Raw genomic sequence first — 274195 nt, 5'->3', positions numbered from 1 at the left:
TTATTTTCATGGATACGAGTGATTGTCCAGTTTCTTTTATGGGTTTATTATATTGCTTAAGCGGGTTCCGATGAAGTACAATCTTTACCTGTTCTCTTTTTGGTGCTGAGAAAACTAGGAAAGCAGAACCCACTAGTCTTTACTGGTAAATTAGCATTGTTGCAAGCATCTATGCGCCATTATTAATCAATCTGTCAGTCTTGTCTGTAAACTTTAAGGATTGGTTTGTCAGTTTGTTTCTTTGATGTATTTTTTAATCCTTCAGTTTGTATATTAGACCCTGAAAACTCAGCTAGCATAACTACCATTATGCCGTGAAAATTTAGGGAGTCAAATGAGAAGGTGAAAGAATGCCTCCTTATCATTCATTTGTTAAATCTTAACACTTGAGCTCCTTTTGTATTATCTCTCTATTGGATACATACTAAACATATTTTGTTTTAGATTAATGATCCCAGCACATGTTTGGAGGGCTAAATAATAATAGCGGTATACTTGAGATTGAGCTGATAAATCTTATCATGTGTTTTTCTAAATGGTCTTCAAACGGTGATGTATGCCATGTGGAACACGTTTAGTTGTCTAGGCTTTTGCTACTTGGATATGCCTGTACTGGTTTTAACATGTTGAATTGAGCTTATATATGATTTATTATTCCCTCCTTGTTATGCTCATTGATATCAAACATGCAATTGATTTAAAATATATATCAGTGGTTTGAATTTGGAGCATATCAACCTGGGTCTTGGTTATCTTGAGCTGTACAAAATTCTTTCTTGCACATAATGCTTTGGGCGATCATCTATCGTCTACGACGCAGTTGCTTCTATGTTTGGTGCAAAAAGTGTTGATATATAAAAGTTAAAAGTAATACTCATAGCAGCATCTTTGCTCCTGTATCAAATGGAAACCCCATAAAAGCCTATAGTAATTCATCCTAATTATCTCCTTTACTGTATAGTATGCTTTAACTGTGCCTTTTTCTTTACATACTAAAATATGGCTCCTTATATAGGTACTCCAGGCACCTGACTTTCGGAATTGCAAAGCATCTCATGAACTTCAAATACGTCAGTTCTTGCTTCTTTAAGTGTCTTGCTTATTGCTGTTCATTTGAATTGATATGCATTCGCTAGATACTTCTTCTCATGTGTACTGTAGGATTTGCTGCACGGTAAGGTAAGAATATCATTGCTATAAAAGCCAGCTTGGTAACTCACGTAATATGTATTCAACCTGCAGAAATGAAGCATCTGATGAATTTGTACAGGCAGATGACCGTGGAAATAGAACCCCTTGAAAAGCCCTTGCCGAAATGTCAGCTTCTCTCTGCTGGAAATGGGTTTGGGAGACAATCCTGGGACACAAACCAAGTTGTAAAATCACCGGAGTTGGTGCAGCCTAAAGAGTCCTCCCGTCAAGGTGCTGACAAAAAGCCTCCTACTTATTTTGACTCGCAGGTGAAGCTTGATGATAGCTGCACTCGAAAAAGCTACATTGTTGGTGGTTCAGCGTGTGGTTGGAACTTCATCACATTTAAAGGCGGTAACCCTGTTCATTGTGGGGTGAAGAAGGAGTCTTACAGAAACACCCATACAAGTAAAATGTCGGGAACTGGTGCTTCTTCCCATATCAGCTGACACTCTGAAGTCATAGAAATTGCATATTATGTAATATAGTCTTAAATAGCTGTCAGGAATCAGGACTTAGAAATACTTTTTTTTGCTTGAAAACAATGCAAATTTTGATGACAAGAAGCCACCTATTATAATGCCGGCATGTTGGCATAAATAGAAAGGGCCATTGTTTTTTGTTGTTACTGAAGATGGGTTGAAATGAATTAGGTTTTATTCATGTTCCTTTGAATGGGTACGGGTAATTTGTGGTCTCTTCGCCAGTAAGTTATTATCAAAATTTGGTCTAATTGACAAATTCCATTCTGTTTAATCGATGCCTTATTCACCATATGTTTGATATTAAAGGGTCTCGGCTCACATCCCATTCCACTCACTTAAGGCAGGCAAGCAGCCTTAGAAGAACAATTTGGATTTTTGCTAAATTGCAAAAGTAGACCCAACTTATAATTCCCTAGGAGAATCGACTGCCTCTTTTGATGCCTCAATACGGGGAGTAAAAACTAGAGAGAGCCCTATTCTCCATTCTCCCAATCAGAAATCAAATAAGCAAGGCAAATATTTATGCGACTTAATTTAGGAGATTTTGCCACAGTTTTGGGTGAAACTATAATCAGAATTCGTAATGAATCTTATTCATTAATGTAGAATTTGAGCTAATAGCACCTCTGGGCTAATATATTAGGAACCTCGAACGAGTACTCGTAAAAAGATCCTACTATATTTATGGTAAGTTTAGTGGAGTTTTGTTCAACCAACCCTAAACAGTAACACCATTAATATTCGCTTTATAACATGTAAATTAGGCGAGAAGAATGGATTACCTTAAAGACAAGAAAACCCACAACTTATTATTTTTCCCATATATAATTAACTAGGCTTTTCCTTGAATACAATCTTTAACATTTAACACTAGTAAATTCTAAATGTATTTTCCTACTATAAAATGGAGCATTCACGATCCCCACTCTTGTGGCAGGTTTTACTGACATATTTTGGTGAAAGAGGATGGATCTCTATCTCCTATCTCTCGTCATCTATGTCAGTTCGTGCTTCTTTTACATCCATGCAGGTTAGAAATCACACTTCCTCATATGTTTTAATCACTACGTGTGAGTATAACATGCACATCTTATTATGTGTGCTTGTAGCTGTAATTTTGTGTAAATATTTAATTTCTCACACCCGTTTTAACGTACTTATATTTGTCTACAAAAATTATTTACTTATAATTATTTACTTATTTTGCTGCTATCTTAATGTGTTGAATTTCTTATACCTGACGAAGGAGCACAGGAGATTGGGGTGAACTATGGACTACTAGGGAACAATCTTCCACCTCCAGATTCAGTGATAAACCTACTGAAATCTAGAAACATCCAAAAGGTCTGAATTTTCGATCCCAACCCTGGTGTTTTGAGGGCTCTAGGGGACACCAGCATGTAAGTTGTTATTGGCGTTCGCAACGAAGATTTGGAGCAACTTGCAGCAAATTCATCCTCTGCAATTCAATGGGTTCACACTAACGTTGTACCTTATGTTCCTGCAGCAATATTTAGGTATATATCTGCTGGTAATGAAGTCATTCTAGGGCCTTTGGCGCATTTTGTAATCGGTGCCATGAAAAACCTGGATACTGCCCTGAAAGCAGCTAATCTTCATATACCTGTTAGCACGGCTATCCATTTCCAAGCAATAGGCCAGTCTTTTCCACCTTCAAATGGGGCATTTTCTGAAGTTTCAGTGAACATACTGACACCTATTATTACTTTTCACTTCTATTTCTTGTATTTGTCAGGTCTATCTGTCGACAAATTTATAATGATAAACCTACTTATGATATTCCTGATCTCGTGTTCTCTTGCCATTCTCCAAACTTCTGCGCTTGGATTGTGTTCCCCATATTCCAAATTTCATCCCAAAATATTTCCAATGTCCTAAAAGAAATTAACCCCTTAAGATACCTTAGCGATAATGATTTAGAATTTCTACTATAAAACTTCTATTTTTCAATTTCAAGAAAATACAAGTCAAAGGTTACAAGAAGTGGTATTGAGAAAAAGAGTAATTTTCTACTACCTTATTCCAGTGGCCATAATGAATTCATAAGCAGAATATGTGTTCAAGCACAAATAAAGATTGATCCATTTCAAGTTGTCGGTTTCTTCTCCCTTCTTTGTTGGTCTTTCGAGAGGTTCCCCGTGTTGTCTGGAAAGGAAAAAAACACTAATGCACGCACACAAGGTGAAGCCAAATTCTTAACAATGAATCAATTTGCTTAATAAGTTGGATATGATGAATAATAATTATCAACAACAATATCTTCACCATTTAAAACGAAGGAAATGAAATATTTATCATCCATTAGTTTCCAATATTTATGACATACACAAAACATATTGAAACTGGAAGCCAATGCTGGATGATGCTCAAGCTAGTAATTTATATGTTGCAACTGTCCTTGTATGCTTGGTTAGAAGCATGGATATGGGAACAGAAGCGCGGTAACCATACTATATTCTCAAGAAACGATAAACGATTGAAATTTCTTTTCTAACGTAGGAGCATAAGAAAAAAAAAAAGGTAAAAAAATTAATTAATAATTTATTCAAGTGAGTGTAAATTAATAAAAATATATTACAAACATCAGATGCACTTCAGAAGTCATGAAAAAGCATAATAGCATCATCAAGCTTCATCTGTGAGGACTCCATCAGAAATCTCATTTTTCTAAGGTTCTCGTATTTTTCTTTCATCAGCCCCTCGCGTTTGTCTGCTGCGAAATTTAGAATCTGAAACAAACAGACACAATAATGATTCATGCCCGAAAGTATCACATTATGGACTGATAGCTAATGTTTGAAAAAAACAGAATCCGAGAGAATAATATAAAAACATAATCAATCTTATAGCTATTTTCCCGTCAATCAGCATGAGATATGGTCTGAGTTTAACAACGTCCACGCATTACTAGAAAGAATACCTACTTCAGTATAGGCCTACAAAAATATAAATCATCTCCAAAAGAAAACCACTAAACATGCTAATCTAAGATTGTGTAGATAACATACTATTATTTAAGAAAAAAGAACCGATGTTCAAATAAAAAGTCTAGGTAGTAAAGAATGGTTAGAACAATGCGAACATACCGCATTACCATGTCGGTGCAGGTATTTATTTCGTCTACATGTTTCACATAGTCAAATGCAAGGCACAACATCAGGCACCATTCACCATCATTTTCAATCAGAGTAAAACACTAGACTCATGCAATTCAAATCCAATCCATCGGGTTTAGTGATTAACTGGATCATTGAGCAGTAGCCTACTGTTTATCAGAAACTGTTTTGTCTGTCAGATGCAGAAACTAATGTAAAGGGTGGGTTTTGCAACCTCCTATTGTCAATTCTTACTAGGAAAAATTTTCCTAAACCCCCACCCGCAAAAGGAAAGAGACAGAAGAGGAAGGCGACACTCTGTGAAGAAAGGGATTGCAAACAGGAAAGAGGCACACATCTATGCAGAACCGAATAGGAATAAACTGATAAAAAGGCAGAGACGCCCAAAAAGATTAGTTGTCCAACCTCCTTTTGCTGCTCCAGCTCGTAAGCCACTCGGATGCTCAAATTTAAGGATGCGTGAAACATTTCATCTAGTACTTGTTTCCAAAGAGTATGCTTGTTTACCTTCCACAGCAAGAATGTTGCTGTCCCCGCAACTAATTTCTGCAAGGATGATTAAATAACATCATAAGTAAGATAAAGAACTAATAATCTAAAATAAACTCGTTAACAGAGCTAATTGTCAATAAACTTTAGCTTAGTAAACAGCAGGTACACAAAATCTCAGTTCCAGAAAATTTTCATTTCTAAGCTTCGACACAATGCACAGTTTATTTAGAAATCTATTCCATCAATCTCCTCTTTTTTCTGCTCACTCCATCAATCAAGTTTATAAACAATGTAGCAACAGTAAGAATAAATAACCAGAAATCCAATAAAAAATGAACAGGATATGGATCCTCTCATGTTAGTTCAAACATGAATATCATGTTTCTATAATTTCTACTCTTATAGTTAAATTTTTATTAAATTAAAATTTTACATTTCAGAAGGTGGATAGCAATTTATTTATTGGAAAATGAAGTCTCAACTTTGAATTCAATGATTGAGATTGTGCAAACATGATCTGTCATGTTTACTGCAGCTTGATAATATCTCAATCCAACACCAATCAAAACTGAGAAATGTAGAAACAGGAAGCTTATTTACCTCCATAAGCAAGTAGTCATCCTGCCACATCTTATAGAGAATCTTTGTTGTTTCCTTCTTTTCAACAAATATTGTATCTGAAATCTACACAGAAAGAAAAAGAATCAAAGAAAATAGCATAGCAAAAGCATCATCCAAACAAATGTCACCAAAGATAGAAAAGCCAAATTAATGAAGAAAAAATAAATTAAATGAAAAATGCCAAAAAGAAGAAGGGAAAAAAGAAAAAGAAATCTGCATGCGGTATAGGGCACAATGACTTAAGCCGAAGGATTTTGCTTGACTAAGATTTTCCAGTGGAATTAAATCTACCAACAGCAACAAGTAACAGAAGCTACACATCTACTGGCTGATTCTGTAAAGCACAGTTTACCCCAGTGCGACAGAGTGTTTGGGTGATTCGATCCAAGCAACATGCAGGAGAGAAGATGCGCTTTCTCAGCCACTTGCTCTGATGATAGATTCAGAAATAAGGGAAAATGACGATAATTTTTTTTTCAATAAAGTACCTGCCCCCCTCTCTTCACTAAAAAGGTCTCATGCATTAGCAGTTAAGCATTATCTCCATCACATGAACTATGGCACACTGGACATGATTATTATGTTAGAGTTTCAAATGGGAACTAATGGAAAACACATTGGACTCAAAGTCGTTACCTTGTCAGTTTCAAGTAGGCGACTAGCCTTTGACAGTAACCTGAAAATTCTATAAGCATCCCTCCCATATCTTTTCAACACAATTGACTCCACCTGCGGCATAAGAAATGTAATCAGAATCTTTTTAAGAGAATGAAACACCAGTGCTCCTAATTTTGGGAAAATGCATAAATCAAACAGACCTCATCACTCTGAGCTGCTTCAATAATATGCTTAAAATCTGCATTGCAAGTAGAATTGTGTCACCATATACCAAGGAATATAATCATCCGAACCAGAAGATGGAAACTGGAATGAGAAAAGGAGAGATGGTACCTATAGTATATAAATCTTCAACCGCCTTTACAAATGGTGGAGGAGAACCCAACTGACCAAGGGCAGATTCAATATGATCAATGGTCATGTTTCGACCGTTTTCATTTTTGATTACCTCTTCATAAATGGAATTCAACGACAATGGAACTGCAGAACATAATACAGTCAGACAAGTAACATAAGTAAAAAGTAAGAGCAGTTTCATGAAAAATGACAGTTGACGGTGTAAAAATGAAGCAGCAGAGTGCCCAATCTTCACTCATAATATATCAAGCTCATCTCCTACAAGCAGATCATTTTCCCCTATTAACTAAAAAATATATATTTCACAAAAACCGGTTAAGTAAACTGCTGATTTAAGGTATACACTCTGAACCCTATATTGGTTTAGACTTGAGCTGCTTTGGAAAGATGGAACATGGTGAGCTAAGATAAAACATAGTTTGGCCTCTTCACCAGCCTGTGATCCATCATTAAGTCAAAATGGAAATTTATGTCTTTTGCATAACTCAACAATTCTAACATAACAGTTGTTTTCCTTTCTCATATCTAGACACAGGAATCGGTTACAACATCTATTTACAGAAACCATTCCGCAATCCTCCATATAAATTTATATAAGAGATTTGCTTGCTCATATATTTGGGAATATATCTAGACTAACAAAAACAATTTAGAAATCATCAAGGAGATCTTGTCATAAAGCAACTGAGCAGTCATCTAAGAATCTTGTCACCTGAACTTGCTGTTTTCACTTTCTTCTCTTCAGTTCTAGATGCATCTAGCATTGCGCTTAAGACAATGGCTGCTCCATCATCTAGCCGTCCTCTAACATTCTCAATGCAAGCCTAGTATGCAAGACAGTCAAATTCAGTTGACATACATTTGAGAGCATATTAAGGAATAAGAGGAATAGTTAAGCAGTTTCACAAACTTTTATACGACAAAGACGAACCCTTTCCTCCAACACCTTGGGCCATGTCATTTTACCATCTTAAACTTTGTCTAAGAAAAGATTCTGAATTACGAAAGCTAACACTTTCACCTTCAGTAAACTGGCCTAGTGAAGATAAAGGAAAATAGTTTAGATGATTGCATGTGTGACTTTATGAGACTGCAGACTAATATTTATTCTCCATTCAACCCAATTTCTCTCCACAAAACAAGTTTTATGGACAGTTGAAATAGCAAGAAAGACAAACAGCCCTGTCCAGAAGCTGAAGAGATCAGCAATTTTCCTGTCTTTTACTTTACAAAGTTAAGACCATAGACATTTCCCTTGATCACGATTCATGAGACTACCGACAGCATCAGAAAGAAAACAACAGTATCAGCAACGAGAGAATTAAATTTTTATATTTAGTTTTTCATTTACTTACCAAACTAATTGGAGAAATTACGCTCCCATTTGTTTGAATATACAAGTGCAATGAGATGAAAATCATAAGCGAAACCAACCTTATGCCTAAGCCTACGAATAAATTCCTCAAAATTGGCACGCCAAAGAACTACTTGATCTTCTGCGACCTCTCCATCTATATTAGGCTCTGAAGCGTCAAGCTTGCGCTATAAAAGTAGGAAGGAGAAGATTAGGACGTGAGTAGGCTTTATAATTCAAACAAATGAATCATTAACAACCTTGTCTCCAACATGTTTGTCAGATGATTTATTCTGATCGTTTTCTGCATCATCTTTTAGCTCAGTATCTAGATCAACTGAAAATCTTTTTGCATCCATAGGTACAGCTACTGCTAGAACACGTTGTTCTAAGGTTTCTGATTCTATGACTATCTGCAAGTGTTAGTAAAAGACAGCTTATAAGTGAATGAGAATTACTTCATAACACACAATTCTGTATGCAGATGTCATAATTCCACCGCTAACAGGCAAGTTGCAATAAATTCACACCAAAGAACCTAAAGGTTCATTTTCCGAAGGTAAAGGTCCTATAGACCTACAAAATAGCCAATTAATAAATCAATTGTGGCATAGCCAAATGACAAATCAATTGTGGCATAGATCTTCTCTAACCTTTATCAAAAGTAACAAATTCCATTTTCATTTGTGGAGAGACAAATTTGACCATAACACAACATAAATTAGCTTCCGTAGAGTATATGAAATAGCCACACTAGTTCTTTATCTATTTCTCTTTCTGATGTGACAGCATGTAAAGTACAATCTCCAGAGTGATTGAATCTCAACTCCTAGCCTACCCCTCATAAGGCGGTGTATTGACCAAATAACAGAAAACGAAACAAAAGTCAAGCCTCTTCATATTTAGAATCCCAAATACAACAGAATCTATATGTTGCTGATTTCCAAGACTGAGAAGTTGTCATTTCTGATTATATAAAACAAATAAGAAATTCCTAATATATTTTATGGAAATGAACAATGACCTTAGCAGACTTAGCACTTCGCTTCTTCGCACGATCCTCTTCTTCAGTAGGTGGTGCAAGAACCGGTTCTGAGGCAGGGCAGTGCTCAATGTAACGTCCATTTACAAGTTTACAAAGGTTTTCTTTTACAGAATCGAGGCCTATACTATTTCCTGTGGGAAAAAATAAAAATTGGTACATATTATTTTAAATTAAATTTGATAAAAATGACATGCGCGTTTGAAATTTAAGTAAATGATTCAAATACGGAAAAAAACTTTTTGCGAAGTTTAAAAATTTAGCACTAAGAGATGAATGTTACTCCTTTCAAAACCTAAAATGCAAGATATGCAATACTTTAAAGGGACTTGCCTTCCTTTTGACTTGAGTTGGCTCTATCAACAATTTGCTTCACAGTAAGCCTACCGTGTTCAAGTAAACCCTCAACAATATCGACACACTGAAAATAGCACAAAAAAAAAAGCACCAAAAATTAACAATCCAATTTGATGAAGAGAAATTCACAAATAAAGTCTGCAGAACTGAGATGCCAAAATAACTAACCGATTTATGGAAATCCTGTGAGATAATGGCCAAGAATTTAGAAAATCTAACACGATGAAGAATGTTATCAAACAAAGCGATGTAATGAGTAGTTAGTTTTAGGTCATCTCCAGAACGGTAAGCTTGAACGCAATTGTGTTGGATTAAGACGAGTAAACTGTTCTTCACTTGCGTCTGGTTTAGCTCCGTGAATTCAACTACTTTTTGCACAGTTAGAGGTCCTTTGCGGAGTAGACATTGACATACTTTCTGTTCAAGTGTCAAAGAGAAAAAAGAAAAGATAAGTAATAATGAATGTAAGACAATAGTATGAAATTATTGGATAGGGAGAGTTACAGCGACGAGATTGCCAAAGTGATTGGTGATGATGTGAGTGGCGTATTTGATGCCGTGCTGTGTCTCCGCCATCTTTTTGTTATTTGCAGCGGTTGATTCTTCTTCGTTGCTATGTGCGCGAGGAGAGGCGGGAAAATAAGGAGAGAGCCACAGATGGTTAGGTTTTGCGTTAATCAGTGTTTTTGTGTTTTCTGTTAACGAGCATAAGAGGTCTCGTAGCTCAGTGGTAAAGTATCTGGCTGAACACACCAGTTCGAATTTGTTCCCCGGTAATATTTAATTACCTTTGATTTTTATTTTTTTCAAATTGCGTAAAAGAATTTGCACAAGTTTTTATCGAATTTAGCCGGTATCGAAAATTGATCAAAACATGACAGTATTAGTTTCTTTTAAGTAAATACATTTTTTATTTTGAAAATGTTACAATCCACTAATCAGTACGGAAGGCAGTAGTCGGACGGATGTTTTCGGATACTCAACTGATCGAATTCTAATACGACGGATTTGGATAATAATAAATAAATTTAAAATTTAATTTTACTGTTCGTATCGAATTTGGATTTGAATCCACGAATACCTTCGATTAATATTAAAATTATTATTATTATATTATATTTTTATTATTTAGAATATTATTTTAAATTTTATTATTTTAAATATTAATATATTAAATATTTAAAGTTAATTATATTTATATTTTTATTTATATTGATTTTTGTTAATATATTTTAGAATTTTTATTATAAACGGATTCAGTTTTAATTATTTAAATATTTATATAAATGGATAGGATATCCTATACTTATTTATATATCCATAAATATATTTATTAATTATTTAATTTAAACGAATTTTATTCGGATTTGGATATTACGCCGATTTAAAGCGGGTTAAACTAATAAAGATAATTTTTAATCGAATTTGGAACGGATTTAGATATGTAAATTTCAATCTGGTTCAGATTCTAATATCTTTAAACGGGTGGGTGCTCTATCAGTTACCATCCTTATCAGAGTCTAAGAATTTATTTATTATGTTGCAAAAATATGGAAAGAAAAAAACTAATCTTTAAAATTTCTACTCTTTAATAGAAAAAATTTTGTTCCCTAAATTATTTTTAGGTGCTCAATTTTCTTAATTTATATTTTTTAGCTTATGCGCTCAGTATAAATATAAAAATATGCAGTTGCATCTATAGTATATTAAATACATAACTATCAGCTATTTCATATACATCGAATATTTTTATTTGTTTTTTATTACTTAAAAATTTTATAATTATGTACTACCAAAATGGAGTATATTATTAATCTCTTTATATACTCATGAATGTGACCATTAACGTAGATGAAAAGATTTAAATGCAAAAATTTTGTTTTAATAAATAAATGAATTTACCACTTGAATTATAGTTAAGTATTTAATTCTACGTGAATTCATAATTATTTCACTACATCCATAACCACTTGATTATATAGCTATTGGCTATTTCTTATGCACAGAATTATTTTCTTTTTTCATTCTCTCTTAAAGAAAATTATAACAGTTGGAAATAATAGAGGCCTGAGGCCCAAAACAATACAGAAATACAGTCACATATTGTAGGGCTAGCTAATAAACACATTGGACTAGAGGCCCAAGAATAACACGCTTCAAAGGGTTTAACAACAAGGGTAAAATGCCCATAAAATCCGAATCAATGGGCTTAACGCCTACAAGTACTCGGCCCGAAGTCCTAGAAGAGTTTGAAAATTATGAAAATACTCCTGCGACAGCTTGCCCTTTCAAAGATCTTCAAGCAAAACGACCACCAATGCCGTCGATGGCTCCTCCAGCAGATACGTCGCATGCGGCAGGGTAATAACAGCTACACCCATAAAAGAAAAACTCTGCACACTGTTGAGCCAAAGGCCAATCAAAGTAGAATGAAAGATTTGTCATCCGCAAGCTCAAACGACTTCAGTCTAGCCAACATAATCCGGAGCCATCATTGGAAAGATTTTACTCAATTGTCGCTGGTGATAAAATTTTATAATTATGTACCAGTAAGTAGGGTTTTTAATTGTTGATCCAAAATTAAAATATAGTTTATTTATAGCAGCATAACATTCTTTCGACCAAGTTAAATAAAAAAAATTAAAAGGAAAAAAATAGCATTTCTTTAGTGGTGTCTGAAGCTTCTGATGTTTATATCATCAATCATTATTCATTTGATGGAAGCATTCAATTTGTGCTTTCCATCCCCTTGTACATGAAATGGTGCTGTGAAATACAAGACAAGTTTTAATTTGGAGCATAGTTTTACTGTGACGACCCTGTCTGTGGGCCTGTAACCAACATTGGGGAATGGGTAGGCGTAAGGCCACCGAATCCTGTAGTAAGACTGACACTTATTGACTTAAATAAATTTTATTTTATTTAATATTATTGATCCCATAATTTCGTAACCATTAAATTTACACAATTAATTCGGTCTGTTAGAAGAATTAGGCGAGACCCAAAACTATAAAAAATTCCAACTGGTATATCTACTGCGAAAAATCTAAGAATTTATAAATTTACATATCAAATCAAATACATCAACCGATGATGAAAGAGTTGGGTTACTAGATAAGAGTCGCGAAAGACTAAAAGTCACGAATCTGAAAAACAGTAAAATTGAGACTGTCAGTCTCGAGAGTGAGTTAAAATCATATATCTAAAAATAATTACATATACTTCGATAATACATTTATTTAATTTAAAATAAGCATTAAGTCATGTAAAAATATACGTGTCATACCATGTTTAAATTAAATAAACTAATTTTCACATGCTACGGGACGGAATACTCCAGTAGAACCCTAATCCCAACAAAAACATCTCGATCAATCTCCATACTGACATCTCGACTAATCTCAACTCTAACATTTCGACTAATCTCATTTCAATAGGACTGACGCCTAGAGAGCAAAGCTCGACCAGGGTCCTTAACTCCAGTCCGGTCACTTGATGTTCACTGTCAGCCTTAGCCTTTCGGCTCTCTTATTCTAATAAGACTGGCGCCCAGAGAGCGAAGCTCGACCAGAGACCTTACCTCCACTCTGGTCACTTAGGTTTCCAAATAAGTCGGCGCCCAGAGAGCAATGCTCAACCAGGGACCTTTATTTCGGCAACCACACTCTACTAAGTCCAGAGAGCGATGCTCAACCAAGGCAAAATCCTAAGCTTTCCTTTTAAATTTACCATTTTACCCTTTTTCTATCACTCGCGGAATTGTACCGGTACACTCATCAAACCGATATGTTCTACTGTCGTCCCATCCCGTGTTATCATGCAATAATACAATCAATGATAAAGGAAATGATATATAAATGAATAAACAAATGAATAATAAATAAATGAATAATTTGAACTTGTAATAAAATAATCACGATACCAAATCAAAAATTTATGCATGACACGTGCATAATCGATATATGACTTTAACTCACAGCTTTGGCGGCCTCCTAGCTCTGCTCCGGTGTCTCGGTTGGAGCGAGCCGAACAGACGGATTATCTAAACACGAAAAACAATTTATCAATAACGCTGAACAATTGACAATTAACCATAGGTCTAGATTCCTAGGACTGACTGTCTAAGAATCTTGACTCGGGTAAATTCTACGAAAATTCGGCAGAACCTCCCCTATAACACGGACATTTACCCCTCATAAAACGGGTCCAGTACTTGCCAGAAAAATACTATAAATATCCAACAATTTAATACAATGGGAGTCGGGTCCCCAAGACTTCATTAATTTTCTGACTCCGCCACACAACATAAAAATCACGACTACGGCAGGCAGTCCGACAAACTATTATTTTTGACTCACAAATAACATCTAATACTCAACACAAATCAATAAGCATAAATCAAATCAAAGAATTCTTAAATCAACGGGCCAGAGAAAAATTACCGAGACGCTTGATCGCTCGGTTGACTCGCCGCCACCCGCCAGAGTTCGATCGACGATCCTAACACACCATCGAACTTGAAACGACGCGCTGATGACGATCCCTGCTTTCGATTTTCCGATTCGACTCCCGATCATCCGAAGAGATTTGCGGACGACCTCGGCCGTCGATTTGCAAACGAAGTCCGATCGCCACGAAATCGGTGCCATTGCGAAGCTTCAGCTAAGGAGAGTCGGGATATATCCTCCGATCGTCCATAGCTCGCCGGAAAAGCCTGGAAACACAGCTACAACAACTTCACCGAAACTCCCTCCTCCGAGCACCAAAGTCGACGCCGCCACCGCCAAAAGGAAGCTCCCTCCGAGGGGAGTCGATCGCCACCAAATTCAACGGCTATCGCTGTTGGAAACGCACGGATGACAGTAAGGAAGTTTCAGCCACCTTCCTCCTCGCTACATCGCTGCGCTCTTCTTTCTCTTTCCCCAATTCTTCTTTTCTTTTCTTCTTCTCCATATTGACATTTAGTCCTTGAAGTTTTCTTTCTTACCTTTTGATCCCTTAACTTTTTTATTACAACAATTTTACCCTGAAAAAAATTCCAATTAACCCCTAAACTTTTTTTTGGCCTTTCAATTAAGCCCCTAACTATTTAATTTGGGCCAAATTAGAATTATTGACAATACACAATTACATATATACCCTTGGCCGACATATTTATTTATAAAAATACCAAACATACAAATTTTCATTAAACCCCCATAATAATAAAATTATACTTTTAATCCTCATCACAAAATAAATTTTTAATTTAGTCCTAACACACAATTAATTTAATTAATCAATTTGCTAACTATTTTTCAACTTAAAATTTAATACCACTAGCTAAATAAAATACCCATTTCCTCAAAAATTCTTTTATAAAAACATCCTTTATAAATTTTTCCAAAATTTTCTAATATAATTTTATTTATATATATACTATATATATATTTGGATAAAATTTGAATAATTAAAATATAATTATTTCTCAAATAATTTACTTAATTAATTTCTTAAAAATCAAACTAATTGGATATAGAAAATAACTCATTTATTTGTCTAACATTAAAATTTTCATTAATCATTTCAAATTAAACCAAATAAAAATAAAGTAAAATTTATTTAAATAAAACTCATTTATTAATTATTATTAATAAAATAATTATTAAAATATATTTTTTGGGTATTACACTTACATTATACAATATAATATGAATTTGTGTAAGTGAAAGTGTGAAAAATTTTAAAAGACAGAGACATAGACCCTGTGGGAATGAGTTATAGTTTATTAATATTTATTTTGAAAAACAACAAGAGACGCAGGAAGCAAGAAAAATAGAAAATTTGTCAAGTAACTGAATCTAAAATTATAAAATGTGCAAAAGGGTGAGAAGACAATTGAATGCTGTTGCTCTTCAAGTTTTGACAGTGCCCAGCTCCAATTCACATGGGAACATTAATGAATGGACATGATTATGATATATTTGACACTTACCCAACCAATTGAAAGGAGGGAGTTACACATGCCTTTCTCTATACCAAAGTGACATTTGTTGTCAGCTCCATTTAGGATGTTGATGTTAGAATGCAACAAATTTTCTTGCTGGGAATTGTAATTATTCGAACAATTATAAGAAATACATCATAAAACTAGTGGGGCAAAATAATTTTGTAAAATAGATCATAAAACTTGGTAGATATTGTGTTTCAGCCTATATGAATAAATGTTCATATATGAGATTAGATATTTTCTTCTTTGGAGACAGAAATGGGTAAGAGAAGTAAAAGGGGTGAAGAAAATGATAAAATGGGGAATGGGAGTTCTTGGAGCAAAACAGGTCGAAAAGGGGAAGACCCCATGTGTGCTAAATCGAGGGGACAAATGGTAGCAAGTGCATCGCAAAGGGATCATGATGCGTGTGATGTGCCTCCCTCTAATACGGTCAGTGGTTAGCTCTTGGATCTTACCTCCAGCACCTCACATGAAAAGAAATATGACTTTATTTCTATTAATAATGATAATGCCATTCTATGATTTATATCATGCCTTATTTCTTTTAAATCTTTTTTACTGTAATAGGAGGATCGACATGATAACCACCGGGCCAAATTCTTTCAAATCATGCAAGTTGTGTCATATAATTTCATGTCCTATGTTCTGTGGATGTGGTAAAAATAATACCCATTTTTCACCCTCTACTACAATAGTTAAATAATAAGATAATAAATAGTACTAAATGACATATCTCTATTTGAGTATGATTCTTTAAACAACAATATTTTCATGGTTGCCTAAATAGTAAAAAGAGAAATTATTTTTATTTAATAGTAGATACACATATTTTGATTAAGACCAATTATATATAAACTACTCTTATTGGTGATTTATCACAACTATTCTTATAAAAAAATGAGAGACAAAAAGTTTTTTTATTCTCCATATAAAAATGATCTCATCTACTTCCAATCTATTTGAATTTTAAAGTTTTATCATGATTTTAGAAAGCAATAATAATTTTTGGTGTTATTTTAATTATACTCTATTGTTAAAAAGGTCTATATCATTAATCGGGTGCCACTCCTACTTGGCTGAAAAATTCTAGGTGGGAGTTTTACATCAACATCAAAACTTACCGTTTAGCTTCAATATAAAACGCACTGTTTTGAGGACGAAAATTACGCCTACAATTGTAATTAAACTTACTCATGCATTGAATTACAGTCACTGTACTTAAAACTATACCTCTCTTTTAATGGATCATCATCATCTTCCACAGCCCTGCACTGCCTAACATCCCAGATCTCGATGGTCCCAATTTGATGAGGAATACCGAGATAGTTTTCCCAGTTCTTCAGGCGATGAATCTAAAAGTCTTGATTTCGGTTTTCAATCTTGTAATCTTGCTACGGGGCTATGCTTGATGTGCACCTCAGCACTTCATCACGATGAATAGCATTGAATGACACATCATTTATTCTTTCCCATCTTTACCGGAGACTCCGATGAGCCTTCAACACCACCTAAAAATGACGCAGTTGTTCAGTGGCGATTCAAAGAACAGTGGCAACTGTGATTCTCGTCTTGCACATCCATTTCCATTACTTACCACCAACTAACTTTTTTTGTTTGTTCAGTAGAGTATATATCATCAGTTTTGAGGACAAGAGATTCTCATTGCTTTTTATTGGGATTTATATTCTCTATTTTGGAAAATAAAAGTTGAAACAATGTTGGAAGAAATTGAAAAGAACAGATGCTAATCTTTGTAGGTGTGAGTTTTGATGCGGATGTCCCATTCCAAATCAAATATGAGAAATTAATAGATCAAAATTTTACTTTTTAAAAGTCAGAATAGAATTTTTGAAAAAGAAAGAAGTCAGATGAGATGATTAACCTATATGCACTGACTTCTAAGACAAACATACCTGGGCAATCAAGAATCCAGCTCTTTAACTGTAGATATTTAAACCAAAATTTCAATGGTAAATCACATGTCATACAGTCTTAATGTCGTCCTTTAAGTACGTCGCTATTCTTTTCTTTGCTGTCCAATTTTAGGGAAATGGATTGTGGTCATTTTAAGTCATTAATATTCGGGAAATTTTCATATGGTCACTGTTTAGTTTTCTATTCTAGGCTTTGTTTGTTTGCCTTCTTCAAAACTATATATATATAAGACAGTTTACACTCGTTTATATAAGCTCAGAATTTTGTTTTCAGTGTTCATATGTACCATATATACGTATATGTATGGATGTTCATAAAAACATGCATGCAGGTACAATATAATGTACGTGAATTAATTAAAACTTAAATCTGTCATCAAGGTGTGTGTGTAGATAGTGGACAGAGAGGTTTAATTTCGTGAGTGTCCAACAATATGGCCCAAAATAAATTCCATATTTGTTGTGGAATGTTGTGTCAAGCTGATAAGAAAATCTGTTCGCCAAGAGGCAGGCCATTAATTCACTTGATCACTAGGCATAGTGGGTGCAACACACATTACAGTAGTAGGAAAATGTAATGTATACCATTATTTATACCTACTTCTCCCTTGTCAGTGGATTATGTCTTTTTGCGCTCGGAGAGAATTCTCATCACCAGCCAGTGAACAATGGTTTAATCACTTTCTTTTTCGTACAAATATTTCGTCTTTCGCGGCACTGAATTAATGATTAAGCTATAATTAATTAACAAATCAATGGGTATCAGCATCCAAAACACACGTGTGGGCTAGCTTGGATGTATTCTTTCTTGAAGCTTGAGAGAGACTGCATTTATGGATGAGACATGGATAAAAGGCAGCAATAATGAAGAAGAAAAGAAGGAAAGGTGCCGGATACAGTCATTTTCTTGAATGGACCGAGTGTTCAGTTTCTTCCTAACAGCATTAGCTGTTTGATTGCTACTCTTACCTGCCTTTATACCATAAAACACTACCAGTATCTTGTCTGCCCCTCTTTATTACTCGCATATCCCTTCCTTCTTCTTCATAATCAGCCATCATTTCGTGACCTCAGTATTTACACAAAAATAAGCAAAAAGAATTAGAACCCTAGTCTCCGCTTCATAAGATTGTGTAAATCTAGATGGAATTCTTTTTGAAAGATCAAGCATCAAATTTTTGCAAATTGATTACAGAATTCAAAAAAAAAAAAGTAAAACTATACTGATGCGATAAAAAGATATAAATCAAGATTCCTGTCAGATTTATTTATAACTAAGCGAAGAAAATGAAAAGGTAAAGCAGCTTAACAATAATTGGGAAATAGCCAGTTGAGTAATTTCACAAAAGAAAGAATCAAAATTGACGCTGGCTTCCTAACATCCTGTCACACCAAATGCGTGAATAAAAGAAAAGTGGGTGTAACAGTCGCCAAAAACAGCCAACATTTTCTTTTTTTTTTTCCTTGCGGTATACCAACAACTACACCATCTCTCTCTAGGTTTTGCAATTCCATATATAAGTATGTATATGCCCCAGCTAAAGCTGCTGCGGCTTTCATCTTCGACTACTTACTTCTTCAAATTCGGTGCTTAGTGCAGGTGGAAAGTTCCAAAGGGATCGCATTGATCTAATGTCGTTGGGTACCTAAATGAGTTAATTATAAATCTATAATCCAATTCATTGGATCATGCGATCCCTTAGGAAGTCTCCATCAGTAGCTCTAAATTCACACTCTATTATATTCATCTTCCAGGTAAGCTAATTAACTTCTTATATATTAGCTATGAAGGTTCTGCATATATATGTAATCTCTTTTGAATTCCTTGGTTTCTACAGTTAATTAGTGTTGGTTGTCTTTGTTCGATTAACTCACTTCTTTAATTTTCGTCATCTACAAGTTGAAACTTGGTGAGTTTGTGGGTTTCTTACGCTTAGAGACTGATTTATTTTCCTGAACTTCCAAGCAGTTAATTATTGCTTAATGGCTTTTTCTAGCTCTAACTGAGCATCTCTTAATTCCAATTTAGGGTTTTTAGTTATCTTTTTCATATGAACATGACGTACACATAACTCCAGTTGGTGGTGCGTCATGATATCATAAATTGCTTTTAGTAATAGTGATTTAACTTATTCCAGTTTTATTTTTACTCATTGTTTCTTTGTAGCGCGCTTAATGCGTAATTCGCTCTTTGACACGAGTTAAACCAGTTCAGTATAGGATCTATATGAATATGAATATTCCTCAGCTCATTATACAAATAACCTCATTTTTAATCATTTAATTACTCTGCCATGCACTGCTATTATGGCCTAAACAAACACTTGAACCCTCCCCTTCGGAAAAGAAAAAATGGAAACTTTTTCATGATTACCTACATGGTTCTCAAAACTTATTGCACCTGTAGGATTTTATGAAAAAATAAATAAAAATATATAATTTTATTTCAAAAATGGAAAATGTATTTTGATCCTCAACACGGATGCGCTGTTAATACTTTTTAGGAGACATAGCAAATGTGAAGCACATATATGAATGATGCTAAGAAGGAATATACACCTTAAAGAATTTGGGTGGCCAGGTTAAGGATATTGTCCAAGTTGTTTCAAGATTTTGACTACATGTATGGAATATATTTCTGCACTTCAACTTCAGTATTCTAGAGTATCGATGCAGATAGATTATACTTTGGAGCAATTTACAACTTTTCGCTGCTTTAATTCCTAGCATTCGCACACATATAAGCGCGGCCTTTACTTTGTACTTCAGCTGCTTCTGGCAGCCATTATAGTGGTTTAACACCACAAAATGTATACTATATGGTTATTGAGCATAGACATATATAGCTGTGAAGCACCCTTTTCTTCCTTTTTTTTTTCCCTTCTGGGGCATGGACACCCTAACTTCACTATGTTTCTCCAGAAATATATCATGTCTTAGTTTTATAACCCTATATTCTGTATCTTGCTTTCTTAGTCTTAAAACATATATATATAATTAAATTAATGATAATCATCAGCATATCCTCTTTAATCCCCTTCTGCGCGCATCTTTTCCATTTTCTCTGAACTAAAGTTCTTCTACGTTTGAGATCATTCAGATTTTTCTTAAGGATTTCTTGTTAAGACATTATATTTATATCTGATGCATACTTGCAGTGTTTATTCACCTGCAATATACACCAGAAATTAGATTGTGCAGTACTGTTGGAGTAGGACATTTTATCTCTGGACACATTGCCCACCGGTGTCTAATTAAAATGCTTCCTGCTATAAGGCTATTTTCTACTTATACATTAAATAAATAGATAAGTAAAAATATATTTATTGGTTTCAAATAATTAAATATAAATAAATGTGTTGCTGATTATTTTATCGCACTAAACATACTCATATTAGGTAAGATTTGCCCTGTATTACAAAGGTAGCAGAAATTCATTATGTATGTTGTCGATACTCATGATATTGTTTTAGGTCACCCAACACTCTTCAGTCTAAATTTGTTAATGTGGCAAATGGAGACGAAACATTCATCAGATATTCATCAGGTACTCTGCCACGTCAGCTGCCACCTATTAAACAAAAACACATAAAACCCCACTCAGTAGATGGGTCCCACCACTAAAGTTAACCCTAACACGTAACTTTTAATTTTTTTTTTTAATTGTTTTTCTTTACTTTACCTCTCTTCTCGCACAACACTTCTATACTTTATAGCATCACATCTAGGTAACCAAATACCCTCACTCTGAGCCAAAATGCATAAAAATGGAAGGAAAATAGAGGCAATCCGCAGACAAAATCGACAACAACGTCAGTGTCATTTATTAATCCTCATAAAAATTACCAAATCATAATCAAGCATTCCACCAAAATCGACAACTAAAATTTTTATAAAAAAAATACAAGAAAAAAAACCTCTCTCAATACTCAAGAACTTACATATAGTGGACAAAAGAGCACTTCGAAATTATGCACAAATCTAAAGTTCTGTCGCCAGTCTTTAGTTTTTTCCATAAATTTTTTCATTGTACTGTATTCAAATTTTAAATTACGTTGTAAATCTTTGATTCTCAAGAACCAAAGCTTGTCGATTGACAAGGCCACTGAGAGAATGTCTTTTGCTGGAGGGAGGAGGAAGAGTCACTGGTTGGAGGATGCCATTCGAGGTCCATGTCGTAGTTGTTGGTCATCAAGAGCAGTGGAGGAGAGGCAGAGGTTGAATCCTTTTCTGGTCGTTTTCTCTTCGAGGTCATGTTTGTGATTAATGGTGCCAACTATGGTTACTACTTACTATTGTTAGTTAACGTTGATGTTTTCTTAAATAGAGGAGATTAAGAAAATTGAACTTTCCTTCTGCTAATGTCCGATTGTTGTGGTAAGTAAATCTACGTATTTGTTGATCTACAAATATGAAATCTCTTAATAAAGTTAATAATAAGAGAGAATAAATTAAAAGATTAAAAGTAGTTTTCTAGGGTTAACTTTAATAGTGACCCAATTGCTGAATTGGATCTTTATGTCATTTTTGTTTAATAGGAAGCAGCTGATATGGCCACCTACATGATAAAATATTCAATAAATATTCTGTTTTAGTTTTTGACAGATCAACAATTTAGACCGAAAAAAGTGTTTATTTAATACACCTTATTTCTTTTTTTTAGTATTTCCGCATTAATTTTAGATACCTACAAAGAGGGGAAAAGAAAAAGGAAAAGAAGGCTGTTGATTTCCTATGAAATGAAAAAGGAAGAGAAAAAGAAGGTTTCCGGGAAAAAAGGAATCAAACATTAAAATTGTTTTAAGACCATCTTTCTACCGTCCCCCGCGAGTAAATAGGATGCTTCTGTACTTTGCATTTTGGTTTGGAAACGTATTTAGAGTTAGTTTAATTTATTTAAAGCGTATTCATCATAATTCTTACGAGTGATAAATTACTATTTTAAGAATTTTATCGTGATAATATATATAATTTCAATTCAGCATTTTAATTAAATTAAAAAATATCATTCTCTTATTATAATAAGAAAATTGGACTTTTATTTATTGCCATTTCTAATATAATTCAATTACTAATGATTTAAAAAAAAAAATTGAAATAATAAAATTATTATCGTACATGTCTTTGTGATATTCTTATCATAAAGCATAGTACCAAACTAGTAATTAACTTGATATCGAGCAAAGTTACAAATAGAAGAAACTATGATAATATATGTAAATAACGTTTTATGCTATTCTTATAATTCTCTTTCTGAACAAAAAAAAAATGCACTACTTAAACGTATTGGTATGAATTGCTTCGTTGACAAATAAAGCATAGTAATCAGTAACACAGCCGTTAAATAACTGTTCACAATATAAACAATAATCAATAATCAATTTCAAGTACGAAGTCTTTGATGAGTTTTTTGGAATAAAAACTAGAAAGACCATAAGTAGGGACCAATTTAGAAATTTGTGGTAGTGAGGTAATTTGTACGCATATATATTGTATACAGCACGTAATATTCAACAGAATGAATCAGCCTACATCAAGTATTTAATAATTTGGGTTGAATAGCTTTTCCCAAGAAAGAAAAAGAAAAAAAGGATTTTCGAACAAGAAGGTCTTTGACCACGGGGATACAACAACGACTAGCATTACTTTTTATTCGATATAAAAATCAAATACATTTAGTGCAAATGAGAAAATGATATTTAAATTTGTTTTTGAAATGTATGAGAAAATGATATTTAATTTTTTTTAATAATATAAAGTATATATATATGTAAAATAATTTACTTATAGTATACGTATAGTACATTAAAATGATTCTTTTTTTTTTATATATGTAAAATAATTTACTTTTATTGTAATGAAAAGCATAACAACAGAGTAAGATGCGGGTAAATAAGTAATTGATAGTAAAGCCTAATCCGTCGTGAAATTCCTATGACTAAAAATTGGACGAGCCATAAACCTAATGTTTATCACCATAATCATGGGAACTACCGGCCTAACTTGGAATATTCAAACGCAAATCCAGCCGTCCGCAATGGACGGAGAAGAAAAGTCATTCAATTTCAATTTATCATATTTTCAGTTGACTTCTCTAAGAAAACCAAATGCTTCTAACCGTAATTGTATTTGAATTGCCTATCGTCGTTTAAACCAAATGCGCACAGCATTTAGTAGTAACAACCAAATATGGAAAACCCAGTTCCCATAACAACTGTGATTCAATGTTCTCATGCGAGTGGTACATGCATTCGTATCCGCCACTGATAGCGGTTGTAATTGAAATACAGAAAAGTACAGAACTTTAGGACACGTTGCAAACGCAGGATCAATTCCAACGACCAGACCTTTCTGCTGTCTTTCTCTAACTTCTAAGGTAGCCTTTGTATCCATTTTGCACGTTGATTACCAAGTCATTAATCTGTCCTGGAGGCCCTGGACTTCCAAATCTACAGTTCTAATTCCCAACTGAAACTATGTATATAAATGGACTTGACCCTTCTCTTTAGTATTCACAACAAATTAATTCCAGCTCCCAGGGAACTACACAAAGTTAGCAACTTTGTATATCCTAACCGAGTTTGCCTGCCTAGTATACAGTATCTCTTCCCAATTGAAATTGTGCTCATGGCTACCTTCAAGACCCTGGCTCTCTTGACTCTTGCCCTTGTTTTCTCTAAGCAAGGCACTCTAGGTAAGCCATTTACTGAAATCCATATCTATGTCCATCATAAAAAAGAAAAAAAGGCAGCCTACTTGCCAGGTTAAAGCGTGCCTCATAGTACATGAGATCAGGAATTCAAATCCTAATGATTGATGCCCTTTATCCTGTAAAGAATTTTCTAAATATGCATCATAGAAAAAAAGAATGCAGCATATATATGTAATCTTGGTGGTTCTTTTCATTTTCTTGTTAAACGTGTTCGAAAAACTTTCGGCAGGCTTAATTTGTATATGAACTAATGGTTTTATAATCATGAGCTGCAGGAGAAATAACATGCGAGAATCTGGACCAAGAGACATGTTCTTACGCAGTCTCTTCATCCGGTAAGCGCTGCGTACTGGAGACCCACGTCAAAAGGAGCGGAAAAGCATCATACGCTTGCCGTAACTCTGAAATCGAAGCTGATAGATTAAGAAACTGGATTGAAACTGACCAGTGCATCAAAGCATGCGGCCTTGATAGAAAATCGCTAGGAATCTCATCAGATTCTCTCCTCGAGTCTAGCTTCACAAAGCAACTCTGCTCTCCTCAGTGCTATGATAGCTGCCCCAACATCATTGATCTTTATTTTAATCTTGCTGCTGGGGAAGGTATAGAACTATAGATATACAAGCATTATATTCTTCTTTTTCTTCTTCCAAATGGCTCACAGCAAGAGTGTTCCTCTATGAATGTATAGGTGTATTTCTTCCCAAGCTCTGTCAGGCAACAAAGGGAAATGCTCGCAGAGAATTGACAGCTGATATCCGTAGCTCTGGTATGGTTGCACTAGCACCAATTCAAACAGTGAAGTACACAGCTGTTCCAGCAATGGCACCGGCATTGACACCGACAATTTACTAGTTAAATTCTTGCAAGGAATACAACATAGAATCAACTTATCGGTATGGATTTAGGATATAAATATACAAAAATAAAGAAGTAGCACCAAGAGTTTTGTAGCCTGTCAGCTGGCGTGCTCCTTCAGCTTTAATTGGTTCATAGTGTGGGCATGCAAGTATATGCTGTGTCTGTTATATATATGAAAATCTGCATTATTATACAATTAATAGTTGGCTTATGTTCTCAAAATGATTCTTGACTCAAATAATAAAGGCCTTTGTTTTTTATTTGTGATTATAATGTATTTGTCTAAAATCAACGTACTCGACGTTCACCAGTGAATGCAGCAGTGCCAAGTGAATGTTATGCACACTTTTATTTCCATTTTTTGTTTTACCAGAGGACCCTGTTTCTAAAACAAATGTTAATGAATGGATTTAAGAAAAGACATGCTTCTACTTTGCGGTGCCTAAAACAGGATCCAATTATTCCGCAGGAAATTAGCTAAAGATTTAAATGTCAGCATAGACCGATACAGAAAATCAAGAACAGGCTTTGGAAACTTAAACACCAATTATATAATGAAGTCATTGAGTAAAGACTTGGAATTTCTAAGTAGCATATGCATTTTCCATTTGAAAATGAATCGAAGACTGCCTTTGTGTTTCAATAAATGACCGTAAAATTGCAGGATGAACAATAACAACCATAGAATTGTGGGTGTTGACCAAAGTAGTTAGTCTTAATTCCTTAAGAAAACTAAGGCAATTGGATAGACTATGGATAAACTCTGAATTCTCACCTTACTTCTACAATCATCATAAGGTACCCAACTTTTAAAATGGAAAGCTAAAATGATATGTTTCTTGTCGAAGACTACTACTAACTAAAGCATCAGAAGGATATTGAGAGGAAAACCGTGTAAAATATTAAAATTCGAAGAGCGGATACTAACATTTAAAACTCCTCCAATCAACTAATTCGAATAGTAGTTTCATTTGTGAGAATTAGAAAAGTCTGATATCCGGTTCTTTTCACCATATTCCATTGATATTTACAAAAACTTGTTACTCATATAATGAATATAAAAAGATTGGCTACCCATTAGACCTGATGCATACTCCTCCACATTCAAAATTCCTGGCGAGTTAAGGTACTTGTCAGATTTATGAAGACTCATAGGATGAACACTCACATTTTCCACCTCCAAGAGTATAATAAAGTATGCTTTCTGAGGTATAGTCTTTGAGACGTGACCACTCTTCCAGAAGAAACTAGAAATACTAGATACTTACAATCATATTGCAATTAGAACCTTTAAACACTTACTTGAAGTTTAAATAATCACTGATTTAAGAATTAAAGTGGTTTTCCAGGTACAGAATCTGGTCCATTTTAAACTCTTTATTTTATAGATATTTATTTATATTGATTGTCGATATCAAAATCTTTTAGCAAATTAAAACGCTCATGAACAGCAGTCGGCCTTCTTTAGTACTCAAGCTAAATGAACAATTAAGCTAGAATGCTCGGATATCTTGGCTAATGCATGTAAAATATTAAATAATTTTAAGAAATGGAGGCATGGCAGGTTTAAACTAAGCAGCAATCCTCTCTTAAGCTATTTTAATCACTTCATATTTCATACAATTTTTATATCCCAGAAACCCGCATAAGGCAATATTAGAGTAACAAAATTGTCGATAAAACATGCTTATGTTCAATTACGTAACAATATTAAAGTTTTAAGTAACATAATGACAAATCGTGAGAACGACACCTGTTTCCACAATCTCCATAGAAAAAGAAAAAAGAAAATGATTCTGTCGACAAAATAGAGCAACAAGTTATACTTATAAAAAGCATTACCTTCTTTTTTTATTCAGGGAATAGCATACTTCATTGTGTTTCCTATTACATCTCTTAAATATTATGACATAATTTGTTTTATTGTACAAGAAAATCCTATATTAAAATATAACAAATTAAGGGTTTAGCACTGCAAAACCTCCAGCAAATCATAAACATGCTCGACCATATCTCTGATTTTGTTCCTTAAAGGGCACAATTCTGGGCCACTTCGGGACATTTTCTGTTTTTTTCTTTTCGTGAGATATTGGGTATATACTGATAATACTCATTTTAAATTTCCTCAGGGACGATTTGGCCTTTCGAGAACGTATGACTAGGGACAATCACCGGCCACGTGTAAAGTCTTTGTCTCACATTCCTTAATGAGGTCAATACACGTCACCATTTCCAGAAATGCCAAAAATGAGTCATTAATGATTATCTACGTGTCAACAGAGGATTTTCAAGGCGAATCTTCTAAAAAGAAATATAATTTTTTAAAAAAATTTTAAAAAAGATTATTTAGTATGGAATAGTTCAGGCTCGTAATTGGATATGCCTAACGAGAAAAATAGGGTGAATGAAGTCCAAAATTCCAAACTCTAAGGACTGAACTCGAAGTTTAGTCCATAGGTGAAGCCTAAAGGACAGCTGCCCCTGGTTTTAATTAAATTTTAGCAAAAAAAGAAAAGGACGAAATCCCAAGAAAGCAAAATTGCTGAAGATAAAAGCATATATTGGCAAGTGGCGGCAAACCTGCCCCGAGTACAGCCTTCACCTAAAGGAAAACAGAGCGCCCCCAGCCTCATAGCCAAACAAGATATCATCAAACTCCATAAATAAGTAAACGTGGTCGCGGTTTTCCCTATATCCTTTGCAATAGCAATACAATACATGTTCCCTTCTTTTATCTAACAAAAACCCAAAACCAATCCAATCTTCCCTTTCCATTACAATTATTCTCGACCGAATTGGTGATGGACTCTCTAACCCTCACCGGACTACTGAAACGCGTCGCCCTAGAGTTTCCTGACAATCGAGCAGTTTCAGTTTCTGGAAAATTTGACTTGTCACATTCTCAGCTTAATGAACTTGTTGATCAGGCTGCTTCCCGACTTGTTGCCGCTGGGATTAAGCCTTCCGATGTTGTTGCCCTTACTTTTCCTAATACCGTCGAGGTTTGTTTCAACTGCCTTCGTTCCTTCCTTTTCTGTTTTCTTCGTAAATAATTTATTCCTGATTGCTCGATGATAACAAGGTCGCTAGGAAACAAATAAAAAAAGCTTTATAATTGCCTGATTTTAACTAACAAGAATGAATTTATTATAAGTTTTGATAGCTAAAATGGTATTTACAGGGTACTTACGATATATGTGTTCCTTGCCTTATTAGGCCACACATAGAGTTTTATAAGTGTTTGTTACTGTTTTATTTATTCCAATTTGTTCTTCGGGATTTATGTTCAAATTCTTCAGTAATTCCAAAAGACGTTGATTTATTTGTCCTATTTGCTGCTAATTTTTACAGTTTATAATACTGTTTCTGGCCGTAATCCGAGTCCGCGCCACGGCTGCGCCGCTTAATGCAGCCTACACAACTGAAGAATTTGAGTTCTACTTATCAGACTCAGAGTCCAAACTCTTACTAACCCCACTGGAAGGCAACAGCTCTGCTCAATCTGCAGCTTCCAAGCTCAACATCCCTCATGCCACCGCTGTATTGCCCGCAGCCGATTCTGAGCTGTCTCTTTCACTCCCTGAATCAGACTTTAACTCGCTTTCTCAGCTCACTGACGAGCCATCCGATGTGGCTCTGTTCCTCCACACCTCTGGCACCACAAGCAGACCCAAAGGGGTGCCATTGACACAACTCAATTTAGCTTCCTCTGTCAGAAACATAAAGGCGGTGTATAAGCTCACTGAATCTGACTCTACCGTTATAGTCCTGCCTTTATTTCATGTTCACGGATTGGTAGCCGGGTTATTGAGCTCACTCGCAGCTGGAGCCGCGGTGGCTCTTCCTGCCGCGGGCAGGTTCTCAGCTTCAACATTTTGGAAAGATATGGTTAAATACAGTGCTACGTGGTACACTGCTGTTCCCACCATTCATCAAATCATACTGGATCGCCACCTGAATAATCCTGAAGCCGATTACCCAAAACTCCGGTTCATTCGGAGCTGTAGTGCGTCTCTTGCACCTGCTATATTGGATAGGCTGGAGGAGAACTTTGGGGCACCGGTGTTGGAGGCATATGCAATGACAGAGGCTACCCATTTGATGTCATCAAACCCGTTACCGGAAGATGGCCCGCATAAGGCCGGGTCGGTTGGAAAACCTGTGGGTCAAGAGATGGCAATATTGGATGAAAATGGGGTGGCTCAAAAGGCTAATGCTAGTGGGGAGGTGTGCATAAGGGGTCCAAATGTGACCAAGGGATATAAAAATAATCCTGAGGCTAATAAGGCTGCATTTCAGTTCGGGTGGTTTCACACAGGAGATCTTGGTTATCTTAATTCGGATGGTTATTTGCATCTGGTGGGTAGGATTAAGGAGCTCATCAACCGTGGAGGTAAAATATTTCTTTTGTTATTTCTTATGACTAGCCGGCAACATGCACCTTGCAAATTTTATGTCATTTTTATGTCAGTCCACATCATGATCAAATGAAAAGCTTTCATTTTAGTTTTGAACGCTAGCGGCATTAATACTATGTTAGAGCATAGATGCTGACTAGCTTGTGTCCATTCTGCCAAGTTGAGAAAAGTTGTTTTGCATAGAGGATGGGCCATATTTTGTCAGGTAGCTCAAAGACGTGGCTAAGCCTATTCGTGGCAGATTTGCTATTGTTACATCCTGCAAAAAATACAAATTGCTGGGATCATCTCAATTATTTTAAATACCACTTAAATGTGACCCTCTTTTCTTTCTGGTGACTTCTTCAGGGGAGAAAATATCACCAATAGAAGTGGACGCAGTTCTTTTATCTCATCCAGAAATTGCTCAAGCTGTTGCTTTTGGAGTCCCCGATGACAAATATGGCGAAGAGGTAAGATCAAGAAAATTAGATTTCCTTGAATTATCCATCATTCCATTTACAAACCTTAATCTATTAAGGTCTAGAATTGTAGCAATATAGACAACATCCCCTCTAAAATATACCCTCAAGACGCATGAGCACAGATTATATCAGTCGTTACTCTTTAGGCCCCACTGTGATGAAAACAGGCACCAGGAAGCACTAATTTACTAATTAACTTTGTGGTTTACGTGTTATATGACTTGGACCAGGCGCTTCCAATTGCATGTCGATAAGTCATACATGAAGACTTAATGGGTTTTTAAAAAAAAAAAGATTGCGTAATAGAAAGAGACAGTAACACAATGCATAGGGTGATTGCTCACAAGGATTATCACAACTTGGACACCTTTTAGGTCAGGAATGGAGCTGTACTGAGACTAGTGCATTGTTGGTCATATTATTGAAGCCTAAATATTTGCCTCTCCTAGAGCTGAAGTTTTAGAATTTCTTGATTTTCTAATCAATATATGCTTTCGTGTCACCATCAGATAAATTGTGCAATAATTCCTAGAGATGGATCCAACATTGACGAGGCAGAGGTCCTGAGATATTGCAAAAAGAATCTGGCAGCTTTCAAAGTGCCCAAGAAGGTGTTCATCACAGACACTCTACCAAAGACAGCCAGTGGTAAAATCCAAAGACGAATTGTAGCTGAGCACTTCCTTGCTCAAATTTCAACTGCTAGAGTCCCCAAGTTTGGAGCCTAAACGGACAAACTGCTACTCAATTTCAATCTGCTTACTGTGCCCAGATATTTTGGGGAACCCATTAATTATGCTAGCAGATATGAAGTTAGACCTGTAAGAAATTAGATGATGTCTATATTCAATGCACTTTAAAGTATAATCTGGTAATTTATTTATGTAATATTAATTATTATTATAGTCTAAAATGTTTAATGAAACCTTGTCCATTTTATTTAGTGCTATAGAGTATTTATGTTTTAAGAATATGCTGACTGACCATATGGGAGAAAATACTTGACAGGTTGTTGAGTACTTGAATTTGCCATCGCATCAGGGCGTTGCAATTGATACTGATGCCTTCTTTTTATTTTATTTTATTTTATTTATTAAAGATGCTGATTTCAATTAATTTATATAAAGTCGTAAAAGATTTTGACACGTATAATGTATTAGACTTGGATAGGTACACTTTAACAGATGTTATATGATATATTAGCCTCTTATGTGTAAACCTATTTCGACTCTAGCCTTCCAACTTTTATTAGTTTTTACTTTATAAATTGGAAAACTTATACAATTGCGGTAATCTATTACCGGGGAAAATGGCTTATTTACATGCCAAATGCAACAAATTGATCTATACGTGAATAGACATTTATTATTTTATTATTGCGCAAGTAATACACATAATTACTTATTATATGATTGATAATATAATTATTAATAAATTATATCATTATTTCTTTAAACAAATAAATTCTATTATTATTTCAATCGCTTTTATTTTTGTTTTATAAATATTTAATAGTTACTATATACTATTTATATAATGGGCTATTTTATCAATCAAAGAATCATTAAAAATGGTAGTTTAAGATTTCTTTTGTTATTGTTATGGATTGTTAGTATTATTTTATTAATTCAAAAATCATAACTGTATCTTTTATTTTAAAAAATTTAAAAGAATGAGAATTGACTAACATTTTCAAAAGCATACAATAATAGTTCTATCCTATTATTAAATATTTTTCACTCTTTAATTTTAATGCTTCTCCTTAAATTAATAGAATTTTCTGTATATTAAAATATTTTAATCATATTTTAGGAAATAATTAGGATATAAAATATATCAAAACAAAAAAAGAATTAACCTCATAAAATTTCTGATATTTTAAATTCTGAGAATACAAGATCAATTATAAATTTTTAATGTTAAGTTTCAAAAATTTAAATATTAAATTATATTTATATTATGAATACATTAATTGATAAATTATGGCATGATTAAATTATTTTGTATTTGTATTTTGTATTTACACATGAAAATACGTTTTGATTTTCGTATTAAAACAATAATAGTACCAGCAGTCCAAATATGACACGGGTGAACGAGCCAAGATATAAATCCTTAATTCCAAATTAGGGGCCGGAAATGTTTGTTGTTTAAATGCCGAAACAAATGACCATATAATTCTCTTGATCATTGGGCTATTAAACTCCATAATTCGATTGTAACAAGCACCTGATGAGAACTTGGCAATGAATCTCCATTGATCCTTTAGAATTGAAAAGAAAAAAGTAACAAGAAAAGCATTTCTAAATGCCATTGTGGATAAAGAAAAACTGGGCATACGTGGCTAACAGCACCACTCGTGCTACCTACAAGGCAATTAGCAGAAGATAAAACATAAACCAGGGACAAGGAAATCCCAAAACACAAGAATATAATCGGAAGGCCAATTGTATAACATCAGCTATATAAAATCACCAAAAAAATAATCCCAACTGGTTGATAGTCATTTCTGACGACAATAGACATTTTGCCTAAAATATAATACCTAAAGTACCCACTGAACATAGACAACATCAACACAATCAAACGCCCAAATAAGGTATTCAGGTACAAAAGAAACATTAAGTCCGGAGTCACAACAAACATAATAGCCAGACACTAACACTAAAGTATTTAAACCTCCTCTTGAACTTCGTCCTCATCCTCATAGTCCTCATATCCTTCCTCATCTGCTGTTGCATCTTGGTACTGTTGATACTCGGACACCAAATCATTCATGTTACTCTCCGCTTCAGTAAACTCCATCTCATCCATACCTTCTCCAGTGTACCAATGCAAGAAAGCCTTCCTCCGGAACATGGCAGTGAATTGCTCACTAACCCTGCGGAACATTTCCTGAATTGAAGTGGAGTTCCCAATGAATGTTGAGGCCATCTTCAATCCAGTAGGAGGGATGTCACAAACTGTAGACTTGACATTGTTGGGGATCCACTCTACGAAGTAAGATGAATTCTTGTTTTGAACATTAATCATCTGTTCATCAACTTCTTTGGTGCTCATTTTGCCGCGGAACATAGCAGAAGCAGTCAAATATCGGCCATGGCGAGGATCAGCAGCACACATCATGTTCTTGGCATCCCACATTTGCTGAGTTAGCTCAGGTACAGTAAGAGCCCTGTATTGTTGTGACCCACGAGAAGTGAGTGGTGCAAATCCAACCATAAAGAAGTGCAACCGAGGAAATGGGATAAGATTGACAGCAAGTTTGCGAAGATCAGAGTTGAGTTGACCAGGGAAGCGAAGACAGCACGTGACCCCACTCATGGTGGCTGAGATAAGATGGTTAAGGTCTCCAACTGGATGAAAACACAAGGAACCGCTGGTTAGCTTAACAACTTTCAGAAAATGTAGATGCATTTAAAATAACAGAGCACAATTTAATTATGACTGTAGTCTGTCTCAACCCTTAAATACACAAGCCCCAGTGAATGGCGGTTACAGCTACACCAATTTCCTTTTAAATGTACATCAACTACTACCAACTAAGGTAATAGAAATCTACACCATATAACATGATAATGTCCTAATTTTCTATTTCAGCAGCAAAAATAAGAAACATTGCTTCCAAACAAAAAACTGTAATCTCTTTCAAGATCACAGAAAAGTAAGAGTAGAAATATGACACATAGCAACCATTTCAAAACTTAAACAGTAGCAAAATAAACTGCAGCTGAATGTAAAAGGCTGAAAATACTTACAACTAGGTGTAGTTAGCTTAAGAGTTCTGAAGCAAATATCATAAAGAGCCTCATTATCCAAAACCATACACTCGTCTGCATTCTCAACAAGTTGGTGCACAGAGAGTGTAGCATTATATGGCTCAACAACTGTATCAGACACCTTTGGGGATGGGAACACAGAGAATGTAAGCATCATCCGGTCTGGATACTCTTCTCTTATCTTTGAAATTAGCAGCGTTCCCATTCCTGATCCAGTGCCTCCTCCCAAAGAATGGCAAACTTGAAACCCTGCAAAGAAATTTAAAAAACATGGGAGAAAGAAAAGGCCCAATAAGTCTAACAACACAACTTATAATATCAATAGATAGAGGTGCTTTGTCTTAGCAAAAAGAACAGATAAAGGTTGTAAAATTAAAATTAAAAACAGTACAAACTAACATTTCTAGGTTTTCAATTTCAAAAAACCACTTCAGCATTTTCAAAATTTATTGGATCTAGTCAAACCCAATTTAGCAAACAAAGAAACCTAACATTTTCAGAAGAAGCAAAACCCTAACTAACCAAACATTAAAGAATAACACAAACCACGAACTAATATTACCTTGCAAGCAGTCACAGTTCTCTGCTTCTTTCCTAACAACATCGAGAACCGAGTCAATCAACTCAGCTCCTTCGGTATAGTGACCTTTGGCCCAGTTATTCCCAGCACCAGACTGTCCGAATACGAAGTTATCGGGTCGGAATATCTGACCGTACGGCCCAGATCTGACGCTATCCATGGTACCAGGCTCCAGATCCATTAAAACGGCGCGTGGAACAAACCTTCCGCAACTCGCTTCATTATAGTAAACATTAACTCGTTCGAGTTGCAGATCATTGTCCCCTTGGTACCTTCCGGTGGAGTCGATTCCATGCTCCGCGCATACTACCTCCCAGAACTTGGCTCCGATCTGGTTGCCGCATTGGCCTCCTTGAATGTGAAGGATCTCACGCATTTTTTTTCCTGAATTGAAACGGTGAGTTTTATGAGAGAGTGTGTGGGTTTAGTGTGTTTTCCGAGCGAGCAGATAAGGAAATGGGGCGAGAGATAGAGAAGGTTATATAGTCGCAAGATAACGGAGGGGCTTTCTGGCGTTAATTGGAGTGGGAGTTAACGGTAAATGCGACGGACGTTTAGTTTAAGTGGGAATTTGAATTTTGAAAATTGGGAGAGGAGTTTTTAATTTATTTTTGAAATGTGATTACGATTCGGTAAGGGACGGTGTGATAATTTGAACGTAGACGCGCCCTTGAGGAGAGTGAAGAAGAGGCGCAATGGCATCTGGATAAAAGATTAAAAGGAAGGAAGATCTTATATATGTGAGTGTGCGCACATGAGAAAGCACGTGAATTGAGAAGAGTGTCATGTGATTGCCAACTTAAGGACATACTTACTACAGTTACCTTTTGATTGCTGGACCAGCGCTTTTTGATATTATAGTAGCAAGTAGCAAGTAGCAAGTCCAACTGCCCAAGCCATGTATGGGACCCACTAATGGCTTCTATTTTTTGGCACTGTTGAATGTCAAATTATAAGACTAAAGTTATTATTTATGAACCCAAACCATAGAATTAGAAATGGCTTTTCTAAACAAACAGAGAGCAGGAGAAGGATATGATGAGTAATGGACCATACAAAGAGTACGTTTCACTCGTGACACAGTTGCCTAAAGAGAAGAAATGGGGTGGCCCATGAAGAATGCTTTCTAGTTGACAAAACTAGAAGCAACGGGTAAGTGGCTACTGATCTGAAGTGGAAGAAGAAGCAGAGTAAATGTAGTGATCACACAACCCTTGGTGACAAAGCTAAAGTACGTTTCTCTCTTTTGGTGGGTCATACTCATGTGCCCAACTCTTATTTATCATTTCATGAATTATTAGTATGATCCATATTTACTATATTATTGACTGACAAGTACTCTTCGAATACTACTTTTTTTCCATGTTTGATCTGCATTAATTGGTAATATCAGAAACTTTAAGGGTTCCATCCTGGATTTCATAATTAAAATCATTCCTCATGCATATATCTTAAATCATTTTTCCACTTTGAATACATAATGCACAAGTTATAATTTTCATTCTACATCTATTTACGATAAAGCACAGATTAATATATTGTAAAAATGGAGTCACTTTTGCTACTGATTAAGATAATAATTAAACTTTTACTATATTAAATGACTTTAATCAACTGGAGTTTGTCTTGCTAATCTTAACCAACAAATTTCAGCAAGCTGCCCGAAATCTTCTTCTGCTTTTGTTTATAGTTTTGTTTGTCCTCTCCAAGGAACCTTTAAAAGATTTGGTTAACCTGTAGTGGGCACTGAACAGACAAAAGAATTATCTATCCTATATAATTTTGTCATTATACAAAAGTACAACGTGAAGAAAATCAGAATATAGATTTAATTAAGGAAAAGGATGCTTCGATATAAAGAAAATCTGTTGATGAATTTCTTCAGTCGAGCAATGAAATTTTATGTATTTATTTAATCTCTTTTTATTAAAAAATATAGAGTTAAAATATATTGAATGTTTGTCAAATATCATTATGTTACGACAGTTTGGAATAATTTAAAAATTAAAAAATCTTTAATCTCAAACAAATGTTTTAATATTATTAGATATAGATTTTAGAACTCAACTAGCACTTAAATTTTTTATTTCAAAAATTAAACCGGCTCGATGTAAAAATTTGAATTAATCAGAGACTTTAATATGTTATGAAACAAATAAAATTTTAGATATATATTATTTAAAAATTAAAAATTCTTAAACAACAACTGATATATATTTCCTAAAAGAAAATTCTCCTGGTTTTCAACATCAATAACAAGATTCTTTTAAATATTATATATAAAATAATTACACTATAAAAATAAAAATTCATAATATTCAAATAATTTATAATTTTTTAATCATTCACGTTATTAAAAGTTGAAACTATAATTCTCTTTTATTTATTAAGCTTTATCTTATTTTACATAACTGCAGGAATACACATATAATACAAATAAAAAATATTATTTAGTCTATATTAAATTTGAGATTCACACTACTAGAATAAAAGATATATAAAATTAAAAAGTACAGTGATTGAAGAAAAATTTTATATAATATATAAGGGAAAGAAGAAAATTATTTGTCATAGGCTAATATATGAAATAAAGCTTTAATATTAAACCAACTCTACATATCTCATGAGCGGTTGAATTTATTTTTCAGCATTAAATAAAAATTACATAATTTAATTATATATTATTAAGAATTAATTAATAATTTTTAAATTAACAATAAATATGTATATATAATCAAATATATTAATAATTAAATATAATTTATAGTCTTAATTATTTTGTTCATATAATAGGTACGAATAACTAATAAATATTAAGAAATATTTCAATATTGTTAGATTAAAAAATTTAAGAATAAACAAAATTATTGTTTTCCAAATATTTTCGGTTGATACCTCCGAGTTTTATTTATTTGGTAAATTCTGAACAAAAAAAGGGGCGGAAAGGCAGATAACGGTGGCTTAGAAAAAATACACTCACAGCTCGCGTCGATAACCCATAGGAGCAGGAAATTAAGATGGGGTCGACCGCACCAAATCACACGTAAAACCCTTTCGCTCAAACTCACCCAGAAACAGAAACCCTCATATCCTAAGACCTTTTTGGTTCTGCTCTTGCCTCCAACTATTCAAAATCTTTTCCTGTAAAATGGTGAGTCAAAGACAGAGATTAGCCCGCAAAAAATTCAGACAAGAGCACCCAGAGTTGTTCCCTAAACCAGAGCCAACGCCACCAAAAGACCCAAACAAGAAAAAGAAGAAAAACAACACCAAGTTCAAGCGAAAGAGGTCAGAGTCTAAAGAATCAAAAGACCCAAATGAACCCAATAAAAAGAGGTTTAAGAAGCATCCACTTAGAGTTCCAGGAATGAAGCCTGGTGAAAGTTGTTTTATTTGCAAGGCGAAGGATCACATTGCCAAACTTTGCCCTCAGAAAGCTGAATGGGAAAGAAATAAGGTTTGTGTTTTTGTTTGATTGGAATTATATTTTCCTTATGAAATTACCATTAATCTATGCATTGAACCAATTAAAGCAAAATGGTATCTTTGAATTCTGTTCTGCACAATATGGTGGCATCAAAAGTCAATTGGGTGAATATACTTTATGATGGAACATTTGATATGCGGGCTTGTGCTTGAATTTGAAATTAATTGAAAAAGAGAGATTATTTTATCTAACACAGACAATTATTTGTTATGGCTTGAAATTAACTGGTTTTTTGTGTGTGTTAATGATGATCGCAGATATGTTTGCTTTGTCGGCAGCGAGGGCATAGCCTCAAGCGTTGCCCTAACAAGAAGGACGAGAATGTAGATAGGAAATTATGCTATAATTGTGGGGAAACTGGTCATTCGCTTTCTAATTGTCCACAGCCTCTTAAAAATGGTATCTTTTCTTCTTCTTCTTCTTCTTCTTCTTCTTTTTTCACTTTGTGTAATTGTTGATGATTAGTTTTTTTTTTTGGGAAATATCAATTAGTTGGTGATTAGGTTGATTAGTTGTTTATCGGTTTTGATTTATTATTTATTTGCTGAGTGTGACATGACAATCCACCATACGTTTGGTGAATCAGACATGAATTGTAAAGCATGTATGTAGATATATGGTTCTAATAAGTAATAATCATAATTCTATCTTCGTAGATTATCTAACCATAGCCACTTCCACACTTCAACTGACAAAGAAAGTCAATTGAGTATATGAAAAACTATTATATGTGAATGCTTTGAAAATCCCAATTCTTTTCTTGTTCTCCCCCCCAGTTGTTGGACTTGGCCACTTGGAAGTTAGCTGTAAGGAGATTTAATAGAGAGGTAAAAAAATATAGACTTAATTAAACTAGTTTCATTTTGTTGCATTTTATAGCATATAGGGGAAAAGAACATGGAATACTTATAACTTTGATGATTCTAAGGCTTACACAGAGTTAACCATTCATTAAGAAGGCTTGAACTCTAACAATTACCTACTTTTTGTCTTTAATTCTGCAAAGTGCATTCCCTTTTTGGTAAACTATTTCAGCTCAAGTCCTCTGTTGTTTTCTTTCTTGATTGTTTTCTTTGGAAATGCAGGAGGAACTAAATATGCCAATTGCTTTATCTGTAATGAAAGTGGACATTTGAGTAAGGACTGCCCGCAAAATACTCGTGGGATATACCCAAAGGTACTTCAAACTTTTCTATTGATGTGTGATTTCTATGAAATGCAGGTTGCTATGCTCTCAGGTGTCATTTTGCTTATTGGCTAATATTTTCACTGCTTGTACATTTCTGTTGGCTTCTTGCAAATTTTACAGGGTGGTTGCTGTAAAATATGTGGGGGCGTGACACATTTAGCGAGAGATTGTCCTGAGAAGGGTAAGAGAGGCTCTCTTGCCGCTAGTGGAGAAGGTAAGCTCGTAAAATTCTTGCAGTATTACCCAAATTGTCCCATTCAACCAATTCCCAAACTGTTCATTAATAAAAAAAATTAAAAATCAACATTATGCATAGATGTCGGCATGGAGTCTGGTCATGAGTTTGTAAAAGGAAAAGTGACCTGATTTCTTTAAGGTCATGAAATACTATCACTGTTTGTCATAAATAAAAAGCTTGCTGAATGAGTTTTTAATATATAAGATTTTGGCCAATTGTTTGCTCACAGTTTGGGGGCGGGGGAGGGAGAACTCTCTTGTAAGGTTGGGGAGATTAGTAGAGGGAAGGGTTAAGATGGCTGGAGAAGTAGTAGTTTGCATTGGTGCACCAGACTTCGTTTGATTTAGAGAGGCCAACCGGTCACCATTTTTGGATGAAACCTGTAGGTTTCCTTTTTACGGTATGGGTAAAATGTACATCAGTGATGCTGCTTTAAGCCCTGGGATTTTTGCATGATGTGCATGTATGTCTATGATTGAGTAAGAATCGGGGTAAATATGGGTGGAGTTGGAATCCTAATCACAACTTTAAGATTCTTGTTCTTGATAATAGGTGGTTGGCTGTTACACTAAAATTTGATTCTTTATACTATAGTATTACATACTATATGGAAGTATTGCATATTAATAGTTTGGAGACTAATATGAAAATAATTGCAAAGTAGGCTTTGGCATGTTATAATTTTCTGGTAATCATTCTTGTCTATTAGCATGTTTCATAGTTGATATTTTGTTTTTGCTTGAGACTTGTGATAGTTTTCATTTATCCTCTCATCAATTCATTTCAGTGATAGAAAAAGAAGAGAGGCAAACACCGAAACTGACCAAGTTCATAAGTGGGGATGAGCTAGATGATGATTTTATGACAGAAAACACCTATGCTGTGGAGAAAGAAAGGGGGTCGGATTCAAAAGATGGTCATGCAAAATTAAAGAAGAAGCAAGGGCACAAAGTAGTGAACTTTGCAGGATAGAAACTGTGTTGTGAACTGAGTACCATAAATTTTGTTTTCATCTGTGCAGTTGTACAACATTCCTGAATGCTCTAGATACTCCTATGAATCTTGCTCTCTTATTCCATGCTTTGATGTTATCCACGCCGAATCATTCTTTTCTCCTTCTTTTTTCACATTGGTTGTTTACTTGAAGAAATTTTGTACTCAGCCTTGGTAAGTACTGTTCGACGAATTTGCTAAAAATTATAATTTTATTATTTTGGGTGATCTAGCAGTCAGAACGTGGCAACAAGACACTGCTGTATGTTCTCTAATTTGCTGCAAATAGTGTGCTTCTTGATATACAAGCAAATATGAAACCATTGCTATTAACAACAGCGTTGCAGCACATTCTTCCTAGTTGAGAATACTAAAACTTTCCATTTTCTTATTGATCAAAATGAAAGTTGACAAAGAGGTCAAACGGGTGAAACGTGGCAGCATGAACTGTTTTCTTATTTTCTATTTTAGCTTCATTTAATAAATAAATAACATGAAGAAACCATTGTTGTGGACATGATAGCCTTAGGAGCTGAGAGAATTCTAAACCTTTGTTTTTGTCCCTTAAATTTCTCTTCTTCCCCGTATTTGTCTGACATTTCAATATTAATGTGTCCCCAAAATTGAGGATCTCTCCCTCTTCTTCTTCACTGTACACCCATTTCTCATATTGGTTTTCCATTTTTCTTCTTTCTTCTTCGTTTCCCACAAGGCCCGTGGCTCTCGTGATCGAACTGCAAACATGGTATGCTCTCTCTCTCTCTCTCTCTCTCTCTCTCTCTCTCTCCCTCTCCCTCTCTGTGTGTGTGTGTTTCTTTGATCTTGGAATCGTAGTTATGGCTGATAAATGGACAAACAAGAAAATTGACTTAAAAAAGTATTGCAGAGGTATGGTTAATCTGTCAAATAGCATTGCCTATGGAGTAGAATATGTTGCTTCGGATGTAAATATTCAATAAGTAATTTATGGATGAAAATATAGAAATAGAAGAAAGAATAAGGAAGAAAATGCATAGTATTGAAAAAAATCAGGCCATACATTTTCTTTCTATTTCACTTACCATTACTTAACAAGAACGTAATAGAATTTACGCATTAGTTTTTCCTCACTAATTCTTTCTATATTCGCTGCTATTATGTTGTGGGTATAGGCAAATTCGGCGTCAGGAATGGCTGTGCAGGATGACTGTAAGCTGAAGTTTTTGGAACTAAAAACAAAGAGAAACCACCGATTCATCATCTTCAAGATTGAAGGTCAGCAAGTGGTGGTAGAGAAACTGGGAAGTCCTGAGGAAACCTACGACGATTTCGCCGCATCTTTGCCTGCTGATGAGTGCCGCTATGCTGTCTATGATTTTGATTTCACCACTAATGAGAATTGTCAGAAAAGCAAAATTTTCTTTATTGCATGGTAACTTTTCAACTCGTTTTCTTATAGTTTTTTACATTTTTATTATCTTGCTCAAACCCTTGTGTTAGATGTGGCTCCAAGGTATGGGGTTGTACACCGAAAACCAAAATCCAAGGAAACCAAACCAAAAACCACGGTATGCAAAGCATATATGGTTGGTTTCAGTCTTGAATATTAGAAAACCAATTTTCAGTTTGGTTTATGGTTTGAGAGGATGAAAATCAAACTAAACCAAACCAAACCAATCCTGAATTAGTAATATGTATAAACATATATAAACATGTGTGTCTATAATCTCTCCAGATTTATGCAGCATTATATATGGACTCCGGTTAAATGCTGCCTATACATTAGAGCCACATTTTAAACTGTGGCAAACCTTTGTTGCACAACAAAAGATAGACCAAAAAAAGACATAATTGTCATAATCTGAGATAATTTATGCGTATTTCTTAAGGATAACTTGATTGTTGTGCACACACATATATATAGGTCTCCTGATACATCTAGGGTGAGAATGAAGATGGTCTATGCAAGCTCCAAAGACAGATTCAAGAGGGAACTAGATGGGATTCAGGTTGAGCTGCAAGCAACAGATCCTAGCGAAATGAGCATGGACATTATAAAAGGGCGAGCACTTTAGGCACAATACCTTTCTCTTCTTTTGACATTCAGCTACTTGTGACAAATTTAACGCAGTCCGCATTGTTTTGTTTATTTGTTCTTTTTCCCTCACCTTTCCGTTTTATGGGGGTTTTGACACTATCCCCTCTAGTTTCATGTAATATGCTTCTTTCATGTTTGTTACTTTTTCAGTCGCTTCACTTGGCAACACACACTGTTGTTTCTCAGGAGGCATAATTTGGATTTATTATGCTCCGACATTTGAAAATATATGTACATTGCATAAAATACAAACAGCATTGAAAACAACTGAGGCTGCAAAATTTTGAATAACTTTCATGTTCTACTTGTTCAAACGAAGAATCAAAAACCAATAGACATAAGAAGTGCTATCCAACAAGCTGATTACAGATAATTAAGCCAGTGATTGGAATTTTCTAGAACTTCTGAAGATACATAAATAAATAAAATAGCATAAAAGCAACACGGGTATCTCCCTGTTTTAGTTCTACAATAAAAACAACGCACACCTGAAGGAAGAAGCTAAAACCAATAACATCAACCAGCTTACCAAGGTGGGTAAGCAAAGTTATTAAACACATCAGGCAGTCTAAGCCACTTTCTATTCAAAAATTGAAATTAGACATGTCTCTATGACTAGCTGTACAGTCGCAGAAAGAAGATGCCCCATAAACCCACCAAAAATTCCTATCACCAAACCCTGGTAAAACTCCTCTAGTTTTTCCACCACCTTCCTTTTCTTATTTACTTCCTTCTGATGACCCTGTCCTGCGACATCTCATCCTTATTGCAGCCCATCCACAAAGTCTATTGCCAACGAAGCTAGAATTGGCCATGGAGCTAAGTGCTTGATGGAGCTTTACCTGACAAGTTACTATATGAAACATTCAAGTGACTTGAGAAACTTAAAACTCGCCAAGCTTGGCGGAATTTCTGTTGTATCATATATGGCCCTGTTGTACATTATGATGCAATGCAACAACAAAAATGAAAGAAAAATGGTCTGGAAGAAGCTTTGGATGTCTCACTACCCACTGATTTTTTTTTAATTTATCAAATGAATACAATTAATTGTTGAAAAAAATAATTATTAGCTAGCGTCAAAGGGCTAAACCACGTCCATTTAAGAAAAAAGCAAACTATTAAATTTAGTAAGCTAAATCACCCTCCCTAAGAAAAAAAGGAATACTTCACAAATTTATTAAATATAATAAGCAGTCTGACCCACACCTTGTCTAAGAATTGGAAATAGGCATGCCTCCATGACCTGTTGTACAATAGTGAACCGAAAACGCCCCAAAAACCTACCACAGATCCGATTGTCAATCCCAGGTAAAACTCGTCTATTTTTATTCCCTCACCTTCGTTGCCACTTCCTTTGCCAGTGTCCTGCGGCGTCTCAGCCACGGTGCAGCTTATAGCGAGTGGAGGTCCGCAAAGTCTATTATTGCCAACAAAACTAGAAGCATCTTGGCTCTGGAGTTGAGTACTTGATGGAATTTCCCCTGACAGGTCATTGTAGGAAAGATTCAAATAATTCAAGAAATGTGACTTGGCCATGCTTGGAGGAATGTTGCCTGAAATTTGGTTTCTTGACAAATCAAGTGATTCTAGCACTGGCATATCACCAATATTATTCGGGATTTGTCCTGTCAAATCATTTCCAGATAGATTCAACGACATTAACCCCAGCAGAGCAGTTAATTCCGCTGGAATCTCTCCTGATATCTTGTTGCTTGATAAGTCCATGCTCTTTACCAGTGTTAAAATGCTGTCGTATTCAACTTCTTTTCCTTTTGTCACAACGTATGCGTTCTCTAAGAATATTTCGACTAGGGAATAGTAGCCTGTAGAGGAATAAAATATCTTGGTTCTTGGTTGTACTGTGGTCATGGATGTCAGATTGGCTATGCATTTTGGTACCGTTCCTGACAAATTGTTGCCAGCAAAGTCCAATATTTGAAGAGAACTGAGGCGACAAATTTCTGAAGGAATTTCTCCAGTTAACTGATTGGAGCGAAGACTAAGAGCCAATAATTCTGGAAAACTACCTCCTAACCAATCTGGTACCTTCCCAACAAAATCATTTGCAGCAAGGTCAAGAGTCAACAACCTTGTACAATTTCCAAGAGACATAGGTATTTCTCCAGAAAGACTATTTTTCCTCAGTTGCAATGAGCGTAGGTTCCATAAAACCCCAATAGAGCTTGGAATTTTCCCAGTCAGATTATTGTTCCCCAGTTTAATGACCGTCAATGATTTCCAGTTCATCCAACAGTCTGGAATTTCACCCGACAATTGATTTTCACCGAGATGTAGAATTCTCAGTGAATATGGCACAACCGTTGGATAACACAGGAAGCGAGTAATAGACCCTGAAAAGAAATTGTTGGAGAGATCTAACGCTGATATGTCTGCTTCAAAGCGAGGCAACGGACCCTTAAATTGGTTGAATCCTAGGTAAATTGTTGGCAACATTGAAATGATACTGAGACTACTTGGAAGCTGCCCAGGGATTTGGTTATGTGAGAGATTTAAATATTTAATATGAGAAGTTAAATTCCAAAACCAAGTGGGAATGCTATCTGAAATCTCAGTGCAGGACAGGTCAAGGTACGTAAAATAATCTTGCGATTGGAGCCAGATGGGGAATTGGGGTCCTAAATTCCAGTATCTCAGTCCTAATTCTTTGAGACGAAATGGAGGAACCCAAGCTGGACTAACTTTCAAAACGAGATGGTTATGGGATGCAACGAACGCTGTCAAACTGGTGAGATTTGTGAAGTGAACTTCAGCGACAACACCTTCAAGCAGGTTATGAGAAATGTCAATAGTTTGCAAATTGGACAGGTTTCTGAAAGTTACAGGAAGCGTTCCAGTAAGTTGATTATTAGGAAGAAAGGCCCAAATCAAGGATGATAATCTTCCTATAGACTCAGGAATAGAACCAGAGATGAAATTATCCGATAAGTCAAGATGTTGAAGTGTTCCCAATTGTCCGATCGCATTACCAATATGACCTGAAAAGTTATTTCCTAACTCCTCTAGACTCTGTGAAATGCAACCAGCAAAGCTTTCAAAAACTTTTGACACATCCCCGCCAAGTTTGTTGCCTGATAGGCGAATAATTTGCAAGTTGCAAAGATTTCCAATGGTTTGTGGAAGTGTTCCTTCAAGTTTAGTGAATGCCAATTTGAGATTAACAAGTGCAATCAGGTTTTGGATGGTGCTTGAGATTTCACCTTGCACATTAGTTTGAGAAAGATCAAGAGACTCCAGTTGTCTAAAATCATACAACCATTCAGGTATTCTGGAACTGGTAAGATTGACCCCATAAAGGTTCAGATTTCTTAGACCAGTCAAGTTCTGGAAACCAGTTGGAATTGGACCATAAAGATTATTTACGGAAAGATCAAGGCTTAAAAGAGAAGTCAAATGGGATAAGTCATTCGGAATTGGACCATCAAAGTAACAAAAACTCATATCAAGAGAAGTGAGATTGGTAAGAGTAAAAATCCAATTGGGAATTGAGCTACCAAATTGATTTTGTGAAATTTCAAGGACTGAAAGAGCTGTGAAATTAACGTCGGATAGAGGAGGAATTACAACAAGATTGCATTTGGACAAATGTAATTCTGATAAAGAAGGGAGTGCGTTCATTACCAGCAACCAGTCAGATGCTGCACGAAGCTTCACACAGCTTAAATCTAAATGCTGAAGTGAAGGCAGACGTGAAAGCCAACTAAGATCATCAACATACAACTTAGCTTTACCTAGATATACGCAAGCACCTTGAACCCCAAGCTCGCGTAAACTGGAAAGATTTCCAAGTTGGTAAGGGATTAATCCCTCAAATCCTGCTTCATAAAGGCCAAGATATCTTAAGCTCGCCAGGGAACCAATAAAGCTTGGAATTGGAATCCCTTCAAAATTGTTGTAGCTCAGATCAAGGTACTCAGATGCTTCAAATGGAGCAGAGAGGGGTTTATGGTACCCTGCAACATGAACCTCTCATAAGTCTCACGATGCACCTGGAGAGAATCCAGAGGATTCCTGAGGTTGAGCTCTTTGACATGACCGGTTAAATTATCACACACAATTCCAGCCCACTTGCAGCAATCCAATTCTGCAGCAACCCAAGAAGACAATCTGTTTGAAGGATCTTTAAGGTCTTGTTTAGACTGCAGAAGAGCTTGTCTCTCAATTTTGTTGCATAAGACATCAGAATTGCTGTAGTAAAGGGGTGCATGAAGTATAATTACCAATATGAGAAATGCAAGGAAATGAACTGTGGAAATTCTCATGATTTTTAAAGAGCAGCAGCTAGAGTAAGTAGAAAAGCTGATATAAGAAACCACAAATTATAAGCTCTTTAATACTGGATTTTTAATTTTCTGTCCAAAGAACGTCGCATCCCAGAGTCCCGGTCTTTTAACGCTGTGCCAAGTAAATCTATGGAAAAGTTAAGAAACGTCATATTCAAGACTCCCGATCTTTCTCTCTGTGCCAAATAGAAGTCTATGGAAAAGCCAAGAAGGAGAAAACAAGCAAAAACCATAAATTAAAAGCCAGCAGCCAAAAGTTGCAATTCCAAAGTCGGATGTTCAAAATTATGTACTGTAATATAAATATGATCTGATGCGTTTAATTTTATTATATTATCACTACACAACAAGCATATATGTTTCTAAGCATTGATTTCACCAACCAGGTGATTTGAGCAGAAACCCGGTCCTGATGGCACCTTCATCACTTCTTCAGCAATAAAAGAAAATAGATATGACCGAATCCTTAATGAACCCACAAATAGGAATAATAATCTGAACTATAAGATGCCTCACTGATCATATTTTTATTCACCTGTCTAAGAATTAAAAAGGAGGGACAATACAGAACGTTAACAAACTAATAAATTTAAGCCTATGCATGTTCATTTGTATATGTTAAAAATAAAGTGACAACGCCTATGTCGGTTATAGCTCGGATAAAACCACTTCAAGACTGCTTGCTTTGATTCTCCCAGTGTTTGTTCTCCCATAACTCAATCTGCTTTATTGCATTTACTTTTTCCCTTGTCACGTTATAAAGAGATGAAGGATCATAAGAAGAAGGCATGGTGCATGGGCTTGTGTCTGCTGGACCCTCCACCATAGAATCCATCATAAGTTTCTTGGCTAATCCATCTGCTGGGCAAGCCATTGTTTCTGCACAGAGCTTAGTAGCATTTTGAGGTATTGTCGGCTTAAATGTCAAAAGCCTAGCATATTCATTCAACAGATGAAACATATAATCATACACATAGTCCATTTTCAAGTCCTCTTGAATGAAATCGCTTGCTGCCTTTCCAATGGCCTGTGCCTGATTAATGGAATAATTGAATAAGAAAGCATAAATTCAGAACAGGACGACTCAAGTCTCAGGTCAGATAATAATAATGCTATTACCTTTTGCTTGTGGCTGTTACCCCAGTCGACAGCAAACTTAATAGATTTGCATTTGTCATCCTCCTTAATAGGCCAATAGTGGTGATTTGGCATCAATCCTCTTGTAAAGAAATCGTAGTAGTGGGGCTTCACGATAAGAGTAACTGAATCACAGGCAAGAATATACTTTTCACTGACTGACCATGCAGACCCCTCAATATAGATCTTATACCTGCATGAATTTTGTGCGTTTTGAAGATGCCATGAGAGTTAGTTGCAGGCAAAGTACACAATAAGCACAATACTAGGCATTATTTTTAAAGCTGATTTCTTGTGACCGCATTTACATGAACAAATAATAGCCCATGCAGAAGGAGAAATGAATAACCTGTGATTGCATTGATTTGCCAAATCCGATTGCTTGTATCCTTGCTGTGATTCTCGGACCCAATCCTGCAATATATTTTTGAAAGTGTTTCTCACAGAATGACAAAGAATTTGAAGTTGAGTTTCTAACGGCTATATGATTGTAATGTATTCACTGAATGGCACATTGGAAAAAAAGAAGAAGAAGTTTAAATGGATAACACAGAAAAGAAGAAAAGGAAATGAAGGTTGATACCTGTGTATATAAACGAGCATTCCAGTCGTGTTCTTGAGAGACATTACATTTCATAAGATCTAGCCTGGTCTCAGCAACATTTGGATTCCCTTTCCAATAAGCATATGGTTCCCTTTCCTTCCATTTACTCCTCTGATTCCCTTCTTTTAGGTCCTTCACTATCTTCTCCCATGGCTTTATATTTGTCTCCACCCTGCAACTCATTGTTTATTAATAATCATAACCCCACCACTAAAAAATTATAATTGAAAGTGAAAAGTCAAAATGTCTTACCATCCCCAGTAGGACCAATCAGGAAAAACAATATCCAACGTCTCATCATTCCCGCAGTACCGAAACAAGGGAGGTGGGGATATAGCACTGGACCCACTATAATCAACGGACTTGACTACTGGCCAGTCGACGCAATCAAACATCATCTCTAAATCAGGCACTCTGCCCGGATACTTACGTAACAACTGTAGAATTCCCCACAGCGTAAAAACATCTCTAGTCTGAAAAGATTTCTCGTACATTTCCAAGTAAGCTGTGCCATTCAGTATCACCAATCTGAAATTAGCTGTTGCTTTAGCTCTCTCCATCGTTTCCCTGGTGATGCCCGTCCGGACCCATGGACGTAAATCTTCATGGATCCAACGGAAGTATTCGGGACACGTGGGAGGTGATGAACGGTTAGGATCTTGTGAAGAAGTTGAAGGGTAATCAGTAGGGCAGGTTCGAGTGAGGTTGAGTGCATGGCAGTTGAGTGGGATTACGAGTCTGTTATCGGGCTTTTCTAAAGGCACTGTCGACTTGGGAGCCGAATAGCCAGTGATAGCCTACAAGCCCAATAGAATGGAAAAAGTCAAAAGCTCACAAGTGTAGTTAGTTTAAAAAGAACGCCATGAAATTCACTACAATCATGCCGGTGTTTCGGATGGAACTCAATCGAGGCAAGAAAGTCAAGCCCTAAACGGCATCGTCAGCATCGTTCAGAGCTTGCGTATTGTCTGCGTTGGACTTTTAGGATGAGGAGGAAGAAGAAAATCCAAATTGCAGGTTAATATATATAACTACACTTACATTGAACTGGAAGCGCGTAGAGAGAAGCATGCCGACGAGCAGGAACACAAGCAAGAGGAAGGCAGCGGATGATTTTCCAGGTAAAAGCAATAACGGCCGCATGATGGGCTCTGTTAAATGGCCAACAACTCCAGATCCCTGCATATTATTTTCTCTCTGCTGCTGTTACCTGTTAATGTCATATAAATAAATCTGCTGCTGAGAAACTTGGCAGATTTCTTCTGTGTTTTAGTTTGGAATGCCTGATGAACTCATTAAGCTATGCTTTGTGATGTGATGTCTGTAACATTTACTCAAGTTGTTAAGGAAGCAAGACATAATATATTTTTACATTAAAAGAAAAAGTGATCGTACGTACCAAAATTCGCAATAATACTTCATGGACGACACTAGCAACGGTGGCTCATAGGAGGAAAAGACATCAAAACTAAGACTTTCCAAATTTCTTTTATCATATTAGCGGAATACTAATCATTAGGAAAGTGAAACTCATTCTTTTTAAGCTAAAGTTTTTGTTTCAAATAAATATTATTTTTTTAGTGCTTTTTAGGTTATGTTATATAAAATTAATATAAGATAATTCACTCTTAAATAATTTCGCATCTGATAAATATATTGTGATTATTAAAATATGTAGTTATAAATTTTTAATTAAATTAAAAGATGATTTTCTAAAATATAGTATTTGTGAATGCTGCTAAATGCCAATTATTAATAGGATTAAAATTTAACAGAGCTATATAAAAATGAAATATATGAATTGATTTGGTGCCAAATTACTAAATAAAATACAAATTACTTTTTTCTGTTACAAACATATTTTTCTCCTTCAAATACAAAACCATCAAGATATGTGGTAATCTTTTAATTTTACATTTTAGGGTTTTAACCTTTCTTCTGAATTATCTTTTAATTTTAGTGTTCTTATCTTCTTAACTCCCTTAAACTATTGCACTCTTATGTTAAAAATCAATATTTAATTAAATTTTATTTTATTTAACTAATTAAAATAATAAATATGACATATATATTTATAATTTTTTAAAATCTGGATCTATTTTCAGATCTATTTATTAAAATATTGAAATTAGACTTATTTGACCTTAGCTACAAGTTTAAGGGGGTATTTGACCATTTATCATAAAAGTAACTATTTGTCTGTATAATATACTGCTCATGCAGAATGACAAGAATAAGTATCCATTTATGTTTAATAAATTCTTGCATTCTTGTTCGATTGGAGAATTAATGAGGTTTTGCTAAAGAACCATTTTTCACCTATAATGGAAAAGTCATGTGTGTATGATGCTTTTTATTGGACCACAGAGTAATTGAAAGGAACAAAAACTGTAATACAAGACTACATATTACAGGATGGATCATATAAAATTTTTATAAAAAAGAAAAAATAAAAATAATACAAATTCCTTTACAAACACTAACTTTTTATACAACAGCAGTCTACAGCCATTACCCCACTTGTTTTATTAAAGTTCTAATCTATAATTGAATAGTTGGTATGTATCTATTAATTCCTACCTAAGATTGCTTCTTTTGCTTGTCCCAGTACATCTTCTCCCATAACTCTACTTGTCTTATTGAATTCTCTTTTCTCCTAAAAATAGAATGGAGAGCTGAAGGATCATAAGGAGGAAGCATTATGCATGGATTTGTCTCTGCAGGACCCTGCACCATAGATTCCATCATGAATTCCTTCTCTATTCCATTTGCTGGACAAGCCATCGATTCTGAACAAAGTTCAACAGCTTTTCTAGGTATAACAGGCTTGAATGTCAAGAGCTTGGCATACTCATTTAAGAGATGAAACATGTAATCATACACATAATCCATCTTCAACTCCTCTTGTATGAACTCGCTTGCTGCCTTTCCAATGGCCTGTGCCTGGAAAATCCATGAAGAATATGTATATAGCTAAATTAGATTACGGACTTTGATAATTAAGTAGATGAACATATATATATATAGCTAAGAATTTACCTTTTGCTTGTGATTGTTACCCCAATCAACAGCAAACTTAATGGATCTGCACTTATCATAATCCTTTATAGGCCAGTAGTGGTGAATTGGCCTCAAACTTCTGGTGAAGAAATCATAGTAATGGGGCTTTACAAGCAATGTAACAGAATCACAAGCAAGGATGTATTTTTCGCTGACAGACCATGCAGACCCTTCTATATATATCTTATACCTGCGTCAATTAATTTACATTTAAGAAGCAGCATGAAGAAGCAAAAAGCAGATTGTAGTATAGAAACTGAGAGCATACAGCTCATTTACATGTATGCACAAAGAAATAAGAAAATACAAGAATTTAGAGGGTATATATAACCTGTGCATGCATTGGCTTGCCAAGTTTGATTGTTTATACCCTTGCTGCAATTCTTTAATCCAGTCCTGCAAAAGATCTCAGGTATATCACAAAATGCAAGGGTATTTCATAATGCAAGAAGGGTATACGTGTGTGTTTACCTGGGCATACACACGAGCATTCCAGTCTTGCTGTTCAGAAACATTACATTTCATAAGGTCCTGTCTTGTCTCAGCAACTGCTGGATTTCCTTTCCAATAAGCATAAGGTTCTCTTTCCATCCATCTTCTCTTCTCATTCCCTTCTTTTAACTCGCGCAACAACCTCTCCCATGGCTTTATGTTAATCTCTGACCTTCATTTAAAGTTCCACTCACCATGTTAGGAAACCAGAATCCAAAGCAAGAATCAAAATGACAAGTCAAAAAGATGTTTATGATGATTACCATCCCCAAAATGACCAATCAGGAAAAACGACATCAAGTGTATCATCATCTCCACAGTACCGAAACAAAGGTGGCGGGGCCATTGCATTGGGCCCGCTGTAGTTACTTGATTTAATAACCGGCCAGTCAACGCAATCAAACATCAACTCCAAATCAGGGACTTTTCCTGGGTATCTCCTCAACAGCTGTAGGATCCCCCACAGCGTAAAAACATCTCTTGTTTGAAACGCTCTTCTGTACTTCTCTACGTAAGCTTTCCCATTAACAATCACCAACCTAAAATTCGCTGTAGTTTTGGCTCTCTCTACCATATCCCTCGATATCCCCGTCCGGGCCCATGGACGTAAGTCTTCATAGATCCAACGGTAGTATTCTGGACAAGCTGAAACCGATGGACGGTCCGGATTTTCTGTAAATGTGGTAGGGTAATTTGAGGGACATGTTCTTGTGAGGTTGAAAGCAGCGCAATTCAGTGGAATATTTATTTTGTTTAGGGCGTTCTTGGAGATCAGCGTGGGGTTTGTAGGAGCTGATTTTGTAGTTATTAGCGGCTTTTGAGCAGAGCTGCCAGTAAAGGCCTGCAGATGATCACAACGACCATTATTAGTTTTGAACAAGGAAACATCTTACCCACACTGACACGTATGTAAATATTTTCTTTTAAATAATTAATATATATTTCAATTCTGCCTATTTTATTACTGTAAGTATTTTTAATCAAAATAAATTATATAATAAGAAAAAAAATTAAAATAATATTTTTTAAATATGTGACATAATTAATTAGTATATTTATTTTTATTAAATATATATATAATCTACCAATGAAATTCTTTATTGTATCAAGCTGTGATCCATTTATTGATTGTATAAACGAAAGTAAAACTTGAAAATCAAGCGCGTGCCTTGAGTAGGTCGGCCATTATGCATGATATAAGCAAGTGAAGACACGAATCTATTTTTTTTTTTTTTCAATAATTGAAATAAGAACCGACACCCTCGGCGCATGTTAGGCCATATAACCCTCTCTCATAGTACAATTCTCATCCAGAAATGCGAAGTTTGGTTAACAACATACTGATACAGTTTCTAGCTTGTATTGCATGATTGGTTTGCTTTACATAGTTGCATTACTCGAACGAAACAATCAGGAATGCGTTTACTTACAGATGATGAGTCGAGGAATCGCGTGGTGAGGAAAGCGCTGGCGAGGCAGATGAGAAGGAAGAGGAAGATGGAAATTCTGGAAGGTAGCTTCAGTGAAGGCGAGATCTTGTCGATGAAATGAGAATAAAACCCTGATCCATATTGCAAAGACCTCTGTAGCGTCTGCTGCACTCTCATTTTGTCTTTCTCAGCTTATTAATTCTGTTTCTGCTAATCTCTGACAAACATGTCAGTTTGTTGTCGATTTACCCAGACGGGTATGCTTTCAGCTTTGGAACACTTCTTTAAAAGCACAAGTACAAGTCTCTGTTTGTTTACTGAGTAATTCTTTCTCCTTTGAAATTCAGTAGAGCTCAAGAGGACATGATCAAAGAAAAATTAATAAATAGCAGGAGTTATGATACAACAATGGCACTAGAGATTTGGATCAGACTTGCCTAATTAGAGAAGAAATCATAACAGGGGAGAAAAAAGAAAGGATACCCAGATAGGCGAATTTGCCTAGGAACTTTTAAAGAATGGAAAGGATAAATTTTCAAGGTCGAATCAAGGAAGTACATGCAAAAAGAGAGAGGTAAAAGGGCAGGCAGAGAGCGAGGGAGGAGAGAGAGAGAGAGAGAGAGATCAAAAGAGAGGTTACATTGGTGAAGTCTCGTGACAGTGAGGCTGTTTGATTACTTTCTTTCTTAAGGTGGGGAAAACATAATTGTCAATTGTGAACTCTAATTGAGAGGTGGAATATGTGGTGAACCAGCAGGACAAAGGAACTTTCCCTATGAAAATGAAGATTAGGGAAATGGGAGAATCTTTTTTAAGAAAAAAATAATAATAAAGGCAGAAAAGGTCAAAAATGGAATTGTCTGTGGGGGAATGCTACGCACTATTGGCATTAGTGTAATGGGAGTCGATGATTTGAGATATTTGTACAGGGAGTTTGTTTAAGGAAGTAACTTAAAATCCAAGTGAAAAAATGGATGAATTTCTCATGTCTGAATTCCCAGGACTATATATAAGATAAGTTTTTATTGTCGACCCATGGATTCAAATCAAAATATTACAGCACCTACTCAACTAATCTTTACTGTTTTAAGTTCCTTCTGCCGGACAATTAAAAAAAAGGATTTTATGAGGAAGATTATCACTAGGATGCGGTTGTGAATTAAAAGAGAATAATGGAAAATAATCTATATATAATTAATTTATATAATATTAGCCCATATTTACTTTAAAATTTGTTAAATAAACTACAAAGATAATTAAAGCAACAATTTAAAAATCCAAGCTAAGCTCCCTACCAAGTCTAAACAAATAGCCTTTCTTTTCGTTGCATGGACCTTTTGACCTTAGGCCTCGTTATTCGGCCGGTGTTACCTAACTTAAAGTACTCTCTAGGAGAAATGCTTGACAAATTTCTTCTACTACATTGAATTATTGCTTTAAGATGCGTGTCTTCCTAATTCTTGTCTTATTGTTCAGTTCTTGCATTTCTTTAATATCTAAAAACGTCCCAGTAGTGCTGCACAGGTATTAATCTCTCCTGTTAGGACATAATACAGGACACAATACGATTCTTGTGCTGTTCCCTTCAAAAAGAAAAGATGAAATTTATATAAGCATAAATTATGTCAAATAAAATATATGTTTATGCTGTATTGGATAATACGAGGTGTTGATTTACCAAGAAAAGAAATAATAAAAAGGAATAAGATTTTTCTAAATAGCAGCATAAAAAAGAAAGATACTTATTCGTTAATGGATTGGGCAAGTACGTGCATCAAAGTCGGGTTCCAATTATAATGGATTTGTAAAAACACAGCCTGAAAAGAGGCCTACCTTTTTGGGCTTTAATGATAACGGGAAAAGCCCTGTGGCTACGACACCCTCATATTAACTCAAAGGTCCACACACAAACTTTTTTTTTTTTTTTTTTTGGAACAGTCCCCAGACATACTGAAAGTGCACAAACAGCTTCAAGATTTAACATAATAGCATCTTTTTTATAATAATGCATATCAGAAGTTAATCAGAATGTGAAATGAAAGATATTGCAGAAAAACCTTAGGCTCTAAACATATTTAAGGAAAAAAGAAAGGAACTCACTTCCGGATTATAATGCTTTCCCTCCTAAACCTATTAATTATGACTCTGATAATTATGCTCCCGTTATGCCTTCCAAATTATGACCTCATATTCCTCTGTATTCATCTTGAAGGGACAGAAGAGAATGATGTAACTTCTCATCATCTTCTTTATATGTGTCGTTCTCTTTTCTTTTCTTTTTTTCTTTTTTTGCAGCTTTCTAAGGGAATATACATATACGAGTGGGGACTGTTTGTGCATTTCCATGTCTGTTATTGTCAATAGTTTTCAACCGTAAGCCTTTTGCTGGATACAGATCAAAAGAAGCCCTTTTTAGTGGGTTTGACCTTTACCCTCTTCTGCTACTATATATATACTGTGACTGAGCTTACAAATGAGAAATCTTTTGCAGTAGAATAATGGAGATTCACTATACTTTAATACTTTTCCAGTTAAAAAAAGAGATGGAAAACAAGAAAAACAAAAACAAAAAGCAGATATACCAGAACTTTATTCTGAGATTTCTTTTTTACAGTGCCAAAGCTGATTCAGTAAAAAAGGCTGACTTAATTTTTCTGTTATGTGTTTATAACTTTGGGTAGATCAAGAAGATAACCATAAGCTCTCAGCAATAGCACTACTCTTTTTTGGGGGCGCGTTTAGCCCCACCTTAACTATGATCAAATCTATTTATAATGGACAACAACAAATAGTTTTTTGGCCAATTATGATTGTTTATTTGTGAAGGAGACACGGGTCGAAGTTTGATTTTAATTTTGGAAACCAAAGAGGCAGGATTATTCGAGAGGTAGTGACTGAATTATGATGAATAAGTGAGACAGGTCCTACATAAATTAGAAATGTTTATAGAGAGCGTGACAAGGAGCACTTATGCAGAGCATTGGGTTGGCCAATTTACATGCATAAAGTCTCACGCTTTCCTAGTCCACGCGTGAATGCTCTCTGTTATTTCATTTCATGCTTTTTTTTTTTTTTTGAATTTCAAGACCTAATAGTATTAATAATAAGGTCTCTTTTCTCTGAACCCTTCTACAGCTGACCCCTCCTTCAACTTCACATTCTTAACTAGAGGAGCGCTTAAGTGGTAGCTAGCTGCTATCTCTGCGTTAATTGTGAAAAACCAGCTATGTCTGTAAGTCATAGCTCTCTATCTTTCTCTCTGGTTCTACATGTTGAAGATGATACTCACCGATATTGTTGATATTGCATGCAGATGATGATAGAGGTTAGAGTTCCAAACCTTGACTGCTTAGGTTGTGCCTCAAAGTTGAAGAAAGCTCTCCTCAAGCTCAAAGGTAGGTATTCGGTTCTACATTTTGTACCAACAATGCTTCCAGTGTTTAAGTCAAATAATAAATGAGTCCTGTAGGCATTACAAAGTCCAAAGACTTACCTAGTTGACAAAAAAGGGTAGTCTTAGGACCATTCTCAACACAGTTTTCTTTAAATTTTGTAAATGAACAGAAAAAAAAAGGTATAACGCTCGAATTATATTGTAACGATTCATATATTTTGATGGGCTAGCTAGTAGCATACGGCCAAGTTTGTGGCCCAGAATGGCAACTAAGATCATACAAGTTTTGCAAGTGTTCCTTTTGTTAGTAATGTAATTATCAAAATGCCATGGTTTTGATGGTTTCTTTTTATAATTAATTGATCAGGAGCAGAAGAAGTGGAAGTAGAAATGGAAATACAAAAAATAACAGTGAGGGGGTATGGATTGGAAGAAAAGAAGGTGTTGAAAGCAATAAAGAGGGCAGGGAAAGCAGCAGAGGCGTGGCCATTCCCAGGACATTCTCATTTTACATCATTTTACAAGTATCCCAACTACATTGTCAACCGTTACTATGACAGTTATAAAAATGTTGCTACCAATGGTGTTCACACTTTCTTCCACACTCCTGCCGTTTACTCTGTTGCTGTCGCTTCTGATGAGGCTATTGCTTCCCTTTTCAGCGATGACAATCCACATGCTTGCTCTATCATGTGATCTATCATATACGTACACATATATATATATATATCCTCTATTATTATCTTCCTTGTTCTTAAATTTGCAAAATTTTAATTTGAAGAGCAGAGATTGTATTTGAATATTGCTTTTATTTTTGAGTCTTTCGCTTGATTCGGGAACTTTTGGTATTTGAAATGTGAAATAGCTATTTATGTTTGTAGAAAGGCTTATACTGTACTAGGTATTAGCCTGCCCGAGTTTTGCCTTGGCTTATTCATATGTTTAAGATAAAAAAATTGAAATTTATTTTTAGCTTGGAAGATAAAGATGAAATGAACGAAGTTTACTGATGGATTCTAACAAAAACACTTTTATATGAAAAACTTGTATTAGAAATAAATAAGAATCACCTGCTTTCAGCTTCAGGGTTCGTCCTCATTTTGGATTTCCTATTGGCATTTGGAAACCTCGAAGGCAATTACACTATTTCCCCTCTTCTCCACAAGCAATCTATTCTAGCTCTATAGTTTTCTGAGAATCGAAGCACATGAGGCGTCAGTAATTATCATTATTATTAGTCTAGTTACAAGGGAAAGCAAAGCCAGAAATTAAACAGTACACTCATTCTAGTATAACGTCAAACACCACCAATATCCTGATTAAGCCAAGAGATGACACCGGCAGGAGAAGTTTCCTGCATGTGATGGCATCATAATTAGCCTCCCTGTAGATATGACAAATAGTTAATTGACTTGGCACTGCAGATCTAGCAAATGCCTAATGTTGTGAATCAAGATGCACAAGCGACCTTCTCCAACTTTGTGAAGCTGTGCTTCATCAGTTAATAAACGAAGTTGCAATCGGGCCTAAAAGCCCGACAAAACCGAGTTTTTCTATCCCACTAGAGGTCCAGATATCAATACAATTTAGTATTCATGTGGAGGCTTGATCATATAATTTTTCGTGATTTCCGACAGTCAGAAAATAATGGGAAATTGAGTCAGAATGCATCACGCCCGTCTATGGGGCATGTGAAAAAGTGCCAAATGGCCACATACTCTACAGAAGCATCCACCTCCACCTGTAGACTCAAATGAGCCACTTGTACGCCTTGCATTCCCACCCTTTTAAAAGCTCCCCACACACCTCTTAATCTTAGTTGTTTTATTTCATTTCTCCAAAAGTTCATTTCATCTTCCTCTTCTAATGGCTCAGGTACACCCTCTCTTTTTTTACTTCCTCTTGAATATGGCCTATAATTCTGATTGCTCTCTTTTTCAATATTTTGATTCCATTAAATGCTTTTAATGTATATTCAAAATAAATGAAGAATTTGTTTTCCGAGATTTTTTGGGTTAATTTATCTGCTGGAATATTGTAGCAGAAGGTGGTTTTAAAGGTTCTGACCATGACTGACGATAAGACTAAGCAGAAGGCAATAGAAGCTGCTGCTGATATTTATGGTATTTTTCTTTTTCATTTTTTGGGTACTTTTCTATAAGGTAAAGATCATCAAGTATATATCAGATTTCCTGGTTGCTAATTATATAATCTGTTTCTTTGTTGATTTTTTATTAACAGGGGTTGATTCCATTGCCGCGGATCTGAAGGAGCAGAAGCTAACAGTGATAGGTCAGATGGACACAGTAGCAGTGGCAAAGAAACTGAAGAAAGTAGGGAAAGTGGAGATAATTTCAGTTGGACCTGCCAAAGAAGAAAAGAAAGAAGAGAAAAAAGAAGAGAAGAAAGAGGAAAAGAAAGAAGAGAAGAAGGAAGAGAAGAAGGAGGAGAAGAAGTAATTAATCAAACCACAAAATTAATTCTCTGATCTGGTAATACAATGATTTCAAGTCGTTGAAGAAGATAAATTTATTGTTTCCTAATCAAAGAACCTCCTTTTCTCACATGGTTTTCAAGAATCTATCGGTGGAAGATATGTTCGAGCAAATAATACAAATAGGGTTAGTGCAATCCTGCTGTACTTACTGCACGTTCTGCTGTTTTCACATGGTCATACTATTTGTTATGGTGGGGGATATTTGTCTGTTTTCATTTAAGAAGAAACCATGTAATTAGCATTGTAATTTTCCTACTTACATGATAAGTTTTACTGAGAAATTTGGTGTCATTGTCTTTTTGACGATTTAAAAGATTATGCAAAAGGCTCAGTAATGTATGGTATATGAGAAAATCACTGCTTTTGCCTATGTGTGGGTGGGTGGCTTCTAGGGGACCCGAGTTTCCACCTCCTATTAGTTAAGAGGTCATTTTCCATCCAAATGAGAGCACACCATTTTGTGCATGCTCCAACAGAATCACTCCTCACCATAAACGACTTAAAAATTTGCATCATTACTTCATTCTTTTTTTAAAAAAAATATTATTTAAAAAAGAATGGCTCGAGAGAGAGAGAGGACAAGTATACAGATGACATAAGGTAAGGTCGGCTGGACCTCAAACAATTGTGATTCTGGTTATTTTCATGCTTGCTTATTTGAATCTTTAAAGGCAACAGATTCGGTACGCACGGACTCATGCAACGTGACGGTGGCAGCAGCGTATACGATTTTAAGCAGAGTGACAGAAATCTATGGTAAAAAATTTCTTGCTCCGAATTTCCATTCTGCAGTTCTAGGCTTTGAAAAGTATTCAGCAATCAGCCGTCTTGCACTGAACTCAAGAAGTTACGGCGACTTGAATTCAAAGATCAAATTAATCTACAAGTTGAAGATGTGCCGGGCTCATAGAAGATTGCCCATTAGAATTGGCAACGGGCATGATATCTACTTATTGTTGAAGCAACGGATAACGCTAATTTAATAATCCAAGAAGCTAAAATACATCATATCCAATAGATTCATTCAAAGCTAATTAACTAAACCACTTTAAATGTGAAAAGGAGGAGAAAGGAATTTGATTTTTGTCTTGTTAGGTACAGCCTTTATGCTTAGTGGGGCAATCGTGTCATTAAGCGACACAATTGACAGGAAGCCCACGCTTTGAAAATTAGCAAATTATAGGAGACTGCTTAGCGGGGAATGACGATATATGGACATGGCCCACCTCTCCCATTTCAAACTCCTGCCCGCAATGCTGTTTTTGGTTTTTCATTCCCACCCAAGGAAAATGACAATATGATCCATACACAGTGGCAAACAATGAAATAAAATCTCTACTAGAAGATACCACATCTGTTTTCCGGGGAAAAGAAAAATGACCCAAAGAAATATATTCTTATCTCTAACAACCAACATAAATTGAATATTTCATGCGACAATATGAAAAAGAAAGAAAATAATTTTGCTAACTCTAACAACACCATAACAGATGAAAATTACAGGTAAGGGTACAGCAAAAATCCTACCGCTGTTATTAACGTTACTCCCTCAGGAGGTAGGTTCTCTAGCTCCACACAACACTAACTACATGGCATCTATTTGAAAATTAGAAGATCCGTGTGCCTTTTTCAGGACTCTCAGCATTCAAAGAATTATCTTGTCTTCAAATAACAAGAACGCCTACCTTGAACCAACATAGCTTAGGCTGACAAAGCCTAATGTATTTTGGTAGATATTAAACCTATACACTTTACCCTTCGTGGTGCTTAAATGGACAAACGGTTCAAAATAATATATATATATATATATATATATATATATATATAATATATATACATATATCACCTACATGTCTATAGTTAGAGCAGAAATTCCAGATTTCTCTGACTTTGAGTAATGCTCACAATCAGTTGAAGATTTTGGAATTCAATCTCTCTTGTTCACGGTTCAGAACTCGTCTGAGAATGATATTGCAAGAAAGTGGCATGAGAATCGCACCTCAGTCTAGTGTCCTGGCAAATAAAGAAACAAGTGGAATGGTAATCCAATCAGCATCCACCTGCATCAAGGAGCTCATCTTCATGAGATATTTTCAACACTGTGAGAACAGAAATATAAATCGAATAAGATGTGACCTTAGATTTGATGACCAAGGGAAAAGCCATCAGATTCTGCATAGGCTGGAGTCTTCTGCAATATGCTATTCCTTCAAATGTGGTTCAGACTTCAATTTAACAGGGAACCTGCATGAAATGTTAGAAGAGGTTATTCATCGTTTCATCTTCTGTCTCTTTCTCAAGTGCCCCATTCTCTATAACAATTAGGAAAGTACACACTTGATACTAGCATCCTTTCTTCTATATCAATCTCAGATTTCTTAAATACAAACTGATCAGGTAATTTGAAGAAATAAAAGACAAGGTTATTGAGACATCTGAGGAACAAATCAAGAAAACATAATTGGAGCCTGCAACTTTTACAGGAATGTGATAAAGCAGGCAGGATGAAATTGTACAGAATGTTACCATCATCTTTTGATAATGGCAGCTTAAAGGAGAAGAGGTTGAACTTACAAGGGTTTTTACAAGACCTCTAAATCAGTTCTCCCGTCACACTGTTCTTAATGCCATTAACATTCAGTCCATCCTCATAACATATCTTCAAAAAATAGTTGCTGCAGCACCAATGCCAAAACAGCCATTACTAAACCATTACCTTCAAGAGCACAACTGCAATCTTCACTGGTTGCCACTTTTTACTGTATTGTTTAGACCCTAAACCCATTCGTGAGATTTCAACCTCAAAAACATATGAAACCTAACGCTACGAAATTCTAGAATATTAACCACAGAATGAGAAAAGGATACATCATGGATCCACCAAAAGTCTATGATACAAGTGGGCGTAGAATCGACTAATGAAAAGTCTATCAAAGTAAAGTGCAAGGAATTGATAGGAGTACAAAAGAGGCACAGAACTCTACAAACAACGAGGAAAAGAGATTTGGCAGATGATGGAGGTATCATAGAAGATAAGATACAACTTATAAACTCTGCAACTAGCAGCCAAGTAGCAATAAAAGAAAATGCATGCCCTAGATTGCCCCACTTATGCTTCTATTAAGGAAGATATACCATACTGATGAAATGGCAAATTAAACTGTTAATAAATTTTCAGTTCAGAACCTTCTTCCTCCACTTCTTGAACCTTGTTGGTGTATAGCACTACTGTCCAAAGGGAAGGAAAAATATCAAATGCCTTCTGCCTGCTACTAAAAACTAACAAAACAAGAAGATGATGAGCAAAACTAGCAAACAACAATCTGCGAGAAGTGATAGCAGCCTCCACCCTATACTAGATACCGGATAGCATTACAAGTCAATCATAGAAAAAAAAGTTATTGAAAGCTCTCATGGGACTGCAGAACCCAAATTCTATTTTTAATATTTTACAACTGCAAGGTGAAAATAACACTGTCCACTGATTATATAAAAATTTAAAGAGATTAGCAACCAACATTTGTGATTTAACTTCCGAAGATCTGACTATTATGATATTTCCTGGTTCAAAGAGCAGAGTCAACTTCTCACTGCTATCCATACAGCGCAATGAAACAATCAGTGTAGTTGAAACAGAAACTATCTAGATATCCAAAAAGACCAGGTCACTCTCATGTTTTTGACTTCATATAACCTAATTCTTATCTAGATTTTATCAATTCATTTAATTTGCTTGTTTATTTAGAGCAATTGTTAATGCCAAGTTATCAAGTCCCAAGGGGGGAAAAAATCAACAATACACATAATAATAGTAAAATTCCAAAACCAGATTCTATAACAAACAATGCTTAGTTCTCCTTTGATCATAATATGCAGAAAGAAGGAGACAGCTAAGAAGCCACTACCTTAATATTATTAGCACACAACAAGTTTGGGCCCAAAGCAAGAAAATTATGAGAATCAGATGCTCATGCAACTATTTCTCAACAATTGCTCCACAGAAATTCCTAAACAATGACTCTACTTCAGAAAGAGCAGAAAAGAATAAACTCGCTAATAGAAGGAAGACTTTCTTATTTATTTTATTTTAATTCTAGTGTATCATAAAATGAATCAAAAGAGAAAGAAAATATTCATAATTACCCTTTCAGTCTCCATGACTACAATTAACAGAACAGCTACAAGGTGTCAACCTGAATCATCGGGTATCATTCCAGTAAAGTTACATCAGAGAACTCTCCATGTTACACAATCTAGTACTTCAGAATTCCTACATCCCTTGAACTTTGAGACGATGGACATATTGCCCATTCTCTGCCATCTCTTTTATTACTTCACGAGCTTCAGAAAGCTTTCCAGCATTCCGCAAATTGTTCACTAGCGTATTATACACAAGAAAGTTGGGTTTACATCCCCTAGATCCCATTTCCTTAAGCATGCAGCGCGCCTCCTCAAATTTACCTGCCATACACAACCCTCGAATCATAGAATTATAGGTGAATACATTTGGTAACTGGCCCCTGGCTATCATCTCATCAAATATTTCTCGAGCCTTTTCAAGTTCCCCTGCCACTATGTATCCCGTGATCATTACAGTGTAACAAACAACATCAGGCACGAATCCATTTTTAATCATTTCATCAAAAAAATAATTGCAGGCATCTAAATTCCCAGCTCGACTCAGTCCATCTATCAATGTAGTAAAGTGAAGAATGCTAGGATCAAAACCGATTTCCTTCATATGATTTAAAAGCTTAAGTGCGGCAATTGGCTTATTCCCTTTACCAAGAACATGGAGAAGGACGTTATAGGTGTGAAAATCTGGGGAGAATCCACTCCTACCCATTTCATCAAGCAATCTATGAAAATGATGCAGCTTCCCCAATCTATATTTTGCACACATAAGGATATTATAAGTTAAAGTATCTGGACAATAACCTTCAACCAGCATCTGCTGATGTACCCACTCAATCAACTTGTATTCACGAATTGCAAGAAGTGAAAGCAGGATTGCATTGTAAGAATGCTTAAACGGCCTATAATTGAATGTCTTCGATTTAATGAACCTCTCTACAACTTTCCTAGCCAAACCAGCCCCGCCACAAGTACATATCAATATGTTAAACGTCCGTGCTGTAGTTGGGAATCCATTCTCAACCATTTCATCTAGTAATCTCCACATTGCCTTAAACTCCTCACAATCTGCAAATATCTTCATTATCAAATGATAATTGTTAGCTGTGTGCCTGTAGTTTTCCTGCTGACTAGACCATATAAAAAATTTATAGCCTAATTTCGCACACCGTGTTTTATTGTCAATACCTATATTTCTCAAAATCCCTGCAAGGACTTCCCTCACAAGAAGCCCAGAAACCCTCAAATCCAACTCACTTAGAGCAGCTTTTGCATCGAATCCAGGGCCATCTTGTCGTAGAATATCAAGAACTCTTGCGGCATCAATCCTTACATTCTCAAAAAACCATTTCCTCTGAGAGTAATTCCCGTTATCACGGTTTTCAGAACCACACGAACCGAAATCTGAGTTCTTCCATAATCTCTTCAAGGGTTCCTCAATATATCGAAACCCATTATCACTTTTATCACCATCAAAACTACAATCACATAATTTTCTCGAAAAAACCAATATATACGAAAATTTATGAACCATCCTTGTACCAGATAGAGCAATAGTGTTCATTGTTCGCGTGTACTAGACCCATTATCTCTGTGATTTAACAATTCTCAGCAAACCCAATATATCCACCAAGAGCATAGCATTTGCAGATGCATAAAGCTTAAGAAACATTTAAAATTTGAATAAACAGATTCCAGTTAAATCGAGAAGACCCGGATACATAAATAAAGGGTTTATTGCAACTGGAAAAGTGCTGAAATAGACCGAACTGAGCAAAGAGGGATTCTTATTATATGAGAAGACAAAGAAGTTACCTCGTTTAAGCTGTTTTATTGAATATGGAGTGTTTCCAAGCTGCGCAAGTGTTTCGCTGGTTTTTGTGTTACGAGGGTTTTGTTTCAGTAGATGTCTGTGTAAGGAAGCAAAAATGGAAGGACTAAAGTACAATTTACCCCCTGAATTTTGTAAATAGGCATAATTTAATGGAATACAGTTCAATTTGTTCACTAATTTAGCCTTTTTGAGAATTTATAGATTTTGTAATGTAGTCTTCCCATATTTTTTTTTACATATTTAGTCATTCTGAAAAAAAATAAGAAAATGGGTAATACATTTTCTAAGAAGAAAAAAGATATTATTATAAAATATTTATATTTATATTTATATTTAATATTTAAATAAAAATATATTAAATAAAATATTATATTTATTTATGTTTTTATTTTTTTCCAATAATAACGGTGAAAAAGTGCTACACTCAAATTATACATACAAGGAAAAGAAATTTAATTTAGGTCTTAAACTTTACAATCGTATTTAATTTGATTATTTTTAACTTTTATGGTTAATTAAGTTTTTAAATTTTTTGAATAGGTTTCATATAGCAATGTTCTAATATAACAGAACATACGTTATAGAATCCAATTTGGCTATTTAACTTCTCAACTTTTAATACAAGCTCAATTTCGCATTGTGGCTGTGTTTGAATCTTTTAAGAAATAATTTTAATTATAATTAATTTAATTTATATTAAATTATTTTATATATTTTAGATTTTGAAATAGTCAAATAAAAAAAGTGACAATAGTGATGTTTTATTGTAACTCATTTATGTTTTAATTTTTAGTGATAATATTTGATAATTTTATATTTTAAAAGTAGTAGTGATAGTGAGGGAAAAGTAATGACAATGATAATGAGTTTAGTTTAATGTTTTATTTATTTGTGCTATTTAAAAAAATTAAATTACGCATCTAGTAGTTGAATTCGTTCAGTAAAGAATATATGAATCCCTCTTTCTTCACTGAAGATGAGATTTTTGTTTAAGATAACATAAATTATAGGATACCTAAAATCAGTATCAAGACATTTCAAATATATTTTATACTAATTGATATATGACAATTCAGCAATCATGTTTCTCTTGCTGGATATTAATTATTCTTCGAGAAGGAAACATTATTATTCTTGCTAACTAAAATGAACATTATACGTAACATATAATATACATAGTCCAATACAAGTATGATCCTATTGATTAAGAGACATACTATTTAATCGATAGATTCATAAAATATTATTTATAAGTTTATTTAGTCAATATATATTATTTCTATTTTGTTATTTAGTTAATTATCTTTTTAAAGTATTAATTTAAATAACTAAGATTCGTTGATTTATTTGACATAATAAAATTTAAAAATGTGTCTATCGGACCTAGTATAACTATAGATATATTTATATTTATTTATTAATGTAAATCTGCTATATATATCTTTAATTAATTAGCTTATAAATAAATAATCAAATAAAACAATAACCAAAATTTATAATAATAAATATATAGTAAATTATTATAAATAGTATAATAAAATATATAGATATATAAATTATAATTAATATATTAATAATAAATATAATATTATAGTATTTATCATTTATTTTATTTAGATATAATAATATATTATTATTTTAACCGCCACTCGATGCATAAGGCAATAAGAACCTTGCCCACCGAGAAATATGGCTAATCAGCGCAAAAAGAAACAAAAAAAGAAAATATATGCAAAAAGCAAAGAAATTATATATAACAAAGGCAATAAGATTTCAGGTTCAACACATGCATGCATACAAAGTGGCCAGTCTGCTCAATACATAAACTGGTCTTATTCTCCATCACACAACACCAAGGAAACCACTTTCTTTTCGATATAAACACTACTTTAGTATAAGGCATTGCTCAATTTGCTGATTCCTGAAGTCTCTTCTCCCCTGTTTCTTCTCCACTGGCACTTACATTACCTGGCAAAAACAATACCAAATTAACCACTGTCCAAGACCATAGTGACATACACATTTTCGCAACAATTTGAAAACGCAATGTATTACCAGCGGAGGAGCCTTGAGTTTCTACGCGTTTTCCAAGCATTGAACCAACCGCCCCTTTGATCTTATCTATCATCATACCACCACCTGGAATACGCACAGAACTCTGATCCACATTTTCCTCCAAATTCTCTTCGTTACTCCCTAGTCTCCTCTTCACCTCCTCCGATTCTGTTACTTTCCCAATTGGCTGATCCATCTCTTGCTTTTGCTTGTGTAAAGCCTCCGAAATCACTTCAGATAATGCCCTGTCTTCGTCCCCAGGTCTCAATTTCTCTGCAAAATAGTCCTTTACGGAGACCCCTTTATCTTGCCCCTTAACGTTATTCGCTCCTTCACTGCCAATGCTACCACCGATTCCAGGGACTTTCGACATCACGATGTTGCTTGTCTCGGCAACTTTCTCGTAAACAGGTGAGAGTTTTTCTGTCACAGTTGCTGCGACTTTCTTCCCGTATTCAACTGGTGATGAGGCCAGGTTGGTCTTTCGTTGTTCTTCTCCTACATGCATTTCATGTTCTTTATTATTGTTCTCTTGATATCCAATTTTGGAAGCTATAACATTCTTTGCAGATATCGCTTTATCAGCAATTGCGGAAGTGGCAGAATATATTTTCTCTTTATAGCTGCCCTGTTTCGATGCATCAGGAGTCTCTGAAACGGAACGAGAGCTATCATGGGAGTCTACAGGCATCGGGGAAATTGGTTCTGGTGAGAATTGGTCATGGCTTCCAGTAGGGAAGATAGACTTATCATGTGGTCTAGTAGGGAGATCCTCTTCTGCTCTTGGTTTTGGTTCGCTAGTTATATTCATTTTGTCGAAAGAGGGTAGAATTGAAGTAATTCCTATTTCTCCACCGCCTGCAATTCGTAAATACATATATCAGTTAATCAAATATGCAGCTTTGCTTCATTTAAAAAGATCAAATGATCCCGCCCATATACTTACCTGCTCCAGTTGGATCAGCTACCTTTGTCTGATAATTGGAAGGAGTAGTGTCTTCAGGTCTATCTTTTGGAGCATGCGGATCCTCTTCCAATCCTTTTGGCATTTCCAAATTAACTTCCGGCTGCCCTCGAGAATTTGCTTTTTGTTCCCGAGTGGAAGTTTCAATTGGATTAGCAACTTTGGTTTGTTCCACAATCCCAGGAGTGATGGATGCAGGTGCATTTAGTGGAGTATGAGGCACTTCTTTAATATTACTTGTCCTCCGAAGAGCCACTTCTTCCCCGGGAAGAAAGCTCTTCTCTCTACCAGTGACTCTGGCGTGATCTCCATAGTAATCATCTTTCATGGCTGTAGACCTACCATAATAAGCCTCCGGATCATCTAACCTTTCCGCTTGTCCAGATACAGAGGAGTTTTTAGTAGCGGCAGATTCAAACGCTATAGAAAGACATCACACATTATTAACTTCACTATCCAATTTATCTCAGAAATGTAAACCTCACTCGTATCAACCACTGCTTATTGTTAGTCAATAAATTGATGCATATGACATTCTGCAACTTTTAACTTAATTGAACAGTGATATTGAAAAAAACAATTAAACATTAACCTCTCAAAGGAAAAGAAAGTATTATTTATACCTGCTGATGTTCCGTGAATTTGAGGGTCATCAAACATTTCGTCATCCTCGTCATCATCCTCCTCGTACAGGTCATGATCATCAGGAACACGATGCAGACGATCCTCCTCATGATCATGGTTGTGACCATGGCCATGTACGAGTGTGTTCTTTATTTTCTTCGCCTTGGCCTTCACCTTCTTTAAAACGGACTTCTTCTCATGATCTTCATCTTCTATAACCAATTAAACCAATTATATAAAAGTTTGATTCTATAACTTACAAAGAAAAGAGAAGAAAACTAGGTCCTTTTACCAGCGTGCAGTCCAGCATTATGGGTTTCCTGCTCGTAGGGATGACCATGCGGGCGTAGTATTTGTGAATTCATATCGCAAACAGTGGTAAGAATGAGGAGAAACTACTCGTTAACGCTAATCGCAAAAAATGTACAAAAACTGATGCATATTTAAACGTTTATCGCAGAAAGAAATGAGTTGCCACCTTTTGCATGGCGGTGGCTGTCTACAAGAGGGACACGTATAAGACAACTGACACGTCTCGGCTCCCCGACACGTAATTGTAGCTGGTTGTACACGTGGTGCTAAGCTAATGGCGTCGTTACAGGATAATCTCTATCGAAGATGTTACCAGATTTGGAAATGGATTGAACTGCTCTCTTTTGATTGAGTTAATAATCAGTGTTACTCAGCACAGTATTATCAATGTCATCGACCCCGCGATGGTGAGAATGTGTGTGGTCCCGCAACTAGTAGGCAATTTTGCAGAAACGTGCCGTAGTAAAAGGAAATAAAAATTTAGATTTTTTTTTTTTAAATATCTTGAAATTAGTAAAAAGATATTATTTTTAATGCTTAATAAAAGATTTTATTTTCAATCATTCTACGGTGGTCATTAGATTACTTATAAAAATAACTAAAATTATATATTTTTTTAAAAAGTAAAAAAAAATAATTCTTATATTTTAATGCAGTAAAAATAAAAAAATAAAAAAAATGGTATATAATAGAAAAAGCAAAAAAAATAGACATTTTGTAATTTTTCCTCAGATCTATTGATTAAAAAAAGAAGAAATGTATTTAAGGAAAATAAAAAAACAACCCGCCGTTGCCGGGGATCGAACCCGGGTCACCCTTGTGACAGGCGGGAATACTCACCACTATACCACCACGACTTGATGACTGCCAGCCAGACGTAACTTCTAATGTGACTGAGAGATACGATCCAACTTAGGCGCCAAATTTAAATTCCATTCAAATAATCTAGTGGGAGTCTTCACAACACAACTGCTCAAAAGTCCATCAGAAAATGCGAACTCGATTTCTCAACACAGACTACTACACTTCTCCAAACAAAGAAACCCTAGAATTCCTCAATCTCCCAATCCCTAACCTTCCTCCTTGGCGTCTCCATAACTTAGAACAACATCTCTTCAGCTTCGCTCCCTATCAAAACATCTCCCTTAACATCGACAGATTGCCGATCGATACCGCTCTTTCTAAATTTATTTTGCAAGCAACACCTCAAAAGCTTGACGTTGTATACCGATTCTCCGAGGTCATTCAATTTTATTTTCAATTTCCCTCTGTTTTTTTAAAATAATATTTGTTTTTTTTAGTAATATTTGATTCATTGCCTTTATCTGTTTGATGTTTTGGCTAAAGTCCTTTGCTTACGTGATTGCAGAAAGATGCTCAGGCTACTGTGGATAATAAGCATACACATGAATTTGAAGTCCTTCAATTTGAAGAACCAGAGCTTGATGCATTCTTGGTGAAGTGAAGTCGGTAAAATTCAGATTCTGTTAGCATTCTATTCTTAAGCACTAATTCTTTTTTTTCGTATGATTTTATAGGAAAATGTATTACTTCCTGAGGAGCACATGCAATTTCTCTCACAAGCTCCAGAGACTGATATTGATTTTGTAAGTGGCTGAGTCATTATTATGTATAACTTATAGTTTTTTATGTGCTAGGAAGTAGAAGGTGATTAAAGTCTCATTTTGTTAGCCCCTTTCCCTTTTTAAGTAGGCAATAAAAGACCACTCATGTAAACGCATTATATAGTAGATAAAGTGCTAGTTTACTTTAGCTTGGTTTGTACTTTCACGTGACCAGATTTAGTTCGGGTACGTAAAGAAGGCTTTTATCGTAACTAGATATTTAAATTCACGTAGGATATGAATAAAAAAGATTGATGTTTTGATTGTTAATGCTTCTTATAGATTTTTTTTCAATAATTTTTTTTTTTAAAAAAAAAAAAAAAGGAAAAGAGGTGAAGAAAATAGGGTAGTTTTTTAATTCAAGTTTCTGAGTTAGTTTACAATGTTTATGCATTTTTTTATTTGGTATAGAAACTTACTTCATTCCTTCTTATGATTAGATTTTTGTAACAATTCTCTAATCATCTTATATTCTGGCTTTCTCAGCTGCTTATGTTCCCTGTATCAGACTAAATATTCAATCCATTTGTGTTTTTACATCCAGGAATTTCTCAGGTCGGGGATTAAGATGCAGGGTTCGGACAAGGTTCAAGATTCACTATATTCAGTTGAAGAAGTTACTTTAGAGTATGACATGGATAAACAGGCTTGTATGTTGGTAGATGATGATTCTGGTCAAGAGCACATGAACTTCCATGAAAACTCATTTCCTTTTTTGGAAGTGGATGAGATAACTCTGAGAAATTTGGCAGACCTGTCTATGGAATATGAACTTTTGTCCTTTCCTGAAATTATAAAATCCCAATGGACTCAGAAAGATGATCTGCTTAGTGATGGGATAGAGCAATTGAGGTCTATGCAATATGATGTTTTGGAGTTCCTTTCAAACCATTGTCTACCAGAATCTGAACCAGCATTGATGGACATAGTTCTGAGAATGGACATTATAAGCATGGTCGACAAAGAAGAATCAGCCTGTTTTTCTCTGCCAGTGAGCTCACTTGTTTTTCAGGAATATGAATTCCTTGAAGTGGATTCATCTCAAATTTATGAAGTCTTCTTTGAGATGCAAACAGCTGGTCAACCAGAAACATGTGACTGGATGTTCAGGGAAGACAAGAACTTCAAGAATTTCAATGAATTGATTGTTAGTTCTGAGCTAGTTCTGGTGGATGAGATATTTAAAACAATGCCTACTCCTATTCTTTTGGATCATGAAAAGGTAAAGCCATTGCATACCTTCATTGAGAAAATACTATATGAACTAAAGCCACGGCCCCTTTCTGCATTTGATGGGATTTACTTGGATTGGCACCTCTTGGAAGAAGATAAATGCTACAGTAAGATATCTTCCTGCTATCTGAATGTGTTGGAGTTGGATTTACACAACATTGAATTTGATTGGGAATATTCTGATAAGGGTAAGGGCGTGGTAGATTTTGTTTTATCTGATTATGCTTTGGATGGCCCAAAAATGAAAGAACGTGAGGAATCACTAAATATGTTTTCTGAAGGCACTTCTAGTGTTCAACTTATGGGAGTTGATTCAAGTAAGTTGATGGATGATAATTGCATAAAATCAGGAAAGAGGGAACATTTTGCTAAAGAATATGCTGATTATGCTTTGGAGGGCCCAAAATTGGACGAACATGAGAAATCACTTGATATGTTTCATGAAGGCACTTCTAATGTTCAACTTATGGGAGTTGATTCAAGTAAGTTGTCGGATGATAACTGCATAAAATCAGGAAAGAGGGAGAATGCGGAGAAGGTGACATTGTTATTTAAATCTATGTCACAATTCAATGATCTGGACTTCTTCCTGAATCCCGGGAAGGTCACTGGTGGGGTAAAAACTGAATCTGCAATCAAGGCACCAGGTGCTACTGCTACATTTCCAAAGGTAAATTTCTTCATAGATTTGTTTGAGAGTTAAAGACTGGTTTTCCTTACAATAATTCAACTAAGTGCTTTTTGTACTTCAATAATTAGAGCTTCAGAGAAATCAGTGGCATGATAGCTGTACTTATTATCCATCATTTTCTCTTTTGGTGGCTTAATACATTGAACATAAAGGTCAATATTAGGAAACTTGTAATCACATCTCCGTTCATAGGAACCAGTTTATCATTATAAGATATTATGCCATTGAGATATTCTCCCTCATAGAATTAGCTATTCTTGTGGATCCTTTATTCCATATGTTGTTTACATATCTGTTCGCAAGTATAAATGAATGCACAACTAAATTGACTCTTTAACTTTGTCCAGGAAGGAGAGTCTCTTTCTATCCTAGTTGCGGACAAAATTATGGATGACCAGAAATTGGAGGAAGTGTTCACTTCTCTGCCTACTGAGGATGATCATAGTGTAAGAACTTCAGAAGCTGCAGATAATGTAGAAGCTTGCGGTATGCCTATGGGAGTTCCTAGTGTTCCCCATACAATGAAATCAGAGCCGACTCAGGGGTGCATGATGTCTTCCCCTGAGATCGTAATTGTTGTGAATACTCAAAATCTTGATAAGGAAATGATAGTAGCCAGAAGAAGTACCTATCAAAAAATTCTTGCAATGGAAAAGGAAGGATTCCAAGTTGTGGAACGTGATTTAGATCTGCCTGTGGATATTGTTACTGGTTCTGCCATTTGCTTTGTGTGGTATAATTGCAGAAACATTAGAAAGAAAGCAACTGCTGCAGATGAAGCTTCTTCTTGCTTGCCATTGTGCATTGAGAATATTGCTACAAATGTTTTAACATTGCTGAGTTACACTTTCAGCTGCTGCATTCTGGTAACTGCTGTCCAGTGACCACTAATTCTGACTTTAGTTAATTTTCTCCATCATTTCTATTTCTATATAGATTAATGCCATCTTAAGAAATACCATACTTCTTGCATTCCACGGAGATCTTAGGATATGTTAAAGTGGCAAAACTTTTAGCGTCATGAATGGAAAAGCTTTCTGCGAATTTATTACTGTTCTCAAGTAGGCAGTGTCAATCATACCAGTTATGAAGCATTTTATAATTACTCCTATGTTTTGATAAAACTAACTTTTTCTAGATTGTCTGTATCATGCACAAAAGACTCTTGGGAAGAAACTTCTAGAAATTTTTCCTGAAAAATAGATCTCAAGAGCTACCCAAAAAGAAATTCCCACAGTGAATTCATATTTCTTATTCTGGTTTATATTAGATTCATTGTGATTTTGTTCTGTTTGCTTCAATAATTTCTGTTTTTGAGGCATATAAACACATAAAAAGTTGTTTTTTCCTCACAGATTTGGGATTTGCCTTCAATTCTGTTCAGCATATTGTGCATGGGAACATATGATGATTTTTATTGGATGGAATTATGTAAACCATACTTGATAGTCTTCTTCTTTAGGATGTTATTGTCAATCTTTGTGCGTCATGGGTAATTTGCTTTTCTGGAATTCATATCCCCATCTTTTATGTTTTTTTCCCTGCAGGTCTTTGAGGGAGATACCAATTTCCTTTCCACCGTAATGGAATCCTCAGATGGACTGTATGCTGCAGCTGCAAGCCTGGGAATTGATTTACAGCTTTTCTGTACCTATTCATCTGAGTTAACTGATGAAATTATATTAAGCAATATTTCTTATGCCACTAAGTTGTATAAGGGCGTCTCTCCAAAAATGCCAGAATCAGAAACTTTAGCAGAATCATTTCTTACCAAATTTCCTTCAATTAATCCATTGACAGCTCATGCTATGCTGTCTTCAGAAGGCACGCTCATCGAGTTTCTGGAGTGGTCAAATGAGCGCAGGATCCTTGCAGTCCACCAGTATCATGTTCCTGAAGAAAGCATTGCTCTATTTAGTGCTTTGTGCAGCTATGGTGAACGGGAGGATCCTAAATCTATAATGACAGACTGCTCCTCTTCTGTATCTTCTGGTCCCGACTCAAATAAGGATAATTTTAATGTTGGTGCTGAAATAAGACCAAGAAAATGCATGCTCAACCCACGAGAAGATATACATGTGGATGACATATGGCAGCCCGAACTCTTAAATCATTTCCTTGATGACAAAGAAGGTCCTGCGGCATCAAAGGGAGATAATTGCTGGATGTCCAGAGAGACTGAAATATCACATGAATTGCAGTGGTCAGGGGAATCCTTTAAAGATATGTTTAGTCAAAAACAGGGATCTGGTATTGCTCAGATGGTGGACTCCCCCCCTGTGCGATATGATTGTCAAAGCTCCAGAGGTCCTCTGGTATTAGATGAAATTAAAATGTCTAGGTCTTATTTGCATCATAACTTGTTGGATCAAAACGACGGATCGGAAATGACAATTGAGAATGTGGACTGGAATAATACAAGGAACTCTTACAATCTGCATGAAGACGTATTAGGTGAAGTCATTGACCTCAGTGATAGCTTGGGTAAGGATGTTCCTCCGACTGGTAACTCCACTTTTTTCTCGACTTGGCTGCCAGAAACGGAAGATTCCACAAGAAAGTCTAAGGCCGCAAGAAAATTGTCATTTGGCAGAAATCGTCACCCTACGTTTCCTACTGCTGCTGCGATCAACTCCAATTCAGAATTGCGGTCCTCTGAAAACGATCACGGACATAGTCTGCAACAGAATAACGATTATTCTGATTGTGATATGCCTTTAAAACGCCCAAAAGAGATAGTAAAGGATGTTTTAAGGCAGGGATCTACAAGAAATGCCAAAGCATTGCCGTTCAGAGAGGAGATGTCACATTTTGGTGGAACGCCATTATCTAAGGCGATTCATTCTGCAAATCCGGAACCAGGTTCCCCCTGGACTATAGAGTTTCTTAATAGAATTCGGGAAAAGGGTAGATTGCGGCAGCAGTCCCTTCCATGTGATACACGAACCCCCGATTTTGGCTATACATGTTGCATGCGAAAAGCTACGAAGAGAAGAAGTCCATCTATTCTCGAATTTTTCAAATACAAAGGGGGAAGTAATCCTGGGAAAATACACGAACAAAAGAAGCGGAAGCAGTCTAAGCATTTGTCAAGCTCATCAAAGAATGAAAGAACTCCGGCCTCTCTTCTTCCAACATGGACACCCATTGATAAGAGATCAAGCCAGGTCGGTCTTAGCTCCTTTCTGTGTGTCCGTCTTGGAACCTCTTTTAATTTTTAGTTATTTTTGTTTATTATACTAATACACTGAAGAGCATGCAGACTCTATCATTTGCAATGAACGATAGCGGGAGCCAGACTAGGCTTGTGTGGAGCGATGGAAGTGGCCACCGACTAAACAAAAAGTCGCGTAATCAACAATTGAAGGACAACATGTGACTCTGCATATATAGCAGGTTGGTTCTAAAATTTAGTAACACCACTATACTTGTATTTTAATTTCTTTACTGAGTTCTCTTTTTCCTTAAAATCTGTAGTAATGCTGTGCCGTTTGCTTTTTTTTCTTTTCTTGCAAGTTCTGAAAGAACGCTTTCATATTTTTATAAATAAGTCTCATCAACACTTTTGTGTTTTGATTTTTGCACAACATTGGCAGCTCAGAGAACCCTGAGGCTAGAGTAACCATGCTGAATTGAGAATGGCTGTACATTTGTTCAAAGTATGTATCATAACATACCACATCTTCGTTAACTACGGCCAGGCTTGTGTGTCTTTTGACCATTTATAAGTACAGCAATTTCATTAACTTCTATTAAGTCGTCTTAGATAGCACGTCATTCTGTGCCCATTAACAAATTCACAGAAACAAGATTCTGAAATTCTCATTTGGAATCTCGGGAAACATTTAAAGCCAGATAATCAAATGCAATTCTGAATAGATATGAATTCATTGCTACTGGATTTATGCATTTCAATTTGGATTTTTGGATTTAAAATATAAAGATATTGAATACAAGAATTTTTAATATCTATGCCCATGTATTTATTTCAAGTCCTCATTAATTGGCACGCTACGAATTGTTTCAAGTTCTTATTGATAAAAATTCACGTGATTTCCTCACGTGTTCGTTACAAATCCAAATGCATACTCCAAAGCTTGATATTCAAACATAGTGCAAAATGATTTCTGAGTTTTGGCATCTCTTATTTGTTATATCACTTGCAGTATTTGGACTTCTAGCAAATTTACCATAATGGGTTAATCAATACTATTATACCATTACTATCGGAATATCATCAGTACAAAATAAAATTGTGCATGATGCAAAAGAATGTGATAAATAATACATTTTATTGACAAAAAAATTCTTTTGTGAAATTTTGCTATGCTGCTTGAGCATGTTGAACTCAACTGATAAATACAGAGTTCACAGAAGAATAGATTAGACAGCACGCCTCGCTACTGAGAACTCAGTTTAGTTCATCCATACTTCATTTTCGGGTCCAATGTCCTATATCTTGGAGAATGCTAGTTCCTCTTACCACTCTTGAGGTTGCGTACAGTCATGACTAGTTGTTGCCTTTCCCCTTCTACCTCTGCAAATTTGAGGCTTATCTCTGAGTATCTCTCTTGCATTTCTTTTAATTCACTTTCCATACATTTGTTTCTTTCCTTCAACCGTGACATTTCCGTCACCATTTCAGTAAGGTTGCAATCATCCCTGGCATAAGTAGAAAGCATTGACTGTCAGTTCTCGCTCTCAGAAAACTTTTCATTCTTCTTTTATGAGTACCCAGTTTGAAGAATGAAATGCAGTAGTGATAAGTGATCATAAGTTATAAAAAAAAAAAAATCACTAGAAGCACTCTGTTAATATAATAGAACTAGAGAAGATTCTCAGATTTATCTTGAAGGGAATTAAGCAAGAAAAGGGATAGTATAAAAATACGATGGCACAATGGATTTCGATGCCAAGAGATGGACTTAAATTATACCTTTTATGCGATGGTAGATTAACTGCTTTCCCATCAGGCATAATGTTATTCTTTATCTTCCTTTCTACACTATTACTCCCGTCTCTCCTCTTTTCCAGCTCCTGCTTTAATTCAAGCACTTGTTTCTGCAAGTGTTCTTTCTCCAATTCTTCTCTGGACAAGCTTTTCTTTAACTCAATATGCTGAGATCTAAGACTTCCTGCTTCTGATAACAGTTTCCCAACCAGTATCTCTTTTTCATTCTTCAAAGACCTCAAGTTTAGTAATTCTTCTTGTGCCTTTTCCGCTTCCTGCTTTGCCAATGCAAAATTCTTCCTCAATTCCTCTCTTTCTCTCTCCCATCTTTTAATTAGCACATCGGATTCTTCAACTGAAGTCTTTGTTTCTTCTGTTTCAACTTTCAATTTCACTTGTTCTGCCAGCTCAGAGAGCTCATGCTTCTCTTTTTTGAGCATTTCAATCTTGGCTTTTAACATTTGAACTTCAACCAAGAAAGCCTCTTGCTTTTCTTCCCTACGATTCTCAGCACATTTCAGTTGCTGGGATATAGCTCCTAGTTCTAATGACATCTGCTCTACTTGGTTCGTTTTTAGTTCTAGTTGGGTTGATAGTTCTTCTACTTTTACCCTACTCTGGTCCCTGAGTAGGGAAAGTTCTTCGTTAGCCTTTTGAAGCCTGTCTTCCAGAATTCTGTTTTGAGCACGTAGCTCATCGGCTTCTGTTAGTGCTTTCGTCATCAGCTTCTCATTTTCATCAAACTTACCTGTCATTTCAACAGAAAGTCTTCTAAATTCCTCTTGTAGCCGCTCTGCTGTAATAGCATTTTTCCACCTGGTCTTCCTTAAAGCCTCTTCTGAACGAATGGCTCTTTGCTCCTGCTCAATTTTGGCACACGTCATTGCATCCAGATCGTTTTCAAATGCTTGTGCTTGCTTCTCCAGTTCTTTCTCCAATGTTTTGACCTGGCTTTCAAGTTCACTGATGGAATCTAGTGATTCTGAGAATTCTAGGGTTTGCTGCTTTAATTTTTGCTCCAACCTCTCTACCTGCAATTGAAGTCCTTCAACAGTAGCCAAATATTCCATGGATTCATTTTGCATCTTCATTTCTTGTAACCGGTGCTGCTCTAATTTGGAAGTGATATCATGGTTTTCCTGTTGTAACTCTGCATTGTCTTGGGTGAGGTGCTCAATATAGGTCTCCAGTTTTTCCCTATCTTCTCTGTATAGTTTAACTTCATCGGACAGTTCTGTAATTTTTTCCTTCAGTAAGCACAATTCACTGGAGTCATTTTTCTCCCTCGCTAATTCGTCCAGACCTGGCGCTGCTTGTTGGTCCTCATTCTCTTGCATATTGCATTTACTCTTCTTATCCTGAACCTCATCAAGGTTCCTACTTAACAGATGTGATATTTCCAGTTTCTTTTGCTCCAACATTTCGTCAAGATCGTTTACAGCAAGAATCAACTCCGAATTGGATTCTTGTGTTTTCTCAAGTTGCAACTTGAGATTGTTATTCAACTCTTTTTCGTGACTAAGCTCTCGCCTGATTTCTTCTAGTTGAACCTTTACATCCTTATTCTCAGCTCTCAATCTGTTTAGAGCTTCTCCTCCATCAAAAGTCTTCTGTTGGGACCTGAGTTGTACGCATTCCGTTTTGAGTTGATCTCTCTCCTCTTTGAGGTCAATAACTTGTCTCGATAAGTCCTGTGCCCTTCTGTTCTCCTTTGCGAACTGTTTCCGCAGAGACTGTATTTCCAGTTCTGTTAACTCCGACTGCCTCATTAGACTGGTTATTTCACTCTTTAGTTTCTCCGTGGATTCATCTGAAGCCCCTCGCAAATCTCTTGGAAAGTTTTCTTCAGGGCTGTTTGTTGAGTCAATTAAACTTCCATCAGAAGCTGAACCTATCGACCAATCCGTACTTGATCTTCTATGCAGACGGTTCTTGGGTGTGATAGTATCAACTGCCACCACCTGAGGCATGGAATTTTGCCGAGGATCTGATTGGATGCTAGCATTAGAACCAAGAGATGCTTTGAAGCTACCATCTTGGTATGAATTATGTGATGAGAAAATATCCAGGTTTGTATCCTGTCACAGATTGATTGAGGAGTTCAATTAATTTATGACCCAGCAGATTGGTCATCTGTCAGTACGTTTTGATATATATTATTCAACCCCCCTGAACTTTGATAAGAAAATTCCAAGATAGTTTATATTAGACCTTACTTCGTTGAAACTGTTGTTATTTGCATCTGTATGGACATTGCTCAGTCGGTTCTTCAAGCTTTCATCTTGGGAAAGTGAGACTCCAGTTTCTTCAACATATCTGTGATTACCATCTTTAGTCAATTGCTAATAGCAAAATAGAAAATCCCATGAATTAATACAGTAACTGTGAAAGAAAGAAAAAAGAAGAAAATCAGTATGGTGAACGAATGTTAATTTGCACCTTTGGTTAGTGTCTCCCTGCACCCTCTGAACAGTCACCTGTCCACGATTACTTTCATATATGAGAAATAGGGAAGAATTTTATAATCAAATAACATGATTTGAGCATCAGAGGAAATATCAGAAACAATTGAGTCAATCATGGAACAAGGAACGACAAATGGGTGTCCGCATGCCTCCGGGAGTGAGTGTGTGTGAGGGGAGGGAGAGAGAGAAAGAGAACTGACATGTAACACTGCACCGGAGTTGGCAAACTTAAGAGGCAGAGAGACTGTTATTGGTTCATTTTCCTCCGCAAAATCTGCAAAATCAATCGAAGCTTCTCCAAGATAACCTGATTTTGAAGATCCCTGCAAAAATTTATAGGAATTAGTTGACACATGCATGCCTATGAAACCCAAGAAAATAAAACTTTTTGATATGAACATAACATACACTTGAGACAATGAAATGGTATATTTTTTCTTTCAGGTTTCCTGTTTTTGGCTGCCTGATGAGTTTCACTGTTACAAAGAGAGGGTTCTCCCATAAACAGGTTCCGTCCTGGACTGGAGCTTTCTCCAGTTTGAATGTTGTCTTCCCTACATCCTCTGGCACCAAGGATATGAGCAATGCAGGTTTCTTTAACTGTGGCACCTGAAGCGGGGATTAAAAACAAGGTGAGTGATTCTTGCTAGTAAATTTGTGAAATTCTTTATCAAATTGCCCAAATTGTACCACCTTTTCAATACCATATGTATATAAATACTGCAATGCAACTAAAATCCAAACAAAGCACAAATCCATTTTCAAATTGAGTGTCAAGGAATGTTTATCCATTGTTATACTGATACCTGAGTTGCCTGAAACTGCAATTTAAATACAGCTTTGATCTTTCTCTTGTCGTTCCTCCAAGACTTGAACATTTTTTGGCCTTACTCTGGGTTCTCAGAGAATCTTCATCACAAGTCTCACTTCTCCTTAAAATACTCCAAAGTTGGGAATTCTTCGTGACAAATTTGATTTTGTTATTTTTAATTAGGACAAAGGTATGTATGGTTTCTTCTCAACTGTGAAACCCAAAAACAATCTAAAAGCTGCAAGAAAGCTGTAGGTGCGGTTTATCTTTGTAAAGTAAATTAATATGTAGGGTACAGTTCAAATCGAGATAGAAGTTGAATCCGTAAGAATAAAAAATTAAAGAAACTTCTCTGTTCTGCCTCAAACAAACCATGTGATATATATTATTGTAGAGAAACTAATAGCTGTACAATTCTAAGTTTTCTTTTTAATGCAGAAAGGCACGAGGTGCGGACTCTAAATGACTTAAATGACCCCACATTTCTCGGTGCTCTGTCTATATCAGTGAGAGACCTTTTTGGTTGAAGTTTCTTTACAGTCCATTGGCATTGGTCCTGAGCTATAATGCTTTTGACAGGAATATGAAATTGTCGGGGCAAAGAATTTTGGGAGTAAAAAGATTGCCCAGTTGAGGGTCTGCACTGATCAATAAGACAGAGAAAGGAAATTTCTGGCAACTACCCTATTTAATGGATGCAACTAAGATTTGGCCCATGATGTTACTACAACTTTGCATTTTGTCACTAGTGATAATTTGAGCAGGACTATCCTCTTATGACTATTAAAATTTACAGCTAATTTGGAAGTTTTTTCATTTATAGTGTGATTCGGGGAGCTGTAAGTGTAGAGGTTAAATTTAGAGATTTATATTACAACCAATGAACGTCCTTCTTCAAGGAATTTCAAAGCCTAGATGGATCTTCAGTTCCTCATCCGTCAATACTTGCAGAAGTGGACCTTAACTAAGAAAAATCAATCCATAGGAATAGTGGTCCATAGAAAGATGTCCACACAAAAATTATTGAATTGTTGCATTTTTTGTCTGATTAATTTCAAATTTAACGCAACTGAATCAATCCACACAAGGACCACACAACATTAAGCATAAGTATATCTCTTAACATCAAGTGACGTGTTTAGCTTATAGTTAAGCGAAAAATGCCAAAAGTTATAGAGGGAACAAACAATAAGAGGATGCGTCTAAAAGAAAAATTAAAAACCCTCCTACAAGAGATCCAAACTAATTTAATTTGACTATAGCAGTAGCCTCACCTGGTGATTCCTAACATCTTGAAGTTAAGAATTCTGTTAGAATTTTTCTCCGTAAGCAACCATTCTTGTATTATTGCAATGGCTATAATGACACTATGATATCATCAATAAAAGCAGAAGCAATGGAAGAATTAGAGATAAATGTCAAGGTTTGATTGGTGCATATCAATTATTCATAAGATAAAGTCGGCCCAAAAAGGGCCCCAAACAGTTCAGCATTTTCAAAGCTGTCTCAAAATATTTAAACATAGCCTCATATCGAGCAACCAGCAGTGCAGTGGACATAAAGGAGCTAAATATTAAATCGTTGGATGCCCTTATTTTGTGGTCAAATCCCTGCCAAGCTGCCCTGTTTATGTTGTTTGTAAGCACGTGGGAACATGTGCTGTCTCTAAAACAAGGCTCACTTGACTTGAGCCTTAATTTTTATATTCAGACTTGAGGGTTAATTAGAAGTAGAAGAAATACTCAAGATCTGTATCCAAACACTTGATGTGGCACTTATCAATAACCCGGTCACATTAAAATTAATTCCCAGCTCCATGTGATGCTTTTATTATATTTATTCCATCATTCATGAGTCCTAGACAACGAAATGACACCAGATTCATCAACAAATAACACCTCTGAACACTGAAACAATTTTAAGGATAAAAATGAGTCACTAACTTCTTAATTGTTTATGTACTATTTGGGGTTCAACTTCATGTTTAAACAAATCAACGAATCTGCAAAATAGTCAACAGTCGCCATTACTTTAAAAGGCCCCCCTCCAAAGACTTTTCCATCACTTCTTAAGCTACGTAGGCCTGGGAATTGCGGGCTTGGATTGAGGGGTTGTCTTTGTAAACAAGTTCGTGATTGCCTCTCTCATATTAAGCCCATTTAGATAAGGATGGGAATAAATACAAGGAAAAGGAGAATGCTGGGGAGATCAATATTTTGTTTTGTAATTTTGTTTTTCCTTTTTAAGAAAGAAAAAATATATATACATATAAAAGTTTTTTTTTTCTTATTGAAGGAAAGGAAGCTCTTTAATAAAACAACTTCCTCATGTGTATAATAAATTATGTTTGATTACTGATGGACTTGTCAAGAGGTCAAGGGTAAAGCGATCAAGAACTCCTTGCCAAATCACAAGAGAAAAGCCGAGACACTCTTCCACGGAATTGGCTCTTCCATAATTAAGTTAGTTATTAAAAATAATTTTTATAGAGTAATGGTAAGTGAATAGTAAAAATATGTGTTGTGATGTGAGAAACGGATATATATATTTAACTTTCAAGAGTGATAACTTTGAGAGAGAAAAGCGTTTCCAGCTCATTAACTCTGTTATAATCGCCTAAAAAGAATAGATACACTTGACTAGCTTATATTTTTATAATATTGTTGAAAAGTTTTATGTTATTTTTAAAATTTTTTAATTTATCTAAGATTTAGGCCATTTTTAAAATTTTTAAAATATAGATATTTTAAATACTTTTAACGACTTGCAATCTTAACTTGTAGTCTATGCTTAAAGAGTTTGCGATTTGACTTGACCAACTGTACAATTGATTATGATAATATTGAACTCTCATGTGCTTAAAAACAATGTTAAGTATTACTATTCAATTTAAAATTGAAGCATTCTCTCTTTTTCTTCTCATAATTATTATTTTTTCCTTTAGCATATTTTCATTTTTTTTCTTTTATTTGTCATATGATAAACATAAGAGAGTGAAATATTTTTATATTTTGTGGTGATAAGGATCTTAACCATGTAAATGTTAATTAATGGCCACTTACAATTATTTAACAGTTTTTGCATATTTAGCATTTTTATGTGGAAATGCACATTTGATAAAATCAGGATTCTAGAATAGTATAGGATCTTTTCTCTAAATTTATTACTATTATTATTTATGTAGTCTCACGGATAGCATGCAGATGTGCGGCCAGGAAAGGCGAGTTAGGTTCCCAATTTTGATGAGGACAGCAGTGGGTTGGTGAACGTACGATCATCATTCATCAAATCATTTAATAACTGATGCGGACGTACACCCGTACAGAATGTATTTCTCACCTTTAACCTCTTAAAATAAAGTCTGCTTTTTCTCAGTATTTAAGTTTGTGTAACAAACAAAGGAATAATGAATATGAACAGAACCCATTTCATAATAATTAATGAAAATAAATAATGCCTTGGAGAAAAATAATAATCAACTTTTTCTTTCCTTTTTAACATACTAAAAAGTTTAAACGAGCCACATAATAAATTTAATTATTTTTCTCATACAATTTTATTGAAATGTTTTGAATATAAAACCTTCTTATGAAAATTTAATCATAATTTGTGTAATTATTTTATTTGAATCGTTCCAAACAATTAATTGCATTACCGTATAAGGAGAAATAATATAAAATTCAAGTGAATAATAAATATAATTAAATAAATATATATTGAGGTTATAATTAGTAAATATTACCATTATTATTGTTGTTGTTAGTGTTGGGGTAAGTTTGTCATTTTCATGTTAATTAATTTATAAAAATTATTTTTCTTTTCATGTCACAGCTCCTGAGATGTCCTATGGCAATAAAAAAATTATAAGTAATGAGACTCTTGTCCTTGTGCTTTAAAAATATAAAATTAATAAACTCGTTATCTAATTAATATTTTATTGTATATGAATAATTAACATCTTAACACTAATTTAGGAGACATATTATTTTTTTTATAATAAATAATAAAAAATAATTATAATATGTATTTCAAAATTAACACATATAATTAATTATAACTCATAAAAATTATCTCTGGATCAAAATTTTATCATGTTCATGTTCAACTTGACTTATACTGTTTTACAATTTATTTTAATTTTTATATATCAGATAGTTATTTTAAAAAAAATAAAATATTAACTATCAAATTTAAATATAATGATTAAAGTTTTATTAACATAATTTATCATTTTATTATTTAAAACAGAAAAATAAAAAAGACGTAAAGATGCGCACGCAATTGTCTTTTATTTGAATAATAAGTCAACAACATATTGTGTCACAGATGACGTCACCTAATCTGTATTGTAATTTGTATGTTATCCATTCATGAAAAGCAACAAATCCTGACTGCTGTGTAATAAATGTAAAAGCGCATCTCAGGATCAAATCTTCTATAAAGTGTGGCACTCAGTTTGTCACCGCGGCATCCTCCTCCTAACTAATTATATATATATATATATATATATATATATATATATATATATATATGTTGGTCCCTGAATTTTGGTCATAATATCACTAAAATTCTTAAATCTTAATTTGTAACGCTAAACTTTTTGAATTATAAATTTGATAATATTAAATTCCCTACCGTCAATTTTCATTAACTACACTAATGAAAAGCTCACGAGATAATCCAAACATCAATTTTAAAAAATAAAATAAAAAGTCAAATTATTAAATAGAACACCTCAACGACATATTTTTTTTATTCTCTCATCTTTCTTTTTTTCTTCTACTTTTCCTTTTCTCTCTTTGAAATTTATTCAAAAAGAAAACCGTCGAAATGTTACAATCCACTCCTCTTAAAATTATAAGCAAATAAAATCAAAGTAGCTGCTTTCTTTAAAATTACTCCATTAAAATCAGATCAATCATCTCTCTCGTCGTCGATGCTGCCAAGGAGGCGGCTAACCGCTTCAGCCTCTTCCCTTTAGCCGTTGTGTCGTCTAAGAATGCAGTTATTGATCTTTTCAATATCTTAATAGTTGTATAATTCTATACGGCATCGTCATTACCACCACCACCCTTTACAACCTTGGCTACACTATTCTGATTCTTCTCATCAGCAGTACTGCCACCATATGGCATGTGATACAGTCATCGACGTTAGATGCATCATCTTGACTCGCTGTGGGCGTTGTTTGGAGTGTGTGGTTGTTTTAGGTCTAACTACTGATTTAATATTGAATGGTGTTATAGATTGAAATTTCAATGGATTGTCAAAAAAAGAAAGTGATTAAAATATGTGTTTAATGTTATGTTAAATTAAAATTTCTTTTTGTGTTGTTAATATTAGATAGATTTCTTTTTGTGTTTGCTTCTAAGAAAATACGGAAAAATCACAATCTTACAATTAAAGGAGAAGAGAGAATAAGCACACGTGTCGCTGATTGTCTTATTAGTGATGTGGATCTTCTTTTTCAAAATTGCCATTTGGACTAGCTCGTTAGCTTTCTGTTAGTGTGTTAATAGAAATTGATGATAGGGATTTAGTGTTATTAAACTCAAAATTCAAAGAGTTTACTGTTACAATTTTAAATTTAGAGATTTTAGTGATATTATGGCTAAGATTTAAGGACGGTGAAGGTAGTTTAGCTCCTTCATTTATCATCATAACTTTACTTTTCTTCTTTCTCTTTATTTTTGTTAAAAATTAAAAAAAAAATTCTTAGTTTATTATTTAGTAATATAATTTTGTTAAGCATGTTTAATCTACATCTGCAATTATGGTTGTACATCATATGCATGGCTAGAGTTGCTTTTCCATATGAAAGAGTATTTGTTGGTTTTGATATTGTTTTTCTAGCTGTTTAATAAAATTTCTATCTTCTTTTGAAAAAAATAATAAAAATAAAATTTGTTTAAGTGGAATATGAGTTGTAAATATTAATATTAGATATTACGAATACAAAAAATATAAATTTTTATTTATCTTTTATGTACTCATAGTAAATATATATTGTTAATGATAATAATTATTATAAGTTAAGTTAATGAATGCCCAAATAATATTTGGTTGGTTAAATAAGAGAAGTTATGGTTGATATTTTCAATTATGAAAATAATAATAATAAAAAAAAAGAATTTAGATTTGCTCGTTTATTATCCAAATATATTGAGTGAGATGAAGAGACGACTTTATTATGTAGTCGTCTATTAGGGCTCTAATAATTAAAAAATTGCCTCTTTGTTTTGTTGTAATTTCTTCTAAAACGACAAGGCTGAAAATGACAAGCAACATTTAATCTAGTTCATTTGTTTTTCACAAATAAAGAATATAGATAGAAAGAAGCATCAACCAAACAACAATGGAGTGTGTTTCGGCTGCAAGTGCACCTGCATACACACGCCTCCTTTATATATAAATTTCTTTTTATTTTTCATGAAAAGTATAAAATAAGGAAAAAAAACATACATGAAACCAATTTATTAAAATTAATTAATAATTTCTTTGGTTAACCATTTTTTATTAAAAAATCAGATTTTCTTTTAAAAAACAATCCAACTAACGGGATTAATCAATTAATAAATTAGATTTCATAACAGGTCCGTTCGATTTGATCGGTTTTCTTTTTTCTCATCTGTACACTATAGAAGAGGAGACAATTGGCTCTCGCGCGTTCACGACTCGCATTCATGGTCAAATGAGTACAACTAACGTGGCATCAATCCAAGCATAAAGGAGATTTTCATCTAACGGTCAAAGGCACGAGCTGGTTGGAACAAAAGAGAAACAGCCAATCCAACTAATCACATAATAAAAGAGTGTATCTGTCCTCTCTCTTCCACAGTGGGTGTATAACAAACAAGAGAAAGAAGAATAGCAGATAGCTATGGCGTTGGAGGTTAAGGCACTGCCTTTCACATTTGTAGCGCACGCGCTCGGAATTATAGGTGCGATTATGGTTTTAGTTTGGTGTATAGACTTTAGAGGTGGCCTGGCATGGGAAGCTGTCAACAAAAATCTCATCTTCAATGTAAGTCTTCATTTCCTGCACATGATCTTCTTTGCCTCTCCTTAATTTCTTCTTCTTTTATTTTCGACTCATTTAGGTTTCTCTCAATAACGATTATGTTCTGCTTGCTGCCTTGATTCTTTTCTCTCTACAAACACTGGGGATTTTTTCCTTTCTTTTTTTGTGTGTTTAGGTGAGATCTAGTTATCATCAGACTTCAAGGTTTTTGTTTGATTGTGTTAATGTGTGGTTTGGCAAATAGTTGTCGTTCTTTGATGACGCTGTCGTTTTGCCAGTTATCGAACATTTTTTTTTTAATTATTATTTTACTTTTAAAACATTAATACTAACGAGAATCTTAAGTTGCTATTTGTCATTTGCCATTAATATCAAAATCGCCTTTAAACATGCGTATTCCTTATAACTACCGGCATCTGGAATGTTTCTTTTTTTGAAACTGAATCTCATTTGGCATTGGATGCCACTCAACAAATGATAAATCTCTCCCTTTAATTTCACAGGACTGGAAATATCGGTTTGTTTTTTGATATATATATGTTCTGAAATCGGTAGACATTTCTAAAAATAGAAATCATCTTGAGACTTGAGTTGTAAAAAGTTTTCACTGAGTAGCATGATTTTTTTATTTGAGTGAAGGTAAATAGCGTAGTTTTCAACTACTGCTATATTATTTTTTTACTGCTGTGTTTCTCTGCTGACTCTTACTGAGGCGATATGGTAAAAACCAGACCTATTTGATCTTATAAACGCTATGCCCCCAAAAACCACTCGCACCACCTACCTTTCTTCTTATGGAATGGATGCCAAAATTATCTCTCACAAACAACCATTATTATGAGTCTAGTTTATATATAAATGGTTAGACAGGGATCTGCTCACAAGGTGTGGATTTTAATGAACTTGCTTCAATTGGCCACGTGGCCACCAACTCCTGAATTAGAAAACAGAGAATTCGATCCAGTTGGACCCAAATATTATCACATGTATAGAAGTTATAATTTGGGCCCGATCTGGCCCGGCTCGGATATGTTTTTCCTTTTTAATGAGTTATGAGAATAATCAATTTATACTTTTTCTTTACATGTATTTTTTTGTAATTGAATATTAACTTCATATGTAATCACAAACAAAGATAAATAATTTACATTTTGAATGTTAAAGAATTATGTTTTCAAGAGGGGTTGTTCCGGACCAAGTCGATTTAGATAAATATATTGTAAAAGGCTCCCGATACATCAGTCTGCCCTGCCTATTAACAAGTCTACTGTCAATAGACATGAGACATTTGACTTGGCCATTTATAGTAATTTTGGTTTATCATGATACTTTAATTTTTACTTAAATGGCAAAACTTAAAAGGGAAAAGATTACTTGCATGTCGACTTAGAAAATGAGAGAGCAAACAGAAATGCAGTTATTTGTTCTCGAAATTTTATTTGGTTAGAAATAAAAGCATTTTCGTAGTCTTAAATCTTTCATTATAATGAGATGTCTTTTGGCAATGATGTTAAGGACCGAATTTTTGCCAAAAAGTAAAGTGACTGAAATTATGGTAGTATATTATATGCCACTTGACATTTTCTTTCCTTTTATTATTTATGTATTTTTATCTTTCTGACCCTATTCTTCAAATATTTTCTTTATCCAATTATCTTTAATAAAAACTTCTAAATAGATTGTTTAGTAAGATTGACCGGTCGAATATAGAATAGAAACAAAAGTTTTCTTTTTTTTTTTTTTAGGGTAGAAGGATGAGATGCATCTTCTTTCTTCCTTTGATTATATGCAGAGACTAGGTTTTTACTCTTTCTTACTTGCCATGCGCTCTTTCCTTGATTTAAGATGGTGTTGCTACATGTCCGCTTGGTTCTTCAAGGTTACTTAATTTCCTAACCGAATTTGACATGTAGTTGTTAATATGTGGATCGGGTTAATTAGACAGTCAAATCTTATTGGTAGGCGGGTCGGGCTGGTCCAGTTAAGACCAGGCAATCTTGAAAGGGCAAAAGAAGATTGTAGTTTTTATAACGTCGCCATATGCTTCTCACGTTTCCTCTCTTTCTCCAGATTCATCCCGTTCTGATGCTAATTGGACTTGTTATCATAGGGGGCCAAGGTAATTGAACATCTTTTTCTAGAGATACACTATCTATTGGCTATCTAATGAATTTGTTCTAGTTATGGTACTAAAGAACATTTTTCTCTAATAAAATGAAAAATGCAGCCATTATGAGCTATAAATCTCTTCCTTTGAAGAAAGAGCAGAAGAAACTGGTGCATCTGGTTCTCCATGCCATTGCACTAATTCTAGGTTGTATTGGCATCTATACGGCGTTCAAGAATCATAACGAGAGCGGCATTGCCAACTTATACAGCTTGCATTCCTGGCTTGGCATCACGATCATCTCCCTTTATGGCATTCAGGTAATTCACTAACTTATTGACTCCATGAATAATACATTCTCTATATCGGGTTCCTTTAGGGAGTTTATCTTAAAAAATGGAGATCTTACTTTGGCAGTGGATATATGGATTCATTGTATTTTTCTTCCCTGGAGCACCCGCTGCGGTTAGGAGTGCATCTCTGCCTTGGCATGTGATATTTGGGGTGTTGGTGTATATATTGGCAGTTGCAAATGCTGCATTAGGGTTCTTGGAGAAGCTCACATTCCTTGAGAGTGGAGGACTTGCCAAATATGGCTCTGAAGCCTTACTTGTCAACTTCACTGCTATTGTTGCTATATTATATGGTATCTTTGTCATATTGTCAACTTTTAGTCAGGGTCCGCCTGTAGAAGATGATTATAGCTATAGTGCTATATGAACGGATAGCCCCCTGTATCAAAATCAAATATTTGAGTGGGAGCTAGGATATCTCTGTGTTGTATTTATATTCTTGTATCTTGTATGTGTTAATTTGAGTATAGTATTGTTTGTTTTACTATAAGTCCATCTGCTGTCGACTTGGTTTGGCACTCACCTCGATCATGTGTTGAGCTTTTGAATCATTATGAGAGTCGGGTTGCACTGCCTGAAGTGCTCTGATACGAGCATTCACATTTGAGGCTCATTGTTCTATTGACTTTATTGGTGATAAGGTTGGTTTCCTGGAGTTGGTGTTTCTTTTTATTGGTTTTTCAAGTTGCTTCTTGGGTTAGTTGAAGAAGCACATCTTGCCATGCCAAAAATAAAATAAAATAAAAGTATCCGAGCTTGTCCCTGTGCCCTCCGTTAACTAGAATTTAATCTCTTATAAATAAATTATACATAAAAAATTTGGGCTTAAAGTATTGACCCCTTACAATTGGCTCTCTTATATTTTTTTATTCAGAAGCAGTAACATAAATCAACTAAGCTCTTTGTAACTTATATATTCAGAGTTCTGCTGCTTTGCCCTCTCATGCATCTAGAGAGAATATGCAGAATAGGGCCAAGGACAAAAGGATGAAGGTAACTCTCAGTTGTGTAACAGATATTTATTTAGCATGAGTAGACATGGTGTGGTGTGTACCAGATAAGGCTGAAAACATCCCTCCATTAATTTTTCTTTTTTTCCAGGTATTTCGACCTTATGCAAACACTAAAATAAAGAATGCAAACTACTTTATTTATGAAATTAAATAACTAGCACATCATATGATTTCAGCAATAAAACAAGAAAAGGATTAAATAATTTCACATTTCCAACGCTAATGATGCATCTTTCTTTCTTTCCTAGTTCTAACTTCAAATTCTGTCAATTGGGTTCTTTTTTTTTTTTTTTCTGTTAATATAAATCTCCTACACAACGGATTCTATCTATTTAGCCCATTAATATGGGCCTTTTTTTGAAAGAGCAAATTTATATCATTTACACCGAAAAAAGGATTTATGAAATTCCTTATTATTTTTATGTTAATCGAAAATACTAGAGAATATATATAATTTATGGATCGTGACAGGCCATAATAGACATATACAAGAAAAAACAAAAATAAAATTGTGGTTATTAAGGTGGTGGAGAAGGAGGCAGAGAGGAAAGCTGAGATATGCCGGGCAGCAGCATTTTTTGTTGGGACAAAGTAAGGCCCTTAGCGGGCCAGGGGCTTAAAGAGAGGTCGTTTATCGGCGCAGAAAGAAAGAGAGTTAAGAATGAAGAGACCCACAACGTGGCAGGACAGTCTATGCTTTTTGTTGCTTTGCCTAACATCTCCCTACAATACAAAACAAACTCCCAAAATTTCTAACTTTAAACCACCTTCGCCTTTCTATTCAGTATTTTGCCCAATTTGCTTCCGGCAACCAAACATGGTTTGCCTTTTCCATTTGCTCTGTTCTTTTAAATAGATTGGGTATTATTGATACTTGATGTTTTCTTAGTATTTATAGCATCTCATCTCTTAAAAAAGTTTCATAAATAAAACACTCAACTTATAAAGAATTATAAGAAAATTTATAATGTATATATTTCCTTGAAATTTTACATAAATATTTTTTTATAATTTTATAAAAAATTAAGATTATTCAAAAAACAGATGAGCTGTCACTTTGTTATTGGGGCTTTTGAGAAAAGTAAAAAAATCTGATGAGAAATGAGATACGGCACCGTGATTAAGCATGGTAACCACTCGTGTAGGTACTAAAAATTTAGTGGACAATGTTAGGGAAGTGCATTTATATTTGTCTGGCCGTATTGGCTTACTCATAAAAATAATTATTCGGTATCCAAGAAATAATTATGTGGCTGTGAGGTTGGATAGGCGTAGGTCCCTTCCCCAAATTTTGCAACTCATGTTCGACGGGTGAGATGTGTAATAATTCTGCCTTTTTATGGGACTCCAACAGGATGCCACATGTTTGCTTTCCATCAACTTTCATGGCCCTAAAAAATAATAATAAATTCTTCACATGAATAAGATCCCACCGTAACTCAATCAAAGAGAAAACCAATGGAATTTTCAAACAAAAACAATATACATTTTTTGGCGCATTCATCACAATCTAAGGTTTGATGTTTGATTTTGTATTCAGGCATTATTTCCACCAATATTGATCGCAAACTTAAACTCTAATTAATATAGTAAATTACAAATTCATCCACTTTTAATTCTAAAATAATCTTTAATGATTAAACAGTTAAATGAATAATTAATTAATATAATATCCCGTCCTTGTTGCTTTCTCCAATTAAGCTTTCTAATTTATTTTAGTAGTATAGCTGGTTATGATTAATATGATGATAATTGGTTCCTGCAAACTAATTTCTTATAATTTCTCTTCATTTTTAAGAATTTTAATGGTCTATTTAAACCCAAGTATAGTTTAAGGGAAAATTTGCTCTTAGCTATGAAAACTGATATTCTCAGAGTCTTATCAACTTTCTAGAGTGTGATAAGGATGATAATACATAAAATGCATTAATCACGCTCCTTATTTGATTTCATTTACTTCTCTAGCTGCACTTGAAGTTTTTTATTTTTTAATCCAGATTATGTATCTGTCAATATTTATATGATAAATGAGACTTTGACTAGCATTATTCTCATTTAAAAAAAAAAAAAGAAGCTAAGGAATTAAATATAAAAGAATTATTGATCGGCAATGCGCTAATCTTTCCTTCAGAAACACTAACCAGTTATATGACTCTGCAAGCTTTAATATTCATTATTTTTGTCACTTTGATTTTATAATTTATTTTTTCTTTTCCAGCACACAAATCAATTTGACAAAATAAACATTAAAATTTTATAGCTATTAAAAGTATGAAATGGGTTTCTTGATGTTTTTAGGGAGAGAAAAAATAACGATGATTTGAAAAAATAAAATAGTTTAAGAATTTTATAGTTTTAAAATTAATGGCATATGTACACTTACCTGTAAACGTCAGGGGGTGAAAATGCACCTTTTCCCTTTTATATTCAAATGAAGCCATTAGATCACATAACTATCAAGTTGCCTCACGAAATCTTCATCAAATAATAATGAGATGAAGCTTAAATATATATATATATATATATATATATATATATATATAAACGTCCACATCTATTGGAGATTGAAGGTTAACACATGGCAAGCTAGCATGGGCCACTCGATGGACTTTCAATTATATAATCTTCCCTAAAACAAATATAATTGCTTCTGCATCACTTTTATTTCCCTTAGCCGACTTAGTATGCAATTTCTTAATTTCTTGTTTTCGATAGAACTTCTTCAATAATTTATGGATATTTCTCAAAAGTTTTGAATCCAAATTTTACTAAGTTAATTAATAAAATACTAGTAGGGTTTATTTGTATATACACTCTACCTTTCGATCTTATGGTAAACTCTGGGGTGTATTATCTTTGAGCAATTAAAACTTTTACTAAGAAGATTAAAAAGAGAGTGGCTGCTGCTACCCAATTCATTTGAAAAATTAAAAGGGTTAGGTAAGGAGGACTATACTCTGGGGAAGTTTTATTATTGGTTCTGCATTGCTTTTGACAACCAGGGCCAACAACTTTCAGATTTTAATTTTTCCTTCTTCTTATCTGTTCATAGTTTCATCTAATTATCAAGTGCTTAATGTGGTTGGTACTTAGCTTTCTACGTAATAATCGGAACAGTTAACCAAATAGTGTATGTTGTTGCCACCTACTACCTTTTTATAGTTTCACGCTATTAATTAAATTTGTCATGATCCGGATTAATAGAAATATGAGTTAGAATTATCTTTAATCTAATATCGAATTTCAATTCTTGAAGATATTTTTTTTTTTAATTTTCAAATATAGAGTACAAATTTATAAGAAAAGAAAAAGTATAGTTTGAGGTTTTTATATCTGTGAGACATAAGTATTTTTTGTATTAAATGAGTAATACGTGTTTTATTTTTTTTTTAATTTTTAAATATATATTTAATATTTTTTTTATTTTTAAATTGTGAATACTAATAGAAATATAAATATTTTAGTTAATTTAGTATCTAATTAGATATTTTATGATTATATACATATATATAAAAATTTAATATATTTATAAACTATTTAATGCATATTATTCATAAATTAAATATATAAAAAATAATAAATTATAAATATATATCTAAAAAATATTAAAAAAATAAAATACACGGTAGAGTTTTAATACATAAAATATCTTCGTCCCAGGGTAAAAAATATCAAAACACAAAGTAGTTTTTTAACAACAGTAAAGTGGAACTTTATTTTTGATAGACAACTTAGTTATAAAGTATTGGTTTTTATCATCAGAATCAGTCAGTGACCTTTTGTCTTCCAATGTTTAATGCACGAGCCAATGTGTCTGAAACTGTAATAACTGACATTCACATGAATATAACATAAAATGTTTCTCTCCGAAATCAGGAAAAGATAATAATATGTCTGAGAAAGCATTGGGATGTCGTTTCCCACTTGAAAATGTTTTTCCCAATTTGTTTTCATGCTTCATTGCGATCGCTTCTTATAGTTATTTCGCCAGAGACAGAAGGACCACATTGAATTCCTGATTCTTCTTTTGTCTGTTTCTCTTTTTCTAATTTAAATCTTAAACCAATGGTTAATGGGTTTAATCCATCTCTATTACCCAAACTTCAATTCGTTCACTTTCAGTATTGTGTAGTTTTTCTATTAGTAAAAAATATGAAATAAAAAGTTATTATTTATAATTTAATAGAAAGATATATAGTATTAAGAAATTCATAACCTTAAGTGCACTTTATTTAAAAAAGAAGAGAAAGAAAAGCTTAAGAAGTGTTAAGAAAAGAGATTAATTTACGCCTAAAATTAAGAGCAAAAATATCAGATAAGGGTGGGGATAGGAATTGATTCCGAAAGTGATAATTACCCGCTTCATAAGCTGGGCCTACAAAAAAAAAAAGAAGATTCCGTCACAAACGAGAAACTCAAAAGAATCTATGGCCCAGTGCAAGCGACGTCGTTTGCAACTTCATTTTCTGTTTGTATCTTAAAAGGACCGTTGCCTTAAAAACTTTCAGTAAGAAAAAAGAAAAATTAAAAAACAAGACAAAGGAAGAAGAGAGAGTGTCGCAGTCAGCCAACGCACAGTAGTAAATAGTAATATTTATAAATATATAGAGTGGGAAAAAGTCTGCTAAACATAAAACAATAGATACCTAACAACTTGAAGTACAGCTCATAGTGTGAAGATACAGTTACCCACTTTCAACTATAATATCTCAACCAACATCACAGCCCTCACAATACTATTCGGCACTTTGTTACAAGGAATCTTGCCAAAATTCTATTTCTACCTTTTTTTCTGTAACTTTCTACTGTCATTTCCATTTTTGGATAAGCTTAGCGACGATATGGCTGAGGAAGAACCTAAGAAGCTTGAACCCGAAGCCCCCTCTGAGCCTCCTAAAGATGTTGCTGAAGAGAAATCTGCAATTCCTCCTCCTCCCCAAGAAAAGGCTTCTGATGACTCCAAAGCTCTTGTTGCTGTTGAAAGTAATATATCCATATAAACTTCTCTCTCTTTTACCTTTCGCTTTTAAACGTCTCTTTGCTTCACGAGAAAACCCTTATTTATTTAGTTTTAAACTGCGTAAGAACCAAAGATATACTATGTTTATTAAGCGAATTGGGTTTTGCATTAGCTTTATTTCTTGTTCTCTTTTGCAAATCTAGACGCTCTCTCTATTTGTCTGTGATGACCCCGCCCCCGAAAATAATCGTAATGAGAAAGTAGAAAAAAAAAGATAAAAGGATTCTTTTAGTTTCTGTCTCGATTCTTAGTTATTTTTTGTTGTTGTTTTAATTAGTCAGCTTTTTTTTTTTTTTTTCTTTCCTTATATGCTCTTTTATAATTATCTATTTCTTTCACTGTAGATTCTCATTTGATGAAACTCTACAAAAGAATAAATATCATATGCCCTTTCTTACTATAGTTAATTTTGGAACAATTAAAGTTTTTATGCCAAGTGAAGAAAAAAAATATTATGTAAATTGTACATCTTGAAATACTAAGAAATTTTTATTCCCTGCTTGAGAAATTGTTATCTTCAATTAAATGAAGAACAATCTTAATTTCATTTCAATCCTTTTGTGCTTGTTTTGTTTTGGTTCAAGCAGTTGCATTGCATAGCATGGGAAATGCAGATTACAGTAATTCATTTTATTTTACTTAAAAGGGACTTATAGTTTTAGAAATGAAGCCGAGAAAAGCTTCCATTTGATCTTTATGTTTGATTTTTTTTGCCCGGTGGCAGAGGCTCCAGAATCTGTTGAAGAGAAAAGTACAGAGGGTTCTGTGAATCGAGGTAGTGATAGGTCCTTATATTCCTCTCAGTTGGCTCTATATTAATTATGTCTTCCGTTTTTAAATTTCTTTTCCAATATTCAAATTACTAACTACTGTTTACTATAGATGCTGTGCTTGCGAGAGTTGAAACTGAGAAGAGGGTTTCACTCATCAGAGCATGGGAAGAGAGTGAAAAGAGCAAAGCAGAGAATAAGTAAAAGCTTTTTTCTGATTTATTTTGCTATTCTTTCAAGCAATAGATGAAAACCATGATGCCCTTTGATATATCACAATATTTTTTGGCATTATTTTTCATAAGCTCACTTTTGATGAAGTTTTCTGGTTTACCAAACTGAGTTCACTAGCTACTTCTATTGAGACAGAGCTCACAAAAAGTTGTCTGCTATAGTTTCATGGGAGAACAGCAAGAAAGCATCTGTGGAGGCTGAACTGAAGCAAATGGAGGTAATAATTTTCTGCCTTTATTTACACGAACAATTTCTACAACCTTGTTTACTATCTCACACAAATTTTCCCTTCAATTCTCAACTTCAACGCTTGGGTTTAACTTGATATTGTTTTTGCGATCATCGTCGCTAATAACTATAGGAAAAATTGGAGAAGAAAAAGGCAGAGTATGTGGAGAAAATGAAAAATAAAATAGCACTAATTCACAAGGAAGCAGAAGAAAAAAGAGCAATGATTGAGGCTAAACGTGGGGAAGATCTTCTCAAGGCAGAGGAGACAGCTGCAAAGTACCGTGCCACTGGAACTGCTCCAAAGAAGCTTCTTGGATGTTTTTAGGCTAAAGTCATCAGGTTTGGATGACCATTTGTGTATTTATTTATGAGTTTATTCGTTAATTATTAGTTGCGTGTGTTTGTTAATAGGGAAATTAATTAAATGTTCAATTATTGTGTGTGCATGTATTGGTGTATATACCATTTGAATATTGTTTGAATCTTTACTTATTGAATTTGTAAGAAGCGAGTACATTGATCATCAAGCAAGCACATTGAAACTTTAGCAATAGTAATTTACAGTACGTTGCTACTCGGAAGAAATTCCTCAGGTGTAGATGGAATATGAGGATTATGGAACACTCAATGAGCACAAGCTTATGCCTTTCCATGGAATTCAATGTTTTCTTTGTGCTTCCGAGTAGACAATAAATGGGACATATCGGTTCTTATTTCAATAATGCATGATTATTGTATATTTCTGAAAGGAATACTTAGATTCTGCAATAATTCTTCGCTGGAAAGACAGAACACATTCTGACATATAATACAACACATTCTGTATAGAAATCCATCAACGAGATACCGCAATATCCTCTTAAAGATTCAAATATATTTCTCAAAGGAAAACCACTAATCTAGAAATGGAACTGTATAGCCATTAGGTATCATATGTACATGAGCAGCACTGAGTACCTTAGGATCAGTTGCACTGTAACAAAATGGACAAAAACATCTTGCATGATCTTTGATCAACTGCGACCTAACAACCCCATCTTTTACCCTACATTTGTTTCCTACTCGACTCTCCAGAGAAGGCGGCAAAGAAAAGAAAGCTTGGAACCTGGTAGTAACCTGTTACTGGATTGCAGCATCCCGATTTTGTCCTGGTTGCCTCTATCTTCTCATAAAGCAAGCAGAGCACGGAAAAAAGAAAACAAAAAACTAGGTTAAAGGCAGCCAAAATCAGCAGCTGCTCTAAATATTGCTCCTCTAACATTACTACATCACAAGGCTTGAGGAAAACAGTTTCAGTCGCATTTAAGATTGAGGAAGCTGGAAAAACTTTCAGTCTGCCCTTCTAAGAATTCCATATCGTTGCCACCTGGAACATCCAACAGCAGCTTCAATGCTGTATCGGAAGAATCAGTAAATTCATTAGAGTTGATGGAATCTGAATAAGTCATGATAGCTATATTTGGTTTGTAGTCTTCTTGTTCGTGAGAGGTGTCATTTGAGGTACTTGTTTTAGTGGACGTCATTTGAACCTTTTTCTCATTGTCAACCGAACCAGACCCGTTTTTTGTCAATGAAGAATTCTGCGAGATAGGACTTTCAGATGCTTCTCCATCTTTTTGCTTTAGATTGCGAAATGATTCTCCAACTTCAGATTTCCATAACTGAAGAAAGTAGTCATTTTCGATTTTAACTGATGATGATGAGTTGACTAACAATGACTCCATAGATAGACGGGCCTCGGCCTCAACCCTGGCACTCTCCCATTGAACCATGTGCCGAGTCGTTGAAGACTCACATTTTACATTGATGGGTTGAGAAGGTGAGCAAGACTGTCGAAGCTTCAAATTTAAACGCTTCTTCAGATGTGTGTTCCAAAAGTTCTTAATCTCATTGTCCGTTCTTCCCGGTAATTTGGATGCTATGGCTGCCCACCTGAGTTTTTGTGTATTTAATGTTGAGTGCATTAAGAATCTATAATAATTAAAAGAGTGGATCATGTGATTATCTGATACTTGTAAAACCATGCCAAGCAATTCTTATAGTGTGTAGTTACTCCAACAGAATTTTTCAGTGCAATCACATGGAGAAATCTTTATTCCAATAACATTAACATGGAAGACAATCCTCTTCAAATAGTTGATTCCGCAAAAAGAATACTGGACAAATCTTGCACTGAAATACTAAGCATAGAAAGCAATGTAAGGGGATTACTTGTTACCAAGCATGCCGTGAAGTTGAATAATAGTAGCTTCTTCTTCAGGAGCAAAGGGACCTCGTTTAATGTCAGGGCGAAGATAGTTTGTCCACCGAAGCCTACAGCTCTTTCCACATCGAAGAAGGCCTGTTCACAAATTAGTTCCTAGAATTAAAATTCACAGAATCTTCCACAAATTCAGATCCAATAAAGAAGCCTGAAATTTATACTAAATTTAATGTTAAACTTGGTTTGTCCAGCCAGCGATGACAGCTTGATCTCCAATAAGATCATCAGATCAATGTTTTAGTCCAGGACAGTTGGATGTTTATTGCTTAACCGAAAAAAATAGCCCATTATGATTCTATTTTCTCCATGGGCGGTTCGAGCAAGAGGCTTGCTTTTGCTCAAGAATTCTGACACAGGGACGGACATTAAGGTGACCATATTGTCAAAATACTGATAGCTATTATCTGCCTATTCAAGGATTACTTGAATTTGAATTACAGGATTTTACTGGGCTACACAGAAAATAAAACAAACAAACAACAAGACAAATTTGAAGTCAATTCAAGTGTCAAAAGGCATCTTTTGACTCACTGAAATAGAAGAAGAAAGTAACGCACAACAACATGCTCATTTGATATGTTGAAACATCAAGAACGGCTAAAAGGCTCAACTTTCGTTCTGCTATTGCTCCTTTAGCATCCAGGAAAAAAAAAAGTTATAAAATCAATTTCAAATCTTTCATAGCCTAATTCATGTAAATAACCTCAAAAAAAAAGTAACCCCTACCCCCCCCCCCCCCCCCCCCCAAAAAAAAAAAAAAAGATAATGAAAAGTTTTTAAAAAATAAAATAAAAAGAAAGAGACCTGCATTCTTGGGGAGGGAACGCCAATTACCATGACCATGATTTTGGATGTATTGAATCAAGATTCTGTCTTCTTCAGCACTCCAAGCCCCTTTCTTTACACCATCTTTATCACAACAAGGAGCTCTACCCATCTTCTTCTTTTTCACCTTCTCTTGCTTTGCATGAACAGTGAAGAGTCAAAACAATGAAAAACGGGAAAAAAGAAAAAAGAGAAACCAATTCTCAGTTATTGTGAGATAGCGAAAAGCAAAAGCCCTTCTTTTTTACGAGACAAGAGAACAGAGAATCAATTGATGGGATATATCACCATCTGATATCTGATAAACGGGTTTAATGCTATCCATGCTATCTTATGCGCTACAAGCAAAAGCCATTATAATATCAGGGTCTCATTTATTTATATTAGACCCTTTAAATGGACTGCCACCACAGGTCACAGACAGGTTTCCGTCAAAACGAATAAATAAAAATAGGCAACTAAAGCTGTAGCTCTGGAGAGGGAAGGACTTAAAGGGCAATAAATTTATGTGTAGCAACTTATATAGAAGGTGGCAGTGGATACAATACAAGTTTGCAGAAATGGGAATTGGCAAATAAGCAGAGACATACCTTGTTTAGGTATACCTCTTAAAATGATGAGCAATCCTTCTCTTCTTTCTTGCAAACTGCAAAATAAACTCTTGACGTTTAAAAATTATATATTATACAAAATCTCTCTTGGTCAATGCTCTTTCTATGAGCCTTGGAAACGCAAGATGCACAAGTGGCTGACTGATGATAAGTTTACTTATTGTTGCACATAAATACTGTGCTATCCTATTTTTCTTATTCGCACAAGCAAAACATTCTTTTTTTTTCTTTTAAGATAAATTTATTTTTTTCATAATAAAAAATATCAAGATTAAATTTAGGGTGATAAACACTAGCAAATCCAACTGTGGCAATTGTTTAGAAAACACAACTCTTTTGTTGGGTTTTGCCTTACAATGTTAGTGAAGCGAAGCAGCAGACCCACCTAATCAATGAAATTGAAACGTCATGATTCATGAGAGATGTGTATTTCTTGGGTCTCAAGTCTCGATTTAATGACCAGCACCCTAAGAAGAAAAAAGAAAAAGAAAATGTAGAAATAAAGTATAACAGTGTCAGTCCTTTTCATTGAGTTAATCTGAGACTGGCTTTGTCGGCGACTTGTACAGCTCATTGACTACCTTATCAAACGCCAATAATGTTTACTTCATTACTTGGAACTTGAGGGTTAAAGTTAATGTAGAAGAGGGTTCAATTAATGGTCTATATATGTCACCTAAAGCTAATACAAGGTGGTGCTGCTGCTTCTTTTTTCAGTTAGCATTTCCATTTTACAGCAATTAATATGGTTCTAATCATGCATTTATACTATATTGATGATTTATAGATCTTTTCTTTTTCTTCTTTTTGGGGTAAACACCACAACATCAAGAAGTATTACTACGAAGTTCAGAAAATGAGCAGAAGAGAGGAAGGAAGCCCTTTGCCCAGAATTGAGGCTGACGGCAGCCATTAATGGAATCGGGTACCGTACACTAGTGCTATTAATTGGATTTATTGGGCCTCCTTTTAAAGTTAACCCATTCCTGGACTGGAGCCTGACGTTGCCGAACTTCTCTGTAATGTTAATAATGACCTCTCTTTCTTTTTTATAGTGAGACGTTGGAATTGAAGAAACAGTACATCAGTCTACTTTCAATCTCATATCAATCTTATCAGCCTGGTCCTCCATTGCCAAAGCCCGTCTAACATATCAGGCCTTGAATCTGCATTCCAATGAAGTCCCGTAGGCCCATCAATATGAATGGTTGATATTCTTTTTTTGGCCAATATAATAGGATTAAATACGACATGTTGATAGATTTTCCCATAAAGCATATTTAAATCATGGCGACATGTATTTTATGTAGGCGTAGGAGAAAGGAAATGAATATACTCATCCTTTTGCCTATGTTTTGCATGCTTTTCGTTTGCTTTCGTCCACCACCCCAAGGAATAACTTGATCTTTAAGTTCTTTATAATCTCATATCCTCCTGCTTTTGACCCTATAAATATGAAGGATGATTGTATTGAACCTCAATCCGTCGCGTATATACATAGCTATCGTCTGAACATTTGGTTGATTTAAAGTTTCTTAATTTTTGGGATTAATGGTTAAGCTAACAATAGATGGGCGGGTGAGAGATGGGTTGCCTCTTGAACAAGGGCCCAGATACTTGGATAAAGAGAGTGATAATTTCTTATTAAATTACAAGCAACAAGCAGAATTCATACTCCAGGAAATCTCAAGAGGACCTTATCATCTTCAAAGATGACCATTCTCATCGATCATCACTCCCTTAAATATCCTTTTTTCTCTTTTCTACTAAATTAAGATGGCTTATTCTTTGCTTGACGACATCTAATTTATGTCGAATGCAATCTATATGTGATGTAGATAAGGGCAGACATATATAGAACAGATTAGGTGAGCTAACCCATGTAATTTAATCGACTTAATTTAATTTTTTTTCTTTCTTTCTTCCTGTTTGACACATTAAAGCTACTTGGTCGCATATGGGGTCTGCTTCATCATTATGAGATTCCTCATATCCAAGAAAGCTAGCTTTCCATTACTTACAAGATTTGCAAAAGGAGTTGGAAAAATTTGATGGTTCCCTCATTGACAAAATTACAAGACCTTATACTTTTCTCAAATTCGGTAATCTCTATAATTTCTACTAAGCCAACTCGATGATACATATTTTGTGACTGGGGCATATGATTACATGTTCATAACAAAAACCATGCAAAATTAACTTGCATCACCCAATTTAACCTTTGCTTGCAGATGGTATTATTGGGAATGTAAGGAAGCAATACGTGGATACAAGAACACAGGCTAATCTATCCAAGCTAAATGCTAATAGACAAAAGGATCTAGATATTGTTACTTAACACATGTCTCAAATAGTAGAAAGAAAACGACATTCAGGTGGATGCCTCACTCATTTCCACGTTAAAAGTCTTCATAAACCATGAAAAATAGAAAAAACTTATGCGTTCTTTATATAATTCTCTAATTGTAGCACTGTCAGAAAGAACATCAGAAAGATCAATAGCAACTCCTCCTGCCTCTTCAATAACGGTCTCTCCTCTCCTCGAGGTATATATACGTACGTCTAATGAACCTAAGATTAACACAGAAATTGCTCGAGTAAATTTTCTTTCTGGGCATAATGTTAATGACTTTTCTGACTTGTTCACAGGTGATTGTATTGAAATGGACACCAATTACAAATGCTGCTGTTGTATTATGGGCCAGATTAACCCTAACAGAAATCTTTACCCTATGAATTACATGAAACAGTTTATTCAAACTAGAACTGGGAAGAAATGGCTTGATGACTGATGTCAAAAGTAAAAAATAAATCTAATGTAGCTTGAATTTTAGGTCTTCTGTAAGTTCTTTAAGATATGTGAATTCATGCAATAAACACAGATAGTGACCATATTCAAGAATGTGAGTTCAGTTAGGCAATTTCTGGCAGTCCTGCAATTAATTACTCCAACATCGATAACATCATTTGCAGAGTACTATTACTCTATTAATTAATAAGATATTATCTTTACCAAACATGCCTAATCTGACTTATTTTTCTTAAATATAAATATTGTTGGGAAAGTAATAGAAAATTCTCCATTCTATATATATAATCTTCTTAATTCGTGAACAACTGAATGAATGTTTATGCCATATAATATTTTCTGAGTTAGAAATTCAACTCAAACTAATAAATCTCAGTATTAGGTAGGCAAAATGACTCCTCCATTTGGAACCCTCCCTCTGGCAAAATGGCACCATTGCTTTCAATTTTTCTATTTCAATGTCAACGGAACTAGAGCATTTAAAGATTAATTATTTTTTTCTTTTAATTTTTGAAAGTTGTACCTTTAATATATGAAGATGAGTTTTAAAATAATTAATTTTAATTAATAGAAGTCCTAATAATTAAACTTTGGTGTAAAATATGTATACGAAGTGTAATACATTACTTTCATGTTGTGAATTAGGCATATGTTATCTCTAAACAAGTCATTGAAATTTTGGCTCCATTTGTTTGGTATCTTTGAAAAATTATCTTATGGTTTGATTGTTTAAGAAAAATTATAATAAAAAACTAAGCGTCAGCCAAATACTATTAGAATATTTAAAATTTATCAAGATTTTATATGTCTTATTTATAATTAAATATAACTAAAATAGTAAAATTAGTTTTTTCATTGGCTATTCGTTGAGCAGCGGCCATCATTGATGATCGAAAAAATTAGTAGAGGTAATATCCAGTATTTAACATATTAATTTTAATTTAAAATATTTTAAATATGTGATAGTTTGGAAAATTAATTTCATGTTTCTAAAAATGACTTTGCTTTCCTTTGGATTAAGAAAATATTGTTAATTAATCAATTTTCTTAGATGCATCCAATATATAAAACGTTGAAAAGAAAAAAAAAAAAAAAGTATATTGGTGAAACAAGTGGAGCTTCATCTTAAAAGTGATATTATTATATAAAATAAAATAAAATAAAATATAATATGAACCTGTCATATCGAGTTTAGTAATTTGACATGCGAGAAGAAGTTGTGATTATTATTTGATGGTGTCTCCAAATGGAAGAATAACATCTACAAGTCGTACAAGCTGCTTCAAATGGTGATATACCTAGTTTAAGTATAGAAATTATTCTTCCTTGAGTAGCTTTGAAAATGAATTATCTCCTCTGCTCATATGTGCATCATCGTTCTTGGGACTGAAGTCGCTACATATATATATATCCTCTCTAGAGCGAAAATCAACGAATTCGTTTCCTGGACTCTGGTGTTCAAATTTGAACTGTGAACTGAACATGTCATCACCAGCGACTGAGACCGAGCCATCACTAAGCGAATCATAATAATACTGATTATTCAACAAATAGCTTTGCATGAGATTTTCCTGAAAGCCACAGGACCCATGATCGAAGCTGGCAGCCTTGGAAACTAGTGGCTGATCACTTAAACTTGAAAAGCTGTCAAGTGAAAGCCATTCGGCGAACATAAGTTTAGGAAAATAGTTTTTATCATTAGGAGACTCGAAGAACTGTGGAACATATTGATCTGTATCACCAGGTGGTGATTTTTCCATGTTGCCAAATGATTCATTACTTGGAGTTTGCACCGTCGGTTTTCTTGGAGAAGGAGATGACTCCATATTATTATCTGGGCTCCCGTTAGTTGCTTCCGTTCCTTCAGCTTTGAGCATTTTTTTCTTCAGATGGGAATGCCAGTAGTTCTTTATCTCATTATCCGTTCTTCCAGGCAAATGTTGTGCCATTTGAGACCACCTACTCAAATAAAAAATATAAAAATTATTATCCAGGCAAATGTTGTGCCCTTTCTGCTTCTATTGTATATGGTTACAGAGAAATTTGACGCTCTACAAAAACCATGCGGTTGCCGGGGATACCCTAATCGTAGAAGAGTCACCATACATTTTTCATTTGCTATAAGACGAAGGGGTATCGATTAAACAAGAAATTGCAGATTACTTGGCCATGATTGCTTACTTGTTGCCTAACGAGCGATGGAGATTGAGGATTGTTTCTTCCTCTTGAAGGGAAAACATCCCTCGCTTTAAACCTGGTCTTAAGTAATTTATCCACCTTAATCTGCAGCTCTTCCCATTCCTCTGCAACCCTGCATGCACTATTTTATAGCTGATAAAGACACATCCCCAAAAACAGAGAAGAAGAAGAAGAAGTCAAGTAATGGGGTATTTTAATTATTGTAACTTGGCCTAATTAAAGTCAAAATCCTGTGTGTACACTATTTTTCCTACAAATTCGTTTCACATGTTGTAAACATAAACCAGAAAAATTATTCAACTCTATATGTTTTGAATGATTCTACAGGGCCAGTTTATGAATGCTGCAGGCTTTGCTAAAGCATGAAACTTGGAAAACCATGATACTTCATAACTAATGACGTTCCAGAAAATTGACTATAAAACTATTTGTAGAAAATGAACTAAAAAAACCTCTCAAGTCAAAAATGATACCAACGTGTTGATTATAAAAATGATCTGTGCTCACAAATTATTATTCATCTTAGGACGACTTTGTATCAGTAAACAAGTGGTAATCAATGTTAAAATATTAGTTGTAAAGGAAATTCCTGAATAATTTCCAAGAAACATATATCCTGTTAAGCGATGTTTGTATATATGTGGTATAAATGGCGTCCATGTGTTTGTGAAAAAATTCTTAAGATGCCCAATTAATGAATTAACTTTTGATAACTAAGATGAAAGATTATGGCTAAGTAATTACTCTAAAGTCTAAAGTAACACTAGCAAAAAAGAAAGAAGAAAGAAAGAAAACAGCTCATAACACCTGTATATACGATTCTCATTCTAGTTTTGTTCTGGTATATTATCTTAATTGCTTGCATTATCTATAATCAATATAGATTATCGGTGTGGAATGCCTGCCAAACAATAATGCAACAAGATTTTCAGGAAAGTAAATGTAAACTGACCGGCGTTAATGGGGACAGAGCTCCAACAGCCATGTCCATGTTTGAGGACGTAATTTCTAAGCTTTTGATCTTCTTCAGGTGACCATAAGCCCTTCCTGTGTTTAGGCTTTGGCTTGTCTGAGAACTTGCAACCCATTTACCTACACAATTAATGGCAAATGGAACCCAAAAAGTGACAAATTATCACTTGATCTCTAGAAAGAGGGAGAGAGAGCTTTTTAATGGGTGCAGTGAACAGCCGACCGTAATGGCTTTGCTATATAACGTAGATAGAGGGTGAGTTGTAGGCTACCATATAAAATATAATTAAAATAATAATAAAGCTATAGACCCCTCTCTCTCTCTCTCTCTCTCTATATATATATATATATATATATATATATATATATATAACTAAGCATATTTAGGCCTAAAACCTTTAATTTAAGAGAGGATTATATATGTATATCGTTGTAAATTAAAATTTGATTTTTTTTTAAAAACTTGCATTATGATCTTTGAGATAAAAATTTATTAATTATTGAAGAATGTAGTAAGGAATCCAATATATATAGTTTTATTCTATAATTGGAATTTTTTTACTTAATTATATCTCAAACCCTATAAACTAAAATGATTATAACGTCTGTTGTTATGATGCGGCCTCTAGGGCTTTCTGACTTTCACCGAAGGCGATCTAGTCACTCGAAATTCAAATTCGATCAATTAAATTCTTTGATTTGTTAAAAAAAAAAGAGACGAGAACGATTAGAAGCAACAATCTTAAATAGACCAAGATAAAATTTTGGGTCATATAATTCGCGATAATCTCTTCGATTCCTTCATTTATATGTCAAAATAAAGAGAGAGGAAGCAATAAAGTTGCAATAATTCTTTTGAAAAGCCCGGTTCTCTCTGTCTTCGGGTTTTCATTCCTCAATCCATTATTTCGTTCTTTTATATACTCCCGCCTATATATATATATATATATATATATAAGAATTATAATAAAATTGAAATATGAAAAATGAATAATTAGTTTCGAGTTCTAACAATTTTGGCATATTCAAACTATTGAATCGGCATCCATTCTTTTATAAAAATGTAAAATTTGAAGTCAATTAAAATTTTATATAACTATATAAAAAATAAATCAGACTGTTGATAGTGATGGCGTCAAAAGTTTAAATTTATGAAGAAATTTGTTAAATATTCTCAGTACATATTAGTGGGACCAAATAAAAGCTAGTGACTAATAGAATATACCAAATACTTATTGTAATGTCTAATTAAAGCGGGGCAATTGTATAATTAATTGACTTTTCAAAACCTAATTAACGATGTGTTTTCTTTTGATAAATACCTTTGTGATCCATTGGACCATAAAACCAGTGCCAGCAGAAGTGGTCTATATCCTAAAGTATTCTCTTGCCAATTGCCCAACTTCTTCCTTCATCCCCATATAATTTATGATGATTAATTATGGAAAAATTTATTATTAGACTTTTGAATTTAATTCTTTTCAAAAAATCTTAATTTATTTTTTTATATTTTTATTTTTAGTTTTATTAAAAAATTATATTATATATTATGAGATTTTATTTATTCTATTAAATCTCTGTTTTGATTAAAAAATTATTAAATTTTTAGTATAAATATAAATAAAATAAAATAAAATAATTTAATGAAATTATATTAAATTAAAATTAGAATTAAAAATAAAAAATTAAATTAAATTTAAAAAATTTAAAAATATATTTTGAACGAGACTTTCATATCTCATATGTGCAATCGAAAACAAAATGTTACCTAATTGAGTGCTTTACTCTAATGTTAAAATGAATTTATTTTTAAAATTAATATTTTAAATTTAAAAAATTTATTGGAGTATTATTGTGATATTGTATATTTTTAATTTTTAGACAATTAATGAATATTTTCTTAATTAATTCTATACATCTTTTTATTAATTAGGTTAATAATAAATTAAAGTATAATTTTTGTTATTTATATAAATTAAAATCATATATACAAAAAATACCACTGATTAAATTTTAAAAATAAATAAAAAATATATATTTAATTAATTAATGATTAAATATTATATATAATTAATTAATTTAATAATTAATAATTTCTATAAATTATAGAAATTAAAATAAAATAAGTTTTTATAAATTTATATGTTAGAATACAGTTTAAAATCTTGTCGGGCTAAAAAAGAAGGGAATAAGAAGACATAAAAATCATGGTGGGACATGGGACAGGAAACACACATAATCAAAAGAATGGCTTTTGATGAGATGTACAATTTGCAATTATTTGTTAATCATTGTTAATAATTGGCTTTCTTTTCGTTGAATAGTTCTTGAAACTCTATTATTAAAAAATTCTACAATCATCATTTGACAGATTGTATTTCGCAATTAATAAGTTCTGAGCTGTTATTTAGTGCCGGTGACATAAAAATTCTATATAATTTATAAAATAAAAAATAAAATATTATTAGATTTTATATTTATATTGCATATTATCATTAAAAGAATAAGTTATTATTTTAATAATAAATTTTTTATTTAACAATTGTAGATTTAATAGTTTATTGTTTTTGATGGGCTCCTTTTCCAATTGATAAAGTTCAAAGTGTCTACATGGTTTCATATTGTTTATATAAAATGCAAAATCTTATTTCTCTTTGAAGAATAAAGGGTAGGAAAAGGAAAAAAAAGAAAGAAAAAGAACTCTTTGTTACCTATTTTATACGTTGGTACTTTATCTTTTGTTCTTTCAAGAAATGGGTAGCAAATGCGTTAGAAATTCTTTTTAAAATTCCACGTGCCCTAAATGGAAACAGTTGACATGAAGAAATGAGATTTTGGTGTGCATCATTTTGCCACCTAAACACCTACAGACGTTTACTTTTATATTTGGAGAGAACAATGAATCAGAGAAGGCCAACACTGCACAGCATGGGTTGTGGAAAGACACGACTGAAATCTTATTATGGATGTTTTACAAATGTTTTGTTCACCTAAACCGTTAAAGTCAATTACTATTTCAAAAAGAAACTTAGCCTATGAATCAAACAAAAGAAATGTGATGCCAATTCTTGCTGTTACTGCAGGATAAGATTCTTGCTCCCACAAACCTAATTATATTACAAAAGTAAATGGCTTAAATTATCCTAAATTTTGAACATTTTTTCCAAAAGATCCATTAGTTTCAGATTTTGCATATTAATTCCAAAAGATTTTGCTGATTCACCTCCCACCTCAGAACACATCGTTTCATCATAAAAATACTCAACTAACTAACCTTGACACTATCATCTTCTTCTTTTCTATGCCGAGCGACATAAAGCTTTGGCCTTTTAAGGTTATTGTTGGTCCTGATGATAAACCCATTATTGTCGTTACATACAAGGGTGAAGAGAAACAATTAGCTGCTCAGGATATTTCTTCTATGGTCTTAATTAAAATGTGCGACATTGCTGAGGCTTATCTTGGATTAACAGTGATACGATCGTTCTTGCTTATTTCAATGACTCTCAGCGTCAAGCGACCAAGGATCCTGGGGTTATTGCCGGCCTTAACGTTATGTGTATTATTAATGAGCCAATTGCTTATGGTCTTGATAAGAAGACAAGCAGCGACGGTGAGAAGAATGTATTAATCTTTGATTTGGGCGGTGGTACATTCGATGTCTCATTGCTTACTATCGAAGAGGGTTCAAGGCCACAACTGGTGATACGCATCTTGGTGGTGAGGATTTTGATAACAGAATGGTTAATCACTTTGTCCAAGAGTTTAAGAGGAAGCACAAGAAGGATATCTCTGAAAAACCTAGAGCTCTTAAGCGATCGTGAACTGCATGTGAAAGGGCTAAAAGGACTCTCTCAATTACTGCTCAGACAACCATTGAGATTGATTCTTGGTACGAGGGTTTAGATTCTTATACAACCATTACCCGTTCTAGATTCGAGGAGCTTAACATGGATCTCTTCAAGAAATGCATGGAGCCTGTTCTTGAATTGACAGAAGAAGAAGAAGAAGAAAGAAATAGGAGAAGACAATAATGTTTAAGAGATGGGTTCGTTAGTTTAGGGTTTTCTTTTTATGATGAAACGGTGTGCTTTGAGGTGAGAGATAAATCAGTAAGTGAGGGAAGTTGACTGCTATGGTGCACATATGCAAAAACAACTCTCTCTTTCATCGGAATAATACTAATTTAGAAAACAAAGTCTGAGTTAAAATATGAAACTATTAGATATTTAAAAAAAAAAACACCAAATTTAGGGTTCTTTTGGGTTATTAGGCCAAAAAGAAATATGTAACCAAGAAATTTTGTAGCATCATTAAGACATGCTTTAGCTTAAGGTCACTAATCCTTCAACTGTTAATTTATTTAATTACTAAGGTTATTTTATCATGTAGTAGGAAAAGCAACAGTGAAATTAATGATCTCAAAATATTCAATAAGATGTCATAGAAGAAAAACAAACTTAAAAGGAGAATATATATTCGATCTATATATTTCTTATATTCCTTCCTTTTCACTTGAATATTAAACAGATTGAAGTAGAATATGGCGATTATGTCAATTACTTAATTCATAATTTCATACTACATTACTTCCAAAAATATGACTTGAGAACATTAATTGTTTTGTTTAACAAGACTCGTATCTAAAGGACTTCCTGATTAGGAATACTTCAATATAACATAGGAAGAGATTAAGAGTTAATTAAAATTCGGATATTATGCTCCTAACCCTTTAAGATTAGGTGTAATATTGCAAAATAAAGGTAATTTATGTTATGTAATACTTTACTAATATATATGCACAAGAGCAGTGCTATGATTGATTTACACTAAACATTTCATAAATATAATAACTACTTTAGAAGACAGTTGAAAAGACTAACAAGAAGAATCATTAATTCATTATTTTTTTTATGATGAAACATTTTCCAAAAGAAAAATTTCGGTCAATAAAGTTATAAAATCCTTAATTGATAATTGTAATTAGAGATATCTATTGATTTTATGTTGTTTTGCCATAGCAAAATAATGATCATATTTAGGTTCTAAATCCACCGCCCATATCGTCAATTATCTTGAAAACAAAAACTCATTTTTCTTTTATTTTCTTTCTTAAAATTGATGTAAATTAAATGTTTGAAACCATCAAGCTACTTCCTACTTGAGCTTAAACTACAAGTCAATAACTGGAAAACCAATCAAGTTTCATGTTAAACCTGTTTAATATATACGGTTGCCCAATAGTATACATTTCATATTGCATCTTTATTTGCTATAGAAAATTCCTCAATTGTGTGTGTGTGTGTGTGATCATAAAGAACTCTTTCTGATTATTACTTAATTCATTTTTACTTCGACTAACATTTTTGTAATTGATACTTTCTTTTCTCCAGGAATTGAACCCATCTATGTATCCATAATTGTCTTAATTTTTTCTTCAAAAAGTTATATGGTATGAATTTATTCTAATGCATAGTTCTTCCATAGAATCTGTCTTGAAATAATAAAACCTTGGACTTTGTTATGCATCTTGAAATAATATTCCTTTAGTTTGATGCAAGTTCTCCTTTGCTAGCCGATTGTCTTCTATTGAAAACTTTCTACATGCTTCCCTTTCAGAAGACACGACTTGCTTATAAAGTACTTCTGATAAAGATCTTTACTGTTGTCTTTATTCCAACATTTATTTGAATCACTAAAAAATTAAAACTTAGTTAGAAATAATTAAGATTTATGAAAAAGGACAATGGGATTAATATTGAGAGTGACGGTTCACTAAAAAAATGCTTAGCCCAAGCCGTCTGCTAAATGGGATGGTGCTAAGTGTTAAGAGATTACTTGACCTTGAGTTGCTTACAGCCAAGTGATAATTGTACTATAAATCTTCTCATTAAGAAATTAAAACAGTGACACTATAAATTAAATCATTGCTATTCTCTTTGTTAATTACTAAAGAAGAAACAAAGACCTCTCAAAATAGACATACTCAAATAAAATATATTGATCAAATAGAGTATTGGTAGATTACAAAACAGAAGTAGGTAATAACCCTAATCAATCATGGTACCAATTCTATAAAGCATGCTGTATTATGTGATGTTGATGATGCAAATTATTTATGTCAGTCCACTTCATTGTCTCACAACACATATTTAATGAGTAAAATAACCATGCGGTTGCATTGGATGCTTTGATCTGTACATTTTCTTTTTGTCCAACTTTTAAATCAAATTATTATACTTAAATTACGAATTGAAATACTCTAAAATCCATCAGTGGTCAATGAATAAATGAGATTCTTTTTAAGTGCAATAATCATACGTTTACAAGTACACAAGAGTTTGGAATGTCAATGTCTATTTTATAAAGCAACTTTACATGTGGTCGTATCCGATAGTAATGCATTTCTTTTCAAAAAAAGGTATTTATACTATACAGACAACCCATTTACGTATACATCAAAGGCATCGTATTGAATTGTATGTGATTAACATCGGACAAGAATAAGACTTGTATTTTTTTTGTGGTTTGGACTGGAGGACTCTTTTACAAGAATCTATGGTCTGACTTGTTGTATAAGCACTACGCTGTATATCATGTCGTCAACAATCAAAAATAATTTGTCTAGTTAAATGGTTCAGTAATCCAAAGCAAGGAGCCTTCTTCTAATTCCAGACTGATGTCATTGTTGCTAAACTGAACACAAGTCATGCTATTGATTTGTAAGATTTACGATAAAGATGTTTTAAGGGTACATATATTTTGCATTAGTGATTTACGGCATTCGAAGGTGATTTCTTGGCCTTGAAACTAAGCCGTCCGTCCTCTCTAACACCAGGAGTCTCCCACAACATCAATGTCTATTATAGTAGAATTTTACTCTGATTCACCTCTCTTCAAGGTGTAAAAAGTGGACCTCCAATTATGATTATGAAGGTCCATGCATCGATTCAGGAAGTGCCTTTTTCTACCAACATGGATATGGATGGAGTTGAAATGCTAAATCCCCTAAACTGAGATTTTATATCACTAAAGAATAAAAAAATATAAATAATTTATAAGAATTAAAATTTAACCAATCAAATGACTAGTTTTAATCATTTTAATTTTAATTGAATTGAAATTCAATTTTATCAGTATACTCATTCATTTAATTATATTATTTATTATATAAAGTATATATAATATGTTCTTAAATCATATTCTTTCTTTATTATTGAGAACATATATAAGTTTTTTTTTAATTAAAAAAAAAATAAAGTGGCTTATTTTAGAATCGTTTTCTTTTTTTATTTATTTCTCTCTTTTACTTTAATAATAAAAAAAATTAAAAAGTAAAATAGAAATTATATTAAAATATATATATATTTCAATACAAGTTAAAATAATTTTTATTATTATTTATAATTTAATAGAAAAACGTATAATTCATTCCATTAAAGAAAAGCATCAGACGACAGCATTGAGCAGAGGGTGGTAGGGGGAGATACACTCCAACTAAAAGGACACATATTCCTTCTAGCCAGTTTGGCCACCCAATCTGCAGAACTATTAGACACATATTCCTTAAGCTTATGTGACCAGCCTTTAGTTCTCTTTTCCCTAATCATAAACAAAGGGATATTCATCCAGGAATCATATTGTCTACAATAATTCTCAATTTCCCGCTTTCAGTTGAACATTAAAAATCCAAATATCCGTTATTATACCTGTCACATATGCCTTGTAACTTCCAAGAAAAGATCTCACATATATTGCCAAAATGCACATTCCAGCATCTGAAACAAATCCATGCCTTTATCATCGCAGCTTCTCTCACCCATAACATCCAAATCTTTTCTAAGTTTCTTCGCCGAAGCACCGAATTTGGCTCCATGGATTATTCACATCTCATCTTCTCCCAAATGGGTCATGATTATTTCATCACAGAAATCATGCTTTGGAATATCATGATTAGAGGGTACGCATTCAATGGTCCTTTTGAGAGAGCTATATCAATGTTCGATGAAATACCTCAGAGAGGGTTAAAACCTCATAACTACACGTACCCATATGTGTTAAATTCCTGTTGTGAAATGGGAATATATGAAAAAGGAAAGAGAGTGCATTGCCAGATTATCAAGTCTGGATTTGAATCCAATTTCGCAGTTGGTCATTCCCTTTTTAACATGTATATAAAAATGCCGGCTTTTACTGACACAGTTTTCGCTGATAATTACGAGATGATTGATGCCCGCAAGATTTTCGATAATATGTGCGTGAGGCCAGTGGAAGTATGGAACAAAATGGTATCCCAGTACGTGAGCTTTGGGAATGTCAGGTCTGCGAGAGAATTGTTTGAAGCTATGCCAGAAAGAGATGTTGTTTCTTGGAATTCTATGATCTCAGGTTATGTCAAAGTTGGAGAAGTGAAAAATGCAAGAGAATTGTTTGAGTGGATGCCGGAGAAGAACGTTATTTCATGGACTTTGATGATTGTATTATATGGAGATACAGGCGATTTTGAAACAGCAAGAAGGTTTCTAGAGAAAATGCCACACAGGAATGTGGTTTCGTGGAATTCGATGATTTCGAGCTACACTAAATTTGGAAAATTTATAGAAGCACTGGATCTTTTTGTCCAAATGCAATCAGAAGGTGTGATTCCAGATGGGTATACTTTTGTTTCTGTGTTGTCAGCTTGCTCGAACTTAGGTAATCTAGAGTATGGAAAATACATACACTATTTAATTGGAAAATTTTCTCAATTGGAAGTCATGGTAGGGACTGCCCTCATAGAAATGTATGCGCATTGTGGAGATGTTAATAGAAGTTTTGCTGTTTTTATCAAGATACCTAATAAGGATGTCTTTTGTTGGAATGTTATGATTAAATCTTTAGCTATCAATGGGAGAACTGAAGATGCAATCAAGATTTTCTATTTGATGCAGAAGTTGGGATTGAAGCTAAATGACTTCACATTTACTAGTGCATTATTTGCTTGTAGCCATGGCGGCTTGCTGGAAGAAGGTCGTCGAATTTTCTATAGTATGGACAAAGACTACAAGATTAGTTCTAAGCTTGAACATTTTGGTTGTTTAATCGACTTGCTTAGCCGGAATGGTAAGGTTGAAGAAGCACTGCTCCTGGTGAACAAAATGCCCATGAAACCTGATATTGCTATTTGGGGAGCTTTGCTTGGGGGTTGCAGCATAAGAAACGACTCGAATCTGGCAGAAAAGGCAATAAAGAGGGTTGGTGATTTGGAAACAGCAGAATCGGGAGTTTATGTGCTCTTGTCGAATATTTATGCCTCAATGGGTAGATGGACAGAAGCTCTAGGCGCACGAGGAAAGATGGAAAAGAAGAAGATAAGGAAGGAGGCGGGAAGCAGTATTGTTTTCTAGGAGGATCATGCCTCGCAGAGCTTTGGAGCTCACAACTCGAAACAGAATGCCAGGAAATTAAAGATGGAAAGGCGGCTGTCCATCCGTGCAAAATGTAGCCAACTTTCAGGATATAGTCTCGAAGATTGTCCTATCCTTCTCTTAATTTTACATCATTTTGATTCTAAGAAACATAAAGTCAGGAGAAATAAAAGATGAAAGGAACCCTTGCATAGAAAACAACAAATGTCTTCTGTCTTAAAAGAGATGCATTTAGTATTGCCCAACTGTTAACAAAAGCAAGGCTTCCATCCACATGGACTAATATCATGAGAGAGCATCATGAGAAATCATTATCCTGAGTCCCTGCTGCAAAAACAAAGTACTTGACCCAAAAGAGATCATAGGTATTCTTCCTTGACATGATGCATTTTGTAGCCTTTACAACAAAACATATATTTCCATTTACTACTTTTACTTTCACTTAACCAGCCTACTTGCTGTAGGATAACAGTCTTCTTACCAGCTAAGGAATGCATACTCTCATTATTGTAAACACAATTGCACACACCAAAGTTTGATATTTCCAAATGGATAAGATAACAAATTCAGTAGACATAACAAGCCTCAATTTTTTTTTTCACTACACATACAATTTCAGCATTACCCATTCGACAAGGATATTTCTGCCAGGAAAAGCAAGCAGATAGCATGCGAACATTCTTACACTAGAACACTAAGTTGCAACCATGTAAACCCTAAAAAAAATTGCGAGGCACAGATCTCATGAACAAGGAACCTAAACTAATACAAAGACTCCATGTAGTAGAAGTTGAGTACCATCCACTGTAAGGAGATGGAGCATGTCACAATCATCGACAACTTTGAATACCTAGTCAACCAACTTAAAAAGGTATGTTAAGAAGTATCAGCTTAAAAATTCTGTTATGAAGTACTACCAGGGTATAAACTCTCCTATCCATGCTATATTCTCTGCAGCCTCTTGAAATCCAGGTACTACACTAAAGCTGTAAGCTCTTCAAAACAGGCTAAATTCATGTAGTAATCATGTTGAACTGGAATCTGGAAAGCTGTTGAGGAATAGTTGATATAACTGGCCCATATCTCTGCAACCAAGTAAAAATAATTTTAATACAATATTACAAATAAACATCACCATGTTTCTAAAAAAAAAGAGACAAGCACTGAGATCAGTTTCCATAAGTAACAAAGAATCCCATGCAATGGTTTGCACATGCTGAATCTTTGCAGTGCATCCACCACTTCCCATTCACTTGGCTTGGAATATATTGAATTCTTAATTGATAGAGTATTCAAAGCAAATCCAGAATTTAAAACCTCAAAATATCTCAAATAGTCAAACAGCAATCAATTTTCAACTAGAAAATAATCCTTCATGACCATACCTGCACATTATCATAGAGTTCAAACAATGGGACAGCAAGAAGCTTCAAATTTTTGGGTACTGCAAAATACTCTCTTTCAGACAAGTGAACAAGGAAAAGCTTCTTGCACTCCTGTGTTATGGAGAATTGGGATTGGATGAGTATAAACCATATAACAAATAGTATGGAAAAAAGAACAATACACCCAAATAAGACAGCAACATGAGACTATTCAATATTTTACAACCTTTGGCTTTGTAATGTGGGGAGGACAATATGGATACATGATGGTTTCAAAGTTTGGCCTCCACCAGATGGCCACACACTCACCAATCTGCAAGAAGAGACCAAAAGAAAAAACACACATCAGAAAAATGATATTCAAAATCCCAATTAAACTAATGAGTTCACAGAAAGTAGAGAAACAGGCCGTCTCATAATTGTTCCAAGATATGCAGTTCCTAATACGAATCTGTATCCTCATGAAATGGGAAGAAAATGTGACTTATTGTGTACTGCAAAGCAATCGAAAACTGCTCATAAACCCACCAGGAATAGTTGGTATTTGGTAACAAGTCCTGTCATCACAAATGTGAATAATGCAGCAATATGCATACATTTTAGTCTAAATTTTTCTTTCTGATCTCATCCTCGATTGTGGAGATATTTTCATATATTTACCACTACATATATCACTTTCTAACTTCTTTGTTTTAAGTTCAAACTCAACTGAGCTAAAGAAGAAACTATACCTGCCAGTCTGGCACCAAAGCAGGTGAATTAGCACCAAGCTTGCTGGTCAGTTTTCTTTTCAATCCTTCAATTTCTGTCACAAATGCACGGTCCTTATAAGCAACATAGAATATCCGGAAATAGATGTAAGAAAGAACACATTCAACCAGTCTTAATGGAGCAAAGACAATATCACGGTAATAGAAAATAAATGGAGAGCAGTTAAGCAATACCATTCTCCCCTGGCTTTAGGCGCCCACCAGGCAGTTTGCAGAATGTGTTCCCTATTTGCAGGAGAAGTATATGGGGATGATTATGCTCCTGTACCTGCAACATACTAATAATGAACCAAGAGAGAGACAAGCTTCTGTAGTTTTATGTTGAAAATGTACCCTGGTACCTTTGCTTTTCTAAGTCCTCACACCCAAGAATGCTACAGATTTAGAAAAACAAAAAATGCACACAAACAGACAAAAAATTCTAACTGGGAAGCAGAGGCCTAGTTCCATGCCAAGCAATAGAACTACTAAAAAGAGTTCCTTCACATGCCCGTTACCTCTATTTAACAAGTGACAATGACAATGAGAAACTGTTTTTAGTGCATCACAGAATTTTGGATGTAAAAAATGTTTGGAAAGACAGTTTCTTACAAGAAAACCAGAAATTCTTTTTTTTTTTCTCTTAGAAGGTATGACAACATCTAATTGGAATTTTCAGCACCTTTCCAGGAAAAAGAAAAAAAAAAAAAAAAGAAAGAAAGAAAACCCAAGGAATTAATAAAAGATAGACTTATAATTCATGTCTTGCAATTTTATAATATAGATGAAAAAAAAAGTCCACAAAGACTGATGTTTGAATCCTTAAATCTTAATAATACAAATCTCTATGGATCTACTATATGTTCATGAGCACCAATTTGGAGATTTAGCACAAATATGTGTCCTGCTAGCATAATTTAAAATGCCCCACAAGCAAAAGATGAGCCCAGGCAAAGTAGCTATAATATTAACTTATACTAGTACTAAGAAACTTTAAAAGACTGCAGCTTTCCTTGCAAATACAAGTGGTATAACAAGAGCCACCGTATCCATAATCCAATTCATAATTGCCAGGAAAATGTAAATAAAAGAATTCTTGAGGACCTGGCCTTAATTGCCTTTATGTAAAGAAACATTGTTATTTATGATGGTACAAGATTCAAGACTTTTAAGTTAGTACAATGTTGAAGACTTGGATATAAAATATTGTGCACACTCTATAGTGAGTAGAATTGCAAGGCAAAATACTATTAAGTTCAATTTGCAATTAGTTAAAAACATAGATTTAAAGGGAAGCACACAAAAAAATACCAGCAAAATAGCTTCCACGCTTGTCCTCATCCCCTCCTTCATATAGCTGAAAAACAGAATCAACAGCAATAATCAAATTCCAAATACATTTATGCAGCAAATACCACAATTCTCACATTCACAATTTCTAGCAATGCATTAATTGTAGCATCGAAATCCCCGTTTCCATGTAAAATCTAGGGTTTCGAATCACTATTCAATTAGGAACCCAACTGCACCGATCATCTAAAGTTAGAGATGTATTTCATTATGTGATAAACCTAAGTGAAAATCGAAAGAAAGCGCAAAAGGACAATAATAGATATTTCATATACTGAACTTTCTCCAGAATCAATAAAGTACCGAGGTTTATCTAGGGTTTTCGATTATTCTGTTACCAAAACGAGAAAAAGAAAGAGATATGCTTACTTGACTTTCATGCGAGCGAGACGATCGGCGACGGAGGTATCTTTCTCCATTTTGGGCTCTTTGGTGCCAAATGTGTAGCTCGATAAAGGATACGTATTAACTACCGATGAGTTTACCATATTTTATGCTCTATGTCTCCGCCTCTAAATTAAGGATAAATTGAATTTTATCTACTCGGTTCCTCTATAGATTGAAGGTGAGTTGGCCTCCGTTTGTCTAGAATGTGCAGCCGGAGCTGCGAAGAAGAAAACAGGGAGGGAATAGCGAGCAACTGCGACTCTCGGGAGTGGGACTCAAATGAGCCCGATACTCGTATTTTGATCTTTGTTAATGTGACTGTGACTGCGAATGTCTCAGCAACTGCTTCTTTTATGACCGTTCGATCTAAATCACCAAAGGTCTGTGTTTGCATCTACGTTGATAAAAGCTATTTGTGCACCAACATCAAGACTATGATGGCCTTTTCTTTTTAATTATTATTATTTATTTATTCAGAAATCTAATTTCATGAGCCATATTATAAAAATAGACATAAAAACAATAATAATTTATTAAGTGCATATAAAAATTTGAATTCAGAACTTTTACATTAAAATTACTCCAAGGAAAAATATTATTATTACTCATAAACTTTTAGATATGCTTTTATAAATTTTTTGATGAATTTTAAAGTGTTGTAATTCATTATATGATTTAATTATTTTAAGATTTATTTATTTAATAAAAATTTATAAAAGTTTAAGTCAACTCCATGTAAAAGGTTTTAATATATATTTCTATATAAAAATTATTAATTTTATACACTAAATACTTTTTATATAAATTTGATCGAAATTTATAAATTTTATTAAATAAATATAAAAAATATTTTAAAAAATTAAATTATTATAAACAACAACATATTATAATTTATTATAATATTTGATTCATATTTTCTTAACAATAATACTACGTAGCTCGTCTTTATTAATTTTAAATTTTACATTTTGATATGCTATATAATATTTATATTAAATTACTTTTTAATATTTTAAAATTAAAAAATATTATAATAAAAAATATATGCCACATCAAGTAGATAAAAATTAAAATAAATAATAATCAAATATTTTTTTCTTTTTTCTTTTTCTTTCAATTATACTTCAAACTCGTACAAAATAAAGCACAGGAACTAGAGTGAGAATAAGAGAAATAACAAGGTACTTATGTATTAAAATACCTATCACAATAAGTATTTTGCTAGTATTTTTTCTGTAAATTTATGGAAAAAGGTTCATTTCTGCCCTTAATGTTTATGTCTAGGAGCAGATCTGCCCCTCAACTATTTTTTGGACCAAATAAACTGCAAACTAAGTTTTTTCTGTTATATGAGCCCCTCATTTAACTTTGGATATAAACGACGTTTGCATATGCTTAGGTGTCAATAACTAAGACTTTATTTCACAGCCCCTTTCTCATAATCTCGCAATGGCTACACCACATTCGGGATAATTCAAGTTAAAGTTATCAACCTACAGCAGTGGCAAAAGACTTTCTCTTCGTGCATTATCTAGCCTCCATAGATAAAACTTCCAAAGATATAGGGATTAAACATGATAAATCTTTCCGTTTTATGTGTCGTTTTGGCTTCTCTTTTAACTGCACAGGTATACTCTCGGTCCCCAACAACCCCAAAACAATACGACCAGGAAAAAGAAGACATCATTGTTAAAAAAGATCATAGAGTTTAGTTGTCGAGAAATTTGCTACGGCCTATGGATGTGTGTTTGGCTTACTGTAATACCCAGAATTTTTTCTCCTTAATAATGATTATATTAATAATTATATTAATAATGAGTTTTTATTTAAATTAATTTTATTTTATCTTTATTTGGTCTAGTTGGAATGATTTAAATGCAAAGTTTGAAATTTTAAAAATTAATCAAGTAAATTACTTGAAGGGTAAATTATATTTTTAGTTATTCTAATTTTTTCCAAATGTATATGTATATGTATAAATAAAATTATATATTGAAAAATTATGGCAGAAATTATAAAGGATGTTTTTATAAAAGAATTTTTGAGAAATTGGTATTTTAATTAACTACTGGTATTAAATTTAATTAGAAAAATAATTAGTAAATTGATTATTTAATTTAATTGTGTGTAGGATTTAATTGGAGGATTATTTTGGAATAAGGATTAAAAGTATGATTTTATTATTAAGGGGGTTTAATAAAAATTTGTATGTTTGGTATTTTTATAAATATTTGTCTCGGCAGGGGTATATATGTAATTGTGTATTTTCAATAATTCTAATTTAGCCCAAATTAATTAGCTAGGGGCTTAATTGAAAAGGCTAAAGAAAAGCTTAGGAGTTAATTGGAATTTTACAGGGTGAAATTGTAAGTAATTTAAAGAATTAAGGGACCAAATTGTAATAAGAAAAAGTTTAGGGGCCTGATGTGGATATGGAAGGAAAAAGAAAGAAGAAAAAGAAGAAAGGAAGAGGAGAGAATTGTCGGGGAGAGAGAGTGAGGCGCGTCGGAAGAGAGAGAAAGGCTGCCAATGACAGCGGCAGTGAAAGCGTGGCGATGCGAGTGTGCGTGAGGTGGCGCGGTTTTCGGCCCGGCCGTTTCCGACATCCGTTGGCTGCGATCTCAGTCTCAAATTGACCGGTGAGTTGAAGGCTTCCTTTTGGCGGTAGCGGCGTCGGTTTTTGTGGTCGGAAGATGGAGTTCCGGCGAAGTAGGTGGCAGCCGCATTTTCCTGCTTTTTCGGCGAGCTCCGGCGGAGTATGGACGACGGAGGACGTATTCCGACTCTTCTCAGCTCAAGCTTCGCAATGGCACTAGTTTCGCGGCGATCGGACTTGGTTTGCGAATCGACAGTCGAGATCGTCCGAAAGTTCTCTCCAAATGATCGGGAGTCAGATCGGAAAATCGAAAGCGGGGATCGTCATCAGCGCGTCGTTTCGAGTCCGATGGTGAGTTCGGATCATCGATCGGACTCCGGCGGCTGGAGGCGAGTCGACCGAGCGATCGAGCGTCTCGGTAATTTTCTCTAGCCCGTTAATATTAGAATTCTGGGTGTACTTGTGTGTCTATTGATTGTGTTGAGTATTAGATGATATTTGTGAGTAAAAAAAAAATTGTCTGTCGGTTTGCCTGCCTCGTATTTTGTGCTGTGTGGCGGAGTCGGAAAAATAGTGAAGTCTGGGGACCCGACTCCCGTTGTTTGAATTGTTGGGTATTTGAAGTGTTTTTCTGGCAGGTCCTGGACCTGTTTTTACGGGGGGTAAATGTCCGTGTTGTAGGGGAGGTTCTGCTGGATTTTCGGTAGAATTCTCCCGAATTGGGATTCTTAGAAAATCAGTCCTAGGAGTCTAGACCTAGGTTTAATGATTGATTGTTTCAGTGTTTTGATAAATTATTTTCCGTGATTAGATGATCTGTCTATTCGGCTCACTCCAACCAAGGCACCGGAGCAAAGTTAGGAGGTCGCCAAACCAGTGAGTTAAAGTCATATATCGATTATGCATGTGTGTCATGCATAAATTTTTGATTTCCTATCGTGGTTATTTATTTGCAAGTTCAAATTATTCATTTAATTATTATTCATTTATATCATGCTTTGGATTACTATTCATTTATATATCATTGATTTTTATTATCGCATGATAACACGGGATGGGATGACAGTAGAACATAAGAGTTTGATGAGTGTTCCGGTATAAATCCGAGAGTGATGGAAAAAGGGTAAATAGGTAAATTTAAAAAGAAAGAATTAAGACTTGCCCTGATTGAGCTTGCTCTCTGGGCTTAGTAGAGTGTGTTTGCCGGAGGTAAGGTCCATGATCGAGCTTGCTCTCTGGGCGCAGGCTTAGTTGGAAATCAAGTGTTCAGGCTGGAGGTAAGGTCCCTGATCGAGCTTTGCTCTCTAGGCGCCAATCCTGTTGGAATGAGAGAGTTGAGATACAAGTGTTCAGGCTGGAGGTAAGGTCCCTGATCGAGCTTTGCTCTCTGGGCGCCAGTCTTGTTGGAATGAGAGAGTTGAGATACAAGTGTTCAAGCTGGAGGTAAGGTCCCTGATCGAGCTTTGCTCTCTGGGCGCTAGTCCTGTTGGAATGAGAGAGTTAAGATACAAGTGTTCAGGCTGGCGGTAAGGTCCCTGATCGAGCTTTGCTCTCTGGGCGTCTGTCCTGTTGAAATGAGAGAATTGAGATATTAGAGTTGAGCTTAGTCGAGACGTAAGTTTTGAAATTGATCGAGATATTGAGTTGGGATTAGGGTTCTATTGAAGTACTCTGTCCCGTTGCGTGTGGAATAATTTTTGTTTAAGCATGGCATGACACATATGTTTTGATATGACACGTTTAATTTTTGCAGGACTTATTATTTATTTTAAAAATTAAATAAATGTGATATTGAGATGTTTGAAACTATTTTAGATATATGATTTTAACTCACTCTCGAGACCGGTCTCCATTTCTTATTTTTGATTCGTGATTTGTTAGTCTTCCATGACTCTTACTCAGTAACCCGACTTCTTCATCATGGGCTGGTGTTTGATTTGATATATCAAATTGTAAAAATCTTAGATTCTCCGCAGTAGTAATAGTAGAGGTATTAGTGGTAAATTTTATGAGTTTCGGGTTTCGCCTAATTTTTCGGGCAGACCGATTTAATTGTATAAAATTTAATGTTACTGTAAATTGTGGCATTAGTAATGGTAAAAGTTGAAATGATATTTGTTTGAGTTGTGAGTGTCAGGCTTACTACGGGATTCGGTGGCCTTATGCCTATCTATTCCCTAGTACCGGTCACGGGTCCACAGAAAGAGTCGTGACAAAGTAAAATTAATTTAAATAAAAATTCATTATTAATATAATCATTATTAAGGAAAAAAATTCTGAATATTACACTTACATTCATTTCGATATGTTTTGGCTAGTGCTTTGACAAGGCACCAGTTTGGAAAACTAAAGATTGAAAAGGAAGAAGGCAGAGAAAGAGCAAGCCAACTGCTGAATCAAGTAGGGAGAGTAGGAGCGGCCTCTTAGAGATGTTCCAGCAATCACAGCCTGATAAAGGAAGCTGGGTAGAGAAGAACAAAATGAGTTTAATTCAGATGTTGCAGTTACAGTGCCAACAGAATACTCAAAAATTCAAGAATGTAAAATGCAATGACACTAAGCTCCAAGAGTGAATATAAAGACAATGCAAGCTCAAAGCTAACCAAGAAAGGCAGTATGCTTACATCACTGTCACCCGTTATTGGAACCAGCAAAGAAGAGATCATTACACTTATGCCCAACATCAATATGTAATTCTAAAAGGAACTCCTTCTCTGTTTCTGGAATCTTTTTTAACAGAATGTTAAAAGAACTGAAGAAAAACGTTTAGTGCTACTTTTATAAATTTCAACACATAATCATTTTTCAAGATAATTTTATTTTGTTGGTTTTTCGTTAACATTTATTTATTTTATTTTATTTTTTGAAATCTGAGTTAATTTCTTTTAAACTTTTCAAGTAGGGTAATATCACCTTCTAGCTTAGTTTTTGCATATTATCTTTTGATCTAGTCAAAGGTATATATTATTCATTAAGGAAAGAAAATATTAATCTTGCATTTTAACCGTTCAAGAAAATTCAGTCTTGCATGCGGTGATGGAAGGATAAATAAGGCTTTTTAAGCTAAGAAATGCCTCCTAGAATATGTAACAGAGGAATCTAAACTCTTCCATCTAGTCTTCGCCTAAATATTTTGCTATATAAACTGCAAAATCAGTCATCTTTTAGTCATAGGGATTTCTCAAGTTCTTTAACAGCTCTGGAATGGCAAAACCATTATAACCATCTCATCAACAACTTGTATCATTTTGGGCTTCAACTTCTCGAACTTGTTAATGCTGCAGTCTCTCTAAATTGCTCAACATTTGGAAAATCACTTGGGGGCAAATGAAACTTCCTTCGAAACTATAAAAAAAGGAGAAACCAAGTAAATAAATAGCACATGCATATCTAATGCAATATGGGAAAAAGAAAAAGAAAATGTCATATCCCGATAAATTCGTGAGTAATATAAACCTTTCCAAACTCATCTCTCAAATTATCAATAAATTATTGTTGGGCCTTTGCTCTACCCATCGCTGCAACCATTTTTACTATCATCTCTTTAGTTCTTGGCTAATTTAAGACCTTCTTTTTATTCTTCCTCTGTTAGAATTTTTCTTCAACTGGACATTGTTTTACAAGAGCTGTGAAAGTTAAGGTCCAGATGATATAGGTCTTTAAGGAAGAAAGAGAAAGCTTATTATATGAATATTCAAAGTGGGCACAACTTTTGTCACCTCGACACATACAAATGCCGTTTACAGTTAAATTTAAATGAGGGGCTCATTTAACAGAAAAAACACAATTTGCAGTTTAATTGGCCCAAAAAATAGTTGAGGGGCAAATCTGTTCCTTGAGCCAAACATTAAGAGCAAAAATGAGCCTTTTCCCTAAATTTATTGACAGAAAGAACACGAAGCGCGCGAATATCGTCGCACCGTCTTCTGCAAGTCCGGAGTATGTATATAAAACACTGACGTCGAAGCTCAAATCAGTCGCTCAAAGCCACTTATTAATATGGGCAAGCAAAAGCAACAAGTTATTTCCCGCTTCTTTGCTCCGAAACCTAAAACCACCAGTCCATCAACTCCACCATCACCATCAGCATCGCCACCACCAACAACACCGACCCCTTCATCACCCAAAATTACAGCTACCGTCTCCTTCTCTCCCGCCAAACGGAAACTTCTCTCTACCCACCTTACCTCCACCCCAAAAAAACCCAAACTTTCTGACAATGACATTCCTACCCCGTCCTCTTCTCTCCACCAAAAGTTTCTCAACAAATTTCTAGAACCTTCATCCCCTGAAATCCCACAACCACCCTCTTCATATCCCAGAAAGTACACCCCGTTAGAAAAGCAAGTGCTGGACCTGAAAACTAAGTACCCCGATGTTCTTCTGATGATAGAAGTTGGTTACAAGTACAGGTTTTTCGGGGAGGACGCCGAAATTGCGGGTAGAGTGTTAGGAATTTATGCTCATAAAGATCACAATTTCATGACAGCTAGTATACCAACTTTTCGATTAAATGTCCATGTGAGAAGACTGGTTAGTGCTGGGTATAAAGTTGGGGTTGTTAAGCAGACTGAGACTGCTGCAATTAAAGCACACGGGGATAATAAAGCGGGCCCTTTTTGTAGAGGGTTATCGGCATTGTATACAAAGGCCACATTGGAGGCTGCAGAGGATGTTGGTGGTAGAGAAGAGGGGTGTTGTGGTGAGAGCAATTATTTGTGTTGTGTTGTTGATAAGAGCATTGAGAATGGTGTTGACAGTGGGTTTGATACGAGGATTGGGTTTGTAGCTGTTGAGATTTCAACTGGTGATGTTGTTTATGGTGAGTTTAATGATGGGTTTTTGAGAAGTGGACTTGAGGCTGTTGTTTTGAGTTTGATGCCAGCTGAGTTGCTCCTTGGGGACCCACTTTCCAAACAAACAGAGAAGGTGGTTTCTTTTAGTTAATATTGAAGTACAGGAATTGTATCTTGAAATAGTAATGGTATATGTGCACAATTTTATGTTAAACTATTTGTTAAAACTAAACATAGAAAAAAAAAAATGATGAGCGTTTGTAGTGTCATATATTGATCTAACTAAAAGCTTGATAGAATGGAATTGTTTCTCATCAGTTACTGCTGGCATATGCTGGACCTTCCTCAAATGTCCGGGTGGAGCGTGCCTCAGGACATCATTTCAATGATGGTGGTGCACTTGCTGAAGTGATTTTATTATATGAGAATATGGGTGAACATAAGGCAGAAGATGATGAAAACCAAATGATGGAGAGGACACATCAGGACATTAGTTACTTAGCTATTGAGGTGTGATATTTAAGAAATTTTGTTTTTCTATTTTTTTCCCTTGAGACCCCATTAAGCAATACTGAGAAGAAGGGGTTCTTTTACCCTTTTTCTATGTTATGGTGTAAAATTTATACATCATGTATGCTTATTTTTCTTCCTTTTTTTTATGCATAAATCTCTTGCGGCATGAAGGGTATCCTGAACATGCCAGATTTAGCTGTTCAAGCGTTGGCTTTAACCATTTCTCATCTAAAACAATTTGGATTTGAACAAATTTTGCGTCTCGGAGCTTCATTTCGGCCATTAACAAGCAATGTGGAGATGAACCTTTCAGCGAACACGCTTCAACAATTAGAGGTAATTAACCGCTTAATGTTTGTCCGAAAGATTATATAATACAGTTTTCCCTTACTTAAGCTGAGCTTAACAAAGTTCCATGGTACAATTTTCCCACCATACTATGTGAGCTTACAGAATTGTTTCATTAACTCTTGGAGTATAAGTGAAGGGTAAACATTTGCTGGTTGCTGAAACAACTAATTTGAATTGTTATTCCACTTGTTTAAAACTTCCCTCTTATCCTTTAAGACCTTATTAATACTCTAAATCCATGTCTCATTGAATTCAGGTTTTGAGGAATAACTCGAATGGATCTGACTCTGGCTCCTTGTTCAATATCATGAATCATACTCTTACCATTTCTGGCTCCAGGCTACTAAGACACTGGGTATCGATATTTTTACTTCCAGTATATATATCCTGCGACTGTGAGCTCTTCCAATTAGATAAGTTATATGTTCTATTTGTGATGCAGGTGACTCACCCTTTATGTGATAGAAACATGATATCTGCTCGTCTTGATGCTGTTTCTGAGATTGCAGAATCCATGGGATCATATAAAGCTTTGCAAAACACTGGTGACTTTGATGAAGAGGATTCTGATGTTGCAATTATACAGCCAGACTTCTATCATTTGCTATCTACTGTTTTGGAAATGCTGGGACGATCACCTGATATTCAACGTGGAATAACAAGAATTTTCCATCGGACTGCCACTGCGTCTGAGGTGATTCTTGTCTTCTTATTGAGACTGCTCATATATGTGCACTTATGTTCATAAAATATGCGCCTTCTATGTCTTTACTGATCATCAACCCTCCTGCCCTGTGCTTTTGGGGGCTGCAGGGTAAATCCAAGTATTCTGTGTCTTAGATATCCTGTGGTTTCTGAACTGAAGCTTTTTAGAGCTTTGTAAAGGTAGCTCTTAACTATTAGAGCTACCGATCCTTTTCAGCATGGCATAATCACATATTTAAATGATTGATGACAGTTCATTGCAGTTATTCAAGCTATACTAATTGCTGGAAAACAACTCCGGCGACTTCAAATTGAAGAAGAGCAGAACAATAAGAGAGTCCAAGCAAAGACTGTGCGTTCAGTTCTTTTAAAAAAGTTGATTTTGACTGTGTCATCGTCTAGTGTAGTTGGTCATGCTGCAAAACTTTTGTCTACCCTCAATAAAGAAGCAGCTGAACATGGGGATTTAACTAACTTAATTGTCATTTCAAATGGTCAATTTCCAGAGGTTCGTGCTTTGTATGGAATTCTACATCTTACCTTTCAACCTTTCTGTTTCTTCACATGGCTATCCCTTTCTCTCTCTCTCTCTCTCTCTCTCTCTCTCTATACATATATATATACATATATATAAGATGTCTTTTTACCATGCTTTGTTGTTCCAGGTAGCAAGCTCCAACAAAGCAGTTCATTTAGCAAAGGAAAAATTGGATTCTTTAATTAATTTGTACCGGAAGCAGCTTAAGATGCGCAGTTTGGAATTCATGAGTGTGTCTGGAACCACTCATTTGATAGAGGTATAGTGGTTTATTAATTCGGGTGGAAATAAAAGGCATTTGCGTTCTTAACTCCAATTGTATAGCATACTTTGTTTTGAATCTACTTGGAAGAATGATTCTATTTGGAGTTTAAACTTTAATGATGCGTGATGTTCTTGTATATGTTGTTTATGTAATTGACTTATTTATTTCCTTGTTATTGTGCACAAACTTTTCTGATATTTGCCAGGCAAGTTTATTGTGTGCTTTTGAGATTGTGCAGCTGCAATGTTTCATATGAAAGGATGACTTTCTTTTTATCACCTTATAACTAACTTGATTAGGATGGAGTGCAGTTGCCTGCAGATGTCAAAGTACCATTGAACTGGGTGAAGATTAACAGTACTAAGAAGATGATCCGCTATCACCCACCTGAAGTATTGACTGCCTTAGACCAGTTAGCATTGGCTAATGAGGAGCTCATGGTTGTCTGTCGAGCTGCATGGGATAGCTTTCTAAGGAGTTTTGCCAAACATTATGCTGAATTTCAAGCTGTTATTCAAGCACTGGCTGCTTTGGATTGTTTGCATTCACTTGCCATTCTTTCAAAAAATAAGGTATGCCCTTGGAGGAGTGGGGAGTTTTTTCTTATTATTTAGAAGCAAAGTGACCTTTTCTAGAATTTCCTTGCAGAATTATGTTCGTCCAGTGTTTGTGGATGACAATGAACCTGTTCAGATACATATCTCCTCTGGTCGTCATCCAGTATGTATTTTCATGTCAAACCTACTAACATTGTGTGTTTGCTGAATTTATGAGGAACATATTAGGATTTTCTTAGTGATCAATTTGATCACAGACTAACAGGTGAAATAGGATGTTGTCTTTTTTGCTGGTCAGTAAGGTCGGGAGGATTGGGAGGGTGAGAGGAATTTCTTTTTATGCTCATTTTTCTAATCAATCTGACAATGGTACAACAATGTGGAAAATTCTTTTTTCTTTTAAACCCAAAATCTAAAAAGTTAAGTCTTACTATAGCTCTTCTAGGTCCATTGACTCGTTTTGGTTGAAATTCACAAATGGTCCTTTTCCAAATTGCCAATGTGTGTTAGCAGTCTGTATCTCGCTTTGGCTATTTGTTATAACTTATGAACTTTGACCAGGTTCTAGAGACCATTCTACTAGACAATTTTGTCCCAAATGATACATGCTTGCATGTAGATGGAGAGCATTGCCAGGTTGTTACTGGACCCAACATGGGGGGCAAGAGTTGCTATATTCGTCAAGTTGCTCTGATTGTTATGATGGCTCAGGTGATGTTGGCACTTTGATAATTGGCGCTCCTGTTTATTCATTGTTCTGGTCTTGTCCATATGCAGTTTGTTCAAGAAGTTTCTTTTCCTTTATGAATCTTTTGTAGAGTACCTTAGTAATCAGAATTTTTGTTTTTCGAAATTTTATACATCTTTTAAGGTATTGCTTGCATCAATTCTTAGTCTTCCGCTGCTGTAATGCTCCTCAATTTGTTCAAAAATCTTTATCTGATAAGTTTGATTGCTAAAGGGCCAAAATTACCCTTTTTTCTTGCCTTTATTTGATCAAGTGGATCTAATATGGATGCTTCATTCAAAGTTTCATTCTGATCCCTCTAGGTTGGTTCCTTTGTACCAGCATCATCAGCAAAACTGCATGTATTAGATGGTATCTACACTCGAATGGGAGCCTCTGACAGTATTCAGCAAGGGAGAAGTACATTCTTAGAAGAGCTTAGTGAAACTTCTCATATACTCCGCAAATGCACAGGATATTCCCTGGTTATCATCGACGAGCTAGGCAGGGGCACAAGCACACATGATGGTGAAGCTATTGCTTATGCTACATTATGCCATCTTCTAGAGCAGAAAAGATGCATGGTTCTTTTTGTAACGCACTACCCCAAAATTGCTAATATCAGAACTGGATTCCTGAACTCTGTGGGAGCATACCATGTCTCATATTTGATGGCAGAGAAAAATAATGACGCAACAGACTCAAAATTTGATAATGAAGATGTCACTTACCTTTATAAGCTGGTGCCAGGTGTATCAGAGAGGAGTTTCGGATTTAAGGTTGCGCAGCTAGCACAGGTAAGCTCTGTGGTTACGTTTTGAATGATTTTAACATCCATCAAGAAACAAGCTCCACTGACAAATGCAATTGTGGTTACTTAAGATTTATCTTGAAGTCCAATTGGTGAGCCATTTTGCATTTGCATATTTGTATGATTTACTTGGGCACTCTATGCTCTGTGGCAGTTACCTACATCATGTATAGAACGGGCCACTGTCATGGCTGCAAGGTTGGAAGAGGCAATAAGCTGCCGAATACGAAACAGATTGGATAAAAGTCAGTTGCTAAAAGCACTGCAAATTGACCAACTGCAAGAAATACAGGAGAAAATTCCAGAATCTCCTGGTAACTTCCATGATAAGAGGATTGAGAATTATGAGGAACTAAATAATACTTATGAGAAATTCTTTTTGAACTTTAAGTCTGCATTACTTGGAGACGATGCTAAAAGCTTCCAGTACTTGGAGAATGCTAGAAGCATAGCAAGGGCATTAATAAAAAGGTAAAAGTTGCAATGCTATACTACATTTACTAAGCGTGCTCTTATGCGAGGATTTTGGTATCAGTTGCTATGCTCTTTTACTTGATGATATTGTTCCCTGTAACATTTCTCAACATGCTCTGTGCAATTCTATGTATTTTACAGATAAAGATTAGATTGTTACGTAAACAAAAGATTTGTAAAGATTTAGAGAATGTAGTTGCATGTGTTCAGATTAAGTTTACTAGCCAAAATCAAATTACTTCCTCTTTGCTAAGTATGGGCTATAAATTTTTGGCTTTTGAATACATTTTTAGCTTTTAATTAATTCTGGGCAGAAATATGAAACAAAGAAGAATAGGTATATTGAAAATTGAAAAACTAAGCCGAGGAGATCGGCCTTTTGAAAATTTTCTATTTTAATCCAAGCCGTGAGCTTGCTGGAAGTAATTGAATCCAGTGCACGAGTCATTAAAAAGTCTATTGGATGGGCATTTCTTGGAAGTAAAGGTAGCTGGTCCAGTTACAGGATTCTCAATGTCACCTTCTCAGAGCTGGAGACCTGGATCACGTTCAACGTAAGTTGGGGGAAATAAGCCCATTGGTGCAAAGCAGAGTTATCTGAGTTTGGTAAGACTGGCCATCACAGGAATGAAAGTGCCGAGCGAGATGGACAAAGGGCTCTGCGCAGATGATTGGGTTGGTAATGGAAGGGCATATGCTGAAGGTCTTGATAGCTGGGCCGTCGGCAGCTGTCAGATATTCAGCATTGTCCACTGGCATGCTGCAACTCTCACTGATTCAAATATCTTCTTAATTGCATACCTGAAAATGGGGGTGAGAGTTGCCTAATAGTGATGCAACAATGGCTGTGGCACACATGAACTGGTTCAAAATTAATGAGCAATTATTTTGCCGTAAAATTAGCTAGATGCAGACATCTTGGTTGCTACTGCATTTCTCATCTATCTGTAGCTGCAGATGAGAATTGTTTAATGCAGCTGTTTCTCGATTTGGCAAGAGCAATGGAGTTAAAATGCTAAGGGACCATACTACTGGATTTATTAAGGATTATGCGTTTGTCAGTTTTGATAATGCAACTGATGCAGCTCAGGCTGTCAAATACATGAATAAGTGCATATTTGAAGGGCATATGTTGGCGGTAAAGGTAGCACAAGGAACATCAGTCTCCTATTCTACTGCTGCCCCCAAAATAAATGCGAGTCCGACAGCTTTGCCTGGCATACCAGGGCCATTGTCATCGGAAGCTCAGGCCTCGACTATCAACATTATGGCAAAAAAAAATTGGTTTTCTTCTTCCATCTCTGTTATCAGCGTGGCAATCTGTGTCCTTAAGTGAGGTGTCTGGTCACACTCCCCAGACCAGTGTCTCAAGTCATTCTCGTTCAAATACTGAAAGCAACCTGCACTCGCACAACAATGCTGAGAACCAAATCCAAGGCCTCTCTGATTTAAATGGTGCTAGCAACTCATCTGAAATTTACTATGCTTTATATTCATTTTCAGAACTTAGTTCGACTGCGTAATTTTCTGCTGATCTGCATGACCAACCATATTTCCCCTTCTCATTTGTTTTTTCTTTTTTCTTTGGCACCTATTATCTACTTGTTTAACCAGGGTGGCATAAGCTGACCAAAGTTAGAAACTTGACATTAAAGCTTTTTGTTCTTGTATTTTAATAGAACTCTTAGTGCTTAGATAATCTTCTTGGAAAAGGGAGAAGCAGCAAGAGAAAACCAAGTGTTACACGATACAGTAAAAATCAGCTGCTACCAGTGCTCTATAATGGCGTCCGCGGTCATTGTTCTCTTGTTCTTATTACTTTTCTGTTGAATAGGATATCGGATCATGCTGTTATTCTTGTTTGTTTGCATTTTTATGGGAAGTGGCTACAGTTCTTTTCTCAACATGGCAGTATTATCAGTACTCTTTGGGAATGATTTGCGTAACATGCGAAGGAGTCGAGTTATTTTAGGATCATCAAAATGATATGTAATACCGAGTGTCTCTACAAGCACTACTCTCTTTACTTCTTTACAACCTATTTCTTTTATCTTCAACTTAAAAGATCGGATCTCATACTCATACACATCATTTTATATTACAAGCTATAGATACTCAGCAATACATAATCATATTCATTTATTGGCTTCAAGCATGCCGGATGCCAGCTAGAAAAGATCTTAGCTCTCTCGCCTTCCTTGCATGTTCAGCTGACATCTCAGTTTCCGAGTCGCTCAAATCTATCACATCAATACATTTATCACTCGCTTCTTGACATCTTGGAACCATACGGAACTGTGGTGGTGGAGAAGGGCTCAACAGATCAATTATATCGATTTTTGGAAGACTTGGACTGGCATGAAAGGACGGAACAGTAGCATCATGACCTCTATCACTTCGCGACTCTACAATAAGAGGGTCCTGGTTTGTACAATGAACTGCCACTGCAGTTGTGCTGTCCTCTGATGTTGATGCTTCTGAAGGAAAGGAGTCGTTAAAAACAGTATTACTTTCTGATTCGATGTCGAGCAACAAATTTTTGAGCCCTAAATCAACTTCAGCAACTGTTGTTATGTTTTCTGCTTTCTTTGTTTTTAGTGTCCGTTGATTCTGTTTCTTCCTCAGAGCTCTTTTCTCCTCAAACTCAGCAATCTTTTCAGGACAAGCACTGGATACGGACAAGAAATTGAAAAGAAAAAAAAAAGATCAGTCTTAAAAATTCCAAAAGAATAGGCTTTGACCAAGTAACAAAAAGAAGAATAAAGGTTTGGCTGTTTTGCTAGTTTCAATGATTTGACCAAATATTTCAGTGAAACTATGTCTCTTTTAATGCTCATTTCAGAAAGAACTATCCAGTAAAAATAATGTTCTTTCTTATTTTATATTTTTAAACTCAAATTGTAACCAACCAAGACTTTAACAAACAATGCACACACGTATCAAGTCTCAACTGACATAAATAAATTGATGTGATGATAAGAAACATTAAACAACTATATTATTACCTCTCTACAAGATCTGCTGGAACTATAGAGGTTTCAAGTCCATCAAACCCTTCCCACAGCACCTCAAAGCATTTTCTTCCTTGAACTTTTCTATGTTTGATGATTCCAGATACAGGACATTTGACTGGTATCTGCAAATTGTGAGGTTTGTTGCAGACAACTTAATTGCATAGGGGAGAGTAAGCTCATAACTCTCAACACAATTATAGAGAACTTGTCAATAATCCACAGAGGTTAGCATAAACAAAGAAAAATAAAAATAAATTGTTTGAAAACATATTGGTTTTCTTAGACAAATCTAATTTTTCAATTGGGTGGAAAGCCAGTATATGATGTTTGTTTATGCAATCAACAACTTCAGGTTATGATCCTAGGTAAAGGGTGAGGTACAGCTGCTGACATTGCATTGAAGAAAATAATAATAATAACTCGTACAGTTATACTGGAGCTCCAGCCGCAGACTAGTAGATATAAGTATTAAGAACAGATAATAGGACTGCGTGATGGTTGATTCATACAAGTGGCTAAAGAGCATCTCAAGAAGTCCAGAAACTGCAAGATACCCAAGATAAAACATTCCTGTAATAAAGTAATATTACCTCATGCAAAGTAAGATTAACTCCTAGTTTTGATGAAGTTGAACGTAGATTGGAAAATCTCCGCAGATCTCTTTCAGCAATTTTTGGAAGGATATACTCATCTAAATCCATAGAAAAAAAGGATAAAATATGAAAAACAGAAAGAAAAAAAAAAAGGCCTAGAAGCCTATTCTAAGCAAAGTGTGGCCAATTAATGGAAGTTAAGGTGGAATGGACCAAAAATCCAAATAAATAAATAGAACTGGGAGACAAAACTCTCTTTCTACCTTGCACAGAACATTCTCTTCAAGAGGCAAAAAGGATGAAATTCCCATTTCAAATATTTCCAGCCCTATTTTCCCACTGATATCTCCACTTTCAAATTTGACAACATTACCAACTCTAACCATGAAAAGATCTTAAAACAATGGCTTAGGCTACTATTTGAATCACTCTTAACTAATTGTATAAAGAAGTGGCTATCTCCTTGCCCGTGGAAAGCATTGAAAGAAGAACATAGCGGGAGGAGTGGTCCACAAGAGGAGCTCTTCCTTCTACTTGATGAAAGGCTCAGACTGCCAAGGAAAAAGGAAAGAGACTGATGCTACTACCGATAGCAGGGAATGAGACTACTACTAGCGGGACCAAGTAAGGTTGAAAAATATCATTTTCAGTAATAAAGTAATAGGTGAACTTGCCACCAGGGAACAAAACAAGCCATTACCGTGTTTGATGCCAACAAAATATTTCCAAAAATTTGATATAGACATCCAAATAATGCAAACGTAAAACCTTGTGTCTACATATAGGTATATGGTATATTGTGCCCGCCAATTAAGGAGCAAATGACGAACCAGTTATCTCTGATGACCATCCAAAGAACCGAGCACAGAGTTGTTGAAGTTTGGCACATTGAAATGGTGGTTGAGCAAGAACCCTAAAGATAAGAGATAAAAGGATGGCTTAAGAACCAGAGCATCCACTTGAGAAACCATTATCTAGTCAGTACAAAATATGCTGACAATTTTTTTTTCCAAATTATACAGCTTTATGAGCTTGGATTTCTGTTCAAACTACTGATCCCTTGTTGAAAACAAACTCTGGGTTAATTTCCTTTGTACTAAAATTTAAAAGATATTAGAAGCCAATCTGATCGATTTCCGAAGAGCAGCAAAGACTTTCTTTCCAAGTAAATGATTAAATCTGCAGAACATGATCTGCAACACCATTAATTTCAATCAACCCTCCAGCATATTGATATTTCCTTAATCAATCTTTCATCATAATCTTTACCTTATTTTCATGCTAGAGACTCTCTCTTTAGTCCTGGTGCAACACAATGTTGCTCCTAGGTTCAAATCGCAGAAAGTCTGCTTACACTGGAAGGGGAACGCTATTTACATTTGGCTGATATAGGAGCAGAAAGAAGAAAGTTTGACTATAATTGCTAGTATAAATGAAAGGTGAAAAACCTATGGATGGACATGCATTTCCTTAATGTCATATCCCACACGGAAACTTGCAATATTAATGTAAACAATAGGACTCATGCAAACAACATTACCTATAGACTGTATCCGAATCTGCTGAGTGGCACTTGGGCTTCAAATATGCATCAATTACTTGCAAAAATTGATTCTGCCTTTCCGAAATTTTGTCACTCCCTACCACAGGCAATGAATATTTAAACACACATCAATATGATAAAAATAAACCAGTGAAATTTCTTAATTTAATAGCTAACAAGTCAAAGGATCCTGATTACATGGATGGAAATCTGCTCATGTTGCCCACTGCACTATCTTATTTAGTAACGAAAACAATTAGTTTTAGACATGAGACCAAATATCCACAGAACAAATTGATCCTGAGCTAAATCAAAACCTAGTATACCTGTTCCTCCGAGTGTCAAGCTATGTCTATTTCAAAAATAAGATTGCTGATTAACAACCAAAGTTTGAAGGAATCTCAGACTTCAATAAGCATTTTATAAGCTCAATTAAACTCCAAAAAACAACCTGTACAAAGACAGAAATCAGAGTAGGTGCGATAATCAAAATTCAGGATACAATGAGTTTGTGTTTTTTTTAAATTACCATTAACATTCGATTCAGGACCAAATGACTTTAGCTGTGTCTGTTTCTTTGAAGCTTTAGTCTTCTTTGCAAAGGAGAGTCCTCCCGATGCAATTTGTTGAAGAACATTATGGTCTCCAACTGACTTAACAATCTGGCATGCTGACTCCTGTGAGCAGGGAGAAAATGTGCTACAGCATAAGCATTTTTAGTTCCCTACTTATGAGAAATAATCATAGGAACTTGGAAAAAGGAACAAGTTATTTAATCAAAACTTAGAAGCAGAAGAATATTGAGGCATACTGGACCCAGACCACGAACTCCCTGAGAGTAATCACTTCCAAGAAGCAGGGCCAGTGTAATCTGGAAAGAATGAGATGATGAATTAACAACTAGTTGACATCACAGGTAAAACATACAAAAAAATATAGCAACCAAATAAACCATATGAAATCCAAATGAATTGCACTCAACTGCAGATGAATACAGTATCTACGAGGTACAGTTGTCTCTATCAAATAAAGAACATACAAAAGGTAAAAAAGTATTAAAAAAAAAGAAGAAGTTATGTGCTACACATACTGAAAAGAGAATTAAGAAGAATGCTTTATGATGATAAAGAGAGGCACATTTAGAAACTAACTGTGAAGGTGCCACTGGCTACTAGAAATGCACAGCACAAACTTGCATTAATTTGTTCTTAGGGAATATTTTCACCATGCAAATACTAAAGACAACAGCAGACAGGTCTGCCCATGGAAAACATTTATGTTCAGCTGGAGATAAAGAAAAATAGAAAATTACCAAAGAGTTCCTCCCAAATCCAAGTTTTCTCTCTATGTCTGCCATTTCATAGCAAACAACATGACCACCGTCCCCTAATTCAGCAAAAAGAAAAAAAAAAAAAAACATGGCAAGCAACATTAGTTTTGAAGTGAAGCCTAAGAGTGAAAGATCATCCATCTACTGACCAAGGCAAATGTCTCTATACACTGTCCTTGCACCGAAAAGAAAGACATCCGAATCTGAACTGAAACAGCCATCCTAATTATCATCACACAATGATATTGGTAAGTAGAATGGTAATGCACATTTATAAGTTGAAGAAGATGATCTCAGTGTAGAAGGTTCCTACTTACACATAATGATTCTGAGTTGAGTAATGCACATTGAGCTTCTGCTTCCTCAAGGCTGAATATAGAAAGAGAATAGAGAAAAACATGTCAAGGAACATTTATTTCTTCCTGGCAGGGGAAAAACAAAACAAAATAAATTTACCTATCTAAGCAAGAGATTCCAAGTGCCAAACCAAGAATTTTAGCTTCTTTAATCATGCGTGAGAATTCGGATCCCATATTTCTTGGAAGTGAGCATGCTTCTTTCATATTTGTTTCATCCTGAGTAGTAACCTGTTGTCATGAAGGAAAGAAGCTCTTTTACAATTAAAGAAACGAAAACAGAAAGAAATAGCGTAAGAAAAGCAACAAAGTTAGAATAGCATAAAAAGCAACGTTGTTCTTACCTCAAGTCCAGAATTCAAGCGCTGCCTGTAAGTGGCTAGTTTAATGGCTGGAATTGATCCATCTACAATAAGACAACAACTGCAATTGAGCATAAAAGTAAAACAAAAAATTAACGTGGCAATTAAAAGAAGCAGAGGAGAAAGAGGTATACCAGTAACAAAGATAAGGGTACAGTTCAAAGCTATGAGAGCTCTGAGGCGGTGAAAGAGACCCCTCAGATAGACCTTGTCTTGCATTGCAGATCTCGATTTGTTCACATTTTGAAGTTGTACTATCCAACATGATAGATCTATGCACACCCTTTTGTTTCTACTCAACCAAATTTCAGTTATTCCAACAATTATTCCAAAAAAAAAAAAAAAACACAAGGCACAGGAAAGGAAACATATAACAGAATAACTCACTGGAGATGGTGAAGCGGTAAGGTTTTCTTGCACGATTCTATTATTTCCCATAAGTTCTTCACTCCCATCTCTTCTAAGAGGGAAACCTCTGCGCAGTTTTCCTACTTTTTAAAATTTTGAATTCCATCATTTCTACATGCTTCTTTTGACTAGTTGGGAAGAAAGAAACAAGGCCAACTAACAGTGCAACGACGTCGTCTGGTCTTTGAGCGACTTCAGACACGCAGGATAGGAGCGATGCGTGAATCGGTTCTGCTACCAAACCCAACCGTACCGAAAAATTGAACAAAATATATATACAATTAAAATGCACTAAATCAAAAAATTTGAGTTCGGTTCTGTCTCAATTAAATTAGTTTATATGTATAAAAAATAAAAAATAACCCCTTTGTTGCAACTTTTTAAGGATCACGAGTTCAAAGTCCATCGTTTCCCTTCTTTCTATTATTATCTTTCATCTTTTTATTTAAAATAAAATGATCCTACAAATCAATTCTCAAGTTTCGAAATATATAGGATCTCTTATATCAAAATCGAAAAATGGATACAAAGTTCTTAAAATTAAAATCAAAAGATCAACTAAATTTATAAAAAATATATATATATATATTATTTAATTCAGTTTTTTTGTGTAAAAAATTACACAGTATACATTTTTGTTCAAAAAATTTACACGTCATATTTTAATCCGATTCTCTTATCTTAATGCAAGCCAGTGAGAGTAGTGATATGGAGCTCAATTGGATCATCGAAGCAAATGTGTTCTTTATTAAATTCTTACTCTTATTCAACTCTTCTTGGAGTAGTTTGTACATAAGTACCCCAGTTGTTGTCCAGGAATTTTGTTCCTTCTAGCAATACAATTTCTCTTGGTTAAAAAAAAAAAAAAAAAAAAAGCCCGTCATTTCCCAAACTACTTAGGTGGTGCGAGCCATGTCATCTCAGGTTCAACCGTCACATGCCACCTCGCCATACATACTCATAAATGGCATAGACCACATTACTCAAAACAATTCATGGCTAACTAATGTTACTAACCACGTCAGCATGGCACATTACAACACACGGGATGCCTCTCATCTCTTATGTCAAGGGGGCACATTACAAGTGGCACATACCATGTCATCACACAAAATACAAGGTTATGTCCATGTCTTTTGCTATGGTAAATGGCATAAAATCAAATTTATTGATTTTGAGCCGTTCCGTTCGAAATGGTCTTGATGTCTTATTTTATTAAGCAAAATAGAATAAAATATTATATTTTAAATCAGTCAAAATTTCGACCATCTCAAACTGAAATGATCGATATTAGACTGAAATTATTATTTCAACAGAAATTAATGAAATAGGCAGAAATGAAGCAATTTTATAAAAAAAAAATTTATCATTGAATTAGTTAAGTAGTTCGATAACACTTAATCCTAACACAATAAAATTTCTTTTCTCTCTATCAATAAAAATAAATTAAAACCTAAAACTTCAAATAATCATCTCTTTATCTTTATCCGTCATCTCATTTTGCGCTTTATAGTTTAACCATCTTTTTTATTAATTCATATTTTTTTATGATTTAATTTATATTATTTAATAATAACAACTTAAAAACTTATGTAATTTGATTTTCATAATTTTGTCCCACAAGATAATATTTTATAATTTAGTTGGTTGTATTATAGAAAAAAATTTCATTATTATAATTCTATAATAATAAAAAGTTAGGTATATGTGTACTTGTTGCTTTCCAATATGCTATTTAATTAGATTATAAATAATAATTTTATAGTGTTGTATTTTAATAATTTAAAATTAAATTATATATATAATTCGAAACGGGGCGCCAAAATACTTCGGTGCTGAAATATTTCATTCCAATGACAAATTCAAAATGACGGCTGGAATAAAATTTATAACTTTGCATAAAATACAACCTGCATGATGCTAGGTAGTATACACTCATCACTTTTTTAGTATCATGGCACATTTGATTTTGTATATACATATGGACAATACAATAATATTATATTATGTCACCAACATAAAATCATGGTAAAATCTATTAAAAGGCTCGTCAACTATTAGCGTTTATTATATTGAGTTTCTGTATATCAATTATGCTTTATTAAGCTCTTTAATTTCTATTATTTGTTTTATTTACTACTTTTTTGATAGAAATTGTAAATATGGTGTATATTTTTTATTAGAGATGCATAAAATCTAACATAATAAAGTTGGCTATGTGTGAGATGAATACCTAAAGAGTTTGTTAGGATTAATAACAACAAATTCAATATTCAACTAAACTTACATCGTTCTAAGGAGGTTGTTTAGTCCTGAGTCCTAAATTGCAAACCCCTCTAATTATATTGTGGTGAAAACATTTTACAATTGTATAGAATTAATATTAATTAACAAGTATAGAGCGAGTAAAACTTAAATTTTTTGAAGCAATACATATTTTCATAGAGTGAAAGTATTGCTGAAGGAAAATCTTTGAAATTCAAACGTTCATCTTAAAATAATAAGTGTTTTTTTAAATGAATTTCTTTGTTGTCGATTGAGAGTGCTAATAGCCATAATTTAATATCGACACGAGTTGAGAAGTTATTGATTGAGAGTGCAAATAGTCATGATTTAGTGTTAACACGAGTTGAGTAGTAAAAATTATATAGAAGACAAGAATTTAAAATAGAATTTTAAAATATGACATAAGGTTTCGGCTTTAAAAAGATAATGCTTCGGAGAATAAGAGCTATTGTTTTTTTTACTATTAAATTAAACAGGGTTATTTTAATGTAATTCATATAATTTTGTCAAAAAATAGATAAATAATAAAAGTTGAAGGAATTAATTAAACACAATTGGTATACAATAGAGGCTCAATACAACAAAGGTAAATAGTTGAGGAATCTTTTAATGGGTTTTGCTTAGAATCATCCTCCATCCTAATATCTCACATGTCTATTTGCGGTGACGTGCACACGACCATGTCAAATCCAGCATCTTCTCTCTAGTCCATGTGGCATTTAAGATCTGTACGTATGGCCTATGCCACCTGACAACCATATACACATGACAGGGTGGTACAATCTACGTCAGACTCCTATGCCAGGTGGCACACGTTACACCTCCGTGTATTAAGCTTTAAAATTTATGGTTTTGTTCCATGAGAAGGAAGCCTCATTATTATGATTAATATAAGATCAGTAGTCTACTTGCACACCGGGCTTGCTCTTGATATATAAATTTTGCTTATATAAATTAATATTAAATATATAAAATACAAATAAAATGAATTTCATGATAATATAAATAAAATAATTTATCATATAAAAGATGTTAAAATTGGTAGGCCAATAATAGTAAAGATGTAAATACCCTGTATCAGATGTTATTGTTATTGGAAACAAAGGGTCCACAGAACACAGTAGTACTAGTATAGCAGGAGTAGCTTTACACGTGAATGGAGAACCGACGGGTATTTCATAAAGATTGACCGTTCTTCTAAGATTGGTCTGTCTCCCACAGTCTTTACAAATAATACCATTTCAATTTACACTACAAAAATGTTTTAGATTCCTTTTCAACTATTAACAAACACAACGCACACTGCCACTTGCTTCTCTCCGTTTCTGGTTTAGGTTCGTTAAAAAGGCTGCAGGCTTTTTCGGTAATTCACCGCCTTAGATTCCTATTGTCTTTCTTCTTCTTCTTCGTCTTCTTCTTCAGTTGCTTGTAACAAAGATACCCAACCAAAATTCATATGATACGCAATTATGCGTTAAAAGGTATGTGTTTTTTATTTTTATTTTTCCCTCTCTATTCATTCCTTGTCCTATGTTCGTGTAGAGATATTTTAGAAACTAGATCTATTTGGATCTTCATTGATTGGATCAAGTACTGTCCTTTTTTTTTTTTTTTTCCTTTATGGCTTCGAATTGTTTGCTTTCTGCGAATTGGAATGCTCAATGAGTAATGAGATTATTCTGTTTCTAAAGATCTTGTTTTTTTTTGTTTCTTTTGTTCTTTAATTGGGAACTGGCGATTTTGATTTTTTCTTTTTGTTGAATCTTTTTTCTCATTAAGGACATGAATTTGTAAGTGAAGTGTGTGAGACGTGTAAAGATTAGTTCTTTTGATTGTACTTCACCTCTTCGAAAAATTGAGGCTGTCCTAGTAAATATTAGGTCTTTTCTTTCTCCAACATCAAATTTGAAACAACTTTGTACTACCTACTGCTCCAAAATGTGAAATTTTCGTATCAATTCTCTGTTTCTTGTTTCTGCGTAGGCGCCATGTCGCACTGGAACATTATTGGAACTCATGAGATGGAGGAGGGGGACTCTTTGGTGAGAAGATGGGAGGATTTGGACACTGATATTTTGGTGAAGATATTCCAGTCTTTTGACATCTTTCAATTAACTTCAGGCATTGCTCACGTTTGCAGTTCGTGGCGTTTGGCCTGCTGCGATCCCTTGCTTTGGAAAACACTTGATTTATCAATGCTAAAATCTAATTTCATTAAAATCCCTTTGGAGCCTTATGTTTATGTCGATGGCCGTTCTGATAAGACATTGACCCGGGTGTTGAAGATATCCTTGAATCTTAGCCAGGGAAACATTACATCGTTGATTTTTCACTTCAATCTGTATGTAAGCGATGAGCAGTTGACTTATACTGCTGAAAGGTGAGTTTACAGCGTCTCTTCATATTTTCAGCTTTGCAAAAAGTTTTTCATAATGTCGGTGATTTAAGTAGGTTTTAGCTAATGCGACTATCTCCTGCTTGCGTGCTTTATATGGATTTAGTCATTTAAAAGGGTTAAATTTGAAGGAAGTTAGAATTTTGTAGGATGAATTTGGTTCAACAGATTAAGATTTGAGAGAAAACTAGTACCCTTTTGTGCTGCGAAGAGGAATAATTTACATGCAGCAAGGCAGCAGGAAAATCCAGGGTTAAGGGTTATTGATATCTAATGATGGAAAAATTGAACTGTGTAGTGATAGGACAAAGTGACTTAGTACCTATATATTTGAACTGTTGAATACGGAAATTTGGGAGCTGTCGGGGTTGTAATATGATGAATTAGCTAAATCTGGCCACAAGTATATAACAATAGGGAGAGTTTGACAGATTTCTCTTTGATGTGGTTTTAACTTACCAAATTGGGCATTTTCTTTTTAAGTATGCAATTATATATATACCATTGAGCTGTCTTATCCTGTTGGTGAAGTCTGTGTATGGTTGAATCGTAAATGTACAGTATAATAATTATACTTTGGATGCGGGGCAGAAAATAGATGCAGTTGCTTTTTGTTATCGAATTCACCTTAAAATCTTGATGGCTTGAGAGACAATGTTTACTTTTCTTTCAGCTGGAGTATAGTTTCCACATCTGCATGTGTGTCCATGTTCTTAGTCAGAAATTTATGCTGTATGTTTATTAGGGCACTGCAACGTATCTTAATCTATTTGCTAAATGTCGGCAGATGTATCATTGACCACAATTTATTGTAACGTAATTGCAATGGAAGCATTGACTTCCATTTGCCATTTAAAGAAAGGTGAAATAGTTAGTGCTATTTTTTTCCAAATTATGTTTTACTTATTGCTTAATAACTATATCATTATTATACTTTTTAATTTTCTTGTCATGTTATATACAAGTCTAAGCTGTTCTTTTCATTTGTTCCAGGTGTCCACGACTTAGAAGACTTGTTTTGCCAGCATGGAACCGAATAAAGAAGACTGGAATATGCAAGGCCATACGAATGTGGAGGGATCTTGAATCCTTGACAATGCCAAGCATTGCGAATCCCCCTTATCTCATTGAGGAAATTGCCAATAATTGTAGGAACTTCAGTGAACTCAAGATCATGGGCCCTTTTGAGATTTTCTTTGCATCCACACTAGCTGCATATCTTCCAAAATTAAGGGTTTTGAGTCTTCGATGTTCAATGTTAATTAAGGATGCCTTGATCCTTATATTGGATAGTTTGCAATCTCTCGAAGTGCTCAACATCTCACATTGCCTTCTGATTGAAGTCCCTGCACCTCCTGCACCAAAACGAATAATTAGGGAGCTTGATCATACTATCCTTGAGAAGGCTTCTCGATTACGTGAATTCTTAACTTGCATGGATGAATCATGTATTATGTGCCAGAGGACAAAAAGTGATGAAGGGCTTATGCGGTGGTATAAGTACGAGGAAGGGCTGTGGAAGACAGATGAGGTGAGGTCGCTTGCTCTTTGATTGGAATTTGGAGCATTCTGAGACAATATGCAGAAGTTATAGAACATGTGCCCTTTTTCCTTCTTATTGCTTTTTTTGAATGCTAGAAACAGAATAAAATTATGTGTGAATGAATATAATCAAAAAGCTGTCATCATTCTGTTGTGGTGACAAAGACGATGGCTGTGGGTATTCATGGAGAGGTATTAATATTTGCCATAATCTGCTCCTTCGGCAGAGGTATCATTGTAATTGCAGCCATAATGTACATAACTTATACTATCCTTTTCTAGTGATCCAGGATCGCCCTCTCTTTATTCTATGTAATTTATGATTTAGGTATCAAATTTCAAGGGATTTCCTCTTTTTTCCATTCTTCGATGTTGGTATCACCGGGCAAGCTTTTGGCGAAGCAAGTATATTATTATATTTTTAGTTTCTAGTTGTTTACAAGTTGTACTCTTTGTAATGCTCACTCATAAGTTATATCGATTATACTGATTATTTTGTTGATTTTCTGCATCAGACTTTGATGAGACATTCTAATATCAATCATTTACTCCTTTTTCAGACTACTTTAGCTACAATCCCGAGTATTATGATACCAAAGCAAGTAAACTCATTTAAATGTTTTATGTAGCTGTGGAAGCAAGTAAATCTTAACCTTGTCTTAGTATCCTTTGCTTTCTGAGCATGCAATATCCGGTGAAGCTTGTGGTGATAATTTTGCAACCGATTTCGCTTGTTTCTTAGGCTAGATGGCCACTTCTGTACCATCATCATTCTATCACACTGGGTATGTTGCTGCTAAATTGGACGCACAACCTTAAAAACTTTTAAGGTTTCTTTTGGAGGGAGGAAAATAATAAAGAGGAAAGAGGGTGAGAGGAATAGCGTTTACCATTTAATGGGTTTGAGGGATAGGTAATGGACGCTCAACTTTCTTATCATTCCACCGTTGGACCAATAAAAATTCAATCGTCTAATTTAGAAGGTTTGAAGGGGGATAAGTTGTCCTTTTCTCCATGCAATAAAATGAAAAAGTTGTCCTTTTATTTCTCTCCATTTATTATCACAGAAGAAGCAAATTCAGTCTTTTCTTTTCTTGGACGTTCTTTACCTACAGATTTTCAAACAAATGAAGCGGTAATGTTTTCTTCGTTGACGATGTGGAAACTGTTCAGATTACAAAGTTTTTATGAAGTGGTACTACACCGCCGTAAACATTCATGATTCTTTGAAGCCTTCTTGTTAATTACAAATAGCTAGTCTGCTTGTTAGCCTCGCCGCCAGACCAGAATGCCAAGAAAAGTCTTCTGCACATGCAAAATGAGAAAGTTGACTTAGACCAACCAATCATTAAGTAACACTTTGCAATAGACAGATTAAAATTAATCAGAAAAGGAAGCGGCCATGTTGTCAGCGTCGCACACCAGACTAAAACGAGCAATCATCATTCAAAAAAGAAGATCATCTTTCGTATTAGAAAGAAAAAGGAAAAACTCTTCCTATCGCACTAAATCAGCCTCGTCAAACTTGAAAGATCTTATACAAGTTGAAAACCCTGTTCGTTCTCTCCTTCTACTTCCATACCCAACTAATCAAACACCAAACCCATCTATGTCTCTCTCCCTCGCCTTCACTCCATTCATTACACTCCCTCATAAAACCTATCTTAATAGCGTCCGTATCCTCACTGGGCCTACACGAAGATACCCATCAACAACTGTAGTAATTAGATCAGCTAAAGAGGATTCTGATCATCTACCTGCAACTCCAGCAAAACCCAGACGGAAAAATGAGCTGTCCATCACTACCTCTACAGCCGCCGTCTACTTGACCATAGCAGCAGGTGCTTTCGGGTTTTCTTGGTTAGCGAAGAAAGCGCCAGCTTCCAATGGTTTGTCTATTGGGTTTATTAATCCCAATTTGGAGCCCAAAGAGATGCCTATTTTGTTCATACAGAGGCCTCTATTTTTTGTGAGTATTTATGGGTTCCTTTCTCTCTTTTTATTTTACTTGATTGTGAATGTCTATATGATTAATGCATTGGAGTATAAAGTGTCGAGTCGTTCATTTTTGGTCTTTAGTCAAAATTTAGAAATGGGCATGCTTCATTTTGGATCTTTTAGTTGGCATTGGAATAAATGAATAAATAATAATAATAATAATAATGTATAGTTCAGTTTGTGACCTCAATTATTTGGACATGTAAGTATATCGATTAAAAAAAACACAATAATACGATAGGGGCAAATATGATGATGAAATATTAAGCTCTAATGTTACAATTGCATTTCCCACGTTTGATGTGATATTACACCTACCATATCTAACACTATTTTCCAAATGCAATCGCCTAATTACCCCTGAAATGCGAAATCTCAATTCTGCTAACAAAAGCCAGCCAGCACATGGCATCTGCAATTAATTAAATCTCAAGGGTAGAATTTAAAAAAAAAAAAAGAAAAAAGAAAACTTAAATTAACAATGGAGTTCCACACCCAAAAAGAAAATACCAAAAGTGAGATTGATATTAGTCCACCTAACCCTGGCAAATGAGTAACTTCATAAACTTTATATACAAATAAAACATGTATGTCCACATCAAGCTTGGTGTGGAATCTGAGGCGTCCAAAATGATTTATTTTTTTCTTTCTTTCTTTTTAGAATGAAGATCTTTTCTTTTCTTTTTTTCCTTTTATTATTGATGCAACGTAGTTAGGACCAAAACTCTCCGTCTCTCTCTCTTTTCTCTCTCTTCTCTTCTCTTCTCATTCTCTGTGGAAGTAATAACACCGAATGGAAATGGCTTTGCAGCTATGGGAAACGTTTAAAGAAGCAATCACAGTCTATACAGGCCTCTCTCCAGCCACTTTCTTTACAGTTTTGGCTTTGGGCTTAGCCGTTTACTATGTGATTTCTGGTATGTTTGGATCATCTGATACTCATCATCAAAGACCCAGAAGTTTTGAAGAACAGATGCAGCCACTTCCACCTCCTGTTCAGCTTGGTGAGGTTACTGAAGAAGAGCTCAAACAATATGATGGCTCGGATCCTAAAAAGCCTTTGCTTATGGCTATTAAGGGGCAGATCTACGATGTCTCTCAAAGCAGGTATTTTCTCAATTTTATTGTGTTTCCTGGGGTTTCTTTTGGGGTTTTGTTTTTCCTTTTGTCCAATCTCCTATCTTTTGAGTCAACGAGCGTTTTAATTGACATGTAATCCGAAATCATTGGAAAATTTGATTACTTGGGTTTTGCAAACCTTGGGATTTTTTTAGATGATAAGTGGATTTACAAGTTGATTTCCCTTTTTTCTTTTTAGTTAATTCATTGTTTTGCTAGGTTTTTCACCTTTTTATTGTTGACCTACTTTTACTTTCTGGTCTCTGATAAAGATGCTACCTTTTGCAAGCTCAACGAGTGAAAAAATGCAAACTTTTTCTTTTCTTCTTTGGGTCCTTTTATGGATTTGAATGTTCATTATCTTTTTTAAGCGAACAAAATTAAACAATTGTTAGTCTTTTATTTATGTACGGCTATATTTTTTACATAGTTTCTGGAGAATCGGAGGTATTCGGATAGCAAATGTTGCCTTTGTTCGTGGCGAGTTGGTGACTAATTTGAGTGTGTGGTTTGCATAATCAGATTGGTTGCGTTTCAATTGTATGGTTATGTACTAATTGCATTTGATTGCTGCTTGTACGATAACTGTAATGAACAACTAGATTTCTATTCTTGATTTCAGCTAAGTTTTTAGCTTTCTACACATGCCATATACTTTAATTTTTTGCTTTATAATGATGAAGCCATTGCAAAGTAATCTAATGTGCTAGCTTTGAGAGTCTCACATGACATTTTCATTTCATTTCATAACAACGTAATGTGCTATCTGTTTCATTTCATTTCTTATAATGACATTTTCAGCAGAACAAAGTCCACAACCAATGCAAAATTTGTTTTGCTCATACATGTTTTTACATAGAAACTTATGATTTTTTCTGTAATGCCTTTGCTGCAGGATGTTTTATGGACCTGGTGGACCTTATGCATTATTTGCTGGAAAGGATGCCAGCAGGGCTCTTGCTAAGATGTCCTTCGAGGACAAAGATTTGACTGGTGATATCTCTGGTCTTGGTCCTTTCGAATTGGAGGCCTTGCAGGATTGGGAGTACAAGTTCATGAGCAAGTATGTTAAGGTCGGAACTATCAAGAAGCCTGTTCCAGTAACTGATGAAGCTACTTCTGCCAGTGAACCTGCTGAAAATAAAGAAGTCGATGATACTAAGCCTGCTGAAGATGGTCCAACAGCTGATGTTGCTAAGCCAACTGAAGGTCCATCAGCTGATGTTGCTAAGTCAACTGAAGGTCCATCAGCTGATGTTGCTAAGCCAACTGAACGTTCATCAGCTGATGTTGCTGAAGCCAAGGAGTAATAGCAAGGTGTACGGGTATGATTGCAAATCTTTGAAACGAGTACTTATTATGGAGATGCCAGGAATGAGAGATGTTTGTTCGGATGCAAGTATTTGTTGGGGCACCTTGTTTTACATTTACTGTACTTTCTCAATGTAGTATGGTTCTGTTACAAACTTGGTTTCAGGTTTAGACCTTTGAAGAATAAATTGGTATGTCGAACTATGGAGATTCAGAGTATTTGCCCATGAATCCCTACAGGATTATAAGTAGGAAGTTCGCATCCTGATGACCAGTGAGCATTGTTTGGATTGGAGTCTCTCAAACTCGAAACTGTATTTGTTAACCTTAAAACATGTTTGTTTTAAGGGTTTTTAATGAGGGATATTGCAGAACTTAATTGATTTTGATTTTGGTAAAATCTATGAATTGGTTAAAAAATAAAATAAGGAAAAATGTATAGATTTTATTATCTATCAGAAATCTTTAAAATGAGAAATTTTGAAGATCCACACAAGTGCTGAGTTTTTTTTGAAAGTTTTCATTTTAATGGAGGATTATTTCCATTTTCTTTTCTAATTCTATGAATATCTTAAAATTTGGTAATAATAATTTTTGGGAAATAGTAATTAATAACCGATCAATTTATATATATATATATATATATATTTATTGTTTAGTCATATATTGCATGACTGTTATTATTATTTTGATTATAAAATTATATTTATAGATGTAATTTAATAAATTGTTTAATATTTTAAATTAATTTATAATATTTTAAAAAATAATAGCGAACTAACTGCTTTTAGATGTCTTTAATTTTTTTTAAATTTTATTAGTGTAATAATATAAAAATATTTTAAAAATATTTATTTATTAATTTTAATACTATATAAATTAATACTATCAATATAATTGATATTACTATTTTTTAGAATTAAAAATTAATTTATTAGTGAATATAATTTTAAAAATATTATTTTCTATAATTAAAATCATTTTATATAATTAAAAAACTAATTTATTAGTTAACATAATATTAAAATATAATTAATATGCTATTTTTTTAGAACAATCATTATCTAATTAGTGAGATCTAAAACTTTTTAGAAATATATGTTTAACATTAAATTTTTATTTTAACACATGTATTTATCTTTTACACATAAAATTCAAATTTATGTGTAATTTTATTATTTATTATTAATTTATTGATTAATAATTTACATTTGAAATTAATCATTGTCTCTAATTCTAAAACTAGCATATTAATTATATTATAATATTATATTTTATTAATAAATAGTTTTCTAATCATACAATAATTCTATGCTAAGAAGTAATAGCATATTAATTGAAATTTAGTATTATATTAACTAATAAATTAGTTTTATAATTAAATAATAATTCTAATTCTAGAAAATAATATTTGTAATATTATATTTGATAATAAGATAATTTTTTAATTATATAATAATTTTTATATCGATATGTTAATTTATATAATATTAAAATTAATTAATAAATAATTTTTAGAATAATTTTTATATTATTGTATTATAATTTTAGAATTTTAAAAAAATTAAAGATATTTAAAAATAGTTAGTTTGCTATTATTTTTTTAAAATTTTATAAATCAATATTAAAAAATATTTTTATTAAATTATATTTATTAACTTGATTTTATAATTAAAATAATAATAATATCGTCCAATGCAAGAGTAAACAACCAATAAAAAATAAAAATTAAGAAAAAATTAAAGCATTTAGGAGCTTTTTTATTATTATATAATATTAGAAGTTTAATATCATCCATTGGATGCCACCTCATAGGAGTATTTTGTGTTGAAGAAATTTTCTTGCATTTCATGCTCTGAATTTGAACATGAGGTTTATTCTGAAATGAAAAAAAGAAAATTAAAATAAAATTAAGTCAGAGAGGTGTCCATATGATCGGAGTACGGAGAAGCATCTTGAGAAAAGAAAAAATTTAAGAATTAGGGACTAGTAAAAGATACAAACGGAGATACTAGTGTCAAATTTAATAATATTGCAGAAGAGTGGAACTCTGGGCACGGAAGATTATGACAAAGGCTCTGTGTGCCAGCTAAACTTGTAATGTATTCATGGTTCAATACTGTGATGGGATGCTAATTGGAGCTTCTGTAGCTGCCTACTCTCAGAAACCCAACCAGCTCCCGCTCACTATATATCAGAGCTCACCCGGGCTGAGCCTGCAGCCGGACAAGCTCCTTGAAGTGGATCGAGAGGCTACATACGCAAACACATTAAATACAAGTGGATCAAGAGGTTACATGTTATGAACTAATCCATTATCCATGGTAAAAGATGCATGATTAAATGTTTCACTTGCACTAGCAATTGATGGCGCTTTCAGATGTTAGCCTGTCACGAATTAATTGCAGGGCAGTGTTGAAATCCTTGCTTTAGCATTTTGATCTTTTTTTCTACCGTTAATTGTATGTTCAACAACTCCTATCTGCGTGATTCTTTAGTTTCAGTTCTATCACAAGATGCGCACACACCTCTACAAATTGAAGTCAACTTTACATGTCCTAAACGAAATAATCTTTGTCTTTTGCCTTTTCTTTTTCTTTTTCTTCTCCACCATTATCTTCCTTTTGTTATTCAATGTCATGGGAAAATTAAACCATGTCCAAAAGATAAATTCAACATGGATGAATCTAAATGGTCTATGCAACTTACATATGTTTTGACGTAAATAAAATTTAAAGATATTGAAAATGGAATATAAACTAACAAAAAAGTGTTAGAAATAATTTAAGAGCTGTTGCGGATTATGGGATTAACTAAAGTATAATTTTCTCATCACAACTGGGGATTTGGCCAATTCGAAGTTGGTTATTATTGGCAGAGACTGGAAAACTTAAACAACGAGGCATGAGTTAAAGATGGCAATGCTAGGCTGCATTGATCATTTGGTCTACTTCTTGGCACTAGGTTTGGTAGAATTTTACCTGAATGCGCTGTATTATTTGGTTAACTATTTTGTAACTTTATGTAAGTTGGTCGGCAATTAAGATCATATGCCAATTGGCAATTGGGTTCTATGCAATATTGATTAACCCCAAGTGGTTAAATGTCTTTCTGGAAAAATGTTTTTGCAGGACGACATAAATGGCCTAAACCCATGTTAGAGTTGGCATTATTTCCACAGTATAGTTATTCAGGCCGTGAAACGCTGATCAAGGTGTAGCGTGGACCAAGGTTAACTTAATTTTGCACATTTCCTTTTCTTGTGTGTTGCAGTTGAAGAGAGCAATGGGCTATCCTATCTAAAGTATAAAACAGATGCCAATTAATTGCCTTGGCCCCTTTGCAGCAATTGTGTTTCGGTTTGATAATTACCTTTGACTATTTTAGTCGTTAGCCTTCATTAGTTGCCAACTTTAGATAAGTCTCAATTCACAAATTATTTAAATTAGGAGTTTTATTAGTGATCCGTCTAAATTTATGTATATGGTAAATTAATTATATTAAAAATTTAAAATAATACACTATTTATTTATAAAATAGATAAAAATGATATACGATATTATAATATATTAATTATGATTTTTGTGTCATAATAAATTAATTGTGTAATTATCATATGATAATACAATAACGATATAAATATTATAAATTTCAATTTAAATACGTGATTTTTATATCGTGCTTTTTTTGTTGTATTATTATGCTTTTGTTGTATTATCGCATCGTGTTTAAATACCAAATATTGAGTAATAATTTTAAATTAAAGATTGTGACTCCAATTCATAGTTGAATAATCTTTTTGATTGACTGTAGCAATTTGGATTACATTATTGAATTTTCTTGGCCTTTGTTATGTAAACCTTTTGAGCTAACACATGTCTATCAAAAAAAATTATAAGTTAGATATTAAAGATTAGAAAATAAGCATTTAGGCCATTCAACTGTGAGTTGGTATTTAAGATTTTCCTGAATTATATAAGTTGTATTGGAATAGGAAATTTTACTCATATTACTGATAAGTTTCCTAATAAGAAATTAGGAAATAAAGTTACCCTAAATTCCTATCGCATTTTTTTTTTTAATATCATTTCCTCTTTAGTGAAACCTGATATAAACTCACCAATATCAAAGTATCAATACAGGAACTAGGCTTTTCGAAGTAGGAATATCTATAAAAATTAGCAGTATATTTTGGCTACATGTTCTCTCCCATGGGTCATCTGATCCCTTTATAAATAGACCCTTGACTTACTAAAATAGTTTCTAAACATCCTTTTATTCTTCTTTTTTCCTCTGCTTCATCCTCCTCTTTGAAGTCTATCTTCTTGTATCATGAACATGAGAAGTCATAGCCCCTTACTTGTACTTCTAGTTTTCACAATCATTTTAGGCAGAATCCATCTTTGTACTTGCAAGCATATGGTCACCTGGCCTACCCATCAAGAAACATATCAAACAATAAACACAAAGTCCTCTTCTGCACTTCCTCAGCATCTGTCTGCTACTTCTCTCTTTGTCCAATCTGCAGAGGACAAGGCAAGCCCAGTTAGTGCATCAGATAAACTTGTTCCGGGTGGACCAAACCCACTTCATAATTGATGGGATCTTCAACTTATCCTTTTCGTTCCCATGAATAATTTACATTTTTCTTTTTGTAGGCAAGAAAATCCACTTGGTTCTTGTAAAGAATGAATACGACCGAAGGGAAAAAGCAAAGATTGCATACTTTATAGTATGATCAAATGCGCACTTTCAGTTCTTTCCTTCATTCTTTGCATGAACCAACCTTAATTTTTTTTTCTTTGATTACATGAACCAACCTTAATTAGTTGGAGCATGATTATTGTAAAGCATATTATGCACTGGATTTATGTTCCATTCATACTTGATTGTATCATTAGCTACTAGTATCATCAGCAATTTGTTCTTTAATTTAGATTAAAAGATTGCTAAGAGACAGGGCATATGAAAACTTGAAATGACTCGAAACCATAAAGGTAGTTGAAAGATTCCTACATTTTCTTATGCTTTTTCAACCAAGAAGACGAAATCATGCATGCATGGAAGCCTTCTTATCTGTATGTACAATTAAAAAAACTACAACCAACAATTATTTTCTGGCATTTTGAGCTAATCATCCATGTGGTAATAAGAGAAGCATATATAATATAATATCACCATGATTATGCAAAAACCAAGATTTATAATATAACTATGCTATGGTGTCCATGTGTAATTTTATCTGTAAATTAATTATCAGTAAGCAGTTGTTACTTTGAAGACACAGTGAGCAGAGAGAATTGTTATAAATGGAGCAAAATTCTTGAAATGACAAATCAGCTGAATGATTTTCTTGTTTGCATGTAACCTAAATCATTTATTAACATTACGTGTAATTGACGGTCACCATACCTTAATTGGTCTTTTCCCATCAAACTTATTTTTGGATCAATTATTCAAATTTAAACCTTTTTTTGCATAAGCATCCAATCAAGTTGTTACCAACTTTCTTTATAAGTTGTAGCTATCTTCCTGCCTATCCAGATTCCGAACCATGCTTCATCTTCCAAAAGTCCAAAAAGTTTCCAATTTGTCACTAATTGCAAAATCTGAAAAGAATAAAAGGGGTCCAGTTCTGGGTTACCATTGATTAATTGTTTTCAACATGAAGTAGATAACAAAAACAATAGAAAAATTGAAAGAGGTCAACTTATTGCGATAGCATGAATTAACAATTCATTGTTAATCTTATGTCATAGTTTTCTTAATTAAATCAAACAGCCTTAACCTGACATGGTCGACTTGGCTATTATAATTTCTGCTTGCTAGTAATTGTAATCTTGATCAGTGTTTTCGTTATTTTTTTCTCTACAATGATGGGGCGCCCTATTTTGGAACCATTGCAAATATGTCTTCATGAAAGAAAACAACAGAATGCATATATGCTTCTTCCATTTGACAAAAACATTCTACCCTATGTTACCGGCTGACTCCTGCTTTCAAGATTTATATTATGCATTTGCAAATTGCATTACTACGACTCCAAATGGCTTGAAGGGCCAATGTACCTTCTCTTATATATTTAATTCTTTTTTAATTTGCTTTGTTGATTAAACAATTTAAAGCATAAATAGTCAATCCATATATTTTAGGAGAAATGCAATATATTAGTGATGGGTCAGGCATGTGTGAACATTACAGACTTTCTCTACGAAATAAAAACAATTAAGTGGCATTTATTCTTCTTTAGGACATGGCTTACCAAAGAAAATAAAAGAAAATGATGTATTAGTCGTTAGGTTAGGTTAGCAGGTCAGTGGTTAAGCGCATGTCTTGAGATGTTTTTGCAGGAACCAAAAAATTCCAATTCTAACAGCTCATTCCCTTTCAAGATTTTTGTAGTACGTATCGAACAAATTTGTTAAGGAAAAGGAAAAGGAGAAGGACGAGGAGCATTTTAGGGAAAGTTGTGCTTCAATGAAGCGACTTCAATATTTCAAGATTTGAAGATTCAAAGCACCCGGCCTCAGATATTAAGTTCTTGTATGAAGAAATCATCATAATCTGTAGCATGCCACTCCTATATATGAGGTGTATATATTCAGGCCCATTCCTGAAAAGGACACCTTCAAAAGTCAACCCTTGTCGTTTGTGAAACACACAGGAGATGTGCCTGCAACAAAGGTCTTTTTTTTTTTTTTTTTTTCCAGAAGTCATAAGTAATAGAGTATGAAATGTAAAACTGCTGATCTCTTATTGCAATACCACATGTGTCCCATGGCCTTCTACCCTTATAAATAAACTTCAATTTTCAAACCTACCTACTTGTACATACAAATTTAACAAAACCGCCTGTCTTGGCCCCTCTGCACTAAAAACTCATCGTTCTCTAGCTCCTATTCCTTTCATCATGATAATTAAGAAGTCTCAACTGTTTCTCATGTTCTTGATATTGCTAGCTCTTGTCCACGGTACCACTTGCCGCTATACCTACCAGTTTCCCATAAAAAAAACAGAACAGCGGGTATTGAAAACCAAGTATTCTGATATGTTTCTACAGACTCTTTCTGCCATAAGTAGGGCTACAAAGTCCAGCTCCAGCAACCCCAAGATCACCTCAATACACACAGTCTCTCGCCGACTTGTCCCATGTGGACCAAACCCTCTTCACAACTGATTTCAATATGTTGTTTGATTTTGCAGCATACATATATACACACACAGAGTCGTAGGAGATATGAATGTTTATTATCTTATACTGTCTGAAGAGTGCAGGTTCGAGTCAAGGTGTAATATAACTTTATTCCCATATATAGCAGCACTATGATATATATTTGCTGGGAATTAAATGTTTGTAATAATTAGTCGAAGAAGTGTAGAGTTTAAATTGTTAATAAATTGGTGGGTACATAGGATCCGTAGGGAACAGAGAATTATGATCTTGTCCTTGTTGTGATAAAATTTTTGCGTTGTGATGTGACTCTTTACTCCAATCATGTGAATTTGTGAAAGAAAATATTAAGATGAATGCCGTATTGTCCATGGCATCAATGACATCAATTGTTGAAGTCAAGAAAGCATGCGGTCGAGAGAAAGGAGGGCGGTGGGAAAGGAAAAGAAAAATAATTATCGCTCTTTGTTTGTCAACTGTTTCATACATTTCTTTTCCATGTACAATTTGCTAGTCAAGATTTTAGTCAGTAAATGACGTTCACCTTTGGCCTAATGACTCCTCCATTCACTTCTTCACAGTGTACTCGAGATAATTTCAACACTTGTTCAGATCTCTCTTTGATTTACCGTGCAACCTCTCTTTCTTCTATTCAAATATTTTAATTTTCTCTTTTTGGTTTTTTATTCATTTCTCCTTTTGTGATAGACATGTATGACATTCGTTTTACAATATAAATATAAATAGGCCATATGACATGCAGGTTTCAAATCTCAGGGCTATATTAGCAGAAATATTGAAAAGTACTCCAGGCCCAGGTCTGTTAGAGCGAAAAGGCATTGGGCTCATACATTGGGCAGCCGAAATCCCAGTTTAAGCAAATGGGTGTAAAGTAAAGTAATGATAAAACCATTAATCAGTTGTGGGCAGACTTCACCACTTCCAAAATCCAATCTCAAGTAATCACAAACAACCACGTGGCTATTGCAAAAAATATAAAAAGCACTGGATTGTGGATTCCCACAATCCAAAATCACCATTAATTTATTTTATTTTTACTAATCTTTAAAATGTCCAACCAGTAAGTATATAGTACTTACTGTACGCACGTTACCTTCCAGGCAGAAAGAGTGTCTGTCCCGTTAGCAGTAATAAAAAAGAAAGGAAAGGGTTAGTTGGTTTTGGTTGGGTACTTGGTTCTGTCTTAACCTTGTAAATCTATTCACGCACTCTAGTGCTTTTGTTATGCTATCGGATGATGATGATGATGAAGGAAACGAGAGGGTCAATTTGGTAAAATTGAAGAAAAGCATATATTTTAATGCAACACGAGAAATTTGGCAACACGTGCTTTCTGCCACTTCCCTTTTGTTTTTGTCCAAATTCTCGCCTACTACTACGACTCCTTCTCCTCTTTCCTTTCAGCTTCTCCATTACACATTTTCACACTCACCGATAAGACACGCACAGAGAAGAGAGAGATCGACTTAGCTTCCGGTAATGAAACCTGGAGATTCTGGTAATAACTGCAACTCCGATGACCAGTTACCGGATGGTTGGACAGTTAAAGTCAAAGTGAGCGCCAGTGGAAAAAAGTACAAGGTGTTTCATTAATTCATTTCTTATATATTAATTAATTGATATTTTCATCAAGTTTCCTAACTCATGTTGTACTGTTTTAAATCTATAATCGACCTCTAATTATCAGTTTGTAAGACTAATCAAACTCTCAATTACCATAAAAAGTTTGAGTCTTTGCTGAATCTTATATCTAAGAAACTACTGAAAGAAATTTGTAAGGATTCAAAATAAACACCAAACACACGAGTCGTTGTTTTTATGTTATATTTATGTATATACTTAAGTTAAATTAATAGTCTTATTTGTACCTAAAAGATACCTTTGTTCAAGAGTATGAGGTTAAATTGACTCATTTACTTTGCATGACTTAATATGGATCCAGTTGTCAATAGCTTGTTATGGTTATTGCTTCATACTTGAACATTCTTTACTTGTTGTTACTATAAGGAAATATGCACCATTATTGTCTAGTCTAGTGCAGTAGGGAAAGTCTTGGGCATGCAACCTCTTCTTGGTAGCAAGTTCAAGACTGCACAACAGCAACCACCATGTCCTGAATTCTCTTCGTACAATCCTGTTTTTGATGCAGCATAACTAGGTAATGCCTTTTTATTGGTGCGTAGATGCTCTGGTATACTAAACTTCTTCTGCCTTTTTTAAGTTTAGGCGTAATTGGTTAAGGATATGATTCTACTCAGCTATGACCCAAATTTGAAAGTTATGAAAGATGAATGCGACATACTTGCAAAATGCCTACAGGGAATAGATAAAAACTGCTAGATTCTCTTTCAGTGAAAAAGGAAATTCTGTAATCATTCGTGTTTATTGCAGTGTTACTTTCCTCCCTCAGGTGAAGGTAAATTTTATTCCAAACTTGAAGTAGCTCGCTTTCTTAAAAGAAACAATCCTAAGTCTGACGAGAAGGAAAACTGCATTGAGCAACACTCTCTGGATAAGGTCTGATCAGGCATCCTCCTCTTCTGGTTTTATTTACTTCTATCTTTCATTATTCTTTTACTAATACATAGACAAGAGTTTTGATTAGCTAAGAAAATCTAGTTTGTAGTTGAGAAGTCTGAACCAGAAGGGTTACCTCTAGGATGGACCAAAGAAATCAAGGTGACAAAGAGAGGTCATAAAATCAGAAGAGACCCGGTACTCAATCTTTACTTCCTTTTTGGTATTTGATTCTCTGTTATGCTCCTTTCTAGAATACTTTCTTAGTGTTTTCTTTTTACTCTGAAGATCATCTTCCTCAATTTTATAAGCTTCCTTTTCTTCTATATGAGTTTCTTGCACATATTCTTTGGTTTTCAACTTCATATCATTGCCTGTTTAGATCTTGTTTCTTTCTATATTTGCTTGCTTGAATTAGTCATGATATGCAAATTACTTGTGCTAAAAATTTAGTAATTTGTTGATGCAGCTTAGCCATTTTGAGATTCTTATATTAATTGGTTAAATATTACTTTGTGCAGTATTACACTGATCCTGTAAGTGGATATGTATTCCGCTCTATGAAGGATGCACTTCGCTATCTTGAAACTGGGGAGGTAGGAAGACTAGCATTCAAGCCAAAAGACACAGGCAATGACAATGTGGAGTTGGAAGATGATAAAACCTGTGTATGTGCATTATCATTGTGCAAGTTTATATCTTTATTATATTAATTGATAAGATATTTTTTTTATCATTGCTTACTCCAGATTCATCTTATAACCTTAATGAGGATTGAATTGAATTTCTTCATTTGTTACTCAATCTTTCTTTTGATTTGTTCAATCCTAAACTGGTAATACATAAAATGATTGAACTAAACTGTTATCGGTACGATTAGCATGGAGGAAATTAAATCAAAATCAGTTGAAAGTTTTGGGTAATACTTTCAGGACAAGATTGGATGCTCTCTCTCTCCTTGACATCCAATAACTATCTTTCTCACTATAAATGTGACTAAATATAAGAATGTCTTCTGTATTTTTGACCTCTTCCATTCTCTGAATTTGTAAATAGTCATATGGTTGAAGAGTTAGGATTGCACAATATTTCACCTTAATTTGCTAGGTTGAGGTGTCTAGACATTCGCCTGAGTAACATTCCTTGGTTCACTACTCAACTACTTTTTTAGAATGTGAATAAGGATAGCCTGCAGATGGCCTCACCACCTTCCTTTCATCATATTCATAAAGAGTTCCTTAGCGCAAAGAAAAGATCTTGCGCTTGTTCTGCATCAATAAGGTTGAGGCGTTAGGAACTTTGTCTTCTCCATTTCTTGTATATGTATTTTATTGTTTGCTGTTGGACAGGCATTTGCAATTGCATTTTATGTATGTCTAGGTTGGTGAAATCCTATGCTCAGTTGTATTTATTTGTTAAGTTTTTCCAAGAGCTTTTGCATGTTAATGGCTTGCGTGTTTTGATAATCACTTAGCTTTGTTCTCTGTTACTCCATACATGCCAGTTTACTTTACACCATTATTTGGCACTGATTGACCATCATAATTTTGACTTTTCCTTAAATTTCTGTTCTCTCCCTAGACATCAGCAACTGCAAAGAAACAAAAGTTGGCAGCCAATGAAACACCAACCTCACTTATAAGTGCCCACAGCTCAAAGTTGATTGAAGTTGCAAAGGATGAACATGCAATTAGCTCAGCCAGTACAGGAGAATCCCTGCCCATCTCTGAGCATACTTCTGGTCATTGTATAGTTCTAAACTCCTTTGTCCTTGCTAAGTAGTGTGATTCTGTTCGTGCATGTGCATAGCTTTTATCGTTTCCCCTTTTCCCTTTAGGATGGTGAGTCAAGAGGGACAGGTTCTGAAATTTTATGTTTAGAACAAGAAACATATAAAACTTGACAAATTTTGGACATACCATACAACTTGAGATAAGTTGTGGATATATTGAAGGCTATTGGGGTGGGCGAGTTTTACTCTATTGATATTATGAAGAGCTTGCATGCAGTCCCAAGCGAACATCCTAATGCTTAGAACTTAGGCTTCCAACTCATAGATCCAGGCTCACATCCCACTAGGTTTAAGTGACAGAACCTCATATCTATTTTGAAATTTCTTAATGATGCAGGTGTACTAGGGCTTCCATCTCAAAACTCTGAAGCGCCGGAGGGAAAGAGTTCAAGCCAAACGGTAAGAAAGAGTGATCTTACTAACGGTGCACTAGCTACTGCAGTGGATGTTCTTTCAATTGAGCAGCCGTCAGAAAGTGGAGAGATGAAGGACGTCATTACAAAGGCAGGACTTGGAAAATCCAAGAAGAAAAAGGATCTTAGTCTGCCTCGGCGAGCTTCAAAGCGACTTGCTGGTCTTCCACTTGATCCTACACCTGAACTAAAAACAATAAATCGAGTCCGTCGAGGTGCAGTTGGACAGTCCAATGATATAGCTGCAATTACAGATGAAAGTTCTTCCCCTGCTGGGCGGGAAGCAAAACATGCATCTGACACTTCCAAAAACACGAAAAGGCTAGAGTCAAATAAGGGCAAGCATCCTATCGGTCATATGCATGCACCAAGTGAACTGAAAACAGAAAACAAGGGTAATGAGAAGCATGAACATCCTACTGTCTCACCTTCAAGGAGTCTGACGTTTAAGGAAGAACATGCTGGAAACATGGAAACTGATAATAATGCTGATGAGAAGCTAGGAGTTCCACTTGACTTGCCACTTGGTGAGCTGTGGCAGGATCCATGCATTGCTTTTGCAATAAAGACTCTCACTGGAATATCCTTTGAAAATTCTGAAGGCGTGCAAGTCTCATCAGGTTCAAACAATAGTGAATGTGGGGGTTTGTCTGCTTTAGAGGATAATGCTAGAAAAGAAGATTTACAGAATAGGGAGCCGGAGAAGCAAGTGCAGCATTTGAGTAACATAATTTCTCACGATGTTGAAATCAGTAATAAGGAGAAGCCAGGGTCCCCCCTCAATGTGGATTTTGCAGATCCATGGGCAGACCCTTGCATTCAGTTTGCAATAAAAACTCTTACAGGAGCAATTCCATTAGCCTGTGATAGGGTCATTCAGGATTGTCTTCAACAGAAAGCAAGCTCATCACAATCGCAAGAAAGTAGTGGCTTGATCTTACAGAATGTGGGTGAGCCTGATCAAACTGAAGTTTTTTGTCAGCAATTTAGCATTTCACCGCAGCCTTCATATAACCAAGGGGCTCTGCCACCCAAAAAAAAAGTGAGTTTAGGATACCCAAGTGGAACCATTTACCAGCAGCATAATGATGAAAGAAGTAAAGAAATTCGAAGGTAGGCACAATCCATTCCGGTCATAGTAGTGATCGAGTGTACAGATTAGGGAATTTGAAACTGTATGTGATTTTTTCTTTTTAGGGGGGACGAGATCATCTGATAGTGTTCTGTGGTTAGCATGGATGAACACCCACTGATCTATTTGTAGTCAGACACTAACTTTGATTGTTGTTGTTCAGGTTAGGTAAAAACATTGACGGACTGGTCTTTCTTGTTGCTTTTGAGCTATTCTTCATGGTTTATTTTGTTATCAGTTGCATTGTTCTCCAGTTTTTCCACCATAAGTTTTTCAGAGCACTAGTGCTATTGTTTCAAGAACCTGAACTTGTTAGAGAACTCACGTATCCTCAATAACCGGGTAATCGATTTACATTGGACTGATGATGGAAAGGGAAGAATCCAGCACAGATCCAAATACAGATAAAAAAAAATTTGAATAGGCCACAGAATATCATCTCACCCACACTTTGGTATTTACAATGGAACTTAATGACTTCTAAGTGATTTTATTAATTTCATATTGAAGAAAAGAAAACTATAACAAGAAAATTTCATTAAAGGGGTACAAGGGTCAACGCGGCAGGGATGGCTCAGTGTACACGTCATCTTTTTGGAATGCTGTGTTCGCGCCAATCGCACTCAGTTTGCCGCCAATGGCCATTATAAATACCCTTTTGATGTTTACTTATTTTATTTTTAACAATTAGAGATAGAAACGAATATAAATGCAAATCCAAGTGAAGTGTAGTTGCGGGGCAGAATGCCCAGAATGGGCAATCGTAGAATTGCAAGGCGTAGTCGAAGTTCAGCCCGCATTACAAGATCGCCTTCAGAACCTGGTGATTGGACAGCTTTGCCGCAATTCTTCTCAGGTATTTACATGAACTACAACTCTTCTCACTCATTGAGCTCAGGAATCCATTAACGGTTTTCTGATACAGGAAAACTATACTTTCACAGTTGGGTATCATGAATTGACTGGGTCTAAGGTGACATTGAAGAAGCCCTTGTTAGTTTTGAAGAAAGTCAAGTACATGGATGTGGATCAGGGCAGTGACGACCAGTCGGCTAGTAAGGTGGAATTGGATGTGATCGGCATTATCCGCCACAAGATTTTGTTTAAGAACAGACCCAAGGCCTTAATATCAAGTAAGTTTATTCTGTAATTTCCTTCTCTTTGGTTTATTAAAGTTTGATGACTTACAATGCAAAGTGATATTGCGAGTGTATGGTTAAAAAAAGAAAGTATATTGCGAGTGCTTCCTTTTGCATCCAATAGCTACCTGCTTAGAACTTGAATTGGTGTTTATATCATATTGGAGATCTTGTCTTGCCTGAACCCTACTGAATTATGTCACAATTATGCTTGTTTAATTCGAAAATAAATGATTTGATCTGCACATACCCATTACCTTGCACATTTAAAGTTGCGATTTTGTTTCTCTTTCTTACAGAGCCAGAACCAGTCGTAAAGGAAAGAGCTAATGCAGCAGGCTCCTCTGTTTTGAACTAGTTAATAGCAAACAGGCTTCCCGCTTTCTTGAACAACTGAATTTAGCTGGAGACAGAAAACTTTTATGTAAAGAGCCCATCTGTAAAAGCACTAATCTTGATCTCTTTGTAGCTTTTGCGTCTTAAGTTGGAACTTAAGAGTGGTTATATTACCAATTAAGACCCTGAATGTAATTTTGGAATATCTAATTGTTGGTCGTCCTTTGAGTGCTGATCCCCCTTAAAAATCTTTCCAGTGCCGATACAAGAAAGTTGTAACACTCGTGAAAAGACAAGCCACCACCAAGGTAACACGTTGCGCATCAGAATCCCAGAGACATGCTTCTATCAAACCGCTCATGGCTATTAACATACTGTTAAAAAAGCTAAACATTTCTGGAATTTACACATAACCAGAGGTTTTAAAAGTATTACAAAAGACGGATGCCCTTCCCTTCTCCAACATGCTCCTTTGTGAATGAAGAACAAAAATAAATATCTGAAAGTGCAGCATTGCCACATAAGATGTGAAAAAAATGGATCGACCTTTTGGTCATGTAGATGAAGTGTAACCCTGTTTATTTACAGAAGCTACAAAGACTGGCAAACAACTGTAACTTGATATAGTTTCTTCTAAGCACCAAGGCCTGTTATACCTGCACGAACTCTCAACATCTCTGTTCTCTTGCTTCGTTCCATTACCTCCACAAGCCATTCTACACTTTCTCTAATCCCCAACCTGCAATCAAAATCTCAATCTAAGTATGTGCTTCCAGATGATATGTACAACAAGTGGGTGTCGTGAGAGAGAGTGATCGTCAGATCCCACATTCTTCCAATACTCTCTTTTGATATGAAGTACCTACATTCCAAGGATTCACTTACCCATCATATGCTGAAACTGCTTCAAACATGTAAACCCTCTCATCCAACTTCTTAAGATCTAGATATCTAGCAATTTCTTCAGCTGTTGCAGCATCAGGAAGATCCTGCCATTGAAATGATGGTTACAGTGATTAGTTTCTTTTTTTACTAATTAAAAGCACAACCAAGCTACACTAGTCAAAGTTGCTAATGCACTCTGCATGTAAAACACAGGAATATAGTTAGATCACCTGCTTGTTTGCTAATATCAAAAGTGGAGCTCCTTGTAAATCCTCGTGCCTAAGAACTTTTTCTGTTCACGCATCATGAAAATAACCATCACTCTTAGCTATTATAATATTGTAGCCAATCTTACACCAGTATTGTGTATCTCAATATCATATTCAACATCACTGACCTAATGCAGATTTTGAATCTTCAAAACGCGAAGGGCAAGTAGCATCAATTACAAATACAACAGCATGGGCCTCTTCATAATATTTCTCCCAGATTGAGCGAAGACCAGGCTGGCAGCAAAAATTCAAAAATGCTTCAATTCCTGAATTTTAAGCTAATTGTACCAACAACAGCTTAAATCTGAACCAAAACTTGTAACAGGTACAGCCAGCCTCATACTAAACCGTTGCTAGTGAAACTATAAAGAGCTTATTGCTAGTGAGACTATAAAGGGCTTACACATGATCTTCTTTCATAGTAAGAGAATAAAAAGAGTAAAAACTGCAGAATGAATCTTGTGTTATTTATAAAACCATTTTAAAATCGGCATCTGGAATGCAAAGGGCCAGCTTCACAAAGGACTGGGTAAGCCTAAGCTCTATACAGTCCCCTTATAGCAGGCCTTAAATTTTAGCACATATTGGTGACACAGCACGTGCATAGTCTCAAAGCACTGCTGTTACAATTATATTATGTTTTCCCAGTCGCACAGTCCCGAGCAACATATTTGATTTGGTCTTTATTTATTTGTGGTTTTTTATTATTTCTCTCTACTTATTCTTGCTTAGTGATTATTTCTGCATCATATCTGTAGACTAGCCAAATAAAATGCGATACATAAACATGATATGACCTATGAAGTCAAAATCAAGCCAAATAGAATTCCCAAATTCCAATAAATGGGTTTTACATACCTGACCGCCCAAGTCCCAGAATACAAGTTTTGTACTTGATACTTCAATACGACCTATGTTGAGTCCAACAGTTGGAACAATCCGATCAGGAGGGAGGCCCTCTAAGTTTGAGTACAATGACTTCAACTTCTCCAGTAATGTCTACAAATTCACAGTTGAAACAGGACATACAAAAATGATATGAATGAAATACATGATTTATTATCATATTAAAATTTATAAATTATTCTAAGAACAACATGACAAAGTTCAATAATTCAGGGCAAAAAGAAACATTACTGTTTTCCCAGCCTTGTCAATTCCAAGAATGAGCACATGAAACTCGGTCTTACTAAAAAGATACTTCCAGAGGCCATAGAACAATGAGAACATATCTGTTAATTATAAAATTTATTTATCACTTGCTCCTTCAAATCTCTAGGTGTTTCAGAGGCAGAACTCCATTATGCTAACTTGATCTCTATCATGCACATTAACCGAAAGTAAAAAACAAGAACAAGGCAAACATCAGAAACAAGAAAATTTTTGCTCCACGTTATCTAATAGTGGATCTCAATCCTGAGAACTAAATTAATTGATAACAAAAATGAAGCTACAAAACCACTAATATATGGGTTTTCTTCTTTTCATTATATGGGCATTAGACCTTAAAATAATCCAGAACCAATATACTAAATACATAAATAAAGAATATAATTTCAGCAACAGTTAAATTAGATTAAAAAAAGTCAAGATCTAATATCAAAAAATTAGTGGAAGAGATTCAGAATCTAAATCGGAAACAACTACGAAAATTGGAAATACGTAGATGCTCATCAATGTTAAAAATCGGTTAACAGCGACTCAGAAGAAGGACTAAAAAGAAAATAAAAGAAGAAGATCATGAACATCTGAGCAATTCCACAGTTTAAATATACGTAAAGCAAAATACAGAAATTACCGAAAAAGAGTAAGGATGGTTACTGTTGATGTTAGTGATTCTGTTAGATCAGTTCTAATAGATCTACGACTGCGAGCTTCTCTTTCTAAAATAACTAAGGACGCTCTCTCTTTGCTATTTTTTACAATACCGATATATTCATCCTCCTAATTTTTATATTTTTCTCTCTTCTTTCGTAATTTGATTTCCCAATTCTGCCCCTTCCATTATGTTCCTCTGCGGCTTTGGATTTCATCCCGCCATGTGCTGGCGTGTTATGATCTTCTTGGATGCTGTTTTCATTAAAATTAGACCTAATGGTTTAAACAATTTTAATTATTAAAAATTTTATTATCTTTGACTAATTTCTTAAATATATTAATTTTATAATTTAGTTAATTCAATGCATGTATTAATTAATTAAGTTGTTGATTAGATAATTTGAAGAATAATAAAAATGTCTATTAAAAAATAAAATATCTATATTTATAAATACTGATGGTATATTATTTATATATCTTATCTAATTTTAAATTTTTATTTTTTAAATTACAAAGGTAGGCCACCGCAGACTATCAATAGCTTGCTAGACATTTTCTCTCAGTACCTGTTATGATAATGTCAACAACGAACTTGGTTATACATTAAAAAAGAATCAGAGAATATATTTGCACGCAATTAGATCAATCTCAATTAGATCAATTGCATTGATACTTTAAACATATTTTAGTAGTTTATCACCGAAATTTACTAAAATTCTCTGAACTTCAATGATGTCATAGCAAAATCTTCTACTTCTAACATTCTGATAGGAATGAATCTATTACTGCTTAATCTTTAAGCAATGGCGATGCTAGCATTCATGCACCAAAATAACGGGCAATCAACTAAATCTAGAATGTTATTCAGCAAAGCCACATAATGCCTGATATAGCAGCAATATTGTGAGAATATTAGCAGAATATTAACTAAATCTAGAATCTAGAATGTTAATCTTCTACTTCTAACATTCTAGAATTATACAACTATCATTAGTTTTTTTTGAGTCATGCTCTCGCCTGTTAACTTTCTTAAGAAATTACAGAACTAACGGAGGATTAGGTCATATGCATCAAACTATTAATACAAAAGACCGAGATGCATGGTGATAACCAAAAGAAAATGAAAAACCGAATCAACGATCAATTTCATAAAATAGGTAAAACGCGAACATCTAGTACTAGAGGATAAAATTCATATAACATCAATCAGAAATATCTAAATTTATGAAATTTTGAAGAAACTAAAAAATCAACGACGAACGGAATCAATTTCCACATCTAACTGATTAAACCGGAAACTTAAACCTCATTTTAATGACTAAAGTTCCTAAAAATGACATTTATATACTCAATTAACCTATCGAATTAAAAGAAACAGATCAAAGTTGTCATTACTGTGATGTTTATCAAGAACTAAATAAGAAAATAATTGTAAAACAAAAAATTGTAAGGAAAAATGGATCGAGGATGATTTGTACCTGCCAATAGGAACAACTATTCTTTGTCCTTGTAGCCCTTTTGGTTTTTCTTACTTTTGTTATTAATCAATTTTGTTTTCAGCTCGCCCTTCTCCCCGAGAATGGATTTGATGCGACAATAAATTTGTGAGATCAAGTGACAACAACAGTTCATTGTTTGACTTTCTGAGCTAACAAAGTGATGGATATGATACATGAGTGTACTCAAAAATAACAAAGTGATGGACGTCAAAGAAAAATAATAGCACTTCGTTAGTTTTGAATGCATTCATGTATCATATCCATCACTTCATTAGCTCAGAAAGTCAAACAATAAATGGTTACTGCCACTGATCTCACAAATTTATCGTCAGACGTATCCATTCTCGAGAATGGAAAAAAAATGGTTAATAACAAAAGTAAGAAAAACCAAAAGGGTTGCAAGCACAAAGAAAAGAAAGAATAGTTGTTCCTATTGGCAAGTACAAATCATCATCGAACCGTTTTTCCTTACAATTTTTTGTTTTACAATTATTTTCTTATTTGTTTCTCGAGAAACATCACAAAAATGATAACTTTGATCTGTTTCTTTTAATTCGATAAGTTAGTTGAGTACATAAATGTCATTTTTAGGAACTTTGGTCATTAAAATAAGGTCTAAGTTTCCGGTTTAATCAATTAGATGTGGAGATTGATTCCATTCATCATTGGTTTTTTAGTTTCTTCAAAATTTCATAAATTTAGATATTTCTAATTGATGTTATATGAATTTTGTCCTTTAGTGCTAGATGTTCGCATTTTACCTATTTTATGAAATTGACTATGTTGATTCGGTTTTTCATTTTCTTTTGGTCATCACCATGCATCTCAGTCTTTTGTATTGATAATTTGATGCATTGCCCTAATCCTCCAAAAATGTTAGAAGTAGAAGATTAACATTCTAGATTCTAGATTTAGTTAATATTTTGCTAATATTCTCACAATATTGCTGCTATATCAGGCATTATGTGGCTTTGCTGAATAACATTCTAGATTTAGTTAATTGCCCGTTATTTTGGTGCATGAATGCTAGCATCGCCATTGCTTAAAGATTAAGCAGTAATAGATTCATTCCTATCAGAATGTTAGAAGTAGAAGATTTTGCTATGACATCATTGAAGTTCAGAGAATTTTAGTAAATTTCGGTGATAAACTACTAAAATATGTTTAAAGTATCAATGCAATTGATCTAATTGAGATTGATCTAATTGCGTGCAAATATATTCTCTGATTCTTTTTTAATGTATAACCAAGTTCGTTGTTGACATTATCATAACAGGTACTGGGAGAAAATGTCTAGCAAGCTATTGATAGTCTGCGGTGGCCTACCTTTGTAATTTAAAAAATAAAAATTTAAAATTAGATAAGATATATAAATAATATACCATCAGTATTTATAAATATAGATATTTTATTTTTTAATAGACATTTTTATTATTCTTCAAATTATCTAATCAACAACTTAATTAATTAATACATGCATTGAATTAACTAAATTATAAAATTAATATATTTAAGAAATTAGTCAAAGATAATAAAATTTTTAATAATTAAAATTGTTTAAACCATTAGGTCTAATTTTAATGAAAACAGCATCCAAGAAGATCATAACACGCCAGCACATGGCGGGATGAAATCCAAAGCCGCAGAGGAACATAATGGAAGGGGCAGAATTGGGAAATCAAATTACGAAAGAAGAGAGAAAAATATAAAAATTAGGAGGATGAATATATCGGTATTGTAAAAAATAGCAAAGAGAGAGCGTCCTTAGTTATTTTAGAAAGAGAAGCTCGCAGTCGTAGATCTATTAGAACTGATCTAACAGAATCACTAACATCAACAGTAACCATCCTTACTCTTTTTCGGTAATTTCTGTATTTTGCTTTACGTATATTTAAACTGTGGAATTGCTCAGATGTTCATGATCTTCTTCTTTTATTTTCTTTTTAGTCCTTCTTCTGAGTCGCTGTTAACCGATTTTTAACATTGATGAGCATCTACGTATTTCCAATTTTCGTAGTTGTTTCCGATTTAGATTCTGAATCTCTTCCACTAATTTTTTGATATTAGATCTTGACTTTTTTTAATCTAATTTAACTGTTGCTGAAATTATATTCTTTATTTATGTATTTAGTATATTGGTTCTGGATTATTTTAAGGTCTAATGCCCATATAATGAAAAGAAGAAAACCCATATATTAGTGGTTTTGTAGCTTCATTTTTGTTATCAATTAATTTAGTTCTCAGGATTGAGATCCACTATTAGATAACGTGGTGGAGCAAAAATTTTCTTGTTTCTGATGTTTGCCTTGTTCTTGCTTTTTACTTTCGGTTAATGTGCATGATAGAGATCAAGGTAGCATAATAGAGTTCTGCCTCTGAAACACCTAAAGACGCCAATGGTAATAGGCAAGCAAGGAGATATTATGTTGCAGAAATGTAAGACTAATTGATACTGCTACAAGTGTGCATATGAATATTATACAATTATCATTAGTTTCTTTCGAATCATCCTCTCGCCTGTTAACTTTTTTAAGAAATTACAGCCCTAATGGAGGATTAGGGCAATGAATCAAATTATCAATACAAAAGACTCAGATGCATGTTGATGACCAAAAGAAAATGAAAAACCGAATCAACATAGTCAATTTCATAAAATAGGTAAAATGCGAGCATCTAGCACTAAAGGACAAAATTCATATAACATCAATTAGAAATATCTAAATTTATGAAATTTTGAAGAAACTAAAAAACCAATGATGAATGGAATCAATCTCCACATCTAATTGATTAAACCGGAAACTTAGACCTTATTTTAATGACCAAAGTTCCTAAAAATGACATTTATGTACTCAACTAACTTATCGAATTAAAAGAAACAGATCAAAGTTGTCATTTTTGTGATGTTTCTCGAGAAACAAATAAGAAAATAATTGTAAAACAAAAAATTGTAAGGAAAAACGGTTCGATGATGATTTGTACTTGCCAATAGGAACAGCTGCTATTCTTTCTTTTCTTTGTGCTTGCAGCCCTTTTGGTTTTTCTTACTTTTGTTATTAACCAATTTTTTTTTTCCAGCTCTGCCATTCTCCTGAGAATGGATCTGATACGGCAATAAATTTGTGAGATCAAGTGACAGCAACCATTTATTGTTTGACTTTCTGAGCTAATGAAGTGATGGATATGATACATGAATGCATTCAAAACTAACGAAGTACTGTTATTTTTCTTTGACGTCCATCACTTCGTTATTTTTGAGTACACTCATGTATCATATCCATCACTTCGTTAGCTCAGAAAGTCAAACAATGAATTGCTGTTGTCACTTGATCTCACAAATTTATTGTCGCATCAAATCCATTCTCAGGAGAAGGGCAGAGCTGGAAAACAAAAATTGATTAATAACAAAAGTAAGAAAAACCAAAAGGGCTACAAGGACAAAGAATAGTTGTTCCTATTGGCAAGTACAAATCATCCTCGATCCATTTTTCCTTACAATTTTTTGTTTTACAATTATTTTCTTATTTAGTTCTTGATAAACATTACAGTAATGACAACTTCGATATGTTTCTTTTAATTCGATAGGTTAGTTGAGTACATAAATGTCATTTTTAGGAACTTTAGTCATTAAAATGAGGTTTAAGTTTCCGGTTTAATCAGTTAGATGTGGAAATTGATTCCGTTCGTCGTTGGTTTTTTAGTTTCTTCAAAATTTCATAAATTTAGGTATTTCTGATTGATGTTATATGAATTTTATCCTCTAGTGCTAGATGTTCGCGTTTTACCTATTTTATGAAATTGATCGTTGATTCGGTTTTTCATTTTCTTTTGGTTATCACCATGCATCTCGGTCTTTTGTATTAATAGTTTGATGCATATGACCTAATCCTCCGTTAGTTCTGTAATTTCTTAAGAATGTTAACAGGCGAGAGCATGACTCAAAAAAAACTAATGATAGTTGTATAATATTCATATGCACACTTGTAGCGGTATCAATTAGTCTTACATTTCTGCAACAGAATATCTCCTTGCTTGCCTATTATTATTAGCATCTCTCTTAGTATGTACTGTTGTCTGATGTGGACAATTTCACTTGTCTGTTGTTTCTGTGAACTCAGGTCAATCAGCTACTGCTCTTTGTGGTTTGGTGATTAAAGAGATAGCAAGTTCATAAAATGAAGTAATTTAAGCTTTTCACTCTTTAACCTTGCCTCCTTCTTGTACTTCATTTTATGCTAATATTCTCACAACATTGCTGCTATATCAGGCATTATGTTGCTTTGCTGAATAACATCCTAGATTTAGTTGATTGCCTGTTATTTTGGTGCATGAATGCTAGCATTGCCATTGCTCAAAGATTAAGCATAAATAGATCCATTCCTATCAGAAGGTTAGAAGTAGAAGATTTTGCTATGACATCATTGAAGTTCAGAGATTTTTAGTAAATTTCGGTGATAAACTACTAAAATATGTTTAAAGTATCAATACAATTGATCTAATTGAGATTGATCTAATTGCGTGCAAATATATTCTTTGCCCCTTTTTTAATGTATAACCAGGTTCCTTGTTGAGATTATCATAACAGATGCTAAGAGAAAATGTCTAGCAGGCCATTGATAGTCTGCGGTGGCCTATCCTTGTCATGTTGTCAAAGTAAATGACTGACAGGACTAGAAAAATGATACCTCAAGGAATTAGAAAAACTTATTGTATTTTATATAGCAGTTAATGATCTTAGTAAGTCTCAGTGTTTCAATGCAATGTTATGGGGTTGTTAATGGGGGGTTTTTAATAACTCCAACCTTATAGTTGTATGTCTGTCCTTTTCCAATTTTATTTCATTTTATGACTTTATGCTTTCCTTTTAGCATACTGAATTCTTATATATACATATATGCGTGTGTGCATATGTATATATATATATATATATATATATATATATATATATACACACACACATATACTAGTGAAGTATTTTAGATTATTAACTGGCTTATGATTTTATCTAATATCTTGATAAGTTCTGCTTTCTATTCATAGAGGTAATAGAGCTCGTGTAAGATGGAATGAAGCAAATCTTGGGGAAATTGAAGCAAATAAGCCTGTAAGGCAGAAAATCACTGAACCCAAGACACCGTATCACCCTATGATTGATGATGATGGTATGCTGATTTGTATTTTGCTTTCCATTTCGCAGAAGCCAGTAAAAAAAACTATTTTTGTATGTGCCTATACTTGTTTGTTTCTCTGTATGCAGTATATGGTAGTGGATGTACCACTTACTTGCTGCAGTTCTTGTGTGCTGGAATAAACCCTTGATGAGTTCAACTTTGTAAAGCATTTCTGAAATTTTGCTCTGAAAATTTACCTTTTTCAACTTGATGTTGGATAAAGCATTTTGTTTGGTGGCTGTCCTGATAAAGATCACTTTTTTGTTCAATGGTCATTGTTTAATACTTTTACTGTTAAAAGTTGTATATGTTCATTAAACCCATTGAGAATCATCTGAATTCTGTTTTGTAGGTTCTCTCTCTCCTAGGCGGGGTAGCTTTGACGATGTTGTCGCTGACGTAATGCGTGCAGAAGACCTGCGGACTGCATTGGATACAGTGGCTTCATCAAGTAGAAACTCTGGTAGGCGATCTAGTGACTGGACATCATCGGAGGATGAGGCTGAGCCTATGGAACAAGATGAAGAAGGTTATTCATACATTCTTTTTTTCTCTGTTTTCATTTTCTTAAAGCATAATTTCAAGCGCATTGTTATTTTTTTGGCACAGTTTTCTAAAGACTCCCACTTGTTTGGTCAGGGTTCATGTCCTTTACCTCTGCAATTTAGTTGCGTATTGTGTTCTTAATGAAGTGATGATGAAGGAATTTGAAAAAGTAGAAAGTATAGGCTGCTTTTCTGGTAACTAGTGATGTGTGACTAATATAATTCCCCTTTTTCTATTTTTTGTGAAAGAACGTATTTAATGATGCAAATTATCATTGTTGCTGTGGCAGTTAGGGAATAAAATCTTGAATTGGCCGTAACATTTCAGCATGTTTTCTTTGCCACTACTTTTATGCAACTTTTATCCCTTTGAGGGTTTTATGTTCACATGTTGATTAGGGTTGTTTGCGACCTACCTGTCCTACTTGAACTTTTAATCTCAATGAGCTTCCCAATTGCCCAGAATTGGACACAAGTACTGTCCCAACTCAGCAAATAAAAACAAGATTACACCTTCCCTTGCCCTGTTTACTTGCTTTCTTTTCTTCTAGATCGTGTCTTAATTTACTTCTTTTTGAATGGGTGATGGATTCAATCTTCTTAACTGTTGTCAGATTCTGAATCAGATAGGAGTGCAAGTTTTAAGGAGCACAGACGAGCACACTATGATGAGTTTCGGAAAGTAAAGGAACTCAGGAGGAAAGGTTCATTCTTGGAGGATGAAGATGAAGAAATTGGCAGTGATAAGGGAAATGATGGGAAATATGATTCATCTTCATTGTTAAGCGCTGGTGTGGAACATATAGACATCGAAGAGGGCTCTGCAACTTCTAATGGAGCTCAGAAGCAAATTGAGCTGTGATATAGCGCTTGAAAATCTGACTGCTTTGATGTCTTCTATTATATAAGTATCATATTATTCTGGTATGCATTGATGTCTTCTATTATATAAGTATCATGTTATTCTGGTACGCAATGAAGTACCGGCATTCCTATCTACGGTTCTATATGGGTTGTGTAAATACTAAATTTTCTTTTAGACTTAAACAGTCAGGACGATCCATTTTGACCATGGGAACAATGTCGTCTTTTTCAGGTTATCCTGCTGTCTTTAATGATTTATGAGAACTTCGAGTGCTCTTACCGGTTGTGTAAACATATTAGGACATAAATTAATTTACTGTTTCCGTGACAAGTGCCTACATCTTCGATTTATTTAGGGCCTTTAAGCTTGTTCCATCTGTGGGCCTTTATTCAGGAGAGAGGCTTATATCTCTGTAGTTTGCGTTGCTTGTTTCGTTTCTAAGTAACGGAAGAACAGATAAATCCAGTGGAGAGGAAATTCTAAGAACCATGGCCACTGAAGCTCCCTCCTCCATGTTATCTCTAGCATCACAAATATGCAATCACATAGCCTCCATCTTCTCCAAACCCACTGGTCCCCACCCACATCCTTTGGACCTCATGGTCACCACTCTCTCCACCATAGCCGCCCAGAAAGGCCATGTCTTCCTCTACGGAGTAGGGCGAGAAGGCCTTATGCTAAAGGCTCTATGCATGCGTCTTGCGCACCTTGGTCTCGCCACCCACTTTATCTTCGACATGACCACTCCTCCAATCACCTCCAATGATCTCCTGATCGCCTCTGCTGGTCCCGGAGGATTCTCCACCGTCGATGCCTTGTGCTCTGTGGCAAGATCTTATGATGCCAAAGTACTATTGCTGACTGCTCAGCCTGAAACTGGATCCTGTGTGAAGCAAGCAAGCGTTGTTTGCTATGTGCCTGCCCAGACTATGGCGAACGACAGGGATGATGCAGAAAAGGAGAACTCTAGGCCGCTGCTGCCCATGGGAAGTGTTTATGAAGGAGCGTTGTTTGTATTGTTCGAGATGGTTATTTACAGATTGGGTGAAGTTTTGGGTCAGAGCCCTGAGGCCATACGATCTCGACATACCAATCTTGAATGAACGCTTTCAGTTGGTTCTATTTTGTGTAGCTTGTTATTGAAATTCCAGTTATATTCGAATAAAGATGGCATTGAACACCTATTAGTTAGTTTAGTATATTTGGATTACAAGAAAACTATTCAGTAATGCAATCTGGGAAAATCAGATCTCATTTATGTAATCTAATGATTCATCATTGAGAAAAAAAATAAAATCTAGAGTTTTGGTCTCATGTGCCATATATCTTTCTTGATGGACTATGGTTACGAATTTTACCATAATTTTCGACATTTAAATTATGGATTTGCGTTGGCTCGACTGAGCGTTTGACTGTTAGTTGAAGATGACAATGAATCTCGGCGGTTAAACTAATTCAGGCCATCCTTCCTTCCTAAGTTACCAATCCAAGCCAAAAGCTGAAGGCCATTAGAAGTTAGAGCCTATATGGAACTGTATCAAGCATTATTAGATGAGAACAAAACATATCTGCACAATATAATTAGTAATGAGAAGGATATACGCAACTATCTCGTTTTCTGAAAGCATAAACTTTCAAAATGTTCTCAAATTTGCGAACATTGTCATATGCGTTCTTCCCATAGCTGATATCCCTTCCAACCGCTGCCCAAAAGTTTTACTGCACCGGCAGCACCCAAAATGGACCACCCACCCGAGTGACTCCTGTACGAGAGTGCATGAATCTTAATTTTCTTTTTCCTTGTTATATATATGTTCGAGACGGAGAGGCAGTGGCAGCCATGTGGTGTTGAATCCGAACACAAACAAAAAGGAATTTGTGGTGTTGGGCAATTTGGTCAAACTCCAATGACTTTGACCGGTGGAAGGACAGGTCTGTAAATATAAAGAGGCAATAGGGTCATTACTTAAAACAAACGCCAACAAGTACAACACAGAACCAAAACTATTTATAAAAGAAGAAAAGAAAAAGGAAAAATCCAACTGGATAATGGTCAGCATCACGTAGAAACTCTCTCTCTCTCTCTCTCTCTCTGCGCTTTGAGATATTTATATTTTGTTTTGTAATTTTGTAGGGAAGGAAGGATTCTTCGTTGATCCCCAAAATATCTTTCCATATATTTTTAATTGCTTAATTTTATCTTTTGTGTCTTCAGATATTTTAACCTTCTTCCTCTTCCTATCTTACCTCCTCGAGTACCCAAACCTTCCTATACTCGCTCTTTCACCACACTTGATCTCCCACTCTTTTTCTTTTTTAAGTCCCATACCACCATGTTATGATAACTGATAATAAAATAAAATAGGTAATATTATTTCAATTGTTTGATTAAAATTATATTTTTTATTTTTCAAAAAAAATAATTAGAAAACATATATTACTTGCAATATTATCTTTAGTCCAATGAGAAGATTTATAATTATATACTAATAAAAATATAAAAATATATTACCTGTAATATTGTTTTTGGTCGAATGAGAAAATTTAGAATTATTTACTAATAAGGATATAACATAAACATTTTAAATTTTAAATGCATAGCTCTAATTATATAATTTATTCTAAAATTTTAAATTATCTTAATATACAGTTTATGCATTTTATTATCTATAAGAAAGAGAAAGAAAAAGTTGAAAATTAGTACCGGGAGGCAGTAAGAATCTAATTTAATTATCATTTATATATATAGATATTTTTATGAAAAAATATCAAAAAATTGTAAATTTTTTATATGTGAATAAAATAAAATATTAAGATAATGATAGTTTTGATAAAAATATGGTAACTTATATATTTAGTATTATTATTCTATTTAGTTGATATCAATTATGCAAGTTTTGGAAAATAGTTGTGCCTTCAAGACTAGCTAACAACATTAGTAGGAGAGCCACTTCCCTAAGAACTTTTATTATTTTGATCCTAGGCACTAAAAAGAATATGTATTCTTATATATTCATTTATACAATCATATAAATGCTCTATTACAATATCTCTTTTTAAATAAAAGTATGGGTCAATTGGGCAAATGCCACCTTATCATCGATCTGTTAATTTATCAAATTATTATGATAAAATTTGATTAAAGATAAATCCAGTTGCAAAAATACAAAGCATGCCTAATTGTCAACTATTCTATCAATTAAATTGTTTACGGACATCCCTTCAAAAAAACAAAAGGAAATTCTTTACGCATTTTTCCAAATTTAGGGGGCTGCACGTGTTCATTCAACAGAGCGAGTAGCCTAATTCGCTTACTCTCACTTGAACAACCCGTAAGCAAAAAGAAGCCAGCCTAGAGCGCAGTCTACACTCTTAATATATAAGCCCCCTGAAACCCTCCGAAAATATACAACAAAACCAAAAACGTAAGCCTAAAGCTCAACCAGCTCTTTTCTGGCAGCCGTAACGAGCACTTTCCCGGTAACATGGATCCTCACCATACAGAATCATGGACGAACGAGAAGCACCTTCACTTCTTGAAGTCAATGGAGGCTTCTTTTGTCCGCACAATGCTCGAAAATAACGCTCGTATCCTCCGCCTCGACCGTTACTTGCCGGATAGTTCTGAATCAACTTTAGATTTGAAATCTCAGAGACCTAAAAAGCATGCTACTTCAGGTATAAAACAAAAATTGACGACGGTGACGTTTTGATCTCTATTATTGTATACTGTCGTTTCTTTTCTTTTTAATTAAACTCGAAATCTCACGATCTAGACTCAACATAACGTTTGATTTAAAAAAAAGAAATTGAAAAATATCCCATAAAAGCGGATTATATATACAAGTACATATGTATACACGGTGCGTTTTAGCAGTCAAGACATCCATTTTGTAGATTTTCAAGATAGCTATTTGGTGTAATGTAACTGGTCAATCTTTAATTAATTTGCTAGCTATAGCTTTCTTGTCAGGCTGGTGAATGGCTTGTTTGGAGTTGTTGTGGCATGTTTGGCCGCTTTCGTTTTCTTTTTTGATAAAAATGGGTTCCATAGGTCCGTCATTAATCCATCTTCCTGCAATGCTTAATTACTAGGTTAAATGTAACTCGAGACTATAATAAGGCATGCGAGAACAATGTTATTGAATAAAATGTTTTTTACATCCAAGACTTTAACTTTGTACCTAAAGATTTATACTTAACGTGAAAAATGGGGTTTTGACCAGCCACCAAACATACCGCAAAAGAAACCAGTATTAAATATGCTGAATATGCCCTTTTATTTTTTTGGTGGAAGATATTTTCCCTTGTCATATTGGTGGGCTATGGTTAGGTTCACTTTATGTTCTTTTTAAAACGCACTTTATTATTATCATCATCATCATTTTAATATTATGGTCTCCCTTTTTGGGCATTTGGGTATTTCGCAGTAGATCATTACAATATTAGTGGTTCAAGGTCAAGAACGAATGGCAGGAGCGACAGGAGAACAAGAAGATTATCATCTAATCGCCCATCTCAGCGCCATGCTCCGTCTCAAGATCAGGTTAATACCATGTGACAAAAGAAGAGTGTTTTTGGACCTTTTGATCACGATCAATGGAAAGATCTTTTGTGATTTAACATGACCCTACTGGACTAGCAAAGTTTCAAAGAAAACAATTCATAATTTCTTTGACATTTTGGAAAGTTGCCTGCTTACTTTTGATGTATCTTTTTTAATCAATACAATAAGATATGGACGCTATTTATATACGTATTGTATGCTAACAGGTGGTCCCACAGCTTGAGAATAGAAGTGGTGATAAAGAGGAAAGAGACCCTCCCAATGTAGCAGCAGCAGTAGTTGCATACGTGGCGCCTGCCAATTGAGAGAGATGCTTTACCAATAGATGAATGATTCCTTGTTTCTTTTATGCGCTAATCACTGATTTGCTAGAGTTTTATTAGATTAGTATTGGCTAATTAATGTAGACAAGGTGCAGTTCTTAAGCAAGTATCTTTATATGTCCTACTACAGGATGTGATATGATCAAGACTGGTTTTTTTATTTTTGTTCTCCAAGGAAGAGATTGCAAGCTGTATTCCATAATTCTCTCTTAATTACTGCCCTATTACAAGGATTGTTTTCTTTTTAAAATTTTGAGAAAAAATAAATATATATTTTTTTCATTTGTAATACTGTTATCGTCGAGAAGACAGGTTAATGACTCGCACAACTTTGAATGTTTTATTTTATATTGTTTTTATAAATGCTTCTAATGAAAAATCAGCAGCAATTAGGAATACACTTGAAAATGCAAGTGAATAACAACTAAAAAAGTAAGGGCAAGGGCAAATCACTCGAGGGTTTTTGAGTACATATATATTAAGTTAGATCATAATTGAGATTTATATATCTAGGGTATGTATGTTACTAATATAGATTAAATATTACCCATAAGTCCACGGTTGAAAATTGGACATAAAAATATCTAAATTAATTAATATTTAATAAAATAATATAGAAGATATTTCAAGATGGGAAGGTAGATTTTTGTTGTTAATATATTCTTTATGATTTAGTTTACTACTTTTGCTTGTTGAAAGGATGAGGGAAGAAGGAATAAAGGAGAAAGAGACAATGAACAAGGAGAGAGATGTCAATCTTGATCTCTCTTTATGGGAACCTTATCTTCATGATAGAGTTGGTTACTTAATCTTTTCATAAAATAATGCAACAGCCTAAATTACTAATCACAACTATAGAAAGCCTAGCTGTTGTTCCCAATGACCAGCGCACCTTGTTTCTGTATATTTTGGTAATGTGGGTCAGTCCATCGCCAGTGCTGGAGAAAGCTTTGTATAGTTTGGTAATGTGGGTTAATCCTCCTCCAGTGCTGGAGAAAGCTCTGTACTTCGATTATCTTCCATTCGCAATGAAACCTTTGCTGTTAGCAGTTCAAATATATACATATTATACTTCACTAGTAGTTAATCATTCACCTGTTTAATTTGATCCATTGATTAGAGAGGTGTGTCATATATATAAAGATGTTAAATTATGTTTTTGGGGTGATTCTCAATCCGTAGGGCAAGGAAGAAGTGCAAATCAAGCCCAAGAAATAAACACGTACCTACGTGCCAAAGAAAATAATAACCTTGGAGACCATATGGCAGATGAAAATGAAGTGAAATTCAAAAATCACAGGCATGACCGGCAAATATAAATCTAACCGCTAGATATTATTGCATTAGAAACTTAAAATAGTGCAATTATATGCGTCTGATATTGAGGAGAACTCTACAGGCACATGGCAAAACACAGGGAATGAAACCAGGCACACCATAAAATCAAAGGGGCCAGAGTACTCCTATTCACTAACCCCATAATTGGCCTTGCACGAAAATAAAGACATGCGCGCACTCACTCCTTACCGAATTGAAAAAGCAAGGTTTGCTATTCCTTCACTAATGGAAAAGTTGGCTTTCCTGTATTTGCACCCCCTTGTTTTGTTTGTTCCACGTACTTGTGTTCATATCCTGATCACATCATAATAATCCATCCCTGTCTTTCAAAGCCACCTATATCATTAGGCAGACACCCCATCAAATGACTATCCCATGGATAGATTTTTTGTTTTCTTTTTTCATTTAAAGATGTAACAATCTAATTAAGATATAGATTTTATAAGGATTATTTATTATTTTCCCTTTCTATAATCCAATAAATATCCAACCCATCAAATAAGAGTGAGGAAGAGGGTCGGGGAAGAACCCTCCTTTTGATCAACACGACAAGTGTACTTCTCGCTAGTTAGGCACATGCTCAATAATAGGGCATTGATATTTCCAATAGTTGTCTATTTTTCTTATTTGATAAAAACCAAACTTTGCAGTTTTTTGGAGTCTTGGGTGAGATTCATCATGTTTTTACAAACAATAATCGTCTAACTTTGAAACCAGCTTCCAAACTTCTCTTCCAAAACCAGGGGATGGTCGTTGCCATTTCTGACCAAAAATCACATCCTCTCTTTTTCTTCATGATTTCTGTCTAGTCTTTTATATTGTCCAGTTGTTTTTTAAGATTATAAATATACTTTTTATATAATTATACCAAATTAAATATAAAATATATAAATATATAAATATTTAATATTTAATATTAAATAATTAATATATTTAAAATTAATAAATACGTATCAAATCATTTATATATTTGATATATAACTAAATTTTTTTTTTATAATTTATATATGAAATTGTTGGTTATGATATTGATTATTTAGTATATGGGTAATGTTGGAAATTATTTTTAATTTAATGGTTAAAATTTTTGATTTTTTTTTTTTTTTGATATTTCAATCTATGCTTATTTTGATGTGAATTTTTTAGGTTAAAAGTTGGAATCTAAACTTGCATTAATTAAAAATAAAATACTTTCTGAAATAGTATGGAGAAAAGAAAGAAAATAAAATAAAAAACTACTAGTCTGAACTTGAATTAATTAAAAATAAAATATCCAAATCAGTGCCAGATCATAAACCGATAAAAGTCCACAAAGAGAGGCACGTCATCAGATGTCCCCACCCTCCAACTTCAATTTCAAGCAATGAAAGGATGGACCCAAACTCCTTAAAACAAACAATTAAACAAAGCCCAAAGACGAGCGTACAGTTTAGTCCAAAAACGACATAGACCTTCACCATTCCGAAACCTTCGAAGTTTTGAGATCCCGAATTCCTTTCACCTCACTTCACAACATGCTGCACCAACAATTCTTTGAACCTTACAGTAATCTAATCTTACAAACAACACTCACCGTCTCACTTACTCTGTTTCTCGTATTCCTCAAAATCCCCATCTTTTTCCTTCAAGGCCTTTTCACTTACATCCACCCTGACAATCTTCCCCAGCAAAACGGTGTCAAAGCTGCCATTAGAAGACCCTCTTCTTCTGATTCCAATTCCACCCTCGACAGCTCTCAGAATTTATCATCCAAGTCTAATTCTGATTTTAAAAGGAGAAATAATAAATCTAAAGAAAAGTTTGAGTTTGATGAAAACAATGCCCAGATCTTTAGGTTAAAGCTCGACGAAGCTCATCTTCAATCTCGTATCTATTTTAATGATTATTGGTATTCTTTTATTTACTCACTAGTTGCTCTTTCTTCTTTCTTGCTTTATAAGTACTTGGGTGGTGTGCTTGAAAAAGATGGGATTTTGACAGATGGGTCCTTAATTCCACTGATTTTAGGATTTGTTGGTATATACAAATTGTTTATGTCGTTAGCAAGATTATCTTTTGAGAAATCTGCTTCCAAGAGGTCTGATAAACAATTGAGCGTGCTTTTTGGGGTTTTAGGGTTTCTTTTCGGGTTCTTGATTTGTTCTGGAGCTGGACATTCTGTTCTTGATTTTGATTTTAGTTCATTTGATGGGAAAGGAAGGCTTTTTGTTGCTGTTCTAATGGGGCTTCTTTCTGGGTTTTTGTATATGCCCGCCGGGAAAAATGCTCGTGCATTTTGGATCGGAACAGATCAGCTTCAGTCTAATTTGAGTATGATATACTGCGGATGGTTTGCTAGAATGATCCTGTATGCCAATTTTTTATTGGTCTTTTTCACAGCATTGCTTTGGATTAGTCCATTAACTGATATTCTAATTAGCAAGAGTGTTGATATGAAAACAAGCAGCGGTAGTATTAGGAATGCTGAGAAGTTAGTTGGAAATGTGGGTTTTACAGTATCAGATTTTACAAGGTTTAGGCTTTGGTGCTTGTTGCTTTCGGGACTTGTCCAAATCATGGCATTACGGCCTAACTTGCAAATGTATTTGAATGAAGCATTGTTTTCTTGGTACCAGCGGTTGCATGCCAGCAAGGTTCCTGATTTGGATTTCAGTAGAGCCAAAGTTTTTCTGCACAATCACTACTTATGTCTTGTAGTTGTGCAGTTTATTGCACCACCTTTCCTGGTACTTCTCTTCCTTGGCTTATGTCAGATTGATGGTACCTCATTTAAGAATTTCGAATTGTTATGCAGCGTACTCCCTTGTACTGCTTTTATGAAAGAAATGACTTTGTTAATGGCTTGGTGGGTTATCTTTCTCTGGACAGTTTTTACTTCAGCAAGCCTACTCTTGTACCGTCGTGGCATTTTGTATGTTTCTTGATCGTCTCTGACTTTTGTGGTGACCTCCAATACTGGGTCCCAGACTTAAAGTTTTTCTTCTTTTTTTTATTATGAGCGATCGAGGGTTTGTTTGTAACGGATTCTTACTTAATTGATACATATGCAGTACATTGAGAACACAATCCATTTTCAGATGTCTTCTTGTCTAATTTTCCCCTGTACAGTTTGTGGAAAAATAGGAAGGACTAAAGCAAGGTTTTTATACTCATGGATGCTTGTTTTCAACTGACAACATTGTCTTGCAAGAAGGTTTACAACTATCACTCATATGTTGCACCCAACTAAATCTCCAGTTGCGCATGTAAATATACTTGTCTTTTTTATTCCATATAATACTGTCATTATTAGCATACTAAGCTTTCTGATGTACCGAGCAGAACTTTGGGGATACCTGTTGTTTCCAGCTATTTTAAAGCTCAATCTAGAATAATAAAGAAAAAAAAACCTGCCCGTATGTCCTTGTCATAATTCCTTAATTCTAAATACTCTGCTATAAGACAGAAGGAATACAATTCGCTGAAGTAATTGATCAATAGACAATGCAACTTATAGAAGTACTTTATTTTGTCTGAGGTTTTAGATTAGATTTTTCAAATTATGTGTACATGCCAGAATTTCTAATATGAAGAAATTGTAGTTTTTTAGAATTCTTGGAATACTTGAGGTTTGTTTTATCACATGGAATTGATTTTATCAACATCAAGTATTACTGAATGCTTTTAGTTGGTAGTTGAAATTCAGTGCTTTCTTTATGACAGCACAAAAGGAAAGTTATCCTTTTCGGTGGTAGTGGTTGATATGGCTATTTCAGCAAGCTACTCCTATTAATATGGTGCACTTCAGGTTTATTATTGAGATAGTGTGTAAGACTACTGAAATGCCCTTATCAGAAGGTGCTGATGTAACATAAGCATTGTAGTTCTGTAATTACAATGTGTCTTAGAGTACCTGCACTAAAAGAAATACTGTAAAACTAGTTTAGTTTTAAACATTGTTGTCTAACAATTTACTTGTAATGGAAAGATTGTCGTTGCAAGGATACATGTTGTCAGCATGTCCTACTGACTGATACACTGGTCCTCATTTGTGAAGCTTAATAACAATATTTCATAAATATCCGTGAAACCCGTTACTCTCTAGCTCTAAGAAATTTCCCTTTTGAAGACAGAAAATTCTCTTTCTCTAAGAATGTGATGCTGGTTTTTGGTCAGCAAGTCCTGTATGATGATGCTTGACCCTTAAAGAAAGTGTCAATTTATGCTAACGTTAGATTTAATGATTTTCATGTTTGAGATTCTTCTCTGAAAGATCTTAACTGTACTGGGCTTTCTCATTTTTATTTGAACATTTGATTAGGTTACAGAAAGAATTCTCTTCTCGAGTCTATCATTGTCTGAGGTAAATTCTCATCATCTGGTTCTTGAGAGGCTCTACTTATTGTTTGGAAATGAATCATGAAATGGAAAATATAATCTGGCAGATAATAATCTAGGAAAAACATAATTTATGCTCATCAGGTGTATCCCGTTAGGGAGTTTATTTTTGCTTCTAGGATGATTAGAGACGTAGTTATATGAACCCTAAGGTTCCAGTCCTTTTATGTTATGCTCATTTGCAGCTCGAGCATAAATGCAAGCAGGAAATTAATGCTAAACCTGGCAATTAGACTTATCCTGTTATTGTGAATAGGGGAACTTCTCTTTATACTTTTACTATTCTGGACTCTTCTTTTACAAGGAATTGGCCAGCTTTCAAAGGGAAGGAAGTCGGTTTCATTTGGTGGTCTTAATCCTTAATCGTAGAATTATAATAAGAAAAGGAAGAGTAGCTGCACATTCATGCCCAAAGTAGGCAGCTATTTAATTAGATCTTATCCTAGCTCTGGTCTTGTTGGTGTGATCGTGTTGTTTCCTTCCCTTCCCTCTAGCCTTTGCCAATATACATATTACGTTTGTATAGTGTTGACGAGTTTGTACAACATAAATGGCTATATCCTCTTTCTCTAATGGCGGGTTTCATTATTTGTGGACATAAATTAGAAGAGGAGATAAAGAGAAAAAGAAAATGTGCAGTTCTGTTTTCGGATTATTGCGTCGAAGTTTGATAGTTCAGTCGTTTTCCTTGAAGCTGTCTATGTAACTGGACAGGATTCTGTGAAATAACAGACGAGTCTTCAGAAGTTGGACATTTTTATCCCCTCTCTTCGGTTAATTTAAAAAAAAAAACAAAAAGGGAATTCCATGGTGCAACTTTGTTTTGTGTTTGACAGGCTCCAGCTCGGAAGGGTTGATGCTTGTCTGAAGATTTTTCAGGTTAGGAAATTGAAAAGCTATAGAGAAGGACTTGGCTGTTGTGGTCTTGATAGAACTAGGCAGGTCCAAGTGGAAGTTCATTGATTTTATTTAATGTTTTATTAATCATTGAGAGGGAGTGTTTATTTTGGTTGTCCGCAGCCAATCATTTTCTAACGCGGAATTGAGGGGTTTGTAACCTAACGGCTGAGCTCTTTGTGCCAAGAGCTGACGCGGGAAACCTGATTGATTTTATGGTAATTAGGAAGGCGAAGCAGGACATCTTTTGGAAAGTCCAAGCTCCTTGGCCTACAAATTTCTCCACTGGCATTGATAAGTTTTCCTTTGATGGCGAGGTCTTGCTCTGTTTGTTAACAACCAAGTTCTCCTTATTCACCACTCACCAGCAACAAACGAGCTAATTACAAAGTAGACAGGACAAACATATAGAACTAAACTTTTCGAGTGTACAACCAACAGATTCCTGCAAGGCAACAACCAGAAAGCGCTGGGACTACAAGGGATTGCAACAAACGGGTAAAAATAAAGATTGATAAGAAATAAGAAACAAGGCAGACACTTATAAATATTTTGTGAATGTGGGTATGGCTGTTCTTCCTATCCGGGACATTTTTGGATCATGTTTCTGGTAAGAATGCGACTTCCCACAACTATACAAAGGAACTCATTTTCGTCTTGAAGATATAATTTTAGTTTTCTCTCCTTTTTTTTTTTTATCTGTATTTTTTTTTTCAAGGAGTTCTGTTGGTTTAATAGGATAAAGAGATAAAACAGATGGTCCTAAAATTTCCAACTAGTAGGGCTTCATTGGATCCTCATACGGGGGACCAAAAGGGAATGTTTGGACCAGAACGGAATTCGCTTCAGGAACTTACGAGACAATTTTCCTATTTTGGCCTTTTCAGGCTTTTGTAGTAGCACATAGAGCACGACCTCTGATGGTTTTGAGGATCGCCAATTTTTCACAACTTTCCAGATTCCATGAATCTTAAAACTAAATTTCTATCTGTATCTTATGACAAATAAACCTTCCCTCGACCGACCATTAATAAAATATAAGAATTTTGACAAAGAAACTTTATATATACAACCTAGAATTCTTATTTGGAAAACCAAAACTTTTAAAAAAGAAGCTAATATAACATTATCTGGCTTTAGACTACATGATGTAACCCTAAAATGAAACTATCAAATGAGCATAATGTAGAGTAGTTATAGTTCTGTTCACTTATAAAGGTCATGAAAATAATAATATCAGCGAAAACAAACTTGAGCCTTTTTTTCACATGGTAAAATATACATTATGGTTTTTCATTGTATAAGAAATTCAAGTTATACTTACATTATTTCAACACGACTTAGTATTATAAATCATATGAGTAAAATTAAATATAACAAAACTATTTGCATTAAATTTTAAGTTTGGTATAGTTTGTTACGATTTTCAATATGGATAATGAATTAGATTGAAAACTCATATTAAAATAATATTTTTAAATGTTGAATCAGAAAATAGTAGGGACTCTTAATCATGAATGTTTTTAGTTTGGAACCGCACGGTTCACCCGAAATTCTAATATGTTGGTTATTCTAATTTTCAATAAAAAAAATTTGTGTTAATGAATATTAAATATGACGGATATTTAGTTTGACATAAATAAATTTAACTTGTCATAATATTGTGGTCATATTGAACTAAAATTTTCAAATATTAAATTTTGGAATATTGTTTTATCATTCTTTCCTTCATAACAATGGTGACAATGGTCTCTCTGTGATAAGAAAAATAGATACTTCGATATATAATATACATGTAATAAGAGTGATTTCTGGTTTGTTGTTATTTGCCTCCCTTTAAGTAATTCCTTTTTCCCGAAATAATTACCTTTGAGAGATAAAGTACCCAAGCTGGGTACAAATGCTAACATTGTTAATAAGAAAATGAAATTCTTAGGTGAAGTATTTAGTGCACAGAGATATGAATTTTCACTATAACTTTAGTGTTTGGCATGATTAATAAAAAATCAACTTAAGAAAGTTAATTAATCTTATGTAGCGACAGGAAAAGGGACGATCAGAAGGCTAATATGGGTGTCGTGCAAGCTACAGCCTAGTAAATATTAGTTTTTGACAGAGAGCAAGCAGATTGTTACTGTTATTGTCACATGGCTTGTTTCTATCTTTGCTCTTCTTTTTTGAATAATTCTTTTGTCTTTGGTTTTGTTGTCTGTTTTGCGTTAATTGCCAAGACAAGTAGAAAACATATAATTAATGAGATTTTTTGTGTGTGTATAATTTAGATGGATGTCCCAACCTATACGATAAAACAATACTTAATTAAAGATATAACACTCATATAATACATCCATAAAGAATTTCTCATATATAATACCACCAGTAAATGCTTCCCAAGTAGCAATCAGCACCTCCAGAATCCAAAGTATAGACAAGGGTTGCTCATATGAATGGGTAAATGGTCCAAACCGACAAGAGTCCCAACTTCCACACACAACCCATTTTGAGATGAGTTGCGGTTAATGTTGATCCCGTTGACGTTCATTTCCTCAAATAAATACATCATAGTTAGAGTTAGCAAGTGGGCCTGTTCTGTGACGACGATCCACAAATAGTTCCATTACCTACTCTGTAACACAGGTCTCGTGTACAAATATTGTTATTGTCTATGAGATCGAACATAAAAGTAATTTTAAAATGTTTTAAGATTCTTTTTTCTTAATTATTAAGAAAAATAAAATTATGAAAAACTGTTAAAAGGGAAGTTTCTCGAAGAGACGTAATTCAGCTTCTCGTCGTTTCCTCGATTTTCTTTTCTTTCTCACGCCATTCTTCCTTTGTTCTCTTCGCTACCATTTACTCTTCTCTCTCTCTCTCTCTCTCTCTCTCTCTCTCCTCTCTTCCCTTAAATAAATTCCCTCACAAAGAAAGAACCTTCTAGATATTACCATACTTCTCCAACAACACTGTCTGTCCAAAATCCTCTATATTAATCTAACAATCCTTTAACCGCTTTTTCTTTTTCTTTTTTCTTCTTCTTTTTTATATAACAAAAAAACTTATATATTTAATAGCGACGGCGATGTCACCGCCGCCCGGAGAACAGAACGGTGATGCGGCTATGGTTGAATCACAGAGATCAATACCGACGCCGTTTTTGACAAAGACTTATCAGCTAGTAGATGATCCAGCAATAGACGACGTAATATCATGGAACGACGACGGATCTACTTTCATCGTTTGGAACCCTACGGTTTTCGCTAGAGATTTGCTTCCTAAATATTTCAAGCACAACAACTTCTCCAGCTTTGTTCGTCAATTAAATACTTATGTAAAGTCTCTCTATTCGTAAGCTTTGATTCTTGGATCATTATTTTATTTCTCTTTCTCAAATACGTCTTCGCTTTTTTGTCTTTTGCAGGGATTTAGAAAGGTAGTACCTGATCGATGGGAGTTCTCTAACGATTGTTTTAGAAGAGGTGAGAAAAGACTGCTATGCGACATACAACGAAGGAAAATCAACGCGCAATCGGCGGCGGCGGGGGTGCCGGTAGTACCGTCACCGCAACCGCATATGCATGTGGCTGTAGCAGCTGCGATTCCAGTGGCGAAACTGATAATATCTCCCGCCAGTTCTGGTGAAGAACAAGTGATTTCAACAAACTCTTCACCGTCAAGATTAGGTGGCGGACCAGCGACAGAGCTTTTGGATGAGAACGACAGATTGAGAAAAGAGAACGTGCATCTTTCTAAAGAATTGATAGAAATGAAGAATCTATGTAACAATATATTTTCTTTAGTTTCAAGTTACGCGGGTAATCAGCCGCCAGAAAACGGAGGTTTCTCGGCGGTGAAGCCGCTGGATTTGCTTTCTGTTAAGCAGTTATCCGTTGAGGAGGAGGAGGAGACGAGTGCTAGGCTTTTTGGTGTAGCCATTGGTGTTAAGAGAGGGAGGGAAGGCGAAGATAGAGAGAATGACACGCAGTTGCAGCTGCAACAACCAGGAGGTGGGAATGCAGTGAAGATAGAACCGGTTGATTGTCAGAATGATGCAGTCAACGGTCATAATCATGATTATGATCATGATCATGATCATGATCAAGAATCAACGTGGCTCAGAAATGGGAGGGTTTGTAATTTATAGGATTAGGAATTTTCTACTGAAAAAGAAGAACGTATTAATTAATTAAGTGTAGGTTTCTTTGTGGTGATGGTAATTAGGCAAGTAGTGTATCAAAAAGAAAGAATTTAAGAGTAAGGTTTCTTTGTAATGATGGTTACGCAAAAGTAGTGGATCACAAAGAAAGAGAGTCACGTGCTAAATGGGTCACGTGCTTTGTGAACCTTTTGGGACCGACTTCAAGAAGTTTCTTAAACCCTTTTTCTATTTATCTGTTCTTTCTTCGTTTTCTTTTTTCTGGTGGCTTTTCTTTAATTCTGTATACTTTCATTATTATTATCTTGAAAAGAGAGTGTGGAATCTAAAGTTGATTTGATTCCCAATAATAATAACTGAGAGGGAGAGAAACGTGTGTTCTAGTGTTGGATTAGCCTCAGTGTATGCTAGCTTTACGGAACTACTCCCTAGTCAATCTGGTGGTGACAATTCTAATCAACGGTAAACCAGAAGTGCTGTAATTGCTAATTATAGCCTCATAGATGATAGTACTTTCCTTAAAACACACCCACAAAGCTGCTATGAATAAATGGATCGAAAATCTTGAAAATTCTAAAGAGATGATGGTAAAGACATAGGAGTTCCTGCCTTGCTTTTCGGCTTCATTTCTAGCGGGTTATGCTGTCACTTGTCACCCATTTTCCTGCTTTGGCGTCTCTCCAAAGACTTTTTTAACAGAGTGAGAGTGAAGGGTAATCCCTAAATGATAAGTTGCCATAGCTTATTCTTACACGCGTGTGCACTTGGCACAAAAGTTTTGAATATTCCATTGTCATTTTCTTTTTTCTCAATTCCTTTTTTTTTTTCCCTTCTCATATGTCTGCTGAATTGAGCTCTGGAAAGATGAGCTGAAGAAGCTTCGCGTTGAAATTGGTTCTAACTACTTTTTTCTTTTTGCCTTTAGAGTTAAAGGAAAGGCATTGGACCTTAACTGAAGGCAGCCCTCATGTTCTCCTCTACAAGCAATAAGAATAAAACATGAAACTCTAACAGTCGTCAGATTAAATTAGCAAACAGAAAAGCTTACAACTTAAGATTTCAAGAGTCATCCAAAACAACCTACAAGGTTATTACACCAAGCTACTCTTTATGCTCACTGATATTAAGTCTACATCTTCTCATAATTAATCCCTTTTAGCAACTTTAATACTTCAAGCATGGTAGGCCTGTCAGCAGGATTATCGGACAAGCACCTAGAAGCAATTTTCAGCGCCCGAAGCATCATCTGCTTTGAATCCGAATTGACAACTGTTGGATCAAGAACATCTGCAGCATGCCCCTTCTTTATCTTTTGAAACACCCAGCCAACCAAATTCCCACCTTCAACCTCTTTGAAATCTGGCCCTGTTGGCTCTTTCCCGGTTACCAATTCAAGCAGAATTACACCAAAACTATAGACATCTCCTCTTGTGGTGGACCTCCCGCTCTGTCCATACTCTGGAGGAATATAACCAAACGTTCCAGCAATATCAGTACTAACATGAGTCTCACAAGCACTGATCAATCTGGCCAGCCCAAAGTCGGCAACTTTTGGCTCGAAATCTTCATTAAGTAAGATGTTGCTGGCCTTGATATCTCTGTGTATAATATGAGGGATGAATCCATGGTGAAGAAAAGCTAGCCCACGTGCAGAACCAATAGCAATTTTCAGGCGTTTGGTCCAATTAAGGATTTCAAGAGCCCCACTCCGATTTCTTAGCCAAAGATCTAAACTTCCATTCACCATATACTCATAAACAAGAAGCTTTTCCTCACCAAAAGAGCAGTATCCGAGCAATGGGACCAGATTCTGGTGCTTCACCTTGCCCAAGGTTTCCATTTCAGCAATAAATTCCCGGTTTCCCTGTGTTTTGGCTTCGCTTAGCTTCTTAACTGCTACTCTTCTTCCATCAGGCAGAATGGCCTTGTATACAGTACCAAAACCTCCATCTCCAATGATGTTTGTCTTACAGAAGTTATTGGTGGCTTCAAGAATATCAACTAAAGTTATTTTCAAAAGGGGCTGCTCAAACATAGCTATATTGATGCTCAAAGGTTCCTTTGATCTGCTGCTACTCAAGAAGTAAAGATTTTGATCAATAAAACTGCTTAATTTGCTTTCTTCAATGTCCTCAGGGTCACCCTGTCTGCTTCCTCTAGTAGTCCACCTTCTTAGTACAAAAGCTATACCGAGAATAATAATCATGCATCCAACAGCAACCCCTGCAAGTCCCCAGGCATTTAGCAAAGATAATCTGCCAAAGTTTCTGATTCTACACGCTGAACCTGTAATTCTCCCACACAGATTCTTGTTGCCAGCAAGTGAAATTTTTGACAGGCTTAGGCATATGCCACTTCTGGGTACAGGCCCTTCCAAATTGTTCTCTGCAAAATTCAGGTAGAACAGATTAACCAAGGTGCATATTTTCTCCGGAATCTGCCCAGATAACCTATTCCCTGAAACATCAAAATACTGAAGTTGCATCAGGTTCCCAAGCTCCGGAGGAATTTCTCCTGTAAGCTTATTTCCATGAAGATCCAAGTACGTCAAGTACGAGAGATTGCCCAATGATCGTGGCAAGTCCCCATCAAAGAAATTATTACTCAAATTCATAGTTTCTATCCTCCATGCCATGGAATTGGACAACAGCTCATCTATGGGACCGGAAAGTCTGTTCAGCTGAACATAAAGCTCCACAAGATTCAGCATCTGTGACAGAGATGAAGGCAGCTGACCCACAAGATCATTATTGCTTAAATCCAAGTGGGTAAGTTCTTTCAAGTTACCAAAACTAAGAGGAACTGATCCATACAACTTATTACCAGTCAAGTTCAGCTTCACTAAACTACCCAAGCCACCTAAAGTTTCAGGAATGGCACCTGAGAGCTGATTTTTCCCCAGATATAAACCCTGAAGCTTAGAAGAGTGACCAAACTCTAGTGGAATAGGACCACTCAAAACATTTCCAGATAAATCTAGGGTGGTAAGATTTGTTAACCTAGAAAGTGATCTAGGAATTGCACCAGAAAGCATGTTATTGTTAATTAGAAGATCAACTATGACCAAAAGGTTCCCCAATTCCTCAGGTATTGAACCAGATAACATATTATGAGACAAATCAAACACTCCATGATGTTGAAGAAAGCTCGAGTCAGGTATATTAGCCTGGCGGAAATACAAAGAAGACTTTGAAGGTATAGAACCAGATAGATTATTGTAAGAAAGAACCAAGCATTGCAGCTCAACCAAATCTACAAGTGACTCTGGAATTGAGCCAGTCAGCCTATTATTTCCCAGGTCCAACGTGGTTAACGCAATGCAATCTCCAAGCTCAACTGGAATATCCCCCTCCAGGAGATTAGAATTCAAGTTAAGAACAGAAAGAGATGTGAGCTTGCCTATCTCTTTAGGCACAGTACCCTTCAGCTGATTGCTGCTAAGCACTAGCCTCTGCAATTGAACAGCATTTCCAATCTCCATAGGCAGAGAGCCCCCCAACAGATTATTTGAAGCAGAGAATTCCATCAAGCTGGTGGACTTCCATAGACTCACAGGTATTGCACCCGTGAAATTGTTGGAATCAAGGTCAAGAACCATTAAAGGAAGCTCTGCCAAGTACTCAGGTATAGAGCCAGTAATCTGATTATCAACCAAAACCAACTGGGTCAAGTTACCACAATTCGGAAACACGTCATCAATTGTACCCGAGAAAAAGTTCCCATCAAGATCAATCTCCATAAGTGACACAGCATTGCAGAGCTCCCTTGGTATCTTCCCTGTCAAAAGATTATTGCTTAAGCTTATATGCTTTAAGGACGAGCAGTTCCCAATTTCTGGGGGTAACTTCCCTGAAAATTCATTACTTGAAAGAAACAACCACTCCATATGATTCCATCTCCCAAGCCAAGACGGCAATGGCCCAGAAAGCTGATTCTTTTCAGCAGAAAACGTCAGCATGGGCAACTGAAAAAGCTCTTCGGGCAAAGACCCAGAAAGTGAATTGAAAGAGAGCATTATAGTTTTCAAGTTCCTGCAGTTTCCAAGCTCACCAGGTATAGATCCATTAAGCTCAGAATAAGCGAGATTCAATATACTCAAATTCTGCAACTTTCCTATGGACTTTGGGATTGAACACCTCAATGGGTTATAAGAAAGGTCAAGTTTACTCAATGACTTTAACTTAGATATTTGCTCAGGCAATGGGCCTGAGATCAAGCAAGAAGGTGAAAAGAAATTCTCAAGCTTTGCAAGGGAACCAATTTCGGGGGGTAACTGACCAGAAAATGAGTTAATGCCAATGTAAAGATCGGTAAGGTTTGTGAGATTACCTATTTCTGGTGGAATTACACCAGAGAATGAGTTGTTTGATATATCCATAGAAGTTAAAGACTTGAGGTTATTGAAAAAAGCAAACGGTAAAGAACCTGACAAAAGATTGTTCCCCAAGTCCAGGAATCGCAAATGAATCATCTGGCCGAGTTGACTCGGAACTGTACCAAAAAGTGCATTGGTAGAGAGATCAAGAGTATCAATTTGGGTTAACTTGCCAAACTCAGGTGGGATTTTTCCACTGAAGGAGTTAGAACCGAGTTTGAGGATTTGAAGCTGAGTCAGGTCACCGAGTTGACTAGGGATTTCTCCTGATAACTGATTGCCAGCTAAACAAAGCTGTTTTAAGTGTTTTAAACGTGAAATCTGTAGTGGGATTTCACCAAAGAAAAGATTTTTAGACACGTCAAGGACAGTGAGGCTGGAAAGATAGAAAAGAGAAGGGGAAAGAGGACCTTTTAGCAACTGATTAGTAAGAACGAGTGAAGTAACTCGACCTTGTTGGCAACCAACACCAACCCAGGTACAATGGGGGTTGGACTGGTTCCATGAAGAAAGAAAGTTTGGATTTTTAAGTGAGGCTTTGAAAGATAGGAGGTTATCCTTATCTGGGGAATGTTCCTCTTGCTCTGTTATGGACTTGGCGAGTGAAATGAAAGGTTGCACAAACACAAAGAAGCAAAGAAATAGATGCTTAAACGCCATACCCATTAGGAAAAGAAGAGTTCTTTTACAGAGAATAACTGAAAGAAAGAAACTCAAAAGGAAAACCCATTCAAGGAAAAGAGGGCTAAAAGTCTAAAAAGAAGATACAGAAACACACAAAATGGAGGTGAAGAGGAAGAGGAAGCTTAAACGCCATAGGAAGGTCTCGCAGTCACAGGGTCGGTCATATTTTCTTTTCTTCTTCGTCTGAGAGAAATGATCAAAAGCGGTTTCTACAAGTGTCAGAGAACAACACGTAAGTCACGTGATTGAATCTTTTATTAAAGTAACGGCAATTCTGTTTTGCTTTACAAAAGAACCCTTCAAGTACGTGAGAATCTCTTTTGGAAATTATGTTTAGGGCCCTTAAAAACCTTTTAATAAAGCGTAAAAAGGTCCAAAAGGATTCTCTACTTCTTAGAATCCGGCTTTTGTCTTCTTCCATTTCTCTACTTTTATTCTTCTTTACTTCTTTCAATCTTCATGCAATAAGTATTATTCTTGTTGGTGGGTTTCGCACTTCGTATGATTGTGGTTGCATGTTGCACAAAGAGATTCTTTACCTACTCTATGAATTAGGTAGTAGTACAATACAAATTCTATGGACCTTGTCTTTCCAACCCAAGTTCATAGATTTCTTCTTCCTCTTAAAAGAAATCAGAGATCATAATATGTTTATTATTTTCGCTTATTAACTTTTTTTTAAAAAAAGAATTGGGTTCACTCGTATATATCTTATTTGCGTATATGTTCAATGGTATGGTTAGTTTTGGCTCCAAGAATGCACGTGATTGGGAATGATCACGAATGAAAAGAATTTGTGAAGTGGCCCAGAAAGAAAAAGGAAATATGTACTCTGGGAGTTCTGAAGCTCTCTGGCCACAGGGACACTAAAACGTGAGTTGTGCGGGTGACCAGTGTCCTTGACCTTTAATACTGATTGGGACAGCAAATGCTTTTTAAGGCCTCCAGAATTGAAATCGAATCCAAGATTGTTTAATATTCAAGAAACCACTGCTAGCAACAACATTAATGGTGCTCATTGTTTCCTACTTGAAAATTAAACCATCTCGGTACCCATATTAATATCTTCCAAATTAATTCCTACCCAGAAGTCCAAGAGCACATAATTAAGAATGGCTTAAATTCATGTAGAAATGGTGAGATTACGAAACAGGCCCTAGACGAAGAGTGGGATTTGGTTTCTTTAAGGGCATTATTAAAAGCAAAGTCGCAGTCTGTAGGTATCTGGGAGTGGGTGCAGAAGGGGTACGTATGTTGCAAATTTATATGAGATCGTTTTTGTCTTTTTATAAGTTTAGCAAAGTCCTGTCTATTGATTTAAAGGAAACAGATTTGATTTTGAGAAGACGTAGTGTGTGGCCAAAGGGATGAGCTGTCCCTTCACAGCAAGCAAACCCAGAATGTGAATTCCTTTTTCTCCCCTGCTGCTGCTATCATCATTTTCGATTATATTCTCTTTTTTATTTTTCAAATCCTTTTATTGAACAATGTAGAAACTTGTGTTTAAGGAGGAACTTATGTTCAAAGATACTACATAATATAATAATGTCATTTAATATGACTGCTCGGTAAATAAAACTTTAGTGACAAAATATAAATACTTTGTCAATAGGACGTTGGAACAAAGAGACCATAAATGTAAGGCCATCAATAATTGAGCTAACGAGAATATTTAAATTCCAAATAAAATAGTTTAACTTTAGAATATATTTTTTTTCCAAATTACATATCATTTTTTTGAGAAGCATAACATTTTTTTTAGTTAACTATAGTTTATTATAAGTGACCGTATTAACAAAGTATGAAAGTGAGAAATATAATCAACCAGATATAATAAAACTTTTATATAGTAATAAAAAATTATAATTCCAATCTAGACTATAGAAATATATTTTCTATTACAATAAATTATATTATCTTTTGAATCCCGTTTTAAAAAAATATCTTTCTATACATTAATATTTATATATACAATTTTAAAAAATTTATGTTATTTTATATTTTATCTTACTGTAGTATTATTTTATCTCATAAATTTTAATTATATATATTATCACTGTTTTCTGTCACTTCACTAATAATATTAGATATAAAGTCTAAAGAAAATTTTTAATACTCAAACCTCTATTAAATTATAGCCTCGTCATAGTTTTAAATTTTATTTGGTTCCAAGTATATGAGGATAGAGAGGTTTTATTGTACATAATTTAAGAAAAATACAAAAAACACTTCTTGGTTCTATTTTGTTTTCAAACATAAAAAAAAAGTAGCTTATTTATTGTGTGAATAATAAATAAAAGAATACTTCAAAATCTATTTTTTTGTCACTTTTTGTTTATTTGATGTAGTATTTAATATTTTTATAAATCAGTCTTTTAATATTTTAAAATTGGTAAATAATTTTATAAAGATATCAGATGTTACTTTTTAAATGTATAATAAATATAATAAGATAATGTAAAATATTTAACATTTTCCAAATAAATTAGCTGCTTATTTATTGTGTTGTCGGCTCAGGTTTGATCCTCAAACGAAGGAGTCGCACTGCTTAGATATAAAAGCAGCAACACCTAAATTAAGAACTAATAATCAATGCAATCCTCAAAATTTGTAAGTATATGATAAGAGTTAACCAAATCACTTAATCCTAAACTTGAGGTCCTACCAGTATTTAACTGTAAATAGGAATTATTGTAAGAGATTTGATTTTAATATCAACCAGAATAACATCATGGCGTGCGAATTGAATTGTTTGTCTTTACCCAACTCACAGTTTAATTCAAAATACGAAAAAACTGTGAAATACATATCTTTATTTCTATGAACATGTGACAGGTAAAAAGAGTCCATGCCTTTTGTTTAATATACGAAAAAGAGGAAAGCCTGTTAACTTGTAGTAGTACAAGTAATTTTCATATAGCTAAAAGGAGCATCTCATATTAATTGCATTATAATACAACTGTACCTATTGTTTTCAAAAAAATTAAAAAAATCAACTCAACTAATTACACTATACTATTTACATTCCAGGGTTTTCGTGCATCCCAACTCCTTCTCATAAATATTTGGCTAAAGGTATCCTCAATTATAATTGATACCTTACATTCTTCTATCTCCATTAAATAATAATAAATATGGCTACCCATCCCACTTTTATTTTAAACAAAGAAGAATGGAACTATAAACTTTAACAGGAACAAATAATTACTGAGAATTTTATCGAAAAATTATAAGTTTCTTGGCATGCAATATTTATCACATTACTGCTTCGACGAAACACCGGCAAACTTACATCTTATGCCTCTTTCAAAACAGTAAACAGATTCTATGGCTGTCCTCCATCATTAGGAGTCTTTTATGTTCAACTGTGATGCTATTTTTTTTTTTTTTTGTAGAATTGCAAAAGAAGTGGTTATTGCTATGGAATTGCAGGGGTGTAACAATTTGTTGCGAAGGACATGTTCTTGCTTGATCAACCCTATATATCTGCTGCAAGAAAATGTCGAAATGGGCAGTCGACAAGTGTTATTGATATCGAACTTTTCCGTCTTCCAGTGACACTTTGATAAATGGTATTCATAAGCTTGACTTCGAACGTTTAGATATTATAAATATTATGTTCGAGATTAATTCTTTGTGCAACTTCTTTTCCTATTCTTATCTCTGTTGTATTCCTATAAAGTATAAAGTACAACAAGGTTATAGATTATCTTGTAAACTTTTTGCCTGAGGGAGGTTAACTAATTGTTTGGAAAAGAGTAGGCTGGGAGAAGAAGAGAAGGGGAAGGATAAGGCTTGTTTGGAAAGATATGAAAGTCTGGAAGAAAGAAAAAAAGAAGAAAGACGATTGTTTTCTGTACCTTTTCCTCTCTAAAACTAGATTAAGGTTATGTTTGGTAAAAGATTAACGTAAGGAAAGAAAAGGGGGAATAAAAATGGTGGGTTTTTCTTACTCTTACTTTTCCAAAGAAAGGAAACATTAATTCTCCATCTGTTATTCCCACTTTTCTTTATGTTTATCTTTCCCCTTCCCGAATGAGGGAGAAACAGAAAATTATGGGCCCGTGGCAAATTTTCTATTCACATTTTATTTATTTTTATTCTTACTTTCTCAAAGGAGAAAAATATTGATTATCTGCCCTCCTTATTGTTTCTCCCTTCACAGAGAAAGAGTAAGTTTGAACTGGGCGTTTAACATATCTCCCAAATACTAAGTTACTTTTTTACTTTGGTTTTATAATACCTTCAGTTTTTTTGATAAAAAAAAGAGTTCACATATTTCCAATTATCATTTTTATTATTCAGTAGGAATGGTAAAATTTACCGTGCACGAAAACGAGAGTGCTGTGGTAAGTGATATGAGGATAGCTGGTAAGAAATCATGATGTCGGATTAAAGAAGACTGCCATTGCAGGAGAACTATTCTACTTAAGGAAATTGTCTGGTTGGCACAACACTTTATTAATTGTAGAGATATCAAGCAATAGTTATCATATCATTTCTTTTTTCACTGAAACACTGAGCATTTTGAGCTTAAAAAAAAAAAATTAAAAATAGAGATGGATGAATAATTCGATTATGAAATATTTAAGATTATCTTCTCCTTTTTCCTCTTGACATCTTATAGTTATACTATACTATATCGTGCAGGTTCATATGTTGGCAGACAAATGGGTTTAGCTTAGCATAGCTGCCCATGCTATCGCCCCTTAGCAATTCTTTTTGGGTTTGTTATCTCTTATTATTTTTGGGCTTGTATGAGTCGTTTATGCTTGTGAAGTAAAGAAAATCAGAAGTTGAAGATCTTTCGATTTAATCATCTACTGGCCGATCAAACGAATCCCATAGTAATCGAGATGCCTTCTAGGTCAAAATGCCTTCTTTCATGGTTAGTTTTACATATATACATATATGTCTTTGCAAGCTTGTCTCGATTACCTACAATACGAGATTTCTAATACTCATCTCAACGTAATGACGACTGAATGTCTAGTTGTTATGGGTTCAAAATAAATGTCAAATACTCATTCTGAAAATGCAATAAATAACTCCATTACATCATTTAAATGAACATTCAGAAAATAAAACCGGTTTTAAGTTGGATTATACCTGCTTTAGGATTTGGTAACTTCAACTCCATTAACAATCACTTATCAATTTTTTCTCGGATTACACCCATTATGCTATAATGATTTTGAAGGAAGTTAGAAATGACTAAATAAATGGATAGCATATACAGTTCATTCACAATAAACAAAATCAATGTGAAATTAGATTTATTGGGCTTAGTCCAACTATAATTAAAACTAGATATTTTATGAGGAAAAACTTTTTGATCAATTCAGAAAACATTAAATCAATAGCGTGATTTCTTCTTCCACCTACTTGTTATCCTGATTATTATTATTCTGGTTTTGTTCATATCTGTATCGAGCATGCTTGTATGTAAGATTGTATGGAAGATGTATGAAGTTGAATATTAGTCAAAAACAAATGCCATCAAGTCATTATAATATAATTTTAAATTAACTTGTAATTATAAAAAGTAATTAATGCATACTCGCTAGAAGGATATAGTCCGCATATTATAAAAATCGCCTAATATAAATGATCGGTCCAAATTATATATAGACATTTAATGATATTTTAGAGGTTTAATGATATATTTCTATATATAAAATGATGAAAATATGTATTTTTGTATAATTATAAGGCCCAAGGGATATTTTAGTCATTTTGTATAATTATTAGGATTTATATTAAGAATTATTTATGAGATAGTATTTGATGGAGATTAATATACTTAAAGTCATATCTATTAGATAGACTTATATTAGTATACTCATCTCTAAAGAGATTTATTTAGAAGATGACTCTCCTCTATATAAATCTCTGCAGAATTCTGATTTATTTAGAGGAGGACTCTCCTCTATATAAATCTTTGCAGAACCCTAAAAAGGAAAGGGGAGGAAGAAAGAAGGAGGGGAGCTTTCTCCTACCTGCTCTCTACACCTGCCACCATTATTCTCTCTATAATTCTCTACAGTTTTCCATAAACACTTTAGTTTTAGTTTTCATTGTTCTTTTAAGATCTAATGAGCTTTTCAAGAAGTGGAGACTGAGGACCAATCTACTTCCTACTTGAAGAAATTCTGGATCTTAAGGAAGCTTTTTACTTTCTTATTTTTTATCTTTCTATTTAATACTATGATCATTAGGTTAAATATGTTAGGCTAGTTTTCATAAGTGTTTAGTTTAGTCTTTCTACTTTTGTATGAACCTTGTTATTTATTCATTTAATGAATGATTTCTTTACCTTTATATCTTTATTAGTTTCAATTATTATTGTTAGTTAACCATCATATTAATTTAGCAATAGTAATTGTTATGAAAATCTTTAGGTTCAAAAGTATTAGAAACATAATCTTTACTTTAATCTATGTTGGTATAAGAAACCTAAGTTGCATAATTAGCTTAAGTGATTTAGGAAAAAGGCACATCACCATCTCATTCATTAGATTTAGGCTTAAAGTAAAACAAGTAGATTACTAAGTAAATGGCTAGATTAAATACTATTTTTAGCATATAGTTTTAGATCATAAGCATTTATATTTGTATTGCATATTTATTTATTGTTTAGTTACTTTACTTTATGACCATTATCCTCTCAAACATACGATTTAGAGTATTTAGATTTACTTTTATTGTTTTGTGTTGATAATTAGTCTTTATAATAAATGGCATCATAGTTCCTTGAGAGATCGACCTCGTAGTGAACTTATCTTTACTATAGGAACGGTTCGTGCACTTGCGAGTACTAAAAAAGACAAATCAAGTTTTTGGCGCCGTTGCCGGGGAACTGTGTCCAAATTTATTATATTGATTGATTATCAAAAGTGTCTTGTGTTTGTTAGTTTGTTTTGTGTTTTTGTGATTTATCTTTTTATGTATCTTTGTTTTGTTTATTTGTTTTGTGTTTTGTGTTTTGTGATTTGTTTGTTTATGTGTTTTTGTTTTGTTTGTAAATTTTTTTTTAATATGAAATTTTCTTTTGTTTTGTATGCTTAGCAGGAAACAACTAGAAGAAGAATCAACAGAAGAAGTTGATATCATGGCAAACCCACCAAGAGAAGTAGGAGCTGAAAGGCGAATGGCTATGAAAGATTATGCACTGCCTACAATTGGTAACACTACTTCATGCATAGTTCTAGGTGATACATCTAGGAATTATGAACTTAAGAGCATTCATTTTAATATGCTTCTTTCATTTTATGGTATATGCCTAGTGAGGATGCATTAACATTCATTAGAGAATTTTATGCAATAGTTCATACTTTCCCATTATCTGGACTTAATGATGATCAATTAAGAATGAGGTGTTTCCCTTATTCATTGAAAGAAAGAGCAAAGGCTTGGTTAATGACCTTGCCTCCTAATTTTTTGAGAAATTGGAATGAGATTTATCAAAAGTTTATGAGTAGATTTTACTCACAGCAAAAGACTAAAGAATTAAGAGGTGAGATTTCTAATTTTTATCAAGAGAATGCTGAATCTTTTCATGAAGTATGAGATCGCTTCAAATCACTTTTATTGCAATGCCCACACCATGGATTCCCACTCCCAATAACTAACCAATTATTTTATGATGGGTTGACACACCAATATCAATGTATGGTTGATAATGCAGCTGGGGGTGCTATGTTAAAAAGGACACCTGATGAGGTTTATGACATATTTGAGATGTTAGGAGCTAATTCTAAACAAAAGAGTGTGAGGACAAAGAGAATAGAAGTAAATGAAGTGGTAGCTAATAGTAAGATGGCCATGCAATTGGCTGAATTGACTAAGCAAGTTAATATGCTTACTTCAACAAAAAAAAACTCATCAAATAATGAGGTATGTGGTATTTATGGTATTTATGGTTATAGTGCTAATGTTTGTTCATCTTTTGATAATTACAGAGGAAATATGTATAACCAAACAAATTTGATGGATTCTTACTAACCCATGCATCCTATAAATGACCCTTATTTCCAATACATATAATACATGTTGGAAATACCATCCAAATTTTTCTTGAAAATACAATTATCAAGACCCACCACAATTATTGAGAAATCAAAATCAACCTCATTACCAAGATCAATATTCTCAATTCCAAAGGAACTCCAATCCTTTCTTTCAAGTTCAAGAACAAACTCTTCGATCTAATGAACAAAGGAAGCCAAGTTTGGAAGAAACACTTCAATCATTTATGATGGCTTCTCATGATAGGATGGAGAGGAATAAGAAAAAGAGATATTCCATTGAGACTTCACTAAAATGTTTAGAAGCTCAAATGGAACAAATTGTTGAAGAGCTCAATAAAGAGGAACTCTCAAGTCAATCTGAACAAGTCAATTCCATTACTACTATTAGAAGAGGTGAGGTTGTCGATAATATTGCTATAGAAACTGAAAAAAGAAATTCTTCTTCTTATGCAGATACACCTAAAAATGATAGATTAATGCAAATCAATAAGGAGAGCATGCAAAAGAAAGAAAAAGTAAAGCCTAATCTTAGACTTGAGGAGAAAGAAAAGGAAGCATCTTGTGGACCTGAATTTCATAAGGCATCTCAGCCTTATAGACTCCTTATTCCTTTTTTTTGAAAGTATTGAGATGCTTTCTAAAGTTAATACTAATTTACCTTTGTCAGATGTTATCAGGAATAAACCAGCTCATGCAAAAAAATTTGAAGAGTTGAATACCAACAAAAGGCGATATGCGAACAACGAAAAAGTATAAGTAGCAAGTGTAATGTTTCAACATCAATTGTCCCTTAAGATGAAGGTTCCTAGTAGCTTCACCATTGATATTACAATAGGTGATAAAAAACCTACAAAAACCATGTTAGATTTAGGAGCAAGCATCAACTTGATGCCTTATTCGATGAATGAACGACTTGGCTTGGGAGAGTTGAAGCCTACCACTACGTCTCTACAATTTGCTGATAGATCGATAAAATATCCTAGAGGTATAGTGGAAGACTTGCTAGTACAAGTAAGTAAGTTAATAATTCCAATTGATTTTGTAGTACTTGACATGAAAAACACACCAGCAAGGGATAAAGAGCAAACCATACTCCTTAGTAGATCTTTTATGGCAACTACTAGAACTGTAATTGATGTGCATGATAGAAAACTTACCATGACAGTTTTAGGAGAAACTGTGAAATTTAAAGTGTTTGATTCTCTAACTTTATCTCCTAAATCTACTATTGATAAGTGTTCATATAATTATTTAGATTCTCTTATTTATGAACAATTATATGATGATATTCCATTCTTAATTGACAAGACCTTTTGTGACACTTTAGATGTTCGCATTAAAAGTATAAAGCCATACTTGAAGGAAATAGCTTATGACGAAGAGGTGGAGTGCACGGATGAACGCCCACCATGAGCATAATCAGGAATGTCTAGCTATAGACAATAAACTTAGCAATTGTATTTTTATTTTTATGCATTTAAGTTATTATTATTATTATTTCTTTTAATTTTTTAATTTTTTTAATTTATTTTATGTTTATCTTGTAGGCTTGTATTTGATCCCTAAAAGGCAATATGTCTCCATGAGAAGCAATTAAAGCTCAAAAAAAGAATAAAATAAAATAAAATTTGAGCGAGCCACGTTGCGGCAGCGAATTTTCACACGGGCCCGTAGCAGCCAGCGACAAAGACAACATGTGCCCGCGCAGCCCACAGCTGCGTCTTTGCCGCGGCGTGGCCAGCGGCAGCAAGCAGCACACACGAGCATAAGCACGCAGCGTGAGCAGCGGGCCGCGGTGTAGGCAAGCAGCTGCAGCCTTAATGGCGTGGTCATGGGGCGTCCACAAAAAAAATATTTGAGCAAAAATTAAAATAATTAAATCCAAGAAATTGGGATTGATTATGAATTATTTTTAGTTAAAATACCCTCTTTTAAAATTAAATATATATCCATCTCCTCCACATAAATAGTCATATCATTGATTTAGGACTTTATTTTAAATTTTATTCTAGAATTCATATTTATTTATTAGGACCTACCTTTTAATTTATCTTAGGATTTAATATTTCTAGTATTTTTAGGATAATTTATTATTTTTAATTCTTTATTATTATTTTTAATTCTTTATTTCTTTATCCCTTTTATAATTATCAATGATGTATGTTCAATTGTGCTTCTAAGGTTTGGATGGTGGAGATTGGAATTCAAGTTCATGGCTTACTATGCATTACAAAATTTCAGGGGAGTATTCTATCTTTTTCCTCTCTTTTTGTTCTTTATTTTTATATACATAATAACATTGAGGACAATGTCAAATTTAAGTGTGGGGGAGGAATGGAAATAGAATATTTCTTCGATTAAACTTTACACGTCATATGCCATGAGAATTAGCAACTTTGGTTAATCTTTTGTAAAATTTTAATTTTTTCCACTCAGCTTTTTCTTATTGTTCTATATAAGAGTCGATGAAAGAATGCTATTATGTTAAGATTCTTGAACTCTTGAGTTAATTTTTAACATGTATAAATGTGAACTTATGAGTTATTTGCACTTAAATGATCAAGTGTTCATCTTTTGCATATGGACGTGATGAGTAGTCTCGCAACATTTGACATAGGTATGATTAGAAGTGTATGATTTAGGTTATTATTTCCTTGTTACTAAATTGGCTTGCCTAAGTTTGTGAGATATGATATGGGCAAGTTAAAGCTCTAAGTGATATAATTCTACTCCGTTTAATTTTAGTTGCTTAGTAACCGAGGATCTTCATGACCAATGTCGATTTTCGCGTAAAAAAGGCAATTAAGATTATGAGTATGCAAAGCATCTTGATATATGTTTTGTTAAGTAACCAGGTGTATTCATCACCCATGTTTGTATTTGCGTAAAAAGGCATAATATATCAAGAAAGAAACAAATACCCCAAGTATCAAAAATTAAAATCCAAGAGGTATAAAGAAAAAAAAAGTATAAGAACTTCAAAAGCAAGTAATAAATCCCTATTGATCTCTTATTTTTAAATGAAGGTTTTGCCTTTTTGAATAGGGGTATAATAATTTGGATTATGCATCATAGTTATATCCTTTGAAGATGAGTTAGACTATTTGTTGTGAAATAGATGTGAAGGATTGGATGCTTGAGTCTTTTGATTAACAATGATTGAGTTTATATTTTTATAAAAAAATTATTATGATTCAAGTGTTCTTAGATTGGCATGATCTTTGCATTATTGAGATTCTTTTGAATAATATCTTTAAGCTGAGTATGGATGTTCTTCATGATTTTTGCAAAAATTAATTCTCAGTTGCTATTTACTTGAGGACAAGTAAAGGTTTAAGTGTGGGGATATTTGATCGGTTTATGTATAGATATTTAAGGGTATTTTAGAGCTTTAATGATATATTTCTATATATAAAATTCTGAAAATATGTGCTTTTGTCTCACTTAAGCTTAATTGTCTATTTTCAGGAATATTAGCAAAAAGAGGAAAATATGGAGCTAAAAGAAGCTTAAAAGGACATATTCATGTCAAGGTCCAAGATTAAGACGCATGGACTGCTAATTATAAGGCTCAAGGAATATTTTAGTCATTTTGTATAATTATTAGGATTTATATTAAGAGTTATTTATGAGATAGTATTTGGTGGAGATTAAGATACTTAAAGTCTTATCTATTAGATAGACTTATATTAGTATACTCATCTCTAGATAGATTTATTTAGAGAAGGACTCTCCTCTATATAAATCTCTGCAAAACCCTAAAAAGGAAAGAGGAGGAAGAAAGAAGGAGGGGAGTTTTCTCCTACCTACTCTCTACACCTGCCACCATTATTCTCTCTATAATTCTCTACAGTTTTCCATAAACACTTTAGTTTTAGTTTTCATTGTTCTTTTAGGATCTAAGGAGCTTTTCAAGAAGTGAAAACTGAGGACCAATCTTCTTACTACTTGAAGAAATTCTAGATCTTGAGGGAGCTTTTTACTTTCTTATTTTTTGTCTTTCTATTTAATACCATGATCATTGGGTTAAATATGTTAGGCTAGTTTTCATAAGTGTTTAGTTTAGTCTTTCTACTTTTGTATGAACCTTGTTATTTATTTATTTAATGAATGATTTCTTTACCTTCATGTCTTTATTAGTTTCAGTTATTATTGTTAGTTAACCATCATATTAATTTAACAATAGTAATTGTTATGAAAATCTTTAGGTTTAAAAGTATTAGAAACATCATCTTTACTTTAATATATGTTGGTATAAGAAACCTAAGTTGCATCATTAGCTTGAGTGATTTAGGGAAAATGCACATTACCATCTCATTCATTAGATTTAGGCTTAAAGTAAAACAAAGAGATTACTAAGTAAATGGTTAGATTAAATACTATTTTTAACATATAGTTTTAGATCATAAGCATTTGCATTTGCATTGCATATTTATTTATTATTTAGTTACTTTACTTTATGACCATTATCCTCTCAAACATACGATTTAGAGTATTTAGATTTATTTTTATTGTTTTGTGTTGATAATTAGTCTTTATAATAAGTGGCCTCATAGTTCCTTGAAAGATCGACCTTGTGGTGAACTTACCCTTACTATGGGAACGGTTCGTGCACTTGCGAGTACTAAAAAAGACATATCAATAGAAATACAGTTCAAACACCACATCCTCAACCTCTTAAAATATAAACTATGACTCCATTACATTTTTGGTGACTTGTACTCCAAGACGGTCCTTATAAAAACCGCAAGACATACTTCAACTTTCAGCTCTAAATGTTATACTAACTAAAACCTTCTAACTTGCTTGTGTGTTGTAGGTGTGGTAAGCACAATTCATTCTATTGAGAGATTATAGTTTATTCAATTTATATCAATAAGTAGACGATTTTTGTGTTTACCTTAGTGGAATTCACACGATCGGCATCTGAAAGAAATACACAGACTTTGATGTCTCAGGGGTCGAGTAATGAGAATGCTCGAGTTTAATATATTTCTATAGATAGAGAGAGAGCACAAAAGGAATACCGAATAATTGTCGGTTAATATGTACCAAAAGAGTGAGATGATCCCCCTCCCTCTTTAGGCCTAAATTCGTGATCCGGGCCACATCACTAGATATATCTTCGAGTTCATTGACCAACTGTTAAACTTCTACAGGTTTTTCCATTTTAGAAGATTGTGATATCTTCATTTGGCAGTAATTCAATTATTAAGTTATTTTCTAGAAAAACACAATCTGTTAAAGAATATTTTCTATTATTGAAGACTTGTTCTTATGCATTCAGTTATTTAGACCTATTCTTTAGGAATCTTGATATTTGTTTAGTTGTTTAGTACGTATTAGATATTTTGCTATTTTATAGAATTAGTTGTTAAACTATCCTTTGTTGTATTGCCTATTTAAAGGCTTTATGATTATCAATAAATGATTTAGTTCGTATCAGTGGTATCAGAGCCAAAAGAAAAAAAAAGGCAAGTGAGATTGTGAGAGTTCAAACACACCTAAAAAAAAAACCGAGAGCACCCTTATTTTTCTTATCTTTTCTGGCAAGTAAGATTGAACGACAGTGTTCAAATGGCTTCAGAAAATTTTGTACAGCCAGCCATTCCACGTTTTGATGGTCATTATGACTATTGGAGCATGCTCATGGAAAACTTCTTAAGATCTAAGGAGTATTGGCATGTTGTTGAATCAGGTACAACAACACTTGATAATGAAGTGGCACTCACAGAAACTCAAAAAGCAAAGCTGGAGGGGCTGAAGTTGAAAGATTTGAAGGCAAAAAATCATTTATTCCAGGCTATTGATCGATCTATCCTTGAAACTATTCTTGGCAAAGAAGCCTCTAAGGATATTTGGGATTCAATGAAGAAAAAATATCAAGGCTCTTCCAGAATGAAGCGTGCACAGCTTCAAGCCTTGAGAAGGGATTTTGAGACTTTGTAAATGAAGGATGGAAAATCTGTCACTAGTTATTTTGCAAAGACCATGGAGATAGCCAACAAAATGTGTTTTCATGGTCAGAAGATGGAGGATGTTGCTGTTGTTGAGAAAATATTGCATTCATTAGCACCCAAATTTGATTATGTTATATGTGCTATCGAGGAATCCAAAGACGTTGATGCATTTTCCCTTGATGAACTCCAGAGTTCCTTATTGGTGCATGAGCAAAAGATGAACATAAATTCATCTATGGAGGAGCAAGCTTTGAAAGCTTTTACTTTTACTCATTCCTCAAATTTTGGAGGAAGGGGTAAAGGTAGAGGTAGAGGAAGAGGGAGTCTAGCCAACCAAAGTAATGGAGATGGCAGTAAACATTTCAAAGTAGATGATTAACAATTTCAAAGTATAGGACGATTCGACAAATCTAAGGTGAAATGTTTAGATGTAATAAATTTGGCCAATATCGTTGTAAGTGTTATACAAAGCTGCCTAACGATAAAGGAAAAGGAGAGAAATCACATTTTGCAGAACAGAATGAAGCAGAAACCTTGTTGATGGCTGTTCAAGTCAGTGAGGAGCATAACTCAGATAAGTGGTATATGAATACAGGGTGCAGCAACCACATGTGTGGCAGTAAATCTTTTTTTTTTCTTATTTAAATAAAGAATTTCGTTCTACTGTGAGTTTTGATGATTGCTCTACTGTTAATGTAATGGGAAAGGGTGGTATTAAAATCAGAACTAAAAATGGTTTTATTGAGACAATTTCCAATGTCTTTTATGTTCCTGACTTGAAAAGTAATTTGCTAAGTGTTGGTCAATTACAAGAAAAAGGTTATGTAATAACTATTCAACATGGTGTTTGTGAGATATATGATCCCTGTAGAGGAGTTATTGTTGTTATTTAAATGAGTTCTAACAGATTGTTTCCTTTGAAAATTGAAAGTATTGAACATTGTTTGATAGCTGAAGTAAGAGATCCCTCATGGCTTTGGTATTTTCAATATGGCCATTTGAATTTTGGTTGATTAAGGACTCTTCAACAGAAAAATATGGTGACTGGTCTTCCTCCTATTATTGTTCCTTCTCAAATTTGTGACGAATGTGTCGTTGGCAAGCAACATCGTTCTAAATTTCCTCAAGGAAAGTCGTGGAAAGAAAAAACTATGTTGGAGCTGGTTCACTCCGACATTTGTGGGCCAATAAACCCTGTTTCAAATTGTGGTAGAAGATATTTCATTACTTTCATTGACAATTATTCTCGAAAGGCATGAGTCTATTTTTTGCAGGAGAAATCAGAAGCTTTTGGTGCATTTAAAAGCTTTAAGGCTCATGTGGAGAAGGAAACAAAGATAACCATTAAAACTCTCCACACTGATCATGGTGGAGAATATTACTCAAAAAAATTTGATATCTTTTGTGATGCACAGGGTATTCAAAGGGAACTTACAGTTGCCTACACACCACAACAAAATGGTGTGTCGGAGAGGAAAAATAGAACCATCCTCAACATGGTGAGAAGCTTGCTGACAAGAGGAAAAATTCCTAAGAATTTCTAGCCTGAAGCAGGAAACTGGAGCATTCATGTGTTGAACAGAAGTCCTACTTTTTCTATTCAAAATATGACACCTGAGGAGGCTTGGAGTGGACGCAAACCAGCAGTAGATCACTTCAAAGTTTTCGGTTATATAACATTTGCACATGTATCAGATCAGAGAAGGAAGAAACTTGATGATAAGGGTGAAAAATGTGTCTTTTTAGGTGTAAGTGAAGCATCCAAAGCATAAAAGGTGCTCAACCCACTCACAAAGAAGATTATTACCACCAGAGATGTCATTTTTTGTGAAGAAAGAACTTGGGATTGGAGCGGACATAAGCTCTCTCCATTCATTTCTAATGAAGAAAATGGTGAAGAATTAGAAGAGTGCCTACAACAACAGAGTTCAGCAGTTTCAGTACCTGAATATTCAACAAATATTTCTCCAAATGTTGCTGAAATTCCAGAAATAGTAGTAGAATCTCCTACTGCAGCTGAAACCAATCCTCGACGTGTTCAGAAAAGACCTTTATGGATGGTTGATTATGAAGTATCCGGAGTTGACCAAATTGAAGATCCAGTCACCCACTTTGCTTTATTTGTTGATTGTGATCCTATTGTATTTCAGGAAGCTGTCAAAGATACAAAATGGCAAAAAGCAATGGACGAGGAAATCAAGTCTATAAAGAAAAACAACACTTGGGAATTGTTAGTGCTTCTGAAAGGGCAGAAATCCATTGGTGTTAAATGGATTTATAAAACAAAGCTTAACAAAGATGGAGAAGTTGACAAGTATAAAGCCAGGCTTGTTGTAAAAGGGTACAAGCAAGAATATGGTGTGGATTATAAAGAGGTGTTTGCTCCAGTTGTAAAACTTGACACTATCTGTTTGGTATTGTCTATAGCTGCTCTTAATTCATGGCAGATATATCAATTGGATGTGAAGTCGGCATTTTTACATGGTGAGCTGCAAGAAGAGGTGTACATTGATCAACCCCTTGGCTATGTGAAACAAGGCAGCGAAAGTCAAGTATACAAACTGAAAAAGGCATTATACAAACTAAAACAAGCCCCGAGAGCTTGGTATAGTCGTATAGACGCTTATTTCTCTAAAAATGGTTTTCTTAAATGTCCCCATGAGCATACGCTTTTTACAAAGCTAGGGGATAATGGAAAAATTCTTGTTGTGTGCCTATATATTGATGATCTCATATACATTGGCAATGATAGTGCTATGATTGCTGATTTTAAGAAAAATATGTTGAATGAATTTGATATGTCAGATTTGGGATTAATGCATTTTTTTCTTGGTATTGAAGTTGTGCAGTCACCTCTTGGTAATATTTATTTCACAAAAAAAAATATGCTCTTGAAATACTTGACAGATTCAAAATGAAGGATTGCAATCCAGTTAGCACTCCAATTGAATTTGGGATAAAGTTTATGAAAAATGATGGAGGGAGGAAGATAAATGCTACTTTGTACAAGCAAATTGTCGAAAGCTTGATGTATCTAACTTCTACAATGCCTGACATCATGCATGGTGTTAGTTTAATTAATCGATATATGAAGAATCCAACAGAGAATCATCTCTTAGCTGCCAAAAGGATTTTTTGCTATTTGAAAGGTACAACTAATCATGGAATTTTGTACAAGTCATGAGCAAAAGAAAATTTGTTTGGTTTTTCAGATAATGACTATGCTGAAGACGTTGATGATAGGAAAAGTACATTTGGTTCTGTTTTTATGATGAGTTGTGGAGCTGTGTCATGGTCATCGCGAAAGCAACAAATTGTGACCTTTTCAAGTACAAAGGCTGAATTTATTGCAGCAGCCTAATGCTCTTGTCAAGCTATATGGTTGAGAAGGTTACTTGAAACACTTCAAAACCAGCAAAAGGATTCAACAATTATCTACTGTGATAATGTTTCAGCAATTAAAATTTCGAAGAATCCGGTTCTACATGAAAAGAGCAAACATATTGATATCATATACCATTTTCTACGTGATCTTTGTAAAGATGGTATGATAAGTTTGGTATTTTGCAAGAGTGAAGAGCAAGCAGCTGATATCATGACTAAACCACTTAAAGAAGCAGTGTTTGTGAAGCTTAGAAGCATGCTGGGAGTTTGTTCTTTGCAATATGTTATTTTAGATTCTCATTAAACTGATTTTTGCAGATATTAGTTTAACGGAGGATGTTAAAGAATATTTTCTATTATTGAAGACTTGTTCTTACGCATTCAGTTGTTTAGACCTATTCTTTAGGAATCTTGATATTTATTTAGTTGTTTAGTACGTATCAGATATTTTACTATTTTATAGGATTAGTTGTTAAACTATCGTTTGTTGTATTGCATATTTAAAGGTTTTATGAATATCAATAAATGGTTCAGTTCATATTACAATCAACATATGCTACAAAACGAATCAAGTAAAATTTCGATAATTTACTGAACTCTCAAATTTAAATATTAAATATGTAGCCATATTAACTAATATTTTATTATTCTAAGAAATTATATCAATCTAGATTATTATAAGATAAAAATAATAATGAAACTTAAATTCTTTTATTCATAGTGAATTACAATATTATAGGCGAGTTAAGTTTGTAGTTTAGTTTTAAAATTTGTACTTTTATTTGAGGCCTTGGAGAGCAGTGATATATAATAGTGGTGGGTTTTTTATTTCTTTCGGGAGCATCGGAAAAAGATAGAATTCCAATATTCTGGTGCTGTCACTTGCAGGGTTGAGAGAGAATGGATAAACGTGTAGAAGAACGACACATCAGCTACTTCTGACTTATTTAACAAAAGCTTTCGGAGATGGTAAACTTACAGGAGAATGACACATCACTCACGGGCTAATTTGACCCAAAAAGATTGAGCGTTCTAGAGCTATAAGATAAAGAAACGTGTCAAATTCCAAGACTATCTAACAAATTAAAGAAAACAAACACAGCTTTTTTGCCTTCATTTTATGGAAATGTCTGTTTCTCTTATTATTTTAAATAAGATATGAAAATGATTTGAGGCAGTAAGTTATGTCAGTCAAGGAATATGAGAAAAGGAAAATGCTTTTTCCTCTTATAGGTAATTCTCTACACGGATTTTCCAGAAAATGATAGACAATATTCTTTTCAAATTCAGTACGTGTCGAGTTTGTAGAGGGTTCATTGTTCCATTTCATTGTTTACTGTTATCTTGATTCGATTCACCATTAAAATTATGTACCATGTAATTGTGTTTTGATACGATATTATTCACAACCGAACAATTACTTAATTAATATCTATTCTTTTGCTTAAACAAAATATCATGAATCAGTCACTACTGTCAATAATGTTATAAATAATTTGTACAGGATAAAAAGGGACCACACTCTCTCGAAGTTCCTTCTTTAATCTTTTGGTGACTAAAGTTGCACTAATTTAAGTGTGTTTCTTGTATTCATGGACATTCGCCAATTTTAATTCTATTTTTCTTCTCTCAGAAATCAAAAGCTGAATGCCCATTTGCCCCAAGATATTGTATTAAAGTCGAAAAAGTTTATGATTCTTCATTCTCATCAACCAAATAAGTCATTGACATATGTTAGATGCCATATATATATTATACATAAATATTTATCTTTAAGAGGGATAAAAAATTTACAGACTCAGTAAACCATCTTTAGTGGGCTTCCTTTAAAAGAATTTTTCACAAATAGACCACTCGATATTGTACAAGCATTTTCAATCGATCTTCAGCTTATAATTGAAGCAAAAACCGACTACTGATCGGTTCATTCAGCTATCTAAAAACAATAGGATATTGTACAAAATTTTTAGTGCTTTTAAAAATATAATAAACATAACCAAATCAAATATAAATAGCATTTGGTTCATTATTTTTTTTTTTTCTGACTCAGTATAAATCAATTATTCATTGTCATTTAGTTCTACATATTTGTTACTGGAAATATAATTATGCATTCAACTAATCAAAGTAGACTACTTGATTAATGAGAAATTGAAATCTACTTTTTAATATTCGTTTATATTGAAGTAACCATGCATAATATATGAACTCAATCAACTACTAAAGACCAAAATGGAAACCGAGCAAAACAAAATAATAGAAAAGTGAAACGTTTGAGCGTCTGAAGAAGAAAAATCGTCTGGTGGGTTTGGAAAGAGTTCTGTTTTTAGCTAACAGAAACGGAGAGCATATGAGAAACGATTGGGCATGGGAGAAAATGATGGTTAACTAGCTGCTAGGGGACTAGTGTATGGTACATAAATATGGTTTAGTTAGGGTGACAGTGTGCCACCATGGATACGAAAACAAGAAATTTACAGTTAGTTAGTTATAAGTTTATTCTATATTTATGCAGAAGATTATTAATAGTAATACATATCTAATTATATGGTACTATTCCTAATTAATTTAAAATAGTATGACCTTAATTGATTCTAGTTCGGTTATCAGTAAAATTTAATATTGGAATGATAATAATTCTTTTAGTTAGATTCAATTAGGTTTTAAGAGTTTTTATAATTAGCATTTTTGACACAATTTTCCGATTGATGTAGAAATTATCCAGTTTCATTCCGAAGCAAAAGCAATTTTCAAGTAAAATAAGAAGAGCCTAAACTGTAAAAATGAGATTGTGGGAAGGCAAAATAAGTGTCCCAAAAACATCATTAATTCAAACTCTAACTTATATATCCAATTAGCACGAGACATATTAAATTCCGGAGATTTTTATCTAGGCATATATACTACGACTAATAGGATATAAATGTTTTATACTTAGTATAGGATGTTGACATGCACTTCATTATTTAAAGCTAATGAATATGTATCAATTATCTATATTAAACATATTCAAGAATTTTTTTTAAATCCCGAGAATCAGCAGGGAACACTTGCAAGGCTAAATACTGCCGGGTGACTAGTAGCCAAGTAGTTGAAGCTTCCAACAGCAAGTCCTTTTCATCCTTGTTGTCTATAAAAGCTCTTGCATTATCACACTCTACTTAAACCAAAAACCTCAAAACATTTCCTAGCTAGTCTCCGACTTAATTGTTTTGCGATATTCTTTTTAAACCTTCATGTCAAGAGTCATGGAGGCACTCGCTGTAGGGAGAGTCGTAGGAGAAGTTGTTGACATATTCACCCCAAGTGTGAAACTGATTGTTACCTATAACGCCAACAAACAAGTAGCTAATGGCCATGAACTCATGCCTTCTGTCCTTACTTCTAAACCTAGAGTTGAGATTGGTGGTGAAGACATGAGGACTGCTTATACCCTTGTAAGTGTTCCCATTTTCTTTCTTTCTTGCTTCTTCTTTTTCTTTTAGGTTGGATACGTATAAATGATATATATGGTTAAGAAATTACGTATTATTTTGTAGTACTAATAATGATCTCTGTTGGCGTTTCTTTCTTGTGTTTGAAGATCATGACAGACCCTGATGCTCCGAGCCCTAGTGATCCGAACTTAAGAGAGCATCTCCACTGGTTCGTATCAGTGAATCTACTTATTAAAAAATATATATATTCTAAATTAACAGTATTGCATAAAGAGTTCTCTAATATACATGTGCCTTTCAGGATGGTCACTGACATTCCTGGTACAACTAATGTTTCTTTTGGTGAGTTTTTCTGGTTTTAAAAGTTTCAAGTAATACATGCATATACCCCTTGGTTAATTAAAGACTAACATTAAGGGGTTCTGATGATTGAACGAAACAGGTAAAGAAATTGTGAGCTATGAAACTCCAAAACCAGTGGTAGGCATCCATCGATATGTGTTCATCCTATTTAAGCAGAAAGGAAGGCAAACGGTGAAAGCACCGGCTTCAAGAGACTATTTCAACACCAGGGGGTTCTCAGAAGAGAATAAATTAGGCCTTCCTGTGGCTGTTGTCTACTTCAATGCACAGAGAGAAACTGCTGCAAGAAGAAGATGATGATCGATTCCAGACCGGAGTTTCATTTCGTTTCTTTTGCTGTCTTTCACGATAATAAAGAGTGTTTCCCATAGTCATCTGATACTCTGTGCGCTGCTTCATGGAGCTAAGCATGAATTGCCACGACAGAAATACAGCTGCGCCTTTTTAGGGTTTGTTAGAGGTGTTCCCAGAGGAAGTACTGTACTGTACTTTGCGATGTCTAGCTTTTATGTATGTAGGAGACTGTTGCTGCCTCTCTCTCTCCTCTGTTACTTACTAGGTTTTGGGATATGTGGAGCCCGCCTGTTTTTAGGGTTCCTTCTAAGGAGGATCTATGTTGGTATTGGACAGGACGCAATGGTAATAATAATAGCATTAAGCATAGTAAAGCTGTTTTATGCTCCAGTTGATATGATGTGTAGCAAGCTATTACAAAACCTGAACTGAACGATTTGTCTTCAGCTTCCCCATTCTCTGAATCTGTCATATAGCAGAGGTCTCTATTTACTGCCATACCGCCAGTACTATGATCACTACTTCAATAATGCAAAGCAGATTAGCTTTCAGCCACCAAGTTTTTTGTGTACTTTTGTGTTTACATTATCCATATGAAGCTAAAATTATAGAGGTGAGCTGAAATGAACCAAGGACCTAATCATTGTCTGCACATCTAAAAAATTACTTAATGGAAGAATTAAGCACAGCACAGCTCAGCAATTGCATGTTCAATATTTGAGGGAGCCTTAAAGATTTCCATCCTAATAGGGTTCATACCCTTAAATCTTGAGCCTTGACAACTTTGAGATACAGAAAGTCATAGAAGCAAGCACTTGATTGATCTCCTAAACCAATTCTACCTCATAACAAATTAGCAATTAATTAAAATATAGCAAAAGAAGAAATGGGAAAAAGAAGCATCGGCAAACACATTCACCGTGATTGCTTGTAATTAAATGACAGGACAAAGAGAAGAAAAAAGATATTTGATCCTTAATGACATTCAATTACAATCAATCTATCAACCGCCCTCACCCCATACAATTTTTACAACCCTCACCAGATATATTAAGAGGACATCTAAATGGCAGTCAACTGCCATGTTCTCAAACCCAATCCATTACCATGTAGCCGGCCAAAACAAAAACTGGAAGCAGACATGGATTTTGAAAAATTTTAATGTTTGAGCCCTGTTTGACCAAATATCACACCACCTTGGAAACGTGCATATCTCAATTGAAATACTGAATTTCCAGAATCCAAACCCCAAAGTCATGCATTTATCTCTGAATTGCACTGATGCTCTCTGCTGCAGCTTCTTCTGCCCCAAAACATCATCCCTGAACAGCTTGTTTTTTCTAGTCTTGGACCTTCAATTTTATCCTGTTCTACAGATGTTGCTTGTGAACCGCGAGGAGACTCATCTTGTGTTTCTACAGTTCGAGGTTCAAACGATGGACATGGGCCATCATTGCAGGTGCATAAAGGGATTGCAACGGAAGGAAAGGGGCTACAAGTAACTGGGCAGAGAAAATCAGAAGAAACTGAAGCCACACGATTCTTTCGAATCTCTGGTACACATGCTGGAGATTGCCCGTCTGTATCACGAGAGTGCAGCATGCATGGGGTACAAAGGCCAAGGGACAAAGGAAGTTTGATTTCCTTAGCCGGGGAACCAGGCAATTTTTCAAAAGATACAATAGCATGCCTGCAAAGAGGACAAGGAATGGAGCCAGGCGGGCCTACCATTTCAGAAGGAATGTTGCTTGTTGAGCAGAGATACAGTGCACATCTTACGCAAAGTTCATGTCTACACCCTGTGTATGAGAAGAATTAACCATCCATCAAATAAGGGCAAGTATGGTCGGGTAACTGAACCATGCACCAATTAACCAAACCTCATAATACAGTTTGAACAATTTGAAATTGGAACCAAACCAATTAATTAGGTTAATCAGTCTTTCAGAACTTGCATTACAGGATATAGTGGTACAAAAAAATTTCCTATTTGCCCTTCTATACACTCACTTTCTTGTAAACTACTCAAACACAACACCGCAATCCACTTGGGTTCAGCCAAAGCAGACATCATTCACAGCCTTTATTTGAGAAGTCATAAGAATAATTAGTATCTCATGATATTTGTTTATTATCTGCATGTAAAGTACCAGCTAAAAGGACATAGTAAACTAAAAGGTGGACATCAACATATATACCTTAGATGACAAAGAGGTCATATAGCCTATGCCAAGCATCACATTGAGCACTCATTTTCTTTCACATTCAGGAATGTCTGGATACAACTGTGGTTTTACGTCGGTTCAAACTTGAGTGTTAAAAAGAGAATATAGTAGGTTGATGACTAATGATGGGATCATTCCTTTTGTTCTAGATGATTGTCTATAATGAAGGAATTGAGTTTAAAACTCATGGAATAAATCATTTCATTGATCTAGACAAATTGTCCAAAGCTGCCTGTAAATCTCAGATAACTTGATGAGATCAGGACTGTTCAAAGTATTAAATTAAATATATATTTACATTTCAAAGGAAAATTTACAGGACCAAGATGAAATAATCCAGAAATCTATGTCCACAACATTTAGCCACAACCAAGAAAGAAGAAAGAGATAAGAGGAGGAGGGTGTTGTGAAAGAAAGTAGAACAAAGAATAGATAGGAATGAGGCACATTTATTTAGAGGTAGAGTCAGATAAAGATTAAGGGCGAGATAAGAAAATATTTCTCTGATAAATTGCTAAAATGCAACAATAATCAGCAAATGGACAGACATAAAAATACCTGAAGGTGATACTAGGACCCAAAAAGGAAGGGCCAAAGTTAACATGGAGAAACACAAAGAGAGCAGGCTGTGGCCCATTATTTAGCCAAATTAGATATATGCAAAAATCTGTTTTGTTCCTATTCTTTTCATCCCAAACATAATTGTCCGTGTAAGACCTCCAAAGCTTCCATGTTTATGATGGCCGGAATTACTGAAACATTCGCTAGACAAATACATCCATGAAAGTTTAGGCTCAATTATATGGTCTGAACTTACTGATTGGCCCACCAAACCTGTGTTTTGAAATAATAATAGGATGAACCTTACAGGCAGGACATCATACCAAACAATATCATGTCATGTAAATCTAATTGCAGCATTGAAAAGTATTAATTAACAAAAAGCTCCTAAGTGCAGTACTTTGAAATTCTATTATATTAGTAAAGTGTGTGATCCATATTGAAGAGAGCAAAATTCTTTGTCAGCTCTGATAAACTACCAAAAAATAGTGAGTGAACCGCAACACAAGGCAAAACGTAATAAGCAGAAAAACAGAGAAAGAAGGACAAACCTTCAGCAGCTACATTACATGCTCTCTCCAGGCAAACAGCACAAATATCAGGGTCGTCAGAGGAGGTCGTCAAGCACTGCATCCCACATTCTCTACAGAAGGCAAAAATATCATGTTTACTATTAACTAAATGGAATTAGTTGCAATTTTTTAAACAAGCATCATAAAATCAGGATTAGGTTTGCTAATAAGGATTATATATTTGCTGATGTGAAATATATAGAACCAAGTTTGATATATGGGAGCAGCTTCTTATTTATAGAACAAGGTCAGCTTCATGCTCCGTGCTTATGGAAATCATCAAGTACATGTGCAATAAATAAAATATATGTCCATATAAATCTGCACTTATAAAATGTGTGAATGTGTTCAAATATAATAAGCTACAGAAGTACCTTGCTATGTTAAGCACACTCAAAAGCGGCAATGATAAAAAATTAGAATGAGGAAATCTTGGCACAACTGAATCAGAATATGGGGCCAACAATGGTTCAAGCCAATGGCGGCCCCACATCCTTGCAACATCAACTGGCAGCCACCTGGAAAGATGAATGAATTTGACACGTCATTTTTTTACATGATGGCCGAGAACTTGCACCAAGAAAGAAAAAAGGATACAAATGCAAGATCGAAAGCAATTTACCCATTGCAATTTAATGTCATCCGACTGGCACCTCTAGCAATAAGGATCTGCGGAATTAGGAACACAGTCATCACACACTAGAAAAAGTACAGATGAATCTAGGATTATTAAGAAGATAAATCTAAAATCATTTTGAATTTGTAGTATTCATGCCTGACAACACTTTAAATTTCCCCCACAAGCAGCATAATGCAAAGGAGTGCTTCCAGCTCCTACAAGTATATGTACAATGTAAGTACCCAAAAGAAAGATGGAAAAAAAAAATTCTTAAAACAAAATTGTGGTGCATCAAGTAGAAACACAAACCTATCAAATCCATTGTAGTTCCATAATGAAATGTCACTGCTGACACATTTGCATGAATATCAAGCAAAAGCTGTACACAGTCAAAGTATCCATTCAATGCAGCCATATGAAGAGCAGTAATACCACCATCAGCCGCCTTATTTACAAACTTGGACAGTGCACTGGAAAAAAATAAAACTTAAATAAAAAATTCCATGACATCTGTGACCACTGATTTGAGCACAAAATCAAACATATTACAGCTTCTTGGAACATCAAATATATGTGCCCTTCAAGCATAAATTAATAAATGCTTCTAGAACAACTAATACCATTGGTCAAATTTGTGCTTCGCACTGGATGCATCTGCAGGATCCACTTCTGGCTGAGAATGCGTAGCTTCAAAAGGAGAGCTAGGAATAAAGTCAGCAACAACTAGCCTTATGCATCTTGCATGCCCATTTACAGCTGCAAAATGTAGAGCAGTCCTTCCGCTAAGATAATCAGCCCGTGTAACCTATAGAGACAAAAAAATGCTGAAGTGAAGGAAAAAAAGTAGCACTTGGGGTGTTAAGAATAAACTGAAAAGTGAGCTTACATTGCATCTAAAGAGCAGAAGAGTCTGTACAACTTCCCAGTGTCCATATCGACAAGCTTGCATCAATGATGTCTTCAAACAGAACAGAAATCATATGAGATTGAATATTGGTAGCCAGAAAAGATCCACTACTTTCTTGTTTCTTTTTTCTTTTTATATGTTTGGTTTCAGTGTCCAATCATGAAAATCCAGCTTTCGCAAGCAGATTGATTCTAAACAATATTTGCCTACCACTAATCACAATTCCAAATGACTCCCTAGCTTTGATTTTCCAATTCCAAATGACTCCCTAGCTTGGATTTTCCAATTCCAAATTCCAGAAATAAATCAGAGAATTGGACCAAATAACAATTCACGTAGCCGACAGAGAATTAGATAATAAAAGAAAAACGAAGTTTACATCGAAATGAAGAATCCAGTAAGGTTACCTGTCCACAGTAATTCCTTGAATTCACATCAGCTCCATTCTCAAGCAACAAGGCGACAATCTACCAGAATTTAATCAACCATAAAATTTCATTATTTATTTTAGCAAACACTTAGATAAAATTATTAAAAAAAAAAAAAAAAGGAAAAGCAAGGAACCTCGTTGTGGCCTTTAGCGGCGGCGAAGTGGAGAGGAGAATTAAGACCGCCAAAAGTGGAGTACTTAGCGAGACAAGGATTGCAATCCAATAGCATCTTTGCTTCTACGAAATCCCCATCCCTTGCAGCCGATACTAATCTTTCGCCGGAGGCAGAGCATCCAAATGAATTCCCCATTTTCTTTCTTTCCTTTTCTTTTAGAAAAACAAATCCCTCTATATACCTGTATTTAATTTCTTTTCTTTCTAAGGGAATGGCATATTAGGTCAACTGTCGTGGAAACAGGAAAAAAAGAAAAGATTGAAAAAAGCAGACGAAAAATGTGGAGTTAATATCACAAAAATGAAGTCCAGAAAGGAGAGAAATGTAGTTAGAAATCGGTTTATTTTTCTTTTAGAACCGAAATTCGGTGGGGGTGGTGACGTGTCAGGTTGTTTTTTCTTCTTCGTTCCCTCTGTAATTTTTAATTTTGTTTTGGCGACAAACAAATTGAAGTGAGAGAGAGAGAGAGAGAGAGACTGTTGTTTGTTGGTGTTGAGCCACTTTACTTTTTCCTTTCTTCTTTCTCTCTCTTTCTCGGGTTTGTCTCTCTCTCCTCATCTTGGGTCCTTTCTTTTCTATTTTGGTTTTTCTATAGTATCTACCGATACGAGATTCCCATCTCAGCTTAACATAGAAAATTCTAGTTCTTAAGATATTTATGCCCATCCAATCTTCTACTACCCTATGTCCTATTATTATTATTTGGTTAAATTTATTTTTCCAATTTAGATTTATATTTATCTTTTCGTTTCAAAATAGAATATTCAATCTTAAATTTTAATAAATTAGATTATTAATCATATTATAAATAAAAAGATCTTTTAATTAAAAAAATTTAAATTTTCAGAATTTGGTCTTTATTTCCTCAATATTACTTATACGAAATTAACATATAATCTTTAGGAATAAAATAATTATTTAAGTAATATATTAATATTAAATCTTGAATTTAAAATATAAATTATATGTTATTAATAATTTCATATTTCAAAATTATGCTCCTCTATAATAATCACTAATATATTCAAAACTTTAGTGCTCAACTTTTATTACGTACAATCATCTATACTCTTTTTTTTAAATTATAGTAATATGTGTCCAAATTGATATTTTAAAATTAATAGTTCATAATATTTAATAAAAAATCTTAAAATAGGTTGCAATATGATAATGTACTTTAATATTTAAACTTTATAATGATTAATATAAAAATATATTTTTTTAATAGAAACATATATCTAATAATTAATGCTTTATTACATTTATCTCATTTGATTTTTAGTTTATACTATCATTTGAGTTAATTTATATATTATCTCATGTATAATAAAATGCGAGAGATAGATCAATAAAATTAAATTAACGATAATGAACAAGAAAATAGTTATATTACATATAAAATATTTTTATAAAGAGATATTTAATTATTTGTAAAAAGATATTTAATTATCATATGATAAATTATATTAAATATTATTATTTTTGTTATTATGTTAAATAATTTAATATTTAGTAATCCGCATAACAAGATTATCAAAATTGACACGGCAATGATGCGCTAATGCTAATCCATTGATTCGTTTAAGTTTCAGGCCAAAGCGAGTTTGATCAAACTTAATTTTTAAGTCTAGATTCAAATTTGACTATACACGAATCTAAACTTTTGACTATATTTGACCCATTATAAAAAATATTCTATTTTTTTATTTATAATTTTTGAATGACTAACTTAAGGTGATGTGGTAAATTTCTTTTCTTTTAAATGAAATGTACCCCAAACTATACCACCTCACCATCTTCTTCCTTTTCTTTTTCACAAATCCCTTACCACCACCGCCCCCTCACCATCATCATCTCCCGATTATTGCTATCAATCTCTTTCTTTTATATTATATTTTCTGTCTTTTATGATAAATCACTCACCAATTATCTAGCAGCAATATCATAGAGTTTCTCATTGTCTCTCATATGATTTTAGTATGAGGCTTTATAATTCTCTTTTCTTTTTTTTTGGATCTCTACATTCGAACACTCCTTGTTTATATAAGTTATGGAGATGTAACATGTATATGATTATTATACAAGGAGGGCCTCGCATTATGTTGCCCTTCCTGGCTGGCCACTGCGGTGGCCTTGTTGAGAACCTTAACAGCAACAGCAAGAACTCGAGACCAATTCTAACATTCTCACTAATGTAGCCTTTATACACAGTCATAAATCCATCTTTTTGCAGAATGTAACCAGAACGGATTAGTAATAGTTTCAAGCTTATATAAAGTGAAGGCAATAACATGGGTATAAAGAATAATATTCTTCTTGGAATTGTCAAAGTTTCAAAGAGTAAAAGTTGGATCACTCAGATTTGAGATAGACCGACTATGCTTCTTCTCAAAGAGAGCATTTTTTACAGCAGAAGAGAATAATTGTTGAATTACCCGCCAAAACTTCCCACTCAAAGACAAAATAAATATGGGAGAAAAATTATCTCCGAGTCCAAATCAAATGCAAAAATTCAGTTTAACTAAAACCAAATTCACCGAATCCACAAACGACATTAACTTTGTTAGTTATGAGTTTGTTTTCTATAAATCCAAATCAAACCCAGAATTCAGTTCAAAACCTTTATAAAAACCCAATGCACAAAATCCTTGAGAAAGAAAGAAGAGATAATAAATTTTTCATTTGTGAGTCAGTTGTCTTTAAATTTAAATCAACCTACAAAGCAGTTGAAGTATAATAGTGCAGATTCTCATTCTTTGTCGTGATGATAATGGGACGGTGGTGGCAGGGTATTTGTAAAAAAGAGAAGGAAGAAGAAGATGGTGAGTTAATATAGAGTGGGATGCATTTTATTTAAAAGAAAAGGATTTTCCACATCACTTAAAATTAAGGGTATTTATTTTTTTCGTTTAATGAGGAACTTGAGTTAATACATTTTTAAAGATTAAGAATTTAAGTGATACATTCTCTCGCATTAAATGATAGAGGCACCTTTTCCTCCTATTATTTTATCTAAATATAAAAGAAAATAAAGGGATGTATCATATATAGATGTGAGTGGTAGCCAGAGCGAGATAAATGTGCATTGAATGAAATGAAGGGTGGATGATTATGGTGATCCGGACGCTTTCACGTGCAAAAGTAGACACTACAGACGATTAGGGATGTGGATTAGGTGATGTTTGGTGAGACGTGGCTCTTCATCCTGCTTAAAACCCGAAGCAAAATCCACGCACATTTGTCTATTTGCCAAACACTTTGTTGTGCTTTCTGTTTTTCTATTCTATTTGGTTTACGTATTTTTTATTTTCAAATTGACATTTTTAAAAAGTTTAATTTAATAATTATAATTATTAACCGGTTTAACCTCTAAGTGAAGAGGTATATCTAAACTAAACAAGATTTTCCTTGCATAAATAACACAAACACTTTCTATTAGATAAATAACATACTCTTAAATATATATATACATATATCTTTTTTTGGTAAAACTAATTAATGTGTGTTGTATATCTTTTAATACACTCATGGCGAGGATTTAAAGCAACTTAAATTTGTCTATTTTAATCATGATTATGATTATTAACTCCCAACCGTCTATATCTATATCTCACCAAAATGTCCACAGAGTTTGCATTAAACAATAATAAGCAGAGATACCAAAACCAAAATCATGGTTCACAAGGCATCAAACTATGCAATTAAATCCAACAAAATATCTAAGATTCACACTTTATTTTATTGCACAAGAGATATGACGAGTCATTGGCATTGAATATTGTATTAAATAATATATGCTAACGAAACATTTCATGATCAAATACAACCATCATTGTTGACTTTTAATATGAGCTAATTTATACAACTGAATGACCTCATAGACTTTAATCTATAGCATAAGACTTTTTTACCACATGGGATTACATCTGTAGTCAATGACGTGTATCGCAATTTTAATGCCCGATCAAGGAAAAGAAAAAGAAATCCTTGACTATTGAGCTGATAATATGATGTAGTGGGAGATTGACAACTAGGGTTGGTCCATAGATCGATGGTGCGATGCAATCAAAAACCTTCTGTGACTGGTAGAGATTGAAGATAAATATCTTTGTTTTGATCCGTCGCAAAGTATGATGAAGCTTCTGCATGGGTTAAGACCATTTATCTGCTAGACTGCTACCAGTACTATATTAATGACTTGCATATCTACCTGTAGCGTGTAGTCAAATACTGACCCCATTCCGCGTCGGATGATGTGAAGGAGAAGGCGTCTGGTGTCGGCTGCAAGAGGAATTAAATCACTTCTAAAGTCCATGAAAGCCCAAAGATGCTGCATTTGGAGAGGCCCACAGACTATCACGTGTTACCTGGACACCAGAAAAGGCTACCAAAATCCGGACTTCATTAGCAACGACATCAAGTGACCTATTAGCAAAATCAGAATAACTGGCAACAACAGAACCACGAGTAAGACTTTAGGCAGGCAGCACAATGACGGTTTGAACTTAGCAAATCACATATTAGCCCTATCCCCATGTAATCTTCTCGTTCAAAGCTTATAATTACCTCGAAGAATAAAAAGATTGCTCGAGCTCTTTCTTAAGATAATAAAATTTGGAAGCAAAACCTGACTCACAGCTGGTGAGTTTTAACTTGAGACAAGTTGGTAGATCGGGGAACTGATGCAGACAAACTCAACTTGATTATACTCAACTAACATGCAATAGATGCCAAGAGAAATAACAACAATACAATGAACTACCAAGAATCCAAAGAAATTGGGACCTCCTTCAAACAAAAGTCAACAAGCCATTAAGAAATGCTCTGATGAGGTCAAAAGCATGAAGAACACTAAAGATGAAAACACATGTTGGAAGCTATCGCACCAAAGAAAACCACGGGGAAAAGATTTCAGAAGAAAAAGACCAGGACTTAACTGGTTTTTGGATGCAGAGGTTGCAGTTAACATCAGATGTAAGCAGCTGAAAGTAGAAATGTGGAAAGATATAGACCAAGATTGATTGGTTTTTTTGGATGCATCTGAGTCCTCAACTATAATATCTATTCTTATTGAGAATGCGCCAAATAGTATTTTCAGTTTTCACATATATGCAGGCCAAGCAACTAAAATCAATGATGGACAAAATTGAAATTCCCAGCAGGCAGAATTGTAGACAGAAAATACACCAAACACACTTGCCATACTCAAACACACCGGTGTAACTACCTAAGTGAATAATCCATAACATCATGATGCCCAAGTGAGGAATCCATGAAAACGGGGCTATCAAGAAACCAATAATGTAGTGGTTGCTTATTTATTCAAACTGCCAGATATGTACATAGCACATAGGAATCCACTGTTGACCAGCCCCAGTAGTTACTCCTCGAATCAGAATGTTGATACAGAAGATAAATCAATAGATAAAAGGATATCAAGGTTGACTTGTTACATGATTCCTTGAACAACCTTCTTCTATAACCTATTCCATCAAGAGTTTCTCCACTAAGTATGCTTCATCTTTTGAAGAAAATGTCCAATAGACGTTTGATTTGTGAATCATAACAATTTACAGGAACAACTGAAACCCAACAACCTTTACAACAAAACTTATCTAAATCACTTAGTTATAGGAGCATCCTCTGAATTGACAACATCAACAGCATCATCCATTCCGTCACTAAAATCAGAGGTGACATCACTACCCAAGTCCAAATTCAGATCATCCTCCTCCTCCTCCCCATCTTGTCCATTGTTTCCAGTCTCAACATCATTCTCCAGATAGTCCGCTGCAAATTTTTCCATCTCCTGACATTCTCTATCTCTCCTATAACTTACCAATTCTCTATCCATTTTCGCCTTTCTTGGACTCATTAACACCAACTCACCCAACTTCCTCCTCGCCAAATACAAGTCATTCGGCTCCACCAATTCCCCCTTCTTGTAAGCCTCTCTAAGAAATACTGTATGCAGCTTCCCAAGATTCCCTCTTGTCGAGACATAAAATATCCCTTGATGCTGAAGCAAAAAATCCTTCAGCTTATTCGGCAAATTCATAGCCAGTCTAAAATGAGCAATCCTCTCCAACGTAATTCTCTTTTCGACTGTCAATGACAACAATTCATGAATAGTCGCAACCGCTCTCTTTTCCATCCTCTTTTGAGCCTCAATTGACCTCAAATCATAACCTGAAACATCCTCGTAAGGTGACCAATAAGGACTCCTTTGCCATTTCCAGACTGCAATTCTATAATATTTGCCTATCTTAAACCCAGGTGGAAAATTAATTATAAAGGAAAACCTTATATCCTCAGCATCCATTCCTTTCTCTCTATACTCTCTCTCCCTAACTTTCTCAATTGCACAAACAGCTAACTCAGGATCCTTGTCAACAATCTCAATATACTTATTCCTCGTGTCTTTACCATCTACTAATCTAAAATACTGAGGATTTTTAAGAACTACAGAATATTCAAAATCATCAGGCAACCCAAATGCTGACCTGGCGATTCTCACATGTTCCAAACGGAGCCGGCCCGTATTCGACATCATTATCAATTTCCTTAACCGCATAACAGCGGTGGGTATTTGGGCAATTAATGCTTCCTTTTCTTGTTGAATTTGAAGAAGAGCTTTACGTGTTAAACGACAATAGAGAACGCGTTGAACGGGATGCTCATAGACTTCGAAAATGTGAGGGAATTTAAGTATGAAAGTGCCGGCTTCGTATTGTTTGCAGCCGAGGCGACGAGCGAGAGTCTCGAGGCGAGAGATTGTTAATGTTTGGTTGATTTGGGAGAGAATTAAGGATTGAAATTTAAGAACCTTACGAGTCTTTTTCTCGATCTCCATGTAATTGTCGTAGCCGTGGTCGCGTACTCGTTGCTGTTTTTTGGGGATTGAGGTTGAATGGGACATCGATTTTGTGAATGTAAGGTTTTGGACTGATTTAAAGGTTATCTTTGTATTGAATTTGAGGAGATTGAGAGAAATGAAGACTAGCATTTTCTGGTGTTTTGATCTTTTACAGGGTTTAGGGTTTTTGGGCGCACAGCCAATTTCTGCTTATGACATCGTAACGGGATAGTTAATGATTCAAACAAAAAAATTAAGAACGGAATAGGTATAGTTAAAAGACCAGTGGGCCAAGCCCAATAGACATGATCCAATGGCGAATATTTTCATACAGCCGAACTTATTTATTCCTTTTCTTGGAGTGCATAAAGGCACAATGGGGCTGCACAGCATGAAATAGCTGTTTCCTTACGCCTTATTATAAAAAATAATAAATACCCCTTAGTATTTAAACTTTAATATATTTTCTTTATTTATATAGTAATTTTGTTAATTGTCGTAGAGTTAGTCTCCACTTATATATAATATAATTTATTTTATACTAATAATAATTATAGAATCCTGAATGTATAAATAAATATATTGGATTTATAAATTTGTTGGATTAATCTTTTTAAAGTATTATTAATTTTTTATAAGTAATCTAATTTAGACTTCTATTATAAAAAAAAATCTCCATAGAAAAGATAAAAGAGGCTTCTGAAGAGGGACAGAAATCCAAGACAAAGGCTGGGCAGAAATGACCCTTGCTACCCAATCAACTACTCTTTGAGAGTATCTATATTACAAAATAGACACTAGCATGTCCATCAATCGGATTATCCTTTCAGTTCCTACACACCACATCAAAGCCAGCTCTGTTAAAATAGCTTGTCCCGAGCAGCTTCAGAATTAATCTTGACAATACCACGACCCATCTTTTGTCTTCAAAAACTTCCTGCAAACAATTTTGAGCTGTGCCCACAAACAAGATTAAAAGTTTTAATTATTGAAGGTACCAACATTGGGAGCTTTCCAAATGCAATGTCACTTAACCCCGACAGCAGTATCTTCCAACCAACCACATTTTAAAAGGAGCTAAAACCCACTCGGTTTACCTCTTAATTATCTTATATTTAAGTCCTTGGATATTCATCTATAAAATTTAATTTCATAGGAAAGAAATTACATTATACTAAAATTTAAATTTAAAAAAATATATATTTATAGTTAAAATAATCCGTGCATTACAGTTGGACCATACTCTCTTCACCAAATTGATTTGTTATCTTTTAATCACATTTTAATTTTGATATAATTTTATTTTCCAAAAATTTAAAGAATTAATTACTAATTAAATTTTAAATTTTATAATAATTTTATTAAATTATTTTAAATTCTAAAATTAAATATCTATATTTTTAATTTATTTTAAAAATATTTTTCGTCAATAATTTTTAAAATTTTATAATAAAAAATATCATCAAATCAATTCTGCTTATTAATATTAAACTTATCATACTCTATATATATAAAAAATTTAATTATAATATTATCAAATTTAACATAAATTTTTTATTAATTTATAATTAATATTCTTGCAGCATACATAATTGACTTTCTATACTATTTTTTTTACTATAAATTTTTTAAAATTATTATTAAAAATTATTTTTAAAAATAAATTAAATAAATAAATATTTATCTAAAAATCTTAAAATAATATAATAAAATTATTAAAAAATATAAAATTTAGAATTTAATTTATAATTAGACCAAATTTAACTGATGCATCATCTTTTTGTGAGGATATTTATAAAACCAACACTAAAATCTGAATTTTTCAAGTTTAATACATGAATATATACCCACAAATTTGGAATAATGATATGTGACCAAGATTTCAGCTTTTGTATTAACTTTAAATACACATACTTAATGTGCAGAAATAGGAAAAAACGAAAGGGGATAAACAATTATGAAGACACCTTCACCAAAGAAAACAACAAAAATTAGTCAAAATGACAACCTGAAGGCTAAAACTCTGAAAAGTTTAGTTTAAACAGTCTGAGCAGTCATTACTCCATTCTCCTTTCTTTTCTTTTTCTTTTCCTTCTATGTAAGATTAAACAGAAACAGTTGTCAAGTGAGAGCTGAGCACCTCAGAGGTCCAACCAAGTCAATACCCGAACCACCACCACCCGTCGTAAATTTGCCACCTCTAAAATCAAAACCGCGATGCACGTGAACGACCTCCACAAGATGATCTCCAGCAAAAGTTCTGTCCAATTGCGGTTCGTTCTTGACTTGAAATCCCTTTTTCATGCGAGATTATCATTTCAGGCTCTCCCTCCATTTCATACTTCTATCTGCTATACTTTCTTCATACTATGTTCAGTAGCCAAAACCCAAAAACAAAAAAAAAACCAAAAAACAAAATAACGAAAAGCATTATGAGCTACGTATCCCTTCAAGCTATGTTATTTGCAAAGCTGCTTTGATCCTCTGAATTGTGCAAGAAATGAGATTGTTGACAGTCTCGACTGATTCCACTGTGAGTTTGGCTGTAGGAAGGTTATTCACCAAGATTTGGAATCCAACTGTAAGAATACATCCTCCTCCATCACCGCCATCACTATCTCTCTTCACCAATGTCCCATTGCAGAAATTTGAACCACCTTGGCTTGATGAATCATCCGGAAGAATCACAAACCCTGATGGCAATAGAGCCACATAAGTTGAATCTCCACCATTCATCACTACGCTCATTGATGGTATGTCAACTGGTGCATACACCACTAGAGAGCTAGCCACATCATGCCATGTTTCTTGCAATATTAGCATGCTGCTGTCGTTTGCATTTGGACTAACAGCCTACGAAGTCGCATAAAGATGTGGAAAATGATTCAATGGAAATTTGAGGAAAAAAGAGTGACTTAGTGACTATCAAACATAATTTAAGACCACTCACAGTTGAACGCAAGAGAGAAACACAATTTGCTCGACTGTGACTCTTGGAAATGTGGACCATCTCTTGCAACATCCCACCATGGGATAAAATGTCCCATTCACACCTAGATCGTTCATCTCGCAAGAAATCAAATAATCTCTGCCTCATAACTGGCAACCAAACAGAAGTTGCAGCACTCAAGACAATACCGGGAGGCTCGCCAGGGTCATTGATATTTTTTCGAGTCAAAATCCTCACATCTTCACCTATATTTCCAACTAGAAGCTTGTCCCACTTGCGTAGCGATGAAGCACAAACCCCAGAACAGAAGTTATCCACCATGCGCTGTGCCAGCTTTAACATGCTTTTCTTACCACTTAGACTCATCACTGTACGCATGATATTAGTCTGAATTAAGACATTGATACGAACAATATTTGTAATAAGTAAAAAGAAAAGGTTCAGATAACAGTACCAGACCTGTTTGATCTTCACCTGAAATGGTGGGAGACATAAGGATTGTCATACACTCGCAGTACCTTTGTAGGGTGGCAACCCACCTCTGAGCACCAAAGCCCTTGCCAGAACTAAGTATTGACCTGTAGAGTTGATGAACTGCACTCTCATCATACTCTGAATGTTCCACCCAAGTAACCTGCAATTGACTATTGATTAACATACTAACAATAGCAGCCATGCAGATATTATGTAATTAGAAAATTCTGTGCGGCATGTGTGCATCTACCCACTATGCATGCAGAAAAACTCAACTGAGATCAACTCTAACCTAGCTTGAAATGAGTAACAAAACATGAACTTCCCGAGCTCAACTAAAGTCAACCAAGTATAGTTCGAAGAGGATTTTCAGACAACTTACTTTTAAATCTCCATTTAACTTGTTTTTCACTACACCATGAAGCTTGGGAAAGTTTACCATCTTGATTTAGCATTGGGTAAAGGTTCTCATGATAACTTCAATTTGGTTCAGCTGGAAACTTGACCCAATTTATCAAAACTATTATGCTTTCCTATAAATTAATGGCATCATTGATGTACTTGCTCAATTTGTTTTTCTAAAACGTAGAAAATCTGGACCAAACCAAGGACTTATAATCATCCAATTATTATACCTAATTGAGATTCTTAATTACCTGTTCTGGTCCATTATTCTACATAGTATACATTTCTATAGTTCTCTATATAAATTCCTAGAGAAATACCTCTAGGAAAATCTCAAGCCTCATGATCCCTAAAAGCTCAATATATTTCAATTTAATTGTCAACCAATTTTTAGATCAATCCTGATACCATTAAAAAGTTCATGAACCAACATACATCATAATATTTATGAATCAGTAATTTAAGACACTTATGTATATTAGTAGATGGTTCAGTTCCATGCTTGCCAAAATGCAATAGTAGAGAATATTCTAACAATAAAACCATGTCAAGAGGAGGTACTTAGAGAGTCAAGAGTCAAAAAAAAATGCCAAAGATTCTGATTAATATTCTATTGCCACATATAGTATAGAAAAACCTGCTAAAAGGACGAGCAAAATCAGCATATATATAATTTTTAGCAAGTTTGAACGAGAAAGATCCAAAAGTAGTTTAAGAAAGAAAAAAGAAAGATTTCCGTGAGCTTGGGATATAAGATTACACTATAATTACTGGATCCAGGTCACATCACCTCGTGGACAATAAACAAATCACCAGTAGAGCAGAAGAGATAGGAATAGAAACATCAAATACATAGTTTATACACCAAAGATTGAAAATTCCAAGGGCTACCTGAATAGAAAGATTACAAATTTACTAAAATAAACATGAAGGAATCATAAAATGTTATTATATATCTCTTTCCCTCTGCGTATGACAATATAATAAAAAAAGCACCCTTGATTTTCTCATCCTTAAAAGTAGAAGTTGACCCAGTGCAGATAATAAGCAATCTCAGCATTGGAATTGAAAAATATAAATATTATTAAAATAAAGGAAGCATCTTTCCTTTGTTAAATTATAGTAATATAATAATTAGTAAAAGAGCTCAGATTGTTAGGTAATTCCCCAGTACGAAAACTGAGGGCAATGTCATCAAATAATACTCAACTTTGGCAAGTGATAACAATAATAATAAAGTAGATTCACAAAAAACACAGGTCAATGCAAGTTGGGACTGAGGGTCCAATTGACCAATAAATATAAACTGAACTCAGAAGATACCATATCCTAATTAAGCACCCACAACATTGTCTGGTAGAGATTGCATGCAACTATATGCATAGTATTTAACAATAATGAAATTAAGTCCATATGCAGTTACCTTGGAGCAACCATTGGGCATCTCTTGCAAGATACAACCAGAAGGAAGTCTCCTGCAGGCAGCAAATGGGTGTGCATTTGAACTTTCTAGGTTTGCATCGATGGAAACATCAACTACAACCCAGACACCCTCCGAGTGCTGCTTGCAAAAACGAAGGAACCTCACTTGTCGCACAGGGACCAAAGGTGAAACAACTTGAAACTCAGCATTCATCTGAAAATAGACTTTCATTATTTCTGGCTTTATTGTCAAAGACCAAATGTAGATGGCAGATTAACATACCACTTGCAGAGCACCATTTTTAGTTCCAGCCATGCCACTTGATATAACATCAATTGTGGAGGCTCTAGCAATTAGGCTGGGAAATGCTTCTAACCATCGATTCTATTTACATTTAAAAAATAAATAAATGGCTATTCAAACACTAGAAATCAAATGTTGGGCCACTCAAGATTTAAATATAAAATAAAATTTTAATCAAGATATTGACCAGAACAAATAATGCATTGAAAGCAACATATATACACTACTAAGACATTCCCGTGAAAACAAAAATCATTAAAAGCTTAACAATGGCATAAAGAGATAGATAGCATACCACATCCATCAATATCTCAACAAGAGCCAAGATATTGATGATAACGATACCAGTATCCCTTGTGGCCTCAGGAATAAAGCTGTTGGGTTTCATACCGATACAAGGAGAAAAGGTCCTCATATACTCCTCATAGTTTAGGGTATCCTTACCTCCATCCAAGCTTTTGATCCATAGGGGGTTATCAATCTGAGCTATTTTAACCAGTTCATCCATAGCTGCCACCGCAAGATCAATCATCATAGATCTATCATAAGGAACTTCACTGACCATAGGACCAGTCAACTGCTTCATTAAGGGCATCGTTATCGCATCATTATAATCAAGTCCCATTTGAAATGTACTCTCAACGTTGCCTAAATCCCCATATCCATTTCTCCCAACTGCAAGTTCCAACTTGGAATTTGAACCAAAGGGTGGGATAGGATTGGCTGAGGAAGAGAGCGGCCTGCCTAAAAACTTGTTGGCTAAAGCACAAACACGACCTAATTCATCCTTGAGACGAGCATTTTCAATCCTTAATTGTTGTTGGTCAAAAGATACCGGGCCAGGAACCACAGGGCCACCACAACCGTTGCACATGGGATCAGTCATATTCTGACTCAACAACTCATTCTCAGCCCGAAGCTTATCATTTTCTTGTCTGAGGATTATGTTTTCATGACGTTCCAGTTGAGTCTGATTCCACAATTATCAAATTAAAAATCTTCAACGCCCATACTAGAAAATGGAAGAAAAATCTAGGGCAAACTATATTTTAGCAAATTACCTTCATTTGGGTTCGCCTATTCTGGAACCAAAATTTGATTTGTTTGCTTTCCAAACCAAGCCTCCTGCTAAGCTCCAATCTTTGTTTCTCATCCGGATGAGGACACTCCTTGAAGCAACTATTAACACCAAAAAATAAAAATCACAAAACTCCCTCAGCAAATCCCTTAATAAAAGCTTAGATAATACAAATGCGAATCCTTTAACCATAACTAAATGAAAATAGTTAAAGGCATACACTTCAAGTTCTTGTATTTGAAGAGGAGTATGCCTATGGTATTTCTTTTTCCGAGGCCGTTGATCCTCTCCAGCTTCTTGATCATCCCCAGATGCACCTTCAAGATTATCACTGCCAGACCTGCTCTCATAGCCATCCTCCTTCAATCTCCCAACTAAGCTAGGATCAAAGTGTTCCCCTAGTAAACCCATATCACCATGATTATCCATCTTCTTGCCTTTCTGCAATCCCATTAGAATAAATCAACCAAACACAAATAGAAGGCAAAAGTTGATATGCACTAAATCCATTACAATAAGCATAAATAGTAAAATCAAAACTAATGAATAACAACATTAATGTGCACAATGAAAGAAAGAAACTTTCTGTGATTAGACGAGGCATACAATAGAGAGAGAGAGGGCAGGTGATTTGGGAACAGTTGGAGTGAGGAGTGGCTTAGCGATGGCATCACTATGCATGATATCACCACCAGTATCAACACTGTTTCGGATCATCAAAACCCCAAACCTCATCCAAATGGAAAAACAGAAAGAAACCCTTTTTTTAATCTATCTCTCTGACTCTTGCTTTATCTGGGGTGTATTGAGAAGGTCACTATCAGTTTTTGCAGAAGATGTGCGTAGATTTTGTTACTCTTTCTTGCCTACTAAGTATTGACCTTACACCTTCAGTAACATCCAGGGTATAATCCAAGATTTTAACTAGCATTTTTCATCAGATAGAGAAAAAGATAAAAAGCTGTTCTATTGTCAACGCCCCATGCATGACTTTTTATTTGCAGTTTCTCTCTCTCTCTAGAAGAAATAGAAATTCAAGAAACAGAAAAGACAAAGAAAAAAGAAACAAAGTCTTTCTATCTGATCCACCGTTCGCACCTTCCTATTCATCTCTAGAGCAAAAACCCATCAAGGAAAAAATGACAGAAACACCATAAAAGACCGTCCAAATGAGACAGAGAAAAGAGAGACAGAGAGAGAGAAAAGAAGAAAAACCCTAACCAGCTTCTAGTTCTACAGCATAGAGCTCTTGACCAGCTGTTTGTCAGTGTTGAAAAAGGCACCAAAAGGAAGAAATATGAAAAGGTTTCAACTTTCAAAAGGGATGGCAGAGAAACCAAAAGCCAAACATGAAAAAGGTTAAACCTTTTATCTCTCTCCCACACATCCACACTAAAATAATGTATTGACGACTTTTCAAAATAAAAAATTAAAGACTATTATAGTACCTAACCAAATCAAAGCAAAAAGACCCAGTTGACCTCTCTACCTCTCTTTCTCTCTCCCTCAAAATAACTTGTTAACTGCGCAAGAAAACATAAAAGATCTAGTTGGGACTCAATACAAAAACCAAACCCAGTACGGAGATGAGAAGATACAAATTAAAAAAGAAAAAGAAAACCCTTTTCTAACCAATGCTTGTTTCTTTCACAAAGAAGATAGATGTATGATATAAGATCCTCTCTCTCTCTCTCTCTCTCTCAGACACCTCAGTCTCTATCAGTGTACTGTTTGGGATCTGTCTTAAGGCAAACGACAAAAGATATGATGAAAGTGCTTGAGCAGAGCCATTATTATATGTATACAACTGTAGTATAAAATAATAAGATAATTAACAAAGTAAAAGCAATTAATTCAGACTTCAAGGTCGTTTGAGCTGACTTACTCTCTAATGCAAAACCAAAAAAAATTGAAATAAATGAAAAAACCAGAAGGTATTGATTTTGATCAAAATCCTAAAATCCCTTCTTTATAGGGTTTTCAATGGCCTCATCTCTTTTTCTAGTTTCTACAAATTCCTCTTCTCTTTTTTTTGGCTTCTTTTTCTCTTTCATTTGATGAAGCTGAAAAAGGAAAAATGTGTAATGAAAAGAGAAATAATAATGTGTATAAGTAAGGACAGCAGAAAAACTGTAGGGTCCACTTGCTCCTATCTATAACTGATTTTCGTGATGTCCGCCTTTCTTAATTTCACGCGTCGACCTGCGCGTAGGGTTCGCGGATGCTTGTCTTGGCTTTGATAGTCGGTGATTCACTGCAATTGTTTTTCGATTAAGTAACAGCAACGGGATAGGCGGATACTCCTGCCGAGTAGAGAGTTGACACGAATGTAAACGGGCATGGATAATTTGCTACTTTCAATTTTAAAACTAAGATGAATATTACCTAGGAAACTATAAGTCCCTGGACTTCTTTTCAAAGTGCAATTTTAATCTCTATCCTTTAAAGTTGTTCAATTACACTCTTAAAATCTAAATCATATAAAAATTATATCATTAAAGCTAATTCGGTCCATGTAATAGCATAAGATTCAGATAATTTAGATGCTAAAAAAGAAACTATTTTGCCACTTTCCAACTCACATTAGTAAGTAAAAACTATACAATTATGATTTTTTATTTTGGAATAAATTTAACACCATCGTTATTAGTTTAAAAAAGAATTAATTATAAGAACTTTTATATTTTTTAGAAAATGAATTAAGTATAATAATTTTTATTTTTTTAAAAGAGTGTAATTACAGTAGTTTAAAACTTAAGAATTTGATCTTATTTTAGTTAAAAGTTTAAAAGATGTACTTTATATTTATATTTAAGGCGTGATTGATGAACAATATCTGTTTATATCCTTAAAATTGTCCCCAAAAATCATTAAATGTTAATATCCATGGTATTAAACTCTAATTATTTTAATTAAATAATTAAAATATCAATAATATAGTAATGACTATGCACGCCTCTTTGATTGTGAATTGGAAATGGACATATTTGCCTATGAAATGGCAAGATTTCCTTTCCGGTCTAATTGATATGGAACTAACAATCTTGGGTCTGTTAAGCCAATTTAGCTCTGCCTTCAGAGTTTAGTGCCCAAAATAAGTTTGCGTCCATTAGGAAATCATCTTACCTCTCATCACCACATTTGTTTAATTTCCTATTTTACATTCTAAATTTGTTCCACTCGTATGTTTAAGCAATCGGTCCATCTGTTTACATCACTGAAATAAATTAAAAAAAAAAAAAAAACTTATCTATTTGATTTTTTTATAGGATGGCAATTGGACGGATGTTTTCGAGTACTCGGTCAAATCGAATCCTAATATGACAAATTTAGAAAATAATAAATGAGTTTCTAACTATACATCGATTTGGATTTCAATCTGCATATATCTATTATCCGAACATTGATTATATTAAATTGTATTATATTATATTTTATTTTTATTATTTATAATATTATTTTAAATTTTACAAATTTATGCTTAGATTGTGTTAATATATTAAATATTTAATGTGAATATTTGAATTCGATTAGTTTATATTTTTTTATTAATTTTTATTAATATATTTTAAAATTTAATTATTTTAAACATATTCGATAAACAAATATTTGTTTAATTATTTAAATATCTATATAAATATATTTAATAATTACTCAAATAAATATTTTTTAATTGGATTCAAATTCGGATATTCTTAAATAAATGAATATTATACGTTGTCATTCCTAGATTTTTATATTTATATGGCATCCATTCCTAAGTGTGTATTAAGTAATGAAATAGGACAACATTGCATGAGGAGTCTTGCATCTACAGTATAAAATACAAAATCAAATAATGTTAAGGTGAAAGTTAAAAGAGTAAAGAAATAGGTTTGTCTTGGTGATGACTAAATTAGAAAAAAAAAAAAAAAAAAAGGAGCCAGAGTTATATTTGGAAGCACTATCACATCATATTCTTTCTTTCTATGTTCTTTATGGAAAACATGACATATAATCTTTTCATATTTGGAAGTTTAAATACCATTTATGGAATCAGATATTTTTTTCTATTGGAAGCTTAAAGCCACGAGCTGCATAATGGGAATATTCACTGTATTTGTATTAATAATAAACACAATTGAACTCAACATTTCTCAATTTAATTCAATAAAAGTTCTCATTCACGATCCTACAATTATAAGCTACGGTAGACTCCATCCTTGTAAATTTATATGTGAACCACAAATCTAACCATTAGATTTTCTCATTATATTCTTTTAGTTGCATGAATTAAATTGTTTTTTTTTTTTCCACATATTTCACCTATATAATTTCTGTTAATAGAAACTTTTTTATAAAATAAATTATTCATATTTATTTATTTATTAGAGAGTCATCAAACTATGAACTAAATAACAAGGAGGCCGTCGTCTTCTTCACATAATATAAAGAAGAGAGCTCAAACTCAAATTTTCTTACTTTAAAGAGCAATTATTCTTATCAAGTAATTTTATATTTTCACTAATAAAAGTTAGTTTTAAATTAGACTATTACTAGACAGGATTAGAATTTTTAGAGGCAATTCAACTGTCATTTTTATAGTTAGAGAATAAACCTAAATTAAGAGTAACTAGAATTGAAAAGCGGAGTTGTAGAGCATGCATAATTTTATTTAAAAATAAAAGGGTATAGTCGTATTTATTTCACACATAAATAATGAATCTAACCGATTATAAAGAGAGAAAAAGTGAAAAAGTGATTATAGGAAATAGATAGGATAAAATTAGAGTTATAAACTCATATAATGATAAATCTTAAAAATTGATCTGCCATAAAATTTCAATTTAATGCTTTTGGATATGGTTGCATGCATCATTATATTTATACTCCACATCAATTTATAGATTTTTATGCGTGTCGTTATGAAAAATTAATTTGGTGTATATCAAATTGTATTCACACACCTTATTAATTAAATTTTATCTACATCAAATATACTAACACGGATTGAAAATTTTACCTGAGAAACAAACACATTGCAACTCCAATTTACAAACAAAACATACAGTAAGAAGTTAAATAATGAATTGACATTATGATATTTGGACTTCCCAAGGCAGCAGCAGGTTACGAAAAGGACTAAGCTAACACACCTTCCTGCTCACTTCAAATAATGGCCCTATAAATTCCAAATGGGACAGCCAGATGCAAACCGAATGCTTCACCCATAAGAGTCAGGGGATCGATATGGCTTCTTGCCTACGAGCCTCACATTCCGACAATTCTCTGCCAAGCCAGCCGGAGCCGGAGAGAACTCTCATCACAAGACAAGCTGCATATCGTATTTTATTAAATGGTCTTGAGTTTTAAGCCTATAATCCTGAACTTGAAGCCCAGAATGAGGTGGGCCTTATTCACTTATAAACTGGGCCTTTTCTTCCTGCCAATTATTTCACTGCCTACTTAGCAGCAGCTAACGCGATAGTTCTCAAGTGTGCTCCTTAACGTTATTATAATTTCAGTTTCAATTTAAATGTTTATTTGTGTGCAAGATTATTAGCTTATGTCTATGGATAGCAAATTTATTGGTATAAGCTTACTATCTGAACCTAAAATAGCATCCACTGGCGGTAGTTAAGGTTAAGTTCTTTCTGAATGTAGAAATGGCGATCTTTTTTCCTTTCTGTGGTAATTGTGCGAGAATGGGGGAGTTATGGACGATGATGGATGCTTCCAAACATGTCTCTGTCTGGATTGGGACATTTGACGATATCATGCAGATGGCAAGTGGTTTATAGCTTTTAGGGTGAAGTTGAATATAACCATGTCCAATATGAAAGAATGCATTTCTAAGAACGGGATATTCTAATAATTGCTGATGTTGGAATTTCAGGACTGAGCTTTGTTGATTTAGCGTGTCTTAAGCTTAGCAGGAAAAGATTTAAACCGCAGGTATAGATGCAGAGACGCAGGGTTTTTAGGATTTGGTATCCGCGTAGACGTAATAATTTCGCAGGAAAATACATATATATGCGCTTGGTAATGCCATGATCTTGGTCTTCTAATTCTTTGACTGGGACGCATAGCAAGTGGTCTTGCTGGCCGAATGATGGGCAGTAAATACTGGGCAATTAATGCTGCGATGGCATTCATTCAAGGGACACCTAAGTGTCTCAAATTGTCAAAAGAGTATGGTTAAACTTAATTTGTCATACCAGAATCGAAAAACATTTATGTAGATAGGGCAGAAAGCAAGGCTCTTCCTGTTGTAATAAAAATAAACAGAAAAGGGAGGGCCACACATGACAATAGCATTGAAGAAATTCTAAGTGTATACCTCGCAACAAACTAGATGCTTGATATATTTGTTGTGGTGTATGTGTAACCAGTGTAGATAAAAATGTCCATGACATTGATGCTTGTAAATCAGAAACAATGTCAGTAGCCACGCGGAAAGATGAGGGAGTAACTTGTGAGGAACAGAGCGACTGCAACAACCCACCTAACCAGCTTTGTCCCGCCACGGCGCGAAGTGACAAGAACCCTCTTCTTTTATTTAATTTCCTTGGAATATAAAAAATATGATTTTATATGAGAGAAAAAGAAGAAGAATAAATGGTCATTATTTATCATTCACTAATTTTATGCAGTTCGAGGGGAACATAGGTGATGACTAACTTTCTTTAAGAGAATTTGATTGGTACAGGAAATGGGTGATTCGTAAGGAGAAGAGCTTGGCTGATTAAACTTAAACATAAAAATACAATGATGAAACTGTATTTCCCAATAATATTAAATTAAGGATCAAAACCAAAATAAAGTTAAAGGATCACCTTTGATATTTAATGGCAGAAAAGACAGGATAATGACAAAGCAAAGTAGGAAACCGCGTTTTCTTGTTTCCCGTCAAAAAAGTTGAAGGTTTTTCTTTAACAAAAAGAAAATTCTTAAATTCGGATCAAAACACTGTTCTTTTTATTTTTCAAAAGAAAATCTGATCGCACTTTCCTTTTCTCTTTTTCCTTTTAGAGAATACTTCTGATCACAATTAAAAAGGCCGACTGAACACGTAGAATCGACAACCATCTCCTGATTCCACAATCATCCATATGCACTGTATAGTTCCAATAATAACTGCCCACCTCACCAATACAATTTCAACAAACCACGTGAGAATCGCGTGACACTTCCTTGTATAAACGTGTCATGCAAATATTGGTCACCTAAGATTTCGGCCTTCCTAGCTGAAAGTAGTGCTACCACCAAATTGGTCGCTGTGCTCACTGGTCATTGCTATTTGCTGCTGCAGTAGTTAACCTGAAAATTCTTGCACCCACTCCCTCTCTCTCCCTCTGAGGGGAAAAAAAGAAAGAAAGAGAACTTCCCACTTTCACTCGCATAAACTTCATTGAAACCACTCACCAACTCTTCGATCCATTCTAATAAAACACTATTTCTGTACAAGTATAGCCGCAGATAAATATACTGTACTTCTTGATTTAAAAGAGAACTGAGAAGCAAAAGACTAACTTCAACCATGGCTGGGGACGACATTGAAAGAGGAGATGGAGTGAAAGGCTACCAAACATCATCTTCCTCTTACTTGATAGAGTATAAAGAGACCCAATGGACCTCTTGGCTGGTGCCTATGTTTGTGGTGGCGAATGTTTCTGTGTTTATTATTGTTATGTATATGAACAATTGCCCTGATCATTTCCATCCAAGGTTTGAAGGGAAGTGTGTCGCTAGGTTTCTTGGGAGGTTCTCTTTTGAGCCCTTGAGGGACAATCCTCTGTTTGGTCCATCTTCTGCTACGTAATTTCTATTGCTCTTTGATTCCTCTGCTTTTTTTTTTTTTTTTTTTTCTTTTTTTAAATTTTTTTGGCGTCGTGTTTTAGTTTTTTCTGCTATGGCTTTACCAATCTCTCTCTCTCTCAATTTTTTCCTTTTCTTGATTGCTGGTAAGGACTGTGGACAATTTTCTTTTACTTGGTGTGCGTTGGTTTGCTTGGATTATGATTGATCAATTATGCTTGGGAAGGAATTTTAATCCTGCCATATGGTAATTGAGAATTTGAAACTCTACTATTGGGTTCTCTCCTTTTGATTGATTATTTGTTTGGGATGACAATTTAGCGTCGGGGAAGTATATAATTAAACAATTGTGTACCTCAGTTGTATGTTTTCCTATGTGGTTTTCAATGAACTTTCATAGTTTTGCAGACGCAGGTCTCTTCTCTATTCTGATTGTAGGAACTGAATTATGACTATATATTTTACTGGCTCTTATTTAATATTCCATGAGGTGAATTTTCTCTGGCATAAAGTTGCGATTATTGTGTATCTGATATTATATTTCTAATGAAAATTTTATGGATCAGATCAGCTTTTATGACATCTTTTAAAATAAATTTCTGTTTAGCTTTTGTGCAAAATTTTATTTGGATCCGAAATAATCAACTTGTCTTAAGCTGTCACGGTACCACCTGTTTTTTTTTTTTCTTTCCTTTTTCTGCAACGCTAAATCTAAATACATATAGAAAGGAGCAGTCTGATGGAATTTGTTTTGCTTTGTTTTTCTTTTTCTTTTTTTAATCAAAGATTGACGAAGATGGGAGCACTTCAGTGGGAAAAAGTTGTACATGGGCACCAGGGGTGGAGACTTGTCACCTGTATCTGGTTGCATGCGGGTATTATTCATCTTCTTGCAAACATGCTTTGCTTGGTTTTCATTGGCGTCCGCCTTGAGCAGCAATTTGGGTTCGGTACGTCGCAATTGAAACGTTTTCTGAAGTTCATACTGAAGCCTTTAAACATATGCTGATATTATTTTGAAAGCAATGCATAAAGTAGAATTTTGATGGTCTAATGCTCTCATCTACTTATCTTTCGACAAAAGGAGGCTTGAATTTTATGTTTGTATCAACAATTTCCAGCTTATCCGCTTGTTCTTTGTTGGCTTGATTGTATTATCTTTGTCGATCCAAGCTAAAATATTATCTCATACCATCAGGGTAGTTACTGGGACCTGACTCTGTGTTTTTGCTCACTATTGGACAGTTCGCATTGGTATTATTTATCTGGTGTCTGGTTTTGCTGGAAGTGTGCTTTCATCGCTATTTATTAGAAACAGCATCTCTGTTGGTGCCTCTGGCGCCCTTTTTGGGCTTCTTGGAGCAATGCTTTCAGAGCTAATTACAAACTGGACACTTTATACTAACAAGGTCAGCATACTAATACATCGTTTGAACTTTTCTTCATATATTGATCGTCTCTTCCTAATTCCTGTTCTTTTTTGCTTCCGTAGGCTGCTGCATTGCTGACACTTTTGGTCATCATAGCCATTAACCTTGCAATTGGGATTCTACCACATGTTGATAACTTCGCCCACATTGGCGGATTTCTATCGGGGTTTCTCCTGGGCTTTATATTGCTGGCTCGTCCTCAATTCGGGTGGTTAGAGAGTCAAAATGTTCCTGCTAGTGTTGGTGTTAAATCAAAGTACAAGGGCTACCAATATGTTTTATGGTTGGTTGCACTGGCTCTCCTAATTGTAGGGTAAGTCACCACCCAAAACTCCAAAATATTAAAAATAAGTAGTCACTAATCAATTATCATTTTTCATATGATCATGGGGACTTGAGAAATGAGGTCCATTAGATTCTAGTCTTTTTTGAATGTCCGTTTGCATTTGTAGCCTTCTAAGACATTATTTTCGCAGATATTCTGAAAGTTATGAAATGAATGCCAGGCTGTAGTTCCATTTTCATCCTTTTTCATGCCATAAAAAAAAAAAAAAGGCAAACTGATGGGACTGTACTTTACTTCAGTGAGGGTTGAAATTGCCATCTTGACCAGTGTTATTAGTCATTTGATGCGGACAGACACTTATTAAGGTTGTGGGGCATGGCATTATTGTTCCACTTGGTGGCAATAAGTTAAAATAATAATAAGAATGGCCTTTTCTTTTTGATGTTTCTTGCATTTGAAATTGATACAATTTTGAGTTTATGCATCAATCAGTAACTTGAATTTTAATTACTGGAATGCAGATTGGTTGTTGCATTAGTGATGCTGTTCCGGGGTGAGAATGGGAACGACCGCTGCCATTGGTGTCATTACTTGAGCTGCGTCCCCACCTCTAGATGGAAATGTGATGAAAACCAGCTCTAGTAGAGAATTAAATCTCTGCTTCATTAGTTACCAGATGTAAATGCCCAGAAATAGCTTAGAGACGACTACTGTATTGCTTGTCTGTCTGGTTTAAACCAGAGTATCTGCCCTTGGATTGATTGGTCATTCAATATTGTTTCTTATTTGTACATTGACATGTAGCTACGTCACCCTTCTGATTCCTGAATAAAGATATATAATTGGGTAACCTAAAGTCGCAACACTTTGAAGAATGCTATAAGCGTGCCTATGAGTTAGATAATTAACAATGCAATAAAAAGAAAGAAAACAACGAAAAGCCAAAATGGCGTCGCCCGGACTCGAACCGGAGACCTTCAGTGTGTTAGACTGACGTGATAACCAACTACACCACGACACCAGTGATGCTTATGTTGTTCCAGCAATATTTTTGAAAATAGTGCTTGTTCTCAAAGTTGCACTCATCATACATGCATGAAAAAGCACGAGTTCTTCGTTGCATACCAAACCGCCATAATCAACACTATTAATCTCCATATTCAATTGAAATTTGAAATAAGCACCTGAGGAAGCAAGTCCTTGAAATGAAGTTGCATAAAATGGGGGCCCAGAAAGTGAAGATAGGAGTGCTCGTCTTCCTATCATGGGCTGCCATAGTGGCAGCGGACGTAGATTGCACCACCGTGGCAGGGCTCCTCTCAGCTTGCTCAACGTTCATTAACTACGGCTCACCAGATCCCCTTCCAGGCTCACCATGCTGTGATGCGATGACTAGCCTGAATTCTGTTGCAGAATCTGGTAATAATAGAAGTTCCGTTTGTAGATGCTTCATGGGCCTCATTACCACCTACAATCCAAATGCTACAGCAATAGCTACTTTGCCAGGCTTTTGTGGAATAAGTCTGGGCTTCGTGCTTGATCCTAATACAGATTGCACTTAGTAAATATATCTTTCTCACACTTTCAGCCCTGCCAATTTATGATCATTCGTTAGCATAATTTTAAGTACTGCAAGTGCAGTTAATTAACATGCTTAATGTTTCATGGTTTCTAACGCTGTTTATGTGATCATGCAGCTCCCGTTGATGTTGGCTTGGAGGAAAGAAAATAAGAGTAAGAGGCGGAATAAGAAGTTTGCCTTCATATACACTTTGTTGACATATAGAAATAAAGAGATGATTATCATTCCTTGTAGAATTTGCATGTAAAAAGATGAATTGGTAGTTTCTCTTTTATGTTTGTCTACCGATTCTAAGTTTACTTTTGGGATCTCTCCATCATCCCTTTCTCATTCAGTTTGGTCAGAACTAATAAGTATGTCAAAGTTAGGGCTCCAAAATTAGCTGTTGGATAAAAGAGGAGCATATTTTAAGAAGCTTGATCAACATTTTCTAGCTATATGAAAAGGAGAGGTAGGTTTGTACGAATCAATTTATGGATTCAGTCCATAAAATTCTGAGCTTTTAAACAACGAGCTTCTCGAGTCCTTCCAGTCCTAAGAACTAAATGGAGCAAGAAGAAGCTGTTCCTGTACTATATTTACCGTAATGTAATATCCTGTAGTGACGAGTCTTTATGGGGTCGGAGTTGGTTTTTTCTTTTACTTCTGCCGAAAGGGAATGATTAGAAGGTTTAAAATGGTAAAAGCAAAAGAATCTGTTTCAGGACGAGCAATCCATTCTCTCAAGATTTGCAATCACTGCATTCACGGATCATTTCCTAATCCTTTCTTGTCGGGGACCAACATCCAAGACAATACATACTAAATTAATCTTTCATTATCGCTATCACAGTTCATTCTTCAACTGTTTGATGTATTGGCATGTTGTGGGAATCCAAGGTAATATTGCGGTTGCAATTTCATGTTGCTTTAACATGTAGCCATCTCGGACAAAACACTGATGTGACAAAATGACCCTTCAAGAAAAATTATGTCATATCCGTGAATAAACGAAGGGGATAAAGATGTAACACGTCCCAGGATCCTACCTCCAGTGTACTATCATCACTTCCCTTACCCGCCAAAATTCATTCACATAATCATGAAAAAGTGGAACAAGCATTTTTCTTTAATGGAAAATGAACGGAGAAGTTTGTATAGATACCATGCCTACAGAGTGTGGCAGCATCATGGCTTCAATAACTCGAGGTCCGGTAGTAAAAACTCCGGAATAGGAAGACACATGATGGAAAATCTTCCCGTACATTTAAGTTCAAGTAGTTTGGCGGTAACCAAACAGTAAATTCATGATATCGAAGGAGACTAGGACACATTAAGGCTGTTCTGCTGCTAGTATGCTAGAAATTCCAATAGCAGAGTTTCAGTGCAAATTCAACATTAAGAAAAATTAGAAGAAAAATGTGAGCACAACTGGAATAACAATTGAACATTACCGGAACAAATAAAGGTACAATCACAAATTTTGGTAACTACATATATTTGAAACACCAATGATTCAATTCCATACGGACAAGATTTGTGAGATCATGGTTAAATAATTACAGCAATAGCATTCTGCCACACATTGGATAGAGGGAAAAGATCGGAGAAACAAAAAAAAAAAAAAAAACAGATTAGAAAACAAGTGGTTGTCACCTCAAATCGGTACTCCCTAGTCTACTATTCAAGCGGCCAGACACTGGATAAGCTTTGTTCCTAAAGTTGGTTTGTTGTGCAAAGCCCCTTTCTGAAATAGTGTCTGCTTCATAGAACCCTTGCACAGATCTTTTGCTTGAACTATATTTTTCAAACTCTAGCCTCTGCCTTGGGGCACTTTGTGATCTAACCTTGGCGCGGAAGGATTCTGTGTTAGCCATGTAGTTTGGATAACCTGAATATCCATTAAAAAAGCCCCATGAGCACTCACTCCTTGTCGGTGTAAAAGTACCCCTTCTGCCACTACTTCCAGGCCTAGATGATGGGGAAAACACGTGGGGGCTGTTCTCCACTGTCCTTAAAACCGCTTCGTCCTTTCCAAGGGGGAATTTAAGAGAGTTTAATGATAAAACTTCTCCTGAAGGCACAGTCGGCATTTGATTTATTGCTTTTGTTGATGATTTTGACGGTGAGTCGAATGTTGTAAGGCTCTGGTTCTTATATTCTGATGCCAAAACATCCTGCGACATCTGAAATGTTCCAACACTCTGGGATTTCATGTGGGGCTTCCAAGTATCCACTTCAAGGATCTTGTCACTTCTCTCATCGTCAGCATGTTGCTTTCTCATTGGGATGCTGCCATGGTTGTTATAAAAACTTTCTTCCATCCAATGTTCCAACCAATTTGCACCTAGTTTTGCTTCATCTAGGTGCATGACATTGATGTCTCTGAAGTTTGAATTTGAACCACATCTCTGCACATGTTGAAAATGCAAATGCAATTAGAGTTCCTAGGAAATTGCAATATGCCGATGACATCAGGATTGATACTTGGAAGCATAATTCAGCATATCCAATCCTACAAAAATACTGAACTTTCTTATTTCTTGGTGAGAAAGGGAGAACAAAAGAGCAATTCTGTGGGTGGGTCTGGTGCATTGTGGAATCTTAGATGTGGTTCAGCTTTCATTTTCCCTTCCCCCATAAAAAAGCTAATGGCTTGTTTTACACAAACACACTTTTCTCTGTATGCATGACGAAGTAAATGTATGTCCTGAAAAAACAGCTAAACAAACTTTCTAAATAGCCTCACATACTCTAGAAGTATTTCGCACAAGATTCTACAGAAATTAATCAGAAGTACCTTAAGGATTGACGGCCCATCAAATTTAGTATTATAACCCTGAAGATGATAATCCTTATGAGGACTTGCAGGGACCTGCAAATGCAGTTAAAAAGTGGTTATCACCTAACTAAATATAGAGATACAAATTTCTTTGAGGTTAAAATCTTCAAAACGAGCAAAATTATGAAGTTGGCACAACAATCGTGAGTTTCCTTGGCACTGATACATTTCACATATCACATGATTATCTTTGCTACTAAGCATATATTTTAAATGTCTTAACTAGTATCAATTTGCATCTGAGTTCTGACCTTGGTTTTGCTTAACAAGATTACAAGTGACCAGAGAAATCAGGAAAAACTTTCTTGACAAATATTTAAATGATTGAGCAGTATAATAAAGTTCAGGATATTTTCAGATATCCTGGAAAGCAAATGAACAAGACGACATACGATGGAGATATCTTCATATCTTTTAAGTTCAAGTCTCCATAGTATTTGAATGGACTATTATCAGAGAAGTCTGTGAAAACTGCAGCTGCAATTGCTTTCAAAGTTAAGCCAATAAGCACAAAGACAGCACTTTGACAATGCCCAATTGCTTATATCCTTCATAATTTGCAAATGCATTGTTCCTAGGCAAAGGAACTAACTTCCATCTTACTAGGTGGCCTCATGCCTCATGATGGTCCCTTACGAGTAAAATTTCCATGTGCATCAATAATCAAAATTATGGAGGTTCATTAAAAGCATCTGAAGGGCCATCCTCACGGGTCAGAAAAATTACATAAGCAACTTGTAGCTTTACTTTCCAACTAAAATAAAAGAAACAGCAGAAAAAACAAAATAGGAAGGTTGGCTCACAGTATTATGTGGCAGAGAAGACTTTCTAGTAGTATGAAATGATTCTGACACGTGAGAACGACTAGCACGAGCTCGAGCCTGCACTCTCACCAACGTCTGCATGCGCCTAAGCATGTCTGCTGTTTGCTTTCTCACAATGTGGCCTCTCACTAAAGCTTGAAGCTTTACTAATGCCTTCAGCGCCCTGAGTGCCCTCCTTGCCTTCAATGCCACCCAAAAATAAACAAGAAAAATTTAACATAAAAATAGTCAGATCCGCATTCTCAATCTGGACTGATAAAGCCCTTGAACATCGATCAAGTTGATTTCCATTCAAATACATTAAAGAATACATACATTAATGTGATACACCGTAATGTAAAATCTAACGAAGTATACTACCATTTTAAAATGGGAAAGTATGGAATTGTTTTAAGCTTCTAAAGTTGAAGTTTTTTGGCAACTGACGCCCATCATTGATTTGATACATTTGGGCCACATTAGCATGAGATTTGAATAGTGTAACGACAGGAAACAAGTGTGGAATTAATCATTGTGTCACAAACACTAAAGTAAATTAATTAAATAAAAAAAGAAAGAAAAGATTTTGACTTGAGAGAGATCAATAAGAATAGCATTGCTAGGCAGTTCGGGAGAAAAAAAAAATAATAGAAAAAAAAAAAAGGAACAGGCAGACAACAGACTGAGAAGAGACTCTGAATTTGACAAAATGCACATGCTACACCCTCAACGGTCAACAAAGAATACATGCAGCCAATACGATACCAAATGAAAAATAAATAAATGTCAGGCGTTCTGAAAGAGCGTGTGAGAGAGTCTGCAATTGTGATGATAACGTCACAGCTATGTCGCAATTGACAACATGAATTATGCACGTGTGGAACTATGGCACGTGCAAAGCATTGATATTTACCAAATAAATGAGTTATTTATTTATTTATTCTCATAATAATAAGGTCGTCATATATTGGTGATGCTAGTTAAGTTGGTAACTAAAATCACTTTAGCAATGGCACGATGCTGAGTTCACTGGAACCACTTGTCGGCGCTTACTTATGGCCCCCCTTCCTTTAACTGTTCCTTTTTCTCTTCTTTTGTTTTTATCTTCCACGACAACTGGACCACCATTCTTTTATTATAACAACCAAAAAAAAAAAAACAGCATAAATTATTCATTTCAGTTCAAACAGCGATTTTCATTTATCTCTTTGCATTTTCAGGTCAGTTCTTTATTCATTTTCTTTCTCTTTTTTTTTTTAAATGTTAGTTTTAGATTTAAATTAGGTATATATATATTATATATATCCAATTCTATATAGATTATGAAACCATCGGATTAAATTACCAACAAGCACCGGATCAAACTATAAAACTCCCACACATTCGAAGGGTATTTATGGAAAACATTAATACAGTTACTAACCAGATAACCACGGAACGCCGATTGTATTTTAACCGCAGCCACCTCCACTTGCCACCGGCGGTGACTTCCACTAACGTGACCGGAGACATTACTAGTAGTGGTGCTTCTCCCTCCACCACTAGTCAATCTGACAACCTCAGCAGCCGCTTGAGCAGCGGCAAGTGCGGCCTCAGCAACCGCTGCAGTGGCTGCTGCCACGGCTATAGCGTGCTTGTTCGCATCTAAACTATCATCAAACGGACCTGATAAAGAAATATCACGCTTATTGGAAAGTGAAGGAATTGTGTTTGAAGATCTAGCGAAACTCCATCGCTTTTTGTCCTTGGCCGTCGGGGAAGAACCGGAACCTGCTTTTTTGGGACCAAAAAGTCGTCGGAAAAGTCCCATGTCTCATAGTTCAAATTTAAATAATGATTTGGTAAAAGCGAAAGACATTTGTTGGGAGAGAGGAGTGAAGAGGGAGATCATAGAGAGAGAGTGTGAGATTAAGTTGGCTTTTTAAGAGGAAGAAAAACAGAAAGATTGGATTAAGGGGATTTAGTCATACGCGCATTCGTGTTGTTTATATTGTACGCACTCTTATATTATTTTGCAAATACTGTTATCTGTTAGACAGTGTGTATATATTTCAAATTTTAATTATGTTCGTTAGCGGAAATGAAATGATGAAGACGTACATATTCTACTTTTATGCTAATATTTATTACTTTTTTTGTTGGAAAGTTGGGGAGGCTATTGATACTTCATAGGATACGCCTCGTAGACAATACCACCCTTTTAAATATAATAAAATATAATATTAAATTTTTTTAATATAATTTAATTTTTACATATAAATTTTTTATTTTTACATATAAAATTCAAGCTTATATATTTTTATAATTTTTTATAATTTATTGATTAATAAATTACATTTCTAATTAAACACTATTTTATTTCTAAAAAATAACATATTAGTAGTTAGATGATGATTAATTTTCTGATTAGATAGTGATTATTTAAAAAATAGTTTATTAATTATATTTTAATATTATATTAACTACTAAATTGACTTTTTAATTAGATAACAATTTTAGTTATAGAAAATAATATTTTTAAATATTATATTCATTAATAAATTAATTTTTAATTACATAATTTTTAATTTTAGAAAATAGTAATAACAATTGATATATATTTTTAAATAATTTTTATATTATTACACTAATAAAAATTTAAAAATTAAAAATATTTAAAAATAATTAGTTTGTTTATAATTTTAAAATATTATAAATTAATTAAATATTAAAAATTCATTAAATTTTATCTATAAATTTAATTTTTTAATTATTTAAATAATAATAATTATCGTGTAATGCATGGTAAACAACTAGTATATATTAAATTTTGAGACCTAAGATTTTTCCCGACATGTGTACTTAATTTTTGACACATAGAATTTTTGTTTTGACGTATGTACTATTTTTAGCACATAACATTCAAGCTTATGTGTAATTTTCTAATTAAATAATGATATTAATTCTATTTTAAAAAATAACATATCAATTATATTTTAATATTATATAATTAATATATTAATTTTATAATTAAATAATAATTCTATTATAGAAAATAATATTTTAAATAATATTTAATAATAGATGAATTTTTTATGTAATAAATCTTTTATTTAGAAAATTATAATATATTAATTTATATGATATTAAAATTAACAATAAATATTTTTAAGATTTTTTATATTATTATATTAGTAAAATTTTAAAATTCTTAAAAATGAAGAAGAACCTTTCCTATTATTTTTTAAATATTATAAATTAATATTAAATATTAAAATATTTATTATATTTATCAACTAATTTTATAATTAAAATAATAATAAATGTCATGCAACGAAACAACTAGTATATATTAATTTTTGAAACTTAAAGTTTTTTGACATATATGCTTAATTTCATACATAGAATTTTTGTTTTGACATATCTACTATCTTTGACGGGTGTGATTCAAATTTATATGAAATTTTATAATTATTTTTTATTAAATTATTGATTAATAAGTTATATTCATAATTAAATATTGAATTTAATCCTAAAAGATAGAATATTGATTATAATTTAATATTATATTAACTAATAAATAATTTTTTAATTAGATAATGATATTAATTCTATTCTAAGAAATAACATATTAATTATATTTTAAAATTATATTAATTATTATATTAGTTTTCTAATTATATAATAATTCTAATTCAATAAGATTATATTTTTAATTATATTTTTAATATTATATTTAATAATAAATTAATCTTTTATTATATAATAACTTTTTAAATTTTAAAAATAATAATATCAATTACATTGATATTATTAATTTATATAATATTAATATTAATAATAGATATTTTTAAAGTAATTTTTATATTATTGTATTAATAAAATTTTAAATTTTTAAAAATTAAGAAAAATATTTAAATATTGTTAGTTTGCTATTAATTTTTAAATATTATAGATAATATTAAATATTAAGATATTAAATATTAAAATTTATTAAATTATATTTTATCAGTTTAATTTAACAATAAAAATAATAATAACAGATATGTAATGTACGAGTACACGATTAGTATATATTAATTTTTAAAATAAAAATAACGTAAATTATGAGATATTCTCTAAGAATGGTCCTTATTCTAAAGACTATCATTTACATAATAAAAAATAATTTTATTAATATTTAAATATAAAAAGTTTACAAATTTTATTTAAGTTTAATGACTTTTTTGATTTTATTTATATTCTTTATTAAATTTAAATTTTTAAAACTCTAATCAACAGAACAATAATGATTAGAGGTATCATTTGATGAGTTGAATGGGATTATGTATTATATTAATTAAAATTAAAATGATAGATATAAAGAGTTGACTAACCATTGAAATTTAGAGTATAGAAGATCCCGAGCGAAAATAAGAGACAAGATTTTCTATAAATTTCTGGCAATTAGGTAGCTAACTCTAGAATTTAAATTAAAAATAAGAGAGAAATAAAATATTAATTATGAATTTAATATTATATTAACTACAAAATAGACCGAAAGAGGGTGGCCTAATACTATCCCATCGTAAATTCAAACCCAAGGATTGAAGTGTCCATTATTATTAGACGCGGTGACTCTGAATGTTATTTTTATTTTTAATTAATTAAGAATCAAGTCAAGTACGGACGGATACTGAACTAGAATCACATATTATAGTAAATAAGATACATCACAAATTTGTCGTCCAACTCTTAGTTAGTATTTTTGTCAAAGAGTTGAATGTGGAAACCATCCGGAAACACCACGCCTGGCTTCTTCAGGACATGTCCCTTGATCACACTCCACCTAATAATTTACAACGTTAATTTTAATTAATTTGGTTAATATAAAGAGGAAAGAGCAGCGAGTGAGATTGAATACCCGATGGAGTACCTGTATTTTGTAACCAAATAGTGGAGAAATATGGCCATTTGCAGTTTAACAAAATCAGCTCCTGCACAAAGTCTCACTCCTCCTCCGAATGCCATATAATTCTTTGATCCTGAGTGCAGTTCTTCTCCCTCTCGTTTTATAAAATGGAAACTTCGTCACAAGGAATAATAACTAATATTAATGCTATATATATATATATATATTTATATGTCTTGAGTTTACCTGCCACCGCCATGGATTGAAGGCCAGAGGATCACTGTATTTCACAGGGTTCAAATGAACAGTTGTTGGACATGCCACAACCATCCAGCCTGCTGGAATTGTATATCCTGCATGTAGCCATATATAGCTCTTATAATCTTCTGAGAGGGATGTTGATGGTAGGAAACTGAAAAAAAAACATCAGCAATTTTCCTAACATGTTAACTTTTGAAACTTGCCTTTTATTTGTACGTCTTTGACAGCCTTCCTGAAAATTCCTGGGACAATGTTTGCAAGCCTTGTTGTTTCATTGATAACCTGCAATGCAAATAAAAAACTTGAACGATGAAGGATATTTTAGATATCAGGCAGTACTAATAATACAAAGCTTTCCTGGAAATTGTTGGGACTTACCATATGAGTAAAAGTCATGGACCTGTATTCCTCCCAAGTGATTTCAGAATCATTGGTTTTTCGGTTGCTTAGAATGGCTTCATGTTCTTTCTGATAGGCCAGTTAACGAAACATTGATGAACATATATGTTGAAAGAGGAAATAAAGAAAGCATGGCCTCAGACACTGCACAGGCAGAAAGCCAGTGTAGGGCAGGTCATCACAGGCCCTGAGAAAGAGAGCAACTATCCCTGTGGCAGGGAAAGGCCGCTCCAACCTTTCCCAGAAAAAGAAAGAAGACGTTGGATAGTAATGCCAAGGCAACCGAGTAGAATAGGCTACCGTTGGACATATACATGTATATATATCAACAGATTCAATTGTAAAAGATCAAAATTATAAAATCAATAAACTCATCATTTCTATTTTCTACATGGTATCAGAGCAGGATTCAAACCTGTGAGATATCAATCAAGCAAACAAAAATCAAATTCTTAGAATTCCTTTTTGAAATTCATCATGTCTCAAACCGATAACAGATTGACCAATATAATCCTCAGAGGTAATCAAAATTACTTCGAATGGTCAAAAGCTGTCTACATAGGGCTTAGTGGCAGAAGAAAATTGAGGTTCATCACAGGGACTAAACCCAAACCCAAACCTACTAGACCGTAAGACCCGGCTGGAAGAAGTAAAAAAATTAAAAATGGCGCACGCACCACTTGTTCATGTCAACGCTACCAAAGACTATGGAGCCCCAAATTTCCGTGCCCGCATGTCAACTCAAAAGCAATATGGGGCAAGGTAAAATGCCTATATGGCCATCAACAAAATTTTGCTCACATATTTAATCTCAAACAGGAATTGACCAGAATTACATAAGGCACAAAAACAAGCTCACAATATGCCACAGAAATATTGACAAGATGGGAAGAACTCCAGACCTACTTACCACCTTCAACGGACCCAACAGAAATTCAAAAGCGAGCCGACAATGATATAGTATTCACTTACCTGGGAAGATTGGACTCAAGCTACGAGAGCTTGAGATCCCAAATCCTCCTGTCCCCGGAACTACCGAGCATCGACATCGCTTGAGGAGACACAAAGAAATCTTATGAATCCCTCGGCCTCTACTGAACTCGCGGAAAATCAAGCCTTTGCATCGCGTCGCCCCGATCTCACCGCAAGAAACAGAACATGGGGAGAGGCGAGCACGAGCGAGCGATGCGACCACTGCAAGAAGCAGGGTCACAGCCGTGCTCGTTGCTGGCACCTACACCCCGAGCTCAAGCCAACCCGAGGTTGGGAAGGGGGGAACGACGAAGGGGTACGAAGAGAAAGAAGAAGAAGACCCGAAGGAAACCCTAGGGAGAAAAGGGAATTCGGGGGCTGGGCGTCATATGCAGATAGTTATATGACGCCCCGACCCGACTCCCTAGGGTTACAACAACCCGACCCGGGCCAACCTTGGACCCGACCTGACTTCTCCGGCCCGAGCCACTAGGCCCAGTAGGCCCATCAGGCCCTCCAGGCCCAGCAGGCTCAACAGGCCTTCCAGGCCCAACCACCCAGCAAGCCCACCAGGCACTACAAGCCCAGCAGAAACATCAGGCCCAAATGGCCGAAATGTTGGCCCAATTGCAGGCCTTGGTTCTCAAACCCAACGGGTTTGAGTTAACTCAACCCGACGGGTCAGGTTCGGTTCACACTGCTTTAAATTCCTTACAAAATTCTTCAGAACCCTGTCAAAATTTCTGGATTATTGACTCAGGGGCAACAGATCACATGACCTGGGATCCAAAAAACCTAACCAACCTCAATTTGGTTTCTCCATCTCACCATGTGACTATTGCCAATGGAGAAAAAGTCAAAATTCAAGGATATGGCACTTCAAATTTATTTAACTCACATATTGAAAATATTTTATATTTGCCTGCATTTAAATCGAATCTATTATCTGTACGTAAAATTACTTGTGATTTAAACTGCAATGTTATTTTCTCACCTACTTCAGTCATTTTTCAGGATCGAATCTCCGGGAAGACGATTGGTGAGGGAAAACTAGAAAATGGCCTCTACTACCTTTATGCACCTCCTAAGAAATGTTTTTTGTCAACAAACCCTAACCAAGGCATACTAATGCATCAACGGTTAGGGCATCCATCCGACAATGTTTTGAATAAATTATTTCATTACAACTTAAGTTCCAACAATTGCGATGTGTGTAAATTTTTTAAACACACTCGTTTTACCTTTTTCCTTATCCTCCAATGTATCTGAAAAAGCTTTTGGCTTAATTCACTCTGATGTTTGGGGACCTGCTCCTGTAACTTCCTATAATCACTTTAAATATTTTATCACTTTCATTGACGATTATTCTCGTACTACCTGGGTGTATTTGCTAAAAGGAAAAAATGAAGTCTTTTCTCGTTTCCAAGAATTCTATAATTTCATTCAAAACCAATATAATGCTGCTTTAAAAAAATTTCGATCCGACAATGGCACAGAATACATAAACCAAAACTTTTCTACATTCTTTAAACAATAGACATCTTCTTAATGTCGTTCGAACTCTCCTTTTTCAAAATAATGTTCCATCGACTTTTTGGTCTGATGCCCTTTTAACTGCTGCTTACCTGATTAATAGACTCCCCATTGTCGTTTTAAAACAGTTAAGTCCCCTAGAGGTTCTCAAAGGTAGGAAAATTGATTTAAGTCATCTCCGGGTCTTTGGCTGTGTTTGTTATGTTAACATAAACCGCTAATACAAACTCGATAAGAGTTCTGTCAAGACCCTATTTTTGGGATATTCCTCCACTAAAAAGGGATATAAATGTTATGACCTCTATACTCATAAAACCTACATCTCTCGTGATGTCTCATTTCTCGAGACAGTCCCTTATTACACCACCCAAACTCATGATAATCCTCATGGACCTTGCCCGCTAGTATTTCCGCCTAACTCTGATTTTTCTCTTAGCAGCCCTACTTAGGATTTTCCACAGGGGGAGCCGACCATTGTCTCAAGATCAATTCCTTCAAGGGGAGACAATACAATTGGAGATACAACCTCTGAAAGCCAATCTCAACCTGAGGAGGAAGCAATCGCCTTGAGAAGGTCCACTCGTCAAACTCGCCCCCCTTGAAATTAAGAGATTATGTATCTCATTCGGTATCGTATCCTATCTAAAGCTTTATTTCCTATGATACCATAACAAGTCAATATCTAGCTACTTAAGCCAGATCTCATCCCATCCTGAGCCAACCAACTTCTACGAAGCCAGCACTAGTCCAAAATGGTGTAAGGCTATGAAAGATGAATTTCAAGCGCTAGAAAAGAATGACACTTGGGATATTGTTCCTCTTCCTGCAAATAAGAAACTAGTTGGATGCAAATGGATCTACAAAATAAAGTATAATAGTGATGGGACCATTGAGAGATACAAGGCTAGACTCGTCACCAGAGGCTTCACTCAAACTTATGGAATTGATTACCAAGAGACATTTGCTCCAGTCGCCAAGATGAACACTGTCAGAATTCTTCTCTCAGTTGCAACTAATCAAGGGTGGAGCCTATTCCAAATAGACGTAAAGAACGCCTTTTTACAAGGAAACCTAGAAGAAGAAGTTTATATGAATCTCCCTCTAGGTCACAAATCAGCCACATATACTTCCCTGGTATGTAAGCTAAAAAAGGCCATCTATAGGCTTAAACAATCTCCGAGAGCATGGTACGCCAAACTAAGCCTCTTTCTATTAAAAATTGATTTTACTAAATGCAATTCTGACTCCTCTATGTTTGTCAAACACAAGCTCACACACACCGTCATTATTCTTGTCTATGTTGACGATATCATAATAACAGGAAATGATGACCAAGATATTAAGAATGTCAAGCAAAGTCTAAAGAAAGAATTTGATATTAAGGATCTTGGGCAGCTCTCATATTTCCTAGGCATAGAAATGGCAAAGTCCACTAAAGGTTTATTCCTATGTCAAAGGAAATACACTCTTGATCTATTGAAAGAAACCGAAAAATTAGGGGCTAAACCAGCCTACACCCCTATGGAAACTAAAGTCAAACTCAATCTTGAAGATGGAAAACCTCTAGCCAACATAGGACATTATCAACGTTTGGTAGAAAAGTTAATATACCTCATTGTCACTAGACCTGACATATCATTCGCAGTAAGTATGGTAAGCCAGTTTATGCATGCCCCTCACACTTGTCACCTAGAAGCTATAGATAGGATTCTCAGATACCTAAAGGGAACCCCAGGACAGGGAATATGGATGAAAAAAAAATTCTAACTCTATAGTTGGATTCTCTGATGCAGATTGGGCAAGAAGTAGTGACAGGAAGTCAACCACTGGTTTTTGTGTCTTTGTGGGAGGAAACTTAGTAACATGGAAAAGCAAGAAGCAGAACGTGGTTGCTAGATCCAGCGCAGAGGCTGAGTACCGTGCAATGACATATACAGCTAGCGAACTCATCTGGATCAAGCAAGTCCTCAAAGATATGAAGGTTGAAATCAACGGACCTATGACGATGCATTGTGATAACCAAGCCGCCCGTCACATTGCATCTAACCCTGTGTTTCATGAACGAACAAAACATATTGAAGTGGATTGCCACTTCATCAGGGAAAAGGTTCAAAAAGGAGAAATTGAAACTCCGTATATCAAAAGCCAGGACCAACTAGCTGACATCCTTACAAAGGCACTCGATAAACAGACGCATCACTCAATTTTGAGCAAGATGGGTTCGATCAACCTCTATGAACCCAACTTGAGGGGGAGTGTTGAAAGAGGAAATAAAGAAAGCATGGCTCGAGACCCGCACGCAGGCTCATCACATGCCTCGAAAAGGGAGCAACCATCCCTGTGGCAGGGAAAGGCCGCTCCAACCTTTTCCAGAAAAAGAAAGAGACGTTGGATAGTAATGCCAAGGCAACCGAGTAGAATAGGCTACCATTGGACATATACATGTATATATATCAACAGATTCAATTGTAAAAGATCAGAATTATAAAATCAATAAACTCATCATTTCTATTTTCTACAATATACAAAGAAAAAAGAGAAAAAAAATGCTGAATTAATTACTCACAGTTAAATCTTCCAGTGCTTCAGGATTTTCAACAAGAAATTTCACTGCTAATACCATAGTCGAGGAGGTAGACTCAAAAAAAGCAAAAGGAAGCATAAAAAGTAGATCTAAAACCATCTTCTCTGTTAGGAAGCTTCCGTCTTTCTTGGTTTCTTCTACCATAACATCAAGAAAATCTTTCTTTTCTCTCTTAGGTGCTGTACGCCTTTCCTCTAACATACTCTTTAAAATCCCCATTGCTTCCTTACGTCCCTATAAATTATTACCAGGATGAAATCAATTATTTAATCGTAACTGATTTTAGTAATGTGAGACCATAGAAACTTATAAGTGAGATGGATAAAAAAGAAACCTGTAAACATTTCCAGTAAGCAGTTCTAGGAATGTACAGAGGGAAGCAGATCAAACCATCTAGAAAAGCAGCATAGGATTTCCTCAACTTCGTCGTGGACTCTGTTTCGTTGGAACTAAATAGCATTTCGGCACTAAAATTAAAAATCATCTGTAGAACAAACCGCAAAGTAGATTATATTTTTTAGTTTTAAGTTTCAAGGGTTTTATATATGCGCACTCCAAAAAGAGTTTAACCTCGCTGGTCTATTATATGAACAATCATATTAATATAACATCCATAATTCATATAACTAGCTTTATCTTTTAAAGATGAAATGTTATATTCAAAACTATATATTAAAAATTGCAAAATCAATACTAAATCACTAAATTGAAAGATCTTAAAGCAATAATTTATGGATTTAGGTAAACATCCATAAATAGAAAACTTTACCATCACAATCATGTTAATATATATAATTTATGGATGTCGTAGGCGTTGGCTTTCCCTAGACATATTCCTACTGGTTTTTGAGGCTATTGCTTGCGTTTTGTTCCACAAAAGAAATATTACTCAAAACTGTAAATTTAATGTAACGCCTTTAAGAAATAAAGGTCAAAAGAAACAACTAAAATAATATTAAATGTAAATTTATTTTATATTTGGTTTTGGATTGATTGGAGCTTAAATCTAATATTCTTTTTCAATAGAAAGTCAACATCATTCTTAATCATTGCTTAAATAAATTTATAACAAAATTTTGACAAAATCTCCTTTGTAAAATCAACTAAACATATTGCGAGAAAATCCATTTATTATATACATATTAACAACCACACAAATGCATATATATATATATATATAAAATTCAACCAAACAAATTAAATAAAAGTGCTCAAACATCTTAGAATTATAACTAAAAAATGTCGAGAAATTTAGATTTAACCAAATCAAAACAAATAGAGATTATTAAGGAAATTTACTCCAAAAATTATCTATTCAAAATCATTTTAAAAGCTTAATTGAATAAGTTAAAAATATATAAGCCTTGAAAATTGATACCCATGAATTTATATAGTTCCATCTTTTTTTTTTTTCCTTTCTTTCCCTTTTCCTCATTTTCTCTTCCTGTCCCTACTTTTCTTCTTCATGACCATAAGGAGACTTGTCTCCTTTGTCCATCTTATGGCCATTATGTGCCATGAGGCACGTGGCACAAAACTTATTATTATAATTGTAATAATAATAACAATTATTATTTTGTAAAAATTCAAGTGAGAAATCATCGTATGGACTCAGTTTATCACTAGATATGTGGCTCCAATTAATTATACTTCCATACATGATATTAGGTATGATGTTTCACATTTATATTGGGTAGTTTGCGATTATGGTTGTCAATGTATGATCAACATTATAATGCCTCTTAATAATCACATAAATTAATCATATAATATTATTGAATAATCCATAATCCGTTTTTCCAAGTCGGTCGTGATCTAGCTATCAAAATCAAAATTATGATAGATTAGTAAGCAATCACTTTTTTAACTTTTATTTTTTGAAACTCGAGATAGTATTTTCTTTTTCTGGTTAGGGAGTGTAAAGAAAAGAATTAAGGGTTAGAAAACAATACAAAAAAAAAAGGAATGAAGTTTACTGTAGAAATAGCTTCTTTCAATTCGACTGTGCCCTGGCTGGACCAGGACTGCAAATGTTTGCAAGTCAGCTTTTCGACTTGAGGAAGCACTCTTTCTTTCAGGCTTTGAACACCGACAAAGTTCAAGGTCAAGTTCCTCACATACTTGTGGACGAAGCCTTGAAGAAAGAAGGAATTATCTTTTCCGAAAATATCAGTGAAGCTATCCACATACCAGGATATAAATGACTTCCCTTCTTCTTGGAATATGAAATGATTGATCTCTGGATCTGTAGAAACTACAATTTTGTAGCCAACTATACTGGTTTTAAACAGAGAACCATACCTACAGCACAAATATATAGAGAAAGTACTAGTTGAACATAATGATTATAAGAAAATAATGTAATGCAATCCATATATAGGTACCTCTCCATCCTCTCTCTGAGGAAAGGAGGAATGTCAAGATTCGTGCAAGGAATAAAATATTGAACGGTCTCTCCGATGATGGGAAAACCCATTGAACCTGGTGGGAGTTTGCCATTGCACTTCGGGTTCCTCCAAGTATAAATCCAATGGGCAAGGCATAAGAGTAAGCTTAGACCGACTACTGTTACAAAAACCATAGTTTCTTATTCTTTTTTCAGCTATTTGCTTATAGCTTTCTGTTGTTGGTGAATAAATAGTGAAAGAACTTTACTGAGCAATGGCTGGAGTTATATCGTATCGAGAATGAGAGAGAGAGGGAGAGTTTAGCTGCACAGGCAATACAGCAAGCCGTAGAAGCTACTTAAATAGGCGCAGACATGCCAACAGAGGAGTTTGTTGCACAGGTTACCAGTTCTGATTTTTTTTTTTTCCTGGTATGGTAAATTAGGATGGAAGGAGAATTTTTGTACAAAGTGTAGAATTAACCACATTAAGAAGAGAGATCGTGAACTCAATCTTCGACGCTAAATATCTAACCACAGGTCTACAACTAGAACTTTATGGTTTGTTTTGTAATTGGAAAAGAAAAACAATTGATGTAATGTCTTACTATATAGGGAAAAGGGCTAGCCAGACCCCTGAACTATAACTAGTGGGCCAACTGAGCCCTTGATGTTTTTTTTGTTCCCAATAGGAGCTTTATTTTTCAAAAACAATACATTTAAACCCTTCCGTCACATCCACCACAAACGGATATTAGTTTGGCTGAGCTGGGTGATTGGGCCTGCATTTCTTATTTTTTTTGGTAATATTGACACTGATTTGGACGAGTGGGACCCACTTTCATTTTTATTTATAAAAAAAATGGTTGGGCAGTAATTATACTACCGAATATTTAGATTTTTTCTTTCCATAAATTTACTTACCTCTATTATATTTACGGTCTCATTTTGCCATTAACAACACTTAATAACTATTTACAAAACCAATTAAAGTGTTTTTGTTAGATTTGATAGATTACTCAATAGACACTTTAATGAAAATGTGAAAGAAAAATTACTTATTCTTCTTCCCATTTAAATCATAAGAATATCTAAATTTAAAATTCCTATACAGTTTTTACAAGAAAGATAAAATTTTTAATTTTGTGATCTCAAAAATATTATTAGAAAATATTTTTTAAAAAATGAAATAGAAGAAGAAAAAGTAAGATAAAAATTAAAATATAAATATTACAGAAATTAAATAAACTCAATCTCCATTTATATCAATCAAAGAACTGAACCATTTAACAAATAAAAAAAAAGTCTCAAAATGTTAACTCAAGACAAATAAAAAATATATTTTAATACACAATTTATCTGCATTTCATCTCTTTTTTTTTCCTTAAAGATAAACAAATTAGAAAACTAGAAGACTTTTTGTATTCTTTTATCCAAAATAGAAGCACATATAAGGAAAAAAATTAACATAATGAAAAAGATTAGAAAAGAAGATTTTTTATAGAATTGGTGAGAAAAGAGTAAGTGATTATGGTGTGTAAGAAAAAGATTAGAAAATTGATATGAAGAATAGGAGGATAGAGAAATAAATTAAATTAGGTTGGATTTACTTTTATATAATTTTCATATATATTGAATATTTAAATAATATAAAAATACTTATTAAGAAAAATAGCCCACATGCCACATATAACAAGCTATTTACTTGACGGTAAAACTAACGATATTAGATATAAAGGGTTGCATGTTTCATTTTTGAAAGAAGAATTTCCTGATGGGAATTAAAAAAACAATGAGGTCCGATGTAGTTTTTAGCCTATAGTTGAGGTCTATCCCTACTGTATAAATAGAAATAGTATTATAATTATTATTTAAATATTAATATATAAAAATAAAAATAATTAAAATAATTCCATGGTTCTTCAAAAAAATCTTACGAAGACTTTTGTACGAACTCTTCATGATGTGACCTAGTTGATTATGTGGGTCCATTTTATTAATAACTCAAATAAATAAATAAATAAATATTAACAATAACAGATATATTAAAAAATAATTTACAATCTAAATACGCATGACGTAACTTTGGGTAGAATGATCCACAAAGAATAAGTTCAGGAGTGAAGTATACTTAATTTAAATTTTTTTAGTAAATAATTTTATAAATTTATATTCAAGAATTAAATATATTTAATATAACTTTTTAATAAATTTATCTTATAAACTTGTATTTAAAAATTAAATATACCTAATTTAAACTTTTTAAAAATAAAATAATATTTATTTTTAGATCTTAATTGAATTATAAAAATTAAAAATAATATTTATTTCATTAATAACTCCACGAATTGTAAATATTACTAAACATGCTTTTATATAAAGCGTCATGAAATATTATATTCATAAATTAATAAAATAAATAGTAATTCTAATTTTTATAATTCAATTAAAATTTAAAAAGTTAATATTATTTCACTTTAAAAAATTTAAATTGAATGTATTTAGACACAAATTTAAAAAAAATTTTGCTGAAAAAATTAAATGAGATGTATTTAATTTTTAGATATAAATTTTGTAATACCCGAAATTTTTATATATTTAATAATGAGTTTATATTTAAGTTAATTTTAGCTTTATTTTTTATTTGATTTAATTTGAAAAAATTTAATGAAAATTTTAATATTAGTCAATTGAATGAATTACTTTTTCTATACCCAATTAGTTGAAATTTTAAGAATTAATTAAGTAAATTATTTGAAGGGTAGAATATATTTTTGGTTATTCTAATTTTTCTCCAATGTATATGTATATGTATAAATAAAATTATATATATTGGAAAATTTTGGAAGAAATTGTAAAGGATGTTTTTATAAAAGAATTATGGGGAAATTGGTATTTTAATTAACTAGTGGTATTAAAATTTAAGTTGGAAAATAATTAGTAATTTGATTGTTTAATTTAATTGTGTGTAGGACTTAATTGGAAAATTATTTTTGGATAAGGATTAAAAGTATAATTTTATTTTTATGGGGTTCTAATGGAAATTTGTAAGTTTGGTATTTTTGTAAATAAATATGTCGGTAGGGGTATTTATGTAATTATGTATTTTCAATAATTCAGATTTGGCCCAAATTAATTACTTAAGGGCTTAATTGAAAGGCTAAAGAAAAGTTTAGGGGTTAAATTGGATTTTTTCTGGATGAAATTGTAAGTAATTAATAAAGTTGAGGGACCAAATTGTAATAAGAAAAAGTTCGGGGGCCTAATGTCGATATTGAAAGGAATGGGATCGGGGAAGAAGAAGAAAAAGGAAGAGAGATGTCGGGGGAGAGAGAAGGAGCTAAGTTTGTTTTGGCGGAAACGGAAGATCCGGTGGAGAGAGAAAATGGAGGCAGCCGAGGTTTTTGGGCATTTCCGGCGAGCTATGGATGATCGGAGGACATATCCCGACTCTCCTCAGCTCAAGCTTCGCAATGGCACCGGGTTCGTGGCGATCGGATTCCGTTTGTGAATTGACGGCCGAGATCGTCTGCAAATCTCCCTGGATGATCTGGTGTCAGATCAGAAAATCGAAAGTAGAGATCGTCTTCAACCCGTCGTTTCGAGTCCGATGGTGAGTTCGGATCGTCGATCGAACTCCAGCGGCTGGAGGCGAGTCGACCGAGCGATCGAGCGTCTTAGTAATTTTCTCTGGCCTGTTAATTTTGGAATTCTTTGATTTAATTTGTGTGTCTATTGATTGTATTGAGTATTTGATGATAATTGTGAGTTAAAAATAATTGTCTGTCAGTTGTCTGCCTCGTGTTTTGGCTATATAGCGGAATCGGGAAAATAGTGAAGTTTGGGGACTCGACTCCCGTTGTTTAAATTGTTGAATATTTGAAGTGTTTGTTTGGTAGGTCCTGGACTCATTTTTACGGGAGGTAGTATCCGTGTTGTAGGGGAGGTTCTACCGGATTTTCGGTAGAATTCTCCCGAGTCGAGATTCTTAGACAGTCAGTCCTATGAGTCTAGACTTAGGATTAATGATCGATTGTTTCAGCATTTTGATAAATTGTTTTCCGTGATTAGATGATCTGTCTGTTTGCCTCGCTTCAACTGAGGCACCGGAGCAGAGCTAGGAGGTCACCCAATTCTGTGAGTTAAAGTCATTTAATCATCGCACTATTGCTAAGTCTGATTTTAATATGCTATTTTAGAATTTATACTTAATATGATTATTAGTATCACAATATAAATGATTTCACTTGATTATTAATTATTGAAAATAATATAAATATTATTATTAATAATGTTATAATAATACAAATATTATTATTTTTTCTCACGAATTGCACGTTGCTTTGCCCTAAATTTTTAATCTTTATTTTGATAATGTGTTGGATGACTTAATTAGACAATAATATTTATTAAATGTGATGTTTGCGATTTGGGAAATGTGCCCTTGTAGAACATGCCGCCTGATGGGTTATATCAGGACCGCGTGCGCACCGGTAATGATCATGGACGGGTAATAAGATTTTTATGGGTTCGCCCTGGTCGAGCATGCTCTCTGAGCTGATTTGAGTAAATTGCGGTAATAAGATTATTATGAGTTTTGCCATGGTCGAGCATGGCTCTCTGGGCTGATTTGAGTGAGATGCCAGAGTAAAGGACCCTGGTCGAGCTTCGCTCTCTGTGCGCCGACTTATTTGAATATTAAGTGACCGGACTGGAGTTAAGGACCCTGGTCGAGCTTTGCTCTCTGGACGCCAGTCCTATTAGAATGAGATGCCAGAGTAAAGGTCCCTGGTCGTGCATTGCTCTCTGGGCGCCGGCTTATTTGGATACTTAAGTAACTAGATTGGAGGTAAGGTCCTTGGTCGAGCATTGCTCTTTGTGCGCCAGTCTTATTGGATCAAGAGAGCCAAAAGGCTACTAGAATTTGGAGATTAGGGTTCTACTGAGCCACTCGTCCCGTAAAAGTAAAAATATATTTTATTTATTTATTTATTTGGTATGATCATAATATGAGTTGTATTTACGTGCATGGTTTGATATAATGATTCGAATAATTAATATTTTCCGTGAAGACTGCAATAGTCTCTAGATTATTTGATTTTTACTCACTCTCGAGACTGACAGTCTCAATTTATTTTTTTTCAGATGCGTGATTGTTAGTCTTCCCGCGACTCTTATTTAGTAATCCGACTCCTTCATCATCGGGTGATATATTTGATTTGGTATGTTAATTGTAAAATCTTAGATTCTCCGCAGTAGTAATAGTAGATATATGAGTTGTAAATTTTATGAGTTTCGAGTCTTGCCTAATTTTTCTGGCAGACCAAAGTAATTATGTAAAATGTAACTATTAAGATAATTTATGGCTTTAATAATATTAATTTGAGATGAGATTTGATTGAGATAGTGAGTGTCAGGCTTACTACGGGATTCGGTGGCCTTAAGCCTATCAATTTCCTAGTGCCGGTCACAGGTCCACAGAGTGAGTCGTGACAAATTTAATAAATTATTTACTGAAAAATTTAAATTATATATATTCAACTATTAAATATAAATTCGGAAAAGAAATTCAATCTTTATCCGAAATACGATGGGTCAAATGGTTAATAGATATAGGTATAAAATGAAAGTAACATCTTAGAAATTGCTAAGAGAGGGATAAAATATCTGAAAATTTGCAATATCACATTTCCTTTGGCTAGCCATTCTGGTAACGACCTTCATGATAGAAGACCATCCCATTTCCCAAAGTGCCATTATTTCTTGAATTAAAGGGTCATAAAACTCTAACTAACACTTCATCGCACCAGCCTTGCATTACAGCTCTACGATCATGACCAATGGCACCCATTGTACCAACTTTCTGATCTTTGCAATAGTCTGCATCAAAGTTAATTTTGATACAATCGATCGGAGGGGGAGACCATTGCAGAGAATGAGGCTCTGTGGTAATACCACCTTCCAGGTCAGTAGCTTCGACCATTGCTAACTTATTTCATTTACTTATTTATTTATATTTTATGTGTTTTGAACTTCATCTTTTATTTTTTCTTCAGATCTTCCATGGAATTTTCAATGCCAGTTTTTATTTTAAACTGAAAGTGAATTTTTCAATAAAAACCATGAGAAATAATAAAAGAAAATAAAGGTGCAACTGGTTAAAGGTTCAAATAGAATCACAAAAGTTCTCTCCTTTGATATGGGACTGATGAAACCATTAAGCAATGATAAGGTTTGGCTCAAGTGTAACTGTGAGCTTTGTCTTGGATCAAACATGGACAGTATAGCCACGTCGTCTTTGAGCTGGACCCGAAGTTGGTGGTTGATGCTTTTAATAGTGCTTCAGTGGATGTTACAGAGTTTGGCATCATCATTTCTCTTTCTAAAAAAATTGCCGAGCCTATTCAAGATTTCAACGTTTCTTTTGTTAAAAGGCAAGGAAATGGGGTTGCCCATGTTCTAACAAGGAGCTCCCGTTTTAATGCTTGCTCTGATGTTTGGGTGGAAGTCCCCGACTTTCTTAGGGATTCCCTTTTTTAATATAGTTTTGATCTTCCTTTAACAAAAAAAAAAAGGAAAATCTATGCTAGAAACACATTAAATTAGGGTCTTCATTTCATTGAAATCGCCTAAAAGTAACTAAAATAGTAACATAACCACTTGATACGGAGTTCCATAATTGTATGAGAGAATGTCTAGCATATTTTACTTAAATATCAAGGAAAATGAATTGATTGAAACTTCATTATGGACCTTTGTCTAACTTGATTTGATGAAGAGATAAACTAGTAGCTTTTTTCCTTTGTGCATGCAAGATTGGTTGGATTAGCGTCGTAAACTTCTTCCTCAGTTGAAATACGTTCTCTACACACTTCTTTTTTAGGGTTTTGAGCCAAAATTTCATTAATAGAAAGGTGATTTGACAAGCTAGAATTCATCTTAGTGTAATAGCAAGTGAAGAAGGTTAGGAGAACAACAAGTTTAGAGACTTGCAAGCTTGGGTGAAGCTACAACTTCATCTTAGAGTATTCTCAATCCCCATTTTCTTGAATTTTTCTCTTGTGATGATTATTAAATTGACTTTCTATTTATTCTAATTATGAACCCTTGAATGATGAGTAACTAAACATTTTGTTAGGGCAATAATGTAGTCCTTATAAATGTTAACTTTGATTTGGTGATTTACTTGTTTTTGTATCTGGTGAGGACTTATGGGCCTTATATGCAAGCAACTAATTAGTTGCTTAAAGACAAGAATTGAGCTAAAAGTGAGTGGGTGGTAATACACATAGCACGTAGATTGACAATTAAATTGCCTATTTCAAGGTTAATATGAACCATTGATAAAATCAAATGCCCTAGTACCCTAATACTTGAAGTTTTCTTTTAACTTGGAGATACTGTAGCTTGTAATTAATGTTTACTTTCGTTTAGAAGTGGTTTGTTTGTGAAAAGAAAAGGTGAGAATGCAATGAGAATGAATGGCACCTATTTTGGTGCTTAGTTCATAAAAAAAATTATTTTGAAATTAAAATGGAATTATCCCATCATTGAAATTCACGCATTTTCTTTTCCTTCTTAAGAAATGAAAAATTGTTTTACATGGGAATTAAGTAAGATCAATTATAAATAATCAAATAAATGAAATAATAATTTGTCAATTAAATAAATATTATTTTTATATATTTATTACGTATAGTAATTACAAATTAAATATAACTATTCTCTTAACTATTAGTAAGTATTAATGATAAATGAATTTGATATTCATTCCATACTAAACCAAACAACATATAAAATAGTTATATTTCTCTTCATTCTCATTTCTATTTCCATTCTCATTCACAATCTTAAACCAAAAGGATCTTTACAGATATTGCTTAATTCAACTCAACTTTGATTCTTAGATATTAATTTGCCAATAATTTTGATACTTTTAACAAATAATACCACCAAATTAAAGTCAAATCTAGTATGGTACAAGAATATATATATCTACAAGTAATAGACTATATAAGAAAAAGTGTCATTTGCCTTCTGTGGCCATTGTGTTGGCAGTAGACTTTGAGTTATTACTTTACAGTAAGATGACTTTTCGAACACAGTATCTCTCAACTGCCAGGCTACTGTCTGGTAGTCAGGGACCACTCTCCAGTTTTAAGGTCCTTCAAGTATAAGGACTAAGTCTAAAAGTTGTATTTTTAATTTTATTATTAGTGGCTTTTAAATACAATTTCTTAACAACTCGAGCTTATTCGTATTATAATCACACTTGAAATTAAATATCTTTTCTCTTTAGATTCTAAAATCATTTAAAAATAAAATGAAATGGAATAATAATACTGGGTTGAATCTTTAGACCTAAATATAAAATTTTCATACAATCAAGTGGACGAAACTAACGTCCGATTCAGGACTTTTAAAAATTGGCTAATAACATTTAAGG

At 34.3% G+C, this 274195-nt stretch overlaps 44 protein-coding genes, 2 non-coding genes and 1 pseudogene across 94 annotated transcripts in view; 25 read left to right on the top strand and 22 right to left on the bottom strand.

The window, feature by feature from the left end:
• The window catches only part of LOC8277420, a 4796-nt gene extending 2930 nt beyond the window's left edge, over positions 1 to 1866 (top strand). Inside the window, exons 4-5 of the mRNA XM_002510732.4 lie at positions 1016 to 1070; positions 1243 to 1866. Of these exons, the coding sequence (XP_002510778.3) occupies positions 1016 to 1070; positions 1243 to 1640 (453 nt within the window). The 3' untranslated portion in view covers positions 1641 to 1866. The remainder of the gene's footprint in view (positions 1 to 1015; positions 1071 to 1242) is intronic.
• A 2341-nt stretch (positions 1867 to 4207) lies between these two features.
• Positions 4208 to 10415, bottom strand: LOC8270008 (DNA-directed RNA polymerase III subunit rpc-3). Its single transcript, XM_048373435.1, has 13 exons — positions 10159 to 10415; positions 9823 to 10071; positions 9631 to 9718; positions 9280 to 9431; positions 8516 to 8668; positions 8336 to 8443; positions 7614 to 7725; positions 6878 to 7024; positions 6745 to 6782; positions 6563 to 6655; positions 5906 to 5989; positions 5219 to 5359; positions 4208 to 4426 (listed from the first exon to the last, which is right to left on the bottom strand). Exons 1-13 carry the CDS (start codon positions 10228 to 10230, stop codon positions 4292 to 4294), a joined length of 1572 nt encoding a protein of 523 aa, XP_048229392.1. The 5' UTR covers positions 10231 to 10415; the 3' UTR covers positions 4208 to 4291.
• Positions 10416 to 24051: 13636 nt separating this feature from the next.
• On the top strand, positions 24052 to 25413 carry LOC8270011. The gene is made up of 3 exons (XM_002510736.4): positions 24052 to 24274; positions 24568 to 24894; positions 24984 to 25413. Exons 1-3 carry the CDS (start codon positions 24067 to 24069, stop codon positions 25145 to 25147), a joined length of 699 nt encoding a protein of 232 aa, XP_002510782.3. The 5' UTR covers positions 24052 to 24066; the 3' UTR covers positions 25148 to 25413.
• A 2328-nt stretch (positions 25414 to 27741) lies between these two features.
• Positions 27742 to 30978, top strand: LOC8270012 (probable CoA ligase CCL9). The gene is made up of 4 exons (XM_002510737.4): positions 27742 to 28155; positions 28505 to 29546; positions 29920 to 30023; positions 30545 to 30978. The coding sequence occupies exons 1-4, from the start codon at positions 27955 to 27957 to the stop codon at positions 30761 to 30763; spliced, it is 1566 nt and encodes a 521-aa protein (XP_002510783.1). The 5' UTR covers positions 27742 to 27954; the 3' UTR covers positions 30764 to 30978.
• Positions 30979 to 32467: 1489 nt separating this feature from the next.
• LOC8270013 (tubulin beta-1 chain) lies at positions 32468 to 34868 on the bottom strand. Its single transcript, XM_002510738.4, has 3 exons — positions 34377 to 34868; positions 33794 to 34063; positions 32468 to 33391 (listed from the first exon to the last, which is right to left on the bottom strand). Exons 1-3 carry the CDS (start codon positions 34768 to 34770, stop codon positions 32709 to 32711), a joined length of 1347 nt encoding a protein of 448 aa, XP_002510784.1. The 5' UTR covers positions 34771 to 34868; the 3' UTR covers positions 32468 to 32708.
• A 2528-nt stretch (positions 34869 to 37396) lies between these two features.
• On the top strand, positions 37397 to 42645 carry LOC8270014. Its single transcript, XM_015722425.3, has 9 exons — positions 37397 to 37851; positions 38139 to 38280; positions 38967 to 39058; positions 39191 to 39284; positions 40096 to 40277; positions 40330 to 40475; positions 40914 to 41046; positions 41453 to 41712; positions 42205 to 42645. Exons 1-9 carry the CDS (start codon positions 37543 to 37545, stop codon positions 42353 to 42355), a joined length of 1509 nt encoding a protein of 502 aa, XP_015577911.1. The 5' UTR covers positions 37397 to 37542; the 3' UTR covers positions 42356 to 42645.
• An 869-nt stretch (positions 42646 to 43514) lies between these two features.
• Positions 43515 to 45709, bottom strand: LOC8270015 (receptor-like protein EIX2). The gene has a single exon (XM_025159172.2). The coding sequence runs from the start codon at positions 44833 to 44835 to the stop codon at positions 43528 to 43530; it is 1308 nt and encodes a 435-aa protein (XP_025014940.2). The 5' UTR covers positions 44836 to 45709; the 3' UTR covers positions 43515 to 43527.
• Positions 44913 to 46756, bottom strand: LOC125368607 (annotated as a pseudogene).
• A 414-nt stretch (positions 46757 to 47170) lies between these two features.
• On the bottom strand, positions 47171 to 49959 carry LOC8270016 (protein O-glucosyltransferase 2). 2 transcript variants are annotated; one of them, XM_048373213.1, is made up of 7 exons: positions 49823 to 49959; positions 49465 to 49633; positions 48676 to 49220; positions 48403 to 48595; positions 48169 to 48233; positions 47802 to 48012; positions 47171 to 47715 (listed from the first exon to the last, which is right to left on the bottom strand). In XM_048373213.1, exons 2-7 carry the CDS (start codon positions 49606 to 49608, stop codon positions 47353 to 47355), a joined length of 1521 nt encoding a protein of 506 aa, XP_048229170.1. In that variant the 5' UTR covers positions 49609 to 49633; positions 49823 to 49959; the 3' UTR covers positions 47171 to 47352. The 2 variants fall into 2 exon arrangements, with proteins under 2 accessions (XP_048229170.1, XP_025014748.1); XM_025158980.2 differs by having other exon boundaries at positions 49465 to 49744; positions 49823 to 49953.
• Positions 49960 to 50831: 872 nt separating this feature from the next.
• LOC8270017 (O-glucosyltransferase rumi homolog) lies at positions 50832 to 54333 on the bottom strand. The gene is made up of 6 exons (XM_002510742.4): positions 53406 to 54333; positions 52239 to 52816; positions 51955 to 52147; positions 51815 to 51879; positions 51463 to 51673; positions 50832 to 51366 (listed from the first exon to the last, which is right to left on the bottom strand). Exons 1-6 carry the CDS (start codon positions 53580 to 53582, stop codon positions 51004 to 51006), a joined length of 1587 nt encoding a protein of 528 aa, XP_002510788.1. The 5' UTR covers positions 53583 to 54333; the 3' UTR covers positions 50832 to 51003.
• A 1904-nt stretch (positions 54334 to 56237) lies between these two features.
• LOC8270018 (heavy metal-associated isoprenylated plant protein 31) lies at positions 56238 to 57599 on the top strand. 2 transcript variants are annotated; one of them, XM_048373212.1, is made up of 3 exons: positions 56238 to 56637; positions 56719 to 56800; positions 57173 to 57599. In XM_048373212.1, exons 1-3 carry the CDS (start codon positions 56632 to 56634, stop codon positions 57493 to 57495), a joined length of 411 nt encoding a protein of 136 aa, XP_048229169.1. In that variant the 5' UTR covers positions 56238 to 56631; the 3' UTR covers positions 57496 to 57599. The 2 variants fall into 2 exon arrangements, with proteins under 2 accessions (XP_048229169.1, XP_015579879.1); XM_015724393.3 differs by having other exon boundaries at positions 56270 to 56637; positions 57167 to 57599.
• Positions 57600 to 58517: 918 nt separating this feature from the next.
• Positions 58518 to 59587, top strand: LOC8270019 (heavy metal-associated isoprenylated plant protein 39). Of its 2 annotated transcripts, none has more exons than XM_015724403.3 (3): positions 58518 to 58674; positions 58844 to 58922; positions 59041 to 59587. In XM_015724403.3, the coding sequence occupies exons 1-3, from the start codon at positions 58666 to 58668 to the stop codon at positions 59256 to 59258; spliced, it is 306 nt and encodes a 101-aa protein (XP_015579889.1). In that variant the 5' UTR covers positions 58518 to 58665; the 3' UTR covers positions 59259 to 59587. The 2 variants fall into 2 exon arrangements, with proteins under 2 accessions (XP_015579889.1, XP_002510790.1); XM_002510744.4 differs by having other exon boundaries at positions 58841 to 58922.
• Positions 59588 to 60653: 1066 nt separating this feature from the next.
• Positions 60654 to 65369, bottom strand: LOC8270020 (pentatricopeptide repeat-containing protein At3g60050). Of its 16 annotated transcripts, none has more exons than XM_048373206.1 (5): positions 63440 to 65369; positions 62483 to 62575; positions 61871 to 61971; positions 61433 to 61540; positions 60654 to 61356 (listed from the first exon to the last, which is right to left on the bottom strand). In XM_048373206.1, exon 1 carries the CDS (start codon positions 64992 to 64994, stop codon positions 63567 to 63569), a length of 1428 nt encoding a protein of 475 aa, XP_048229163.1. In that variant the 5' UTR covers positions 64995 to 65369; the 3' UTR covers positions 60654 to 61356; positions 61433 to 61540; positions 61871 to 61971; positions 62483 to 62575; positions 63440 to 63566. The 16 variants fall into 16 exon arrangements, with proteins under 16 accessions (XP_048229163.1, XP_025014502.2, XP_048229164.1 ...); XM_025158734.2 differs by having other exon boundaries at positions 62483 to 62524; XM_048373207.1 differs by having other exon boundaries at positions 62483 to 62521.
• Positions 65370 to 66992: 1623 nt separating this feature from the next.
• LOC8270021 (low-temperature-induced 65 kDa protein) lies at positions 66993 to 69357 on the bottom strand. 2 transcript variants are annotated; one of them, XM_002510746.4, is made up of 5 exons: positions 69200 to 69357; positions 68907 to 69119; positions 68266 to 68703; positions 67320 to 68177; positions 66993 to 67232 (listed from the first exon to the last, which is right to left on the bottom strand). In XM_002510746.4, exons 1-5 carry the CDS (start codon positions 69270 to 69272, stop codon positions 67171 to 67173), a joined length of 1644 nt encoding a protein of 547 aa, XP_002510792.2. In that variant the 5' UTR covers positions 69273 to 69357; the 3' UTR covers positions 66993 to 67170. The 2 variants fall into 2 exon arrangements, with proteins under 2 accessions (XP_002510792.2, XP_015582289.1); XM_015726803.3 differs by having other exon boundaries at positions 68907 to 69116; positions 69200 to 69334.
• A 150-nt stretch (positions 69358 to 69507) lies between these two features.
• Positions 69508 to 81815, top strand: LOC8270022 (protein SHORTAGE IN CHIASMATA 1). Of its 4 annotated transcripts, none has more exons than XM_048372612.1 (10): positions 69508 to 70459; positions 70589 to 70675; positions 70758 to 70826; positions 71389 to 72747; positions 73116 to 73634; positions 74316 to 75935; positions 76031 to 76164; positions 80629 to 80816; positions 81434 to 81501; positions 81575 to 81815. In XM_048372612.1, exons 1-7 carry the CDS (start codon positions 70211 to 70213, stop codon positions 76145 to 76147), a joined length of 4020 nt encoding a protein of 1339 aa, XP_048228569.1. In that variant the 5' UTR covers positions 69508 to 70210; the 3' UTR covers positions 76148 to 76164; positions 80629 to 80816; positions 81434 to 81501; positions 81575 to 81815. The 4 variants fall into 4 exon arrangements, with proteins under 4 accessions (XP_048228569.1, XP_048228567.1, XP_048228568.1 ...); XM_048372610.1 differs by adding an exon at positions 76365 to 76427 and having other exon boundaries at positions 81434 to 81815; XM_048372611.1 differs by having other exon boundaries at positions 81438 to 81815.
• LOC8270023 (centrosomal protein of 290 kDa) lies at positions 77044 to 81369 on the bottom strand. Its single transcript, XM_015725380.3, has 7 exons — positions 80991 to 81369; positions 80593 to 80793; positions 80385 to 80507; positions 80159 to 80196; positions 79936 to 80035; positions 77705 to 79797; positions 77044 to 77430 (listed from the first exon to the last, which is right to left on the bottom strand). The coding sequence occupies exons 1-7, from the start codon at positions 81060 to 81062 to the stop codon at positions 77238 to 77240; spliced, it is 2820 nt and encodes a 939-aa protein (XP_015580866.3). The 5' UTR covers positions 81063 to 81369; the 3' UTR covers positions 77044 to 77237.
• Positions 81816 to 87729: 5914 nt separating the features above from the next.
• LOC8270024 (transmembrane ascorbate ferrireductase 1) lies at positions 87730 to 90960 on the top strand. Its single transcript, XM_002510749.4, has 4 exons — positions 87730 to 88019; positions 90087 to 90135; positions 90244 to 90443; positions 90541 to 90960. The coding sequence occupies exons 1-4, from the start codon at positions 87876 to 87878 to the stop codon at positions 90841 to 90843; spliced, it is 696 nt and encodes a 231-aa protein (XP_002510795.2). The 5' UTR covers positions 87730 to 87875; the 3' UTR covers positions 90844 to 90960.
• A 5177-nt stretch (positions 90961 to 96137) lies between these two features.
• On the top strand, positions 96138 to 98271 carry LOC8270025 (remorin). The gene is made up of 5 exons (XM_015725521.3): positions 96138 to 96472; positions 97234 to 97284; positions 97392 to 97479; positions 97649 to 97730; positions 97875 to 98271. The coding sequence occupies exons 1-5, from the start codon at positions 96331 to 96333 to the stop codon at positions 98067 to 98069; spliced, it is 558 nt and encodes a 185-aa protein (XP_015581007.1). The 5' UTR covers positions 96138 to 96330; the 3' UTR covers positions 98070 to 98271.
• A 274-nt stretch (positions 98272 to 98545) lies between these two features.
• On the bottom strand, positions 98546 to 102030 carry LOC8270026 (transcription factor MYB17). 4 transcript variants are annotated; one of them, XM_048373001.1, is made up of 5 exons: positions 101423 to 102030; positions 100812 to 100968; positions 100539 to 100637; positions 99956 to 100085; positions 98546 to 99676 (listed from the first exon to the last, which is right to left on the bottom strand). In XM_048373001.1, exons 2-5 carry the CDS (start codon positions 100942 to 100944, stop codon positions 99037 to 99039), a joined length of 1002 nt encoding a protein of 333 aa, XP_048228958.1. In that variant the 5' UTR covers positions 100945 to 100968; positions 101423 to 102030; the 3' UTR covers positions 98546 to 99036. The 4 variants fall into 4 exon arrangements, with proteins under 4 accessions (XP_048228958.1, XP_048228959.1, XP_048228962.1 ...); XM_048373002.1 differs by having other exon boundaries at positions 100812 to 100964; XM_048373005.1 differs by lacking the exon at positions 100539 to 100637 and having other exon boundaries at positions 100812 to 100964; positions 101423 to 101466.
• A 938-nt stretch (positions 102031 to 102968) lies between these two features.
• On the top strand, positions 102969 to 104179 carry LOC107261660 (25.3 kDa vesicle transport protein). Its single transcript, XM_015722443.2, is given in 7 exon segments — positions 102969 to 103136; positions 103139 to 103187; positions 103387 to 103422; positions 103424 to 103545; positions 103675 to 103818; positions 103922 to 103989; positions 104093 to 104179. Coding segments are annotated over 7 exon segments (648 nt in total). The 5' UTR covers positions 102969 to 102994.
• A 1263-nt stretch (positions 104180 to 105442) lies between these two features.
• LOC8270028 (transcription factor LAF1) lies at positions 105443 to 107631 on the bottom strand. Of its 2 annotated transcripts, none has more exons than XM_025158294.2 (3): positions 107404 to 107631; positions 106434 to 106572; positions 105443 to 106211 (listed from the first exon to the last, which is right to left on the bottom strand). In XM_025158294.2, the coding sequence occupies exons 1-3, from the start codon at positions 107537 to 107539 to the stop codon at positions 105569 to 105571; spliced, it is 918 nt and encodes a 305-aa protein (XP_025014062.1). In that variant the 5' UTR covers positions 107540 to 107631; the 3' UTR covers positions 105443 to 105568. The 2 variants fall into 2 exon arrangements, with proteins under 2 accessions (XP_025014062.1, XP_015580996.1); XM_015725510.3 differs by having other exon boundaries at positions 106434 to 106563.
• Positions 107632 to 110724: 3093 nt separating this feature from the next.
• Positions 110725 to 111457, top strand: LOC8270029 (heat shock cognate 70 kDa protein). Its single transcript, XM_048373149.1, is given in 3 exon segments — positions 110725 to 110896; positions 110899 to 111105; positions 111108 to 111457. Coding segments are annotated over 3 exon segments (729 nt in total).
• A 3420-nt stretch (positions 111458 to 114877) lies between these two features.
• LOC8270030 (pentatricopeptide repeat-containing protein At3g29230) lies at positions 114878 to 117271 on the top strand. Its single transcript, XM_015725747.3, has one exon. The coding sequence runs from the start codon at positions 115142 to 115144 to the stop codon at positions 116807 to 116809; it is 1668 nt and encodes a 555-aa protein (XP_015581233.1). The 5' UTR covers positions 114878 to 115141; the 3' UTR covers positions 116810 to 117271.
• A 78-nt stretch (positions 117272 to 117349) lies between these two features.
• On the bottom strand, positions 117350 to 121038 carry LOC8258258 (pre-mRNA cleavage factor Im 25 kDa subunit 2). Its single transcript, XM_002510756.4, has 7 exons — positions 120684 to 121038; positions 120276 to 120321; positions 119160 to 119253; positions 118947 to 119020; positions 118442 to 118528; positions 118216 to 118326; positions 117350 to 117915 (listed from the first exon to the last, which is right to left on the bottom strand). The coding sequence occupies exons 1-7, from the start codon at positions 120800 to 120802 to the stop codon at positions 117844 to 117846; spliced, it is 603 nt and encodes a 200-aa protein (XP_002510802.1). The 5' UTR covers positions 120803 to 121038; the 3' UTR covers positions 117350 to 117843.
• Positions 121039 to 127129: 6091 nt separating this feature from the next.
• LOC8258259 (DNA mismatch repair protein MSH3) lies at positions 127130 to 134078 on the top strand. 3 transcript variants are annotated; one of them, XM_048372920.1, is made up of 13 exons: positions 127132 to 128226; positions 128412 to 128603; positions 128778 to 128942; positions 129214 to 129312; positions 129400 to 129651; positions 129916 to 130170; positions 130328 to 130459; positions 130777 to 131037; positions 131114 to 131185; positions 131584 to 131733; positions 132073 to 132546; positions 132715 to 133031; positions 133563 to 134078. In XM_048372920.1, the coding sequence occupies exons 1-13, from the start codon at positions 127297 to 127299 to the stop codon at positions 133633 to 133635; spliced, it is 3372 nt and encodes a 1123-aa protein (XP_048228877.1). In that variant the 5' UTR covers positions 127132 to 127296; the 3' UTR covers positions 133636 to 134078. The 3 variants fall into 3 exon arrangements, with proteins under 3 accessions (XP_048228878.1, XP_048228877.1, XP_002510803.2); XM_002510757.3 differs by having other exon boundaries at positions 133534 to 134078; XM_048372921.1 differs by lacking the exon at positions 131584 to 131733 and having other exon boundaries at positions 127130 to 128226; positions 133534 to 134078.
• An 890-nt stretch (positions 134079 to 134968) lies between these two features.
• Positions 134969 to 140885, bottom strand: LOC8258261 (single-strand DNA endonuclease 1). Its single transcript, XM_015725173.3, has 14 exons — positions 140620 to 140885; positions 140367 to 140524; positions 140215 to 140276; positions 139971 to 140101; positions 139832 to 139883; positions 139664 to 139736; positions 139497 to 139570; positions 138996 to 139055; positions 138714 to 138861; positions 138182 to 138281; positions 137472 to 137554; positions 136639 to 136739; positions 136040 to 136170; positions 134969 to 135702 (listed from the first exon to the last, which is right to left on the bottom strand). Exons 1-14 carry the CDS (start codon positions 140685 to 140687, stop codon positions 135183 to 135185), a joined length of 1761 nt encoding a protein of 586 aa, XP_015580659.1. The 5' UTR covers positions 140688 to 140885; the 3' UTR covers positions 134969 to 135182.
• A 3165-nt stretch (positions 140886 to 144050) lies between these two features.
• On the top strand, positions 144051 to 147225 carry LOC8258262 (F-box/LRR-repeat protein At3g48880). Its single transcript, XM_002510760.4, has 3 exons — positions 144051 to 144407; positions 144910 to 145306; positions 146315 to 147225. The coding sequence occupies exons 1-3, from the start codon at positions 144383 to 144385 to the stop codon at positions 146871 to 146873; spliced, it is 981 nt and encodes a 326-aa protein (XP_002510806.2). The 5' UTR covers positions 144051 to 144382; the 3' UTR covers positions 146874 to 147225.
• A 1051-nt stretch (positions 147226 to 148276) lies between these two features.
• LOC8258264 (membrane steroid-binding protein 1) lies at positions 148277 to 151674 on the top strand. 2 transcript variants are annotated; one of them, XM_025158143.2, is made up of 3 exons: positions 148277 to 148832; positions 149673 to 149968; positions 150876 to 151674. In XM_025158143.2, exons 1-3 carry the CDS (start codon positions 148473 to 148475, stop codon positions 151288 to 151290), a joined length of 1071 nt encoding a protein of 356 aa, XP_025013911.2. In that variant the 5' UTR covers positions 148277 to 148472; the 3' UTR covers positions 151291 to 151674. The 2 variants fall into 2 exon arrangements, with proteins under 2 accessions (XP_025013911.2, XP_002510808.1); XM_002510762.4 differs by lacking the exon at positions 148277 to 148832 and having other exon boundaries at positions 149516 to 149968.
• Positions 151675 to 159747: 8073 nt separating this feature from the next.
• LOC8258265 lies at positions 159748 to 164574 on the top strand. Of its 7 annotated transcripts, none has more exons than XM_048372836.1 (7): positions 159760 to 160064; positions 160525 to 160641; positions 160894 to 161000; positions 161110 to 161198; positions 161522 to 161668; positions 162582 to 162747; positions 163130 to 164574. In XM_048372836.1, the coding sequence occupies exons 5-7, from the start codon at positions 161561 to 161563 to the stop codon at positions 164320 to 164322; spliced, it is 1467 nt and encodes a 488-aa protein (XP_048228793.1). In that variant the 5' UTR covers positions 159760 to 160064; positions 160525 to 160641; positions 160894 to 161000; positions 161110 to 161198; positions 161522 to 161560; the 3' UTR covers positions 164323 to 164574. The 7 variants fall into 7 exon arrangements, with proteins under 7 accessions (XP_015581605.1, XP_048228793.1, XP_048228791.1 ...); XM_048372834.1 differs by having other exon boundaries at positions 160875 to 161000; XM_048372835.1 differs by having other exon boundaries at positions 160515 to 160641; positions 160875 to 161000.
• Positions 164575 to 164924: 350 nt separating this feature from the next.
• Positions 164925 to 166015, top strand: LOC8258266 (putative uncharacterized protein DDB_G0287975). Its single transcript, XM_002510764.4, has 3 exons — positions 164925 to 165193; positions 165263 to 165470; positions 165776 to 166015. Exons 1-3 carry the CDS (start codon positions 165047 to 165049, stop codon positions 165832 to 165834), a joined length of 414 nt encoding a protein of 137 aa, XP_002510810.1. The 5' UTR covers positions 164925 to 165046; the 3' UTR covers positions 165835 to 166015.
• Positions 166016 to 166155: 140 nt separating this feature from the next.
• Positions 166156 to 169023, bottom strand: LOC8258267 (ADP-ribosylation factor-related protein 1). Of its 4 annotated transcripts, none has more exons than XM_002510765.4 (7): positions 168768 to 169023; positions 168107 to 168201; positions 167828 to 167968; positions 167095 to 167203; positions 166928 to 166989; positions 166698 to 166801; positions 166156 to 166551 (listed from the first exon to the last, which is right to left on the bottom strand). In XM_002510765.4, exons 2-7 carry the CDS (start codon positions 168197 to 168199, stop codon positions 166446 to 166448), a joined length of 615 nt encoding a protein of 204 aa, XP_002510811.1. In that variant the 5' UTR covers positions 168200 to 168201; positions 168768 to 169023; the 3' UTR covers positions 166156 to 166445. The 4 variants fall into 4 exon arrangements, with proteins under 4 accessions (XP_002510811.1, XP_048228794.1, XP_015582318.1 ...); XM_048372837.1 differs by having other exon boundaries at positions 168791 to 169023; XM_015726832.3 differs by having other exon boundaries at positions 168107 to 168287; positions 168768 to 169022.
• A 2873-nt stretch (positions 169024 to 171896) lies between these two features.
• LOC8258268 (protein phosphatase inhibitor 2) lies at positions 171897 to 177142 on the top strand. Of its 3 annotated transcripts, none has more exons than XM_015726229.3 (5): positions 171897 to 172148; positions 174402 to 174463; positions 175324 to 175445; positions 175807 to 175983; positions 176626 to 177142. In XM_015726229.3, exons 2-5 carry the CDS (start codon positions 174459 to 174461, stop codon positions 176859 to 176861), a joined length of 540 nt encoding a protein of 179 aa, XP_015581715.1. In that variant the 5' UTR covers positions 171897 to 172148; positions 174402 to 174458; the 3' UTR covers positions 176862 to 177142. The 3 variants fall into 3 exon arrangements, with proteins under 3 accessions (XP_015581715.1, XP_025014353.1, XP_015581710.1); XM_025158585.2 differs by having other exon boundaries at positions 171902 to 172125; positions 176614 to 177142; XM_015726224.3 differs by having other exon boundaries at positions 171902 to 172148; positions 176614 to 177142.
• A 141-nt stretch (positions 177143 to 177283) lies between these two features.
• On the top strand, positions 177284 to 178187 carry LOC8258269 (3-hexulose-6-phosphate isomerase). Its single transcript, XM_002510767.3, has one exon. It carries the CDS (start codon positions 177353 to 177355, stop codon positions 177965 to 177967), a length of 615 nt encoding a protein of 204 aa, XP_002510813.1. The 5' UTR covers positions 177284 to 177352; the 3' UTR covers positions 177968 to 178187.
• A 2063-nt stretch (positions 178188 to 180250) lies between these two features.
• On the top strand, positions 180251 to 182043 carry LOC8258270. 2 transcript variants are annotated; one of them, XM_025158110.2, is made up of 3 exons: positions 180251 to 180542; positions 181298 to 181410; positions 181638 to 182043. In XM_025158110.2, exons 1-3 carry the CDS (start codon positions 180350 to 180352, stop codon positions 181734 to 181736), a joined length of 405 nt encoding a protein of 134 aa, XP_025013878.1. In that variant the 5' UTR covers positions 180251 to 180349; the 3' UTR covers positions 181737 to 182043. The 2 variants fall into 2 exon arrangements, with proteins under 2 accessions (XP_025013878.1, XP_002510814.1); XM_002510768.4 differs by having other exon boundaries at positions 180253 to 180542; positions 181295 to 181410.
• A 2210-nt stretch (positions 182044 to 184253) lies between these two features.
• On the top strand, positions 184254 to 186158 carry LOC8258271 (transmembrane protein 161B). The gene has a single exon (XM_015722261.3). The coding sequence runs from the start codon at positions 184607 to 184609 to the stop codon at positions 186014 to 186016; it is 1410 nt and encodes a 469-aa protein (XP_015577747.2). The 5' UTR covers positions 184254 to 184606; the 3' UTR covers positions 186017 to 186158.
• A 4998-nt stretch (positions 186159 to 191156) lies between these two features.
• Positions 191157 to 192754, top strand: LOC8258272 (heat stress transcription factor B-2a). The gene is made up of 2 exons (XM_002510770.4): positions 191157 to 191694; positions 191785 to 192754. The coding sequence occupies exons 1-2, from the start codon at positions 191446 to 191448 to the stop codon at positions 192505 to 192507; spliced, it is 972 nt and encodes a 323-aa protein (XP_002510816.1). The 5' UTR covers positions 191157 to 191445; the 3' UTR covers positions 192508 to 192754.
• A 758-nt stretch (positions 192755 to 193512) lies between these two features.
• On the bottom strand, positions 193513 to 197941 carry LOC8258273 (leucine-rich repeat receptor protein kinase EMS1). Its single transcript, XM_002510771.4, has one exon. The coding sequence runs from the start codon at positions 197558 to 197560 to the stop codon at positions 193649 to 193651; it is 3912 nt and encodes a 1303-aa protein (XP_002510817.1). The 5' UTR covers positions 197561 to 197941; the 3' UTR covers positions 193513 to 193648.
• Positions 197942 to 205083: 7142 nt separating this feature from the next.
• On the bottom strand, positions 205084 to 205191 carry LOC112536605. The gene has a single exon (XR_003080593.1). It is a non-coding gene; the product is annotated as a small nucleolar RNA R71 (small nucleolar RNA).
• Positions 205192 to 218106: 12915 nt separating this feature from the next.
• LOC8258274 (CEN-like protein 1) lies at positions 218107 to 219436 on the top strand. Its single transcript, XM_002510772.4, has 4 exons — positions 218107 to 218389; positions 218536 to 218597; positions 218691 to 218731; positions 218832 to 219436. Exons 1-4 carry the CDS (start codon positions 218189 to 218191, stop codon positions 219047 to 219049), a joined length of 522 nt encoding a protein of 173 aa, XP_002510818.2. The 5' UTR covers positions 218107 to 218188; the 3' UTR covers positions 219050 to 219436.
• A 562-nt stretch (positions 219437 to 219998) lies between these two features.
• On the bottom strand, positions 219999 to 225141 carry LOC8258275 (E3 ubiquitin-protein ligase XBAT33). The gene is made up of 10 exons (XM_002510773.4): positions 224495 to 225141; positions 224338 to 224397; positions 223910 to 223981; positions 223644 to 223828; positions 223333 to 223493; positions 223180 to 223238; positions 223027 to 223073; positions 222779 to 222922; positions 222384 to 222475; positions 219999 to 220845 (listed from the first exon to the last, which is right to left on the bottom strand). The coding sequence occupies exons 1-10, from the start codon at positions 224669 to 224671 to the stop codon at positions 220301 to 220303; spliced, it is 1542 nt and encodes a 513-aa protein (XP_002510819.1). The 5' UTR covers positions 224672 to 225141; the 3' UTR covers positions 219999 to 220300.
• A 3150-nt stretch (positions 225142 to 228291) lies between these two features.
• On the bottom strand, positions 228292 to 231642 carry LOC8258276 (protein ROOT PRIMORDIUM DEFECTIVE 1). The gene has a single exon (XM_002510774.3). It carries the CDS (start codon positions 231540 to 231542, stop codon positions 230157 to 230159), a length of 1386 nt encoding a protein of 461 aa, XP_002510820.2. The 5' UTR covers positions 231543 to 231642; the 3' UTR covers positions 228292 to 230156.
• A 1619-nt stretch (positions 231643 to 233261) lies between these two features.
• LOC8258278 (homeobox-leucine zipper protein ANTHOCYANINLESS 2) lies at positions 233262 to 240093 on the bottom strand. 7 transcript variants are annotated; one of them, XM_025158769.2, is made up of 9 exons: positions 239911 to 240093; positions 238246 to 238466; positions 238009 to 238126; positions 237243 to 237917; positions 236927 to 237028; positions 236645 to 236857; positions 234802 to 234976; positions 234343 to 234710; positions 233262 to 234245 (listed from the first exon to the last, which is right to left on the bottom strand). In XM_025158769.2, the coding sequence occupies exons 2-9, from the start codon at positions 238452 to 238454 to the stop codon at positions 233847 to 233849; spliced, it is 2259 nt and encodes a 752-aa protein (XP_025014537.1). In that variant the 5' UTR covers positions 238455 to 238466; positions 239911 to 240093; the 3' UTR covers positions 233262 to 233846. The 7 variants fall into 7 exon arrangements, with proteins under 7 accessions (XP_025014537.1, XP_015581251.1, XP_002510822.1 ...); XM_015725765.3 differs by lacking the exon at positions 239911 to 240093 and adding an exon at positions 239474 to 239696; XM_002510776.4 differs by lacking the exon at positions 239911 to 240093 and adding an exon at positions 238632 to 239467.
• A 4972-nt stretch (positions 240094 to 245065) lies between these two features.
• LOC8258279 (RHOMBOID-like protein 3) lies at positions 245066 to 248388 on the top strand. Its single transcript, XM_002510777.4, has 5 exons — positions 245066 to 245822; positions 246609 to 246772; positions 247068 to 247231; positions 247315 to 247565; positions 248060 to 248388. The coding sequence occupies exons 1-5, from the start codon at positions 245545 to 245547 to the stop codon at positions 248178 to 248180; spliced, it is 978 nt and encodes a 325-aa protein (XP_002510823.1). The 5' UTR covers positions 245066 to 245544; the 3' UTR covers positions 248181 to 248388.
• Positions 248389 to 248485: 97 nt separating this feature from the next.
• TRNAV-AAC lies at positions 248486 to 248559 on the bottom strand. The gene has a single exon. It is a non-coding gene; the product is annotated as a tRNA-Val (tRNA).
• A 102-nt stretch (positions 248560 to 248661) lies between these two features.
• Positions 248662 to 249884, top strand: LOC8277434 (putative non-specific lipid-transfer protein 14). The gene is made up of 2 exons (XM_002510778.3): positions 248662 to 249099; positions 249236 to 249884. The coding sequence occupies exons 1-2, from the start codon at positions 248744 to 248746 to the stop codon at positions 249243 to 249245; spliced, it is 366 nt and encodes a 121-aa protein (XP_002510824.3). The 5' UTR covers positions 248662 to 248743; the 3' UTR covers positions 249246 to 249884.
• Positions 249885 to 250521: 637 nt separating this feature from the next.
• Positions 250522 to 254804, bottom strand: LOC8258281 (protein IQ-DOMAIN 23). The gene is made up of 4 exons (XM_002510779.4): positions 254168 to 254804; positions 252745 to 252945; positions 251900 to 251974; positions 250522 to 251510 (listed from the first exon to the last, which is right to left on the bottom strand). Exons 1-4 carry the CDS (start codon positions 254552 to 254554, stop codon positions 250752 to 250754), a joined length of 1422 nt encoding a protein of 473 aa, XP_002510825.1. The 5' UTR covers positions 254555 to 254804; the 3' UTR covers positions 250522 to 250751.
• A 2398-nt stretch (positions 254805 to 257202) lies between these two features.
• On the bottom strand, positions 257203 to 266670 carry LOC8258282 (cytochrome P450 87A3). Of its 2 annotated transcripts, none has more exons than XR_007215407.1 (9): positions 265748 to 266670; positions 265340 to 265664; positions 263698 to 263847; positions 263346 to 263597; positions 258254 to 258343; positions 258079 to 258157; positions 257861 to 257967; positions 257639 to 257788; positions 257203 to 257551 (listed from the first exon to the last, which is right to left on the bottom strand). XR_007215407.1 is itself a non-coding variant. In XM_002510780.4 (9 exons), the coding sequence occupies exons 1-9, from the start codon at positions 265942 to 265944 to the stop codon at positions 257458 to 257460; spliced, it is 1422 nt and encodes a 473-aa protein (XP_002510826.1). In that variant the 5' UTR covers positions 265945 to 266667; the 3' UTR covers positions 257203 to 257457. The 2 variants fall into 2 exon arrangements, 1 of the variants encoding a protein (XP_002510826.1); XM_002510780.4 differs by having other exon boundaries at positions 257639 to 257766; positions 265748 to 266667.
• Between the last annotated feature and the right edge of the window lie 7525 nt (positions 266671 to 274195).

The sequence above is a fragment of the Ricinus communis genome, chromosome 4 (assembly GCF_019578655.1).
Source record: "Ricinus communis isolate WT05 ecotype wild-type chromosome 4, ASM1957865v1, whole genome shotgun sequence".
Taxonomy (NCBI): Eukaryota; Viridiplantae; Streptophyta; class Magnoliopsida; order Malpighiales; family Euphorbiaceae; genus Ricinus; species Ricinus communis.
Note: the sequence above shows the minus strand (reverse complement) of the source record. Positions and strands in the feature narration are given on the sequence as shown.

What these genes read in the sequence shown, in the direction of transcription:
- LOC8270008 (XM_048373435.1), bottom strand. Translation starts at nt 10,230, where the DNA reads ATGGCGGAGACACAGCACGGCATCAAATACGCCACTCACATCATCACC. An exon ending in CACAGGATTTCCATAAATCG is followed by an intron (nt 9,719 to 9,822) that starts GTTAGTTATTTT and finishes TGCTATTTTCAG; the next exon opens with TGTGTCGATATTGTTGAGGG. An exon ending in ATGACTACTTGCTTATGGAG is followed by an intron (nt 5,360 to 5,905) that starts GTAAATAAGCTT and finishes TCATCCTTGCAG; the next exon opens with AAATTAGTTGCGGGGACAGC.
- LOC8270011 (XM_002510736.4), top strand. Translation starts at nt 24,067, where the DNA reads ATGGACTTGACCCTTCTCTTTAGTATTCACAACAAATTAATTCCAGCT. An exon ending in CTCTAAGCAAGGCACTCTAG is followed by an intron (nt 24,275 to 24,567) that starts GTAAGCCATTTA and finishes CATGAGCTGCAG; the next exon opens with GAGAAATAACATGCGAGAAT. An exon ending in TAATCTTGCTGCTGGGGAAG is followed by an intron (nt 24,895 to 24,983) that starts GTATAGAACTAT and finishes ATGAATGTATAG; the next exon opens with GTGTATTTCTTCCCAAGCTC.
- LOC8270012 (XM_002510737.4), top strand. Translation starts at nt 27,955, where the DNA reads ATGGACTCTCTAACCCTCACCGGACTACTGAAACGCGTCGCCCTAGAG. An exon ending in CTTTTCCTAATACCGTCGAG is followed by an intron (nt 28,156 to 28,504) that starts GTTTGTTTCAAC and finishes TAATTTTTACAG; the next exon opens with TTTATAATACTGTTTCTGGC. An exon ending in GGAGCTCATCAACCGTGGAG is followed by an intron (nt 29,547 to 29,919) that starts GTAAAATATTTC and finishes TGACTTCTTCAG; the next exon opens with GGGAGAAAATATCACCAATA.
- LOC8270013 (XM_002510738.4), bottom strand. Translation starts at nt 34,770, where the DNA reads ATGCGTGAGATCCTTCACATTCAAGGAGGCCAATGCGGCAACCAGATC. An exon ending in GAACTGTGACTGCTTGCAAG is followed by an intron (nt 34,064 to 34,376) that starts GTAATATTAGTT and finishes ATTTCTTTGCAG; the next exon opens with GGTTTCAAGTTTGCCATTCT. An exon ending in TAAGCTAACTACACCTAGTT is followed by an intron (nt 33,392 to 33,793) that starts GTAAGTATTTTC and finishes GTTTTCATCCAG; the next exon opens with TTGGAGACCTTAACCATCTT.
- LOC8270014 (XM_015722425.3), top strand. Translation starts at nt 37,543, where the DNA reads ATGGTGAGTCAAAGACAGAGATTAGCCCGCAAAAAATTCAGACAAGAG. An exon ending in CTCGTGGGATATACCCAAAG is followed by an intron (nt 39,059 to 39,190) that starts GTACTTCAAACT and finishes CAAATTTTACAG; the next exon opens with GGTGGTTGCTGTAAAATATG. An exon ending in AAGTAGTGAACTTTGCAGGA is followed by an intron (nt 40,278 to 40,329) that starts TAGAAACTGTGT and finishes TCATCTGTGCAG; the next exon opens with TTGTACAACATTCCTGAATG.
- LOC8270015 (XM_025159172.2), bottom strand. Translation starts at nt 44,835, where the DNA reads ATGTTGCCAACAATTTACCTAGGATTCAACCAATTTAAGGGTCCGTTG.
- LOC8270016 (XM_048373213.1), bottom strand. Translation starts at nt 49,608, where the DNA reads ATGCAGGGATCTGGAGTTGTTGGCCATTTAACAGAGCCCATCATGCGG. An exon ending in CTACGCGCTTCCAGTTCAAT is followed by an intron (nt 49,221 to 49,464) that starts GTAAGTGTAGTT and finishes TTGGGCTTGTAG; the next exon opens with GCTATCACTGGCTATTCGGC. An exon ending in GCAAATCAATGCAATCACAG is followed by an intron (nt 48,013 to 48,168) that starts GTTATTCATTTC and finishes AAATTCATGCAG; the next exon opens with GTATAAGATCTATATTGAGG.
- LOC8270017 (XM_002510742.4), bottom strand. Translation starts at nt 53,582, where the DNA reads ATGAGAGTGCAGCAGACGCTACAGAGGTCTTTGCAATATGGATCAGGG. An exon ending in GCAAGCCAATGCATGCACAG is followed by an intron (nt 51,674 to 51,814) that starts GTTATATATACC and finishes TAATTGACGCAG; the next exon opens with GTATAAGATATATATAGAAG. An exon ending in GTAACAATCACAAGCAAAAG is followed by an intron (nt 51,367 to 51,462) that starts GTAAATTCTTAG and finishes TGGATTTTCCAG; the next exon opens with GCACAGGCCATTGGAAAGGC.
- LOC8270018 (XM_015724393.3), top strand. An exon ending in AGCTCTCCTCAAGCTCAAAG is followed by an intron (nt 56,801 to 57,166) that starts GTAGGTATTCGG and finishes TTAATTGATCAG; the next exon opens with GAGCAGAAGAAGTGGAAGTA.
- LOC8270019 (XM_002510744.4), top strand. An exon ending in AGCTGCTGCTGATATTTATG is followed by an intron (nt 58,923 to 59,040) that starts GTATTTTTCTTT and finishes TTTTATTAACAG; the next exon opens with GGGTTGATTCCATTGCCGCG.
- LOC8270020 (XM_015725981.3), bottom strand. Translation starts at nt 64,994, where the DNA reads ATGAACACTATTGCTCTATCTGGTACAAGGATGGTTCATAAATTTTCG.
- LOC8270021 (XM_002510746.4), bottom strand. Translation starts at nt 69,272, where the DNA reads ATGAATTCACAAATACTACGCCCGCATGGTCATCCCTACGAGCAGGAA. An exon ending in TAATGCTGGACTGCACGCTG is followed by an intron (nt 69,120 to 69,199) that starts GTAAAAGGACCT and finishes AATTGGTTATAG; the next exon opens with AAGATGAAGATCATGAGAAG. An exon ending in AATTCACGGAACATCAGCAG is followed by an intron (nt 68,704 to 68,906) that starts GTATAAATAATA and finishes GTCTTTCTATAG; the next exon opens with CGTTTGAATCTGCCGCTACT.
- LOC8270022 (XM_048372611.1), top strand. Translation starts at nt 70,211, where the DNA reads ATGCGAACTCGATTTCTCAACACAGACTACTACACTTCTCCAAACAAA. An exon ending in CAGAGCTTGATGCATTCTTG is followed by an intron (nt 70,676 to 70,757) that starts GTGAAGTGAAGT and finishes ATGATTTTATAG; the next exon opens with GAAAATGTATTACTTCCTGA. An exon ending in TTGATAAGAGATCAAGCCAG is followed by an intron (nt 75,936 to 76,030) that starts GTCGGTCTTAGC and finishes AAGAGCATGCAG; the next exon opens with ACTCTATCATTTGCAATGAA.
- LOC8270023 (XM_015725380.3), bottom strand. Translation starts at nt 81,062, where the DNA reads ATGTTCAAGTCTTGGAGGAACGACAAGAGAAAGATCAAAGCTGTATTT. An exon ending in ACCATTTCATTGTCTCAAGT is followed by an intron (nt 80,508 to 80,592) that starts GTATGTTATGTT and finishes AAATTTTTGCAG; the next exon opens with GGATCTTCAAAATCAGGTTA. An exon ending in ATAACAACAGTTTCAACGAA is followed by an intron (nt 79,798 to 79,935) that starts GTAAGGTCTAAT and finishes AATCTGTGACAG; the next exon opens with GATACAAACCTGGATATTTT.
- LOC8270024 (XM_002510749.4), top strand. Translation starts at nt 87,876, where the DNA reads ATGGCGTTGGAGGTTAAGGCACTGCCTTTCACATTTGTAGCGCACGCG. An exon ending in ACAAAAATCTCATCTTCAAT is followed by an intron (nt 88,020 to 90,086) that starts GTAAGTCTTCAT and finishes CTCTTTCTCCAG; the next exon opens with ATTCATCCCGTTCTGATGCT. An exon ending in TGTTATCATAGGGGGCCAAG is followed by an intron (nt 90,136 to 90,243) that starts GTAATTGAACAT and finishes TGAAAAATGCAG; the next exon opens with CCATTATGAGCTATAAATCT.
- LOC8270025 (XM_015725521.3), top strand. Translation starts at nt 96,331, where the DNA reads ATGGCTGAGGAAGAACCTAAGAAGCTTGAACCCGAAGCCCCCTCTGAG. An exon ending in AGAGGGTTCTGTGAATCGAG is followed by an intron (nt 97,285 to 97,391) that starts GTAGTGATAGGT and finishes TGTTTACTATAG; the next exon opens with ATGCTGTGCTTGCGAGAGTT. An exon ending in AAGAGCAAAGCAGAGAATAA is followed by an intron (nt 97,480 to 97,648) that starts GTAAAAGCTTTT and finishes CTATTGAGACAG; the next exon opens with AGCTCACAAAAAGTTGTCTG.
- LOC8270026 (XM_048373001.1), bottom strand. Translation starts at nt 100,944, where the DNA reads ATGGGTAGAGCTCCTTGTTGTGATAAAGATGGTGTAAAGAAAGGGGCT. An exon ending in TTCCCTCCCCAAGAATGCAG is followed by an intron (nt 100,638 to 100,811) that starts GTCTCTTTCTTT and finishes TGGATGCTAAAG; the next exon opens with GAGCAATAGCAGAACGAAAG. An exon ending in TACTTTCTTCTTCTATTTCA is followed by an intron (nt 100,086 to 100,538) that starts GTGAGTCAAAAG and finishes ATTTGTGAACAG; the next exon opens with GCCTTCTTCGATGTGGAAAG.
- LOC8270028 (XM_025158294.2), bottom strand. Translation starts at nt 107,539, where the DNA reads ATGGGTTGCAAGTTCTCAGACAAGCCAAAGCCTAAACACAGGAAGGGC. An exon ending in CTCTGTCCCCATTAACGCCG is followed by an intron (nt 106,573 to 107,403) that starts GTCAGTTTACAT and finishes GCTATAAAATAG; the next exon opens with TGCATGCAGGGTTGCAGAGG. An exon ending in CATCGCTCGTTAGGCAACAA is followed by an intron (nt 106,212 to 106,433) that starts GTAAGCAATCAT and finishes TTATTTGAGTAG; the next exon opens with GTGGTCTCAAATGGCACAAC.
- LOC8270030 (XM_015725747.3), top strand. Translation starts at nt 115,142, where the DNA reads ATGCCTTGTAACTTCCAAGAAAAGATCTCACATATATTGCCAAAATGC.
- LOC8258258 (XM_002510756.4), bottom strand. Translation starts at nt 120,802, where the DNA reads ATGGTAAACTCATCGGTAGTTAATACGTATCCTTTATCGAGCTACACA. An exon ending in CCTAAAGCCAGGGGAGAATG is followed by an intron (nt 119,021 to 119,159) that starts GTATTGCTTAAC and finishes CATTTGTGACAG; the next exon opens with AAATTGAAGGATTGAAAAGA. An exon ending in AACTCTATGATAATGTGCAG is followed by an intron (nt 117,916 to 118,215) that starts GTATGGTCATGA and finishes ACTTGGTTGCAG; the next exon opens with AGATATGGGCCAGTTATATC.
- LOC8258259 (XM_048372920.1), top strand. Translation starts at nt 127,297, where the DNA reads ATGGGCAAGCAAAAGCAACAAGTTATTTCCCGCTTCTTTGCTCCGAAA. An exon ending in TTTCCAAACAAACAGAGAAG is followed by an intron (nt 128,227 to 128,411) that starts GTGGTTTCTTTT and finishes GTTTCTCATCAG; the next exon opens with TTACTGCTGGCATATGCTGG. An exon ending in CAAATGGTCAATTTCCAGAG is followed by an intron (nt 130,171 to 130,327) that starts GTTCGTGCTTTG and finishes TTGTTGTTCCAG; the next exon opens with GTAGCAAGCTCCAACAAAGC.
- LOC8258261 (XM_015725173.3), bottom strand. Translation starts at nt 140,687, where the DNA reads ATGGGAGTGAAGAACTTATGGGAAATAATAGAATCGTGCAAGAAAACC. An exon ending in TCAACTCAGAATCATTATGT is followed by an intron (nt 139,737 to 139,831) that starts GTAAGTAGGAAC and finishes GATGATAATTAG; the next exon opens with GATGGCTGTTTCAGTTCAGA. An exon ending in CCAGCAGATCTTGTAGAGAG is followed by an intron (nt 135,703 to 136,039) that starts GTAATAATATAG and finishes GTCCGTATCCAG; the next exon opens with TGCTTGTCCTGAAAAGATTG.
- LOC8258262 (XM_002510760.4), top strand. Translation starts at nt 144,383, where the DNA reads ATGATACGCAATTATGCGTTAAAAG. An exon ending in ACGCAATTATGCGTTAAAAG is followed by an intron (nt 144,408 to 144,909) that starts GTATGTGTTTTT and finishes GTTTCTGCGTAG; the next exon opens with GCGCCATGTCGCACTGGAAC. An exon ending in TTGACTTATACTGCTGAAAG is followed by an intron (nt 145,307 to 146,314) that starts GTGAGTTTACAG and finishes CATTTGTTCCAG; the next exon opens with GTGTCCACGACTTAGAAGAC.
- LOC8258264 (XM_025158143.2), top strand. Translation starts at nt 148,473, where the DNA reads ATGTCTCTCTCCCTCGCCTTCACTCCATTCATTACACTCCCTCATAAA. An exon ending in TACAGAGGCCTCTATTTTTT is followed by an intron (nt 148,833 to 149,672) that starts GTGAGTATTTAT and finishes ATGGCTTTGCAG; the next exon opens with CTATGGGAAACGTTTAAAGA. An exon ending in TACGATGTCTCTCAAAGCAG is followed by an intron (nt 149,969 to 150,875) that starts GTATTTTCTCAA and finishes CCTTTGCTGCAG; the next exon opens with GATGTTTTATGGACCTGGTG.
- LOC8258265 (XM_015726119.3), top strand. Translation starts at nt 159,963, where the DNA reads ATGAAACCTGGAGATTCTGGTAATAACTGCAACTCCGATGACCAGTTA. An exon ending in TGGAAGATGATAAAACCTGT is followed by an intron (nt 161,669 to 162,581) that starts GTATGTGCATTA and finishes TTCTCTCCCTAG; the next exon opens with ACATCAGCAACTGCAAAGAA. An exon ending in TGAGCATACTTCTGGTCATT is followed by an intron (nt 162,748 to 163,129) that starts GTATAGTTCTAA and finishes TTAATGATGCAG; the next exon opens with GTGTACTAGGGCTTCCATCT.
- LOC8258266 (XM_002510764.4), top strand. Translation starts at nt 165,047, where the DNA reads ATGCAAATCCAAGTGAAGTGTAGTTGCGGGGCAGAATGCCCAGAATGG. An exon ending in TTTGCCGCAATTCTTCTCAG is followed by an intron (nt 165,194 to 165,262) that starts GTATTTACATGA and finishes TTTCTGATACAG; the next exon opens with GAAAACTATACTTTCACAGT. An exon ending in ACCCAAGGCCTTAATATCAA is followed by an intron (nt 165,471 to 165,775) that starts GTAAGTTTATTC and finishes TCTTTCTTACAG; the next exon opens with AGCCAGAACCAGTCGTAAAG.
- LOC8258267 (XM_002510765.4), bottom strand. Translation starts at nt 168,199, where the DNA reads ATGTTCTCATTGTTCTATGGCCTCTGGAAGTATCTTTTTAGTAAGACC. An exon ending in TCTGGGACTTGGGCGGTCAG is followed by an intron (nt 167,204 to 167,827) that starts GTATGTAAAACC and finishes TTTTGCTGCCAG; the next exon opens with CCTGGTCTTCGCTCAATCTG. An exon ending in GCAGTTTCAGCATATGATGG is followed by an intron (nt 166,552 to 166,697) that starts GTAAGTGAATCC and finishes TTTTGATTGCAG; the next exon opens with GTTGGGGATTAGAGAAAGTG.
- LOC8258268 (XM_025158585.2), top strand. An exon ending in CCCTATGATTGATGATGATG is followed by an intron (nt 175,446 to 175,806) that starts GTATGCTGATTT and finishes TCTGTTTTGTAG; the next exon opens with GTTCTCTCTCTCCTAGGCGG. An exon ending in TATGGAACAAGATGAAGAAG is followed by an intron (nt 175,984 to 176,613) that starts GTTATTCATACA and finishes AACTGTTGTCAG; the next exon opens with ATTCTGAATCAGATAGGAGT.
- LOC8258269 (XM_002510767.3), top strand. Translation starts at nt 177,353, where the DNA reads ATGGCCACTGAAGCTCCCTCCTCCATGTTATCTCTAGCATCACAAATA.
- LOC8258270 (XM_002510768.4), top strand. Translation starts at nt 180,350, where the DNA reads ATGGATCCTCACCATACAGAATCATGGACGAACGAGAAGCACCTTCAC. An exon ending in TAAAAAGCATGCTACTTCAG is followed by an intron (nt 180,543 to 181,294) that starts GTATAAAACAAA and finishes GGTATTTCGCAG; the next exon opens with TAGATCATTACAATATTAGT. An exon ending in ATGCTCCGTCTCAAGATCAG is followed by an intron (nt 181,411 to 181,637) that starts GTTAATACCATG and finishes GTATGCTAACAG; the next exon opens with GTGGTCCCACAGCTTGAGAA.
- LOC8258271 (XM_015722261.3), top strand. Translation starts at nt 184,607, where the DNA reads ATGCTGCACCAACAATTCTTTGAACCTTACAGTAATCTAATCTTACAA.
- LOC8258272 (XM_002510770.4), top strand. Translation starts at nt 191,446, where the DNA reads ATGTCACCGCCGCCCGGAGAACAGAACGGTGATGCGGCTATGGTTGAA. An exon ending in TTCGTCAATTAAATACTTAT is followed by an intron (nt 191,695 to 191,784) that starts GTAAAGTCTCTC and finishes TGTCTTTTGCAG; the next exon opens with GGATTTAGAAAGGTAGTACC.
- LOC8258273 (XM_002510771.4), bottom strand. Translation starts at nt 197,560, where the DNA reads ATGGGTATGGCGTTTAAGCATCTATTTCTTTGCTTCTTTGTGTTTGTG.
- LOC8258274 (XM_002510772.4), top strand. Translation starts at nt 218,189, where the DNA reads ATGTCAAGAGTCATGGAGGCACTCGCTGTAGGGAGAGTCGTAGGAGAA. An exon ending in TGAGGACTGCTTATACCCTT is followed by an intron (nt 218,390 to 218,535) that starts GTAAGTGTTCCC and finishes TTGTGTTTGAAG; the next exon opens with ATCATGACAGACCCTGATGC. An exon ending in TACAACTAATGTTTCTTTTG is followed by an intron (nt 218,732 to 218,831) that starts GTGAGTTTTTCT and finishes TGAACGAAACAG; the next exon opens with GTAAAGAAATTGTGAGCTAT.
- LOC8258275 (XM_002510773.4), bottom strand. Translation starts at nt 224,671, where the DNA reads ATGGGGAATTCATTTGGATGCTCTGCCTCCGGCGAAAGATTAGTATCG. An exon ending in CAAGGAATTACTGTGGACAG is followed by an intron (nt 223,982 to 224,337) that starts GTAACCTTACTG and finishes TTCTGTTTGAAG; the next exon opens with ACATCATTGATGCAAGCTTG. An exon ending in TTCTGCTCTTTAGATGCAAT is followed by an intron (nt 223,829 to 223,909) that starts GTAAGCTCACTT and finishes TTGTCTCTATAG; the next exon opens with GTTACACGGGCTGATTATCT.
- LOC8258276 (XM_002510774.3), bottom strand. Translation starts at nt 231,542, where the DNA reads ATGCTAGTCTTCATTTCTCTCAATCTCCTCAAATTCAATACAAAGATA.
- LOC8258278 (XM_002510776.4), bottom strand. Translation starts at nt 238,760, where the DNA reads ATGAGGTTTGGGGTTTTGATGATCCGAAACAGTGTTGATACTGGTGGT. An exon ending in CAAATACAAGAACTTGAAGT is followed by an intron (nt 238,127 to 238,245) that starts GTATGCCTTTAA and finishes TGGTGTTAATAG; the next exon opens with TTGCTTCAAGGAGTGTCCTC. An exon ending in TTTCTCTCTTGCGTTCAACT is followed by an intron (nt 234,246 to 234,342) that starts GTGAGTGGTCTT and finishes GCGACTTCGTAG; the next exon opens with GCTGTTAGTCCAAATGCAAA.
- LOC8258279 (XM_002510777.4), top strand. Translation starts at nt 245,545, where the DNA reads ATGGCTGGGGACGACATTGAAAGAGGAGATGGAGTGAAAGGCTACCAA. An exon ending in TTTGGTCCATCTTCTGCTAC is followed by an intron (nt 245,823 to 246,608) that starts GTAATTTCTATT and finishes TTTTAATCAAAG; the next exon opens with ATTGACGAAGATGGGAGCAC. An exon ending in TGAGCAGCAATTTGGGTTCG is followed by an intron (nt 246,773 to 247,067) that starts GTACGTCGCAAT and finishes ACTATTGGACAG; the next exon opens with TTCGCATTGGTATTATTTAT.
- LOC8277434 (XM_002510778.3), top strand. Translation starts at nt 248,744, where the DNA reads ATGAAGTTGCATAAAATGGGGGCCCAGAAAGTGAAGATAGGAGTGCTC.
- LOC8258281 (XM_002510779.4), bottom strand. Translation starts at nt 254,554, where the DNA reads ATGGGACTTTTCCGACGACTTTTTGGTCCCAAAAAAGCAGGTTCCGGT. An exon ending in CGGCGTTCCGTGGTTATCTG is followed by an intron (nt 252,946 to 254,167) that starts GTTAGTAACTGT and finishes GTGGCATTGAAG; the next exon opens with GCAAGGAGGGCACTCAGGGC. An exon ending in ATGGGCCGTCAATCCTTAAG is followed by an intron (nt 251,511 to 251,899) that starts GTACTTCTGATT and finishes CAACATGTGCAG; the next exon opens with AGATGTGGTTCAAATTCAAA.
- LOC8258282 (XM_002510780.4), bottom strand. Translation starts at nt 265,944, where the DNA reads ATGGTTTTTGTAACAGTAGTCGGTCTAAGCTTACTCTTATGCCTTGCC. An exon ending in AAGCACTGGAAGATTTAACT is followed by an intron (nt 258,344 to 263,345) that starts GTGAGTAATTAA and finishes CTGGCCTATCAG; the next exon opens with AAAGAACATGAAGCCATTCT. An exon ending in CCATGACTTTTACTCATATG is followed by an intron (nt 258,158 to 258,253) that starts GTAAGTCCCAAC and finishes TTTGCATTGCAG; the next exon opens with GTTATCAATGAAACAACAAG.